The following is a 253,929-nucleotide window of genomic DNA, read 5'->3' on the forward strand; positions in this document are numbered from 1 at the left end:
GCAAATTGTTTTTCTTTGATAGAAAGGTTAGTTATGTTGAAAGAAAAACCCCAGCAGTCCGTTTATGCTGGCAGACAGTACGTCAGGAAGAACAAGTTGTGGCTGTTGTGTCAGCTCCTGGTGTTTATTCCCAGCTCTGGCTAAGCTGCCTTGCAGGCCTATATTGGGCTTTGTTTGTAAAACAGGTGAATGATGCATACCAGACCTTTGGATTAAAGATTATGGGCAAAGGTTGAGAACGAGGGCTAAATTAATGAGAAATATTAACAGTAGTCAGAACACTCGTCAAGCAGAATGCATCTGACCCAGGCAGCTTCCTGTACACTAAGTAATGCTTGCAGAGCTTGTATAGTGGCTGTGAATTTAAGGATTGCACAGGCAGGTGCTTGAAACTCTGTGGATAGCAAGGGAAGATTCTTTTGGACCTCAGAAAATGGAAGCTGCAAGCCACCTTTGTATTTTGTTTCAGGTACCCAGAATGAGTTATATCAGAATTTTCTTCTGCAAACCAGTTGTCGTATAATTCATAACATCCTGTAACAGTAATACCCAGATTTCTTCCCTCACTCCAGTAAGTGTTAAAGAAATGAATATAGAGGACTAAGAGCCCCTTCAGTATTACTTTCTCTCCTTCTTTGTATTGCTGTTGTCTTTCACACCAACTCTTTATGAATCTGCAGTGACACTTGAATTCTATCAAATGTCACCTATTATTAACTGTACCTTTGTTCAGGATGGGAAATTAGTCCCTAGAATAGTCAATCTGCTCCTTTATTTCTTTCTGATCTTCCTTAACATATCCCCAAAGCACCACGCTACAACCACATGACTGTGACTCCCTGGGACCACCTCAGTGGACTCAATGATCTTCCAGGTCTCTCCCAACCTGAATGATTCCATGATTCTGTGATTCAGTACCCTGGGAAGTCTGGGCTATTCTGTCTCTTGTCGCATTCCCTCGTTCAAAAATTAGGCAAGGAACTTGCTCAGCAAAGCTCCCTCCTGCTACCCGAGATCCAGCAAGGCAAGTGGTTTTCTACAGCTCTGCTGTCTTTGTAACCCACACTAGGGAGAGACCTGGGCCCCTGGAACAGTGCTGTGGGCTGACTCACATCAGCACTCCCCAGGACTAGAGGCCCCTGATGTGGACTTGGTCAAGTCCCCATGGAAGAGTATTTGGTGGAGATCTCTTCTGGGCCTTACGTGTTGTTCAAGACATACTTCTTACTTTCTAACTTTGTCTTTTGTTCACAAGGCCCTAAATAGCAGGGGCATTTTGAAGGGAAGCCTTCAGCCTTCTGCAGCCTGAAGCCTTCCTGAAGTTCCTGATTGTTCCTCAAGTTCTCATTTCAGGTGGGAGACTGGCAGTTCACATAGTAGTGACATGCACCAATATGTGAACTTCAAAAACTCCCACGGGACCAGGACACAGGAATAAACCAAACTGGCAGTGCACAGACTGGGATGAACCTCTGCTGGGCTCCCCAGACAGCTCCCAGTCACACACCACCTGTTATTTATAGCCCATTATATTTAAATTTATTTCCCTACCTCTTCCACTTACGCATACATTCCTTCCATGGGAATTGAGCAAAGATATTATTTGTAAGTTTTAACTTCCAGCTACTGCTGCACACTCATCATCAAAGAACACTCTTTTCAGGCTTCCATCACTACCCTGCTCTGGTCATTTCTTCCAAGAATCCAGCAGGTTGTCCTATTCTGTGCACAGCCACTCTTAATGCTAATGCACAAACAAGATGCTTGCAGGTGTAACTCATTCCTTAATTGTAATGACACTGAAGCTTAAAAGTGACAGACAGAAGCTGAGATAATTATTTTGAATGTGAGGCTGTGAAACAAATCCTTAGTGGCAGTAGTGGTGCTGCAGCCTATCAAAACCCTTAAAAAAATCATGCTATCAAATTTTTAGGATCTTTTTAGGTGCTTTTCTCTTTTCTTTGTGCACAGCCTTCCAGGTTCTGTTAAAGCAAGTCTATTAGAGATTGGCCCAGAGATGCAGAGAAATTCTGGGGAAAAAAGAAAGTGTGTCTGTCTGCAGGATGTGTGTCAGGGGGTGGGAGGAGTAAGGAGAAAGAGAGGAGGAGTAAGGAGAAAGAGAGGAGGAGTGAAAACAGCTCTGTGCACACACACACCTGCACAAAACCCCTCACAGTTTTCTTACATAAAAACTGTGCCTGGCAATATGAGGAGCATCCCCGTGCAATTTTGGTATCTCCAACTGAACTTGGGTGTTTCTTGGACCCTGGGCATTGCACAAGCAAGTGCTGATCATGATCAGCAAATACCAGTTAAATGCTGCTGCTGCTTCTTGCATTTTGTGTGACAGGAAAATTGTCGTTAAGAAGGATAAGCTGTTGTCTGAAATTCAAAGAGGAAGCTTTTAGAGATCACCTTGCTAAAATGTTCTGGCTAAGCTATTGGCAAATCATTGCTTAAAAGGAAGTGTTACAATGCAGAAACAATTGGTTTGTTGGGTTTTTTCCCCCCATTGCTGTAGGTAAAGATTTTAACTGTCCACTTTACTGCATAGTTCTTTGGTTAAAAAAGAATTTTTCTCCTCAGTCTATTATTTCAGCTTCACCTATCAAATTTTGTTTCACTATTTATTTAAGTTCTGCTCAATGGAGGAGATTTATGAGGGCATTAATAGCCTTATGCCCATTGTATGGACCCAGTTCCCTCCCAGCCTAAGTTCTGCTCTTAAAACAGGTACACATGTAGATGGTATCACACCCAGCAGCTGCACTGAGATAGTCATTAACTGAGCACCATCATGCTGTGGAGGGATGCTGGCACAAGGTCAGGACAATAACATGAATTATTTAAAACAATAATATATGGACAAACACTCGTGTCCTAAGAGTTTGTGGAATCAGTTGTCCCAAAACTGTGAGAACGAGGTAACTGTGCCTCTCTGAAGGTGCAGGAGAGAAAGCAAAGTGTGCCAGTTCTGCACTCAGAATCTGCTCTGGCCATGGCTACTTTCCATTAATTTCCTGAGCTTTTCAAACCTGTGTCACATAAAGCCAGCACAGGAACCTGGTCTAGTTGCAGATGTCCCTGCTCATTGCAGGAGGAGTGGAATAAATGGCCTTTAAAAGGTCCCTTCCAACTCAAACTATTCTATGGTTCCATCCATTTTTACAATAAGTCAGGCCTAAGTGAGCACATGTCCAACCCTACTAAAGGATATTGATTTAAGACCTTGTCTCCTAAGACTTCACTGCTGGACTTCTGCTTGCTTTGTTTGTATTTTAAAGTGCCTTTGCCTTTCACAGTAATTATAACAAATAGTTAAAAGGGCATTGCTGACTCTGGATCTACAGGAAGAAATCTAGCCCAAAGTCTGTTCTTTGCATAAGTATTCCTACTAGTACAAAATTAATTCCTACCTGACCTATACTCCAATTCATGAAATTCCATGCTAGAAGAGAGTTTGCAGTTGTCATAACCTCTTCTGTTCTGTTTGCAGTTTGATAGTATTTATAATATTTAACTCCAGTATGGTAATTGATGTATCATCTTCTTTTGCTTGTTTGTATGTTATGGAAAATCCAGGAAAGAAAAATGCTGAAACAACCTATGCATAATCTCAAAATGTAGTGTACTCCAACAATTCAGAGCCCTTTACAAAACAGATCCCCCCAGAGAAAGCTCACACATGGTACATTATTCACTTTCCCATTCCATACGAACAAAGAGACTTTTTTTTTTTATTCTTAACTTACCAGCCATGCTTCTTTGCTCCTCTGTGCCTTGGACTTTGTATTTCTGTGAGCAACTGTAGACCTATATGATAAGACTTCAAGCTCTGGCTGCGTGGCAGCATTTATAGGGAAAACTTTAGGCCTCTCCTTATGTTCAAACCAATTAGAATTCACATTAGGTGAGTGAGGCAGGTAAGTCATACCAGTGGTCATGTAAACTTCCTAGTAACCATATATTAGCTCACAGGTTTTAAGACATTGCACTTATGCAATTCAGGCCATTTATCCAGAAGGTTGAGGAGATGCTTAGAAAAGCAGAGCATTTAATTGCATACCTGGAATCCAGGATTTCGCATGCAACGATGCATCACTCAGGAAGGGATGTTTTTTGAGTCAGTATAAATTAAAATCTCTTCCCAGTATGATCCAAAGTTGAGTATTCATGCAATAAAAGTATACATTCATAATAAAATTCATATGGTTCCCTCCCTATGAATGTATACTTATAAGTCTGGAAAAAAACCCCTGAACTTTTCATTTGCCTTGTCAGTCCTTTTTTTGGGATCACCACAGCAATGCCTTTGTGTCAGCCCCTCCTTAGAGCCTTTGTGAATTATACTAATGGTATGAATGCTGTAAATGTAATGTAAGCTACTAGTAACCTGACAAACCACTAAACACTGAATAACCTTGATGAGTGGATCTCAAGTGGAAACTCTCCCTGCACAGAGAGAAACTTCATCCTCATAAAATAAAACACTCATTTTGTAGCAAGTACAAATTATGACTGTAATTTGTGCTTCGATGGTGGTTACTCACCTAGTTTCTGACTATAGAGAGAGAACAATAAATGTTAAAATATTTTTACTGGCATATAAGGGGCATTTTACAGATACAAAGAAAATGAATTTATCAGCATGACCTCACAATAATTCTCTTTTTCAGGCTAATTTTTCATTTTTCATAGCAGTCCTGTAGCAAATTGATCGTGGATCTCTCTCTCTCTCTCTTTTTTCCTCCCTCCACATACAGGAACTTCCATTTCCTTATGCTTACACAGATTTGAATAAGGTATTTTGTCTCTCTATTATTACTTCATCTCACTTATCTGCAGTGATGAGAAGAGACTGAGGCAATCCCAGGAATGTTAGTGCTTACCTGGAAGAACTTGAAGGGCGGAAATTTCATAAGATCAGAAATGGGCAAGCACAGTCTGTGCATGAAATGGGGCAAGAGGCATGAGAAAGAGCTGAGAAATTACAGTTGACATCAACTAGTTGGATGAAAATTCCTGGAAAACACTGAAATAAATAAACTTCTTAGCCTCTAGATGATTAACAGCTAGAACAGAGTTGCCAAGAAGTCAGCCAAGCCCATCACTACACCAGAGGAGAAGTAAGAAGTGTCATCTATCACCACATGCCGACTTTGATTTGCAACAAGATACCACAGGGTATTTTCATAAGCAGACTTTGGAAACACTGATTACACAAGATTTCTATTAGTTAACTGCATAACTTGTTGTTAAAAAAAACAAATGCTACTGTTTCAATGGTTTACCATCAGACTGGAAGGGCATAGTGGCTGAAGTGTCACTAAAAGCTGCCTTGGAGCTGTGACATTTTAAATATGCTCTTTGTTGTTAGCGTTGTTCAGCTGAAGCATTATGCTAGCCCAGGGCTAACCTCAGCTGGATAATGTCAAGAATACAGAGAATGGAGAGCTTAAAAAAATTAGAAGGATATCAAGTTTGGATCAGTCTAAAACAGAGGCAACTGCAGAGATATGATGATGATTTTTTAAAAAGATGAAAAGTGGTTATAGAAAAGAGGAGGCCAGTTGAGGAGTCATGGTCTTAAAAACTTTATTCTTTAACAAAAGACACTGAAGTGAAACATAAAATAAAAATGTTGCCAGGGAAGGAAAGTGTTTAGCTGGACCCTCTGGGCAGGTTGTAAAAACGTTAACTTTTTTCCATGGAGATTAAGAATAGACTGAACACACATTTGTCAGGGATAATGTATGTGTGCAGTAGAGCTGCCCTTGGGGCATTTATTTTGATGTCAGAGCTGTGACAGTGACACTTTTCCCCCCTGTTGCTTGTTCTTGGCTTATTCTTGAACCGCGCGATGTCGGGAGCACCTCAGTGGGGAGATGGAGCTTCTGCCTCCACTCTTGATTCAGCCTCATTTGCTTTGCTTTTGCTTTCCTGCTGTGACTGACCTGCCCACAGTGAATCAACTTCACCTTGTGTCCTGTGGTGAAGGGTTACCCAGTTCCTCACTGATGTGACCCACGAGCCTGCAGACTTTTTGCGTGTCACATCCAGCTTAAGAGCTGCTCATTTCAAAGGAGTAAAATGTTCCGTGTAAAACCAGGGGAAGGTTAGCACTGTGTCTGTCCAGTGTTGCATCCATTGAGATTCCTCTTTCTGCCAGTATAAGCCCCTTCCAAACATCACCTGGGAGCCCCACAAGAGTCTTTCTCGATTGTCTTGTGAAGGGAAAGTCTGTCCCACCTTCAGTCACTTGTCCCCTGAAAGAGTGAATTTACAGAGGTGACCTGAAAACAGCCCCATCTTTTTGGTGTGCAGACAAAATCCGCCTCTGCTTCAGAATCCATTTAAGTTCATTGGTTTTTCTGTACCTTAGAGCAATGTGTTTCACATGGTAATTATGAGTTGTGTAAATAATGTTCTAAACATTCCCTTTCTTCCTTTAAGATCCACTTGTTCTTACACTGTCAGGGTTAATAGGTACCGAAGGCTTTGCTTCACTTTATTTATTTATTATTCAGTGCTTTGTATTTCTCTCTAATATCATGTCTTATGACATTATAATCCTCCAAATGACCTAACATCAGATTTTTCAGTCTCTTTTTGTGCTGATACTGCACTTTGAATATGTCAACTCGTTCAGTTTCTTCTATATGCTTTTTGATATAAAGGAAAAATAACTGAACATGATGCTGCAGGAAAAAGACACTATTAATCAATTGGTGACAACAATTTTTAGTGCTTCCTGATCTATTTTTTTATTAATGGCATTTTTGTTTATATTTGTTAGTTCAGCATTTGCTAAGCTCAGCCCAAAAGGTTGTATTTGTTCATCCCATACAAAGTAATGGTATCATAATAAGATTTAAAATAACAAGACCCTGGACAAGATGTTTAACTGTGTGGATGGATAAAAACAGGGGTACTGGAAATTGTGTGAAGAGAGGCTGCACAACAAGCTGATGTGTGAAATCCATAATGCAGAAGGAGAGGATTGGAGTGTATGAAATGAACTGGCACAGGATTTGTAAATAGTGTGCTCAGGGAGCAAGGAAAATGCTGCAATAGCTGGAAAGGCAAGGGAATGAATTGTTTGAGAGGGAAGAAAATATTGTTGTTAGAGAGAACAATTTTGAAAGACTAAGGAGCAGAATTAAGGAGATCAGGAATTGGGATAGAGTACAGCAGGAAGTGAAGAGGAAGATGAAAAATTGATGCATTTGAGACAAAAGGGAAAGAGAGAAAATAAAGATGGAAAGTTAGGCAGGAGTACAGTTAAGGGGCAGAAGAAAACCACACATTCAGATATTTTTTTCATGGAAGAAATACTCCATGCAGGAGAAAATTATCACAGTAATGAAGGAAATTGGGAGTGAGTCAAAGATGGAGAAAACTGAACCAGAATGGTGGTTTGATATTTATTAGACTGGAAGAAGAGTAAAACTGAAGAAGAGAAGAATGAAGTTTGAGGAAATGTCATCAGGAGGAGGTATTGGGGGAATCCCTAACCTGGGATAGTTGGCAGGGATATGAGTAAGAGAGAGAGAAAAAGGATCTGGGACAAAGCAGTGGAAGCTTTAAAAGAATCAAAGCCTAAATCAAGGAAGAAAAGTGAGAAGATAGTAAAAAAGTACACAATCAGCATATATAAATACTGTATTTCAGTGACTGTACTGAAATCCAAGGTGCTCTCTAAAACAGAGCTATCAAGGGCTTGTGGAAGAAATCACACATGTCCATAGCTCTTCCCTGTTTTCCATTGCAGCCGCTGGCGTAATAAGCGGTTGTTTATCCCTACAAACCTGGCTTGTTGTGTGACCTTGGACCATTGCAGCTACAGCAACAGCACTGCTAGAACAGCTTTGGTGTTTTGACAACACTGAATTTGTGCTGAGAATTTAAAGCAGGACTTCCCCTGGGACCAAGTGCTCCCGTCTCTGTCCACACACCCTTCGACTCAAAGGTAGGCATTTTCTCCTTTTAGCAGGAAATCTTGTCACACTCCATGCTGTGGCTGTGCGTAGCTAGGATGTTTTAGGTGATGTTCCACAATTCTCCAGACCTTTTGGCAGTGGAGTGGTGAGACTGCACTCTGCAAAGCAGGAGGGGGGAGGCTGCCAAGGAGAGTCAGCAAAATGATGCCTATTTTTTGGCGTCACAGCGCTGGAAAGTCCCGACAGTTGTTCCTGCTGCCAAGGGGATGCCTTTTCCTGAAGCAGTGGTTGCCATCCACACCTCTGTTACACCACAGCTCTATCCTGCACCTCTATCCCTTTCCTTATTCTGTTCTCTTGCAGCAGAGACAGCCAGACAAGCACTTAGAGGTTTAGAAGGGCTGTAACTGGATAGGTTAGAGTTCATTGTGTATCCCACAGTGGATAATTGTGCTTGATGCTGACTCTGAAAGAGAATTCTTTGGAATATCTGAGTGCCAAGAAACAGGTCTACTGGGCTGCAAATACTGTGTCATGGTTTTGGGAAGGCTTTCTCCCCAGTCACTGGCATAGAATTAACCTGAAGCACCCAAACCTGTTCTGCAGAACCCAGCACTGTACCCCAGTGCTGCCTCTGTAGCTCGTCTTTACTCACAGCCACACAACTTTGCTTTATTGCAAATCAGGCTGAAGACATTCCTGGCCACCCCTGTGACATCTTACTTAGCACTGAGGCCATGCTGTGCTTGTTTTGAGTTCCTCCAGCACTAAAGCATTTGGTTGGTGTGGAATGCATGACTATGGCTAAAATAAAGTACAATCCACTTAGGTCTCAAACTAGACTCATTCTGCGAGTCTGGAGTGAGAGCAAACAAGATTTGGGGAGAGATTGGTGAGCAAGAAACACAACAATCAAGCCAAGGGACCTTCTGAGGATCGTTTCCAAGGCAATAATCAGCCTTTATTTTCATTTTAGAGAGTTAAGTGAGTCTCATTGCTCTGTTTGTTTCTTTGAGGCAAATGACACTTTTCAAACGAGAAGGCAAGTGCTTCCCATTGTAAGAGGATGGTGGCAGCTGTCATTTGTAGCCAGAGACACATTCAACAGCAAAAGCTTAGTATTTTGGGCAGGATTTACTTTTGGAAGTCTGAAACTTTTGGAAGTCTGATACTTTTGACTGCGAAAGAGGGGAAAGGGGTAGGTGACACGTTATGGCCTTGATACCATCCATGTTGTGTCCCTGAAAACATAATAATTTCATGTCAAGAATATCCATAACTCTGTCAGCTTATCTTGAACTCTTCTTTCTTTCCCCTAAATGCTTGTATCTGTAGGGAGTAGAATCCGTATTTTACTGCTGGGGAAACCAGTAAGGTAGGTGCTGTGACTTGACACTGTGAGTAATGTGCTGTTGTAAATCCCATCCCGCTACATCACAGTCAGACCTTTTGTCCTATAAAGAAAGTGTTCCCCTTTGGAATATTTTTAGCAAATCACTTCTCAACAAATGATACTGCAATAGTTTATCCTTTGTGTTTAGCAGTATAACCATTGGCTACACAGGGAAAGAACGGGTTACTGGTACCAAATCCCTGCAACTTTAAACTGCTGCTGTTGGTAATAACAGTAACAACATCGAATATTGCAAATAATTCCGGCTTTTTCCTTTCCATTCATTGTAAAACACTCAGTAGCATTCTGAGAAGCCATGAAATCTGCAGGGCTTTAAGTGCTGCAATTTGTGTTTTGTATTTGAAATCGGGTTTCTAAGCCTGATGTATTCAGGTAAACAGAAATACTCCTTTTCCTGGCTCTCCCTCTGTTCGGGCTGCTCCTGTTAGCACAGCTGTGCGTGTGTCACTGCACAAAAACGTTTAGGACATTTCCTGTAATTTCATACTCGGGGCTGGTTTTGAGAAATCAACTTGTTTTATCAGTTATTTCTTCTTTGTGAACTGTGAAATAAATTATTGGTGTAACAGCAGAAACTGTAAGTGTGCCACATCCCTTCCTTTGAGCAAAAGGGGGAAAAAGTATTGCCTCAAAAAGACAAGCCATTTCAAGCTTGCTGTGTTCTCACTTCCCTAAATAGCTCTCTCCTTTGGCACTCTTCTGTAAGCACATGCTATTAGGTTTTATTGAAATTCTTAAACAATCAGCTGTGAGCAGCCACTGATGTAAAACGAATGTGGCAAAGCTGAATGTGGGACTGTATAAAAGGGGAAGGTGATTTTATTCTAAACAAAACTGATTTCAGTTACTCACACTTATTCTCCTACAGATTTTATTCAGTCAGTCTTTTGTACTTGTTTTCCATACCCACGTTTTAACAAGGACTAAGGTGTGTGTCTGGCTGGTCCAACAGGATTATTTGTGGTTCAACAGAGGACAAAGGATTCCAGTTTTGGAGTCATCGGGTTTCCTGGGTTCTTTTTGCTGGGTGACCATGTGCTCACTTTGGAAGTGCCTTTTGTACCCTTCAGGGACCAGCTCTGTGAGTCATTAAGCAATGTTGTTGATTGACAGCCTGTCCCTTTGTCTCCTGTCTTTAATTTTAGGTTGCCCTGTGTTTTCCCAGTCTATGTTTCAGGACTCTGGCCATGATCTCAATGACCTGCTGTTGCTGTCCAGTCACACTGTTCTTTTCTCCCTTCTTTTCTTGTCATTTCCTCTGGTGCTTTCACACATATGTTTCTACATGTAATCCATTACTGTCATGCTTAATGTTTCTATTACAAATCCCTGCATTCTGAAAGTACACAAGGACACACAGATGAGGTGACAAGGTACAGAGAGGATCCCGGGCTGAGGACTGTACCTGTCACACTGAAATTGCACTTGGAGGGACTTCTGTGCTCTTCATTCTGACAGAACAACCCTCATTCCCAATGGAAACCCATCAGTGTAAACCAGCTCACCCCCTGGTTAAAGCATGAAGGGTACTTGGGTTTTTTGGTGGCTTTTTATTCACCAAACTCAATGCTGTGGACACTTTTGGAAGGGGGACAGTGAGATGAACCCTCTGGAGTGACTGTAAATATATCAGTGCTCTTTCATATAGTATTACCCAATAATAACAACAGTGCTTTTGTAAGAGGAGCTTCTGAATTTAGGTACCAGTAGCTTTGCTTGAGGGGGTCTACATTCCTCTTTCACCTACAGATCAGGTTTTGGTTGAATAATGGCCTACAGTTCCTGAAAGCTCATTAAATGTCACTCAGGTTGAAGTCAGTTAAAGACTGAGAGTGCTGGGTGTCAAGAATGTTTATGTGAGGGTTTGAGAGAGAATAGCAAATGGTAGAATAATATTGAACAAAAATAAAATCAATCTTTTATGGAAGATGTTGCAGATGAGTGTAGGATGACGCTCCTACCTGTCTAATAACCAAAGATTAACAGCTGTATTTAATGTTTCCAAAATTTTAACTCTGTAGTGCATGATGGTTAATGATGGATTAGGATATTTCCTTTAAGGGAAACAAAACAAAACAGAAAAAAACTCACCATCATGCTAAAGAAAAAAAAAAAAGGCACTTACATAAATTTAACAGCACCTCAGTTGAAATGAAATGTAAAGTTTGTTTGTTATAGAGATGCAGCCAATGACAGCAAATGTTAAAAGATAACAGACAGAAGATCCGTGGACATGTTTAGGGGAACCCTGTTATCAGCAGAATCTCCTACCCAAGGAAGTGTTCCTACCTGGTTAACTCTGATAACTACAGAGAATAATTGTTCATTATTTCTGTCTCCCACTTTCCCCCTGTCGCTCTTGTTACCTGTATCTTGCTTGGCCTTTCTTCAGATGATTCTGTTTGTAATCTTAACCTGTTAAAACAGAAAGACACCCTGCTTGGCTTTTAGATTGTTGTGGCTGGAGCTGAAGACACCAGACAAACATAATCAAACTAAAGTCATCAAATCAAATAGATCCAATAGGAAGCTGCTTCCATCTCCAAACAAGAGAAACCAAGTTTCTTCTGCTGATTAGGAGAGTATCTCCTAATCTGAGGTGTACTGCCAAGTCTGTGTATGTAACACAAAGTCTGATGCATAAACACATATATTTGTGTGTGATGGGGCATTGTCCTTTAAAAGCTACGAGGCACCAAGTTATTATCCTTGGTAGGTGGTTGTCAAGTGACTGAGGCTACGGAAGAGGAAGTGGGAGAACTGCCCAAATTATAAAGCTGAGAGAACAACTGCAGTAAGGCTCAATTAGTGCTACCCCAGGAATCGTGACTGGGGAAATGGGAAGACAGATAGATGGAAGAAAGATTAAAGCTCCGTGTGGATTAAAAGTTGCTTCTTCAACTCCAATGTAAAGCAGCTTTAGGGGAATTTAAGTTTTCACAGCAGTGCAAGATAACTTTGCTGGTATCAGCAAACTGCAATGAAAGTTACTGGAAAGGATTGTAATGGAGCTGGAACTAGGAATATGCTGCAGCTTTCACTGAATTAAAATGCAGTTGTAAAAACTTTTACCTTAAACTTCCTGAGGCAAGGAAATATCTTTATAATAAGGATTTTCTCATTCATTGGTACTGTGGGAGAATGACTGTTACAAAGCAGAAGTGAGTGAAAGCAAGTTCCAGTAGCATTGGAATTGAAGTGCTTTGAGGTTGGATCAAACCTTCACCCCCTCTGAGTGTTTAGCAGCAGCCTGGACTGTAGCAGTCTTTCCCCCCTGATAGCCTGGTTGCAACCCAGTCTGCCTGGAGCCTCCTGGAGTTCCTGTTCCAGGGAAAGGAGACAGCAGAGTACCACCACACGGGTGGCACAGCAGGCACTAATATTAACAGATGGAGATTCCTCTACTGATATTACAGGGGGGTGGATCTTCTCACTCGTGCATTAAATGAACAATGGGCAAAGCATAGGTGTGTCCAAAATGTGGATTCAAACCTCCAGGAAAATCAACCCCTAAAGGCTACTTTAAACTGTCTCTCTTTCTGTCCCACAAGAAGTCCAAGTATCATCCTATTGTTCCCCTAAAAGTGGACCAGTGGGAGGTGTATTTCTGACTTGTACATTCTCATTCACCTTGCTTGTGCCTACTAGATTGGCCTATATGCTTATATACTAACTTCATTTTTTCCATGTTTTTCTGCAGAACATTGGTTTGTTTGTTTTTGTTTGTTTGGGGTTTTTTTGTTGTTGTTGTGGGGGTTTTTTTTTTGTTGTTGTTGTTTTTTTGCTTCCTTTATGTTTCTTTAGGGCGACAGATTTTCTAAACTTTCATCAAGAAGTGCTGGCTGACAAACTAAGAACTCTGCTTTGGAGCAGTTCCCAGCAGTGTGTGACTGATAGCACTACTGATTCTGCCTGACTTGAACAGGTTTATAGCACTTGTGGAAATTTTTAGCCTGGCTTTAACCGTAAAGCTCTTCTTGATCCACCCCCTTGCCATGGGCAGAGACACCTTCCACTATCCCAGGTTGCTCCAAGCCCTGTCCAACCTGGCCTTGTACACTTCCAGGAATGGAGCAGCCACAGCTTCTCTGGGCAACCTGTGCCAGGGCCTCACTACCCTCATAGTAAAGATTTTCTTCCTAATATATAATCTAAACCTATTCTCTTTCAGTTTAAAACAATCCCCCCTTGTCCTGTCGCTTTATGCTCTTGTAAATAGTCTCTCTTCATCTCTCTTGTAGGCTTCCTTCAGGAACTAACCCTAGAACATCAGGGAATGACCACGCACTGCCACGAACAACTACAGGTTCGTGCCTGCGGAAGAAGCAGGAATGACAACCTTACCTTTCAACGAATTGCTATTTAAAAATTGTCTGTTACAGCATTTGCTTTACAAATGTTCGCCTGCCAGCAGAGATGGGAATTGCATTAAAATAGGCTGTGGTTTGGTTCCTAGCATTCCTAGCAGGTTACCTTTGTTTGGGATGCTTAATAACCCCCCTTTTTGTTAGGAGTGTGTGTGTATGTAAGGAGAGCCTTTCCCTGTGCCCATGCTGAGAAATACCCCCGGCTCAGGTAGCTGGGTGTGCAAGATACCAGTGCAAGCTGCAGGTTGTGCCTTGGATGGTAGAAAACACCTGGAGCCCCAGGCAAGAGTCAGGAATGGGCACCCACCCTTTGCCTGACAAAGGGCTTGGGACCTGCAGAGGTGGCATTTTCTAAGGCATAAGGGAATATATTGAGCTCAGAATGAATGACATTTTGGTTATACATGCTCACTTTCAGTGTAAATAAAATGTAGCTCCAAAACCTCAGTCAGATGTGCCTGATTTTAGTGAGCTTTACAGCAAACTGAGTTTCAGCCTGACGTATCAAAGCTCAAAAAAAATCACGTGCTTTGTGCAAGATGATTCATTCTGAGTGTCACTGGGTGTTGTTCTGAAGAAATCTGGTCATAATTTATCATGAATTTAAAGGTGTGTTTTGAGGGCCTTTCCTCAGAGTGTTTTCTCAAAGTGTTGCCATGGCTATGTTGAGCTCTTTTTAGTGTGTAATTTTTGGGGTTATGAGAGTGTCCCTGGGGCCCTGTGCAGTCCAATAGGAGTCCCAGTTGCTTCAGGATTTTCTGGGTGCTGCTGCACCACACAAGAACTGGTTTTCTTCCAGCCTGTGTCTTTTTAGCCATGTTAACTAAGATTTGTTTAACTAACTAACATGGCAAAACCCTCTCTGGACTGAGACTCAGCAAGGATTTCAAACTCTTTGCATCTGCTTGGTTTCTTTGCAGAATTAAGTTTACGCAGGAGGCGTTTGATGTGGATGGAGGAGGATCATGCCTTAGCAAGCTCCTCTTCCCCACCAAATCCTAGGACAGATGTTCCATGGTGACCTCGCTAAAAAGTGGCTTTTTGGGGCCAGTGTCATATCCCACAAATGACCGCTGCGGGGTGCTACAATCCTACCCAATTTCCCGAGTCCTGGTGAGGAGAAAACCACCGCATTTGTGGGATTGTTACCGTTTCTTTCCATGCAGAGTAGGGAAAGCAGCTTTTGGTCATTTGATGCAATAAGGGTACTTTATTGGAAGATATTCAAGTGAGTAGAAATAGATAATTTTTAAATTCTTTACTAAATGTCTGGAGAAAATGTCCTCATTATGTAAGTATTAATGTTCTTACTATGTGTGTGCAAAGAGGTTTATTTTTAAATATCTATCATATAGAAACATCCATGTCAAGATCAGGATCTCAGTTCAATAGATTACACGCAGAAGTAAGTGAGGAACAGTTCAGATACACTATAGCAAAAGCTACAGAGATCTTTAGTCCAGGGCTCAAATTGTAGAAACTGCCCTTTGACAACAAACATGGACCAACTTGCAGGTTTGAAATTCATTACAGAGCAAAGCTGGTTGTTCTGTACTAGAACTTGTTTTACTTTTAAATAATTTACATTGTTTTCAAGTGCTGAAATATTTAAATGTTTGATAATTATGTAAACTTTCATCACCTTTTAACATGAAGAACAAAATAATATAAAAGTGGGTATAGATAAGTTTTTTCAATTAAAAAAAAACAAACTAGGAAGAAGCAGGAATGACAACCTTACCTTTCAAAGAATTGCTATTTAAAAATTGTCTGTTACAGCGTTTGCTTTACAAATGTTTGCAAATAGAAGCAATGTTAAAGAGAATTTTAATTATTGTACATGAGTTAAACAGGACCAGTTTTTTATATGTTAAATTATAGAGACATCTGCATTTCAAGTTTCTACTGAGAGCCCTGCCTTAGGGCTGCTCAGTTCTCGAGATCACTGCACAGCATTTGATTGTTGTACAGTCCCTTTGTTCTTTTTTTTCCATCAGAAAAAACATCAAGATAATTTTTTGGGTGTGATTTGAAATTTGGTGGTATTCTATGCTCTCTGTCCATCAAGTTTTCCTATACAAATGCATACACGTGTAAACAAACCCAAGTGTTTGCTGCAGATATACTGCAGGGTTTGTGTTTTATGGTTTTGGCTTGGTTTTAACATAGACTCTCACAGGTCAAGTGCTGAAAGGTTCGTTTTGCTCACAGGAATGCAAAGAACTAATTACCTGAAAATCTATTTATTTGCCTGTACTTTAGTTCTGTTGCTGTTAGTGTGGTTGAAATGTTGCACAGAGCTTCACTTTTGATTCCCCTGTCTGTGGCATCTGTCCACTCTAATCTCATATGAGGATATTGTGGCTTTAAAAGAAGTATTGAAGTTCATGTAACAACTGTGACCAGTCCAAAAGAATAATTTGTGTACTTACTTAACACTTGGATTTGATTTTGTTAATGGCAAGTAGGATAAATACAGCATGATTTGTTCTGCTCTTTCAGAATTACATTCTTTTGATGTGAGTGTTGATTTCTTTACAGCAAGCAAAGTAAAACAACTGTTGGAAACAACTTTATGGTGGCATTCGCTCAGGAGTGCCCTCATTGTCACCTGATAAGGGGAACTTAGTAAACATCGGCTCTAAGTGAAACAGTGCATGGAAAATAACAATCTGTAAAGGTGCTAAAATGAATTCAACAGTTTATGCAAATGTTACCTAATGTGAGTGAAGTGTGCTGATTACAGGCCAGGCTGTCACCTGGCTTTGGAAGGCAAGGCCACAGCTGGAAAACCTGTTGCTTCTTTTCAGGGACCTGATTCTATTTCAAAGGCTTTTTTTATTCCTGTCCTTTCAGAAGGTTGAAGAGACAAGGACAGATCTACAGTGTCATTTGGACAGGAGGAAAACCTAGTTAATAACACAAAGGTGATGAAAATGTGGGTGCAGTGTTTGACCACATAATTTCACAGAAACTTCTTGTGGTGGTAGTCATTGTTTAAATCACCCGGAACTGCTCGTGCCACTACAACTGTTACTGCAGCAGGATTGTGGACTAGTGTGAACTGGAGCCTTTCCTGGTTAAAGTTATCACAGTAAATCTTTGATTCCCTGATCCTGTTCTCCATGTCACCAGACAGATAGTTCTTGTAGAAGTGGACTGAGCTGAGAGCTGTGGCTGGAAGGAAGGGTGAGATGCTTAAGCCAGTACGTCTGACTGAAAAGGAAAAAAAAACAAGTTGGTGAAACTATGGGTGAAATATTTTTGAAAGTGATTGCACTGCATACTTGTGGTGGAAAAAGAAAGAGGTGAGAGGCAAACCACAAAAATGAGATGAAAGAGCAGTTGGAATAGCAGATAAGGGCGAGAAAGGTGTGACTATGCAGGGCCTTAAAGCTGAAGCCAAACTGCAAATTTAGTGTGTGGAGGGGCATGAAAGAGGTTAAAAGTGAGAGTGACAGTCTGAATTTGCAGTGGGTTGTGATAAGATAGAAGCCTAGGAGAGGAAAAATTAATGTAGTAACTTTATTTTTACATGCACGCGTAACTTTATTTTTGTTACTCCATCACTTCACATATTTAGTATGACCTTTAGCTGGGGAAGCCTTCTGGGAGATCATCAGATTTTATTAAAAAAACAAACAGTGACAACAAACCAAAACAAGAAAAAAAAGCCATGTATCTGATTACTGTTAACCAATTCCTGAATGTGAAAATGTTGAAAGAGAAAAAGAAATCGTAGTAGTAGGATTAGAGTTTAGCATTATCCGAGCCTAGTCCTAAATAATTCCTCTCTAACAGCAGTGCCTTTCTTTTGTTTCCTTGGGAAGGATCCTAAGCCACAGTAAGTGCTATATATGAGATGTCTCACACTTGGGCATTAGAATCCCCTGGTGAAGCACAGACTTCTCTCAGGATTCTGTACTTTGGTCTGGTGCAGGATATTTACATTCTCATGGCCACAGAGCTTCCATGAGCAGTGAGCTGGACTCGTGTTCTCACAGAGTAGGGGTGGTGATAAATCCACTTGCTACACAGGTGCTGTTCACCTGCGTGGTGGGTGTCCTTCAGGCCTGACGTGCAGAATGTCTGCATGTGCCTCACAGCTGCTTTCTGGGCTACTGGAAAAGTATTTGCCTGCACATGAAACATGAAAGAAATTAGATGTTAGGCCTTTAATACAGAACGTATAATTTAGATATATAATAACGAAAATCTTGTTTTATACAGGATATTCAACAGCCCAGCTGTTTAATCCTGGAGAGGCTGGTTCAAAGTGGGGGTGAAAGCGATGAAATATGTGGGCTCATGCCTTAGGATAACATCGGCTGTAGCACCTCTTTTAAAAAGCTGCAGCTGTTAAAGGGCTCAAAGATGCTTTCCTCTTTTTTTTCCCCCAGGTATTTTTGGCAGATGATTGAACATGAATGGAGATTTCCTTTAGAAGGAAACCTACAGGAGGCAATGGCACAGCACGCTAAAAATGGCTGTCAAGAGAAACTTTCATAAGGTACCAGATATTCAGTTTGTATAGCACAAACCACATCAGCTTTTAATCTGCAGACAATGAGTGACCACTGTAATCCAGAATAAGTAATGTCAACCAAAAGTACTCAAGGCTGTTGTTCAGAAGGACCAGTGAATGCATGTGGCTATGAAGCCTTTTAAGCTCATGGGCAAATCAGCTGCCTGCTGTGCACAGACACCTTTTCAGTAGTTTCTGATAATTTACAAAATTACCAACCTTCTTTGGCAGGTCACTAATTTTAGCATCCAGGCGACACTTAAAAATTCGGGAGCTGTCTTTTTAGAAATTTATTGTTGCATTCTGTGCCAGACAGCAGTCTTCTGGTCTTTAAGCAGTTCCTGATACTGTATCTGATTCAGGATAAAAGGGGAGAAATAGAAAAAAGCTGCTGGAAGACACTGAATCACAGCATTTCATGTTCTTACTCTAGAAATTAGGGTTGTCAGTCAACGACTTGGAAATCCATGAGCAAGCTACAAACATTTAACGCAACTTCTTTCCCCTATTTTTATTTATTTATTTTTATCCTCGGAAAGTATGATGTTTCCCTTTTCCTTTTGTGTATCTATTCAAAATGCTCTGTCTTTTGTCCATCACCTTCTGTTCCCTCTCTCAGTGATGATTCACCCCCTGTAGGGAGGGGTACATATCAACCCCTCATTTCTGTCATAGAGCCAGACTTCTTCCTTACTGGCATTTGTTTAATTTTGGAGGCTTTCAGTATGTATTCTGTAGTACAGTCCCCTCTGACACTGTGGTGCTTGATGTGTGTGTGCTTTCTGGAAATGCTGCACGGCGGGCAGAGTTCTTTCCAAAGAACTCTAAATATAGTGGGTAGTACTTCTCACATTGCTGTGTTTTAATTTCCTTCTGACTGAATTTGTGCTTTTCATCTTTCCTTTGGTTTCTCCGTTTAGCCTTTTTTTCCCCTGCCTCACAGCCCTGTTTTCCCTTAACATCTCCAAAGCACTGAAAAGAATAAATAGAAGCTAATCTAATCTATACCCTCTCTTCTGCTTTAATAAAGCTTTTAGCTTCACCTCTCTCTTTTTCTGTTCTCTCTACCTTTCTTTCCCTTCACTACTCCTGCGTAAAAGAATTGGTCAAGCTGCAGCAGGACATGCAATCATGGTGACTTAACACAAAAATCTGTATTTTCCAGTTGTACCTCCTGCTGCAAAATAAGTGTGTGGACAAGAGAATAAACAGAATTTCAAGCTTCCCCTTTGATTGCTGACAGAATTCTTTTGTCTGTTTTAGCAGAGCAGCCGAGTGGCTGAATACACGTGCTCTATATGCCCGATGTGCTTTCTGGCATTTTGTTCTTGCTAATTATTGAAGGTTTGTAAATTTTTCTTTTGTACTTGGGCCACCATTTCCTCGAATCAAGAGGACTGGGGACCTTAGGCCTTTCCTAAGGCTGCTGCTGCCTCTCCCTCTCTGCTGTGTGCTCATTCTGCCTGATAGGCCCAAGTGTGTCAGCTTGGCAGCGTTCCCAGGCACCATCAGCATTACAGCATTCCCGGAGTCGGGGCTGGGTTAGCAACAAAGCATTGACAAATTCTGTGTATTTAGTTTTGTTCTCGTCCTGAGCTTCTTAGGGATTAGGATTTTTTTTTTTTTAATAGAGTAATGTTAGAATAGAGCAGTCAAACAATGAGCATAAATGTTAATGACTGACAATCCTCACAATTACTGCCAGGAGGAATCAAATGTGGATGTTTGTGTGTTGGGGGTGATAACTCCAAGCAGCACAGGCCTTTAGGTGTGCAATTAAAAAGAAACCTGTCTTGAATGGTTTGAACTATTAAAACTGATGCAAGTATGCACTGAATGTCATGAATTTGCAGTGTGTTCGTGCTGCTGTAGTGGGCTGTATGACTCCCTTTATAGCAGCACTCTCCCTAGTTTCTGCTACATTCCTAAATCAGAACAAACGGCCAGTGTAATCCATGAGGCTTCCTGCTCCCTGCCCTGAAAAGCATTGCCAAATCTAAGAAGAGAAAATGCTTCCAGCAGGGACTCCAGAATTACTTATGAGATGATAATTTATACTCTGGGCTGTTAATCCGCTGTTGCAGCCTAAAATGCAGAAACACAAAAGCTGTAAGCACAGGGATAGGCTGGTTTGGCAGTCTCCCTGTGACAATGCTATCTCAAGGAATAATCTGAATGCACTGTGGGACAATGCAGAGCAGGATGATTAATTTTACTGAGTGGCACAGTTGTGAGTCATGTCGGCTCTCAAGCAGAGAGGTTTGTGTGGTAAAGTAGTTATATCATGAAAGGTGCTGTACGGAGGTAAGGGAGGGCATTAGTTTTATTTGCAGTGATTGTTTCTGGGATCATTAGCACTGGATTAAAGGTAGAGCAAAGTGCACATTCTGTCTGCAGCCTTGTCGTAGATTTATGTAAGAGAGTTTTCTATAGTCGGTTTTGCACAATCCTGCATGCTGTGTTGGAAGAATGTTTATTTTGCTTTGGTTATTTTAGCTCATTATTTAATAATTATTGTTCCAATACTAAGCTTTTCCCTCTACAACTGCATTTGTTTTTTTGGTTTTTGTTTAATAAATAACCCTTTGATGATACTCAATATGCTTCAGAATCACCTTTTCATCTGTGGTTTCCACTGTAATCTGTTCATGGCTATAGAATGATAATACTGATGCAAAATACTGAACAATAATGTGAAGGCCCTTTCTGAAGATTTAACCTTTAAAATCTTCATCTGGAGTTAAGAGTTTCTACCTTCCTGGCATAGTGATAAATCCTCCCACTTTCACTGCATCAGGGAAGAGAACAGAATCACACTTTTTAATGGAAAGCTTGGGAATTGGCCCATGATCAAACCGGTGGCTTACACGCCGTTTTCTCACTCTTGTTTCATTTGCGGCATTTTAGTAGAAGGTAAAAAGGCAGCGCAAAAACACCTGAAACGCCGTGTTTTTGTGGGGGCAGACGGATAAGCTGCCACGCAGGAGAAATCTCTGTTTTTAGGGCCTGCGTGGGACCTTAAAAAAGCCACCAAGTCCTAGAGGGTTAACGGACAGGAAACCGCGGTTGCAGCCGCTCCTAAGGAAGTCAGTTTTTGTGTAACAGCCTGGAGCAGGCCGAGAGGTGGGGGCCGGAGGGGCCCGGGGGGTCTCGGTGTCTGGGCTGACATCGATATTTTTGGTTTTGGCTCCGCAGCGTTTTGAACACGGGGAAGGGCACGCGCCGAGTGGCAGCAGCTCCTCCGTGACAAAGCGATTTCTATTCCACAGCAGCTTTGCTGGGGGGGGGGGGGGGGAGAAACGAGACGTGAATTTTCCTGTCTGAGGCTCGTTTTCCCCACTCTAAGGCTCAGCTTATCTAGAGAAATCACAGTGTAGGTACGCGGTCGCAGCGGCACATGTTAATATATTTAAATTCTGGAACAGGAGAACTCTTCTCTGAATTCCGAGCCCATTAATTTCAGTCCCCGCTGAGCATGTTCACTTTCGGGTAAGTGTTGCTCTGACGTGAGGGCACCAGCAAAGCGAACTCAGCGCCGAACAAAAGGGCGGCTTTTTTTTGTTGTTGTTGTTTTCTTTTGGCGAGCCGGGGCGAACTCTTTCCCTCCTCCAGGTTTAGAATGCCTTCGTGTAACGGCGTGTTTGAGGCACATCTGCTGGGGCAGGCAGTATGGGCCCGCTCGCCCGTGCCGGGCAGTCGGTGTGGCGGCGGCGGGGAGGGCGGCCCGGGGGCTCGGCGGCTGTGCCGGGCCGGGCCGGGCCTAGCGCGCCGGCCTTGCCCCGCGCCCGGGATGGCTCCTGCTCCGGGAGCCGCACAAAGATAATCGCTCAGGAAGTGTCTCGGCCAATCCCCCGCCGCTTTACATTCGGATTCGCCGCGGCGGCCAATCCGGGCGCGGCTCTCATGCGGCAGACAGATGATCAAGCCGGAGTGCCAAGCCCTCCCTGCCCGAGTACTGAGAGCCTGTCCTCCATGTTTTATAAGTATTGACATAACACTGTGTTAACAATGCATCCACAGAGGTAAGCCTTGCTTTTTACCTTGCTTTTTCTCTAAGGCCTATGAGTTGTGGGTTGAGAGCGTGGTTCTCTGTGATTTCTCGTGCAAAACTCACACCACAGGCACTTATATTGAGTTGGAACTGTTTAAAATTTTTGCTTTCTTGGGTCACATGGTTAGTAGCCATTAGCCACAGCTTTGTTTTACAGTCTGGCAAAGCCTTGGCATACCTAGTTCTTCACAGGAGGATGGTGTTTTTAGAGTTTATCAAGATCCTGGTATTCCAAAGGAGCTTTCTGTCTCTGAGCAGTTTGCCAGCACTATTGTCTGTTGTGTCACATGCCTGCTGGAGAGAAAATGGAAGCTAGGGAGCAGATGCATTTAACTGCCCTACAGGGAGTCAAGCAGGGATAATGGCAGACAGAAGAACAGGCAAGTTTACCTTTCTAAACAGTGAATGGAACAGCTAAGATAAGTTATCTCTGAGAAAATATGGGATTTTTGAAAACCTAGACATCAGCAAAAAGTGCTAATGGCAGATTGTAGATATTGGGCCTAGGTGGTGGTGTGCTGTTGCATCATGTTTTTTATGCAGCTTATCTTAACTTAAAATGATTATTGAACCTTTTCTCTTGCAGGAGTAATTAATGCAACGCGTTTCTCTTTCAGAAGGACAATGTATGGTTAATATTTTGTTCCTTTAAAAGGGAGTTTTTATGCTGCAGATTTTGGGAATGGGGTGCTGCTCAGTGAAATGCAGCAGTGCATCTGTTTACAAATCTGATGCTTTATGGAAAATGCTTTTGAACTGTTAGCCTTCTTGTTTTACATAGTTCAAATAAACTAATGTACCTTTTATCTGTGCCTTTTTGTTTTATATTGTGTCAGCCACAGTTCTGTGTTGTGGAGTCCAGAAGATATAAAATCATGTGTGGTTCATGACAGTAGTACATGTTGTTCTTTCTTGGTTTTTTTTTCCTTTTTTTTTTTTTTTTTTAAAGTTTTGGTTTAATGCTACGTAATTGTTTCAAGAAATGCCTTTTTGATCAATTCTCAAATCTGCCAGCCTGTTGTATCTTCTTAACTGGAAAAATGAGATGAGTGCTTGAACAGTTGGTAAGTAAGCAGCATGCTACTCTCTGAACATTTTTAATAGTTTTCCAAACATTTTGTTTTTACTGGGTCAGTTAGTGCAGTAGATGAAGTAACGTTAGTGGTTAGTCATATAAAAAATCAGATTTGCTTAGCATCCATTTTAAGGGACTTGTACATGTAAGCTCTTCAATTTGAATGCACTGGTTTTTTAATAATTTGTCTCTAAATTTTGAAGCTTTTACTTCCTGTTTACCTCAGACCAGTGAAGAATATTGTACTTGCTGTTTGGCCATAGATCATTAATTACCATGTTTGCAGGGTAAAGCGCATTTTCGCCGTTCCTTGGGCTTTTCAGTGTGATGAAAGTGCTAGTGCTCAGCAACGAAGTGACCTTATGAAGTAAAGTAAATAATGCTTAATGAGCATATGTTTCTGATACTATACGAGGTGTAATCTCAGACAAACTTGCTCGATTTATAGCTAATTTAGAACATTTTGTGCCCTGTATGAAGAATTTAATTGTAACGCTTGCATGCTTGTTTGAGCAAGCTGTTTTTCAGTGATCACCAGGGCTGTTACAAAAGCAGAGGAAGGATGCGCTTTTGTGCTTTTAATGTGATTTTTGCACTTGTTTTAGCAGTCCACACACACATCCATGATTTTAGGGAAGAGCTGAGAGCTAGGCTGGCTTTGCAGATGACTGCACTGAACCACAGTACATGCTGACTTTCCTAGACCCTTGCCATGGATTTGATAACATTCTGTAACATAGCAAATTACCTCTGTCTGGTTACTTGTTTACCAGTATGAGTATTTTACTTTGACTGTCTTACTTTGATTAACAGCTGCCCCCCCCCCCCCCCACTTCCCCCATCCCCCAGGATTAGATTATAAATATGTCTTGTTCAGTTTGCAACCTGAAACAGTGCTGGGGTACCAGTGGATTTCATGTGGTAGCATTTTTGTGTGCAATTTTAGTGCGTTTTTCAGCATACACAAAAGTGCTGACACAGCTAAGAAATTATTCTGGTTTTTGCTCTTCCCTTGCCAAATGACCAAAAATTACATTTGGGCGTAATTTCCCTGCCAGCAGTTTATACACGTTAGCAGTTTACTTTCAGTCTCGAAGAGTGAACAACGTAATACTCGTTTAATATGAGGAAGCAGGAGCAAGTGATCTGCAATCAGAAAGCCTGTGTTAAAATGGCTCCCCCAGGTTTTGTTAAACCAGGATCTGTTTCAAATCTGCACCTCCAGACACGCCGCTGACAGCGAAGCACATTTGTCTGAGCTGCCCTCGCGCGTGTAATGAGACGGAGCGTCGCCGGCCTCTTAAAAGTTCACTATTTTTAATCACTCGGATGCAATTCTTTTATAGTTCACAAAAAAACAAATGTCTGCATTGCAGCAAGATGTCTGAGGCAAGGTAGGGGTAGCAGGGCTGTGTTTCAGCTCAGCCCAATCGCGCCGCTCCGCCAGCGCCGGAGCCAATTGCTGCAGCAGGCAGGTTAAAGATTGACAATTGCAGTGGCAGGGCTGAGAGAGGCCTTCTGGAAATTTCTGCCATCTTTGTTCCATCTAAGTAAAGCAAATTCAGCCAAGCTGAAGAATTTCATGTATTTTTTGGTGCTTTGTCAAGGTATGGTGTTATCACTCACTTTCCTAGGTTGCATAATAAGCAGCACTCTGCTGGTTTTTTTGCTGTTCGGGACAGAAGTGGAATGTGGGGTTTTGTTCAAGTGACAGACACAGGGAAAAAGCACGTATGCTTTCTCCCCAGGATTTGACTGGACTGGATCTTGTTAATATCACAATTAGACTGGACATGTATGAAGCAATGTAGCTGAGGTTTATTCAGCTTGTAGCAAATGGCCATTATTCTAATATAACTAGCATTTAATCATATAATTGCACTGTAAGTTTTCTGACTACTAAAGAGTAATTTGAATTGCCCAGGATGAATATGATTAGCCATTATTATTTAGTGCCAACATCCAGTTACTTTTGTAATTAACTGGACAAAGAATGCAGTGGGGGAAAACAAAGAAGTGATCTGGATTATAAATCATGGTGAAAACAGTAGCTTTTTAAAAGCTGCATGCCTTTTGCAGGCTACATTCTTTGCAAGCAAACTGTTTTAGTTGGAAGCTAAATAGTGCTAGGGAAAAGCTGAGTAATTTCTTTAAACAAATGACACTACTTAACATACTGGGAATGAAGAAAATGCAGAGTATAAACCACTCCAAATGTGACATTCACCCCCCCTCACATTAGGTAGGAGTACTGAAACATAGCAGAAGACCTACGTGGCTGCTAAGAAAGCATGAAATAAAAGGAACTTCATGCTCAAAATTCATAAGTAGGTAGATTACATTACAAATTTAGCCCTTTGGATCAGTGTCCATAAACTTCAATTGGCTCATCTTCCTGAGCCGTCTTCCATTTTGTGATATCACTTTTGCTTGAGTTTTTGTTTTGTTGTTGTTTTGTGGGGTGTTTTTATTTCTTGTTTTTCTTTTTGCTTTGTTTTTGAGTGTATTGTACTGGATCACTTTTCAGCTACTGGCCGTGTGGATCCAGTAGCTGAAAAGTGATAGGTCATGGTCAGTTTTCCATAGTAATGGTACCACTCCAGCATAATTGGTTAAAGGGTTATAAATCTCAGTAAAAGCTCTCCTCTTCTCTGTATGGGATTCAGGGTATTAATTTGGATTTCCTAAATATCTTGAAATTTGAACATAACCTTTGCTCATGTAGAATGCAGTAGACGGCAATTTTCAAATTTTGTTATTTGTGGATCCCCCCAGTATTTTTCCCATGGGCACATGAATCCCATTAGAGTGAATTTGAGCCTGTTAGACCAGGTTTGATTTACTTAGTTATTGTCTGCAAACCCCTTAGTGGGAGTACAGTGGCTTGGAGGGGTCTGTAGACTGGAAACCATCATAGTAGGCCATCAAGCTTGGCCCTTTAAATTGTATGCAGAAAGTATTTTAAATATATTTATTAATAAAAACGCCTTGTATTCATGGGTTAAAGTCTAATTTAGCAGTAGCTTCATAGGAACTGAGTTTCATTTATTTGATAGTTGTCTGTCATTATGTTAACCCTTTACTGCCTGTTGCCATAGCATCTGTGTTTCACACTGCTCTAACAGGATGTTAACACTCTTAATTTAGCCAGCATAACCCTTTACTTTCAAACATGATTGTTCTCAAATTATATTTTTAGCGTCTGAAATCTGTAGCTCTTTGGTTGCCTTGCTTGGGCCTCAGCTGTTTGGTTTATAGTCTTAAAGATGCCTGTGTGACACCAAGGATCTCCCTCCCTCCCTCCCTCCCTCCCCCGATTTTTCTCTTTTGTGCAGCTATTTTGAATGGACACTGAATTAGAGTAAGGTTTTAAAAAGAACCTACATGTTCTTTAAATGAGAAATAGATTTATCTGCTTGTTATCAGAGGTAAATAGCTTAAACATTGCTGTGCACAGATATGTGAACAAGCCTTTTGCCTATGTTAATTGCTTAATACAAAATGTTATTTGCTTACAAATAACAAATGGAGCGTTTTGCAGGGAATTCTACAGAAGGAAACGTAAAACAAGAGGTGCTCAAACTGGAGAGTGAAGCTAAAAATCGAGTGATTTCCTTAGTAACCTGTGACTTCACAAATCTCCCTCTCCTGTGCCTTTTTTGAGTTAAACGTTCAGATGTCAGGTGTCCTTTTGTCGTTCTTTACCATTTCTGATATTTAGATGCTCGCTTTGAATATTGCCCTGCTGTGTAAACAGGAGCTACTGGTATTGAACAAAGTGCTCCCATTTTAGCTCCAGTCCAGGAGTGAGGCAGTGCAGTGCTGGCAGACGCCATTTTAAGAACCCTGCATAAATAGCATAGCTACCGATGAGTAAGAGACTGTTATAGGTGAGTGCTTATACAAAGCTGCTATTTATTCAGCAATGGCATGCTAATATATATTCTTTTTTTTTTTTCTCTCAAATTTTTATTGAATGCAAGTTTTTTTTTTTTTTTTTGAAATCATTAGTTAGGATTGCTGCTCACAGATGTGATGTAGGAGAGGCAGGAATTTTTTCTTAAGGATGAAATTCAGTTTTAGTGCTTATGGTCTTAAATCAGGGGTTTTTCTTTGTTTTGTTTTGTTTTCTGTTCATTAAAAGGAAATTAATTCCATAAATACATAGTTCTTGATTTGAAATTAATGTGTTATTCCCTGATGTAGATCTGGATTGTGTATATGGGCATTAGCTGTTTCGAGTGGTTTTCCATATCTGTCAGTTTTTCTTGGTTAAATGTCAAGGTGCAGTAGTTCATCTGCAACTTTTAATTGCTCTTTGTAGTTAATATAGGTTAGAGCAGCTTTAAATATTCTTGCATATTGGCATTTTTCAGGTAAGTACTACTGTTAGTAAAGGAATGATTTTCCTAAACAGAGAAGTCAGTATTTTGTTTAGTGGTGTGAAATTTGAAAAACTGAATTTTATATTAAAAAACTCCACCCTCCCTTCAGTTTAGTAGAGAACATATTTAAAAGTTAGGCAGCTAAGTTATTTTTCCATTTTTACGTAAGTATCAATAAGTCTTGTATGTTTGCAATCCTTATTTTTTTTTTTTCTTTCTGTGCCCAACTCTCCCCAAAGGAATAACCTCCACCCCTTCTACCCTCATTCAGACATGTTAAACTAATTTGTATGGAACAAATTAGTTTAACATTGTAGAAAACAATTTTGTTGTTGTTGTTGTAAGTTTTGTCAATATGAGTAGGGAAGTTTTAAATGATTAATTGGTGTTCTGTTCAGTTGACAGGAAAACTGGCAAAGCTTAAATTTCAGTTGTGTTCTTAAAACATGTTCCTCTGTGTTCATTCATCTTAATTAGGAATTAAGAGTAGCTTTCAGAATGACTTAAGGAATTTATTGTATTCATCTCGGTACTTAATGGAGTGTATTCCAGTATCATTTCTGGTCTGCAGCCTCAGACCATCACATTCATACTTGCATGACAGTAATGCATGCTGGCTGAAATAACTGCTCTGAGCCCTGCAAAAATGAATTCTCAAAATAAAACTCTCCAGAAGAGTCTACTTGATCACACAGTTACTGTTTCCATAGAGCCAAATGTTTGTTTCATAATTATTTTGCTGGTCTTAATTTTCCTTTTATTTTGTTGTGGGTAATAGTAAGGTACCTCTGATTAAGGACCTGTTTTTCTGGAATTATTTAATTGGAAATCTTTTGCTAATGAAACATCTGCATTTGAAAGTTTGTGCTTTATAAGGTGCAAAGGTTTAGAAAAGTTACTGTAAACTTGCTGTGAATTGTTATAATGTATTTACAAACTCGAGTTTGAAAGATGACCACTACAGTCATCACTGCCACCATTCAAACAATGTCATGTTGTGCAAGTCATTACACATTACAGCAAATAAAACAATGGGAGAGGCTTTTGAAGAGCTGTGAATGGGAAGTATCTTTTACAACTATGTCTAACACACTTATTTCACTGTTCCTCCCCAACTTTTTGATGATTTTTTTTTTCAGAACAATCTCTGTGATTTTCTTGTATTTGTGCCCTTAAAAGATTAATTATAGCAAAGAATATGGAGATGCATCTGTTCCTCTGAGGCTCAGTTTTCGTGGTGCAGGAGGTAATTGCTGGATGTGGTGTGAGCTGTGGGTGATACACAGGGTGCACACGTGTGTGTAGGGAACGTGCTCCTCCATTGCTAAGGAGAATGGGGACCCTTGGTGTCAAGTGGTGAATGCTTCAAGGGTTGATTTATACTTCAGATCTTTGGGAAGTCCATCTTCAGGCACCTTTGATGTGATGTTTGCTTCCCTGACCATGGCAGGGGAGTTGGAACCGGGTGATCTTTAAGATCCCTTCCAACCCAAACCATTCTGTCATTCTGTGATTCATTGTATCAGAGATGTGGTTAAGATACTTTGTTCATCTTGGAACCGTTCATGAGGAATCATTTTCTTGCCTCTATAGATCTATTGCAAGAACACTCAAAATGGTGATGGCTCAGGTTCCTAGATTGGGCTCTTTATATGGGGAGAGACAGATTTAGAGCTGAAAACCCCTTCTATGTTGTAACTAATACGTAGGAGTCCTGCCCTGTGACCCCTGAAGGGCTGGGTTTGGGCCCAGGGCACAGAACATCCTCAGTCACCCTCTAAGTTCCCCTGGTACTTTGATCAGGGAAGCAGGAACAGTTCCTGCTCTGGTGGTGCTGTGTTGATCCCATTTCTCATCCAGGATTCATGCACAACTCTGTGTATTTTAATACTGACTTGGAGCAACTACTGCATCTTTGTTGTTGTATCATGTTCCCCTGAGGTTGTGATTTGAACAAAATGCGCTTGATGGATTTGGATGAGTCTGGAATAATATGACTGCTTTAATGTAACTTAAATGTCAGCTGCTGCTAAAAGGATGTTGCCCTTTTCTCCCATCCTCATGTGTGGTACTCTCCCATTTCCCACATGTCCAGCTGCACAGTGAGCTACATCACAGAACTGACTCAGTTAAAATAGATGGGATTTCTTGAAACATGAAGTTAAGGGTTGGGCAAACCATTCCTTTTAGTAGTAGCTTGTGTAAAATGATCATAAGTCTTCAACCTGAGTTTTGTAAAGACTTGTATGTCCTAGTCTGGGTCCGAAACTGAATCTGTATTTTAGAAGCAGGTAATGTGCACTGCCAAATTACTTCACTCTTGACAGAATTCCTGTGTATGATTACATGTTTGTCTGTATGCATTATTGATCAGATATACATGGTGTTTTAAAAATAGGGAGTTTGTTACAGTTTGGTGATATTGAAATAGGATTTTATAAAGAGGGAGGGGAATTAAAAAAAGCAGTGCAGCATTGGGAGAGAACAATGAACCCATCCCATGAGCCCATCCCTTCCCATTGCTTAGGAGAGGACTGGGCAGAGGCAAGTGGTGCATGAAATGTTTTGGTGTCTGTAGCCCACTACCAGCTCTTCTTTGCTGGAGGCCCCTGGGAAAGGGTGTAACAAATGTGCAGGATAATTGATCTGCCCATGCATAGTAAATGGGTGAGCATTGTAGTACATCAGCTATGTTATGCATTTAATCTGCCCATGCAAAATAAATCTGAGAAGCATTGTGCTACAGTCAACTGTGCTACACATTTACCCTCATTCTGGTCATATGGGTGCCTTTCCTTGCTCCTGAAATGGTCAGAGTAGTCCATGAGATGGGAGGTGGATGCTGGTAGAATAGAACCTCCCTTCAGTGTTTTGTGACTTTGTAAATTATTTCCCTATACAAATGACAAGTAGAGAGTAATGATTTCTGGAATTCATGGATCTTCTGAGCTTTGGGGTTTTCATACATTGAGCTTGGTTAATTTGTATTTAAAATTTTTGCTGATATAACTGTGTCATTTTAGAAGTGTGAAAGGAATTGCAACCCAACTCCCCAGTAGCTAATAGTTAATTAGAAGTAGTTTTGTCAAATACCAGATTAAAAAGCCCTTCTGCTATTAAGTTTTACTTTGTTTAGGAATATCTTTTAACTTATACCCCTAACAAAACTCCTGCTAATATAAACTGTTTGTCAGGCTGAAGAGTTTCTCTGATGTAAATATAACCAAGTCCTCACTGTTGTTTCTGAGCTCTGATGAGCTGATCCAGGCACACTTATACACAGAGACTAAAGCCAAGGTCTCTGGCTGTCCTCTTGGCCTGTGTCCCTGGAGCTGGGATGGCTGAATGGAACCTCAGTCCACTCCATAGCAGCAGAAATGGATAACCTGCCAGATCAGTGCAGAAAGGGCAGCAACTTCCATGGACAGGCTGAGCAGTAAATTGTCACTGGAGAGGAGAGGATCTGCATCCCCCATGGCTGTTGTGCTCTGGTGGACACTGTGATACCTGCTTGTGTACCAGAACCTCATTTGTGTATCATTTATAATTTGGGTTTGCTTCAACATTGTATGTTTTCTTTTACCTCACATCTGTGATAGTCAGATCTCCAAAACTGGTGTGTAAATCAATCTTCATTCTAATTCACTTTTCCTCTGCCTTCCACTTTCTTTCCCCAAAGTGACTTAACTAGTCAAATTTGTTGAGCTGCCTTTTTATATGGCACCACTATAAAAGCAGAATATCAGAACGTCAGATGTAGTTTGTAATAATTCAATTCTGCCTGGAGCAAATGAACACTGACTGTGTTAAGGTTGAGTGGTAACAACTCTGTACTGTTTACTCTTTGTTATGGTTAATAATTAGTGGAATTGTATTGCAAATAAATTATAAATATTCAGTTTTCTGTTATGTAGTCTAGTTTAAAAATCCTTAAAATTATTTATGAAATAGCTTTTAAAATTGCACTTTAGCTTCTAATTTTGCAAGTTGTTCTGTGTTACTAAGTCTGTTACTTCAGCTAATCTGTTCATAAGTGCTGATGAACATTTAAATGTTGGCAGGCATCTGTCCACACAGTTTATCCAAGGAACAGAATTCCTGTTTTTCTGTCACACACATGCAATTTATACGTACAGTGCCATAATCTTCACTATGTGTTACAAGACTGTCATTAGAATGGAAATGTTACTTTTGTGATTGGTAACTTGCAGTTAGTTATATACGTGTACTTGGATTGTTTCTCAACATGTTTTGATCAGTGTATACTTTGGCAAACAACAGGCCTCTCATTTCATCAGAAATTTTAATATAGTTGTGTTTGACGGTGTTACATTGACCTTCATGGATGGAAGTTAGACATGAGAACAATACAGTCTCTGAGTATTCTAATTCACCTTTTTGAATCCTGCAGCTTGGCTGAAGAGGAAATAAAGGCAGAGCAGGAGGTGGTGGAGGGGATGGACATCTCCACTCGATCCAAAGGTGAGTAAGAGGAGTATTTCATCTTCCTCTGGGGTACTTGTCACATCCCAGCCACTTGGACTCTCTAACCAACTTAAAAACTGAAGCATTTTTCTACTGTTGTAGTGACCACTTTGTTTGTGAAAGAGTTTGATAATACAGAATTTGGTATAAGAGGCAGTGGGAGTTATTAGATGCATTTGGCTGCCTATGAAATCTCACCTTCATTTCTCTTTAGAAAGACTTTGGCCCACTTTTTAGTGCTGATAAGAATTTGTCATGCATCAAGTGAGCTAAACTATTACTTATGTCACTCTGACATAATCAGTGTCTAAAAGAGTCTGATACCTGCTTATGTAGATATTTGTTTGCATTTTAGTTCTGTTGCTTTACTTGGCCCAGAAACAGGACTATGGGCCATACAAAGAGTTGCAATTTCCTCTCATTAGTTCCAGTGCTGCTGTGACCTCAAGGTGTGCTGTTGCAATGAATTAAGCCCACAGGAAAGTTTTTACTTTTTTTTTTGTAGGGTAAAGATGAAGTTTCATAGGACAGTGAGCTGATTTAATATATCATGGTTATTGAAAGGGTCAGTCTTTCATCTCCAGCCTTCTCAGCCACTTGATCTTGCAGCTTCCCTTGCTCTGATCAATTAAAATTGGTCAATTCAGAAGGATTTAACCTGGCAGAAAGAAGCTCATGTTTTTGTGCTGTTTACTGTTGATACAACTCCCTGAAGCAGCAGAAGACAAAGCCAGACCCACCATGGTGCTGGTTTAGGTCGACCCAGGCTGTCATTGTGTGGAAGTCACCAGTCTGTACATAGGAGGAGTCTTAGTGTTTTAAATACCAGTGAGAGTGATCTGAATGGCCTTTGTACATCACCACAGTAGAGAGAAAACAGAGGTTAAATTACGTGAATAATAATGAGATAAATGATATTTATTAAACTAGATACTGATTTGCTTTAGTTGGTTTGTTAAATTTGGCATGTATGTTGATAAAACCCTTACCAGCACCATTCTAAGGACAAGAATAACAACCACCCACCCCAAACCCTTACAGATTTATATTTTTTTCCAGTGAAAAGTGTGGGTTGTAAAGAAATCTTGACACTTGCCTGTAAGCCATCTCACTTTGTTGTGAGCCCGGCCTAACCTGTGAATTAGTTGGTAGAACTGTAATAATTGAATATGTAGTTTTTCACATAAAGTAAAAGAATCATAAATGTCGTCTCCAAGAGCTGGCCACATTACAGGCCTGGTATAATGAATCTTTCTGGACTCTGTTACATGACTGAGGCAAGTTTATCTGCCAGTTCAATGCAGTGTTTCTACATCAGAGAAGTTGCAGTCCAGAAATTTTAAAACTTATTGTACTCTGTGTCAGGCAGAAAAAAACACAGGAAAGTTCTGAGCTAGTGGGATAGTGGCAGCAGTGTCTCCACTCGTAGCAATTATCTTGTGCAGAGTTTTGCTTTGTGTGTTTTAGAAAGGATGTAGATGAGGAAGTTGACTCTATACAGACAAACCTGAAGGGCAGCACACAGCTCTTTGTGCTTTGTTTGGGTTTTTTGTTGGTGTGAGAAGCCTGTGCAGAGATCAATCCCTGTTATTGTGTAACTTCACACTTGGCCTAGAGAAGCGGATGTGCTGCAAGTCTGTAACCTGAATTGCCCTGCTGCAGTTTGTGCAGCTCATGTGAGGCTGTATCTAAAGAAAGCTGTAGGAAAATACACTTAATTGCTTTAAAACCAATTAGCCCGATGCAGACCTCCTCATGAACATTCTTGTTTTGGTTCAAGCAGTTTAATTGCTATAAATCAATTCTAGTTGAGTTTAAGCTAAACTAAACCATGCATTGTTTAATCTGTGACATGGGTGTTAACACAGCCTTTGAATTGGTCTAAGTAACCTGGTGGTTTCAAAGCAGCCTAAGCTGGTCAAACTGCTCAGCAGTTTTGTCCACTTCCTTCCATACCTAAGCTGGCAGGAAACTAACTGAACCATAAAACATGAACAGTTTTCTACTAGCTTAGTGTGCTGAAACAGCTTGGTAGACTGCCAGAACTGGTTAGAGAGAGGGCAGGGATACACCAGTCGGGTGCAGGAAGTGCAGAGCTTTGTTAGCAAGCACTTAAGTGGGGTTAGGCTGTCATGAAACCAGAGCTTAAAGCTTACACTTACTACTTTATAATGTGACATACAAGAGTGAGTGTGTAGCTGGGGTCAGGGCTGTGCAGCCCTGTGTTTATCTTCAGCTGCATTTCTCTACTCTTCTCCTCGGGCTTCTGCTGTTGCACAATCAGCTGTATCAAGCAGCTGATCTGGCAGAAAACTGATCATTTTTTGTAGTACCAGTTTTGCCTGAATCATGAACTCATTAACCCTACTAATACACAAAAGTGCCTGTCTGCAAAAAGTGATGGGGACAGATGAGGGGGGAAAGGGAAGAGGAGTAGAGTTGCTGTAGCAGTTGTAATTTAGGTCTGCTTATAAGCTGTGCGTGTGCAGCTTTGCTAAAGAGAAGGTTTTAAAATGCACTGCTCTCTTGATGAGAACAGGAAGGTGTAAGGAGTCTGAGAACTGGAAATGGGAAACAACAGCTTAAAGAGATTGCAGAGTCCAGAAACATAAAATGGAGTCAACAGAGGATTGCTGTTTAATGAAGGAGAAAGGCTGTGGATGAGATTATTATTATATTTTGTCCTCTGCGTATGATACGTTAACATCTTGCTGTATTTGTGTTCCAGCACTGTGGACTACTTTTTAACCTTGTTTGTTAAATATTTCAAGATGGGGCTTGCAATGTTTCTGGATAAATGCCTAAGCATTTCCAGGTTGTGGTTCCAGAGCAGCATAACAAACTTAATTGCTTGGTGCAATTCTGTCTTCACCTGTACTTGTTCTCTTTGGACAGAATGAATTCTCCACTGGGCTTTGACTTCCATGTAGGTTTTCATGCATTTCAGCCTAGTACTGGAACCATTCCCTGTTTAGTGCCCAGTCAAAAGGAGCTTTTAAACCCTCTTCTTCCCATCATCAGTCACACATCTCTTCCATTGCCTTTACATCTGTGCTGGCTCTTAGCCAGTTCTCTTCTGGAGAACTTGGGTTCTACACCCAGGACTTGGGTGTAGAGGTTGTTTTCTACCTATTTGTCTCCCTGAACCAGATTACTGGGGAGTTGAACAGATGATGGACATGGCTGGGAGCTGGTCATTAGATGGTCTTAGCCTGGCATAAAATCATATCCTGCTTAATGGTGAGGATTCTGACTCCTACAGCTTTTGCACTGCAGCAGGTTTGTGTTGAAGGCTTTGGTCCCAGGGGCTCCTCTCGCTGGTAAACTGTTCAGCCATCATGAATATGAATACAAAATGACTAGTTAAGTGGACTTCCCAGAATGCATTGTACATTTTGCATTGTACAGCTTCATCACAGCACATCGTGTATCAATTTTCTTTGCAGTGATACCAAGTATTTAATCACACAGAGATTGAGGTTCTTAACTGCAACCTGAACCCAAATCTGAGACTCCTCCAGTGAACAGGCACCAGCCCAGGGCCTTTGTCTCTCGTGCAGAGCCCCTTGTTATCAGGAGTCAGCACTGGGTCCTTGGAGTGCCTTGGGGCAGCAATCCCCCCAGAGCCAGGCTCCAGCTTACCCACGCCTCACAACTCCTTACCTTGCGAGTTGTTGCAAAGTGTTTCTTTTTCATCTTCCAGAGCCCTACAGTGAAGAAACAAGTAGCAGTGTCTCTTGATACTTGTGTAAAACTGTAACGTAGTAGGAGTTGAGCAGAATTTACACAACCATGGCTGACCTCTGGTTATTTATGGCATTAAGCAACTGGATTGGGTTAATTACATCGGTTGGTGTTTCTGGAATGTAAACAGGGCTCTGGTGGTTGATTGCAGTTGCATCATGTTTCAGAATTCTGGCAGAAGATTGAAATGGCTCAAAGTTGAGTGTAAGTTCTGACAGATTTATCCACGATTTTGTTAAGGTGTTTTGAAGATAATTAACCTTGCTATTGTATTATAGGTAACGGATTTGAAAAATCATAAATCTGTTAAGAATCATTCAGGATAATAAATTTAACTGTGAGACTTCACAGTTCAGGAATTCATATCAATTATTAATTGAAACCTGCTCTGTCAAATTGAACTGGAGTTAGTATTGGTATGTTTTCTTGCAGATTTCTTCATTGTTTACTCTTTATACCATTTTAAATTAGACATTCCGAGATTTTGAGAAGGAGAAGTGGCAGTCTAGGTGGAAGTCAGTTTTCTGCTTTTGTTCTTTTCCTTCTGAAGGCATAGATACACATTTCTGTGGGGTAATGGCAGCTTAAGAAGTCTTCAGTCACCTTTGTTTTCTTGTACCTTCTCTCACACTGCCTTTTTTTTTTAAGCTAACCCAGCTGTTTCTTACAGCCATCAAATGAATTCTTCATGTTCAGTAAATTTTCGTTCTTTTGTTTCGTTTAATCAAATTTAATTCCTTGATTTGGTTCACCAAATGTTGGCAGAACTCTTGGTGTCATAATAAAAGGCATAATGTGGCATTGGGAATTAATGTTAAGAGAAGTAGCCTTGGGCTGGCTCTGTTTTAAGTGACACTTCTGTTGAGTGTTTGACTTATATGGAACAGTTGACTGTGTTTCTAGTTGGAAACATTATTCAGAATTTTGCATGTTTGACCCACTTGCACTGAGATATCAAAAACCTACTTACAGAAAATTCATTGGTGTAACTGTGTCTCAGTTTACTGGTATCTCCTGGGAGACTAAAATAATGCTTTTGCTGAAAAAATACATTCCTGTTTCTGGCTCCTGGAAAACCAAAATGACTGCTGATCTTACCATCTTTGTCACTAATCATATTGAAAAGCTTTTTTAATTTTTTTTTGTTGTTGTTTAAACAAATGTGTTTCTGAGTTTACCTCTTGTCACTGTCTGAAAATTGCCGGAACAGAAAAGTTCTGCTCTACGAGCAGTAAAGAGCTCATTTTTCATAGAATTAGTGTCTAAAATAGGAGAAAGTTAAGTACAGAATTTGAATAAATAATACTCTTCATGAAAGTATAGGAAACCTAATGCAGTTAAGACTGAATTAAACTGAATTAAAAGATTGTTTGTGTTATTAGGTCCCTCACAGATTGGTAGATGGGTAACACGCTGTGATAGTTAAAGAAACTGGTCTATTCCAGTAGCACAGCTAAATCTGAAAGAAGATGCCTGTGCATTGCTGTTTTCCTGTCTATTCCTTAATTTTTCCAGTTACATTTTACGTTGCCTCAAGAAAATGACTTCCAGTTGAAAAAAGAAAAAAAGGAAGTGTATTTCAGGTCAGTTTTTGTATGTTGTCTATGAGTCACCACTGGTTTATTTGAAAATCCCTTGGTGTGCTCAGGCTTCTTGAACCATGGAAGAGAATTACATTAGTAGATTTTCAAATCACTTAACCAAGTGTCTTTGTGTGATCATTTCATAGGGTCGGTATTGAATCAGCACCTTCTCTGCTGACGTGTGGTTTGGATTTGACTGTGACTGAATTGTAATTCAGTTCTGGTTTAGCTAATACCAGTTTAACCCTTTTCCTGACCCCGAATCAGTTAATTTAGGAAAAAACAGCATTTAAAAGTGAAAAGCATTACATCATGGGGGGCAGGAACTTTACAGCTGATTTTCATACTTAAAGCTGAGTCACAATGTGCGGAGTCACAGTCACCTTCTTTGTAATCCCCACAATCTGAGGCTCAGGAGCTGAAAGGAAACTGTTGTGCTTCACTGGTGGCAATTTTGTGCCTGGAAGTAAGAAATGGAAGCCAAAGGCCAGAAAACTATGCTGTCCTTTTACCCCCCTGGTTTAAGCTGTCCCTGCATAGGTACAGTCTTGGAATAAAAGCTGAGTCTCTTGAGGGAGTTACAGTGATGGCTTTATTTGCTGGTGAGAAACTCTGGCTCAGACATCCTTGCAAGTCCTTTGGGGATGTAGAGAGAGAACAATTCTCACATCTCCCTGCACTGAGAAAACAAGAGTAAGGCATGATCAGCACTTCACAGTGAGAGAAGTTTTCTTATGACTGTCTTTAGTAACATCTGGAAAGACTCTGTTGGGAACTGCAATTTATAATAAAGAAACAAAGACTTAATGTGGTGACAGGAAGATGAGAAAAGATACGGTGTGATGCTGGTTTTGCAGATCACTGAGTGCAAACAGTTCCCATGCTGAATAAGCTCTGTTCTACTTTCATGAAAAAGAAATAGAACTCAGAGCTTTTTTTGGTTTTAGGTTTGATCACTTTGGTTTAGTTGTGGGCTTTGGTTTAGCTGACACTGATGCTGCAGTCTTTCTTCCAGCATAGCTGGGTTGGCGAAGCTCCCTTGGGATATGTGAAGCATATCCCAGCCCAAGGAGTTCTTCTGCCACCTTCTGTGCATAATCAGCTAAACTGACAAACCCACTGAGTCTCCTGACAGCAGAGTCGTACTGTGTTAGAATTTTTACTGTCATAATTGCTCAAGGAGGGGAGGAAGCAGACACTCTACTTTTCACACATACAGGTGACATACCTTATCTGGCGGTTCTCTGTAATGTCAAATCAATCCAAATTTTGGGCTAAATGCAGATTTGCTTGAATCAAAACACATCCAGTAACAGTCATGGCTTCAGACAGATTGTATTGATTGAATCCAGCCTGGGCATGTCAGGAGATAACTGGTCCTAAATGCTGCCTACAGGCGTGAAAGGGGAGGGGTGTGTGGGAAGGAAAAAAAAGTCACGTCCTGGTGTCAGAACTCAAAACATGAAAACTTTTTGTTTGTTTATTTAAACCAACTTAACTATGTTTTGCCAAAGGTTTGTAACTTAATGTCAACATAAAAGTTTCCCTGAGAGTTGACACAACATTTCTGCTGGGCAGCACTGCTGAAGTAGCTGTGCCTACAGAACTCATGGCAGACACTTTTCCTAAAATTGTTGAAATGACCTGTGTTGTTAGCCTGGTGCAGCTGTTATAGATTCATGAAACTCAGGATGGGCAAATGCTACTACCTTTATTTTCCCTCTTTCAGTTATATAATCTTCAATCTGTATTTTAATATATTTTTCATGTTTATTCATGGTTTCCTTAAATGTTACCTTAACACAAGTTGCCAAGCTTTTGGTCAATTAGAAGTCACCAGGTAGCTCCATATTTTCCATGAAATTGTGCAGAAAGTGGCCAAAACCACAGTTTTGAGTTTTTTGTTTTCCTGTGTAGTTCTGTGTTTTGGGGATGGTTCAGGTTTTTTTCTGTGATATTGATGACTTCTGATCCTTATGGTTTTAACTGAAGTTCTGTTTGTTGCATGCATTAAAAGCTTAGGGAAAAATTAATCATGTCAAACCAACTCTGATGAACTTTCACTTCTATTTTGTCCAAATCATGTCACTGTTCTATGATTGTCCTTTACAGCTCCTTACACACCTGTTTCTTTTGAAAAATAGCAGTAAGTTCTTTATAATTGAGCTGATTCATTAGAAATCATTTAAATTTTGTTCTGAGAGAATGAAGTTGCGAATGTTCTTACGTTAAAAGGATGAATTTAAAATCTTTGCACGGTGTGGATGACAAACCATAACCTTGTTGGAGTGTTTTTCATTATTCTGCAGTCTTCACCTGTGTTGTTTGTATCTGTTCTAGATCCTGGCTCTGCTGAACGCACAGCACAAAAAAGGAAATTTCCCAGCCCTCCACATTCCTCTAATGGCCACTCACCACAAGATGCATCAACAAGTCCTATAAAAAAGAAAAAGAAACCTGGTCTATTGAACAGTAATAATAAAGAGCAGGTAAGAGAAGTCATGGTTTTTTGATGCTAGAATATGAAACAGTAAAGGATGTAGAGACAGCTGATCAGGAGCTCAGTCCTCTTTAGGAAGCTCCATTCTTGTACTCTTAAGAAGTGGTTATTAATTTTTGACTGCAGTGGGGGTAGGAATTGGTATTATCATTTGGGTTTGAATGCTCTTTTATTATTGTTGAGAAAGACTACCTGTGTCCTGCTTATTGATTTCACAAAGCTAATAAGATATATAATCAATAAATGTAATTTTGAACAGAATTATTATGAAGAAATGTAAAAACAATTAAAAAAACAACAACAGCTGTTATTAATTAAAACCATTAAAAGGAAATGCTCAGTGGTGTGATATCTAAGATGAGAAAGATCTCATAATGTCAGTGGAAGTTCCTCATCTGCTTTCAGTCCCGTCCTACTGTGAATTATTAACAAAAGTCAGCTCCATCCTTGGTACTCTGCAGATTCCCTCCCCTTTCTTAAAACTTCTGGGCAACGTACACTCCTGCCAATGGGAGTTGAATCAATGGGTCACACTGACTTTTCAGCCTTCATGCTTGAAGCCTCGTTTTTAGTGACTTCTGAATCCTGAATTGATGGCATTTGTTGTAGTTCTTGGAAGAACTCGGCTCTGGAAGACACTGACAATTTCTGATCCATTGTATGATGCATGTGCAAGAATTATATGTATTGAATGGCAAATGCTGTAAAGCACCTGCATGATCTTAGAGGAGATTTCATGAAAGCAGTCTTCAGCCTTAATGAAATTATTTCATGTCTAATGTAATAATGACATACCTGTGTATTTTTCCAAGTTCTTTTGTGTGTCACTGTTTTTTGTTTTGCCAGGATCATATGAACACGGGATTAAGTTGTGAGCATTTAAAGCACTTTTTCCTGGCATAACAACATCCACATTAGATATTACCTTGGTACAATTGCACTGGTGAAGAAAGAAAATGAAATTCCTAATCACTGCAGTTGTCCTGCAGCAATGCCTGTGAATAAATCAGGCCTTAAAAACCAGTGTCAATCATATTTTATTTCAGGATAACTGGGAGGTGTGACAGTAGCATGTGGAGATGTGCTTGCAGTAGTGCACTGGGGTCAGTTTGGCTTTTGCTGAGCTTCACTTCAGGCTGGATTTATTCCTCTACATCCTGGAAGTTTTCTGGGGAGATGTTGCCCCACCGAAGTCTGAGCTTCTAACTGTGCAGTGTAGAGATAATTTTGCAAACAGTGGAATTGAATCCTAGGGTATTAATTTCCACTTTTTCTTCCTGCATTTAGAAATACATGTGAAAACACAGTTGCAGTTGTTGAATGTGATACATTCCCCTCGGTAAATCCTTTTCTGTTTTCCAGGTATCTCAGACCTGCAATGTAAAGGATAGAATAAATAATGAAGAAAACCAATCAGACTTGCTTATTTTGCTGTGTTTATTACAAGTTAGCAAGAAAATATAATCTGTTGAGTTTTGTTCAGCTTTCACAAGTTGTTTTTAATATTGTCTTGCATGTCAAATTTGAAGTGGGCCTGAAGATTGTTGTGTTTAAAGTAGGTGTAAATTCTGCTCTGTGTGGTAACAGTTGTTAGAGATCCTTTTACTGCTGAGCAGATGTGAGTGAAGCATACAGGTACTAGTTTTGCTCTCAGGTTAAGTTTCAAGTATAATGTAGCTGATAGCTGTGGTTCTGATTGGCTGATAAATCTGTTTTGAGGTACCACAACATCCCTGGAAACCTCCAACTTAATATTCTGCATTACAAAGTGCTTTGTAGTATTTGAGTATTCCAAGATACCATTGCTGAAGTTACAGTTGCATGAAGCTTTGTATTTTGTTGTAGATGCAGTAACAGATCTACAGAATGGTGCCAACAGGCATTTAAAGTGCTGAAATACAGGCAAAGAATTATGGAATTGTAGATGTAGCTAAGACAGAGACTTATGACACTTTGGTCAGACAATGTGATTGAAGTTGTCAGCTTGTTTTACTCCTGGCTTCAGTATTCATTTAAACTGAATATAAATAGTGATCTTTTTCTCCCCAAAACAGCACTACGATACTGTTGTTTCTTTCTTCAGTTTTCTGTGTCATTCTACAGGTCTTAATAACTTTAATAAAGACTTTAAAACAAACTGCCACCTATTTGAACTTGAACTTTGCCAACTGTTAAAAATTTAACTCTTAAAACATTACTCTGATTACGACAAGTGAAAAGGTCCTTTGATGCAGTTGAATCACTCATTTTCAGTCCTTAAGTTTTGTTCTTTGGGTCTCTTTTGAGTCTCTGAACCTTTTTTTTGTTTTGTTTCTTAAACTTGGCTTAGGCAAAATAAGGAGATAGATGTCTAAATGGTATAAGCATCCTTGAACAGAAAACTAATTCTTCTCATGCTTCAGCCAAAATGGACTTCTCTTCAGTTTGGATGTTCTGAGCCGATTTCTGTGGGATAGTTTCACAGGTTTTATGTTTTTCTTAAAGCTGAGTCTTTGAATCTTGCAAAGTGTGCACATACTACTTATATCTACTTCCAAGTCAGAATATGTATTAAATTCTTCTGGTGATTTCCTTTGTCTGCAGTGGAGGAAATGCCCCATAGCTGCATCTCCGTGTATACAAGATTGAGATTTTGGTCTCACAGCTGTGGTGCATAAAGCTGCAAACAGAACATGTTTCTGCACTGGAAATCACAACTTTCCCTTCCTCACTCTGCGTTTCCTGATGCCTTTGTGTCTGTTTGAATGATTGTAGTAGCAATACACTGAAATGGAGTTAAACCCTTATGCTGTCCCACTTATTCCTCAAGGTCTCATAGAACCTTCCTTCTGAAAGTCTTGTCATATTATAGAATTAAATATATATATATAGAAAGTACAGAAGTATCATTTTGCCTATTTCTGTGGTGGGAACAAAGTGTCTTTTGAGGCTTTATCATCTGTAGAATAGAAAATGAAAACCACCAAAACTGAAAGAAATTCATGTGAAATTTTAGATACCGGAATGTTTATGGGTAACATCCTTTCTTTGCCTAAAATATTATACAATGTTAGATAATTGCAGATGATACCTCTTCTGGGTATTTTTTGAGATATAACACTTCTACCTTAAAGGTCCTTTATTCATGCAAATAATTAGATCTCATCCTTTCTAACTTCAGATATTTAGAAATATCATGGTTCAAAGCAGATTGTGGGTTGTGTTTGGTGACATTATTTATGCCCCATGTGACTGATTTTGTACAGCATGCCCCAAAGGTGGAGAATCACACAGGGATCTCAGAACTTCCAGATGTGTAAATGTAGGACCCATGCAAAATGACCTGAGAACCAAACAAAATGGTTTTGCAGACCACAAGCATTTGGATGCTTGAGTGATGTTATGAGCAAGCAGTTTTACATCAGACAAACTGCCTAAAATCTCAAGATTGTTTCCCTCTGTGCCTTCCTCAGCAAACCACCCCTGTAATTAATACCAGAGAATTGAAGTTCCCTTGTCATTAATAAATAGAATGTAGTTTCCCAATACATGTTAGCAGCTCTTCAAAGCTGATATAACAAACTTTAGGTATATGTGGACCCACTTAAGCCCTCCCAGGCTCTTCACTTCTTGTGCTGTGTCGTCTTTGAGCAGTCAGGCTCAAGTGGAAGAGCAGTTCATGCAGGTTACAAATTTAACACCGTTTTCTAGGGCAGGCAAACCAATGGAGATTGTGAGTCTCAAATTTTCATACGCATTTAGATGATGAACGAAATCTCTCCCAGTGTTCCTGCTCCTGTAGCGGAGGTGGCTGCTCAGGATGTGAATTTGCTCCTTTGTCATCCTTCTCTACAGTTTGCCTTATTAATCAGAATTGGCACTGGCTTGCTTCATGGTGCAAAGCTGTGAACTGCTGCAACCTAGCCCAGATTTGCATGGTGTTCTACTCCTTGTTTCAGGACTAACTTCTTCAGTTGTCCCAGGTTTAGCCACCACTAAATATCTCAGTATTTAGCTTGCACAGCCCCATGGAATTCTGAGTTCAGAAGAGCTAATGGCTTCTGTAGCAATACTTCTTTCTTGAAGCTTAAAGTGTCTGCTCTCTCTTGTTGGATTGCATGTCTTGCACTCGATGCCCTCACTTGCCACAAAAAATTTGTTTCTGGTCTTGAGTGCAAACTGTCATTCGACATCTCAATAAGAAGTAAACTTCTCTATGAATGATTTTGTGCAATAACTAAGATACTGTGCTTGCATACATGTTAATCAAACTCTGTTAATTGCTGTTTGCTTATATATATGATGACTATGACGATTTGAAAAAAAAAATGCAAATTTGTTTTGAAACCAAACCTGTTTTTCTTGCCTACATTTCAGTCAGAACTAAGACATGGTCCGTTTTACTATATGAAGCAGCCACTCACCACAGACCCTGTTGATGTTGTACCGCAGGATGGACGGAATGATTTCTATTGCTGGGTTTGTCATCGGGAAGGCCAAGTCCTCTGCTGCGAGCTCTGCCCTCGGGTTTATCATGCTAAGTGTCTGAAACTGACAGCCGAGCCAGAGGGGGATTGGTTTTGCCCCGAATGTGAGGTTAGTTGGATGGAGGGACTGCGTTTCTTGCTTGTTTTGGAGAGATTTAAGCGGCTTTTTCTGTGTTCTGAAACGTTGCTGGTTTATTCCTGTATCGCCTCTTGGTAAAGGGACCAGAAAAATTTGTACAGGAGAGGAGCCATCTGTGGCTCTGCTTCACCACTTGTTCTCCCTGGGTTGTGTTTGCCTTCCTCCCTGTGTGCCTGGGTTGTGTTTGCCTTCTTGCCACGAGTCTTCAGCTTCCTTTGTGTTTCCAGCTCTAGAAAAGCACCATTTCAAAGAGTGATCTCTTCATCAGGCACTAATTCTGAAAACATTCTGCAGTTTTCCACTAGTTTAACTTGTGCTTCTCCTAGTGGGCTGATCAGCTTTTCAACAGTGCAGAAAAAAATGCCTTGATTAGATAGCAGGTTTGTGTCACCACTCAACCTTACAGCTTCATCAGTTAATTTTAAAATGTAGCTTTTAATCAAACAAGTTTCTTATAAGACTTGACAAAATTCGTAGAAGGCAGCAGGATGAACTTTGTCCCTCTACCCTCCCCAAATTTCAAGAAAGGCATAGGATGGCCTATATAAAAAAATACCCATAAACAAGTGGGTATTTTATTACAGTTTTTTTCTGTGGGGCTGAGGAAGAATTTAATCATTCCAAAGATTTCTGGGGAGAGGATACTTAGCATCCAAGTATCTATAATGAAAGCAAATTTGTTTATTGCATGGGGGTTTTTTTTGATCACTTATTATATTAGAACCCAGGTGACCTTCTCACTTGTTCACATTGCTGTGAACCCACATGGCATTTGGGGATTTTATGTATTCGCACATTTACTTTGCATGATCTTGAAGATGATAGATAATTTTCTGGTCTTTTCCTTTTTCCTTTTCCTTTTTTTTTTTGATGAACATACTGAGAACAAAACCCAAGTAAAATAAGCATCTGAAGTACTTACACTGCATCATGAGAAAGGGCTTTTTTTGGTAGTAAACACCTATTATATTCCATTTGAATACTAGAATGTTTCAGTGGAGAAGGATTTACCTAGAAATATTTGCTGACATCATTTTTTTTAATCTGAATCTGTAGAAAATCACAGTGGCAGAATGCATAGAAACACAGAGTAAAGCAATGACAATGCTCACCATCGAACAGCTATCATATCTACTGAAGTTTGCACTACAGAAAATGAAACAGCCAGGGGTAAGGAAATTTTCGTTGTTTTTTCTTTAAATATTTGGGTCATATGTTTGTTGTAATCCTGGGTTTTGCTTCCTTTAGTGGATGATGAACCTAGTTTAGTTTATCAGATTGTGTGTGATGGCTTCTGTGGTGCCTGCCACCTGCCCTGCCCAGGCAGATTAGCTTGGCTTCGAGAGACTGTTTTGGAGTGCATTTAAAATGCAGTTTTTGGTGTGACTTCTGGTTATATTTTCAGTAGGTGTAGTGAAAATACAGTGTGGTTTTCCAGTGGAACGTGGTTTCTCTCTCTGAAAGTGGACAGTGATGTCTCAGAGATACAAGGGGAATGAGGAGACGCAGTCTCTTACCAATACAGTTGTATGGACAGGAACCCTAGGCCCAGAAACTTGTATTAGTGATTATGCCTGTTGCAAACATAGCTTCTGTCTGCTAGTAGAAACGGTTCTTGCCACACAAGTTAGTTGTATCATATACTTCTAAAATGTTGAAGAAATTTTCTTCAGTGTGGTGGAAACCTGTGCCATTAACTTTCATGCTGCTCTCCTCTGAATCATGGAGGTAAAACTGGATTTCCTCCAGCTTGTACCTATCTCCGTGCATCTGTCTCAGACTCTTGAAAATCAAGTTTCCAAGCCTCCAGGTTTCAGCTATTCCAGTCACTCATTCTTGCTTCTAAGTTTTAGCAATTCTTGTCACTTGTTCTCTGCCATGCAGGCTGTGCCTGGTCCTCACATGTATGAACATAACAGTTAATCAAAATGTGATGTGATGAGTTATCTTAACTCCTGTTGCTCCCCTGTATGTAAGGTAGAGGAGCAGAGAGGGTGTCTCTGTGCCTGCAGGGTTGTTGTAACTATAGAGTATGTTGGGAAAACCGTATGTGCAGAATCATGGGCTCTCGGCAGCTCTTAGTCTCTGTGGCAAGTATTTAAGCAGAACAATAGTGACAATTTCTTGCTCTGGGTACTGACAGATTTTGGCTCTTCAAATCCTGTCACTCTGGAGTGCTAAATACTATCAGATGGAACCCTTAGAAGTTTTAAGTGCAGCTTTTCAGTAGCAAAGTGTCAGTCGTTTGTTTATATTGAATTCACAAAGTGTTTGGAAAATGTGGTTAGAAAGCTAATGTCTAATGAATGTTTTTGAGATGTTTTGCCCTTCAGGCATTTTACTAGTAACCTGTTGTGTTGGTACCAAGTCCTTTAATTGGTTTGGTCCAAGAATTGCAGTCCCTCCACATTGTGGAATCCCTCTGAAAAACGTTCCATTGTGTTTGCATTACCAAACCATCACTGTTTCAAAAGTTGTGATTCTAAGGAGAGTCAGGAAAGAAGTATTTGTGAGTCTTGTGAATTGCAAATTTAGTGTCTTTATTCTTCTAAAAATGCTCTGCTGAGCCTCATCTAATACTCCACACAAAAAAACCCTGACTGCGAATCATAACAGTACCTTTTATGAAACCTCTAATTTTTGCAATTCATTGTGTCCAGCATATGAAAAATCAGTCAAATGAGACCTTTTAGTTCCTGTTGTTCTGCTAATAATTTACTTCCTCACAACATTTTATGATTACCTTTGAAGGATTTTCTCTGATAACACAGCTGGAAGCAGTGTTAGAAAATGAGTGAGTATTGTGTCATTGCTGTAACTGTTTCCTATTAGTAAGCAGTGTGGTTTATTATTTCCCCTAACAGACAGAGCCATTTCAAAAGCCAGTTTCACTGGATCAACACCCAGATTATGCAGAATATATCTTTCATCCAATGGACCTTTGTACATTAGAGAAGGTTTGTATGAAGCTAACAGAGGAAGGTTCCTTGGCTTTGATTGCTGTCTGTAACATTTCTGAAGTGTTCGATGGCGGGGGAGAGAAGTTGCTTGAAATAATTGTTGAGTTTTTTTGTTACTATAAAAGTCAATTCAGTTGCAGCTAAATCATATGCCAACTCAGTAAGTTCACTGTTTTGTCTGAACTAGTAACAAATGCTCAGGAAAAACAGTATGAAAAAGACAAGCTTACACTGCTGACTTCCTCCAGTTAAATTCATCTAATTCCAGGAATGATCTCGAGGAGAGACTCCTTTAACCAGGGTTTGCATTTGATCATCATGTTTGTAAACTATTTATGGGTCACTGGTTCATTAATCTGGGACCATTTGGTGTATATCCAGGGTTCATTCCAGACTCATTTTACTGATCATTCAGCAAATATTGTGATCTCCACTGCACTGAGGTGTAGAAGAAAAAAGAAACAGTCCAGAGGTGAATAATGGGACTTGCATTTTCCAGCCTGGCTTGAACACCTCCAGGAGTCAGTTTTATTAATTGTATAACTGATAGGAAACAGTGTTGAGGAAGAAGCTGTCACTTTTTACTCATTTCTGTTTCCTGATACATTCTTAATTTCTTCTTTACAGAATGTTAAAAAGAAAATGTACGGTTGCACTGAAGCATTTTTGGCTGATGCCAAATGGATTTTGCACAACTGCATTATTTACAATGGGGGTAAGTATTGATGTGTACTTATGTCCTGAAATATAAAACTTTTAAATAGTTAAAGTTGTGGAGCCATTTGTAGACTTCTAGTTGGTAAGTGCTGAAAGTATCTTTATTAATGAACAGAATGCCTAAACATAACAAATTTTTTTTTTTAAACAATTGGCATGCATAAAACTGTAGGGCTAAATATAGCCTGTGCTGTTACTTTCTCATTCCACCTTAGGAAAAAAAAAAATCACATAAGTTAAAATCATAGATGGTTTGGGTCCATAGAATCATTGGATGGTTTGGGTAGGAACAGACCTTAAAGATCATCTGGTTCCAACTCCCAAGTTGCTGTAGCATTTTGCATTGTGCAGCACTTAATTAAGACCTAACTGAGAAGATCATACAGCACATCCCTCACTGAAAGAGTGCCTTGGTGAGGGGAAGGCTGCAGTAGGCTTCCAAAAGGAGCATTTAAAGATTATTACAATGTTACGTTGAGAAGAAAAGTGCTCCTGTCCTGCTTTTGCAAGCGTGTAGTTTATACATAGGTTATTACATCATTTTTAGATGTTCTCTTTTGGTTTTATCACTAACTTTTAAATCTGAAAAATGTTGATTTTATCATAATGCTAGCATAACAGTTTTCTTGGTTAAAGCATTTTATTGTTTCCTCAGGAAATCACAAATTGACACAGACAGCAAAAGTCATCATCAAAATCTGTGAGCATGAGGTATGAGTGCCTCAATTAACTGTTCTGTGTTTTTAAAGTGTTCAATCTTATGTATTCTTGAGTGAAATAATATATGTTTTCTTATGTGTGTATTGCAGAACCATAATTTTTTAGGCTTTCTTATCCATGGCCCAGAGAATGGTGTCTGGCAAGAGCATTACTAATATGTCTTCCATTAGGATATTCACTATTTATAATTAAAAATTCTGGGAAGGGGAGGGGAGGGAAGAGAAGACAGTGGATATATGGATTCTGCACAAAGACAGGATTTGAGATGCTTCAGCAGTGCCCAGCACAGGGGCAGGGGCAGTGCCCTGGTCCTGCTGGCCACAATACTGCTGATACAAGCCAGGTGCCATTTGCCTTCTTGGGAAATGGGGATTTATACCCATAAATTTGTGGAAAAATGGTGCTAGCAAACCAGACAGGCGAACATAATAGTCCTTGGACTCTCTTTAATCTCTCCAATAACTTTGCTTTTTGTTTTCAGATGAATGAAATCGAAGTTTGTCCGGAATGTTATTTAGCTGCTTGCCAAAAACGAGAAAATTGGTTTTGTGAGCCTTGTGTAAGTTGAGGATTATGGTAGTTTGGCTACTATAATGAACCAGTAGTTCTCATTTCACTGTTGCTGTTATCCCCTCTTTGTTTTAAACCTGTGGTGGTTACTGAGTCGAGGGAAGCTGCTGTAGTTCACCAAAGAGCTTGTGCTTGTGTAGCGTGTTCGTTGTGGAGTCAGACTGTCTCAAGATGTTTTCACAAAAGGATTGGTTCCATCAGAAATAACTGTAAAGGGTGTCAGCAGCCAGTTCAGTACTCGAGTTATCTGTCCTCAAATATAAGATAATTGCTCCTGTGTCATTTGTGCTTGCCCGTGGTGCGAGCACTCCGGGAGGGTTTCTGAGGTGTGAGTGTCTCTTTCTGCAGGTGTGTGAGAATTTAGACTCGATTTTTCTTCTGTGACCTCTTTTCTGTTTAATAGAAGTGTATAATCCATCAAGTTCTTTCTTGGACTATCCTGGTTTCAGCTGGAATAGAGTTCATTTTCTCCTTAGTAGCTGGCACAGTGCTGTGGTTTGGATTTAGTATGAGAATAAGGTTGATAACACATTGATGTTTTGGTTGTTGCTAAGTAGTGCTTACCTGAAGTCAAGGACTCTTCAATGTCTCATGCTCTGCCAGGACACAGACTTACATGAAAATTAAGAGCATTTCAAAGATTGGCCCTAGCCTAACTTATACGTTTGGAGGGGACTAATAAAAAATAAACAAATACAGAAGTGCAATTGCATTGAGTTTAGTTGAGACATGTAAGGTTTTATGTTTGGGGTTTTTTTTTTTGTTTGTTTGTTTTGGTTTTGGTTTTTTGTTTTTTTTAAATAGAATTTTATCATTTTGTCCTCTCAGGATTTATATCTATGTAGTAAAATGGAGTCTTGTATTTGGCAAGTGCCTTGAGCATGTTGGATCTTTATTGAACCTAAGTAATGTATACAAGTAAAAAAAAAAATCATGTTTATTATCAGATTTGAAGGTAGTACTACTTGCATTTTCTGACTGTGTGTTTTGCCTCTTCCTCTAGAGCAATCCCCACCCTTTGGTCTGGGCTAAACTCAAAGGCTTTCCATTCTGGCCTGCTAAAGCACTGAGGGATAAAGACGGGCAAGTCGATGCCCGTTTCTTTGGCCAACATGACAGGTGGGAGTTTAACCAGAGGATGCCTTTGCCTGTGCTAAAAAAATTCTTGTGGTAATTTTGTGCACTTAAGAGTTTTTGTATCCTGTCTTTTTAACCTTGACTCTAACAAACTCTGTAATAATGTAACATACACAGTTTTAGTTCCTTACATGATGTCTATAGAATGTGAGCCTTGTTTGTAAGATTAGTACATACATAATCTGGTGAGTATGCAGGTTAATTCCTGTGGCTGTGGTGTGCTGTGGAGAACTGTAGGTTCTTTGAAATGATCTGAGGTGTGCATATCTTTATGATCAGGCTAAAATAAATGAGTATGTGCAATGTCAATGTCAATCCACAGTGTGAAATATAGTTATATTATCTTTTATTTTTCTGTTTTATATATAGGGCCTGGGTTCCAATAAATAATTGCTACCTCATGTCTAAAGAAATTCCTTTTTCTGTGAAAAAGACTAAAAGCATCTTCAATAGTGCAATGCAAGAAATGGAGGTTTATGTTGATAACATTCGTAGAAAATTTGGAGTATTTAATTACGCACCTTTCCGGACACCATATACTCCCAACAATCAATACCAAATGTTGTTAGACCCTGCAAACCCAACTGCTGGAACTGCAAAGACAGACAAACAAGAGAAAATCAAACTGAACTTTGATATGACAGCATCACCCAAGATTCTGATGAGCAAGTCCATGCTGAGCAGCAGCACAGGCCGTAGGATTTCATTGACAGATATGCCACGGTCACCAATGAGTACAAACTCATCAGTTCACACTGGCTCTGATGTTGAACAGGATGCAGAGAAAAAAGCAACTTCCAGTCATTTTAGTGCCAGTGAAGAATCCATGGACTTTATTGAGAAAAATACAGGTAAAAAAAAAAAAAGTGGGATACAGGACTTTGGTAATGCACTAGTTCTATTCCATGTACTTTTTAAAGACAGGCTGCATTACGACTTGGATTATGAAGAAATTTTAGAAAAAAAGGTGTTTAACTTCCAGTATCGCAGATTAGAAACATCAGTTTTCTCTGTCAGGTTGAGAATTAATAAATAATCCTGAAAAGTGACCAAATCCCTGCAGTTTAAGTAGCAGAAAATAGTTGTAATTATCAAAATGAATGGAGAGTGGAAGTAAATACAGAAGGAGTTAGAATTGTCATGATTAGGAGGTATTCTAGTTTTAAATCTGTCTTTATTAATTTTCTACTTTTTCAGCTTCTCCAGCACCAACAAGAACAGGGCAAGCAGGGAGCTTGTCAGGCAGCCCCAAACCTTTCTCTCCTCAAGCATCAACACCAATTTCTTCTAAGCAAGAAAGAACCTCCACTCCAGGAAGCATTCTGAATCTTAATCTTGGTTAGTCTTGACCTTTGAAAACCTAATACTCTTATAGCTGAACAAATTGTGGTGGTGTCAGTGCAACATAATATGAACAAACTGACTGGTATGTGGCTTTAAATGAACAAGGGTCTTTAAATGAGGCACATTTGTAGTTATTGTTTCATCAAATTTTCGGGGGGGGTGTTTTATTGTTTTGTTTTATTAAAGGGAATTGTTTTGTTTTATTAAAGGGAATTATTGTTTTGTTTTATTAAAGGGAATTTCTGTTATTGTTACTTTGTGTTGATAAGAAGTAGTTAAAGGATGTTTGGGTTCTTTTGCTGAAATATACAAACGAATGTTTCTAAACAGTGGGTAAGTTTCTAAAGGTTGTAATTACATGAACATTGCTGCTCTTCACCCACCAGTCTCTCAAGTGAATTGCTGGCAAGGTTTTCTTATGGTCTTTGGGATTTGGGATTTACTAGGGCTTCTTTGGTCTTGCTGCCTTCCCATCACCTCCTCACTGACCATCCCTCTCTAGGGAGATAGATGGATAAAGGCAATTAGCAATGTTTCTTGATGTCTTGAAACTCCTTAGAAGTAAATTTTGGGATTGTGGAATTTTGAAAGATGGAGTAGGTAAGTACTAAGTTGGTAAAATAGTTTTGAAAGCCAAACAGGTGTAACTCTGTCCTCACCTGTGCTTTGTTCCTGTGAGTGTTCTGATTCAGTTCTGGCTGCTTTTTACCTCCACATGATATTACCCAGAGAAACAAGATTCTGCCCCTCAGTATTGGCCAGATATTTCAGGAAGGCTTGAGTTCAAATGCTGAATTATGTCTTCACTGCCTTACAGATATTCTGATTCCAGATACAAGCCCACAAGTCTGTTTTTCAGCATGTTAATCTGTCTGTGTGGACATAATCATAGAATTAATTTCTCCTGCTGCGCTGCAGCTGTTTGTTGTCTCATCTGGGGTGACATTGCGTTTGGAAAAACATCAGGAAATCTGTAGTGCTGCAGTTGTTTGAGCCACAGGTGGGAGACATCAGCTGGAGCATATAACATTTTGAGTAAAATGTTATGGTCCATGAGCAATATCATAAAAGAACTGCTCGAATGCTTTCAAGTAGAGTATCAGTTATGTTTTCAACTTTGGAGAATTTCCTTTGCTAAATATACTCTGGTGATAGGAATGAAAATGGCAACCCCTCTTCATTTGTGTCAGCTGTGCCAGACTTGAATTCTTCTGTGAATCTAATGATTCTGTGATTTAATTATTGTGTCTCACTTCCTGTGTAATGTGAACGTGGTTTCTCTCTGCAAAAACAGAAGTGAAAGTCCAGAAAACAAAGACTCTTTGTGTCTTGAGCAGAGTGCTGGGAGGACTCTGGGATCCTGCAATTCAAACTTGTAAAGGATGTCTGGTCAGAGGAATCATTGGCTCAGCCCTTCGTATTTATGTCACTGACTTGTACATCAACAGAATATGTCTTGTAAATATATATATATTTTTTTAAAGTAAAATTAGGCAATTCTGTGCCACGTTTAACTGCTCTGGAACGAAACTTCAAACAAAGCACAAATGCAGTGTTACCTTTTGTCTTCTCCATGGCCTCTGGCCTTTCCTAGCATATGGCACTGGCTCTTTTCATCCTACCATGAGCCAGTTCAAGGAGTTAAACTTGTCAAATGTAATTCTTCTTTTCATTCCTTCCCCCTTCTTCATGTGCCCTTCCTCTTCCACCAACTAACTCCAGCTGGTTTAGTGCCCTGAGCACTGATGGAGTGTCAGCACTCCTGGCAAAGAGTCAAGGATAGGACTATGCCACAGGGATACAGTCTCTGAAATGGAAAAATTGAAGCAAAAATGTGAAACTTAGTTGCTAAGACAATTTTAGCTTTAACCCTCTAGTATGTACTCTTTGCAGACAGTTATGTGTGTTTCAGAGTGAAAATTCTCTACCTGTAGATGAAAACTCAAGATGTTGCTGACATATATTGAAAACCCTATTATTTTATCTTTAATTTATTAATCTGTCCAGTGTAACGATTTTTATATGTATTTTCACAACTTAACTTTTGGATTTTAAATGGTGACTGTAAGGATTTTTATTTCTATTTAATTTTCTCTGAAAATACTGCTACTAATAGTAAATAACAGCAGTAGTTTAGCAGGGGTGCTGTCAGACAGCTTACAGGCCTGAATGGTGATTTCTTGATAATTTCACGTTGATGGAGAAAATCTCCATGTAATTGATGCTCACATTTTGTGTCAGAGAGGAAGAATCCATTGTTTTTAGTAAAGTCATTTTAGAATTATTATTTAGCCCATAATTTTAGAAGAAGCGAAATACATTTCAGATCGTCCTCGGTGAAATTTGCCTCATCTGGGCAGTGATCTCTGTTCCTTTTGTAAAATCTTTTTTCTCAGTCTGTGTTTCTTTTTCTAGACCGTAGCAAAGCTGAGATGGATCTGAAAGAGCTGAGTGAGTCAGTCCAGCAGCAGAGCACTCCTGTGCAGCTCATCTCCCCCAAACGACAGATCCGGAGCAGGTTCCAGCTGAACCTGGACAAGACAATAGAGAGCTGCAAGGCACAACTTGGTAAGTGTGTCCCTCAAGAACACAGTGGGCATCTGAAGGATACACTTGAAAAAAAATTCTGGAATGGGGGTTAAAATAAGTTTTGGGCTAGTAAAACCTTAAATATTTTATGTGTTAAAAGAAGAGTAGATGAGAAGTGAAATTTTTGAGGCGAGTGCACTGAACTAGTTTAAAACACAATGAGACCTCATGTTTCAGATTTTTGTCAGCAAGCTTTCATCTTTTAATCTGTTCTTGTACCATTCTCATGTAGGTAGCATGACAGGATTATAATCTTACTATTTGCTTTGTAAACTGAAAAATTGGAGAATTGTACCCAAATTCTGTCAGCTGCACAAATTAGGATGTAAGTAAGTAAGTAACTGTCATCAGGTAAATAGTATTAGTGATTTTTAAGGTGGTTTCTTGTGGATAAAAAAATAAGTCCTCTTTGTATTTGCCGGCATTGGGTCCTGAGTTGAACAAAAGAGCTTGCAGGTGGTGGAAAAAAGCAGTGAAAGGAGGGCTATTGAATGAAATACAAATATTAATTGGAGTATGTGGGGATTGATTCTTACACATTGTGATACTGAGACAGGAGACTAAGTTTGTAGCTTAAGGACTGAGAGTTAAGATAATGGTATGTGCACACTTTGTTCCAGCATATAGAGGGTTTTTTTTTTTTGGTAATTTCAGTCAGTCTGATGTCAGCATGGAATGTACTTTCCTTCCCACAATTAGGAATAAATGAAATATCTGAAGCTGTTTATACTGCAGTAGAACACAGTGACTCTGAAGATTCTGAAAAATCCGACACCAGTGACAGCGAATATAGTGATGAGGATCAGAAATCAAAGAATGATCAAGAAGATGGTGAGGACAAAGAAGGTACAAGAAGTGACAAAGAATCATTGAGCTTGAAAAAAAAACCTAAGCCCCCAGCACAGAATGAAGACAAGGAGGAACTTAAAAGCACAAGTCCAGAAGTGGAGAAAACGGAAGAACCGGTCAAGGAAAAGTCCATTTCAGACACTGAGAAAGAATTTTCTGAAAAGGGAAAAAGTTTACAGCATCCTGCAAAAGAAAAGCTGAAAGGTAAAGATGAAACAGACTCTCCAACTGTGCATCTAGGACTGGACTCTGATTCTGAGAGTGAACTTGTCATCGATCTAGGAGATGATCATTGTGCTCGTGAAGGAAGGAAAAACAAGAAAGAATCTAAAGAACCTTCTCCCAAACAAGATGGTAGGATGAAATTCTTTCCTTCCTTTTTTTTTTTCCTGTTCTGTAGGGCTGTTACCTAAGACAGAATTGTTACCTTTATTTTTGCATTAAGATAAAAATCTGTACTAAAACAATTTTTAGGAATGATTTTTCATTCTTTGTGACTGAAAAAAGGGCAGGACCCGTCACTTGGCCTTATTGAACCTCATGCTGTTGTCCCCAGCCCCTCAGTCCTGTCTCTCAAGATCTCTCTGCAGAGCCTTCCTACCCTCAAGCAAATCAACATTCCCACCCAACTTGGTGTCATCTGCATTTGGTTGTCAGTGCCAGTTCACCATTGTTCAGAAAGTTTTTAGTGCCCTGTTCCTTCACTTACTGTTCAGTCATTGATACTTTAGAATGTATTTTTCTCCTGATAGAAATTGGGATGACAGGTGTAAATGGTAACCCAGAAACATCCTATCAAGTGCTAACCTCTCACATAAATTCAGAGGAGGTCAGGCTGGTTTTTCTGGGTTTTGTACTTTTTGTTTTGCTTTGCTTAGTTACTGATGCATCTGAAGTGCCACCAACTTCAACTAGGCTGAAATGACTTTACTTGTAGTGTATCAACGACTTTTGAGGAAATTAATTCCAAAGCAGACTGGAAGGTATATATGGCTCTTCCAAAAAGAAGATGGAGAACCACGAATCAGATGTGTTTGTGAAAAGCTGGTGTAACATTTTATGTTTGTTTAGTTATAGGTAAAACTCCACCCTCCTCCAGTGCAAGCACCCAGCCTCTACCAGAAACTCCAGTCCTCACCCGTTCTGCAGCCCAGACCCCCCCAGCTGGTGTGACAGCAACCACGAGTGCTGCTTCCACTGCCAGTGCTCCATCTGCAGCCACAGGGAGCCCTGTGAAAAAGCAGAGACCTTTGCTGCCCAAGGAAACTGCCCCTGCTGTGCAGCGGGTGGTGTGGAATTCTTCCAATAAATTCCAGACATCTTCTCAGAAATGGCACATGCAGAAGGTACAGAGGCAGCAGCAACAGCAGCAGAGCCAGCAGGCTCAGTCACAGCAACCTCAGTCCTCTCAAGGGACAAGATACCAGACAAGACAAGCAGTTAAAGGTACACACTTTCTAACCCAATGTGCCTGTGGTGCCTTAATTCCCCAGTAGTGATCTCAGTGCTCCAAGGCTGCCCAACCAGGAGTTCTTCCATATTAACAAAATCTCACAGTGTGGTTCTGCTCTGATAAGTGACTTTAAAATACAGCAACTTACCATACCTGCTCTTTCTGGTGTGTATTTAGAGTTGTGTCTCTTTATTTTAATGAGAGAAAACTTGTGTGTGTGTGTCTGTGTAAATATTTTTTGCTATTCTTAGCCATCAGAGATTTGGAAGAGTGAACTGAATTAAATTCTGGACTGTAAGATAAAACCATTAACTGTTCCAGTTGCATGTTTACCACTCAGTATGTACAAATTGCTTCCAGTTTTATCTGACAAGAAGCTGATCTGAATGGTTTTTCAGAGTATAATTTGACAACAATGAAATTACCCAGGCTCTGTTTGTCTTTGAAATCCCTGTTGTTTAACAAGACTTTGATGGTAGTTTACTGAACAAACAGCCCTGGAAATTTAGACTGTTTTCTCAACTGTTTTCTTACCACCCTTTTGCCTGAGGTTTCACTAATAGCAGGCACAGGGTAATACAAGCCCATGCTGCTGTTGCTTCACTTCACAGAACAGCAACTTTATGTAAATTAGCTTCCCTTGTAATTTCAGGTTAATAAACTGAAATGTTTACTGCTGTGCCTGATGAATAGACATTCTCCCCTCTGCTAAAACCACTGGCATGCTGGTGATTTCATAGAGAAGAGAGGTTTAGGTAATGGCTCACATACAGATGTTTATCAGAGGCTCATTTCTCTGGTCCCTTCTGTGCCTGCCATTTAAGCAGGGTTGAGGAAGTGGTATCTTCCTACTTGCAGACTGCACAAATTTGATACAGAAAATATTCAGTGAGGAAAAAGAAGTATGAAACTTGGTGAAGTCTTATTTTTAATAGAATCATACTTTCATTCACACCTTAATAATATGGAAATGTCGAAGTCTAACTTATATGTGTGCTATTAGTAGGGAGCTTTCCAGATTGAGAAGTTAGGGAGGGGCTTCATAAGGAAGTGGGATAGAAAAGTCCCAAGATGGGAGGAATACAGAACTGAGGGAGACTTTTGCACTGGCCAGTCTAAAATCATGTTGCAAAGTTACATTTGCTTTATTACCTTCAAGCTTTGCAATTATGTACAAATTCCATGGCTGGACACTGTATAATTAATCATTAGGTGGCACCACTGTATAAGTAATGCAAGTCTGAAATGGTTATGTGCACACAGTTAAGTTTGATATCAAAGTTAGAAGTTTGCCCATTTATTTTCCTGATTTCTTACATGATTGATCCACTCAATGTTCTCTTTTTTTTTTTTTAGCTGTGCAGCAAAAAGAGATCACCCAGAGCACTTCCACGTCCACTATAACCTTAGTCACAAGCACTCAGCCTATTTCTATGGTTACCAGTTCTGGATCTGCAAGTACACTTTCTTCCTCACTAAACACAGACCTGCCCATTGCAACAGCTTCAGCTGATGTGGCTGCAGATATTGCTAAATATACCAGCAAAGTAAGTTCCTCAGTAAGGTTTCCTTGAAATTTGATTTTGAAGCGAACTAATTCTGAAATGACTTTATTTTCAGGTTGTCATGTGTCGCAAATTCATCCTACTAGGTAGGAACAACCAGATTTTGGTGAGAGTGCAGAACCACATATTTAAACCTGGCTTAATGCTGCCATTCCAAGCCAGAGGGTGTGAGAGGGGCTTCAGCTGCTCAGGCGCTTCAGACCCTTTCCTTCTCGTGTTCTGCTGCTTCTTATTTATGTTACATTGTGGTTTGGAACATTTTCTGTGTTTTCTCCTAAAGGTGTAGATGTGTTCCCCCAGCATCATATTTACAGCAAACAGTCTTTTGTCACCTGTGTTCAGCAGAACATAAGCAGAGTTGTACTTTTCTTTTAAAACACTGTATAACTTCATCAGTTGGTAACTTGTCATAAAAGTGTGTCCCTGCATTAAAACAAGACACTAAGAGAAGGGATGGTATAATACTTGTGTCATGACAGTGACAGTGTGGGAAGAGACAATGGCTTTCCATATAGTCTCTTAGATAGTCTTTCCATATAGTCTCTTAGTCTCTTAGATCTTTAAATTAAAAAAAAAATCAGTGTGAATACTATGTGTTTTTACATTGCATTTCTTTCCCCAGTTCATGGTTATATATTTTCTATTCATAAATTATATCAGTAGCAATTTCTTAGAAAAGTAGAAGGTCAAGCAGTTCACCAGTTCAGGATTAAAAATCAGAGTCCTGATCAAAAATATTGTATTTTACCTTCTACACAGTACTCTAAAAGTAGACCCAGATAAATATATATATATATAAAGATAATACATTGTTGATAGCAATATAAGCTCACATTAGAGTGGTTGAAAGGAAGTGAAAGTGGGAATCTATTAAAAATATATATCAAAGAATTATTTTTTTCCTTTTATCTTTCAGATGATGGATGCCATCAAAGGAACAATGACTGAAATATATAATGATCTCTCAAAAAATACTACTGGAAGTACAATAGCTGAGGTTAGTGTAACATTAAAAAAAAAGTTTGCATTTTAACTTTTGAAAGTTGCAAATTAGTATTTTTATTTATATATATAAATAAAAGTGCCACATAACTATATCTACAAAGTATTATATATGGAGACTGGCAAGAGATCCTAATTTCTGTGATGTTTTAGAAGTGATGATTAGAGTGGTAGAGAAAGGCACTGAAAAAATACCAGATTCCAGTCAGAAATTTAAAACTTGGCAGTTTCAGAGGAAGCAAGAGCAAGTTTAACAGAAGTTCTTTTTGTTTTCAAACAATCCTGTTCTCTTTATGATAAGCAAATCTAGCAGACAAATATTCAGAATACTTCAGACTTTTATTTGGGGCTTATTATGGTCTTGTCCTCATGTTAATATGAAGGAGCCTTGATATAAGTGATGATCAGGCTCATTTTTTTGGGCATGGCTTTTTGTATAATTATTATTATTGTGTAATTATTATACACCCTCTTTATCACTACTGACTATTAAATTTTTAATGTTTAGATTCGGCGTTTGAGGATTGAGATAGAAAAACTTCAATGGCTCCATCAACAGGAACTCTCAGAAATGAAGCATAACCTAGGTATGGAAATGACAGTCCAAAACTGGGTCAGGTTTTGTCCTACACAGAAAGTGGAAATGCTTGAACTATGTATTCCCTTCATCACATGATGCTACAAATTGTTGACAGAACAGAAAACCATTTGTATTGTTCTGTGCTGATGTTAGTGCACACTTTAGGAGTCTGAACCCAAAGTTACTTTATCTGTGCATGAACAGGAACAGGTGTTCAGCCCTCTGAGACAAACTCAGGCTAAGCTGTTGATGGGCAGAATGACTATTTTATGCATCAGTGGATAATCCCTCTTCTTGAGATATTTTATACTGGTTATTTTGTACTAATTCTCATAGGAACCAGATTCTCTTAATATAGCAAATTTATAGATTGTAGCTGGCATTTTTGTTCCTATCAGCTGTTGGTGTATAGGCTTTATTTATTTAAAGTGAACAGACAACCCTGATTCAATCTTGGTGCCAGACTGTCAGTGGAATGAGGTCAAAATGCTCCCTTAAACAGATAAAAGAATATTCCTCCTAGGAGGGGGATTTTCATCTCTGCATTCACTCAGCCATATTGGCAGGAAGTGAAACTCTGTGTAGGTTAAACGAGACTTCATCACACAACTGCAACCTTCTTCCCACTGTCAGTGCATTAAAAAAGATAATTTAAGAAGAATCACATTTTAATCAGAGTCCAAACAGCCTTAGTGTCCTCATCCACTTTTAGAGTCTCCTTTTTGCAGAGCACATCTGGAAGTGCATTAAGGGTTGATTAACTCCACACTCAGACTCGTGTCTCTGGTTCATTAGTAACATTTTGCTCTTTCAAATCAGGGTAGACCAGTTTTTCCACTGCTGCAGTCCAGTGATAACATTCTTCAGAGTCACTTGGGTATGGCAACAACTCATCTGCTGTTCACAGAGCTGAATGTCTTAAGTGTGCTCAGAAATAAAAGGAAAATTCTTTGAACACTTTGCCACCAGTCTGAAGCTACCAATTTAAGTAAAAAACTTTAATGGTGTTTGGAAAGTTTGTCAACTGGAGAGTTTTTCAGAAGACTCCAAGATTCACCCCGAGTCAAGGTGGCTGGAGCTGGAATGCTTTATTTGTATTTGCCCCCTTTCTTGAGGATTCTGTTAAGGCATTTCACTCCAAGTCTCCCACAGTGACTGAGATATCAATTTATAACTGCATCAGTAGTGGGTGACTCTCAGAGCAATCCTGAAGTAAGGCTCAAATTTACCACTTTATTCACGTAGCCATGAGTTTTTACATCTTTGTTAGTGTCCCTCTTGGAACTTTCACATTTTCTTGTAAAGAAACCAAGATATAATGAACATATGAGACAGGAGAATAAATATAATTTTCTGTATTATCTGAATATCGGAGCAGAACAAGTTTAGGCTTGTAAAGACAAAGTATGTTAGCAGCTGCATATGTCCTTTTTGTGTTTATGCTGGATTCTGGTCCCTTGTGGGACATGTAGAACTGAAGTGTTAAACAAATGGAAGGTAATGGTTAGGGGTAAAAACCTTGGTGCCAGAATAAGAAAAGAAGATGGAAGTCTTGCATTTGTTGAGTAGGTATGAAACAGAGATGCCCAGACTCGGGGGATATTTTGACTATCAGTTGTAATTTCATCTTGTGTTTAAATTCATGAACATTACTGGTTTGCACCTTGCTGTTGTGGGGTGCAAAATGCAAACCCACCTTTGTCTGCATTTGGAGCAGAACTGACAATGGCTGAAATGCGCCAGAGCCTGGAGCAGGAACGAGATCGTTTGATTGCTGAGGTGAAGAAGCAGCTGGAACTGGAAAAGCAACAAGCAGTGGATGAAACCAAGAAGAAGCAGTGGTGTGCCAACTGCAAGAAAGAGGCCATCTTCTACTGCTGTTGGAATACCAGCTACTGTGACTACCCCTGCCAACAAGCTCACTGGCCTGAGCACATGAAATCGTGCACACAGTCAGGTAACGGTGCTCTGGGCTGCCTCTGTCACACCTGAGGGGTTTGGGGTGGGTGGGTGGGTACACAGGGACCCCCTTCTTCATGTGCAGATGTGCCCGTGAGGAGGGACTGGACTGGTTCACAGGAGTTGTGGCTACTTTCTCTCTTTTTTTTTTCCTTTATTTTAGCTACTGCGACACAGCAAGAAACAGATACTGAAATTAGCACAGAAACACTAAATAAATCATCCCAGCCCAGTTCAAGTGTGCAGTCTACACCCACAGAAACAGCCAGCACCCCTAAGGAAAAGGAAGGTTCAGCTGATAAAAGCAAAGAGAGTGTTACAGTGAGTATCATCACTTCAAACAAAAATAATGTGTGAGATTTCTCTGAAACCTCCCCCTGAAGGCTTCCCTGGATAAGCCAGGAATTTATGACCATTTGCATATTTCAAAGAGTGTGTTTGGGGAATCATAGAGAGTTGTGGTTTTTATTCTTCATCTTGTCAAAAAAAAAAAAAAAATCTCCTTCTGTCCTCTGGGAACACCCTTTCCCCTTCACTTATTCCCAGTAAAACCTTGTGTTGGCTTGACTCATCCTTCCAGCCAAAGGGGACTGGACCTCTTTCTCTCTCTCTCTCCAGGATCCATCAGTGTAGCTTCTGGTCTGGATCTTTCGATACAAGTTGCCTTCTGATAAGCAATACTGACTGCAGCACTTCCAAGCCCTTCTTGCCTGGGGGTTCAGAGGCCAAGCTCAAGACCTGCATTCAAATCAACTTACTTTATCACCACAGACTGTCATTAGGGTACCACAATGTTCCATAACACTGATACAACAGTTCACCTGGATCTACGGTTAACGGAGCAGTTCCGAAATCCTCCATAGCATCTACTCTGATAGTATTCAGTAGGCAAGGATGAGCAAATGCTCTAATAAAAGGGACTTAACATTGCATATATAGAAAATGTTTATAGAGAAGATTCTGCTTTATAGGTAGGGCTTGACTATTAGCAATTTTGGCATCATTTTTTTTTTTCTCCCCTTGCAAGATTTATTAAATGAAAAATTTTAGGGGGGGGGCTGATCCTTCAAACCCTTACACGTGATCCTGCACATCAGTAGGAGCCTTGTTGTATTTTAAAATATTAAAGGCAAACTAATTTTGTAGTATTGTGATTCCAGCATGATGTCTCATTGAGATAGTCCTGTAGAATTGGGAAGCATAGTAATCTAGAGAGCTGTGTTCATTTCTTGACACTTTTGCTACTGTCTGGTGTTAGATCTCTGGGCTTGACATGTCACCTAAGGGAGTAACTTGGGGAAACAGATTTGAAGAGGGGGAATAAGGATGTGCTGTTCCACTTGAATACTTTGATGAAGTTGGTTAAACTCTGGCTCATTCAGTTGATGTTTGTTTGCATTGTTCTGGTGGCACAAGCTTTATATTACTGGGGAAATAGGGAATGTGAGACCTAAAGCTTGCCAGGGAATATTCCAGTTATACAAATCTGGAATTTCACATAGGTGTTCTACCTGAAACATCATGCTGTATACATGGATTATGTTCACAATTTGAATTTTGTTTGATTAACAAAGAAGTAACCTGTGAATTCATTGAGATGCAGATAAACATCCAACATAAATTTCCTATCGTAGTAACAAAAACTAGGTGGAATTTATGTAAAAGCTGAGGCTTCTACTGAGGTTGCCCGTGCTGTCTCTGCAGATAGCAACAGGTGTGACAAGCAACCAGCCTATAAAACTGGTCCAGGTACCACAGACCACCACCTATATTCCAACTACTCAACCCACAATTGTAAGTACAACATCATAATTTAAAGTCTGCAGCAGTGCTGTGCCTGGCATTAAAACTGCTCAGTATCTCTGGGGGGTTGTCTCTGTCTGCTCTTCTATCAAGAGATGAATTCACTGGTAGAGTCTCGACTTGCAGTGCAAAATGTCTTCTTTTGCTGTGCAACATTCCACCCCTTCATTCCATTCATGATTGCAAGGATCCAGAAGTCGTTAAGTCTAGTGAAGGCACTGAGGACAGGCAGATGCCATTTCACATTATTGGTTCATTTCATGTATATACTTGACCACAACATCAATGTAAATATATAGAATTCATTTTAAATATCTTTTAAATATCTTTTTGTCTATGGTATCCTAAAGAGATTTAATTATTTCTGAACTATGCTTGATATTCCTGTGACATCTCAGTACCTATAAAAGAGAATATGCATTTGTCAGCAGTGTCTCTGCCATGGAGTCTTGCACATTAGTGTTACAGAATGATGAGAAATTGCATTGGAATCAGACCTTTTTTTTTTCCCATCAAAGGCTTAAGGACAGCTGAATTCCCTAGTGTCAGTCAAAGGAGATGGGACAGAAGTAAGTTTGATTTTTGTATTTAATGCACCGTAAGAGCCCATTATTTCAGCTGGTTGTGCTCTGCAGGGCTCACATCAGTCAGTGTGGCACCTGAGCTGGCACTGCCTTGGTCCCAGTGCTGCCTCAGGTGGGGTTCAGCAGGGGAGCCCACGTGTGGGTAACTTCAGTTCATTTCTGACTTCAATCAGATAATTTATTTTAACAGTTTAACAGTATTTTAACAGTGTACCCTAACCACACTGTGACTGGGAGGCCTGATGTGCTGTCCAAGTCCCTCTGTCTGTCTCTCTCCTTGTGCACCCCCCACCAGCTGCAGGACACACCCGTGTGTGTGTCAGTGAATACACCACATGCACGAGGACAGAGAGTGTTTCACAGCCATCATATTCCACACAAACTTAGTGGGGATCGTGCTCTTAGTGGGGATCATCACATCCCACATTCCTCACAGCATTTTAACTCCACTCCCTTGGTCTCAACTGAGAGCACTGTGCACCTTTGCAGCATTGGCCCTGAGTTGCTTGGACTGAATTACCATTAACGACAAGGTTTTATATGTGTTTAAAAATCCAACAACAGACATCAAAGGCGTTAGGCTTTTTTTTTGTGAAGAGCTGTGAGGCTGTAAGATCCTAAGGTGGTTTTGTGTAATCAGAAAAATGGCAGTTACTTTCGTAGGTTTTCTGTAACACAAAGTGTACTGAAGTTATGTAAAGCAGAATTAGAAGGTCTGAAAGGTTTCCAACTTTATTTGTGCATGTTTATAACTTTGTACACATTTGCATTAGTCTTGCACAGCTACAGACACCTCTGTATTCTAATGACTGCACGTGCAATTTAAATGATTTTAAACCTTAGTGCATGTTTAATATGTATGCAAAATGTACATATGTGTAAAACTGGCAGAGGTGGAAAATTTACCTCTCAGGGAATGATCTTAACACATTTAAGGAGTCTCGCACATTCCATATTCCGATCGCGCTAAGAACTGAAACTTAATTATTTTCATGTGTGTAAGTGTGTATATTTAAAAGGCGACTGTGGCCACCTTAATTTCCCCACCTCTAGTGCTGACAGTGACTTACATAATGGCTTCTTTAGGGTTCAGTTTGCACTTTGTGTCCAACTAGGAATTCCTTCCTCTGAACAACTCCCAGTGTATCTTCTGGGTACCATTTCCATGGAACCCTGTACACGCATCTGAAATCATTACAAAATGGCAGTAATCTGGAATTTATTCAGGAAATTGGTTCCATGTTTGGTTTTGATTCTTCCTGCAGTTAAAATAATGTAAAAATATGAATCCATCATCTTTGCATTCCAGGGGATGGAACGAGTAGGCTTCTGGAAGGCACAGACTCTGTCTTTGTGGAATACTATTAAGACACTCGTGTGGTTTCTTGAATCAGTGTGGGGAAACATTGGGCTTCACTGAACTTGTATTTCTTCTTCCGTGTTCTCTTTGGAATGTCACACTACCACTGGGGGAAGATCTGTGCATCCCTTTCAGGTTCCTCAAAGTCTCACTCCCTGTCTCTTCCACAAGATGTTGTGAACTGAAATGGATGCGTTTGTCTGATCACCAGTTGTGCATCACTGGAATTGTACTGGAACATCCTTGCAGTTTGTATGGTAGAGACATTTCTAGACTTTCTCACGTTTTTGGAGGAAGGTTAAGATACAGACTTAAGGTTCAATAAACCCTTTTACAGATCTTCCAGAGTGATGTGACCTTGACCAGATTGTTTAACATTCTTGTGCCTTTGTCTCTGCATCTGTAGAATCAATTACCACCTATAGAGATGTCCTGAAACTCCATTTGTCGAGATGTATAAATCATGATCTGTATGATGGAAGTGAAAAGTTTATTCTATATTAATATTTTTACAGGGTGTGTAAGACAGTTCCCAGTAATGCTGATGTTTTTGCTATTGATTTGTGCAAAAGTTAACTTAAGTACTTTTTTTGTTCAGATGGATGTTCTTTGTTCTCTTCTGTGTAGACTGAATGCATGGGGGAAATAGTTCCTTTTGGGGAAAAAGATTTAAGTAATGTGTAACAAGAATATACGTATAAACAAGGGTATTTTTGTACTCCAGTTTGATTTGTCAAAAGCTTTTTCAAATGACAAAGGATTTTCTTAGCCCTTTTTCCTCTTCCCATGTATTAGTTTGCAGAAAATACGTAACTGGATGTAATTCTGAGACCCTCACTCTCCAAGCACAGACAGTGTGTACAGTCCCTGTAGCACCTCCTGTCCCTGTAATTCTATAGCAGTAACGAGAACACAGCAAAACTCTTGGCTATAGGGAAGTTCAAACACTACTTTGTCCCCTGGAACGAGGTAATTCTGCGGTAATAACGGTATTAGTTCCTGCACAAAATTGGCACTTGTTCTGGATTTCCCCTGGAAGATAAATCTCTATTTCTGTGGTCATGTTTATGTGACCTTTAACATAACAATCTGTTTCTCTTGGTTTTAATCCACAGACCATTCCTGTAGTGGTAAGTCCTTCTGCTGGGACAGTGGCAATGAGAACTGGAGTTCAGTATGTTCAGACCACAATGCCAGTCCAAGTACGAAGAGTCTAACTGCTAACAAGAAGTCCATACAATTGTTGGAATAAATAAGTCTAATAGAAATGTGAAAAATAAACACAGTTCTTTGGATTAACCTCAAAGGTTCAGACTTTAGCTTTGTGTATGTGTACAAAGCATTAATTACACTACATTAATGTAAAGCATTAGTGCTGGCTTAGAAAAGCTGAGGACAGGTAAGATCCATATTAAATCTATGCTTCTTTTGTAAATAATGTACAATTTGTGGATGTCATTAGAGTACCATCTCCTTTTTATATTTGTATTGACTTTAACTTATAAAGAGTGTTCGAAGTTGGAAAAGGAAGGTTTAAAACAGCCTTATCACAACCTAATGCTGAAAACTGGTCTTGGGAAACTGCAGTTATGCATCAAATAATACTAGGAATCTGAACATCTGTCTTTGCGTTTGGATTGAAAAAAATTTCTGCACTTTGAAACTCTTGTAGAGTTTCTTTGAACAACCAAGTGATGAAGGATAGCTTTTTTCAGTTGATTGCATCAGGCAAATTATGACATTTCCCATCTGTGGATCTGAAACACAAAGATTTACGTTGTTTTTTTCATAATGACCAGACTGACAACAATATAAATGTTGTTTACAGGTTAATTTAAAATTTCATTTAGTCTAAGATCAGAAAAGTTGGAAGGCGTAATAGCAGCTGGTTGTAGAACGGTTTCTGATCACTGATATCGAAGACTGAGGAAAGTAAAATTTGTTCCTGTGCTTCTTATTTTTTAAAAACTCTCCCAAAGGACTTTGAACAAGAATTAGGTGTGGAGAAAAAAACACGGATCAGGAAACACGGGCAAAGGACTTTTGATGCTGGGCCAGAGCATGTGTTATTTATCTGATGGAATTTCTGTTTTTCTGTAAGCATGAAGCAGTGCAGTACGAGAGGAGCTCCCCCCTGCAGATGCTGTCTGTTACACTGAGACTGTAGTCCCATTTTGTATGTTGTGTAAAACGAAAGCATTGAACAAAGCAAAGGTGATGTATGTATATGAGAAAATTAACTGTATGATATCATTCCAGTACATTCTGTTGTACATTTTAGTCATGTTGATTTCTCCCATTGTTTATATAAGAATGCGGTTTGTACAGTCTCCAGCTAGTCCCCAGATTAGAGGGAAAAAGGTATTAGAAGGAAAAAAAAAAAAAAGGCAAGAACAGAATATTCATTAATTGCAGTTGTGTCAAAACTAGCCTAGCTGGCCTTATTTGTGAAGCATAATTGCTTTTAGCATATGGAAGTATTTTTTCACATTTTCTTTGTATAAAATTTGTATTAAACTTAAATATCTTTTTTGACAATTGTGTTTCTTTGTGACTAAGACAGGTGACACACACGATATGCTTTGGGTTTCTCCAATTTTTCAAGAAACTTCACATTTTTTTTATTAAACTGTTTTAGAAAAATGCTCTGTGTTCCTGGATTTCCAGTTTTGGTTCAGTCTGGAGGAGTGTTCACTTCTGCACAGTCTCCAGATCACAGGTAACTTCACTTACATTAGCATCTTCTGTCTCAGAACACCTGCCAAATTTGAGATAAAACAAAGCAGTGTTGACATTCTGTAAATAAGAAGCCATTTATGTGTAAAACTCGGCAGGAGACGTTTTCTCTCAGTTTTAACAGCAGCAAAGGTCTGTCACTTGTTGAGTAGCATTTCTTCACTGGTTGGACTGGGGCTGGACTGATAACACATCATTGTTAGGTGGATTTGTGGGTTAGAAATGGGGATTGTTGTAGCCCTCTAACAGGGCATGAATTGGGCAAGACTTCTGTGTGTGTGTGTCTTAATTAGAAGTTAAAAGAAACAGGGAGCTTGTAAAAGAGCTGACTCAAATCTTACTGAGAATATTGTCTGAAGTTCCAACTCCTGTAGTTACCTTGTTCCAGGCATTTGTGAAGCAGCCAAAGTTAATGTTCCCAGTGCTACTGTGTTTACAGAATGGCACAGATCTTGAAATGATGTTTTGGCCCTCCCTGTGGAATTTGGATGCTGGTATCACTGAAATGAGCCCTTGTGCAAGGAGGAAAAGGAAACAGATGAACAAGACACAAATTGCTGTAGGAAACCCCACTGCTTTCTGGCACCTTCCTATTTGTGACAGTCTTTCTTACAGCAGGAAAACCATGAGGAAAAAAATTCCACCACATTTGCTAAAAAAAGTCACATTTTGGATGGAGTTGTGTTCTTTACAAATCCCCCAAAGCAGGTACAGGGGTTTGGTCGTGTGGCTGTTGACACACAGGGCTGACGTGTCACAGCTGCCATGTGGCTGCTGCCTTCTGAGCCAAAGACTGAGACTGGATTAATTTAAGATCAGATTTTCTGCTTTAGTTTGGCAGAAAATCCCCTCTCAGATCCAGCACTGTTTTCTCTGAATGTTTGTAGAGCTTAGGAGTATCCCTCAGGCTTGTGTAGCACTTGTGTCATATCTGTAACTCGTTTGATCTTATTAGATGAGGGCATTGTAGCACTTGCTACATCTCTACCACCTGGTTCCAGGGTGGCTTTGATCCTTCTGAGGTTGTCTGGTGCCACAGCGAGCAAGAATCAGCAGTTTTCAAAGTGAATGAGAGAGTCATCCAGGGCCAGAAAATTTAAATGTTTTGGCAGCGAGATTAACAGCCCAGCCTTGAAACGGGGAGTACATATTCCACACACACCTCTAGATCCAGCAGTGGTGGCAGAAAAGGCAGGTCATCTAGTCCCCCAAAATGTAAACATGTTTTTATTTAATGCCTTTCACTCATCACAAGGTACTTTTTCCCCCACCCCAAGACAGCAGTATAAGGCACTGTGTAGACATGTGCACAGTCCTCATACCACCTTGGCAAGGTTCAAAAACACAGCTACAGTTCTTACCAACAGTACCATGTGTCCTGACTACTCATGTACACAATATGATTCTTCCCCAGAGTTTGTTCTGGAGAAATGAACTATTAATTTAGAACAGTAAGACTTTCCCCACCCACCCACCCACCCTGAAAAGCCAGATTAAAAACACAGGTACAGAGCTTAATACCAGAGTAATGAGATTAGTTCATAAATTAAAAAAATAGCAAAAAAAAAAAAAAATCAACAGTTTCACTCCTATTTTCAGAAGGTCCCGTGTGATGTGATGGACTGTGCAGAGACTCCTTGCTGTGTCCTCTTCCCCTTTCAAAACCAAGAAAGCTGACAGGGACACCCAGACTTGTCGCATTTGTTGTTGATGGCAAAAAGGCCATTAGAGCTCTGTGCCTCCAACTTAGCCAGCAACTGCAGCATCCCAGCGAGTGATCAGAAGGTTTTTCCTCTGTCCAAAGGAAGGAGGACTTGAGACAATGTTCTTTGGCTGCAAGTTCTTAAAGGCTTCCACTGAAAGGGTTCTCCTTCAAAAAAAAGAAAAACTGCAGTTGCTGTGGGATTTTTTTTTTTTTACTGAGGAAATGATGAGGAATAGGTGGAACCGCTGTAATAGTCTGAGTGAAGCCCTCCCAGTGCTAAGATGTTGGGGTCTGCTACAAATATTCAAGTTCCAAGGCGTGCCGAAGAGCTTCCAGGTCAGCGTGACAAGAGATTCTCCAGAATGGCATGTTGTGCTAGAGTGAAACCAAAAGAGGGGAATTTTTTGGTTTGGTTTGGTTTTGTATAATACTGAGATGAAAACAACTTTCTTAGTTTGCACCCTCAGGAACAGAGCTTTGTACTTGGCCACCAGGCTGTCACGGTGCCACAGGCAAGGGGGCTCATCTGAGAGGGGAGGGAAGGGACAGAGGGAGGGAGTGGGAAGTGTCTCTTTGCTGAGCTGTGTCTCCTCTGCAGACAGGAAGACATATTCACAATTTAGGAGTCTCCTGCCTCACAAATGGTGGAGGACATGGGCTCACTTTCTGAATGCTCTGACAGCACTTAGTCCCTTTCAACAGAGGAATAACACTCTTAAGAGTCTTTCAGCACTAATAATTCACCTGTAACCACACTGCTTCTGGATAAACAGCTTCCACAAAGCTTCAGAGAACATATACTTCCTACATACATGACCGATGGAGATGCTCCTTTTCCAACTGTACCTACTTGTGTACAAAAAAACCTCCAATGATTCCAGATGTTTATGTTACAGTGTGTCTATTTACACTCCTCTAATGTTTAAATAAGCTTCCCTCTGGTATGCTGCCTATCAGTAAATACATGTTTCCTTCAAGCTATTTATCAGTGTGTTTAGAGAGAGCAAGCAAACCCAGACAGCTGAAGTGACTGAAATCCACTGCTCTGCAATTTTACTTTAAGGGGAAAAGTTATTTCCTTCTGCCTCCCCTGGTTGCTATTAAACTCCTTCCATTAAATTATCTATTTTTCTTTCTTAAACCAGAAGAAAACTTGGCCTCCCAGCCACTCCTGTTGTCCAGCAGTTACAGATTTATCACTCATCAGACAGGTGAAGTAAAATGACCCACAAAAGTGGAGATATTATCAGTGCTGGCAAAACAGGGAAAGGCCTCTGCCTGTCCCCTCCCTTCCTTGTTTGTTTTTTTTTTTTTTTCCTGTATAAAACTCAGGTGTGTAGAAGCTTTGATTAATGAGTGTCATCCATCAAAGGAGGAGACAGCCCAGCAAAGAATGTGCTCTACTAATGGGAGAGCTGCTTAGCCAGGAGACAGGAGCAAGAGGCTCTTGGAATCCTGGCACAGGAGACTGCTGAACCTTCCACTTGCCCATGGAGGCAGAGAGCCCCTGCAGCCTTTGATGGAGTCCTGCTCACTGACCCACTGCCTTTGAAGTGTGGCACTGAGCTGTCACAAGCAGCAGGCCATTAGCACTTCAGCCCAGTCGTGCATTTTGGACTCTTCCCTGACAGCTCCTTAACCCTTCATGAACTACAGAACCACCTGCAATTTTAGGCAGTTTTCCAAGGTGGCTCCAGATATTGTTGCTTCCATTGGCCAGGGGAAATACACTATGAAAAACAGGGTTTCTGCTGCATTGGAGGCAACCTGGGGATAGAACATGTGCCCATCACCTTATTTGCTGGGATCCCTTTGTTCCTGGGCTTTATGCAACAAAAAAGCTCAAATTTGCTTGAAAAGCCTTTGCAGGATCTTCAGTCAGAATGTGATACCAGGTCCTCCAGCACAAGGTTCAGCTGTATAAGCTGAGTTCCTATGATATAATATTTTGCACATCAAGTGAGCTACACCATTAAAAATGAACTAATTTGCTGAAGATGGGGCTCATGCAGTCAGTTCCTGCATGCAGTCAGTTCCTGCATGCAGTCAGTTCCTGCATCCAGTCAGTTCCTGCATGCAGTCAGTTCCTGCATCCAGTCAGTTCCTGCATCCCAGCTCTCATGCAATGCTCCCAAAGCAAACAGCTCTATCACGTTTCAGGAGCACGGGACCCAGGATGCACAAAGACATCTTGCAAATAATGTTTGCCATTAACAAATTGTGTTCCTGTCCCTGTAAAACCAAATAAGTGGCATTCACAGACTGTACCTTTTTTGCTCCTTGTTCCTCTTCAACACCATCTCCTATTACAATGTACACGGCTTTCCTTCCGAACCTCTGCATTATCCTTTCAAAGCAGCTCTCTTTCCCTAAGCAACACAAGAGAAGACACATTTTTTGATCTGCACACATACTGCAGGCAGAGCTGACATTCAGGAGCTGGACCTGGAGTTGTGACCTAACTGCTACATTCCATGTTTTCTTTTGAAATTGGAATGTAGCTGAATCTCCACCTGAGGGGGACTCTCTCCATGTCACGACAGTTAACTCACATTTTCTTTATCAGCCAAGCACTTCCAAGTGCTGCCAGTTTTCCATGAGCTTTGTGACTTTGATATAAGAGGATCCAAACAGTGTTTCTGTAACAGGTACAACCAGACTTCCTTGAGCTGGGTGCAGCTGAACATCCCACATGCAGTCAATGCTCCATAGGGTGGGTGTGTATCTATATATCAGGCTCACTCCTCCATGGAGACACCTGGAATTATTTTTTTTTTTTTCAGTCTGTACTAGTCTAAGTGTAGGAGTCAGGATGTGAATTAGAGATCTGCAAATATGGAGCTAAAACTAAACCTCACACATTGCTTGCTGTGATCAGGTTGGGTGGCTGTGCCTGACTTAGGGACAAAATTTCAGCCTGTCTTTGGTGAGGCCTAAGTCAGTTTGCTCTTACCTGTTTTTGTTGCACTGTAAATGTTTTCAATGGGGAAGACAGTGCCCAGTCCATAGAGAAGCACTTTAGCAAGAGCTGGTATAAGCTGAGTTGTGGTGACCAACACATTCACAGAGTTGGGCCTGGAAAACAAAAGTTATTAGAAGTGGCAATCTGTGTTTCTCTCTTTCACTCTGGATTGAAAGATGGTAGGAAGCAAACCTTTCCTGCCACTGGAAGTTCCCAAGCCAATGGGGAATTGGGGATTATGCAGCCAGAGGCAGATAATGTGAGTACCAGAAATGCCTTTTGATCAGCTTAGCAGAATGAAAAAACATAAACCAAACCAGGAGCAGTGATGCAGCCTTACTGAACACTTGCCAGGGTCTATCTGGTGGGAAATCAGACACCAAGTAGTAATGTCTGAGCTGGGTTCTTTGAATGAAGGGGTTCAGGGACAGAAGGTCTCTTTTCTCCCTTTCCTCCTTTGTACATCTGCTCACACAAAAATGCTGCCACAGATGAGAGAGCCAAGGAAAAGGCAAGGAAAAGGACTGTTTTTCAACCCAAGCTCACCCCAACCCTTGACAATTCCAGCCTGGCAAACATGTGCAGTCTGGCCTCCCACGGGCTTGGCCAGTGAAGTCCTACAAATGTGTCCTGATTTGTTTAGAGGGGGAAAACAAGGGAAGCAAAAGGAGCTCCTGGATCAAACCTGCAGGCAATTCTTTGAGCTGCTCTTACCGGGAATGTATCAAGTTCAGCGCCTTCAGAGCGTGTGTGAGCCAGAGATCAGTCAGCGCCTCCAGTTCTGCTCTCAACTGCAGCCAGGTTTCCCTCTTAGGAGCTCCTATTAAACCTGTGGGCAGGGAAAGCGTCTTTGCAGAAGCACAGAAAGGGAACTGCATGGATTTGTAAGCAGAATGCCAAAGTCTGTGCTCAGAACTCTCCCAGTGCCCATCCCTCACTCCCGGTGCCGGCTGCTTCCCTCTGTGCCCTGCATCACATTCCCAGGCTGCAGCAGCTCAGCTTCCTCCCTCTCTGGGGAGGGGTTCGGCCAACCAAGGCTGCAGGACCTCCCTGGAACACCTTCCTTGGAGTGAGCATAAAGCTTCTATGGGAAGTGAGCAAGAGGGTGGAAGGACTGTGTAATGTGGGCAGGGACCTGGGCAGAGAGACACCTGAGGCCAGGATGGTTTGGATTCTCCTGAAAAGCCACGTCCCATTACCAGGACGTGTGGGTAGGCTTGTCCTCCAACCAAAAAACACGTTGTGGTGATACTCTGAGTTTTGCTTCTTTCTCCTCCTAGTCAGAGACCTGCACTGATGTTCTGAAAGAGAATCAGAGCAGGTTCTTGGAAGAGCTGTCTGGGACTAGGTGAGATGAAGGAACCCAGGGCATCCTGAAACCTGGTGGTAGTGTTTTGAGGAGGAGTTAAAAACAAACAGTTTTGATACAAGAATGCTTCAGACAGAGACCAGCCATGTGTTCTGTGGAAAAACAAGCATATTTAGTTTTTAACTGTTTGCTGGCTTACTAAACATTCTGGAAAATTGGAGAAGGTTGCTTTTCCTGCCAAATAAATCACAAAATAAAGCCCCACGCTTGCGACTTGTGTCCTTCTCACGCCACCAAACCGGGTATTTTAGTGTGTCTCCTGCAAACCCTGCACGGAACCGTATTAAAGGATGACTGAGGAAACACTTCCTCGGCTCCCCGTGAAGCATTTTTATTGTGAGGCTCCCTACACCTCCTCCACAGATGTCCCCACGGGGTCACAAGTTTTTGGGGAGATGAAAGGCAGGCCGGTGTCCTGGCCACAGCCACTCACCCCCCACGTTGTTTTTGTAGGTGTTGTACATCTCTTTCACCCGACGGTAGCGAAAGGCCAATTTCCTCATCCAGTCCACTCCCCCGTGGACTCCCGAGCCCAGGCACAGGTTTGCACTGGCAGTGGAGCTGTGGAAGCCATCTGCAGAGAAGTTATACGTGCTGGGAGAGGGAGGAGGGAAGGGGAGAGGTCAGTGTAATTACAGGCTGTACAGCGCCAGCAGGGAGGGGAAACAACTGAAAAGAAAAGTGGAGACAAGTGGCAGCAGAGACACACACAGGACATGCTGTACAGAACTGAAGTTCATCTTTGGCACAATTAATAGCACAGATCTGAAAAAATGTTCTTTTTCTGCACCCATTTCTCACAATGAACCGTCCATAAAACCACAAATGACAAGGCTCCATGTGAGTTCTGCACATTTCATTCTTGTCCCATGACTCTGAAGGCAACACTTTGGGAAAGGTACATGGAATTGTACAGAAGTAGTTTCTGTGAACAGGATAGCCTAACTTCCACAGATAACAGTAATGTTTGGTGCAGGTTTGGGACAAGTTTCTACCAGTGAAACTCTCCGGCACAGCAAAGTCCAACTCCTCCCTGCTAAGCCCATTCACTGCAGATTGGGCAGTGGGAAACCTTTCAATATGGTTTTGATGCACTCTGGCCACCTCTGTGACAGCTGTCTGGTCAAACCATACCAGAAACTGGTGTGGTGTTCAACCTACCCTAATTTAGATATATTTCCCAGAGTGGTTCAAAGCTCAGGACAGTCAGAAGGCACAGGCACAATAATGTCAGAAAGGGGATTCTGTGCTTCTGTGGGCTTGATAAAGGCAGACAGCCCAGGGCCAGGGAGGGGATGAGAGTGCATGTTTGAGAATCGCTGCCCAGCACCCCACTATTTGCAAACAACTGAGGTCTACCAGACCTGCAGCTTCCAGCCCAGAGATGCCATACCTTAGATCCTGACCGTTATCATCTGAGGATACATCATCTATGTGGATCTGGTCACAGTCCTGAGAAGAGTATGAAAATAAATACAGCAGTGAGTAAATGTTTTGAAAAGTGAAATAACATAATGCAAAACTAATATTAAGGAGATAAAATCTTACATATTGCTTAGTACTGCCTGGTACAGTCTAGCCAGTTAACTGCTAGGGACAAACATCACACAGCACAAAATATGAATAGACAGAGAATGTTTGTGAGAGATCTGCTGTTATCCAAGGGCACAGCGGCTCTTGAAAAACACAGTAAGCAGAACTCCTTCCTATGCAGACAGGAGGGAGAGAGATGCTTGTGTTTCAGCCAGCAAAGCTGTGGTTTTTTTCAACTCTGTATGCATGATAAGGCAGAATTTTGGCAGCCTTTCCCCCCGTGAGAATACTGCCTCAGACAGGAGGTGTGTGCCCACATAATTACAGGGGGAGAAGATCCATCCCAGGGAAACTTCCAGAGCCGCCTGTCCTGTCCTGCTGGTTTTTTCCCAGGTTGTTCTGAGGGGGCTGAGCTTCCTCTGATGTGCAGGGGAGCTGGGCTGAAGCACTGGAGGCAGCATCCTTTCACTGCCCCAGCCACAGACACGTTTCAGGAATACTGTGTGTCAGCAATGAAGGAATCTGGGCACAGGGTATTCAACCAGAACATGCACTTGGAGCTCAGCCTGCGTGGAGTTTGTACTCTGATCTTATCTCCCCAAATTCTTCACTGTTTGAATGGTGGAGGCCCTGCCTCAAAAATGTAAGAAATGTTATTCCTTTGGTCTATTTCCTAGTCTTAGCATTAAGATTAGAAAGAGAAAAATCAGGAAGGTTCCCCCACCACCTTAACTCTCCTCTCTCCAAGGCCCTCGGGGGTGAGAACACAACACAAAGCCTGCAAGCTGATGAACACCATCTTTTGTTCTGGCTGATTTTTCAACAGAGGTTGAAAGGTGTTGCACTTGGTACAAACAGGACTCTGAAATCAGAACAACTGCACCTAACCAAGGTACAGTAATTCTTCACCACTCCAGTGTTCTGCAAACCACAGAATTTGTTTTACTTTCCTTAAACAATTGTGAGTTTGATGAATTACTTTAAACCAGCCCCTTTCCAAAAAAGAATAAATCCCCAAACAAGTAACCAAATTTGCTATCAGTGGCAAACCACGACAGATATTTCTTGTCCATAATGATAAGATTTTCTGCACCATTTATTTTAGATAATTCTCAAAAAGACACACAATTCTATCTTGTTCTCATCTCATCAGCCCTCTTATCAACCTATCACTGGAGTGTATCTTTCTGTACATAACTGGAGCCAAGCAGCTGAACAGCAGATCTCTGCTGGCACCTCTCTCTCCCTCTCTTTTCCACCCCCCTAAATTTTTAAGCCCCCCTCCCAATAGCTGCTGTGAACCACGCTGGGATAATAGTGATGCAGCCCACTCCACCTCGGTTGTACAATGCAGGGCATTAAGTCAGGGGAAAGGCATTTGTGGAGGGATCTGTTTTTCTCATTTGTGAATGAATTGTTCTGTACACTGAAGTGTGACAACAGTAGCTATCACATTTCTAACTTAATAAAATACCATGACACTCGGTGAGACGCTACCTCATAGTCCTCTGGCTGAGCCTCTCCTGTTCCTGGGGGGAACTCAGGGAACTGGCTGCAGCAAGAATGTGCACCATGTTTTACTACTTGGTTACAAGACCAATTTTTCATTCTTGCAGAATTTCCTTGAAATCTTGGTGAGCAGGGAGTCAAGGCAGGGTATCTGGGCTGCTGAAGGGAAGGTCCAGATTGTTCCAGTGGAGGTCTGTGATGGGGACACATCCCAGTCTGCACATCCACTGATGTTCTGAATTGATACTCTGGGATCTCAGAGTGTGGCATATCCAGCCTGTAACTGAGTCAAATGTGCAAGACCTCAGTCAACCCTCACAGCTCTGGGCACTGAACCATTCTGACTGCTGGGATATCTCTGGGTGCTGCACAACCTGCCTGCAGGTGGGACCAGACCCTCCTACCCACGTGTAAGGGAGCCTGAGCTAATTCAGCTTGGAAATGGCACTGCTGGCTTGGAGAGAGCCTCTGCTGCCTCCTTGTGAAATACAGGCTGTTCCTGAGGATACATGGAGGAGCTGCTGCTGTTCTCCCTCACACTCCCTCTGAATACTCTCAAGGTATGTCTCATGCACACATGAAAACAACTAATGAGCACACACGGGTTCTATTTGTGTATCAGGACTATGCCAGAGATTTTGAATCATCTCAGGGATTCACTGATCAGTGGAGCTTTCACCCCTCATTAGGTGTGGGGGGGGGTGTAACAGTTCCCACAACACAAAACCTCCAGGGATGACTCTGGAAGGCAGTAACTGTAAACACACCAATCCTCTTGTCTGTTAATTCCTCATCCCCTTGTCAGTCCTCCTGTCCTTAATACCTGTTTCCCAGAGTGTCAGTCAATAATATCTCCAGAGGGATTGGGGGGGGGAAGGTGCTATTCTTTAGCCATCAACATACTGTGAACAAAAGGCATCTGGGAGAAAAAGCACAACCCTGGAAAGCCCAGAGTTTGCATTTTAACTTCCCTGTGATTCACCACCTGAGATTTACCAGCACTCTGGAGGGGATGGGCAGCATCTCCTCCACTTCTTCCCCTGGTTCCACGTCAGGACCAAGGCCAGCCATGCTCTGTTAGTTAACTCTGCTGGACCCCCCAGCTACCCCAACCCTGGCTCTGGATTTGTGCCAGAGAAACGTTCACTATGTTTACTGTTGCCTGGTAAAAGAACTCTTGCTCTGGTCTCAAATGGGCAGTTCTCCTGCTGCTTCCTCAGTCCCAGCCTCTTTCACTCTGTCCCAGCACAGAAGACGGTCAGAAATGGTTTCAGCCCTGGGCAGTTTTAGCTTGTTTTGTCGGGTACAGGCCAGCATTACACCACATGATGGTGCTAATGTATATGGTAATGCTTGGGGGTCTTCAACTGAATCTGCTCCTGTGCTGTTTTTTACCAATTCTTTTTTTTGTTTGTTTTTAAGAATAATATTCACTGCACTCTTTTTAAGCCTAGGACTCAGTGATGTATCATTCTTAACTATCACTTTGGGAACACACACAGCTAACTTTTATTCATCATCCTGACTGAAGGAGTAGGGTGAGTAACTCTGGATGACTCTGTCACTGCAAATTCTTCCACACTGAAATGGCTTTTTTTTGAAAAAGTGAAATTCTGTAAGGAACATTTACTTCTCTTGAATTCTCTGTCATCCCTCAATTTTTTATTGAAAAGGCTCAGCTAAAACCAAACCACCAGTGCCCAAACCTGTAACTGACTGATAAATGTGCACAACTTGACTGAGGCCAGACAATTTGCTGCTTCATTTAAAATTTTAGAGTGGTAAGTGAAGAAAAGCTGTTTTAAAACTGGTAATTCCTGCAAAAGTCTGGATAGGCAATGGGTTTCTGGAGGGTGGTTCTGTGCAGGACATGGAGCTTTGCTGCATCACATGTTGAGATCTGATGGGTGGTGGTTGTATATTAAGTATTATCATACTTATATTAGTGCCCTGGGCTCCCAAAGAGAAACTCTCTTTTCTTTCTCCCTAAGAGAAGGATTTTTTTTCACTTTGTACTTGCTGTGCCCTCATCACAAACTCCCTCTCTGAAAAAAGTTCAAAGAGGAAAAATCTGTCAGTTCATGTGCTACCCACTACTTGTCTTTGAAAGGAAATAAAAATTCTCAGCAAGTGAAACCTCAGGACTGTGAGGAGCCAGGTGGCAGGAAAGGTTGTACCTCCCATAACACAGAGGACCACAGTGCAATTAAGCAGTGAAGGAACCAGAAATTCTTGCTGAACTCATCAGGCAGAGAAAAACTTCTTTCATCTGGCACAGCAACAAATTCTTCCTTTTTCAAGCGAAAAAAAAATAAAATAGAAGACCACAGAAGTCTGCCCAGGGGTGCCAGATTTTTTTTTTTCCCCTCCAAATGCCTCCAAGCAGAATTGTGACTCCAAGGTGCCCAGCACAGACCCCACCTCGCTCTGTACTGACCCATTCAGGGTCTGTCTACTGACTGCAAACGTGAACAGATTTCCATCACTGCTCCACAGCTGCTTCTCAGCTGGTGGCAGAACTTTGCAACCATCACTTTGCTTGAATTTTATAACACATTCAAAAGGATTTTTGCTTCGTATAAGAGACAGTCAGGTGTAAGGATTCTTCTCCTTGGTCTTTTATGTTGCAACTCCTCTGCAGTGTGCCTGAGCTTGAGCAGACCTCCAGCTCTGTCTGTGTGTGCAACAGTTTCCCCAAGAACAGGACCATTTTTAAAACCTCTGCATTGGCTCACAGCTAATTGCTACCTGCCCCACAGGATCTACGCTAATTTACCTTAATAAAATTATTAAATAGCAAATTTCAGGAGAAGCAGCAGCAACGTCCTCATTATTAGATTTAGTAAACCTGCCAAAAGCCATCACTGCTAGTGTGTATTTAGCAAAAAATTCCTTAACAGACTGAAGATGTCAAAGGGACCCAGTGAGAATGCTTCCAACAAGCCACCTAAGGCCCATTTCTTCAGGGTCAAAAATAAAAACTTCTTGGCCAAAAAACCCAAGTTTGTAGATCACATGCAAATGATTAGAGAGAGAGAGAGATATGTTAAATAAAATAAGCAGCTACATACCTCCAGGTCATTAAAGAACAGATGTGTATCTGCAAGGTTGAAGATCATTTCTTCCATCATGAGACCAATCCTCACAGACGTTGTGGTGTCCTGGTGGGGGAAAATCAGATTTTTTTCCACTCACTTTGATTTTCTCTTTTTGGGACGGGGGTGGGAGATCTTAAAGCAAACATATTCCTGTTTCTAAAGACACATTTATTAAAGTAATTTGATTTCCCAAGTGTATCTTAACATTAACATGATTTTCACATTCTTTCTTTTGCTCCCCTTAGATAAACAAATCCTGTTCTTTGAGGGATGTCTATAACTCACCCTGACCAATAATAGCCCACATACTTCAGATGATATAAAGATCCTTTAAACACCTGAAACTATATAAAAATTGCTTCAGTAGGCTAGACAAAAAAATTGGTTTCCATCATTAGTGAATGGTTTGGGGACAGTTACAAGCAACAGGGTGCACAGAGGGTGATCCTTTCCTGCACTGTCCTTTAAACCAGTCATTTCATCCCCACTGAAGCTGCCTACTTACCAAACAGCATCAGCAGAGCTACAACAACCCCATCCTACCATGCAAACCCAATTATAACACAATAAAATCCTTGTCCAATATGACTATTGGTGCTCAGGACAGCAAGCCTGCAGAGCCACCACTGCAGATGTAATGGCAGTTACACCCAGTAACTGCACTGCTCAGAAACAGTAAAAAAAGACAAGACACAGCACATGAAAATGCAGGATGGGTTCATCTGTCCATCCAGCCAGTGTCAGAAATGGCACTGCACCCAATGCTCCTGACTCTGCCTGTTTGCTCACTCTGCCACTTTCCTGCCCCCAAACAACTGACTCTTCTTCCAAACCCACACCAAGAGCACAGAAACACACTGAAGCAAACAAGGTTACCAGCAGCACATTTTCTTATTCGTTAAATACTTCAAAAACATAAGCAAAAACAGTCTGTGGTCAATTTGATAAACACTCACAGCTCAAAAGCATTGGGACTGTTCCAGCTAAACAACAACAGACAACTTGGGGGAAAAAAAAAAAAAGGCATTCCCACAACAGGTTTTTTTTGTTAATTCCTCTTCATTAGGTTGGGGATCTCTCATCTTTATGTTCAAGTGGGTGGTTTTCCTCTGCTGAAGTCACAAGCCATGCTAAAGCAGGGCAGATTTCTATGTAAGTCTCTAATTTTCTGCAGATTTCTGTGGAGTCCTGTTATTGTATGACAGGACAGTAATGAATTAACTGAGGAGCTCTAACAGGGAGCACAATGTTGGGAGGCTGAGCACATTTCAATCAACCTTTGTGGCAGAGACTGTTGACATGGAGGGTGTATTACACACTAACCTAATTATTACGCATTCCTGGTGTAGTTCTCTTTAATTAGAGCAGAATGGCTGTGGTTTTAGCCATGTGTGTGACTCACAAGCACTGTGCCCATTAAAGTAAAGCTCTGTCACTCACGTTTGAACATGCCTGTTGCTGCCCCAGAAAGAAGGGCACTGTCTCCTCTGGGTAAAAAAAGGAAAAAAAATTCAACAGACTTGCCTTGAACGTGGCTCTGATTTTAAGCCCCAAAGCTGCTCCCCTGACAAGGCACAGGGACACAGGAGTAACCAGGGAATCTCACTGTGGCCCCATGCAAACAGCACTGAATCAAATTTTACTACCCAGGTGTAGTTACACCAGGGAACTGTTCTGAAGAAAATACGCTGCTAGGAAGAAATTATTTTGTAAAATAGTTTTTAATGAAGCAATTTATTTTTATACATTTCAAGGATCATTAAGCCTTTAAAACTCTTTCAGGAAATCTCATTGGTTGGTACCTGTCATTTATCCTCTAAGCTTTGTCTTTAGCTTTATTGGTATTAATCACTAATGGGGAGTGGGAAACATTCCCACAGTGTATGAAGTTACCTTCTCTTAAACTAAACAATATGGAAACCAAACTGTAGATGGGGGGGAGGGGGGAATCTTTCTCTTGAGATACAGAATATGACGGAATGAAAACAAAATGCAGAAAAATGCATTTTACCACCCAGAGGGGAAGTCATCTGGGGAAATGATTTGGCATCTCTGCTCTCACAGTATGGACATTTCCTCCCCAGCAAGGCAGGCTTCCAAGTCTTAAAGAGGCTGATAAAGTTAAAAGGCCAATCAGCACTCCCAGTATGCCAGAGGTGTCTAGAGGCACCAGGTCAGGGTTCCTCAAGCCATTATTTATTTGCATTACTGCAGCATCTAGAAGCAGCAGTCCCAGACTTGGACCCCACTGTGGCACAGGTTGTACCATCACTGAGTAAAGACAGGGTTGCTGTAGCTGTCAACTCAACTACAAATAAACAGGAAAATCAGACTGACAGGAGAGCACCAAAGTGAGATGGGTGTCCCAATCAATGTGTTGTCCAAATTCTGTGTACAGTGTGTAAAATAACCTGAAAGAGAATTATGAAATTTGCCTGAAGGTGGTTGACAGAGAGCTCTTGCCAGGCACAGAAATCCTGTGCCACTAAAGGACATCCCTGTGCTGCTGGGGATGCTACTGCCCACGCTGGAGCTGTGTGAGTTCAGCAGAGCAGCCTGAAGTTGCCACACTTGTACCAATGATCCCTGCTAACATGTCCTTCCGTAGGAAAAGTATGCCCTGGAGCTCTGGGAACAAGCTTCCTGGCTAACAGATCCAGCCAGTGTTTCCTGATGCATGTGAAGCCCAAGGACCACAGACAGCTTGAAACCAAATCTCCTCCAGGAACCACTTTTTACAGTGAAAACAGATTAATCTAAAAACTCCCCCCCCCCCCAGTGCTTGTTTAGTAACTCTAGAAGAGCGAGGCTCTCCCTCTGCTAATCCACGAGTCATGCTCCCACAAACAGGGACAATGAGAGGCAGGGATGGAAAACAGGCAATAAACTCCTTCTGTAAATAAAACCTGCAGCAGCACAGTGTATCCCCACTTGCCTCACCTCTGCCATGCACCAATGCTGGGGCTTCCCTCGGGGTCAAAATTAAACAGCTCCAAACTTTCAGTGTGAACCTCTGGTGCTCAGACATGACCAGGCATTCCTGACCCTCCAGTGCACAGCTGGAACAGCTGCTCCCCACTGCTGGGGGGGGATAAGCACCAGTGCTCATCCTGGACTATTCATTCTTGAAGAGACTCATCATATCCCCCCTGCTCAATGCACCCTTCCCTTCTACAGAACAGGAGTCACAGTCTCACAGCTGCCCCGTTCTCCTTAGGGCACATCTTGAAGGAACTCAGAGCTAAAAAGCCTCCAATCCCTGCTACTCCTTTATAAACAACGAAGGATCAAAACGTGCAAAGAGCAAGGTAAGTCCTTTTTCAACATCTTCCATAAAGAAATGTTTGCCCTGAAGAGCATCCTTGGACACATCTGCTGCTTCTGTCTCATCTGTGACTTTTAGCTGAGGCCTGATGGGCTACTGCCTACTGCTGCCAGTGGCCACACCTTGAGAGCAGCATAATTTCTGCTTGTTTTGGGGGTAATTTTGCTGCCTATTCAGCAAACAGTCCTATTAGAGGAAAACATGGGCAACAGAAGCCTGTGGCACATACTGTGAAGGAAGAAAAAAGTATCCAATTCATCAAGAGGGACTTTTTCTTGTGCCCAATGGCACAAGCTGACACGTTTGCTCCCAATGTTGTTTTTAAGCTGGCCAGCTGCATGCACTGTTTCTAATCCTTGAACTAGTTTGTGCATGTGAAGTGAATTTTTTTAAAAATTACAATTTGAATCCAAGTACGTCCCCTGAGCTGACAGCACCTCGCCCAAAATTAATTTCTGTTTCTGTTTCCATTTTGACCCCTCATTTCAAGTAACAATATAACAGAAGATGTCTAAAAGGAGCTTGCTGAAAAGCCTTCAGCTTGTCTGTGTTTAAAGATGATTTCCATAAAAACTGGAGGCGAGCAAAGAACAAATATTCCCCCATGACAGCAGTGGGGAAAGTTTGACCATGAGAAACTCTGACTGGCCTGTATTTTAGCAGAGCAAAGGGGATGCAGGATGTGCATGCACACCCAAATTAGGGTACAAACAGCTGCCAGCACGTTCCAAAATGGACTGTGTTGGTCTCTGGATCCTTTTCCAGGAGCTACCCTGCCCAGAAGCCTGCACTGCTGCAGTCACACCTCAGACTGCAGCACCAGCACCCTCCCAAAAGGCTCCCTCTTAAAACATTCTTCCCACTGATCTCCTGAAACACAGAGACTTCACAAACTGCTTATACTTGCCCTAGAATATGCATTAAAAAGACATGTATTTGTTAACACCTGCAGCCACCACTAATCCAGTTGGCTGCCTGTCCACAGCCAGCACTCCCCTCCTGCACACTGTAATTTGGGAAGGAAGAGGGAAGCATCTTATCTCTGGCAATCTCTCAAGTGCAAGTCACTCCTGCCTCCAATCCTGGATCCAAAGCCCATTCCAAGCCTCTGCCTTGCAGGTACCTTGTTCAGACTTGCAGGCCATTAGCAAAGGGGCAAAACTGGCTGCTCTGAGATGCAGAACAACTCAGCCTGTTGTCTGGCTCTGCCTCCATTCAGCAACGTGACAATTAACTCGACATTCAAATTGTCAGGACAAAGTCATTCTGAGCGTGGATCTTGGATTCAGACACCATCACTTCCCTTAAAAAAACCCCACCAAAATAAAGCCCTGGTATTTTAAACTAATCACTCTTTTTAAATCCCTGCCAAATACCTATTTATGCCGTGAGCAAATAATTACTTTTCTACAAGGAAGAAAGTATTAATTAAGAGCATTCATCAGACTCCTATTCTATAGGGTTTACCTGCCACAGGTGTCAGCCAGAGGTGAGAGACGGATTAGTACACAATCAAGAGCTTTCCAAGTTAAATCTCCTCCTTATGGTTAGCTGTTAATAATGAAGTTGTCACCAAAAGAAGGAATTTAATAGTTTTAATTGGGTTTAATTACTTGGAAACTCCTGGAAAGTGGACCAGCTTGGTTGTAGTATAAAAATTATAATAATAATCAAAAAAGCAAAGATACCAATATCAGGGCCACATGTTTGAACAAAAAAGGGTCTGTGAGAATAACCATTCTTTTACTGTAACATTTTACACCTTGATCAAAATCTGAAGCATGAGCAAGACTTTCCCATAATAATGGGATATTAACCATGTGTATCAGTTCTAGTTCAAGTAAGCCCATGTCTTTTTGAGGAAGAAAACACATTTAGCTCTTTCACTAACTACACTTAAGTAGTTTAGCTTGCAATTTTATCTTTTTAATAACACAGAGCCAGACTGAGCCTCTCAGAGCTTTTCCAGCAAGGGAGTGGGTATTTGTGAGAAAAGTTGTTTTAAGTAATGAAAGTAGCTCAGGAGCTAAAACCCATTTTCAGAAGTGATTTACCTAAGGGACTACACTTCAGGCTTCTTTAAAAAAGGATCATCCCTTTTCAAACAGAATCACTCAGCTTTTCAGGGTCCAAACTTCCCCCTCCCAAAATGAAGATATTGTTCCCCAAATACTGATATATCCAGCTTTATTAGACAACCTACTGAATTTAAATTAATAGTATCCACAGGTATGTGAAAAGTCTGTGCTAGATGGAGAGCAAATATAATTTAACCCCTTTTCTCCAGACACCTTTTCCTATTCACCCTTACTGTGATTTAAGGAGTGCTTCCAATATTTATTGAAGGACTCTCTTTACTGTCAGGTATCTGTTCACATATGGGTGGGAACTTCACCTTGGAAATTATTCCAATAAGCAAATGGGAATGTAGGTCACTAAACCCTCCCATTCAAGAGCATGTGGAGGTTGAAAAGGTTCTCCTCCTTCTCTAAAGGAACTATGCTTAGGGACAGGCAGCAATGACTACAATGATTTATCCCATGTCTGAACTCATAAAATCCGAAATGGATTCCAGTCTCATGGTAGTATTGTACTTAAATACAGGTTAAAAGCTGGGCCATGATGCTTGAGGATAAATGGCAACAAAAGGTTCATGACCAAAAATAATTCCTTTGTACTATACATGGCATAAGTTTCAGAAGAGGGAGTGGAATTTAAACCAAACTGATCTTCATTTCCTTCCCCTCCACACAGGAAAATCACTGCATTTCGATATGAAAGTCCCTGATAGCTCTGTGAAAACCCCAAAACTCCTGGAAAGCTTGATGGAGAAACACCTCCTGGAGTGGAACCCTCAGCACAACGGCACATTTGGCTCATGCAACTTCTAAAACAAGTCAGCTCCCTTTGGCTTTTTTTTTTTTTTAAACCCTTTTTCCCCCAACTGGAAAGCAGGCTGCCTTTCCTCCTGCTTGTTTAATAACCCAGCATTGTTCCTGACACGTTATTTTATGTCCAAAATGATCCTTTAATGGTTCCAAATGCCACATGTGCACTTTGCTCAGAAATCCCCCTGCTCTCCTGAGCTGCAGAACAAGAGGTTCCATCCCCAGGAGCTCCCAGCACCTCCCGTGCCCACCCCTCGACCTGCTGGGATCTGCTGGGGATGTTCCTGCTGCTGCTTCTCATCAGCCAGCACAGATGATAAACACAGACCCCCGCTCCCGAAATACACGTTTGAAACAATCAGATGGCTGGAATTATTCACCCCCTCCCTCCTCTCCAATAATGAGCTAAATAATTGATATAGCAGCATGTCTAAAGTAACAGACTTCTTTATTACCTGCAGTGATTGAATGCTTTTTTAATTTAACTTAAAAAGGCATTAAACACAAGGTTTAGCCTCCAGTGGGTAAAAAAATCTCCGACTTCCTCAGAAAATCCTTTCCAAATTGTATTCATCTTGACTTAATCCATGATCTACTGAGTGAATTAGGCTCTATTTGTTTTGAAAATCTATTTTATGGAGTTCCAAGGACTGTGTTTTCCTTAGGAAGGGCTTATTCTGCCTTTCTGCCCAGGATGCCTGCGAGCAGCCCTCAGCATAGGCCTCTGCAGGTTTTTAACGTCCCAAGGTGCCCCACACATATGACTAACAAAATGTAAATAAACACAGCTGAGCCAGTAAGAAATTGGAAGGTTTTCTCATTAAAGAAATAAAATAAACAGATGTCCTTAAGCACTTTGGCTCATGTTTGTCAAAGGAATGGAAAACTCTCAGATGTTTGAACAGCAGTCATGATATAAGGCCACATCTCAAGCGAGAGAAGAAGGAAAAAAGCGACTCCATGGCACTTAGAATTAACTAATAGTTCTCAAGGGAGGCCCCTTTTGATTTGAACCTTAGCAACTTCTACAAATAGTTTTTAACAGCCGAGCAATAAAATGGGGTTTTATTCCTTCTCAGTTTGTAAAGTAGTAAAGGACAGACTCGGCCATTAGAAGCATGAATCACCATCAGATTTGATTAAATCCCCACGGTGTTTCACTCAGGTCCTGGCTTTAGGGTCCTGTGAGAGAACAAAGCAGGGAAAAGCACAAGCTACTTGAGGGATTCAGTGAAAGCAGGGGAAAAAAGATGAAATTAAAAAAATCAAACCTAGGGTTTTACAAGGATCTCCAGTAGAGCCAAGGAGGAACTTTTCAATGACTTTTTTTTTTAAATTGGAAATTATAATTCATTTAAAGGAAAACTTTTTTAAGAACATACAACTGCCAGTGAAACTGTTGAGGAATAAGGTTTCCTAGATCCATAAAATCATAACAAGACAGGCCAGTTCACAGACAGCCAGCACAGAGCAGCTATGGCATTTGCTTAAATGCTAGAAAATCATGTTTATGTCCTGTCCTCAACTGGGCATCTCAGAAATTGCTATGGTTCTTGAAGGGAATTTTATAGATCTGAACTCCCAGATATCAGAAGACATTGTCAAAGTACTGATCCAGATCCAACACAATTCAAGAATTTACACTGTCCTATGCATTCAGTTCAGGCTAAGATAAAATCCTTGTGATTTGGTTCCAGGATTTCAGAGTATTTTTCTCGCATGTAGGGATGAATTTTAACTCCAGATTTTATTTTGCTCACAATTCATTTGGACACTACAATCCCAAGAAGTGTACACCAACACACAGCCACAGCAGAACACGTTCTGGGAACAACACAAAATACTAAGGAAAGGTATTACCTTCACACACACCTCCCAGTTAGGGAATGCAACACACCCTGTGCCCCCTTTTCAAGAATGCTAATCCTTCAAAAAGTGTAAGAACAAATCAATACTTCAAATTTCTCAGACTGAAAGAGATGCAGAAGTTTTTTATGGCTTAGACAACACAGATTATGGAATAAACTTGCAAATATCTCAGGGAAAGAGGAACAGGCTCATGACTGTTTGGCACAGGAGTGCATGCAATCTCTTTATATTTTTTTCTGAATTAATATCACCAAGAGAATCTTTCTGCGTTCACCTACCTGCTTCAAACAAGTCCCTTCACTTTTACCCAACTTGTGGGAAAGCCCAGCAGCCTGTTATGGATTTTGAGCCATTTCTCCCACTATGTTTAGTGAGTGATTTGGGGGGCAGATCCCTGCAGACACAGTAAAGACTGCAGCCACCTCCCTGAGGAGCTCTATTCCACACACCTGAAGGGATTAAAAAGTCTGGATGGACAGCAGGATAATCTATAATGCTCTACACCTGCTGTGGTCTCTGAGCACATGGTAAATATTCTGCAGTCATGGTGGGATCAGAGCCCTGTAGAAGAGGTCTTATAAACCCTCCTGAACATAATACCCAGGGTTAACTGCCTCTGGAGCTTTTGGGGGGTTGCTTTTTCTTGTCAGAAGGCTTCCTGCTGAGAAGCCAAGGGTGGAGAGATGTCCTCGGGTTTGAGAGCTTTGTGCCCCCATCCCCTGGACCATGTTGGGGCAGGGATGCCCCCACTCAGCTGTGGGCAAGGAAGAAGCAAAAGGAGATGTGAATGTGCAGGCTCTGACTGCCACTAAAGAGGTTATACAGCAGGGACCATCTGGCAAAGACATTAAGACCCAATGTCAGGGGACTGTGCAACCCCTGGGCAGAGCAAAGAGTCTGGGAGAGCAGCCCGGGCTGGGCTCTTCATTCATGCTTCAATCTTGAGTAAGTTTTGTGTTTTAACTGCTACTGATGCTGTGGGCAAAGCATTTTCTAAACACCTGAGATTAACTCTCAGTGCTCTGAGGAGCCCATATCTGTGGCAAGAACCACACTGGTTTCCCTCAGAAACCAAAGAAAAGAGAATTTTTGCAGGAAATCTGGTCAGAAAACATACACTGATGCATTAACAGTTAATACTTGACTACAACTGATAATCCTCTTTGTGAATTCTGCCCCCTCCTTTTTTTTTTTTTCTTATTTTTTGGACAGCTCCCTCTTGCTGCCATCACCAAAGAAGGGGCAACACACAGAACCATTTGAGATTTTGTCACTAAAGAACAAAGGAGTTTAGACCCGAAACTCTGAAGCTGTGGTTGATGTTCCTCCTCCCATTTTCCCAAAAAAATCACCCCAGAAAGAGGTGATATTCTTCAGCTTGAACAACTTTATAGACTAATTCTCTGAGCACCTGCACAGCAGCTCTACAGCACAGCTCTACAGGATGACACTGGGACAAAAATGTTGGTCAGGGGAATGGTCAAGATCCTATAAACTGACATGTTTTCTGGAGGAAGACACACTGAATCAAGATCTCCACGTGTGAGGTTTAATTATAAGCATGTGCATGTCTAATTACAGGCACATGAATCTTTTATGATCAGTTATGGACAAAAAAAATAAGAATTTAGGCCTTGACACTTAATTTACTTTGAGATTAGCACTTCCTATGCTACTGAAGTAAGAGATTATGAAATTATTAACCTCTGACTCTCTGTTTCACTTGTACCTGATAGTTTTGAATTGTGTTGCTGTTTAACACTTCCCAGGGCAGCCTGTCTGAATGTGCTGTATTTCCCTCTTGGTTTAAGGTCTGTTCCAAAGCCCACCAAAGCTTCTGGTTGTCTCTGGATCAAGCCACCAGACTATAATACTTTTATAACACAATCATTTCCCTTACAGGAAAGCCCTGAGGAATTAATAGTGAAGAAACAAATGAAGAACTGCAAAAAAAATCCACCTAAAGAAGTTTCTCAAGGAGCCTGCTGTAACTTAATAGTAAAAGGTGATTCATTCTTCACTCAAAAGAAAATATTCCTGTTTGTATCATTCCTTAAATTGGCATAAAAGAAACGGCCAACGGAAGTTTTGTCATTTTATAGATTTATACAGAGGTTTTCCGAAGCAGACAATTGTTTCCTGATCCTGCCTAATTCTTTCTGGTTTCTGCAGGCAGCAGGTTTGAGCTTACACAGGTACAACTCCTTCACCACATTCCCTGGGAAAAGCAACCGCTTCAGTCGCCCCATCGGAATAAATCCCTGCCTGGAAACAACGTGCTTGGTTTTCAGAGGGTGCTGTTAGAAGTGTTAGCAGCATTCCAAGTGCTGCAGTAGACTTCCACACCACAAACACCATTTTATATCCTTTACAACTGCGCACATCTAACAGCGAACAATAAATCTATCTCACTAATTACACGTTCAGCTCGTTACAACCATCGTAAAAAAGTACAGCTGGTAAAGCCATGAAATGATGTCAAATCATATTTCTGCCTTCTTGAGAGAAGCAGGGCTATTTTCCAGTCTCCTGATGAAGCTGACTGTTCAAAGCCATGTGTAGAAACAGCTGCCAACTAGGTCATCCACTTCTAATTAGGTAATGATATTGTCTTTTTTCCCACCCGTTTAAAAGTGTTTGACATTCTGTAATTCAAAGTGACTTGAGTGTTTATCATAAAAAGCTGCCTTAGAAGAAACTGAAGCACCTGGTACTAAATCCAAAAGCCAGAGGTTTTCTCTTTAGCAGCCAAGTTCAGTCTGTTCAGCCACAGAGTGAGTTACTAAAAAAAATGGAACTGCCTGCATTTCAAGGGGGGGTATCTAAAGTAAGCACAGCTAGATATGGTTCCTAAATCCCCTTAAAAATATGAGCTTCAGCAGCTATGTGGGAAGCAGAGCCAGTGTTCTTCATGGCAACCTAGACTGACAAACACAAAATCACTCTCACGAAGTTGTCTGAGATTCATAAGAAAACACTGGTCTCACAAAAAAATGTGTTACCTCATTCAGGCTAAAGTTCAGGCTGTCTGGCTGCCTGATGCTCTTTCTTGCAGAAGACAGACACTGAAAGACCATCCCCATCCAGCAGCAGCAGCTGAGCAACACGAGCTTTTTGAAAAACGAGGGGCTACTTGCAACACGAAAAGGGAGGTAAATTAAATTCTCACATGTTGGGAGGAAATACCACAGGACACATTTACACAAACACGTCTGAATAAAGGAGGCAGCACCTGTTTGAGAAGCTGCCTCGTCAGCTGCCCCCACAGTTCCCGATGCAATTTGGCTGGACAAGCAGTAATGCTAAAAAAATTGAATTTTACCTTCCCATATCTGGACGCGAAGGTTCCCGTGAGTAAGGAGTGAAAAATAATTATCGTCTCATCCAAATCCCACACAAACACACGCTGCGATGACAGATGGGGTGGAAAAGAAGAAATATAGTTACACATTAAGCAACTGCAGGAATAGGTTCAGTCAGCAAATATGTCCTGTTGGACTGGTGAGCTTTTTAAGATCTCGAGCCCATTTGGAGCGCCGACTGTAGATGCTCTGTGAAGGCAGGCAAAGGGAAACATCAGGAATTTTGGAACTCTGTGTGTGCTGCTCATCCTGAGAGCCTGCTCTCCCAACAACCACTCAAATCCCTCGTTGCACATCAAGTCAGGGGAACAAAACAGCAGGCTCAGAAAAAGCCCGAAGGAAAAGAAGTGTACGCAGGAAGAACAGTTTGAGATGCTGATAACATGGAAATTAGGGAACTGTTTTGACTACCTGTGTCTGCAGGTTTCAGTTATAGGATTTTATTCTGTCTCTGGGATTTGCTATGAGATGCAACTGTTTATCTTTGCTGGATTTACTAAGGGAATATAAATTCAAGTTATTACCTCGATCTCACTGTCAGCAGCAGGGGAAGGATCGTTGCTTCTTTTTGACCGGGCTCGTACTTTGCCATCTGACCCTCTGTGATGTCTCTCTGTTTCTACATCTTTTGCTGGTGTTGTTGAATATTCCCCTATTGGGAAAAAGAAATTCCATTGTAAACTTAAATTTTTGCACTGTGTCATTATAATTAAAGCATGAAATCTTTCAGTGGAGAGCAACAGAAACACTGTGAAAACATCAAGAGAAAATCTTGCTCTTTCCACGTCAGTAGCTAACTTTGTTGGAGAAATAAGTTTTAACCCCTAAGATTTGTTAAAGCAATTTCAAAAATCACCAAGACCACATGCATAACATTTTAAAAAGGATGTGTCACTTCAAAAACCTTATCACATTTTCGTTGATAAGAAAAGCTTTTGGAATTTTCCCCTCCCCACTTCTTTTCAAAGAGAGAAATCAGAAAGGCAATGGGAAAAGAATCCAAGATCAATTCAAATTCTGAAAATATTTTTTTAAAATTTTCACGAATGCTCATGATTAAAAATATACTTTCACATCAACTTACATTTAAAAATACAGAACTAGCTTCTTGAGCCCTACTCCATTTCACAGAGGACAGTATTTTAGAAATAACTGAGAAGAGACAGTTAAAGGTGAACTTTTCATGTATAAAGCATCTGTTTTGACTGGCTTGAGTTTCATAAAACTGTCTGGATTTCACTTACCTTACACTACAAATCCTATTCAAACATATTTTTCTTTTCACCTTGCTAAGTTGTGGCCTCTGCAGCTTCCTAGAATAACCATCCTCTTCTTCAGAGAAGCTGGGATTGTGCCTAACAAGCCTTTTTGAAATCATCCTTTCTCAAAAGGGCTGAGATAAGATCTAAGGAACGGAAAATCCTCCAACTGCTTTTAGAGCAGTCTGTGATCACTTCTTTTTAAAAAACAATATTAGGTCATTTTTCTTTTAGAGCAACCACAGATGTTCAGATTTGTTTCATAAGCCAGCAGACCTGCCATGGGTGTGCTGGGTGATCATCCACAAATTGAGTGGTGTTTTATATAAATGTTATTGCACAGCAATGGAAACTGGTAGGGAAGTGATATCTGAAGACTGCACTCAAACAGTACACTGGAGGATCATAATCCATCAGTAATTCCATACAATATTTAAGCTTTAAAACTTTAAAAATTAAGCATTCAAAGAGAGGCCACAAATCTTGAAGCTTTGTTTTCTGCTTGGAATCCACCTTGAACTTTCAACTTAAAACAAATGGTTTGTGCACATTTTTTTAAAGAGGGATTTTCTCTTAATGTACTTATTTATGAATGCACAAATTACTTGTTGTTCCAAGAGGTGAATATGAACCTTGACAGACATATGGGCTGAAAAGTCATCAGACATTCAGGAAACTGGGGCTTTTTCAGAGCATGGCTCTTTGGTTTGAATTCACTGCTATCCATGCACTCAGTACTGATCTGGGCATTGTAGGTAATTGTTTTATCTTTCTGTACCACCTTTAAAAGAGATCAAACCCTGCACACTCATGAAAACAACACAGGATGGTTTTAGAGAGCCTGGATGTTCGAATCTCTTCCCAAACCCCTGTGCAAGCAGAACTGTTAAATGCCAGGAAATCTGAGTTACCCACGTAAGTACATCTATTTTAAAAAACTCCACCAACAAGATTATAGTGTTTATGCCTCCAGGTGGCTGAGACTGCCAGCCTGGAGACACAAGGGATGCTCTTACCAGAGAGGGACTCTGTGCTCTGACTGGTGATGTTGTGGGAAGATTCCTGCAGGGAGTAGGTGGAGGTCGGGATGGCCGAGGGGCTGATGCTGTTTGCAGACACGTAGGGGGAGTTGTAGGACGAGCTGTAATACTGGGAGTACTGGCTCTGAGGAAAGCTTGGATAGGATGAATATTCCTTTGAGGAAAAAAGAAACATCCAACTGGCACACGTGTGTTTTTATCTTTCAAACGAGTCAGGCACCACGAAAGCAGGGTTACTTATGGACTCAGAGAGTCACAGCTCAGGAATATTTCACTAAAGGACTGTATTTCATTCACTTAAAAAATTACATTTCTGCTTCTCCCAAACATACTCCTATTTTATTGTGATCGACCAACCAACAGGAGGTCAGAAATCTGGCAAGTTCTGCTTTTTTTCAGAGGATTTTAGTTATCTCTGTATAATATATAATCTCTGTAAACAACAAAATACCGTAGAAACTGCAAGAACAGAACGAATAACTGGGTGAGGGAAGGAACAAAACAACCTGCATTTTCCCCTGATCAGCAACATTTTCTGATCAGCTCTTAAACTAAAGAAATGAAGAGAAAGGAGCAATTGTTTTGCAACAATGCTCACAACAGTCTGTCCAACTATCTCAGCAATAACTAAATGCCTGAATCATCTTCCCTACCTACAGAAAAATGAACAAAAAATACAAGGTATGAGTGACCTTAGGAAGCTGAGGTACCACAAAACCTTTTGTCTTGATTTTAAGGCTTCAAAAAAAACTCCACACCTATTACCTTTGTAGCTTTTCTTTTTTTTTTTTTTTTTTTTTTCTGTGAGAAGCAGGACACTGGAATAGATTATAAAATTTATCTATGGACAGTTAAAGCATAAAAGAGTTAATTTCTTTCTTTTCATTTTAATTGCATCTCCTGCCCTTGTCCACTGATTTGCTTTTCCAGATAGAAAACTGTGTTCATGCTCTGAGCATTGTCTTTCAGCAAAAGGTTTTTATTTCCTCAGAAATCATAATTAGCCTCTGGTATCAAATAAAATTAAATAATAAATGGTCTGTAGAAAGACTAAAAGCACTTTCCTCCTTTAACAGCTTACATCTTTATCTGTGACAGAGCTATTTCATTAACTTTCAGTCACCAGGGAGCTTTCAAGAACAAAGACTCAAGTTGTCACAAGAACAATTAGACTGCAAGAGAAATGAGATAATTTCATTGTTTTCTCTTGCAGAATATCACAAAATAATGAAAACAGCCCAATTATTTTTTCCCTTTTTAGGTAACCTCCATGCTTCAATCACATGCACTTTCATCAGCAAATGCTGATGTTTTTAGCCAAACTGAAGCAATAAAGGAATTACCCACTGTTGCCATTGAAAATATAAGTCAACAATCACCTTACAAACAAGGAACTGAAACTACTGGCCAACCAAAACACATTTTCTGGGACAGTGGACTCATTTGTTTGGGCCAAACAAGAAGAGCCATTTGCTACTGGAAAACATCTGCCTTGTGTATACATGCATGCTGTTTATTTATACCCACACATTTATCAAGGTATCTGAGGCATGAAGCCACAGACAGGTGTGTTCTCAAAGGAGGGAGTGCACAGACAGCTCACATGGCTCAATATTCATCAGGACCTGCCAAAGCCTCTTTCAAACTGTTGTATTTACTGCACAGTGCCAAGACAGCAGACGACAGAACTGCAGAAACAGAGGATGGACAACATATCTGGGAGTTGTAAGATGGCAGAAGAATGATGAAACTCTTGGCACTGCTACAGCAGCACAGCAGAGGCCATTGGGGCATCCTCCTCCTGCATGGGCTGCACTCTGTGTGCACTGAGACACACATCTTCAAATTAATCAAGAGATCTACAGGTCCAGCAAACAGACAGGCCACGGGAGCAGAGCAGAATGGTTTTCAGCAAAATACACAGCAATACCTTCCTTAAATGCATCTGAACACTGGAATAATCTCTCTGATCTGCAAATTTTCCAGGTATTTAAAATAAAGTGTGGAGGTTGCCAGTAATGGATGCTGAACCATACCTGATGCACAGCACTGAATCCTGCAGAATTTGTCAGGCCATTGGCTCCCTGGTAAATCCCTGTTGTGCCTAAGGGAAAGAATATCACAGTCATAAAACACAGCAGCAATTAAAGCAACAGCATGTATTAATACAAATAATTTCCAACAGGAAGCTAAGTACCAGATCACTAGAAAGAAGTATGGCACAAATCTCAGGCTGTAAAGACTTTGGGCTCTTCTGGGGTTTGCTGATTGAAAGGCATTCATTACATACACTAAAACATTGCTTATTGGGCTGGGAAACAAAGCTGGGACACAAGGATTGAGCCCAGATTTAAAATTCAGTTACTCCTTTTTCCAATAACTAACAGAACAGTATTTTTTATCACCATCTCCTGTAGGAAAACCCCTCAGATTACACACAGAACCTCCCACACATGCTCTTTCATGCACAGGTACGTCCTGGCACCTGTCCTTATGGACCAGGTTCCCAGGAATTTTCAGAAGAAACATTTGTTCCCTGGTGCTGATATTCCAAACATAAGAACAATATTGCTGAGATTTCTGGGACAGCAGGGAGCAAACACCTTGCTTCATCCTGGGATATTAGGAAGAGGAAGGATGGACATTGTTTTGTCTCAAACAAAGCAGCTGATGTCCAGCCAGGCCTCCTTAGCTAGAGGATGCATTACCACAAACATTTTACGTGGGGAAAAGTAAAGGTTCAGATGAGATCTCCAGGACTGGTCTTTCTTTGCCTCCCACCAAGGGAGTGGTAGGAGAGCTGCAAGCTTCCCAATCCCATGGATCCTGCACTCATGGCTAGTTCTAGCCTTGATTTAACTCCACTCTCTGCTGGTTGTGATTTCAAAATTTTTCATTTCACATGAATTTCACATTTTCACTTTCACCAAAGTGAAAGACTTTGGTGCTTCATGGCTGCAGTGGGCTCTTGTCTGGGCTTCATTCCATCACCTCAATGTCCCACCAGACTGAGCCCTGCTCAGGCCCTCAGCCTTTGTTTTTTTTCTTTTCTGGCTTCTCACCATGTAAATGACTCTGAGCAGGGCTGCCTGAACCACATGACGCTCTGCACGTCTTCATGGGGCAACCATTCCCCAAAGATCCACTTGCTTGTTTTTATTTTAGGACACCAGATTAGCTGGGGAATGGACAGCTGAACAAACTCCACTCTGCCAAGTGCAGCTACAAAGCACATGCACTGAGAAATAAATCTTGAGCCAAAAAGAAACGAGAGAGAGAGAGAGAGAAAGAGAGAGAGAAAGAGAGAGAGGACTCTGCCCTCCAGAACTAATTTGTTGACACGTGTGGTCTTTAAAAAGAAAAGAGTGGAGTGGAGGAAAGCAGAGTGCAGGTGACTGCCAGGTACCTGGAGGTCTGGGTCTGCCCAAGCCCCCTGCACATCCTGGTTGGGCAGCTGAGCCAGCACAGGTGGGCTCAGGTGATGCCCCCTCCTGGCATTCTTGCCTCGGAGGCAGCTCTGGGTGGATCAGTGTCCAACCCCTCCTCCTTCCCACAGCCCACACCAGGAGACTGCCCAGAGCAGCATCCCTAGGACAGCAACACACTCGGCTCTTGGCACTTCCCCACTTCCCACCCACGCTTGGCTCCTGCAGTTTTTCAGAAAGTCACGGATATGCAGCAGGATGAACACACTCCTGTGGCAACTGAGCATTTCTCACCACTGTGAAGGAGAGTAATAGAGCCCCAGTGCTTACAGGCAAAACCAACTTCCACAGAAGACAAAACAGCTCTTGTACACCACAGCTCAAAACAATACAGGGGGGAATTTTTGATTTTCCTAAACTGTCATTTAGAAACAATCCATCATCCTTTATTAAAGCTGTCAAGAGGGGGATGAGTTACCTCGAGGGACTCACGCTTTATGTGTAAATTGTGATTGAGAACATGTTTATTGCTGTGCTACCTGCACATGATACTGCAGCTTCCTGGTTTCCAAACAATCAGAGAGAATTAGAAAAAGGAGAGATTTGCACAGTTGGAATTAACTTAATTTGAACTTTGCACCAGCTGTGCAGAGCGAGTGTGTCCGTGTACACCCAGGGCAGGTGAGTGAGCAGGGAGAAGAGGGTGTAAATGTAGGGGTGAGAGGATGGGGAATGACTCTTGCTCCATAGCTTCCCACAGTGACTAGACCCAGCGTGGTGGATTTTGCACTGTGGTTTTGTAGAATATATTTTTGTCATTTTAGCTGAGCTACCCAAGCTCGGGTGTCCCTACAGGCTCCCTCAGCCCAGGGGATTTTCCAAAGGAAGGACTGTGGTACAGAGACAGAAACTTAAACTTCCTGATTTTTTTTTACCTGCACACTTAAATACTTTGCCAGAGTGCTTAAGATTGGTATTTCCTATAAACTGAAGTACAACAAGCCTGGCAACTCAGGTTTTTTCTCTCCTCTGTTCCTGTCATTGTATCCTGAAGGAGTGTCACTTGAGCATAGTTTGTCTAAACTGAGATCAAACACAACTCTTTTTCTTGCCCTACAGCACCACATTCAAAGAATGGAAACCTCTCCCCGGGGTACACCTTGAGAGCTACTAAGCTCACTGTATCTTGGCAGCTCAGTGTTGTTACAGCAGAATAATTACAGATAAGGGCACTCCAGACAACCAAACAACCAAAGTTAGTAAACACTTGGAATTTCTTCCCAGCTGAACAAGGATGCAAAGCTGGGACAAAAAAAAAAAAAATCAATTATCTGCATGGGAAAGAAAGTTCTTAAAAGATTCAGGTTCAGCAATATTTCATTCCAACATCAACCTTTATCCTGGGGACTGCTGTAGCTCAGTCCCTGTTCCACTTCACAGGGCAGACTGGAGAGACATAACAACATTGTGTTTTCAATGTTGCACCCTCAGTTCAAATGCCAGGAGAACAAACAAGTGCCACAGGCAATGAAGACAGAGATAAACCCTCTCACTCCAGGAGCAGAGAATGAAGCCTGCTAGTGACATTTTCTGTGAACAGTTTTGTAGAATTCAGCAGTTCAGAATACGCACCAGAAATGGCCCCAAATGTTTGCTTTTCTTCTCGAAGTTGTTGATAAGAAATAAACACTTCCACAACAAAATGAACTCTGCCATGAGCAATTTCAGTTTTGCACCAGTAAATTTTACACTCAAGAAACTGGAAAATTATCAACAGACATTGCATGCTATCAATTCAGCCCTGTTCCTCATGCAACCACTTTTTTTTTTCTCCAAATGCTTTCCCAGGTAATAGCACTTTTTGTAATATTCAGACACAGACTGGAATGACATCAGAAAGCAGTGCTGTGTGGAATGGGCCATGCCTAGGAAGCCTCTTGGTAAGCAATGTACACAAATGCCTGGCCCCCTCCCATTTCTGAGTGGATACTGCCCATTTCCACAGGACTTCAGCTTTCACATACAGCAGCTTTGTTTGCCTGACATCTGAAGGCAGCCCACCATCTCAAACTCAGGCTGATTTTACATTTCCAGCACTGTAGATGTGTGAGCAAGAGATTTGTTTCCATCTATCTTGGTAACTCAATGTCAAGTAATTGCATTCAAACTCCTCCTTGCAAATCAGAAACAAGCCTAGGATCTCTCCCTTTGGATCTTCTCCACATGGAATATGGCTCACATCTGTGTTCAATCAAGCCAGTTGCTAAATGTCACAATGCCCTCATTCACAGGTAGCTTAAAGAACATTTAGCTCATAATAAAACAATCTGGACTCTAAAGTAGAACAGCCCTTCAGATGTACAGTCCTGTAAGTGTTCCTGTAAAGTCTGTATATCCCAAACACATTTGCATGGAAAGGCAGCCCATAAAAGGTGTGCATGTGCCAGGCACATTCAGTGCCACGATTTCCCCCTGATAAGGACAATGTGGCCCTTCTCTACAGGAGTGTCCAAGGGCAACATGTATAGAGAAACTCTTTGTGAGCTGACTGATGTTATATTCTTGCTCTCATACACATGGATTTCATTTGCTATTTCCCCTTCATTCACTTTTTAATTCAAGCATTTTAAAAATCTATGCCATGGCCAATGACCATTTCAATGGTGCGTGATCTGGCCTGGGCTCCTGCAAGAACTTTCATGCCAGCTTCTCACTCTCTTAGTTTCTATATTTGTCTTTCAGTCACTGCAATAACTGCATTTCTTCCCCTCCTTGCCAGGTATGAGTGAGTAAAGAAAAGAAGGGAATATTCATGATTATTTTCAGTATATTCAGAACTAAGCTCTGGCACTGCTAAAGGAAAGTTTTCTTTCACTTTACGAATACACAGCATGATATAGGAACAGTGGTGTCTTGGGGAGTGGTGATCATGGAGACAGGATGGGCTTGTGGCAGAGTTTAGATCAAAGCCACAGCAACCTTTGAAAATCAGGTTTGTGTCCTTACCTTTCACAGGTCAGAGGGGCCCAACATCAGGGATGTGTTCTCCAAGCCTCCTGTACTGCTCAAATTAGAATAAGCTGCTACCTTTAGAAAAACTCATGGTTTGCTCTTCCAGCACTCAGTGAAATACTCAACAGTCAGAGGAGGAGGTTCAACCCAGGAGGACAGTTTCAGTGTTTATCCCAGCTCTCTGGGCAGCCAGCAGCAACTGTGACTCCACTAACACTGAGCGTGACTACCATGGACACTTCTCAATATGTTTGTGTCATGGTTTAACCCCCCCAAAAACCAGAATAACAGAGCTTAGATCCAAGCATTTCTTCTCACTTGTAGATGAATTGCACAGTGGTTCCACAGAGAGTTCTCTCAAAGGATTATTTGATCATTTAGGACTAATAAAATAAATGCCTGCAGGGGTCAGCTGATTTCCATGGTATTTTACAAGCCTGCATACAATGGCTTGTGCACTCTCACATCAGTGAGCTGCTTTCCTACAGGAAACAATTCTGCCTGTGAGTGATGCAAAGGCCTCCCTGCTCCTCCCTGCAGGGCGTGCACCACTCTGTGCTGGGGAGAACATCTGGCTGAAGACTTGCATGGTCATTCAGAGGGGTTCTCTGCAGTGCTTTAGCTCTCTGACAAGCTAATGTTTCCTGCAGTAAATACTGCCTTCTCCAAGCTGCTACTTTTTTAGTGAGAGGTTAAGCACTCATCAAAATTACCTCCCACCAGCTATACTCCAGTGCCTTGTAAGGTTCCAAATCCTACAACATCTGCCTGCATTTATTGGGCAAGAAGACTCATAAAATGCTGCATGGCTGTCAGCTGTGGAGGTATTTCAAGACTATCTGACCTGTTAAAAGAGAAGAAAAACTCAACCCATATGCACTTTGCAGCATATTGCTCAACTGTTTGCCATTAGATGTAATGAACCCTTCCCCAAAACGTCTTGTATTTCTGTCTGGAAGGGCTCAGACAGTGCAGGGAAGAGCACACTAGATTAACCTAGATGAAAAGCATGATTCTACAATGTTACAGCACTTGACATCAGCAGTGTCTGTTATAGGACATTGCTCCCAGAAGGATATGAACCCCTCCTGCAGATAATACTCTCAGATACACAACTCAAAGTATGTCCATTTGCCTCCCACCACAATCCCAGGCAGGCCTGTGGGCCTGACCAGGTGTTTGAGGGCACCCTGAATAGTGATAGAAAACACATTTCATGCTACAGTTTTTCTCAGTCAAAGCTCTTCCCCTGCTGCTGCTCCTGGGAGTGCTCAACCCACAGAGCCTCAAAGAGCTTTAATAAGTGATGACCAGAGCAGTTTTAAGGGCCTGGCTTTTACCATCCTTTCGATCCTGGTATAGCTCCATCCAGCTCAACAATGGTGTTGAAAGTGCTGGGACGGTTTATAGTTACTCTCAGGATTTGAAGCATGGGAAAGCAGTTAGATTTTATTGTATTTTGGGAAAGTGTTTTTAACCACTTCTATCAAACGATGCTGCAGTTATAGAAGGAAATCACTCTGGACTGACTTCAAAAACAGATCACAAGGGAACATTTTTGGGCCAAAAAGTGATCATGCTTAAAATGGGATACAGACTGTTTCTGTGCAATCCTCCTTGCTGGACAAAATAATCAGCAAACTGATTTGGGTGACTCCATGGACACCAAGGAGTAAAGATTCCTCCAGATGTAGTTTCATCCTGGACACAATCCTTCTCTGACAGATAACAAGACATGATAAAGAAAAGCTGGATTTGCCACCTCCAATGCTGAGTAGTGGCCACAAGACTCCAGTTCCCAGTTCAGCATTAAAATCAAAGCCTTATCACATCTGCTATCATGCAATTGGGGATAAAAATATGCCCTGTCAGCATAGCTACATACTTAGTAATTCTCTTCCTCTTGAGCAGAGTAAACCTCTAAATACCAGTGGAAAAGAGGGAACTGGGCAGCACATCTCCACTCTCTGACCTGCTACTTAGGATCCTTCTAAGTCTCAACTGAACATTCCAGAGCCAGGCATTTGCCTCGAGGCTTTTCCAGCTCCTCTACACCCTGTTCCAGCACTTCAAGGCCTCCAGGAGAAGAGCCAGACAGTGGCCAACAGAGGATGCTCAGAGAAAAGTGTAAGAAAAACAACAGCAGAGTAATCTTTGCCCTGGTATTGCCTTGTCAGCCTCAATTAACCTGCTAGTCACAGCCTTTCTAAATCCAGCTTATATCCTCCTCTTTTTATCTTTAATAACTGTCAATGGACTCTTCTTCAGACAGTGCAGGTATTCTCATAGTTCTGGAGGTCACAGTAGTGTCACTGTTTAAACCCTGCCAACATAAACAGAAAGGGCATCCAAATTAAATATAAAAAGGCCCATACAAGTGTTATCCTGTGCCAGCACAGCAGTTCAGCAGTTCCTGAGCTGCACAGCCTGTGCTGACTGAAGCAGGGTCAGACTGTGCTTGTCCACAAACATCATCCCAGTCTCTCATCATATAATTACATTCTATTTTTTCCACCAGAGCATTACCTCACACAGAGCTTGGAAACGAGATACAACAAAAGTAGCACCAATACTGCACAGCATCATGAGTCTGATGTTTCCTAACTTTCAAGTGCTTGACTATGCAGGTATGATGTTTCCTGACACAGAATTTTATGTGTAATTTTACACCAGCTCTTCTATTGCCTTCTAGATATTTTGAAGAAAGCATCACTAGGTATACTGAATCGATTATTCAGTGAAACTTCTATAACATTTTAGCATATTCTTTGCCAACTGCACTATAAGCTGAATAATCAAGGCCAAGTTCATAATTTCCCAAGCTGTTAGCACCCTATGCTTTTGGATTTTTTTACATCCTACAGAAGTGATGAAAACAAAATCCACAAACAGAAATCTCCGTGACATCCAAACATTTCTGGGAGTGTTTTCTATGCTGATTCTGCTCATTAACCCATGTTTTAAGTATTCTATCTGACCTCCATAAAGGCTCCCAAGATAGCAAAGCAGCAGGTTAGGGAAACATCACTTCTTTCTTCTCTCTTGGCTCCCACTTCCTCATCATACCCCACCACAAACTATATTTTCCTTACCCAGTCCCTTTATTATTCTTATTCTTCTACCTTATTCTTCTCTCTCATTCATGACTGTCCTGCCTGGTCCCATCTCCCCAGTGTCATCTCCTGCAAGCCTGAAGACAGTCAGACACACAAAACTCAAGCAGACACAAGACACCTTCAAAGTAAATGCTCTGTCTTAGAGGAGATCCCTATTTTTGACTGTCCCAGTTAATATTTGATTTCCATTCCATGGGAAGGGTCAGAGCAGAGCTTTCCCCGTGGGCAGCAGTAGCACAGACCCCTGCAGCTCCCAGTGCATCACTGTCAACACCTCTGCCTCTCCCCCTGACTCCCCTCTCCTGGAAGATAGCTCGTTTTAAAACAAAGTAAATGGAGCACAGTCAGCCCCTGGTGTTTAAAAATCTTTGAAAGGGAGACTGTGCTGTTATGCTAAAGGAACCTCGTATTTACACTGTAAAAAGTGAGGTCTGACCCCTCCTGAAGAGAGGCCTCTCCCTGTTGAACTCACCACGCAGTGGAGCACAGCTTTACTGCCATGGTATTAGACTGCAATTAATGCAAACCAGCTGGGAAGCAGAACCTTCTGAAAGAGGCCACTCATTTTCTACTGAGGTTTTAATTTTATGAATCTAAGGCATCTGAGAGTGACAGTTTGCTGAGAACATGCCCTCGCTCTCCCTTATTTTCTGGGACTTCTAATGGATTCACTGTCTGTTTGCTGAAGTGTGATCCACGTTTCTCAGGTGCAGATTGAAATTCCACCACTGTTTTCATCACCAAGTACTTAAAAACTCAAGCTTAAAATTAAACATCCACTTCCTCTGCAAAGTTCATACAGGCAGAGGTAACTAATTATGCCAAATAGCTATTTATGACCTCATATTAAATTTGTAGCACACAAACTGGCACATAATTGCAAGAAATTCAGGCATCTCTTGGAAAAAAGTCTGTCTAGATTATCCAGGTATCAACAAAGGTCAAAATGTTTCCAGCATAAAAAAAAAAATTTTAACTGATTAATTATACAGAATTTATTTGGTCTCAGGCCAGGAGAACAATCCATAACCAATTCATTCCACAAACATAAGCAACATATATAATTAGTCCATTTTAAATCAGCGTTGCACAAAAGAAATTCTGCTTTCTTTTTCACTATTTGACAGCTGATCAGAAGGATTCTACAAAGAAAACAAATGCTTAGCAGTAGCAAAGAATTTCACTGCATAGGTCTCTGGTCCCAAATTTATATCTGTACCAAACTCAATGCTGCTTTTCAACTCCTTGGCAAAGGAAAGTTATCCCAGTTACATAACTGAATTTTCCTTTGTAATGTAAAAAGTATTTTGTGGGTAGATAGATTTGGATATTAAAAAAAAAAACACCAAAAAAAGCAATCCAATGCTTTCCTGTCCAATGACAGTATCCACAGTGGTCTTGGGCCATTTTTAACTGTTGTGCAACTTCATAGTTTCATACCAGCTGTCATTTGAGCAATAATAACTGAAGAGCAAGGCATTGTCTAGGAATTAATGCCAAGCTGAGAAGAGATGGCCTGATGTGCAATAAAGGGGTAACACATGCTCATGCAACCACAGGAAATGCTCCATAAGCTGCCATTGCACTCCCTGCATAACTGCTGGGTTTCTGTGTTAGTGAATATGCTGGCACAGCTTTCTCTTTGTGTTTTACACAGCTCACTAAATGCTAAGTTTCTTATATTCCAAAGATTTCTCCCCCTCTCAGCAACAAGCAGTCTCCTTAACTGCCAGATAAGACAGTGAGCTTTTGGGGGCAGAACTGGAATATAATCTTTGTGTCTCATGTTCGATTTCTATCACTGAATAATAATTTTACCAGGAGTCTGAGGAAATCACTGAACTGCTAAATGGTCAGAAAATGTAAACTTAGAAAAACGTGCTAAAAATCACAATATACTTCTAATACCGAGCCCAGGGTGTCTGGCTATTTGGTGCTGCAATTATAATCCACCTACATGAGGACTGATTAAGAAATGGCACAGACCTCGAAGCAACATTTTTTTACCAGCATTACAATTTCATTGCTTTGAGGACAAGAATCTAATGCAAACTGTTACCTCCTCTCGAGATTCGTGACTCTAAACTGCCATCCCCAGACTGGCCACATGCATATTTCAAATATCTTCATTACAAAACAAATAATTTAATATTTTTTTAAATAAATACTGACATGAAACAACACTGGTAAAAAAAAAAGGGGGAGAGAAAAAAAAGGCACTTTTTCAGAGCAAATAAGTGAATACAAGATTTCAGTCTGAATGTTACACAAAGTCTGATGATATACTATTATATCCATTGTTACATGGTGATTAAAATCATTATTTCAATCTACATTACCTTTGCAATATAGTTTCCTGCTATTTTTATGAGCTACAGAACTTGCCAATCTCATCTTTTATATTTATGTATGTGTTTGACACACTGCATTAGCTATTTGGCTTACAAACTCTTCCACATTTAATTTATTTTCATGCCAGAGAAGCATGAAAATAGATTTCCCCTTCTGGCTGCCTGTAAAATAGTTCTTTTTCTTTACCACTTAATGACCAAAAGAATGTTCTATCCTTGCGCCGCTTTTTAGCGGATCCTGTTCTCACTCGAGAACCAGGATACAACTGGAGTTCAAGGTGAAAAGCTGAATGCTACCCCTTTACAGCTGCATCACCTGTGTTTGTAATGCAAACAACAGCCCTTACCAGGGAGCAGAATTTGGTTTAGAAGTACCAGGTGACTGAGCACAGCCAGCAGGGAGGGGAGGCTGGTGCCAAGCAAACACGAGACGAGACAAACCAGCACCATGTTGGCACTTCCTGAGGACAGCATTTGTCCTAGAGCCCTGTGAGACACAGGTTTGTCACCCAAGAGGTCAATTATTCCTCGGTGATGGGTGTAACACCCCTGCAGTGGGTATTTACTCGCTGCTGGACCATGTCACTCATATCTGAGGGGACAGTGAGGAGGAATCGCTCGGGCTGCACGATCCGACCACCCGCACCCACCTGCAGTGAGTTCACTACCCTGCTCTGGGAGCTGCTCCTCAACAGAGGCAAACAGGACAAAGTTATTTCACTCATGTGCTTGTGCTATAACCACATTACAATATTTGCAGAGAAGAGCTTAAGAAAAGATTTTTTTCCTTGCACACTGCTGGAGACACCGTTCCTTGCTGGTCCCCTGCACGTCACCCTCCTCATGATCTCTCTTTCCTCATGATGCAATAAACATTTTGTCCTTGAATTGAGGGTTTAAGAGCTTCATTCAAAGCCCCCTGAAATTCGTTTTTATAAAAACATGCCAATAATGCCAAGGTTGCAGGTTCTATCCCAGCACGGGCTATTTGCTTCAGAGTTGGACTTGAGAATCCTGGTGGGTCCCTTCCCACAGAATATTCTGTGATCTGAGATCGAGTATATCAGTAAAAATTTGCCCTTTTCAGCTGGTTTAGCCCATCACCAGCAACAGAGCGACCAAAAGGACTGATGTGAACTTGGCAGAAGTCTCAGTGGTCCTGGAGCTAGCTGGCAGGGAGAGCTGGGAGTGATCCCCTCCCCACCCCCCAGTGCTGTGCGTGGGAAAGCACTGAGCCCACATTCCTTGGCTGCACTCAGCACAGGAAGGCTCCTGACTCCTCACTCAAACCTTTCACTAGCACTCAGCAAGGTAAATAAACCATATGGTCAGGGAGCTTCAGACTGGTCCTCTCAGGAGCAAGGAGGAGAAGGGTGGGAATACTTGTTTACAGGGAGACACATTTACTCCCGCTCCCTGTGCCTCAGAGTGAGCACCTGCCACTTGCAGAAACTGTTTTCCCCTGTTTTCTTTTGCATTAAAGGCTTAGTGAAGTGGCTGAAATGATCTCCTTGGAACAAATATCTGAAAAGAAGTGATTTCACCAATTACCACAGCATGGCCCTAGAAACAGTCACGCTCATACACATAATTCTCAGCATGTTTTGGTCCAACACGTGGCTGTGTCACTATTCTTTTCAAGTGTAATATTTTCGAGTGCTGATGCACAAAATTTGCTTGTCTAAACCTCTTGACTGAACAAAGGGGCCACCTTAAAGACTTCAGTCCCAAGAAAGCCAAGAGTCTGCCTTCTCAAACAGCTCAGTGAGCTACGAGAGAGCACACGTGGGACAGGTGAAACCTGCAGGAGTCACTGTGACAAAAAACCCCGAACCCTCAGGCTACCATTTTGATTTCTTTTTGTGCCACATTCAACCCAGATGTCTTCAGCATGTGCCATGAGGCATCCAAGCCCCCCCAAACCAGCTTAGTGTTAGAGATACGTGCTCTGACAAAACCAGCACGTGCAGTCTCAGCAGAGGGGGGTCAACTCTTAGTCCTCAGCTTTCTTAAATAATTTCTAGAATAAAATGAATTTTACCTTGTTTCCCAGTTTGTGTAACTGTTTAGGATTTTAGTTACTCTCAGACTTAAAATCAAAGTGGACGTGTGTGCCCACCTTTCACTTTCAGGATAGAGAAGAATTAAGAGAATTGACAGAGACAGTTTGGGAAGGGGGACAGCTCATGTAATGACACAACAGGGCATTTCACCCAGAACTCCCAACAATATCAAAAAGCAAAGTGACAGACTTGATCTCTTTCCCCTTCCAACAGCTTGTACAACAACTTGGGAAAGCCATGCAATCATGCTTTGGTTTTCCAACCCTGGGAAAATCCCTAAAGGGGAGGACAAAGGCAAGGGAGAGGTTTTTCCTCGTGCATTCACCTTCCTCCAGTGGAGTCACTCACGGGTTTTTTAGTATCAAGGTATCAGCTTTTTAAAAAAGAATTAGTGCAGAGAGTATACAGCAATTTAACCACGGAACAGCCTGTTCAGGTCAGCATAAGGCAGAAAGAAGCACAACACTGACAGGACTGTTGGCATGAAGTGTAAAGCCACCTTTCCTTCCACTCAGAATGCAGGAACTCACACTAACACAACAATCCCAGGTATGCAGCCACAGAACTAATTAAAAGAAAGAAAATGCAATTTCTGCAGGGAGACAAAGCTTATATTGATCTTCTTGAAATTTTTCTGGGGTAAACTAGTGTTAATCCAGTCCCTCAGCCAGAAATCAATGCCTTGATGAGCAAAACAGATCTACCACAGACTTACCTCCATCCCTGTGCTGGCTGCCTACACCTAAAAGCTTTCCACAGTAATTTCAGCAGGAGAATTGGTCCAGGGTGGGGGGGGTGAGATTCTGAGCAGCCACAGCTCCTCCTGCCAGGCCCTGAGCTGTACTTACCGTGCATCTGGTACGTGTAGGGGGCCTGTCCTGCTGCTGGGGCACCAAAACTGGATCCATAGCTGAGGAACCCACTCTGTCCTGGGGAATGGCTCAGGCTGTCCTCTGTTTTAATGCCTTTGGGGTATACAGTGAGAACCAAGAGCAGAACGTGAGTGTTTGTCACATAAAGGTGTAAAAAAAAGCAAGTTCAGTAATTAACAATTTACCAGCTACGTTTTCACTAATAAACTCTTCTTTCCTACGCTTTCTTTTGTATATTTATATTTAAATGCACGTATATTTAATTACATGCATTACCCAAACAGGTCTCCTAAATAACAGTCAAACAAACAAATCACAAATAATATTTGAGTCAGCTACATCCTGTATCCATACCTGACTGCACTTCTGCTAAGGCAGGTAAACAACCGTGACGCATATTGTTTTCAAAAACAATTTCTGAACAAATAGTTTTGTTTCAGAATTAAACAAACTCACTGACTCATGAACTTTCTGAGCAGTTATCAGATGCAAGCAAAGATTAACAAAGCAACAGGACCTTCAGCGAAATAACCTCAAGACTTCTGTTCTCCACAGAGTTATTTTTTCTTGCATTATTATTTTCAGCTTTGGTATCAAAACATTTATTGGCAAGTCATACAGGAGGGTTATCATCTATTCAGTTAGATATAACACACAGTTCAGGAACAATAGGTAAGCCCTGAAGCCACAAAAGTCTTTTAATTTCTAAACCCAGGCAATTAAACTGACAATTTACAGGGGGGAACAGCAATAGCTGAATTAAACATTGCAAGATGAAACCCTTGCTGGTAATGAAAGGGGTTGATATTTTATTCTGAGATGCTGCCGAGGTTGTACAGCTGTATTATTAAAATAAACAGCTCAAAGGTGCATTATATTACCAACCCTTTGGGCATGATCCTTCCCTCCTCTGCATCTCTATTTGCACACAACAAAAATGGCCACTGGACACTGCCCAAGTGATGGGACCAAACAAAGACCCTGTTGATGTTTGGGGCTTGGATTTACACATTTCCCAGGCTGCTGTCATCTTTTAGCACTTGTAGGCAAACCTGGCAAAAGACAAGTTGAATTCAGGTGCCTTTCCCCAAACATGCTGTTTTTCAGCCAAATGACTCGAAAAGCATCAAGTCTGTGTTTGCTCAGGTTTGGAATAAGTTCTCCCAGATGATGTTTTCTCTAATAAAAATCACTTATTTTAACCTTAGGTGAGAGGAGCTGTGATGCAGTTTGAGTCTAAGTTAGCAAGAAGATGATAATGCTGCACAGTGAAAGGCAGGACGTTTCTTTGGACAGTGAGGGAACACGCGCTGGTGCAAATCTCTGGCTGCATCCCTGCTGGGGAAGCAAAGTGTGCACACAGAAGCCACTTTTCCCCACATTCCATGCTTTTCAACTCCATCAGCACTCCACATGCCAGCATTCAACCTACCCCGGGTACAATTAATCTTCAGCCAATGGGCCTTTTTGGAAGCCTAAAAATTGTTGTCAGACAGCGAAATAACTTAGCACCAAATTAATTTCCACACAATGTTCTGTTTTGTCTAGAAACTGGCCCAGTTTTATTTTTGTGCCTAAAAACAATACTGCTTCATTGTTCTTGGTTGCCAGCCAGGTGGAGTTTTTCATGGGCTGTGTTGAGTATCTTAGAGAGGGTGTAGGGGCTGGGGGAGGGAAACCACTGCTCAAGGATGCTAAGAGGTCATCCACAGGATTTATAAGCAGCATATGGGCCTGACACATGCATACCCTAAAGCCTCTAGGCAGCAGCAAATGGCTCTACTTTCACCTGCTCTAACAGGACAACTGTTCAGAGTTTGCCTTGGAAATCAGCCAGCTGATGCAAACACACAAGTAGCTCCAGGAGAGGGTCTCAAAACATTCCTCTCATCATCCTGGTAGAGCTCCAGCTCTGTCAAGCCCTCTTCCCTGATCTTCCAGACTGCTGCACTGAACCCCCCTTCAGTAAAAGCCTTGTCAATGGCTGTGTAAGAGCTTCTTGTTGGGAAGACATACTGTATTTGCCAAATAAACTATGGTGTTTAAGAGCACAAAGGAAATAAAACTAAGAAGTCATTTAAATGGTGCAAGACACAGCACTCGGGGGACCAGCCAGTAATAAGAAGCTCAATAAGAAGCTCTATTATAGAGCTGTACCTAAACAAGAGCAACATCTCTCTGGTCTTTAGGAATGGAAAGAACTTCTCAGCTCCCTCAAGAGCTTGAGGACACTGCTGACACTCGGTTTACCAGCATTCCTCTGCCAGGATAGCTGCTTTAATTATTTCCTTGTGTGAATCCCCAGCTGCTCCTGCCCAGCACTGTCTCCCCACAGCTGCTGGCAAGGCTGGGCAGAAAAGCAGGGAACAAAGCTGACTGGGGTTAGAAACATTTACTGCACCTACAGCTCATAACTGCCCATTTAAACACAGAGCATCTTCCAAGACCAAAGTACATTGTGTCACTTCACCCAGACCCTATTCTGCTCTGTGTCTTGGTTCTTCTGTAATAACGTACAGAAAGTTTTTCTTAAAGTAGCTTGTACCATTGAGACTTCAGAAAGAATCAAGGAAAGCAAAGTGTACTTTATATAAATATCATATTTACTGCAAGAGACTTTGTCTTGGCAGTGAGTCATGGGAACACTCACCAGCTACTACTCCTAAGTGGCACATCCTACTGAACCTGAATTTTTCATACCCTACCACTGACTGGCTCCAAACTTCACTTAGTTTGAAAATACACAGTCCACGATACGAAGAGCTGACAGGTAGTTCAAAGTAAACCCAACATTTTTAAACAAGTCAGATTTTCCCCCGAGCCTGAAAAGGGAGCGTTGCTGCGCCACAAATGACATTTCACTGCAAAGCTTAAACCTTCAAATCCATTTTGCTGGCAGCAAGAGGGCCACATCCCTCAAAGGTAACACGACATGGGAGTACTCACTGTAGGAGGGAATTCCATAGGGCTGCCCTGGAGGAGGGTAGGCAGTGTATGCAGCAGCCTGCTGGATTCCCGTGCTGTACTGAGTCTGTCCGTACGTTGCCATTGTTGGGAAAGATGGGACTGTCACTATATGGGGATAATGTCTATTCAGAACAAGAAAACAGAAGGTCTAAGGCAATAGTTACTGCACATGATCTTCTAGAGCACAAGTGGAACACTTCTAGACATCTTGACAAAATAACATCCAAAGTACCGTGATGAATATTTTGGGAACTTGGAATTGTCTAAATTGGTGCAAAAGGTTGTTTCAGTGTGTGGCTCTTGATATGAGCCATCAAAATAAGCCACCTAAAAGGATGGGGATTTTAAGACCGTGCAAAATATATGCAAGTTAAAAAAAAATAAAATAAAATCATCACTGCTTTTTTTTTTTTTTCATTTTGAGTTTGCCAAACAAGTGAGTGTGACAGGAAGCCTCTGACATTTCAACATATCCCTCTGTGGTCACTCATAAACACAACAATATTCCAACTGATAAGGTTTGGGTTCCCAGGGGTACGAAAATGCAGTGCACAGTACCTCAAACCTTATTTCACTCCGTATCTAAGAAGATTAAGAAGCAGTTACTTCGTTGTGCCAGAGCTGTGCGGGGGAACAGGTGGATGGGCTTAAGGCAGATGTTTTTTAAGGTGACAGAAGTCTGCACAAAATGGCTGTTCAGCAGAACACGGTGTTTAAATGACAGCACTTGGCACGAGCACTCACTTTGTGGTGTACAGATGGAGAGGACACTGTGGTGCTGCTTTGCTGCTGCCTGGAAAACAAAAATTAAAGGGTCTCAGACTTTCATCACGTTCTGTTCCATGGTCAAGCTGATACAATTGTTTTTACTGCTGCTGGTTTGAGAAAAATATACAGGAATTAGAATTAGACTTTGTTTTTAGTGAATCTCCCCAAACTGAGGTAGGTAAGAAAGCTATTCTCCACTTAACAACAAATAAAGATTTAGTTTTTAACTAAAGGTGATACCAATTTATTGAACTACCAGTTTTTTCTTCTCATGGGAGTGATATCAATCATGAGGCTGGGCTTTGGAGGGATGACTCATATGCTCAAGGCTATAAAAGCAACTGCTATGATGGCTGAAGTGATTTAAGCTCACTGCACTTTTTGCTCTTTTGCTTTTTTTGGTACTTTCCTAGACCATGACTCACTTTCCTTAATGCTCATTAAAACATATAAAATCAAAATAAATATTAAAAAAATACAACACTCTAAATCTCCTTAATTTGAATCTTTTGAGTTAACTATAGCCTACCTTATTTACCTGCCAGCAGTCAAAAAAAAAACCAGTAGAAAACCCTATCACACAAGTTAGATGTGCAGGATGCCTTCTAATGGACCAGACTGTACCCTGTAACACCACCGAAGAAAAATGCACCACCAGCTTTACCCAGAGACAAATTCAGGTTTACTTAATTGAAAGTAAGAACAAAAAAAGTCTACATTAAAACCTGCAAGTTGCCTGCAAGTTGTACTGAGAACAGCATACCAAAAAGCCACCTTGAGTATTATGCAGCTTGCCTCCACAGTGCCATCCAAAATCTTGCTTCTCGGTTCCTGGCTGGAGCTGTTGGGTGTTATTTCAGCACTAGAAATGCCAAAACACTCTCACAATCATCACTAGTGACACTGGGCACAACTGATTCGGCCTCTGCAGAGGGTGATTTCCCAACTGCAGGTGCACAGGGTGGAAAGGGAGGCTCCTGCAGTGCCCCCAGTGCCTGGACATCGCTGCTCCCAGGCAGTGCTGGCAGGGAGGTACCCACAGAGCTGCAGATGGATTTGTACCTTCAGCACAGAGCTCTACAGACCTTCACTTGCTCAGCCGTCGGCGAGTTGGTGAATTCAACACTTCAACCGTAATTTATTTAGTGAAATATGCAAGCACACATAAAGCCTAAATACAAGCAAATAGTGCTGTGGCTTTGGGTAGCCTGTTACACCATAAACACGGACACAATGCCCCAAAAGATTCAACAGGCTCAGGTCTGAAATGTTTGTTCCTCCTGATTTAAATCCCCTTTGAAAATGCTCTCTCCTACGCAACCCTTTTTCACAACATTTTACATGCCTTGATTGTTTTTCATTATAACGTGCAGATTACACCAAACTATTTTTAAAAATACTGCCATTTCACCTGATACTTTTTTAGACTAAATTTCAATAAAAAATGCATCATCATGAGTTCGAACTGAAAATATTAATTACTGGACATTTTTCTTTGGTTTTGAATGTTAATTTATATAATTAACCATAAAACCTATATAGCCCTAATCACTGACAGAAACAAAACCATAAGGACTCCTCCTTCTCGTTCTTAAAACCCTCAAGCACAGTAGAAAAGCAAAACCCACCCCCCTATAAAATGTTGCAGTAACCTATTTCCCAAGCAATAGGCAGAGAGCTTTAGTTTGACAAAGGATATGTTATACAAATGCATATATTCACTTGAACACACATAGAAAAGACAGGTTTTAAATCCAAAATTGGGCTTACCTGACTCCCCTTCAAACTCCCTATGAAAAATTTGCTTTGACTTACCTGAAAGAAAACAGTTTATAAAATTAAGATTTTTAGATTGTGAAAAGAAGAGCTACACAATTTCTCTCCGTCCTTCATATACCAAAATTACCAGGATTGCACTGAAGAAACAGACATTAGAGTATTCATTCCTTTAATTCATAATGCACTGACAAAGAGCAGAACAGACAGTTTGAGCACGAGCTTAATTTCTTTTCTATTTGAAAAAGACTACAGCTTCAATTTTTTTTATTTCTGAAAGACTAAGTACAGAGTAAATAAGTTTGCCAAGAATGCTAAGTAGGAATTTACTGTGTGTGAATACACAACATGGTACTGTCACCGACAAGAAAAGGCAAAGTTAATCCTACAGGCAAAATGTGAACTTAAAAAAATTTCTGCAACATAACTGCACATCTCATAATAAGCATCCACGAAAAGAGAGGGTCAGACAGCTACATGGACATTTCAGTGAGTAAGCACTATGACCAGACTTGCTAAATTTAAAACTACGTGTAACACAGAGCATACATTTGTGTCCATTTATTGCTTTAAGAGCTCTGTCAGTCTGAGAATTGACAAACACACAAGCATTTTCCTGCTCTTCAGATTAACAAGAAGTTATTTTCAAGGGAAAGAGCACAATCTTGGTAGCACAAGGGATCATTCTGCAGCAAAACAACCATAATGTTTCTATAAGAAACACACCAGCAGGAGCTGTCACTGGCAAACTGGTGTCCAACAGTACGACTGCGATGTTGGCTCTCATTTATATCACATTATAAAAAAACAGTTCCTGCACCAAGATGTTTACAAGATGATGTACTTAAAAATCATTTCTAGCTCTAATCTTTTCTACAAACAGGTACATTCAAAAGGATGTTTTCTTTAGATTGTTATTCCTTCTACTGCTCTTGCAAATAGGCAGTCCCGATTGAATCAGGCGATTCCTAATGCCTCAGCAAACACCCAAACAAAACATCTCCTGGGCTTCTAAGAGCCTATAAATGAAGGGTTAAACACACTACTAAAACATAATAGCCAGTGCCTTTTCCTAACTCCCCTCTAACAGGAAGGCTGACAGATCCTGACCGCAGCAAACAATAGCTGGGATTGTACTAGCAAGAACTAGTTCAGCTGCATCACTTGCCAATAATTTTTTTAGCAGATTTAACATTCTTCTGTTTCCTTCACTTGAACAGTGTGATGGGGCGGGAGGGGAGGAGGAGGAGTGCAGATAAATTTCCATCAGAGCCTCAGCCACTGAAAGAATTTGTCCTTGGTACCTGCCAAATGTGAAACTCCAGAGCAGGGGCCAGCAGGGCTAACCTTCTGGAGATGGCAGCAATCAGAATTTCAGAGGGATGCAAACTGGGGCACAGAGCTGCTTTGGAAAGAGGTTTTCTGGCTGTCTGATACGTTGCTGGGCCTGGGAGCCCCCACACTCCCCCCCAGCACAGACACCAAAGCCCAGGGCTCACGTTCACACCACTGGGACCAAACAAAAAAACCACCAGGTCTACACAAAATAGGTTTTCTACCCGCAATTTTTCCAGTGGAACAAACATATACAGCATGCACGTGTGTACATGCAGGTACTGACCACACAGAGATACATATCTGCACGTGAAATATTTCCATTCCATTTGCATTCAAACCATCGTGGAACTAAAGGATTCAGCCTCAACTGCAGTGTCTACAAAAAATACCCCAAAATCTCAGTTGCTCACTATACTGTAGAACTAATTGTCAGGAGAAGAGGCCTTGCAGTGGCCAGTCCCCTTTGGTTATACATATATATATATATATGTTATGTTATAGCCAGTAAACATTAAGTAGAAGAGCAGCCTACCTTCTATGTCATCTGGAGCCGTGGCATAAATGTGAGAAAGGTTAAGCTTCAGTCTGTCAGGGCACTCTCTATTTACAGTCAGACTGGGTGATATCACTAGATCTAGCATTTCCTTATACCTGAAGGAAAACAAAGGAAAAATACAATTTATTCATTAATTATGCATGCTTACTAATGATTCATTTTTTTTCCCTAAGAGTATAAATATTAAAGCTGATTACCTAAACCCAGGCTTCATATAAATTCCACATAATAACATTCACTAAAGTTTTCATCAAAGGGAAACACTGAATTAAAATGCAGTACTTGCTTCCTTGGAGATTACACCCATCTGATTAATGCTTTCCCTTTCTTCCTGGATTTTGCCACACAAAAACTAAATTCCTGATTTGTCATATGCCATCAAAGCAAGAATGTACACACCAGTGTCCAGTGAGGCTCCAGAAAACACTTCTACTGGTTGCAAATGAAGCTGAGGGCAGTGAACAGCATTATCCAGCATTTTAAGATAAAAAGTTCTGGTGACAGGATCAGTTTTCCAGGGGACACCCAAACCAGGCACCCAATCACAATGTCCTGGCCATTAGGTGGCAGTGACACGAGGACAGTCCCTTTCACAGAAATAACCTCAAAAATTTCAAATTAACAACATATCTTCAGTCTCCAAAGAAAAATATATTTGTCTACGTGTGCTATAACGGAAGCTTAAAACCTCTGCATTACACAACCAGTCCAGAAAAGAGGACTAAATCATTATTTCAGACTCTCTGCACAACATCAACAGGTCTATTCATGTTTTCAATACATGTCCCTAACTCCAGCTATACACCTTTTCAGAAGTGGCTTCCAAAGACACTCACTTGACACTGGGGGGAATTTGGGCTACCAGGGAAAAGCATAACTGTGCTCTTGGACAGAGCAGGGCCTCGGCAGGAGAAAGGGAATCAGGAGGTGAGTGGATCCAAGGCACCTGGCTCAGCAGTGAGCATGCTGCTGCCAAGGCTGGCACATCCCTGCTCCCAGGCTGGGACCCTCTGGAGCTGGACTAAACAGGCAGCAGGTGACACAGCACCAACAGGCTGATAACAACCCCCAGCACACCTAAACTATGGTGAAGTCAAAGACAACAGCACATAAACCTGAAATCTCGACACTGGGCTCCTGCAATACCAATCTGTGCATTCTGGGAGAAGCCAAGAGACTCGTTTTGATTTTCTGTTTAAATATCACTCTATGGCTTCACCAGTTTTGAGAAATAGAAAATAACAAACCACATAATTTTTATCTGCACACACCCCCATCCCCAATCACTTTTACAAAGCCTGCAAGTCCCTGTGAGGGAGGGTAAGTGTTGTTAGGAACAGGCACAAGCCACATAAATTATTTCACCTGTAACCAAACAGCAAAGACCAAAGCTGAGCTCATTTTTGCTTCCCCACCTAACAGCTGGGAAGGCACAGTGCCCAGGCAGAACACACATGAACCCTCTGTGAATTTGCAGAACTGCCAATAGTGGGTATGAAGAGGCATAACCATGTACAGTGTCCTTTCTCCAGGTGGGATCTGGCATTTGTCCACCTCCCTTGGAAATCCACACAGGCATATCCACCTTCATGACCAACACAGCCTCAAGTCCAGGGGCTGGTAAGGGCTTCCTGAGCCATGGAGACCTTGAGTCAGCAGTGAATGACCAGTGCAGTGGAAATACAGTTCTCTGAACCCAACACTCCTGTGATCCATCTGCTGTGCGTTAGGGATTTTCTAGGAAAACAAGACCAGCATAAAAACCAGCTTTGCTTTGCAGCTGCATCTTTGTTGCCAGTGGGTCTCAAAGGGTTCCACCTTCAGATGTGTCCCTGTGAGAGGAGCACAACTGACTGACTCCCCCTCCCTGCCTCAGACACAGACAGACTGAAAATGCAGGTTCACAGGGGCCACCAACTGTGCCCACAACCAGTGTCTGTGCCACCAACTGAATGGAAATGCAACAAGGACTCAGATGCACACAGGGACACAAAAACAGTCCCTAGGTGTAAAAAATCCTACCTGAGTGACACAGTCCAATGACAGAGCCAAACCCCCTCACCTAACCCCAAATAAAATACAGCTTATGAGACACTTGACTCAGCACTGGAGGAAGCTATCCTAGTTTTTTCTCCTGAAATGGCCAATCTCACTCTCCTGCTGGCACAACCCTGCTGCAAAGGGCTCAGGAAGACTTCAGTGGTGCTTCTCAGGGGGGCAGAACAAGGTCTTTCCTACAAAGCTATGGCTCTTAAGACCCTCTGAACAGCAGCAGGCTCTTTTCCCAGAGGAATTGCTTTATTCAAATCCACTGGCAACCAATTAAATTTTGTCTCCTTGGCTGAGAAGGCAGGGTTCAGTTTTACACCAGGTTCTCCTTTCCACTGTATGCAAAGCCCATTTCTTTTCCCCTTATTACCTTAATGCTGTACCTGAACTGAGGAAAAGCGCTGCTGTCCCAGACCCTGCCAAGCTGGGGATGTTCTGCATTGTTTCTCAGATAACACATGCCCTTCAGCATAATCCAAAACCCCATCACTCATGACACTGCCCAGGCTGTTGCCAAGCGAACAGGAGCAGATGTTTAAAGGGAAATGATCTTTTACAATGATTAATGCACTTTAATTACATCATTGTTCAGAGATTTCATTAGCCACTCTCTGACTGATGATTTTTCTGCTGCTTTTGTTCTGTTCGCTTTTGTATTCACAAAGTCACATCACATTTTCCTGGTTTGGTTTTTTTTTTCTTTAGAGTAAGTATTAGTTGCATGTACAAACAGGTAACTTGTCACAGAACTGCCTGTCTGGTTGTGCATGTCACGTATGTGTGTTTTTAGTGGCTTTGCCTGTTTTGCACGCACCATTTACTGATTTATTCATGTGCATTTCTCACTTATGAGAAACTCTCGACAAGAGTTTCTGAAATTCCAGTTTTAACGATGGCAAGCCACAGAAAACAGTCAAATAATGGAACAGGGCTGGTATTTAACACAGTAAATGACATGCTGGAGTGCAACTGATGAAAATATCAGAGCTTTGTTTGCTTTTTAGAGCAAAAACATTTTCTGGCTTAAGTAACATACAGTAAATCAGAAATAAAATTTGCTGAATATGAGCTTTTATTAAAATCAGTGATGGCAGCATCTAGCAGGCAGGGCTGACAGACATCTGGAAGAGCTTTTGGCTTCTGTAATTAAGAAGAACTTTGTGTGAATTTGGTGCTCAGCTTTTCCATTAGAATCCCCTCCTCAAAATCCAGTGTTTTGCCCTGAAAATTGACCCACAAAACCTCTGCCAAGAACAGAAACTTTTCTAACAATTTAGGAAGGAAAAAAATAGAACTAAAACTATTTCTCAGCCATTATGAAGCTGGGAATCCCATTTTAAGCGTTCAAATTTTTGACTGAGGTGTTGAGGCAACCTACAAATTCTTTTACAATGATTCTTTTACACAAATTCTTTTACAAGACAGTGATTCCAGACCCCAACTCAAGACACCCAAATGTATGCTGAAGATCAAACTACTGAGCCATCCCATCTCTCTGCAGCAAAGAACTCAAAGATGGGTGTGAGTGCAATGCTGAAGCAGGACCCAGTGTGCAGACTGAGTTCTGCAAGGAGCTCTGGGTGCTGACAGGGATGAGAAAGTATCCTCTTTCATCCATGGATAGTATCTGAAAGGATGAAACAGGAAACCACCATGGTGTTGTGGGCAAATGGAACCACACCACAGCTCTGCCCAGCACAGCTGAAAAGCCAGAAGGCACCAGCAAGAGATGGAAGAAGACTCCTTCCAAAGCTTGGAGCCCTGCTGCTCAGGCATAACTTAAATCATCTCAGTCCCTCTAAATTGCCATTAACATGCAAGTCACAACACACTAAAGGCATCATCTGGGGACCAGAGGCATTCCATCCTCACTGAGGACACAGCTGACTTGTTCCTGGGGGTCTGCACTTTTCACTTCTCCCTACTCCATGTCTGGGGTGAGAAGACAGTATTCTGGCTTCAATAGGTACATGTAGTGGAACAAATGTTCAAAGGAGAACTTCCAGGGCATTTTCAGTAAATCAGACACCTGGGTAGTATGTGGTACCAGGGTAAACTCAGCAGCCAAGCAATTAAGAGATTTCAGAGGGAATACGAGCAAGGAAGAGCAGAGCTTTTGCCCCACAATGACTCTGCAGGAGGGCATTTGAGGAACAGGATGGTACAGTTCATAAAGGATATTCAGGAGTAAAAGACAGTATGGGGGGGAATAAAAAGTTGGCATGGGTATGAGAAAAAAAAGAGAATGAGCTCTACATCTGCCATCAGTGGAGGAACTGATGAGTTAGGAGTCCTGCAGGCGAGAAATGAAGACAGAACTCCTCCCTTCCCCTGAGAAAAACCTGCCAGATCCTACAATGGGAAATACAAGTACTTAAAGGGAGTGACAAATTGCAAAAAACGTTTGTCCACGAGGGGAGAGGTAAATCCAGAAGTTACTCTCCCTGCAACACCACCATGCAATGATCTTCCCAAGAATTCTTACTTGTGTCTGGCTGGAGGCCAAATGCAAGCTCAAACCACCAGATCCTCCTAAACATATGTGTGCCAACACAGAGCCCTAGGCAGGAGTGATACAAGCCAAGTCCTCTGCTTTTAGCTTTGCCTTGAAGGGGAGGAGTAGAGACAGAGATTGCAGTCTGATTGCAAGAGTAACATTTTTGTCTTGCTTCCATGGCTTTATCTGGTTTTAATTACTCGATCAACTACTTTTATCTCCTCAAAAAATGGTGCAGATGACTACACAGTACTTTATGATTCCAGTGGTACTCATCATTAAAGAGAAGACAGTCTGATTCCCCACTTCATTTCAGAAGCAAATCACATGCAAAAAAATCATGAAGATGGTTTTCTCAACCTCTGATTCAAAGAAAACACACAAGCAAACCCCACCCCAATCCTAAAAAGTTTGTTTCTTCATTCCTAGGAAATACAAGATTAGTTGTAATTTTTTTTTCCCATATGGGTAAGATTTTCAAAAGCACCTGCTATGCCTCATTCATTTTCACTGGGAATTAAGACTTCTACATTTTAACTCCATGAGAAGTGTAGGAGCTTAGGCAGCTTTGCCAGGACTAATTGGTTGCAAAATTATCTTCCCTATTTTGCTTTGCTCCTGTACAAAAAAAAAAAAAAAAAAAAGGAATCATTCATAAGCAAGGAAAACACCATTATCTTGCAGCCACCTTCCAGATGGTATAATCATAGGGAATCTCCCATAGTGAAGATTTTGGCTCCTTCTCTCCATCCATTTCAAAAGTACTTTCATTTCCTCTGTCAGTACATTCCTCCTCACACTGTTTGGACGTTTTTCCTCTCCATCTATAATAGATTCTTTGTTCCTTCCATTTCGAGAACTCAGAAATGCTTCAGCAGGTGAAAACCACGACGCTCTTTTCTCTTTTCTAACGAGTCTCAGTTCCCCCACAAGTACATCTGATAGATGTGTGCAGGAAAGGCCTGAACAGGCATAAAGTTAAACCTGAGCTGGCATAAGTGCTCGTGTACAAGACTGACAGTACAGCCCTGATGACAAGATATCCTTTCAAGGTGACCTGCAGGGCAACGTGCCTTGGGCTGTTTGTGCTCCTGAGAGCTGCCTTTGGCTGATGTAATTGGACAATAAAAGCAGCACTACTTGTCTGGATTTATCATTGCCCAGCCTGTTTCAGACACAAAAGTAAGAGGACTTGTAGCACAGCATCTGGGGTGGGGGTACAGAGCTCCAGCACAGACTATCTCAGGCAAAGGAACGAGAGAAAAAGGTTGTGTGTTAGACAGGCAAGAGACAAAGCACATCAGAAATCGCTTTTTAAAATGTGTTAATTCTAAACGAGTTGAAGAAAAATAACTGAGAAAAATAACAAAACAGACCATTTCTTTCACGCTTCTGAAACAGCTATTGTTTAAAAACACCCAAAGTATTCCATCAGCTTTAAAATCCTTCCCCACATGGTTTCTGTGTTTTGTCCTTTTTTTTTTTTTTTTTAACATGAGACAGTCTTTTTGATCAAATTTTTACTTTCACTGGAAGTTTTCTGTCTTGCTCTAACCCATAGACCAGACAGCAAAAAACAGATGAAAATTCCTGTCTCATGAATTTTTTGAGCCAAATTCACTCTTTCTTATTTTTTTTTTTTTTAAAGGAAAGTCAGCCTGAAGATTTTTTTTTTAGCACTTGGAACCGGCAAAAATAATTGCATGCCTTGTTTCCCTGGAAGTCCTGAATTTCCAGAAGCATTGGCTTGCTTCACCAAGCTTCATCACCTGCTTTTCCAGACTGCTTTTCAATGATTTTTCTTTAAATATGCTGTTTCTTTCTTGTCTCATATCTGCTGATTTTAGGGGAAAAAAAAAAAAAGCAGGCTGTCTTCATATAAATAAATGTTTTTCCTCCTCCTAGAAAGGCTTCACTACTGCCTTCTCCAGGTGCTCTTTTCCTGGAGACACAAAGGATACAGAGAAGAAAGAGGGGGCTGTGATCCCCTGCACTTCCTGCGATTAACTCGGGAAGAGATCGAAGGCAGATAGGACCAGGGGAAGCATCAGCATTTTCTGGCTGAGCAGCCCAAAGCAAAGGGGATTCAGTGCACAGAAAAACAAACAAGATGAGGTATCTTGACCATTTGTCTGAGAGGCAGCTTGAAAATTCGGGTGAGCAAGTGCTGGGGTTCACAACACAGACTTCCAACCTGGCAGCCCGAGCAGAAATACATTATCACACTGCTTTGAGTCACTGGGGCCTTTAAAGCTCATTTCAACAATAGTATTTCACTTATTCTAAGTCAAAATGAGAAAGGCGAATTTTTCAGAATGCCTTTTGCTGGTCTATGGAACCTGTTTGCTAAGTAGAACAACATTTGCAAAAGATCTTACTATTTGTCAAAGCATAAAATTACTCAACTCTCTTACTGTGAACAAGCAAGTACCACACAAAAGGGGCTAAGCTGGTAAAGCAGCAGTATGAGCTTATAGCCTCCAGTCATTTGAAAAATAAAATTGTATGTGTATACACATATACAAATGTACATAAATAATCTCTTTCACTTTCCACATTCCTCCTTGACATTCACAAGCTTTTTAATTTCATCACACCTCTTCCTATTCAGATCCCCCAGGCGTGCCAGGGCTGCAAGTGACTGCAGAAAACCACTCTGGCAGCTCCAGCTGCAGAACTGGGGCCCACAATACAAAACAACTGCCTCCAGAGATGGGGCTTCCCAAACCAGGGACTGCAGGGTCCACCTCATGAGACCTGTCACTCCTTAGGCACCTCTTTCTATGCTGAAGAACTCTGCTTTTTACTCCTTCTCTTCAGAATCACAAGGGCTAAATATTCACTTAAATATAAATTAGGGGTGTCCCCCCCCCTCAGTTTTCTGCTTCCTCCTCACATGCCGTGGTAAGGGAAGAGCAGCATCTGTGTTTGGACATGAAAACTCTGGTCTTAGCAGCAAAAAACCCATTTTTAAATGGTTTAAACACACAGGTGTGTGTGTTTGCAGGGCCTTATTCTGTAAGACATTTGCAGCAATGTGCTGTAACATAAAGCAACCACATAAGCAGAATTGAGCATCCAGAAACTGCTTCTGAGAATTGCAATTCTAGTTTTGCTCCCAAGCTCTGTCAGTAACAGATCGGGCAAGTTTCTCAGGACTACATTAAGGCCCCTGTAAATCTGGGAAATGCAGTATAAATTGCCAATTGAGCTCTTTTTAGGGGCTGGAAAGCGCTCTGAAATCTTTAGGTGAAATCTGTTCCACTGCTGCAGTATTGATATCCATGCCAATGAATAATGACCAACCTGAACAGGAGACAGCCAAGAAGGAGGTGAGGCACGAGAGCTGTCCTTCAGGGCACGTTCTCTCACTCACTTTTGGTCCAAAAGCCCTCCATTCCCAGACCATGAGAATTTCTTCACCCTTTTGATACACTCCTTAAACCTGTCAGAGTCCTGCAATGGCTCCAGCAACCCACTGGGAAAGGCAGGGCTGCCCCTTTACAACAGGGCTGTGTCAGCACCTCCATTCTCAGCCTGTAAAGGAGTAGCACTCGGGGAATAATAATTCAAAAAGAGCTATGGGAAAAGAACTATGAAATGCAAGTTAGTAAAAGGACTTTGGATGTGAGGGAAAAGTCTGGTGTAACAGCACAGGTGAGGCTGGAGTGAGAATGACGTACTCTCTCCCTGCTTAAATCCCCTAAGTCAGACTTTCTCTGGGCAGAGAAGACAGCAAAGAGAAATGTTTGTTGCATGTGTAGAAGCTTCAAAACATCTCTGACTGGGACTCTCTTCTTCCCCTGCCCCCAGTGAGGGGAGGGAAGGGAAGATTATCCCATCCCTCTGCAGGAATAAACCAAGAAAGATCATTCTCAAGGATTCAGAAGCAATGAATTCCTCATGTTTTAGATCTTCAGTGCACTGTGTCATCTATTTATGAAGTATCTTGATGAGGGAAAACATAAATGCTGGCCTTGCTGCCCTAAATGCAGTTGATGCCCGACGTGCCAGAAGGAAACATTGCACAGTTCGTAGGTTCTCTAAAACTGAAGACCCTTTTCTGAGAAACTGGAAGTATAGTATGATTTAACAATGTTTCTGGAAACCCTCTTTGCTTTGACTTGGCTTCACAGTTTGGAATTTAAGCAGCATCCCAACCCTCCCACAGCTCCTCAAATTTAAAAAAGAAAAAAAAGAAAAAAAATCTTTGTGGTATTCCATTCCTACACGAGGGAGAACGAAATCTCTGACACATAACATAGCCCCCCACCCCAAAGTCGGCTTCCCTAATTGTTCCTCATCATCTACAGATTTCTGGGTTAGGGGTTTCAAGGTGGGGAGGAGGAAGACGGGCGCTTTTTTCCATTTTGGATTTAATTAAAGCATCACTAAATCAGAACCTGTGATTGCCAAGTAATTGCTGACTGAGCAAGTCTGTGGCAGCAGTGGGGCACAAGTCCTGCACCAAAATTGGTCATTTCACCAGGAGGAATAACAAGCTGCCAATTTTTTCATTCCTGTATCTGTAACTGGAAGGTTCAAAAGGGATTCTCTGAATCAGGAGACTGGCTGGTGGTGATAGTTTATAAACAAAAGCGGAGAAGATTTCTCGTTTTAAAGAGCTCCAGCACAACAGTGAGCAAAGTAACACAACCTAATAGCTGCATATCTTGTGAATGTTAGGAGAGAAAAGGACATCACCAAAGGCAATGCTTGAGCAAACAGCACTTTGTTACTCACACCAATTAACAGTGTGGAAACAGCCAAGGGGAGAAGGAATTTACTCAGAGCAAATGCTCACAGTGTTTTCCCTGATATTAATTCCATTAATAATTTGTTTCTGTGGATATTTGAGAGCCAGGCTAAAATAACAACATGGGAATAACAAATGGGACAGCGTGATTTGCTTTGTATGTTCAGGTGGGCTAAGGTCTGATTTCCCAAGAGTTTTGGTGTGACAGGAGGCTGAAGCTCTTTCTTTAAAGCCAGGCAAAAGTTAACTTTGGGTTTATTTTCAAGCCAGAGGGAAGGGATTTTTGCAGAGATAAGCAGAGTATATTATCAAACAAAGAAGAGTTACAGAGCACCTTTGCAGTGATCCTCCCATCCAGCCACTGCTACACTGCATGGAAGTGGAAACACCAAATGACAAATGCAGCAACCCAATGCCATACACACAAATGTCCCTGTTTTCCTTTGCAAAGTCTGATCTGATAAAGAAAAACACTTCCTGAAAGTGCCATTTTATGACATTAACCAGACCTCAAACAATGCACCGAAGTACAGAGGGACACTGACATTTGAACTGCAGGAGTTTTGTTTTCCGTCTTGCTTTTCCCCCCTGTGAATATTGCATTTGAATAACTAGAATTTTTAAAATCCCTTTTCCTCCTTTCACCATGATGTCATGCAACTGTTGCACAAGAACAACAATGTAGAGCTACTGCTGCTGCAGCCAAGTCTGGCACCAAGAGAGATCAAGGTTGGCACCAAACGCCAGGGTCTTGAAAATAAATTTGGCAGAGGTAGTGCTTGCCACTGCTGCCATAAACAGCAGACAGGGCAGCGAGTGGAGAAGTGCTGAAAGAGACCATGAGTTTGTTACTGGAACAAAGATGCCCATTAGGTAACCACTTAATCCAGCAACTACTCACATGTGAAAGGTGAAGAGTTTTACAACAGCATGTCCAAATTAAGGGCAGTATCAGGGACCGAAGTGCAACATCACAGTGCCTTTCACACATCCATCATACCCAACTGAGCCTAAAAAAAAACCCCAGCCAGCTACCTGTCAGCCAGGAGAATCTCTGTGCACAACTGCAAGTTCCACCGGATTATTCGAAGAAAAACACTTGATCCACACAAGAACACATCTGTCTCAACAAATTTCTCTTTCCAGTACTTTTCAGTTCTGCTTTCCCGGGAGGGCATTTGCTCCTATTCAATGATGCTGGAACAGTGCTCTTGGAAAGAGATGCATATGTGTGTTTTTCTTTTTTTCAAGGCAGATGGAACAGAAAAGAAACGCAAGTTTTCCTCGCTGTGTCCCTCTCGGCTTGAACTGAAAGAGTGTGGGCTGATTTTCTATGCTCTATATAAGGGTCTGATGATTTGTGATGTGGACATCTGCCTGCAACTGGACAGATGCCACCAGCTTATTACAGCAGACAACTCGACAGCCATGTAATTGCAGCATCTTTCAAATGCTACTTTATTTTTTGGAAAAAAAAAAAAAATCCTCTTTCCCTAGCAGAAAAACTCCAGATTCCATCCCAAATTTCAAAATTCTTTAAGCATCAACTCTCAAATAAGGGAGCACCTTCACCAGGCAGATAAAAGTCAGAAGCATGTGTGGTGCTGTAACAGCTTTTTGCCAATTTTGTTAGCACTAAAACAGGTAAGAACATTAAAAGCAGGTTTCAAGTGATTTATTTGACCCTCAGTAGTAACTTTCATCAACAGCACCAACGAGCACTCCTATTGGGATATCCAACATGGTGTTTGAGTGGGGAGCCATACAGAAGTTACAGCCTCCTTTTTAAGCCTACCAAGCAATAAATGAAAAGCAAGAATTGGCTTAAAGGTGAAAACTTGGCTTTTTTTCCCCATCCCCAAAAATCAAACGAACTGAAAAACATTTGATCTGATTACTGTGAACTAATTTTTTCCCTGATGGCTTCAAATTCTTCAAAAAGAAGAAAAAAAAATCAAATCTGAAAACAGAGGGTGACTTTTAATGACCACAACCCACGGTATCTTCTACCAGAGGATGTTTACAGCTTCAGTGACAAAATCAGCATCTTAAGGCCCACTTTGTTTCACTGAAGAGCAGTTTCCTCCCATCATATTATATACCACTTACCCTTGGGATCAGCAGTCCAACTCTCAAGAAGCTGCTCTGCAGCTCATCACCTCTGAGGCCCCCTGTCAGCAGCGACCACTTGAGCACAATCCCAAAATTGGGGGGCGCTGGAAACTCCGGAATGCTGGGATCCAACCCAGCACAGACACGACTGGTTCACTCACAGGGCTGCAAGGCAGCTCCAGACCATCTCCTGCAGCTCCAGAAAATGGCAGCTACCAAGAGCTCTTTGTAAGAAAACAGTTTTGTCACCTGCACAGATTAAGAACTCCAGCTGCAAGTAAAAGCCAACTGCAGCTCCTCGGATATTCGAGCGCAAGCCCACGTGTGCCTTAGACTTCAAACTCAGATTTGATCTGCAGTTTCCCTGGCTTAAAGGCAAATTTCTCTTGAACAAGTGGGACTTCCAAGGCCCTCACCCTTTCACAGCCCCCAAGAGCAGCCTGACAGCCTGGTTCCACAGTGGATGTGCCTCCTGACGTTGGATTAACTTCAGCTCATCGCCTTCAGCGCGGCTTCTCTGACACCTTTCCGGAATAACTTCTACCACAGACAAAAGAATCAAAATAATTTCATTCCTCCAGCTACTACAGGATGGTACAGATCCATCCAATTCACTCACAAGCAGCATGCAAAGATGCTCTTGTTGACTCCAGCTGTTCGCAGCAATAAGATACCAAAAAATAAAAATAAAATCAACTTTGCAAAGTATCTGAATACAGTGCTTGCCTTCCAAAGGAAATACAGAAGTTTATCTCTTTTCCCTCTTCACAGAAAACCTGGTAACTCTAGTGAAAAACAAGTAAAAACCTAATTTCAGGTTGTTTTTTTTTTTACTAGTGCATATACAGGAGTAATATAAAAACTGGAGCAAAGGTGTCTGAGCTCAGGTAAGTTACAGAACTACGTTAATTTCTCTCAACTACCAATTAGAGAGCCACCTTAAAATACTAACACAAAGAAAACTGCTATTAGAAAAACAACTTACTTTTTCTCGAGTGAAATGGTCAGAAGTGGCAAATTTGATGCCACAGTCCTGGCTTAGGGCTCTCCATAGGGAGACTTGGATTCAGTTCCGTGTCAGCCACAGGTTTCCCGTTACTGCAGTAGTTTACAAAGCCAACTCATATTTAACCTGCTTGCCTCTATTTCCCTCCTCTTTAAAACAGGTTTCTGCATTTTTCCACTTCTGAGCATGTTGAGCTCAAACCCACGAAGACAATGTGCTGCACTCAGGTAAGTCAGCACGAGGGCATGAGGGAGAAAACTGTCTGAATGCCAAAGACAGAAAAGCAACACTACAACTAATAAAAATGAAGTAATGAAAGCAACTTCTTTCTGACTTTTGCCTGCTACTTCACAACCTCTCTCTGCTCTTGTGCCCGTGCAGGGAGCAGGCAGTGCCTGCAGTTGTCAGCACAGAACAGAAGCCCAAGTCTCACATTCCTACTTCCTCCCAGACCACATAATCTCTCTCCTCATTCCAACACCCAACTTTTGCATGGTTAAATTCTCCCTTTAATTCACATGTGGCTGTGTAACTCTCCTACCCCAGTCACTTCACCCCAGTTGGTGTGTTCCTCCCCTGCAGCAATAGGTTGCAGGTATGTCATGCATCCTCTGTTCTCACATGTTCACATGAAGCATAACCAACCTGCTAACCCCTGGACAGCTGCTGGTTTTACAGCCTGTCATCACAAAGGCTGCCTGTGTGCCTGCTGGGAGGGTTTTGATTCTTTGGGAGCCCAGCAACTGAATTCACTCAGTTCAGCTGCAAATAAGCGTGGAATTGAAATGCTGCAATTAAGAGAACCAGCCTTGCTTAATTCAGCTTCTCTCCACAAATGAATACAGGGGATCATCGAACATCTTAAAATCCTGCATCCTTCCCTTCTAACACAGTTCCTGACGGTTAATAGGGTGCATTTCCAGCAACAGATGCTGCAGAGTAAATGGGTGCAAAGATCCCAAACTGCAATTCACCTGTGCCAGAACCTCTACCTCTAAAACTGGTCTAGGAATGACTTCCTCAGTGTCCATGTGCAAGTGTCAGCAGGGTGGAAGCTTGGAAAGACAAAACTCAGTGAGAAGATAACACAAAATCAGAAGAATGTGTGACACAACAGTAAAAAGCTCCTGGGACATGGGCCTGAGAAAAGCCTTTTGAAATGTTATGGAGTACTACTGAAAAACACAATCTCTGTTCCTTTCTGTGCGCTGGATAAGAAAACAAACAAACAAACACCACAAAAATGTTTAGTACCATTCATAAACAAACAAAATAAGTTTCTGCTGGAATTACACTCCACCTATTCCCCTCTAATTCCTGTGGACTGCCCCCAAGAACTTCAGTTGCTGGTCTGTTGGGGAAAGGTTAACAACATCTAATTGAAAAAGGCAACTTTTTCCTTGTCCTGTCACACACCACTTTGCCAGTAAATACGTGGGGAAAAAATACTTTGAAAAGCACGTCCATACACCTTAAGCTGAAGTCCTGGTTTTAAGCAAACCAGCCTGACACTGAGAGCTGCAAGAGTTAAGATTTTTCTCAGAGCTAAGCACACATTTTTCCATGCAAGCAGCTGAATCATGGATATTTTAAAGAGTAGTTTATTAAGCACAATATAGCATATCTCCTACTCAGCTCCATAAAATGTGTCCAGCGCTGTACAAAGCATTAAAAAGCATTTAAATCTGAAACTTGCTGGCCTCCACTGGCACAGCAGAAGAATTGAGAGAACTAATCTAACAGCTGTCTGGAAGCACAGCAGATTTATACCGTGGGTATAACTACAGTTATCTGACTTATAGCAGAACACTGAATGAGCAGTGGTGGTCTCCAGACAAATGCAATGTATGACAACACCCAAAATACCCTCCTGACTCCAGGATGCTGCAGTTAGTCACCTTGCTTCCTAGAGGAAGCAGTCCAGTTTGGTTAATAAAAAAGAGCAGTCAAAGGAAAAACCCAAATAAAGGCTATTATACAAGTAAGTTTACCAAATATCTAGATACACAATGGTTCTGTTGGTCTTTTGCATTGCTGTGGAACTGAATTTACAGGCAACAACCAGCAACTGAAAACTGGCAAGACTTAATAGCCCAACGCTTTTTTGTTTCCTGGTATATGTTTATTTTTTAAGGGGAAGAGGAGATAACATCAGAGAAGCAGCAGTATAAACAGCATCATTAGCTGTATGGAAACTTATCTCTAAGTATGTATTTGAGACTGCAGCACATGGCAAATACTGCTAATTGGGTTTAGAATTCAAATTTGAAGTTCAGTGAATTCAAGGATAAAACAGAGTTATGTGAATACCACATGAATCTATTAATAACTGAGCATATAAATGAAATTCTGGAAAGGCTGGCAAAATTGCCCTCAGTTACACCAAAACTTCGAGACTGTGCCAAGAAAAGCTCTATGGTTTTTGACAGGAGCACTCAGGTGGGTGGAACTTCAGGGGAACTTCATTCCAAAAGGGGGTTTTCCTGTGGCACCTCCTTCCATCTCCACTCTTCCCAGCATTAGAGCAGCCTGATGACCATGTGCACTCCAGGGCTGGAGGACAGCAGAGCTGGTACAGACTTGGGAGGCAGCCAAGAAGACTTCTGTGGGTACTTCTTGTGAGGACAGAAACTAAAGGTATCAGAACCATAAATCACTCCATCCTCATATTCTGCCAATAGCAAGGCAAGGTGCTAAGATGCTTTTCACTGTCATTTTGTTGAAATATTTTTAAAGACTGGCATTTTTAAAGGCTGCTATCAAGGACAACACTGAGGTAAATGTGAAAGCTGAGCCTGGCTTCTCCTCTGCACCTCCCATTCCATCCCCAGGCTCCTCTCCCTGCAGTTTATTTGGCAGGGAGGTGTTGCACAGCCAGTGTCTCATCCAACATTGCTATGGGAGTGTTCCTGAACATGATTAATTTGCTAATGATACAAATCTCCAAACAGCATGTTAGTTCTGCTGATGATTTATGAAATGCCAGAGATCCTTCTCTCACCAGTGATAAGCTCTTTCAAGCTGGTGGTTTTGTATGAAGCCTCTTGCAATTCCTAAGGCCATTCTCAACCCCACCTCACTCCCAGACAGTGCAGAGGCAGAGCTGCAGCATGGATTTCTGGAATGAACTGCAGGTTATGTACACACACAAATAATACAGAGAGTCAGGTTATGAATTCTTGCATACTTTCATATGCAAAAAGCCCAGAGTGTGCTTTGGAACAGAGACAAGCCTCACTGGGCAAACACTCTGCTTGGTCTGCTTTCCTCCCAGGATGCAAGTGCACACCAGCAACTGCAAAACCAGGGAACATGTTTCCTTTTTTCAACTGCTCACAATATTGCCCTTGGCACCCCAATGGCTCAAAATACACGAGTAGGAATTCCAAATATAGTCTCAGAAACTTCAGTAGTTTTTCTCATTTCTTTGCCAGACACTCCCTATGCTGTACAATGCACCTGACACTCACAATAAGCTCCCCAGTAACCCCTGTCCCAGCATCCTCTTGACCAGAAGACACCAGTGATACCCAACTGCCCTCAGGTATGATTTTATTACTTTGATCAATGACATACAGGATATGTTTTTCTTCTTCAAGCAACATTTGCAGTCAGCTTGTGTTTCCCTGTGCTTATTCTCCACGTTTATGGAGTTGGTTTTACCTATGTGGAATAATCACAGATAGCTGAAAATATTTCAGATGTGAGGTCATCACTCTGACCAGCCAAGAACCCTTATGGGTTTGGTTTTTTCGTTGTTGTTCTGACAAGTTGGCCCTTGCTTAACAAAAATACCTCAAAACTGGAATCGTGGGAATTGATAGGACAGTTTGGGAATTTTTCCTGAATAAAAGCAGGCTATTGCAAGATACCTTTGCTGACTGCCATTTGCATTTGTTTTTCTGTTGCCACCTCCCCACAATGATGCTGTGCTCCCAAAGGGTGCAGTTAACTCTCTCCCTTAGTGCATTTAGTTGTCTCCAGTATGGTTGTGCTGAGAAATAGCAGCAGCTCTATCCAGCTTCACTGTCTCTAAAATAAGGCATTGATTTGTAAGCAGTAATAAGCATGCCATCTATCAGGGTGTGCATGCCCAGGGTGAGCCAGAGGGATTTTCCACTTGCAGTGCCTCCAGAGTCAGATGTTTCAACCACTCTGTACACCACAAACTTGGGGTCATTCTGAGCCTGCCCTCAGTGCTTTCCTGGCACAGAAACAAGTCAATCTGGTCAGATTTCTACATGTAAACAAGTGATTTTTATATTGGTAAAAAGCCTCAATCCTATCACTATTCCTCTCTTCATTCCTCATGCACATTTCCATCACTGAAATATCTCAAAGAACTGCCTCAGCAATGCCATGTATTTCTCTGCCCTGTTCCAAGTGTGGCATCTTCCCTGGCTCTCCAGATTATGATACTGCACTAAGACAATCTCACATCACCTCCAAGTTACTATTCCAAGCCAGCAAGAAGCATAACACCTAAATTTAGAACCTGAACACAAAGAGAAGCAACAGGCAGGAGGAAACAAGATTTGAGAACTTGGTAAGAAATCCAGCCCTTCCATTCCTATCATAACTGAGAATGACACTGCACATCTACCACCTAATACCTGTCGTGGCTTTCTTTTTACTTGATCATAACTGATTAATGTGAGTGCATTTAGCACTAGGGCACTATCAGTCATAAAACAACACTTGTACACATGACCAAAAAAAGCAGTTTCAAGCCTGCAGTTTGTTTTGTAAATCAGTGTAACTCTGGTTGTACTGAATAAACAGGAGAAAGAGGGAACTTTACATATACTTATTTAAATGTACTTCTGCGCTCAGACAAGCCTCAAGTTTGGTTGTTTCAACTCTACAGTTCTGTCCACAACCTGGTAAAGCCATTATTTCCACAGAAACCTCACAGGAGCAATAAAAAATAATCCAAAAAAACCCACCCCAAACTAAAACAACCTACCTTCATCTGCATGCACACAGTCTTACCGAAAAACATGCAAGCAATCAAGCTGCAATTAGCTCCTGGCACTCCCTCGATCTGTGATGGCAGAGAGCACCTGCTGAGCACCAGGCTTTTAAAACTAAACATTTCTTTTGACTCTGGGCTCTGCCTTGGTTCTCTGCTTCCAGCCTGGAGTGAGCTGGAACTTCAATCACAGGAGCAAGGCTCCAGGACCAACACTGCTGCACTCCTGGAAGCAGAAATGTTGGAGCAAAGGTGAGGAGGTCGGACAAGGGCAAAGTCCAAAGTAATTTTAAGTGGTTCAGCTAAGTAGGGGAGGCTAATGGGAAACCATTTTAATTTGTTACAGTCATCCCCAGTGAGTAAAAGGACAACGTTTTTCTTCAGCAGCTTGATTACAAAGCAGTAAATCCCTCTGTGTATATAAAAGATCTATGAACAGTATAGATCAAATGTCAAAAAAAGGTTTGTACTATATGTCAGGAACAGTTTTAGATATTCAATCATTCCTATTTTTAAATACTTCCAACAATTACTCTCCCTCTAGAACCAGGCCTATGTACATAATTCTGCCATTCTCCTCCAGAAAGACACAGAGTAGAGATGTTTTTGCAGCAAATGTTTTTGGACCTTCTCTTTCCAAACACACCTAAGAAACACAGTCTTTAACATAAAAACATGCATCTCTCCATCCCTCCCCAAAACACTTTCTGGCTCTTGCTGGTAACAAAAATCTATGCTGCTTCAAGTACTGGCTGCAATCTCTACTTTATAGTGCCCAGGTAGCAATAAACATGCAAACAAAGCACAGCTCAAGGTGACAATATTGTCCAGCACGAGAAAGATCTGGAAGTAAGAATTATGCCAGAATAGGATCTTCTCCAATTGCTGACAAGGTTTTTGTTCAGTGTAGCAATTTCTTTTTCCCTGAACAATTGTCAGTTCTGACAGACCCACAGGCCTGCACACAACCTACTTCACTGCAGTTGTCTAAGATGGGATGGAAAAACATTTTAAACAGTGAAAGATGCAGTTATTCAGCTGCAAGTTCTTTTTTAAAAGTATTTTTTTTTTTTAAGTCAGAAGCAGGATTTGTAGGCTTCAAAACAGAATTCAGCCACTAGGAATTGTTAAGCTTTCCTAAGGCAAACCCCAAACGTTTGGTTTATTTCGCAACAAAATAATCATGTCAACTTGTATCTTGTGTCCACACTCTTTTATCTCTGGTCATGAGAAATAAATATTCTGAGGCAAGAAGCACTTTATGACATCTACATTCACACTGGTTTTGGATCTCTACATGGTGCTGTAATCAACAAGCACCAAATACTCTCTGAACCATAAAACACCTGTTTGCAAAGTCATTTCAGTACTGCATGCTGAAGAGTTTTGTCAAGGTTTTGGGAAACTTCTGGTGTTGAGTTTGCCTTTTGATAAAGAACATCAACCAGTCCTACAACTCTGGAAACCCTCAAGGTAGAAATCCCAACAGCCCCCAGGGAGAGATGTTACACAACGTCTGAGCACACACTTGCACCAAGACAGGGGACCTCAACAGAGGTACAGCTCAGGTGTAGGGTAGTGATGCTCCTTGAGAGCATTATTCACCTTTTCCTAACTAAAGGACACAAATTCTGCTGCTGGCAATACATATCTCCATCAGGCACTCATGCCAACACTTCTCAACCTCAGTGTCTTGAACTAACACTGCTAGCTGCATCCTCAACCAGGTTTTGGAAAGATCAGTTCTGTCTTTAATAAACTTTCCTATACAGCAGCAAAGTTGTACGCAGGGTAATTTTCTTAAGCGTCGAATTTTTAAACTTTTAATCCATTTATCATCAACAAAGAACTCTGAAGAAGTTTAGACAGGTTGATGTTGACCCCTGGCCAAAGCAGGCTTTGGTGGTTTTGTTCTGTCTGCCCTCAACAGTGCCTGTCACTTCCACTGGCTAAAATGTTCTTTGCTGTGGTTTTGCAAAGTGTCCCTCCCTGCTGTGGACTGCACACCAACAGTTGGGTTTCATCTCATCTATGGCTCTTTTGAGCTCATGGGGAGCAAGGGGAAGGAGCGAGAACAACAGGGGATGGGACCCAAAGCTAAATAAATCAATGTTTCTTTGATCCTCTGGGATCAGGATGCTGTAAAAACACATGGTTATTAGAACTGTGAATTTATTGGTGAAGGACTTGGTTACTGGCACCGTATTTCAGCATGAACTTACATTATGGTACCAAGTACAAAGCGCTCATTCTGTTTGTGGCTGTGAGAATTAATCTCTTCCATGTGCAGGGAGGGGGTGTGATAATTCAACTGAGATTCCCGTTGGTAGCCAGGGCAGGCACTCACCAGCTGCAGGGCTTTCAACAGCACACAGCAACAGCTCCAAGAGCCAAGGATGTCTCTAAAGCCCCTCCAAGCACCACCAGGGAGGGGCAGAGCAGGGCTGCTCCTCTCAGGGTCTTCATCCGAGGCTGCCAGAAACCTGAAAACCTGAAACTGGAAGGTGAGTTTTTCCCAAAACACTCCAAACACTTTACCCTGGACAGGGTTCAATAACTAATGGACTTTGAATGAAATTGTATGGTTCTAATATCTCATATTTGCCTCCATAATAAGAAAAGGTCTGATCCTGATTATTAAAAATGAAAAAGTAATTTGCAATGTTTATGTGGATGGCAGCTTTACATGCAGGATAGAAATGCTCCAACTGCCTTTACAATCCAGCTGGAACAAAGTTTTCATTTTTCTTTTTCATGAAATTTCATTTATTATGAGTACTGTGTCATTGTAAGGCAGCTGTTGGCAGCAAGCTGTGAAATTTAAGTTGAGCTGGTTAGTAGTGAGAGCCAAAATATAATGTGCTTTTGTCAGAGAGAAGTTTTTCTTGTATATATGTAATCTATATTCAGTAATTAAAATAGTTTGTCAGTCAATCTCAGCAACCCCACTTAAAGGAAGAGTTAAGGCTATTTTAAAATACAATTTCCAAACTGCAAATAAAAAATTGTGATTGCTGTAGCTCATTTCAGCGAGGTCTTTATGTAGGTAATGCACCAATGACTTCAGAAAACCAGAAATTAAGGATTCCTGGTTTTCATCACTGTCCTACTAACATGGTTTTAGATTCTGGGCAAGTCACTTCTGACAAGATTCCAAATGGGAATTAAATCAGCACCAGTGTGTTACTATTATACACTAAGGATGTCACACATAATATGCACCTGGAGGAAATCCATCCTGGCCTTCCTACAACTGGGGCAAGAACTCTTATCATTCAGTACATAACCACGACTTTCCTCTACCTTCTCTGTTATAAAAGAAAGCAGCAGTGAACTCCACATCTTGCTCTGAACCCTCCCTGGAATGTGCTTAAGATGCACATTTCAAAAATATCTACCTAAAAGTGCCCTTGGGAACCAGGTGAGGGAGCAGGACAGGACTTGGCACATTTTGTCAGAAGTTCAAGCCAGGCGAGGGTTGAAATTTTATAAATTAAGTGCATAAATAAAAGAGGAACATGAAAAAAAATGCGCCTAAAGTATTAAGCTGATCAATCCTCAACAACTACACCTTGTAGACTGACTTCTTTCCCAAATTGTTGCCTGGAAGTTATCAAGGGTAATGGCAGAAGTGCATCATCATTTATCTCAGGATTTGGTTTGCTTCTAACGATTGTAAACATGCAGAGAGTTTGCTGCTGAGCAAAGATGCAGCCCTGCCCTGTCCCCTGCCCAGCCAAAGCTCCTGCAGTGACACAAATCTGTTTCAAGCCTGACCAACACGCCTTTTTTTTTTTCCCTCAGCTGGATCAGGGAGTTGATCCAGTTTGCAGCACGTCCAAAGGCACCAACACAGAGGAGGAGAGAGGAACAGGCAGCCAGGCTGAGGAGGACACAGCCCTCAGTCAGATTAATCCAGTCTGGAAACCACACCTACAATCTATCAACACAATTGCTTAAGGAGGGTCCCACTTCTCACAGGGAAGTGACTGCAGTTCTGTGCCAAGGAAGACAGTCTGCCCCAATGACTCCCCTGCTTAGGTGACAGCTACCTGTACTTCCCTGTAAACACAGGATTACAATTAAATAATCCAAGACAGCTGAAGTTGGCACCATTTTTACTATTTTAATGTTAACTGGCAAACAGATTATTTTAACATGGCTTTGAGGACTATGTCCACCCCACCTAATCCATAAACTACACCCTTGTGCAGACTTTTGAGTCTGTAAGTTATTTACAGGACTTTCCTACTGGCAGGGGTATCAAACTACTTTGGGGGTTTACTTCATGTCATGTTTACACCTTGGCAGTCATCTAATACAGTTAAAACCAGCCCAAAAACTCTACTAGATACCTAGAAAATTAAATAGCATTTAGGAACTGATAGGAGATTGCTCACTGATGTTTAGGATCACTGAACACAGTGGTTGGCTACAGGGTACCTGCAAGCATTTTTGAGCTGGAGAAAGCTCTAAAATGGTTCTTTCCTCCATGCAATGGTTTTTCTGGACAACTGGATCATATCACTCTTGTATTAAAAAAAAAAAAATAAAAAATCTGTATCTGCCAGAATCTGGAGAGTCAAAATCCTCAGATCAAAAATGCACTTAAGCATGTTCATGAAAGATGAGAGCTGGTGGCCATCACTCCACAAGTGCTGCCTCGAAATACACACTCACAGATTCACAGCAATACAAAAATATAAGGCTGGCAAGAAATTGAAATGAGAATAAAACACACATGAATCATGCACACAACTAACCATGGAAATTATCTTCGCAGTCACCTTCACCAAGGTGAGTTAACATTCAGCAGAACAAATTCGAGCGGCGTAGTTCGGACATTTGCAATCTGGGAGAAATATTTCTTTTAAACTCAGGTCAGGATAACACAGCTTCCTTTCCAAGAGCTGATTATTTTGGGCTCTCGTAACCGAAGTGAAAAATGCTTAAGACTGAACACAAGCCTTGGTTGACAGCACTTAAGTGAGCCTGGAAATCTTCAAATTTACAGTGTTGGGAACTGCTGTGTAACTTCTAGGGTAAGACTTCAGGGCAAAGCATACCTATACTCTGTCAGCTCTCCTCAAGTGAAGGAAGTCAAATTTTGGCAACTAAACTCCAGCTTCCCTTTTGCAGAACTAATACACCAACATCAAAGCGCTGCCAGGGGACCATGGGAAAAACACCTCAACAAGTCACATCCCAGCTATTTCTCCTTTACTAACGTTTAATTTGCAGAACACAAACCAAACTGTGCTTCCAAAGGTCACAAGGGTGTATCAGCCATTTCAGACACTACAAAAAAACCCCCCATGACACAACTCGGGGCTTGATTTTCAGTGACGCTGAAAAAAACCCCAGCACACACGAACCTTTAAGGGTAAATGCCAAGAACGATCACAGAATTTTGAGTTCCAGAGACCACAGGATTGCAGGTTCCATGCTACTTCTTCTGGTTACGGTGTTTGCATCAACACAAAGAGCATCCACTTGAGGAAAGACAGAGAGCATCTTGTTGGCACAACAAAACCCTTTCATTAAAGGGACAGCTGGGCCATTAACAGGAGTCTGCTGGGGGAGGCAGCACCTCGCTAGATTGGGTTTCAAACCAAGTTCTCCATGAGGTGTTGAGCAAAAGAGAATTGCCTGCAAGCAGCCTCGGTTGGTTTTGTTTACTGTGTAATTAAAAGACCCCTGAAAGATTAATGAAAGACTGACAGTTTCTTTGTAGAGCAGCAGACAATATTTTGGGGCAAGACTTTGCCTTGTCAGGTTAAGTATAAAAATGCTCACATAGAGCTCTGTCCTGAGCTGACTGCTGTTCATCAGCATTTGATGGCAAGACCATCTCACCCATTTCTACACTTTATATATGAATATTAATAGAATACAGGCAAAACCCCCCCAAACTTATAAGAGACTTGGCCTCTGGAGAGACAGGGAGGACAGGTGCCCTACAGCAGCCCTTCTCATCTTCAGAACAGTTACAAATTTACAGGCAGCTTAAAATCAAAAAACCATCCTTAACAAAACAGACCTAGGAAATGTAAGATCCTGAACATGCAAAAAATGTGTCCCCAGTTCAGGCATTCATGTAAAAGACAACACGTGTAGCCACATGTTACTATACAACTGCAATTAGATTATTTTCCACCAAAAGCAAGTCTTCAAACATCAGTAAAGTACAAGTTCACTTTTTCATCCAGGATCACTTGTGCCCACAAGATGCCCAAACAGCCCTTTTCCATCAACTCAGAGACTTCTGAAGAAGTGGATCTAATTTTAGCTCTCAGGTCTCTTGCCTCAGGTGGGAGGCAGGACAAGCAAGGCTGACTGACCTTCTGTGTCACCCTTCCCTATCCTTCTCTGTCATACAAGGTTCTAAAACTGGCAGCAGTTCCTGCTGGATGGGATGTGCAATCACTCCAGATCGCTGCCCTGGCTGTTTCCATCCAGCCAAGGTCAACCCACCACACGTGCAAAAATGTTTCTTATTCACCTCAGAGCTCTGATTGAAGAACACCCTGTAACTGAAAGAAATGTAGCAAACCCCATGAACTTCCTTTCCAATAATCTGCTTTTGACAGAACATAAAAATCTTCCTTTTCTCCAATTAACCACAGAAGAGCTGAGATCAAATCTTACTCGGCAGCAAGAACCAGAGCTGTGTTAGCACGGCCTGCAGTCTGCAGGGCACGCCAGGGCTTCCCCTGTGACATAACCCCCTTCACCACAAAGCTGTTGTGCATGTTGTTCCCAACATGTATGTTGTTTGGTGCAGTACTGACTTCTCCCTCCCAAATCTCCACCATTGCTGCGCTCCTAACACAGAATCATCTCCACTGCCACAGAGAACACGCTTCCTGAGCAGCTTTTGGGGTTGTACTAAACTTAGGGGAAGAGTAAAGCAGAAAGCCCTCAAGAAGCAAGACCTCTGCTGCTGCAGGGTCAGTAACTTGTTTCTTAAGGGAGGCAGAAATCCTTCTTCCACCCTGCTCTGGCACTGTGAGGGCTCCTGCTCCCCCTCCTTATACCGAGCTGTTGGGAACAGCAGTACTGGAAGGACAGGGGCAGAGTCAAACCTGTGTTACTGCAGCAAAAGGCAAAGCGATGACACCACACAAGCAACTGGACACTGGAACAGTTTTCTGCTGGGAAAAAGGACTCTTCAAGCCCCTGATGTGGCAGAGACACTGTGATCTCTGCTGGCAGGTTGGAGCTGCCGGCAGCCGCAGAGAACCTCTGGAAGCTTCTTCATCTGAACTGTGAGCCTCAGATTCAATTCATTTAACATTGTGATCAAGTAAAAAAGCCATCAGTGAGCAGAGTGTGTGACTTTTTTTTTTCTTAAAAAACACAGTTCCTCCCCCAGCAATCAGCGGGATGCAGTACGTGCAGATCGGAGGAGAAGCGAGCGCCAGCCTGGGCACTGCTGCGTGTCAGAGCTCCTCCTCTGGAGTCCTATCGAGTGACTTTCCTCCTCCAGTGTCCTAATGAATTCCACTGAAGCCTGCAGGTAAAATCCTTCCCCAAGCACTTTGCCCTGATTGATAGCTTTAGAGCTTTCCTTCTCACCGCTCCGGCTGCTTTCCAGCCCTTTATTTTCCCCCCTTTTTGTAACTGTCTCCGACAGGAAGTTGCACTTGGTTTTTTCACTGTACGTTTCTCTTAAAACTGACATCTTTGCATTGTAATGAAGGAGCCCCTGGGTATTAGTGACAAATTAGTCACCAACTAAAGAATATTTTCTTTTCATTTCTATACCAGGTGGAAGATATTAAAATCTCTAGAGGAATTTCACCTACTCTGCTACAATAAATCATCACATAATTTTCTTTTAAAGTGACTTAATTTTACTACCTTTAAAACTTCATCACGAATAAGGTATCCCACAACCATATTAATGTAAGATTAAAGTAGTCTCGTGAACACAGTCAGGGTCATTTTGTCATAAATAGCACGTATTTAATTTTACTTTGAGAATTAATGTAGTTTTACTTTCACACTTTAAATGGTATTTCTAAAATATGAAATTATTCCTTTCTGAGAACAAAACCCATGTACCTACCATAGGTAGAAGTTAGCAAAAAAATATTTTCCCTTCTTTGTTTAATTATCTTAATAGGGAACAGCATTTAAAAAATGTACAGAAGATACCACAGATAGTCTGTAAGAAAAGGTCAAATCTTGCCCTGACTATTCTTCTTCAAAGAACTTGTAAAGTAGTAGCCAAAATAGAGGAAAAAAAAACCACCAAAAAACCACTTAATGAGCTCACTGAAGTCACAGGCCACTCAAATACAGCAAAACATTCAGTGGAGGCAGAGATTTACCTTTTTCTTTTTTTTTTTCTACAAAGTGATAATATTTTAATAGCAATATATGATTAAAAAGTTGATACTCAAAATATTAACTTCACATCTATGCAGATTTTGTGTCATTTCAGTGGGGCTTTCTACTTTATAAGACAGATAAACTTCCATAGTTTAAAGCTAAATACTACACAAATGGCTTACAGCTTCTGATTAATTGGCTTCACATAACATTATGTGCTCTTAGTCATCAATTAAGTTAATTTTCCATATTATAATAGGTCCATTAAGTAACCCAGCAGCAAAAAGGTTCATTTTACAACTGAAAGTAACACCAGGATCAAGACAGAAATTTCAGAGTCCTGCCCCACCAGCAAAGGGAGGGCGGGAGGTTGTCTATCAATAAATACAGCACATGAAGTCCACATCCAGTTGGTTCCTCTTCTGTTTGCCAAGGAAAGAGAGGAGCAGAAGATCAATTAAAAAGCAGAAATGTAAAACCAGAACGTTAAACACTACTAGATATTTAAGATCCCACAGTGTTTCTGACAAGCCCAGAGCATCACTCCCCCGCCTCTCCCAGGGGAGTTCCGGCCCCGATAATTACTTTCTGTCTGCTTACAAAGTTCAAGTTCAAAACAATATTCATTTTCCACTTCCTGTCCTAAACCAGGGCACGATGCTTCTGTGCATCGTTAAGCAACCATCCTGCTCCACCACAGAGATGGTTAAACCGCTGTTGTGATTGAATAATCCTGATCTGTGGCAGGGGGGACTGGGGGAAGGAGAAGCACTGGGCTTTAAAAAGGAGAGTGTCAGGCTTCAGCATCAGTGTATCTGACTTTTAGCAGCAGTATCCTTTACTACTTTCAATTAGCAATCAAACATTTGTCTCCACATCCCACCCCTAATTTGCAGAGGGGTGCGTAAGTGGTGTTTCAAAACTAACACAGCCCAGAAGTTTTGCTGTGTCTCAAATATTTTTCAGAAGACTCAGCTGGCTTCCTTAGTCCCCCTCCCCATCCATTTCTCTTCCCCAAATTATATTCATCTGCTGCAGGGAACGGGAAGGATGGTTGCCAAACAAACAAAATGAAATCACACATAACAGGCTTGAATATGCCTTCCTGCAAACCACAACTCAGGAGTTTTCAGGTGAAGAGACACTGAAGAGGACAAAGCCATTTTGAGCAGAGACAGCAAAGGTCTGTCCAAGTGGTCACACAGAAGATAATCTTACACTGCCAGGGTTACACGTGGTTACAGCATTGCTGAATGATTATGTATTTTAGGTCAGAGACCTAAGTTTGCCTCTTATTCAGAGATAAATGAATTTCATTAAAACCAAGATCCCTCTAAAGTAGATATTTACACAACAGGCTACTAAGGTTAAACAGAGTGACGATCTCCTAATTTTATTTCAATAAATAAAAAGAAAATTGGTGCCTGTCTTGTTTTCCTGCTGCACACGGAACTCCACCAACACACCAAGGAGTACGAGGTCAGAGGAGATGTGAGAGCAAGGACTAAGTCACACCACTGCAAAGGGGTTTCAGTGCAGGACTTACATCCCCTGGCACTGCAGGGGCTGCAGTACCTCCCTCTCAGGGACCTTCCCACACACCTGGGATTTCTCAGCTTTTTTAACTGCTGCTGAAAACCTTTGCTAAGTTCCAAACGGGCCTTTGAGCGTGGATAGCACAGAAAGATGTTGACTCCCACTCCCATTTTGCAAGGCTCAGGCACTGAAGAAATCAGTTGGACTGGCACTGGCAGCACATAACCACGCTGTGATTTAAAAAAAAGAAAAAAACAACAAAAAACCAATAAAACTAAAAATGCACTTGTGCAACAAGCACCGAAGATTTAAAATTGCTCCCACTCAATAAGGGTCCAACCCTTATTTGAGTGAAATTATCTGGAACTCATAGTTAAACACAAGGAAGGGGAAGAGCATAAAGGCTGACTTACTCCTAACTATCTCAGTGGAGAGGAGTAGTACTAGCATAGCACTTACAAATGTAAGCTAGCAAAAACCATGGCTTTATATACCCCAAAAAAATAAAGTCAGCCTACAAAAAAAAAAAAAAAAAAGGGAAAATTTGGATACAGTGAATAGAACATTCACATGTTTTACTTAAAAATGTGTCATGTTTCAGAAAAAAAACGGTGCTTTTTAGTTTGTTAAAGGGTGGAAAAAACAATCTTTTTCAAATAAAAAGTATTGCTCAATTCTAGACAAGATTTTGTGTTGTTTCAGCCACAGTAATGGAGAAAAATAATAAATTTACATCATTTACAAAACTGAAGTGCACATTGTCAACATTTACTGAAAGTATTTTGTAAATACATTTTGACTTGACTTAGAATCAAAGAATTGTCAGATATTTACAAATAAACTCTAAGGATGGTAACTGAGCACAGAAGAGCAGTACCAGGGGGAATCAAAACAGATACAGATCTATATTCAAAACTGATCAAAGTTATTTCCAAGTAGCTGCAGGACAATCACAGGGCAAACAGACGAATGAAATGTGCCATCAAAAGCCACGATTTGCAATAGATGCCAAACTTGTCTTTCAGACACAGCTGATGAGCCTCTCTGCGTGGTGCACAGACAGAGCTGTAAATAACTGGGGCCCCCAGACTGCTTTGCTTACCCAACCTATCTAAAAAACAAAAACATTTCAGATGCCTGCCCCACTTTCCTCTCACTGTTTCTTGTGGGTGCCTGAGTAATCCTAGAGGCATTTCTAGTTTTTAAGGCATTTGCTGAGTTTAAGAAATTCGCCCCACGTCCCCTGGTCTTTGTTTGGAAGTACCAAACTTTCCTGCTCTGGTTGAGTTTCTCCTTGAAGTCTGCCCTTCCCAGCACAGAGAGAGGCATCAACTCTCTGTGGTTTAACCAGTTACTACCTGGGCTGACTAGTATTAAATAACGCTTTTTATTTAGGATTATTTATATATTTATTTAGCTGGGCTGCTTTCCTTCTCAAAAGCAGGGATGGCAAGTGAGAATTCCTGCAGGACAAGACTGAGCACCTTGAGTCAGGCGTTCAACCAAACAGCACGAACTTACACATTTTCTTAAACCTTTCTGCACATCTAAGAAAGGGCAATTGAATCTGGAACTTCTTTAATTTTGCAACCCAAAAAAGCAGGAGCCCACAGCCAGGAGCAGGCAGCAGAGAGAAAACCTGTTTGCAGAGAGACGTGGCTCTGGCCAAGCTTGCAGTTTGTAGTGCTGGTTTATGTAAAAACATTCCCGAAGAAGTCTTATTATTGCTGAAATAATTCAAGACTTCCATTTCCCTGAGTTATTAAGTGGTGCTGTAGCAAAGGCAAGTCGAGGTTCTACCGAGCATCAATTTCCTCTCCAAAAAGCAGAGGGGAGATGAATGACACCAGCATTTCATGCAGCACTCACGCAAAGACACGGACGTGAAGAAATCTCAGGTTTGTAACCAAATACTTTAAACCTTCATTTCCTTAAGAGGAAACCAGCTGGGAATAGGTTAGAAGTGGGCTATCATCGGGGAAGTTTCTAACATCTGAACAACAAACTTCAGTACGTTTCCACCAGTCTCTGTGCATCAATAGCAAACCCTTCACCTGCTTTTCCAATCGCCCAAATCATATCCAGGCTCTCCCGGCCTCAATCCTATTTTCACTCTTTGTGTTCGAACCTGGCAGCAACAACAGAAAAAAACCCCAGCAGTCTTACAAACAACAAAATCCCACACCCCAACAAAACACACACCCTGCCTCTACCAAATAAATGTCAGTCAACAAATAGGCACAAATTTCACAATGGCTGAGGTCATTCCCTTTAAGTCATTACGGTTTGTGGGTGAGTTTTCCTGGTGGTTTTAACATTGGTTTCTGTGATTGCAGCTCTGCTTATTTATGCATTTAAGGCGTATGATCTAATACACTTAGGTTTAACTACTTCATTCTTTTGACATTCTTTCCAAATTATAAAAAGGATTCTTGGTGTTTTCACTGCCTTGGTAAAGAAACAAAATTGCTGTCCACATAATTTCTTAAAAATACAGAACAGAGTAAGTACTTGTTGAAAATAATTCAAAGGAAAAAACCCCACACCAGACATTCCCTCTTCCAAGATAACACTTCTTTTTGTTCTCTTTCTCCCCTTCTGAGGGAGCCTACTATTTTTTTAGAAATAGCTGTTTTGCTGGCTTGTTAAAAATAATATCCAGGCCTTCAGATTGCTTCAGCTACAACTTATAATCAACACAGAAGTTCAGTTTATTTTTTTTAAGCCTTTCTATTTTTACTGCCATGCTTTTAAAAAACTGCACATTTGTGGTACATTTCACTCACATTGTATCTGCCACAGCACTTTGAACTCTACAGTAATGATCATTTTATTCAACACCTTTTGGTTATTATCTGCCTGAGGTCCTTGCTTGATAAAAATCACAGAAGTTAATTTTCTATTTTTTTTTTCTAATAGAAATTCAAATTATCTTCTCACTCAAAGGCACAAGAAGACCAAAGAGCCCCCACCATCTGAATCAGGCTGGAGAAATTCACTGACTTGTCAGAAACATTCAGAAAGCTGAAATAAAAATTAAAATTGTGTATAGAGATGTGTGTACATCTCTCCCAGCGCTGCGTGCAGTGCGTGGCTATTAGCTCCTATACACAAATCATATTAAAACATTTCAAGTAACCTTTTCAAACTCGAGACTATGGTTACTTCCATATTTCCAGTGTCCCTGATATCCAGTTTCATATATCCAAGCACATTTCTAATCAACAGGAGGACGAGAACACCCCACAAGCCTCATGGAGGAAGAAGGACCCGATCCTGCAGACGAGGTGCCACCTCTCCCATCTCAGCCCAGCATCACCACCAGGTCCAGCTGCTCTGAGGCCAACTCCAACCCAGCCACACCAACAAAATGTTATTTCACTGGCACACAAACTGCTCTCGATTTCCCAAGCCCTCAGACCCTCCCACGTCCCAGTTCTCCACGACACCTCCACTCTTTGCGGGCACCCCGTGGTGTCCCGCGCTCCCCTCCCGCTCCATCCTTTCCAAGCCGCCTTTTCTGATCGAACCCCAACTAAAACAACCCTCTGCAAGTTACAACAAACCTTCCTTAAAAACTCCCCATAAACCTTACCACAGCCCTGCAGCATACTTCTGGCTTTCCACAGAGCCCCCTCTACGCAAACACGAGGGAAAAATCCCTCAGCCCGGCACTAATGAAGCGTTTCCCGCGCACAGCAGAGGTGACAAACAGAATGAGAGCAAAGCCAAGATGCCATCTCGACTTCAGGCAAACAACCCCTTCTGACCTCTGGCAGCTCCCACACACTATTAAACAAAAAGTATTCTCTCCATGTTAATGAACCATGTACAATCTAACAGATAACGCCGATGTTAAATAAACATGTTTATTATGTGACTCCCTAATGCCAGGACTTAGGCAGCTGCAGACAAATAATTTTAAATGGGAAGGATTATGCCCATGTAATCTTTCTCATCTCATTTTACACACCTCTGAAATAATTCAAATACATAATTAAAGCCCAAGTAGAAAGACTGAGTGAAAAGAGGTTTGGCTATTTTTAATTAAATATTCACTCTGTGACACGCTCGCTGGAACCAGCTCTGCAGTGAACACTATTTTGGATCCAATTTTCCTCTCACACCTCTTGCAGCAGTAAATCAAGAACAACTGAACAGCTTGATGAAGAAGGGAACTGGATCAGGTTTTGAACGCCATGATAAAAAAAATATTCTGCACGACGACTGCAGAGTCCTAAATCCTCATTCCCACTTTCTCCTCCCTCCTGCTTCAAACCTCTGGTAACACCAAAACTATCTGGAAATGGCAGCACCTCCAGGCCCCAAACGACCCAATCGAGGTGAGCAATTATTTGCATCCTAATTGAGGGGCTTATCCTCACCTGATTAAAACAAGGTGTTTGTTAAACATCATTACTCGAGTTAAGATCTGCAAATAAAGATGGAGTATTGTTTTAAGAATTTGACTGCCATGAACAATTCTTTTGTGATGAGATCTCTTAATGAACAGTCCCAACAAGGATGGTCCTTCTGACCTTAAAAAAGGAAGGAAAGAGATTTGACAAGTTCTCCCTCTTCATATCAAAGTGAATACTTATATCTTTTTTTTCAAGTAGACATACATTTAAAAAAGAAAAATAAATCTTGTACTTTTTACCAAATTAAGTCACTGAAAAGTAAGATGTATTTAAAGCCTGAATGGCTTTACTTTTGTGGATGCCATTGTTTATAACTCTTAATATATTTTCTGTTCCTTCCTAGTATAACTATTTTTCTATCCTGTGCAGTACAGTGTGAAATTTAATGAAAAGAACTTGATTGTTAGTCCAGGAGACTCCACCATGCACTAATCAAGTTTATATTGCTATTGCTGTGAAAAATACACATGTATAGGGTAACTAACTACACACTGGAAACAGAGAATGAGATTTCCCCACTTGATCTACCAAATGAGCCCTCCACTTACATGGTATATTTAAAATATTCATATTAAAACTGCAGTGTTCCATGGCTTATAAAAAGGATCTGAATTTGCAACCTCATTTAACAGTTTGTCCCGAATAAAAGTTACCCTGGCAAGGCATAATTAACTCAAAAATATTTTCTTAGCATCCTAAGAACTTCTGCTAGTTTTCACGAATTTATAAAAGCATTTTTCACTGCCTAAGTAATCTTAACAATCATTTCCACAGATTAGGTCTAACAACCTGTGAATTTATTGCAGAAGGAATTTACTGCAAGGAATAATTAGTCTTCAGCACTGTTCATGCTTGTTCTCCGGCTGAAGACACCTTAAGACCATCTGGTTACTGCAAAATTTGGCACAGAAGAAACAAATCTTACTGAAGAGAATTATAGCTGATTTCAGAATAGCTGTTTCACTACTGCACATCATAAATAACAGTTGGGAAGACAGCAGAAAATTACCAACGTCTTTAATTGTTTTCTTTGTCAGCAGTGTGTACACACACACACTGACACACGAATACAGCCACCGCAATGCCTCGCAGGCTTGAAGTTAAACATGCAACTAATCTTTGCAGGATTAATACTTAAATTATTACGTTTTCAGGGGTGGAAAAAAAAAAAAGAGCACATCAAGCAGCTACGCACAACAACACAGGGACACAGGAGACTCTTTAAGTGATACTGAGATCAAGTTCTTTGTGGGAATACCTAAGTTTAATTCCTTCTCGTAATTCAAGGCGTGCCCGCGCACACCGTGGAGCCCAAAATGGGGCTTATTGTTGGAGGGGGAATTATCAACAACATTTTTATTTCTCCCTAATGAAGCTTTTCTAATGAAGTCCAAGACTGCCGAGGTTGGGAGATATTTGAAACAGGAGCCCCGTTTCAAACATTTCAGCCAAATAATGGTGATAAGATTAGTGAGTCGTGGGAATCCATGCCTTTATGGAGTATTCTAAAAGAAAATGAGCTGAGGGGAGTGGGCTAAACAAAGCAAAGCAAAGCAAATCGATGAGCCTAAAACCAAAAGCGTACACTGCTTGTTATTTAGCCAAATGTTTTGACCTGTTGGTGGGTGAGCAGAAGAGGCACGAGAATTAGGCGGGACAATTTGACTCAACTTCACAATTCAATTTTACACCATGCATTTGGTTATTTTTTTTTTAATTAAGAATTTTAAGTTAGAATAATTAAATCAACTTATTAGGTGCTGTGCCATTTCAAATGAATTTTCAAAACATGCTTAAAAAGTTTCTGGAATGTCTCCAAAGTTACGAGCACTGATTATTTCCAAGGTATTTGTACTGCAAGTCTTTTCTGCTTGCATGTGTTGCATTTGAGGCCACACAATGCCTTTAATTTCAAAGTAGAAATAAAAATACAGCTTTGTTTAGGAACAGAAACAGTTCATTCATGTAAAAAAGGATGAGGATAAAGAATTTATCCTGAATGTAGCAACAAACAGCAAAACAATGCAACACCAAATGTATGAAAGTATCTAAGGAGCATTAGTTTAGACACAGAACCACTAGTTTAAATATATGTCATCTTTTGTGGACCAGACTGCCCTAATACACACAGATGGGGACAGGCAGAAAGAAATTTAGACATGCTTTCTCAATAAACTGGAGGGGGGGAGGTGTAACCCTTCTATGGATGGCATTGCAGAGATAAGAAATTTCAGTAAATTAACGAAGTCCACAAGAGAGACTAAACAATAAACCATTCCTGCCACTGCCTTTAACAGCGCTCAGGGACACGTGAATTTGATACTGCACTGTGCAAAATTTCTGTTAATATCTGATATAGACCAATAAACTGTTTATTGGTTCACCATATGTATTTTAGCAATCACAGCTTCACACAACAGAATATTTCACTATTTGAAATGTCTGCGCAACAGTAGCTGTATATCATGAATAATTTCCTTCAGAGGCCATTCACTGGGCTCAAGCACAATTTAACACTCAAAAAAGTTTACTTAAACTGCATAAATCACACACAAGTTTTTCCTCGCAGAAGCGGCCGCGGGAAGCGCAGTAACTCATTCTACTTAAACGCACGCTTCGGCTTTTAAAGTCATTAATAAGCGAGGCTGGGTTTAAGGTAAAAACCAAACGGCACGCGGCGCAGCAATTAACTACCTCTGCTAGCTCTCGGTCGCGACTCCGCACGCAGGACACCCCCGGCACCGCGCTCCGCCAGAGCCGCTCCGCACCCGCGGAGCGCCGGAGCCTCCGCCGACCCCCGACGGGCTCCGGGGGCGAACGCCCCGCTCCGCGCACCCCCCGCGACCCGCGGAGGAGGCGTTTTCACACCTCCGGAGCAGCGGCCGCGGAGCAGCGGCAGCGCATCGGCCGGTCCCGCCGCGGGCGCGGTGACACCCCCGGCCCCACTCACCGGCGGAGCCGCGGCGCTGCCCGGGGCGCGCTCCCGCCGCGGAGTGCGCGCTCCCGCCGCGGGCGCAGTGAGCATGTGCGAGGCGAGCGCGCGTGCCCGCGGAGGGGAGCGGAGCGGGGCGGTGGCTGCGCGCCCGCGCTGCGCCCACCCCACCCCACCCCACCCCACCCCACCCACGCCCGCACCCCCGGTGCCCGCCGCGCCTCCCGCGGGCAGCGCGGCCACGGCCGGGCCGGCGGCACACGCGGTTCTTACGCGGCTCACCCGACCTGTTGATTGCCCGGAACACCCGCTCTCCCGCCCCCCCCTCGGGGCTGCCGCCGTCGGGGGGACCGGCCCGGCCCCGCACCTACCGCACGCTCCCGGCGCCCCGCAGCGCTGCGCGGGGCCGGCGCGGAGGAGGAGCCTCCCGCGGCTCCCCGGGCAGCCCGGCAGCCCCCCGAGGTTGTGGCGGAGCCCCCGCGCCCCCCGGGCCGGGGGCAGAGCGGAGCCGCCGCGGGCGGGCGGTGGCCGGGGGGCAGCGTTCGCACCGGCGGCAGGTACGCGCTGGGCGCGCTCGCCGGAGCTGCGGGTCTGGTGATTGTGCGTGTGTGTCGGTGCTACCGGCGCACGTCGAGCTGTGAGTCCTTAAAAGAGATTCGCGGTGTAAAAGTTGGACCCCTGCATGCCATGCGAACACCAGCTCGTCTCTAGGCTCTGCTTCCGTGAAAACAGGCGCTCTCGCTGCGGTCGTCGTGTTACGGATCTCTAGTGACAATTTTTAAGTATCAGTTTTAAAAGAAGGGCTCTTGTTGACGTCTGCTTTTCTTACACGGTGCCACAGAGCCAGAGGTTCTGCAGAGCGGCAGGAGCAGTTTCACTCACACGAGCCACCCCTTTGCACTCACAAACTCAAAGCATCACACAGCTCCCGGCTCCCCGGAGGGTGAAAGCCCCCGATGTGATCCTGCCTGTAACTCTGATCTCCTCCAGGGAGCCAGAATGGATTTGTGGCCATAAAGAGGTGCTGCCCCATCTTCCATGTCAGCACAAAACCAGAGGCAGTCTCTGGTTTATGAACCTTGAGGGGGACTTCTGCTTCTGCCTCGTGTGCTGGGTGCCTTTTTCAGGTGTGTCATCTGCCTGTCCACACGTCCAAGAGAGGGGCAACAGATGGCTCATGCTGGGGAGATGGGGCTGGGGCCTCCCATCACGTGCACCCTCCAGGCATCCCGTTGTGCTGTGCAGCACACACACAGCTTCACCCTGCCCCTGCCAGCCTCAGCCCCACTCAGATACCACACAGCTGCCCGCTCCCCCTGGCATACCTGCTCGCTGGGGATGCAGCCTGGCCACAGCAGCATTGGAGCGTTTCATTTCCACACACTGCTCTTCCTCCTTATTCCCCCCTTCTCACCAGCCTGGGGCAGAGCTCAGCTCTCCAGTTCTGTCTCTCCAGCACTGGGGAAGCATCGGAGGAGACCTGCAAGTCCTCGCCCCGACGCCTTTTATTACACCTAGCCCTTTCCTCAGGAAGGAGATATCCCATGAACCGCAGTGGAAAAGCCAAAGGAGCACAAAGGGTGTTGAGTTCAGGGTTTGAACAAGCTGCAGCCCACTCATGGATTTAACTCAAAATTTTGACAATGGAACAAAAACATCATTGCAACGAGACAGCTGTTTTTACTATCAAAATCTCTCAGATCAGTTTGACTGCAAAGTGTGTTCCTACAATCCAAAGGAGACAAAGCTCCCAGCATCAGTTTGGAGCTGGCAGGCTTCCTAGCATGAGCTACCTCCCGCCAGCCTAGAAAAACCAAAGCTCTTTCAGTTGTTATTCCCCATCAGTTCTCGGCACTAACCCCCTGATTTCCCCACGGATTATCTGCAGTTCTGAGTTTACACTGCTCTCACATTAAACTCTGAGCAATCAGTGGTTGGGGGGACTTCCTTGCTGCCTTTCTCACCTGTAATTGTGGTTCTGGTGAGGAGTCTCAGAAGCACAAGAAAGTCCTTAGATCCATCTTGAAAATAAATCTTTTCCTTTCCCCCCAGCTGCCCTGCCCAAAAGCCTGATTGCCACATTAGCTCCTTTTGAAGCTGGTCTTAACAAGTAAGTTCATATATACTAATCATCTAAAAATGCCTTGCTTGCAAAATTCACCCGACCCTTATTTCACAACATATTTGAATATATGCTTAGTTTTATGCATGTGAATAGTCCTACAACAATCAATACAATTATTTACTTAAGTGCTTAAAGTCAGGCAGGTATTTAAGAATTAGTATTGTTTGTGGTAATGCCACAGCAAGCCAGGCAGGGACCAGGACCCCATTGTTTGTACAGCACCCTGCACACAAAAAGACACTCCTTGTCCCTTTCAGTATAAGTAATTTTTGTAAGTTGTGAGTAAGCTGTGAATTGGTGCCAGAAACACCTTTCTCGAGCTGGTAAGTAAACATTATTTGTCTACGCTAATATCCTTTTTATTTACTGAAAACATTGTATGCAATATTTAGAAAAGCAGATAAGGGCATAGCGGGGAAAGGGTGCAAAGAGGAAGGTAAAGGATATGTTTTCAATTAGGAATTTTAAGTATTTTTGTCATTGTTAGTATCCAGCAAAATACCTGCAGATCTTAAAAGCCATCTAGAAAGGTGAGGTAAGAAAATGGTTTCTGCCTCGTTGGTGAGATTATGTGTTGGGGTGCACGGGGTACAGGCTGCAAAATGAGAGAGTAAAAGCAAGTCCTAGTAGTTGGCTTAATAAAAGTCTCTATTTCATCAAGCTGGGGCACCAGCAAGCATATAATGCCAGGGATTTCTCAGAGCAGTGGAATTTTTTTGGTCCGAAACCAAGGCAGGTTTAGAAGGGGGTTTGCTTGACTTGTTCCTCTGTGCTTATTCCCGTACTGAAAGAATAAATGGAAATGGTGCAGAAAGCTCCACATGTTCACCAAATGGAAGTGCTCCAAATCACAGGGCTGGGTGACAGTGTCCTGGGCAGATTTGGGAGCTAATGGTCCTCTTGGGAAGCCCTGGGGTCCTGAGCAGCCAGCCCACACCTTTTCCTTGGGGCACGTGGGGTACAACCTTCTGCCACAGCAGGGGATCCAGAGAGCTTGTCCCATAGTGTGGGAGAGCCTACAGCCACACAGCCTCTCTGAGGAGGAGGTGAGAAACTAAACCCCAAATTTTAGTTACTATGGAAAGTGTATTTCTCTTGAGGAAGTATTACAGTATTCTGCTGTTGACCTCGTCATCAAAATGAACAGAGCTGCATCAGTACAAACAACGGGTTTCTCTTTTAAAAACAAGAAATGAGCCAATACTGAGCTTCACCATCCACCCTGACAACTGAGATGTGATGCCACCGTCTGGCCCAAACCAAGGTGAGACGTTCTCAAAATGGGCATAGAGGATTTATTAGGGTACTGAATATGGTTAACCCCAAGCATAGGAACACCCGGAGTCAGAAATCGCTTTACAAAGTGTAAGAATTTAAAGGCAATGCATTTTGGGCTCTTACTAATTGTCCTCTGGCCCCTGAGTTCATGTTTTCAATTTCTCTTTGCAACCACAATGCTGAGTAACTTACTTGTCTTCTAAAATTATAACAGAAAATCTCACATTTTCATGTTTTCACATGATGCCAGAGCTCAGGCTTTGTGGGGGAAAAAAAACAAAAACAAACCCAAAACACCCCAACCCTCACATTTTAGAAGACTTTCAACAAAATTGCGAAAGTTGGCAACCATAATATTTCCTAACACATTATTTTGTGGACTGCAGTGAAATTTCATTCTCAGGGCTAATGGTTGCTTCCTCTCTGGTAAATGCCCAGAACTGCTGCTGCTGTTATTGTTAGAACATCATTAATTTATGCAGTGTTTTAAAACAGAGGAGAGGTACTCTGTCCTCAAGTAATTAGAGGATAAATAACACAAGCTAGAGACTACTTTTAATTTCTTTGCTGTACAGCTAAACAGAATTACTGAAAAATGAGCTATTTGGTGTATGAGTGCTCAGCCCTGCAAGGTAGTAAGGGTCTGATTCTGGGAAGACTTTAAACTTGTATTTAATTTGCATAAGGCACCAGACTGCCCTCAGTGCAGTAAAGCACTGACTACAGGACTGGCTGTGCCATCCGAGGGGGCTTAATGGTGCTGTACTTGGTTGCACTTTTGGTGCCAAAAGGCTCAGCACCTTGTAGGATGGATTCTTCTGGGGATATCAAGAGCCATGTCGGGATCCAAGTGCTAACATCCCACATTCAGCATTCAGAACCAGAGCCATCAATTTTAAGATGGTTCTTCTCACTTCTGGGAACTCCTCCTTCACAAAGTCACAAGCCACGGCATTAAACACATTTTATCTCAGCCTTTAGCACTGGTGATAAGCCAATGTGTGTTGTTTAGCCCGTTTCATCAACATTCAGAACATTTGTAACTGATAAACAAAGTGCATGTTAGCTATTAAAGCTCAAAATTAGGCAGGCAGTAAAAAGTAATCCGAGAGGACGACTGCAGCTACTGATACCATTGAAGCTGGTCTTAAAACATATGGTTTCCAATCGCTGACACAATGCACAAAAATAAAACCCTGCAACTGAGGAGCGCCTGATCTGTTCACCACTAAATGATCAAATATGCCTGTTTGTTTTTTGGTTTTAAGTCCCCTTCCTCCTCCTGGTTTTCAGAAGTAGAAGCTTGCTATTTAATATGAACCGAAGATTTGGCCCTTTGTACCCGCTGCAGACGGGCTTCATTAATCAATTCCACTACTGGCCTGAAATGAAAAAACCCCAGAATTTTGGACTTTTTTTTTTTTTTTTTTTTTTTTTTTTTTTTTTTTAAATACCCTCCCACTATTTTGCTTGGAATTTCTCCTGTAGAAACAAAAGATCCCTCTACTCCATCCTTCCTGCTTCCTCGTGCTGTAGCAGAAAAATATTTAGTACTATGAAGACAATGAAATTTCACAAATAATACAGCCATTGAAAGAAATTCTATGATTTGTTGCAGGCTGGGATCTTGCCATTCTTACTGCAGCCATCTCTGACAATAGGAATAAACCTGTGAGCACAGCTGCATAACAATTAGTTTGGAAAAGTGCATGGAAAAGTGTTGAAATGAAATGTTCATTAAAATGAAAAGTAAGTTTTGTGACCATTTTGATCTTTTTCTTACAAGTTTGCTTTTTTTCCCAAGACCTCTTTTAGTAACATAATGGGAGAGCAAAATTCTTGTGTTGTGCTGCCTTTCTTAGCTTTGCATGAAGTGGGTCCTGCTGACTCACTTCAGCACGTGCAGTCATGAACCCAGCTCTGGATGTGGGAATGGCCATGGCTCTGCTGGTGGAAGGAATGATGGTCTGCAGGAGAGATTTGAAAACCTGACACTGAGTAAGAACAGTATTTTACGGTTAAAGTTTGATGTTATTTCAATTACCAGCAATGAAAAAAAAAAAAATCACTGAGAAGAATTCGGACATTGATCCATTTGAAGAGGAGGTGCAGGATTGTGGGGTTTTTTACACTATGGCAGAGCTAGGAAATGGCCAATTTTCAGTTCTAATCAATATGTGCATTGTAAGTCAAATTAAGAAAACTTGTATTAATTTTTAATAAAAGCACATTGCCTTTGAAAATACTATGTATTTGTGGTCCAAAAGGAAGACACATGGCCCACTCATGTGGCTGTGAAGGAAAACGGAAGGGATTTGTACAGTTATTTTCTCATGGGTACTTGGCTTTTTTCACTTCAGGTGAAACATTTTATAGATATCAGCTTCCTCCTCAGGGAAGACTTATGAATTCCATAGACTGGCAAACCTACTCATGAATTACAGCTTTTGGCTGTGTTTCATTATGACTGGAGCAGTGTGCATGAGGCAAAACGTAATTCAGGGCCATCGCTGAAGTTGCTTCTGACCCATATAAAGTTGCATCTGTCTCCAGGTAGTTGATGTTGTAGCAAGCCAAAAAAAGCTGGATTTTGGGTGGGCTCCAAATTAGGCACCGGTTGGGCTTTGATACAAGAGCATCAAAGTGCCTTGGCTGGGGCAGCAGCAGCAGCACTGCTGGTACAGAGAGCCTGACTAGTCTTCCAGAAATCTTCCATTTAATTTATCCTGTAGAATTGCAAATATTTGGGAAGTTCATTCACACATGAATCAAAAGCCATCCTTCTTCCAGCTTTACACTGCAGTATTTTGACTGCAAGGAGGAGTTTGATTTTAGGAATCTGAATGCAAACACTCCACAACTCTTTTTTAGTGTGCCTGTCCTGGTGGGAATAAGTCTCATTATTATGTACATTAAAATTGATAATCAAAGACAAATGCTTCAGCCTGTTATTTTAAACTTGGAGAATGTTTACCTAAGTTCCACCTACTTTCTTTCAAGAATTCTCATCTGGCTTTCTAAACTGTTTCCCTACCTTTAGAGAAGATTTCTTTAAGTCACATTATACTTGATGGAAAAGTAGGGACAAATTCAGTTGTACTTTGAATGTAATTTAACTGCACCATAGAAACAGGCTTTCAAACCTTTCATCGGGCTGATTTACGAGCGGAACTAAGGTTTGCTTAGTACAACATTTTCACAGTAAGGGTTACATTCCCACAAAAGGGAATGCTGTCAGGTAGAATGACCGTGAGTCAATTCTGCCAAACTGATCGCTCTGTTCAGATAAGTCAATCTGCCTGCTGCAAAACTTTAATTAGGAAATTTAACGTAATGCTTTAAAAATTGCTCCAAACCGTGGCTGTTAAGTGTTTCAAAACAACCCGAGAACACAACAGTTGCATAAGAGCATTTTGCCAGCTTCCCATCATTAGTAGCTGTTGGACTTTTAAATTTGTTTTACAAACTAATGGAAGGGCAGAACATTAGATGCTGAAGAACGGTAAAGTACCAAAGAAAATGTTTTTATATGTTATATATGTTATATATATATTACAAATATATATGTAATAATTGCATGGGATTACAAGCTGTAAAGGTCCACTCCAAGTTAAAAGAATAAATGTTCTTTCCTAACTCCTATGCAAATACAGCGAAATTCAAGAAAATCAGATCTAGTCAGGTAGTGCTAGGAAATCTAATAGTCTGTTCTCATTTTTTTGGTCAAAAACACAGTAATTCCCTTTGTGTTTATTATGACAGAGATCATTTGCATCTTGCAAATCCATATTACAGGCAGGAATAAGCCACATCCTCAATCTGTGAGGCTGAGGGCTCTGTGCACCCTTCCAATAACTCATTGGTCACCCTTTAGAAGTGTAAAGCAAGGAAATCAATATGATTTATAGTTTAGGGAGCAATTCTCTGCAGTTCAATTTACCTAGGATAATTCTTTTAAAAACTGACTCTGGTAAAATGTTTCCTTTTCTTTCTGTGCTCAAGAAGATAATTAGACTAAAATGTTCCCTTATGCTCCAAAAATGTGACTTTGCATGATCTAATTCTTTTACTTTGTTTTTGTTTAAGCCTCCATGCACCTTCTGCTCCTGTGCATTAGTGCTTGGGATGGAGGCAGTGCTTCCTGTCCTTCCTTGGCAGATAGAAGGGGACAAGAAAATCCCTGCCCTACATGGCACAGCTCAGTGCTGACCCAGGAGATTCACTCCTCTGCCAGGCTATGAGCAGAATAACTTGGGGCTTTCAAAAAAAAAAAAAAAAGTCATTCCAAATTGTGGGAGGTATCATGGTAAGATCTCCATCTGGCTTGCGGCAATTCGAGTACTTCTACTGCCTTGTTTATACCATTTTAAATATCTAATGAATACAATATGCTGTCCCCAAAATAATATTGCATATAAGGCCCGTAAATTTAGAGTTGGAAGTTTCATAAAAGAACTTGGCACATTACCTCTCTGTAAATGTTAACTGAGTGTTCCTTATAATGCTCTCCCAAGCTTCCATTGCACCCAACGAGAAGACAGGGAAGTACAGGTTGCCAGGATCCTGAGGAGCCAATCTAGTGGTCAAGCTTCCTCCTGTTCCACTGTAGTTTGTAGGTGGTTTTCCACCTCTAATGACTTTTCCTTTAAAGTTTATGCTTTCCAGGGAGCAGCAAATGCCAATAGCTTCCTATGGGAAGGTGACCCAAGTGCGATTCCAGCACAGGCAGTGATGGATGCTGACAATGAGGCTTCTTGAGAGCCCCAGACTTGAGGAGAAAAGAACCAGGTCCAGGGCCCATCCAAGAAGCCCACTCAGGTGGGAGGAGTAGGAGGAAAAGAGAAGACCAGAGATGAACCACCCACACCACAGGACCATGGTTCACCTAGGATGAAGGCTGGAAATACAAGCCCAGGTTGAGGTTGGGTGCTCTGGGGCTGAGCTTAAACAGAGCTCCTGGGCCATGGGCAGGGGCTGTGGGTGGGGGTCCCAGGTGAGGCAATTAATGCCTCTTAATACATTCAGGGTGGTGACAGTATCTGGAAATAGCCATGTTCCAAATTCATCCATTTGTTTGCTTGAGTTTGGTGCAGGGCATGGGCAAACAAGCCGGGATAAACAGGGTGCCAGCTGACACCTTGGGCTTGAGCCCAGTCCTGCAGAGGAAAGTGGTTGTGCAACTGCAGCCTTGGGGCGAGCAGAGCTGGGGGTCGGGTGTGTGGTTGGAGATGGGTTTGGTGCCCAGCAAAGTGCCCCACGGGCACCTGTGTGATGGCACAGCAGGTCCCGGGTGTCTGCTGGTCCCCAGCCATTCACTGCACCCCTGGGGTTTATTATTTACATGGATCTCCCACCTCTTGGCCTGGATCAAACTGGCTCTAAGGGTTGTGCCCATGGCTGGGGCTGTGCCCAGCAGGGGTAGGAATATGGAAGGTCCAGATGGAGGAAGCTGTTCCATGAAGTTTTTGAGCCCCTTTCTGCTGCCCAGCCTTTGACAAAACACTACACTTTGTGTTTCGACAGAACAGGTTGATGTCCCTTTAGAGCACTGAATGAGATGGATCATTTTGCTGATAAGGTGTTGTGAGGTATCCAAATTGCTCCCTTAGAACGTGTTTATAGAAAATAATAGATATTTATATATGTTTCCAGTCACTTCCTTTTTTTTGCCTTTGTGATCTGATGAAAAATAATACCTTGGTTTGGGAGAAAATGATTTTGCCATCAGACATCGTGAGCTTCTCTTCAGTCTTTCCAAACACTGCCCGTTTTAACACGACCTTCCAGCGGCGCCGTATGCCAGCACAATGCAGATCAGAAATATTGAGTGCATTACAAGTAGCAGGTTACACTTCAAAACACTTGGTTCGCAGTGTTTGAGACCATTAATCATTTTTATTATTCTAAAGGACTGAAAGGGCTTAGAAACCCTGCCTAGGAAGCGGTATAGATTCTGAACAGCTGCACTCCAACTCCTGCTCACATTAGGTTTTGGACAGCCCATTGATTTTCAGTAAATGTTCTTGGCGGCCAGGAAGTGCTGAAGCTGGCAAACTTTCTCTCACAAACTTTTTCTTTTTTTTTTTTTTTGCTCCTGAAATGAAAAACATGCTGGTTATTCTGATTTAGATCATCAGTATGGCCCTGATTTACCACTACATCACACCCTCATAAAACTGGGGTATCAAGGGACTTTAGTTACAGGCCAGACAAAATCAAATTCACTGCAGGGAGTGTATATACTATTTTTGAAAGATTTTTTTTTTTTGAGTCTATGTTAATAGGCACCGTGTATATAAAGTTTTGTGTGTGCCTTTTCTTTGTTGTTATGACAGTTTTTAGCAGGAAAGACACTCAGTAGAATTTGTCTGTATGTGAATTCAGATTTTCAGAGTAGACTGGAAAACATTGCACTTAGAGAAACAGAAGCACACCCACAAACTAACGACAAAGGTATTGTCATTACCCCTGCAATTGTGTCTGTGCTAAAATGACATTTGGTGTCTATTTATATTTTTGCATACTTCATTCTGCAGATGAATATACCAGCTGCTCTAGAGAGAGATGACAGGATACTTTATCCCAGGTTTCCTTCCTGGAAGTTACACTTTATTACTTTTAAACTGGAAAATACAACCTGCATTGTTCCCAAACCCATGGAACTGCTTAGGAAGAGAGGCACCTAGAACTAGGTTACATTTTTAAGAGAAAACAGGGTTCTGAAATGCATAAGAAAATCTCGATTCAATAATAATAATAATAATAATAATAAAAAGACTGTATCTGAAAATGGCATTCTAATTAAATCTTATCAAGATTTAAAGAGAGAAAGGGGGTAAATAAACACAATTTACATCCCCTAGGCAAAGCAATATCACTCTTTCAGGGTTTTTCATATTTTTCTTTCTCTTTTCATGCTTCTTACAGCTCTATTGTTTTTTTGTAGAGAGAAAGAAAGTTAAGAAATTGGAAACCCTCCTGCCCTGCCAGTGGAGGTGGAAAACAAAAATATTTGACTGCCAAAACCTGAAATTATGTTCTGAACGGATGCAGTATAAAGCAGTAATATTTTGATATTTTTCAGTTGGACCATTTAAAATGGAAACAGAATTATATCATATTTGAAAACAGTTCTGGAAAACAGAAGAGCAGCGGTGTTTGTAATTGGATTTTTCTTGAAAAAGCTTCTTATGAAGAGTCTTTTTTTTAATCAAAAAAAGTAGAAGTACTATAGATTGGTTAGCAGGGACTATTGCAGGCAGAGAAATAGAAACAATTTCTGTATTTTACATTTCCAGTCCTGTAGAAATCTTCATGTGGCAAAGCCTGGGGGAAAGGAAATTCAAATAGAGCATCTCGTGTGATTGGTTAACTATTCAATATAAAAAAGTCCCCCCCTCCTTGCTTGGTAAAAATACATTTACTGTTTGTGGGTTTTTGTTTCTTAAGTCAGGCCATTACACACAAATCTCTTTTCTTTCTTTCTTTCTTTCTTTCTTTTCTTTTTAATATTTTATTTTTTTGAGACAGTAAGTTTTGATTGCTCTCATAGGCTCAAACCCTCTCACGCTGAATGAAACAAGATCTCTCGAACCTCGTAACTTTTAGAATCTCCTCGTGGTTCTTGTGTGTGTCTCGCTGCTCTGGGTGTGGAGCCCAGCACTGATTTAGTGCACACAGGGGTGGCACAGCTGCCAGGGGCATCAGGCAGAGCCCCCTCGGGCTTATTTATAGAGACCCACACGCTCTTCATCTCCCATTGGTATTTTTATTTCAGTAGCATTTGAGATCCCCTCCCTCCTGCACTTTCACGTGAGAAAATAGTGCCTCTCCCAAGGAGCTGAGCTTTGAACAGCAGACTTTTCACAGAAGAGGGATGAGGGGAGAGAAGGGCTCCCACATTCTGTCAGCTCAGCTCCAGGTTCCCAACGGGAGAGCTGGGATGCAGAGCCCTGCCCATTTCCAACTGCGGGGTTTGTGTTTTGGTTGGTTTTTTTTTTTTGCTAAGACAGTCATGCTTTGGGATTGCACAGAAAACCAATTTGCTGCACAGTGCCACTTAGAAAGTGAACTCGTGTCTTGACAATTTTCCGCCAGAGCCCGTCCAACTTCCCAAAGTGCTTTCTTTTGTTGCTTTTGGGATGAACTTGACTTTCATCGCAGAGAGCCCTCTCCTTTGTTTTCAAAGGCTTTTCCTGCCAAGCAAAGTAACTGTATTTCTCAAGCACAGTCCTCTGAAGGCACTGAAGCATGTTGAATACAGAAGAGTAATTTGTTCCCTCGGGCTGTATATGTCTTGTATTAAAAATTACAAGATGTGAATCTGTGGCTGTGCTGGGAGCACACACTGGATTTGTTGTATGGTGAGAAGAGAACAGGTTATGGCTAATCTTGTTCATTCACTGAAGATAAGAGAGGCACTGCCCTTTCTGCTTTTTTGTTTTCTTGGGTCTGGATCAAATCCCCATCTGTCCATCAACGTGAACAATTGTGTCTGAGTCAAGAGTGCTTTGATTCAAAATGATATGGTTGGAAACACCCTTTTTACTGAGAAGAAATGAATAAGGAAATGGCCCTCGTGTGTGAGCTTTTGGGGAGAGACTGTCTGCTCAGCTCACAGGCCAGTCAAAATATGCTCTCCAGCAAGGAAATTAATAAATAGAACAGCTTCAATAGATGGAGATTTAAGGGCGGGAGACTAATGTTGTTCTAAAATTCTTTTGGGTTGGAACTTAAATCCAATCTTAATGAGGTCATAGTAAAAAATTAATTTATTTTCTATCTTCTGAACAATATCTTCTTTGTTAAACCAGAAGATTTGAGAGGTTTTTTTTTTTAATAATTATTTTTGTATATGCTTAAAAATGTGTAAAAGCTCTGGCCTCTTTCATTTCCTGGAGACAATCATGTGATAACCTTAAGTGGACCACATGAACGGATTAATCTCATATTCCAAAGTGTTATGGAGACTTGAGAAACCTCCATACTTTGGATTTCCTCTGTATGGGATGTCAAGAATGATATGAAAGGAGTGGTTTTGTAGTGAAAATACAAAACTGCTGAGTAACAGCAACATGAGTATACAGAGACCTGCCTTGGAGAAATCTCCAGTGGAAGTGGTGGAAACTCCATCATTCAAAACATCCAAGTCTTATGACTGTTGAGAGTCTCACAATACCGTGTGTTTTTCTTAAATCTCCAACTTCTGGAATCAATGAATTTGTCAGTATTTCCATGTACTTTACATAAACAAGCCCAGAGATGAACTTGTAGCATTGTTACTTGTGGACAAAAGCTCAGAAGTGAGACTCTGAAAAATTCAAATACCAAAATACAGCGAAGCGAAAGTTCTTGATTTTGTGGACGTGGAAGATATTTATGTTTTGAACCTGCAAGTTTGTCCACAGCTCAGCAAATAACAGCCATGGCCTGTGAAGTGTCCACAATAAAGCAGTGTCAGTGGGAAGAGGTGGTGTGGGCCCCTGGGATATACTGGCATCCTGCAAGGATTCCCTGCTCATCCTTTGCCTGTGGCCCTTTGGAAATGTGGAGGTGTTGGGGGTGTGTTTTATGGAGCTGGTGTGAGGAGGTACAACGTGAAGGCTGATGAATGCAGAACTGCTGGGATCCACGTCAGGGGCTTGAATTTGGGTTTCTCCTGACCTGGGTATAAATGTCACTATATATCTAAATCACTGGTTTTATGAGCGTTTTCCATGTTCTGTTGCCTACATGAAGTGGGAAAGTTCTCATCAAAAAATGCATTTATTTAGCAACAGAGGACTTGGCAATACACCCTCAAGGAGAGGATAACTCTGTGGTGGCAGAGTCACGACTGACCCAGGGGAAGAGCAAAGGCAGCTGATGGAAACAGGAGCCTCTTGAAAGAGATGATGTCTGATGGCTCCTCCCTGTGTGCAGGCAGGTAACACTTCATCACATGCGTGAGTCTCATCTGGATTTTGGAAAGTAATGAATGGAAGGCAAGGCAGATATTTCAGGTGAGACTGACTTGATGGAAGTGATGGTGTATTAATGATGAGATTGCTGTGCTGTGGTCAGGAAACTGTTTCTCTGTTCCTGAGATCCAGATAAATCTCAGCATGTCACATTGCTGCAGACTCAATCACCACAGATAACATCCAGCACAGTGTAATGCTGTTCCTACAAGGGTTTTCCAACTGGCTGCAGAGGTGCCTGGAGCTCATTTACACACACCCTTCTGCAAAATCCACCCAGGATTTTGTGCCAGCAACCGCATGGCCAGGGCACCATTAACTCTCTGCTGGCTCTGGGAAGCACCACCTTTGAACTGAGAGCGAAGGGTGGGTCCTGCTGGAGCACCTTGTTAAAATTAAAATGCACTTACAAGTAGATTCCTAAAATTTCACCTCCCAAAGGGGCTGAGCTGGTCCTGCTGGGATATGAAGAAGTGATTCCCAACAGTATTTTTAACTTGCTGCTTAGCTCCTTAAGCCTCACATGGCAACTGCTGCCTGCACTCAATGGAAAAGAGTATTCTTTACATGCAGACACAGTTTAATGTCTTTGCCAAAGTTTTTTCACCTCCTCTGCTACCCTGAGCCATCACCTGCTAGTGCTTGTGGCGTGCAAATTGGAGAGTTTTCTTTATGAGTTGCACATAAAATCCACACCTCTGGTCATGCATGAGAAACTGCTGAAAGAGCCCGATACAGCCCTGAACGTGTTCCCTGTTTTATGGACAAGACCTTAAGGTTGTTTGCTTTTCAGAACTGCACCATGTGTCATGCCTGACCCTGCTGGCACTCACAGATACCAAATGACACACTCTTGGCAGGGGACCCAGCTGGCTAATTTTGCATGCAGTTTACCTACAGACTGGCTTTAAAAGGAGCCCAATTAAATGATCCAAGAGGTCAGAAGAAAAATGAAGGCATTACTAGAGGAGTGAAACCTTTTCTACCTCCTGAGGCAAAACTAACTATTTTCACAGTGTTCAGGGCAAAAAACAAAGCAGAGCAGATGTTTTCCCTTTAAAAAGAAGCATATTTTGCTCCTTATTGGTCTCGATCATCATCACCCTTGCCATTAATTTTTGGCATTATGAAAGAGGGATTATCGTGCTGTTTAAATATTATTTTAATACTGGTATTTTTCTCATTCAGTAACTGTCAGCTTCCATGGGGTTATTTTTATAGAAGCACTAGTTTAGGTGAGAAAAGACAACAGAATCTGTCTCTCGGTTGTTGTTAATTTTTCTAGCAGGGCTGGTATAACCCTAATGTCATTTGTGGAACAGAACAGGCTTCCCAAATTAGTCTGTCTCCTAGCTAAACAGACATTTCCAAGTCAAAGTTATCTGCCTAACAAAAGAAAGAGAAAAGCTAAGAATATTTGTTGCAACTTTTGGCAAATCTGAGGGACCTTCTCGAGTTTTTTAGCAGACCCACCAAGGGGCTTTGAATGGGCTGCTGCCAGGCACACTGTGCTGAAAGCAGTGCCAGTGCCCCACAGTTTGCAAATGCCTGGGCACAGTCTGTGGTCTCAGCTCTGCGGGCCAGGGGTCGTCAGGCAGTGCAGGAGCAGCACACAGATGTTTCCAACCTTAAAGCATTTGCCATCTCAATTCTGCTCCGTGGCAGTGATGAGTTTTCTCTGGAGGTATGCCCAGTCCTTTTGGGGGAATATACCTCTTGCAAAATAGGACATGAACTTGAGTTTTCTTGATTAAATCTTGTGGTATGCACACTTTGAGGGTTGCCCAGCAAATGCCTTCTGCATTTGACAGCACGGATCCAAAGATAGCTCACACCGCTGCTGTCTGGGCAAACTGTTTTTCCTTCTGCCGCCCATAAAAAAGCTGGAAAAACTTCTTGGGGGAGAAAAATTTCTGGAAACTCTAAAGTGAGCTGAATTCCCCAAGTCATTACGCTTGCTTAGTGTCTTTCACAACACTGCTAAGCTCTAGGTAATGGTATGCATAACCCCGAAAAGCAGAAACAGAAAGACAGGAAATTATGGCTGAACTGGTGTTTTTCTTAGGGCGTTTGTGCTCTCTGCTGGAGCAGTCAGTGCCAGGTATTGTGAAACACAGTGAGAAGCCCCTTTTCAGCTAAGTTTCTGTTTAAAATTCAGACAGATTATAGTGAGATATGAAAATCTCCAGAAGAGGTAAAGGCAGGAAGCTCCTTCAAGAAGTGTCACTTGCCTCTCTGGGAGTCTCAGGTACACCCAGGTCATGGTCCCTGTGAGTCTGACAGTGCTGCTAATCCCACAGCTCCAGCGTCACAGGGAAGTTCCCTCACTGGGGTGAGGAAAGGTCAGTTGATGCTTAAAGCAATCATGATGTGCTCATTGAGATTTTAAAGGGTTTAGATTGTCCTTATAAATGTGATTTTCAATGTGCTTCATGTATTTAAAATGAAGTCACATCTGTTTATCTAGAGACACACCATTAGGGTTGGTGCTTTAAAGAGGACTCCAAACATGGGAATGTTTGGGCAAGAGCTTTGCATATTCCAGTGGGTGCTTCTCTGGTTGTCTCTGTCTTATAGGTCCCCCTTAAAAAATGCTCAGTGTGTGTGGCAATTCACTAAAATACCAGTCTAATTGACAAGCCTTGTTACCTTGAGGATGTGACTGTCCTGTTCCAGGACACCCAGAAGGTCTGATGAACCTCTTACTTGTGCTGGTGCCTGATGCACAAGAGTGCAGAGTTTAAAATAGCCTGAGTCAGCCTGAGTCACCTGCCAGCAACTTTCCTGGGGGACATAAAGCACAGTAGAGCAATATTTGTTGAAAGCTGTGTTAAGGACTTCGTGAGCTCTGCTCTTCCCCAACCTGGTTTCTCCTCACAGCCTCTTCCCACCTAAACCTTTGCAGTCTGTGCAACTGGGCAGCAAACCCCTGCTTTCTGCAGGTTATTCAGGACAGGGAACATCTATTGCTTTGGAGAGCAAGGAGGAGAGAAGGAGCAACAGCAGGAGCAGCCCTTAAACCTTCAGAAGGGGTGAATAAATCAAGTACAGTTGTTGGGCAATCACGGGAAAGGAGTAGAATCAAGGACAGCAAATCTCTCCCAGGTACATTTTGACAATCACAGGCTTGTACCCTTGAACACTCCCCAGTTAAAAGTGGCCCCTTCCAAATTTTGACAGAGAAAGGATGGAGTCTCACTGTACCATTTGGCTCCAATGGTTTTTCAAGGCCTTGATGTATCAGCTCAATATTTTTATTAGAAAACAGAAGAGTCTTACGTGGCCTGAGGAGCTGTGCAGACAAATACCTGAGATGAGTTTCACATAAGGAACGGATCAAGCCTCGCTCACGCGTGTTGTTCATTTACACCTCTCATCACACACAGCCCAGCTCCTTCATCCCAGCTTTGTACTAAATCTAGACAATGAGCCTGATTCACCACTGCATTCCTTTATTTTTACCTCAGGATAATTCCTTTTAAATCAGAGGACACACTGGACTAACCCAGTGTTTTTTGTGCCAAAGAAATCAATGCTACAAGTCTTTGAGCTTCCTGACCTGCTGTTTTGCTTTAGCCTTCCCTTTGGGGTTTTTTATCCTACTTGGGAATCTTGATGGGTTCATATTTGTTGGAGGCTCCTCTGTTGTCTCAAGAGAGCCAGTTAGGTGCTAGAACTAAATACTGAATGACAGATTTTTCATAGCATGGGAAGAGCAAAACAAAACAGCTGTCTGCAGAAACCTGAAGGAGCAGGAACTAGACTGCTCTTTAAAAATAAACTTGGCATTGGAGATGGTGACTGAGATAAAGTCATAGCCAAAAATGGCGAATATTTAGGATGCTCAAATATATTCCTATGTTAGTGGTTTGCAAATGTGGGAACAATATATTCAAGCTTTATTTTCTTTAGCATGTTCTTTGGCTTGAAGTGAAGTTCAACATTCAAAATGACCATGTAATAATGGAACCATTTCAGCCAATCTCCTGTTATTCTGTTTTCAGTCAGATCCACTGCCTCTAGTGCCAAAAATAAGTTTTTACTGATTTTCACTTCAGTTAGCCTGAAAGAACCAGGACCAATGGAGAATCAGCAAACTTATACAAATCCAAGTTCACTGAACTGTTTAAACCCATTAAGGCAGTGGGGTACCATGAATATTGCTGAGACTCTAATTTAACCTACAGAATAATGCATGATAAAGGTATAGGGCAGAAAGAACTCACACACACAAACCATGGCTTTGGTCTTGGTACTATAGCTCTTATTAAACAGTATTTAGTTTTATATTACATATATTTTTATATGGAAATCAAAGTGAGAAGGAGTAAATACTCCGTGATGGTGTTTTTAGAGCCAAACTGGCTATTCAGGACTTCTATATCCCCTTTTAATATGCAGTCTCAGATGTTTTGTATTCAAATTATTCATTATTTAAATGCTGCCATAGTGTGGAAGTTGATTTGCTTGTGTACATTTCCCTGGTGGTCTCACCATCGTATCTGAATGCTTCTCAAAATCAATTTGCTTCACCTTTGCATCAATGCTGCAATAGTCAATGCTATTACTAACCCCCTTTTACAACTAAGTAGAGAAGACAGCTCCTTGGCTTCCATGAGCCTCTGATGAGTATCTGCAGACCAGCATTTCTGAACTGCATGAGTCACTCAGACACAGGCAGAGGTGCAGTCACACGGGGGGCTGCGAAAGATCCAGGCACCACACTGGGTCCCACACGACCAAATGTCAAGCCCTTGCTAAAAAGAAGGGAGGAGGCAAAAACTTCTCGGTGAAATGTGCGTGAGATTGTTATTTTCACATGATTTCTAAGCTTCAGAGGCATCACCCAGGTGGGTCAGGATGTCAGGATCTAAACAGCAGCACTCTGAGCTTCCTAATGTGATGAAAACCTTTCACAGACCCTCAGCTCCTCCTCCTGTTTGATTCCTTCTGGCTCGTGACTTAAGAAATGCCTTAATTAGCTCTTGAACATGTCCTTAAGCAGCAGGTGGAATTTATTCCCGTCGTTCCTTGGTGTGCTTCTTTTTCCCCAAGCACAAAAGGAAATAGTGCTCTCTCGGGGGACCCCCCAGCTGGTTCCACTTGTGGATGATGATGCCCCATCTATTTTTGCTGCTGCTGAAAACACACAGGTCAGTGCTGACAAACACAGCTTGGACTCCTCGCTCTGCAGTCCAGGGGAGGAGCTGGCCTGACTGTCTGGGTGAAATCTCTTTGCACTGCTCTGATGGGAGCAAATCTCTGCTTGGGTAGCAGCCAGTCACACAGCACATCTGTGAAATCTGGGGGCTGCCTGGGCTGAAGCACTGTCTTTATTATGTCATGTCCAAACTATTTGTGCATGGGAACTGGTGGTGATACTTTCAGCAAAGCAATACCTTTTTCTGAAGCTACGTGCAACAGCTAGATTGTAAATGGCTGGAAGCTGGGTAAAAACTTCAGTATATATGAACAGGGATGTCTTAATATCCGAGAGATTTCTGACTTTTCAAATAATGTTAATACTGTACTATTGCATGCAAGTTGCACAAAAGTTAGCTACAATAAATAATAAAATAAAATGTTTAGAGGGCTATTAGATCATCTTCTCATGCCAGTCTCTAAATGTTTCACAGAATGCTTTCTCCTATATGGTGGCTTATTACCATCCATGAGAGCATTGGCACACTAATCAAGCATTAGCACACTAATTGAGCATTAGCATTAATCAAAGAGATATTCAATCCCACTCTGAACATGTCTGGATGACAGAGGAGCCAAGATGCTGGCAGATATATGTGCTTTACTTGTAAAAGCATATGTAGATGTAACAGATTTTACACAGTAACAGGTGAGGAATTATAAGAAAATAATTTTAAACCAGATGAAGTTTAATAGGCCTGAGCAAAATGGACTGATAGCTGTCGAACTGAGACACGTAGTCCCCTAGCAGTGGACCTTCTGCCTTGTGGCAACTCAGATGCCTGGTTTTTTTAAAGATAATTTTTAAAGATAATTTTTTAAAAAATAATTTTTAAAGATCTATTCTCCCCTCTTTTGCCTTTGTGACCTTGCGTGGATGATACAGATTTTGAGAGAGATTTGAGACTTGCTGACACGGTGATGCTGGAAATGAGACAGTATTTTATCGGATTTCCCCGTAAGCCCCAGACTTACCCTCCTAACAGACGTTTCTCAGGCTCCTACAACTTGGCTGATAGAAAAGGGACCATATCATTTTTAACTGAACTGCTGCAGATAGAATATAATAATGTCTGCAGTAAATTAAATGAGATGGAAGGACACCTGTGTTGCCCTCAGCTCACTCCAGGGCAGCGCTCGGAGGTGAGCGCAGGCACGGAGGAACAGTTACGGTGCTGGAACAAAGACACAGTTGACCCCTGACATCATTTAAAGCTACTTGATGCCAAGGACTTCCTCACTTTTTACGGATATTGAAACAAATAAGTCATGGAAATGCTGACTGACCCCAGCCATATGGGAGCAGAGAGATTAGCTGCTAATATGGAAAGTTACCTGGCCAGCACTGAGATCAGTCACGAGAGAAGGGGGAGATCAGAGGCTGGGCTGCCGACGCCGTGAGGTAATGGGGCTGCTGGGGAAGAGGAGCTGGAGCTGGGGCTGACTGGAAGAGGAAAACGTTTTTTCTCTGCTGAAGCCAAAAGTGTACGTCATCACGTGGCTGAGTGACAGAGCTGCCTCTTCTAGGACGAGCTTGATACTATGGGAACAATGAGCACGGGGAAGTTACTGGGGAGGGCACGGGAGGAAAAGCAGTAAATCAAGGACCAGCACAAGGCTGGAAAGCCTCAGCCCTGTCCTTTGCAAAATGTGAGCAAGAACAAGGAGTTAGGGAACAGGGAAAAGCCTGCAGGGCTCACTTGCAGGAGAGTTGGAGTTAGAGAGAAGAAATAGGGAGCAGAGTGATGCAGGGACACCGCTGCTCATGGGAGTTAAAGGACAACACTGAGCATTAAACTTGGGGAGAATATAAGTGAAAACCCCAATCTTTGTAGCTTGGGGTTATTTAGGTTATACCGGTCTTTATTTAAATACACATCCCACTGAAACCCAACAGGAAATCTTCACAGTTGCTCTCACAGCACACGGGGAGATGGCACAGTCTCACTAAAGATCATTCTGGGCTGGAATTTTAAGATTTAAACCCTCACTAAAAACTGCTTAAATTGATTACAAGGCTGAAGTGTGTAGAACTTAACAGACAACAAAAAGAGGGCAGGTTTAAAACTCAAATTATGGATGTTTTATTTTAAAGAGAGTCAGCCAGTCCGTATCTGAAATCCGTAGACTTTAGCAAATGACCGTTGATATGGATTGCCTTGAAAAGACTAAAATACAGTTGTTAGGAGGATCAAAGCTTTAGAGATCCACAGAACTGGAAAGGCCATAAAAATTGAGAGAAAGAGAAAACAAGAAGTAAGGCTGAAGTCAAATTTTTACCTTTCTGACTCAGGATAATCCTGATGGAATCCTGCTGCAACTGACTGAGAAGAACAGTCAACATGAAAGAATATTCAACATGAGAAGATGTTTCTTGAAAGGGAGCAAAGGAAACGTGCACACACTGGTGAAGGGTTGTGGCACGCAGAGTTAAATCCAGGAAATGAGGAATTAGCATGGAGCAATTCACATGAAAGATCAGAAAACATATTGTGTGGGATAATATACTGTGAGGGGTCACTCCTACACTTGTTGTGAATTATTTTAAGACATAAAGAGACCATGTCTACATTTCTGTCTGTCTGTCTACCCACAGCGAGACTTCTGGTGAAATCAGATATCAGGGGGTTTATAGACAGATTAAATGGAAGTTGAATTTCCTCTCCAAAATATCATGAAAATTATTATTTTTTTTTTTAGAATGAATCCTTGCCCTAGGATTGCTTGAAGGACACTGTGTGGATCACTGTGAAATGAACTATTAGGTCCCATAAATTAGATCCACAGAGAAAACTGATAAAGGACAGAAGTGGAACCAAGAAATTTATTTCTTTCATTTTTTTCCTTATTTTCTTTTTTCCCTTTCTTCCCCCCTGCCTTGTTTCTTTGCTATTCAATCTTGATAATTGATGAGGTTTGAATAATTTTCTTTCTGAACACTGACTTACACAATTAGAATATAATGTATGCATTGTGTTAGCTTAAGTTTTTGGCAATTATGGAAATCTGTCGCCCTTAGAGCTGCCTTCTACTTCCATTCTTGTCACTTTGGTGGCTGAAATTTCTTTCAGTGTCATAAAATTTAAGGTTGTAACATTCATATTGTAACTTTAACAGCCACATCTGTTTTAAACATTTTTGTTTTAAGAACTCAATGTGAATTTAATGACAAGGCAATAAAAGGAAAAGTTGAAGGAAATTATCACAGATTTGTAAAGCCATAAGACATGTTTCTGCACTTCTGTGGGCCATCAAATTACAAAGAAACAACTCAATTGCTTTTATTATAGCAATCCTGCTCTTAAAGCATTTCACAGTTTGATGTATTAGCAAGAATTAACATTTCATTTACGTCAGTATTAATAATGACAATTACACCCAGGTGCAGGATATTGTCATTTGCATACAGACACCCACAGCGTGTTCAGAGAAAAAATAATTATCTACAGTGCTGCCACTGTGTTTGGCAGTAATAAATGATGAATTATAACATATTTTATGTGCCACCAAATCAATCTACAGAATCAAATGGTAACAAGAATCACTTTTTCCTTCGGTATCTTGCTACAGATCCAACCTTTCAGATGGGGTAAGTCAAGATGATGTGGCTGTTTATTGCTGCTTGGATCCCATCCATACAGCAGAAGCCCAGAAGTGCTGAAGGTGGAAGGGGTCTCTGGAGATCCAGCCCCCAGCTCAGGGTCAGCCAGAGCAGGTTGCTTAGTCAGGTTTTGGGTATCTCCACAACCTCTCTGGGCAGGCTGGTCCAGTGCCTGACCACTCTAACCATAAAATAGGTTTAAGTGGTATTTTTTGTTTGGTTTTTTGCCCATTGCCTCTTCTTGCCACTCTCTTGCCACTGGATATCACTGAGCCATCTTCTCATCCAGCTCCCATCAGGTGTGTGCACACATTAATAAGGTTCCCCAAGGGAATCCTCTTCTCCAGGCTGAACAGTCCCAGCATGAACCTTCTCCTCATATGTCAGATGCTCCAGTCTCTTGATCATCCTTCTTGCTCTTTGCTGGACTCACTCCAGTAAGTCCATGTCTCTGTTGTACTGGGGAGCCCCAGAAGCATTTAATAACAGCCCATTAGAAATTATAAACTTAATGTGATGGATAGTACCTCTGACCCCGGATCTCCTGGTCCTCCTCTGCCTCTCCTTCTAGCCCTTTTCTGCCTGATCTCTGTCTCAGCTGATAAATGGAGACCAAATGGAAAGCTGTAAAAATCTGTCCTACAAATCCCTTAACGTTGCATGTAATGTTTATGAAATCAGAGCCACATAAACATTTATGTAAATCAATTAGGAGCGAGCAGCCAGGATCCAGGATTGCTTTCAGTATCACTTTCCTACTGAAAATCCTCCTAGGCAGACCTGGTTAACCCAGTCAATATGTTACAAGCTGTCTCAGTGCCATCTTTTATATATGTTTGCAAAACTCATTATGGCAGAAGAAAGGAAGGGGTTTGAAAGAAGAAATTCAATGACTAGAAGCATTTCAGGGACCTGCCCTGCCAAATATAATTGCTACCGTGGCCAGACTCCTGGCATCTGGTTGTGGCTCAGTTGTTATGTCTGTCACTTCTGCAGCATTTATTAAAGAACTCTTTCTAAGATAAGATTTTGCAATGAAACACAGGCTCTATCTCACGGGCAGCTATTCCAGATAAAGTGATTTACTGAGTATTTACAAGTGAGTTGCTGCTTCTGCAGTTCAGGGCTCACCACCGGTGCAATAGTTGAAAAGTTTGTTGAAAACAGGTCCACCCAGGACAGATTTAAAGTTGCTTGCTACAGTAGGTCAAAGATAAGAAAAATAGTAGCACTGCAGGTTTAAAATGTAATTTGATTCTTAGAGGATCAGCACTGAGCTCCGAGGAGTTTCTGTTACACCGGTAAGTGATGCTCTAAGTTACCATAATACAGGGTCAGCATGCCCAGGGCTGTGGTGTTTTCCTGCTCTATCATTTTGAGATTATTATCTTCAGTTCATGGCTATGCCACAGAGCAAATGCATACTTCACCAGTTCTTTTTAATTGCCCAACAGAACTTATGAATAGACAGGATATGACTTTTCCTTGGCAAATCGACATACATTTGTGTCATTTGTCTATTTTGTCTGCAAAATTCCACAGACTAAGTTAAAAGCATCTGCTGCAAATTTGATCCTAGTAACCCCTCTCAGATATAGAAAGGTGCTAATAACTTGCCAAACACTCCAACTCTGACAGGCTCTCTAAAGCCTTGAGCTGATAAAAACCTTTCAAAATTAATTTTTTTGCTTTTGTAGTCTTGACTCCTGTATGATAATTTGTATCATCTGTATAAGTTCCCTGGTGGCACACAAAACAGGTGATTACTTTTAATGCAAGAGTGCACCCAATTTGCCAGCTGCGTGTGCAGATTCCCATTTTGCTTGTGCAATATTAATTAAGCACATCTCATACAAGAACTTCCCATACTCAAAATTTACTTTCTCTGTTATTTTTGGAAGATCTGGATTGATAGACACTAAAAGAGCACAACCTACAATAGAAAGTTTTATCCCAATCCAACAACAACCTCAGCCATTATTTTCAATGAAATCACAGGTCAAAATCTGCACAATAGCAGGTCAGCTGAATTGCAAGAGGAAAAATTAGGACAATCAACTAAATTTGTGCAGGGTATTGGATCTGCTCCATTTCTCAGGAAAAGTGTCCTGAGATCACAGTGGAGACAGCAATTTAGTTATAGGACTTGTAGATATATATTTTTGTCATTTATAATGCAGCAGTGTCATATTTAATAAAACCAAAAGCACATTAAGTACTTCTGCCTGATTAGTAAGTTGTTCTTCGGTGTTTGTCAAGAACAAAATAAAAGATGTATGGAAAACTTCACTCTTTCCAATTATTTCTTGTGCTGTTTTCTATCCCCAGAAGGCCTGGGAGGATGCCTGCTGCATTTTAGGGTTGAAAAAGTGAAAACATGAATGCTTCTCCTTGATTTCAGTGAAGCCTGGGCATTCAAAATCGTTATTTTTGATTTATTTGGTGGTAAAATAAATACTCCAAAGGCCACTCTTTCCTTCACTGGCACTCATATTTACCTCCTGACTTTGATAGCTTTTATTACAGTTAGAAGCTGAGATTGAATTTTTTAAATTTAAAACAAACAAACAAAAAAAGAGCCAGAAAACTGCGGGAAGAAACCAAAACTTTGAGTTTTGTCCCGTTTTTGCCCGTGGCAGTAGGTCTCATGCAGTATTAATGAGAGAAGAATTTGGATCTAAAAATGTAATTTGGTTTCCTATTTCTCTTCTCTGTCACTTCCACTGAAGGAACAGCCTTACAATACGTCTTTGCTTGCTTAATGCTATTGCTAATTGCCCAGATGGGACTCTGAGAGGCCATTAAGTGTCTATTGATTGCAATCAGCTTGGCTATGACAGATGAAGTTGACTCTGGTGGGTTTTGGCTTTTCCCCCCCTGTCTGGTGCTGTAAACTGAGGTCTTTGTGCTCCTGCTGACCGTGACTTTCTTCTATTGACTTTCCCGGCTTTTTCCAACTTTCCCATCTTACTTTTTGTTGATCAGAGACCTGCAAATGCTGTCCTGGGTGATGGGTGCACCTGTCCCTGTGACTAACTGCAGCATCCACGCTGTTTGCTTGCTAATTTTGGAATTGGATGTGTTGGAAATGCTCTTTTGCAGGAGGGGTGGCTGCTTGGGGCTTTGCTCCTGTGCACACCCACACTACTGAAATGGAATTCAGGTCTGCTCCACAGCCACTGGTAAAATATGATATTTAATGTTTTTCTCAAGAGTCATTACCCCTTTTGTGGATGAAGGTGTGCCAGTCCCATTTGCTTGTTAGCTGATGTGAATTTGAAACTGCTTACATCCATGTTTTGCTTGAGAAGTGTGTCATGTTATCACTGCCCCCAAGGAGGGGTGAAAGGTCTGCTCAGCATCCCTCTGCATGGAAACCTAAATCTCTGGGTTTAGTACATTGTCCAACAGCTAAAGAAACTCCTGTGATAAAAATAAAAGCTGTCCACAAATAAAGAGGAAGAAGGAGCTGGGAAAATGTACAGTTTCAAGAGCAGAGGAGATGGTGGGACTGAGTGGAAAAGAAAAATGAGAAAGACACTGTGTAGGAAGAATAAACATAGAGGAAAATATGAAAAAAAAATCCACTGGAAATGAAAACAAAGGTGGTAAAAAACCTGTCAGAAATACAAAAGGAAGTCTAGAGTTATAAAATGAGTAAAAATAGGTGTGATAAGGGAGGTGGGGAAGGGTGGTGCTCCCCAGGAGCCCTGTGCCTCCCATGGGCAGGCTGTGCTGGCTTCCTGCAGCGGTCACTGCCTGGGATGGGACCTTGTGCAAGGGAAGGGAAGGTCTGGATCCCAGCAGCACACAGAGAAACAAGGATCCATGGTCGGCAATGTGATAATTGTGGCATCTGCAGGAAGTGCTGCTCCACGATGCCAAGTCAGTGGGATGGCCATAACTGGTGTGTCACGCTGCTCACTCATGCTCTGACCACTGTCAGTCAACTGACTGGCTTCAGGTTTTGTTGCTTCCCCTCTGTTCATAAATGTTAATTTTTGTTTGGTGATCCTTAACGTGCCTCATGTAAACCTCATCCTTTCTCACTGTTTCCTCCAGAGAGAGGACTGCTTGCCCTGTAGCCCCTTGTTTTCAATGGAGTTGAAAAATTGTTCTAACACATTGAGCCACGAGATCGGGTTTCATCCCAGCCCAGGGGCCTGCACGGGCTCTTGTGAGATGCCTCATTGATCCAAAGCACTTACAGTGACCTGCTGGACTCTGTGAAATATAAGGTCTGTCTGTGTCAAGGAAATGTTCCATCTGTGTGTTCCACCCGTCCTGCAAATGGCTCGTCTGTGTCAGGGTCAGCGTTGGCAGCTCAGCCTGCAGAGCTGTTGCTTGTGGGTCACCTCTGGAGCTGCCCATGGGGTGGGCACAGATAGGTGCCCACCGTGTAGGTCTGTGCAGAGAGCACGAAGCAGCCAAAGGACAGGGAGAACTGGGGGCAGACCTGCGTTTCTACGGCCAAATGATTCAAGTTGTGCTCTTAACTCCTCACAGCAGCACCAACTCAGAGCTGAGTTTGGCCTCAGGTATTTGGTAAAGGAGGGCACAGGATATTCCTTTGAGTATTGGGTTGGAAATAAGTTGTGTAAAAATAACAACTAATGTTCAGTTTTGGTCGCTGCAATATAAGAAAGATATTAAGCTGTTAGAGAGCAACCAAAGGAGGGTAACAAAGATGGGGAAGGGCCTTGATTTGAAGCCGTGGGAGGACACTGAGGGCACTTCGTGTGTTCAGTTGGAGGAGACTGAGGGGAGAGCTCAGTGCAGTTCCAGCTGCCTGGGCAGGGGCAGAGGAGGGGCAGGGACTGAGCTCTGCTCTGGGGGAACCAGGGACAGCACCCAGGGAATGGCTGGAGCTGTGTCAGGGCAGGGTCAGGTTGGATCTCAGGCAAAGGTTCTTCCCCCAGAGGCTGGTTGGGCACTGACCAGGCTCCCCAGGGCAGTGGGCACAGCCCCAAGGCTGCCAGAGCTCAGGGAGTGTTTGGATGATGCTCTGGAGCACAAGGTGTGAGTCCTGGGGATGGTCTTGTGCAGGGCCAGGAGTTGGACTGGACGATCCTTGTGGGTCCCTTCCAACTCAGCGTATTCTGTGATTCTGTGAATCCAGTGTGGGTGGGTGAGACCCACTTCATGCATTGGTCAAGCCATGGACCTGCTGACTCCTGACAGATGCCACATTCCCCAGTGCCAGACACAAAGAGTTCCCTTAGGCTGCTCAGGGACCCTGTGCAGGGCGTGGGCTCTGCCTCCCGTGGTGAGCCAGGCCCCCTGACCCCTCTCCTGAACGCTGGGATAGCCGGGTTCAGACGCTCCTCCTCTGCAATCCCCCGAAGGGAAGGAGCACAAGCACCATCTGCATAGCACAGGTGTGGGTCCCCGTGCCCACCCTGGCAGGGCTCTCACACTGCCCCAATTGTTCCATGGTGGGCCCCGCTCGGGGGCACAGCTGTGTGGGGACGGGGGCACAGCCATCTGCCCCCGCAGAGCCGCCGCCGCGCGGGACGCGCAGACCCTCGGCTTGAGTGTCAGCCCTTCACGAGCTGACACAGACTAATTTATGAGAAATTGCTTTTAGCAGGTGCTAACCTGTCTGGACCACGGATAATAGGATAGTTGCTATTGGGAATCAAACCAGAGAGCCATAAAACCTGAGTATCATTACACAGTTTGCCGGAGAGCACAGCTGTTGCACTGTCATCATTTCGCTCCGTCAAAGACACACCGATTCCTGCTGAATTCTGCCCAACTGAATGCCAGGAACTGGAGCCATGCAATCACAGAACAGCAATTGCCACGTCGATATTATTCAACCCTGTCCGTGTGTGCACGTGTCCGTCTGGCGGCCGCGTTGCCACACGCTCCTGACACCTCCTGCAAATCTCTCTGTTCCTTGCTTTCCCCTCACTTCTGTTTCTCTCCTGGAGTGAAAACAAGGAGTGAGTATTTTTTCCCCTTCAGTCTCACCACATATGTCACTAATAGGACTTTTCAAAACTTTTGTCAGTCACCTTCTGTAACAGCCTGAGGAATACTGCAGGGACATCTCTAGTAGCTGGATACAGGATATTGTATTTCTTAGTTTGTCCAGTTGAATAATTGCTTGGAGCAACTTTGTGGGCTTGCATGACTGTTACTTGGAAGGAAGTGAAAAGCCAGTTGGGGAATCAAAATATTTCTAGGGTGACTTACAGAAGAATCAGGTTAAAATCAACAGGTCAGGGTTTGATTTGAGATCGTAAATTAGGAGCCTGGAGAGAATCTGTTGGGAGGAACAATGCTCAGCATATTGAAATAATTTGAAAAAAACACTGCTAATTGATGCACCATTTTTTCCACCATTAAATTGTTACTCCTTCTTTTTGCTTTTAATGCATTTTAGCTGCACAGTACTGTTGAAGGAAAGGGTAAGAATCAAAACTATTCAACTCTCCCCTTGTTGTCTCTCTTATTCCGGAGAAGGCGTTTCTGGAGGTGATACTCTTTGGTAGCACTACAGGGCTGGATCAGCGAGCTCAGTTCTCACCCTGGAAATCATCTGTCTGCATCAGGTAGCAGCAGGGAGCTGAGCCTGGAGAGGAGCACATTTGGGCAGGAGCCTGAGCTGGGAACTCTGCTTGTCAGTCTGGCATCTTTCACTAACACCAAATTTGCTTTTACGGATAAAAAAAAAAATGAAGCCAGGATGTGGTTGAGAGTGAACATATGTTGGAAGTTCAGCTTAGGTAATACAATAAGCTCTTCAAGAGCGGGTTCCCTTTCTTCTCAGTGTAAATAAATACTCGTGATAGCCCCAGACATATTCATTTTCTTGGGATTCTCTCCCCTCCTTATCAGAGGTGCTGTCCCGTGTGTTATTGACGTGGGCTCATTTGGGAGCCAGTGCCCTTGTCCATATGCACAAGTCATTTAATAAGATGAGGAGCAATGTGTAAAATAACAAGAGTGTTGATGTAAAGTTCTCAAATGGCCAGCACTGGGATTAATACTTAATGGCCTATTGACACAGAATATTTACTGATGAGCAACACAGGGTTCCAGTGACACCAATACAGGGTTGTTTGGGAAGGCAGCATCCTTTTTCTTTTTTTTTTTATTTTAAATAATTTAATTAGTAAAATGCAGATTTTACTGCAGAATCTGTCACAGATTCTCTTGCTATGGTTGTGGGGAAGTGTTCACTTTGAAAGAAACAATTTGAAGTAAAGAAAGACCCTCAGTAGATTTTTTTGAAGGGCCTGATGAGATTGTTACAGCTAACAGCTCTTCTAGAAATGCTTGATAAGATAATTAAGAGGAAAATCAAATTTTGTGCTTCGGGGTATAAATTGATCAAAAAATGTTTCCCATGCACAGCTGTCTGGTTAAGTATTCAAAATGCAAATGCATGTACATGTGAGTGATTGTGATTTTCCCATCCTTGGGAACACTGGTAAGTGGGAGCAGCAGAACAGACCAACACTGTCCCCACCCCACATCCCCAAGGACAGGACAAGCCCTGATCTACCAGGAGCAGTGCTCAGGGGGAGCAGCACCAGGTTGTGCTGGTTGTTCAGAGGAGAAGAAGGGATTGCCTCTGCTCTAGGCTCCTCCTAGTCAGTCAGAATCTGCTCACTGGGAACACGCAGTGACCCCGTGCATGTGCTCTGGGGCTCTATTTCTCTCTCTTGGAATAGCTGGGACGTGGGACAAAGTCAGAATTTGACTCCAGTGTAATGCAGCCAGCACCACAAGCTTCTCTGCTCTTCTTTTCAAACTGGCTGCTGTAAAGAGCATCATTTTGTAACCAGAAAAGCAGACCTGCTGCAGTTGGAGAATCCTGACCCAAAGACTGTAAAACATCGTGATAAATCGGTGGTGCTTCAGTGTGCTCAGATTCAGGCCCGGGCTAAGCAAGGCTTTGCTCAGGAAAAGAAACCAAAGGACTCTTTCTCTCTCCAGGACAGTGTCAGTGAAACATCAGATCTGCTCTTCTACTGCCAGTGTCCCTGAGCTCTGCTCCCAGCTCAGGTGTGTGGAGCCAGGGGCTTCTCCTGCCCCAGACCTCCAGATTTCCAGCACACCAGGATTACTGAAGACACTGCAGGAATTAACACAACTGAGTGTGACTCTCCAGTCCCAAAATGGAGATTAAACTAATTATGTTTTTCTGGTAACTGAACAAACCTGACCCAGAAACAAGCCGGAGGAAAAGGGCAGTTTTTTTATAATAACTCTTCCCAGGTCAACCATTCTTTGCAGAAATTTCCCTGGACTAATTTCTTTGTAGCAGTCTATTTTACACAACTCTTCACAGAAAAATTCATCTGTGATAAATAGGCAGTGAGATTATTGACTCCAGAATTACCTGTGTGTGTCTACAGGAGCTTGGTCCATATAAAAGCTTAGTGCAGAGAACTGATGGTGAATGGGATGGGAATTCTAAGCAGAAAGCCAGGTTCCCTTCCCCAGATTACCCCGTGGGTGACAGTCAGTACTGCAGCAATGTGTGCTTGGTAGTCCCTTCCCAATCCCTTCAGTAGATACAGACTCATGTCTTTACAGCTCATGTATAATATTTCCTGACTGATTCCTGCAGGTTACCTGTGCTATCCTTTCAAGGAGAATAAAAATTAAAAAGGTAGTGGAATAAGACAGACTAATTCCCTGCAGTTAGAGGAGTGTGCTGGCACACAGACCTGGGCAGGAATGCTGGTATTGATACGTTCCTGCACAGGCAGGTGAACAAATTTAATCTTATAGATGTAGCTGCACAAGTGCTAACAGAATTGATAACTCTCCAAACAGATATGCATGTGCACCTCTGTGAGGATCTCCGTGAATCTGAGATAAATGCACATTGTTGCTCCTGGGCAGAAAGGCAGGTGCCCATACCCTGGCACACGTGTGCACAGACATGCCCACAGATGCCAGGCACACACACATCTCTTGGTGAGCACTGGGCAAAATAAGGATCAGTGAACTGACCTCTATGTCTGAGCAAGTGAATTGAAACCCAGAAGCAGCAAGGCTGGGGCTTTTAATGAAGTGAATGAGAAATGAAAAAAGAGAGATTGAAAGTGCCTGGTGCTGTGATACATAATTGATGAGACTCCAAGCAGGGCTTCAGTGGCTAATAAATTATTAAACACTGACTCATTAGGGAAAGATTTCATTATAGGATAATTTAATTAAACAACAGGCAAAAAGAGGAAAGAGCTTTAAGGGACTGCATCCTTCTGGTTTTTCCACTGTGACACTGATGATTTAAAGAGAGAGGAGCCAAGAAATGATTCTGGAGGTGGGGAAGTTGTTTACTGTGCACGAGAGGACTGATTCTCTGCTTCCTCAGTGCTCACATTTTCATTTCCCTGTTGCAAAGTGGATGTGGGCTGCTGTTATTCTGCTTTAAATGCATTTTTTGGACACTTTCTCCAGTATAAAAGCCTGCCCTCATGGCAGGGTGGGTAAGAACTGGCCCCAGAGATGGTGTCCCCACTGGTGACAGACATGACATTATCAGCTGTGGTTCCTGCAGAGTGCAGGAGCTGTGGCTCAGGCCAGGCTCTGCTCCCAGCACCTCAGATGGGGCCAGGGCTGGGGTGACCCTGGTCCATCACTCAGCAGCCACCCTGCTCCAGGGGACAGGGCAGCACGAGAGGGTGTCCTATCTCCATTTCCAATCTTGACGAGGCCAGAGACCTTGAGTGCAGCCAGATCTCCACCCTGAGAGTGCAGAGGTGCCTCTGCCTTTGGCTGACCTCTGTACCAGCCCAGGGCACCGACCCTTTGTGTGTCAGACAAAGGAAGGTCCTTGTTGGGGTCACCACACCAGGAAACGTGGAAGGCAGTGCACAAGACCAGACCCACTCGGAGTGTAGCTCACAGGTGTCACCAGCCTGGAGAGCAGGAGCAGGAGGAAGAGTCAGGCCAGCACTCCTCAGCAGCTCAGGGGCATTTGGATACGAGGGGCTCTTTTTTTGATCACAGTGAAAGAGAAAATGAAGATACCATCTCAACCCCTGAAGGCAGGTTGAAGGGACACCAAATATTCACTGTGGTGAATATTTGGCAGCAGCAAGAAGGCTCTCCAGGGCAGGGCTGGGGTGTGGAGCCCCAGCTCTCTCAGGTTCCTGCATTGTTTGGTCTCTGTCAGTGGGAGAGCTCCCCAAATCACCCCACAGGCACTGCAGGGAGCGGGGCAGGGAGAAGAGACTGAGTGCTTGACATCACCCCATGATTGCAGAGTAGCTAAGTTTTCATTTGACATTTTCACCATCAGGACAGAAATTTGTACAAAGCATGACTTTTTCCTTCCTTCTATATGGTGTTCATTTTACCCAGATGAATTTACTGCTCCATCAAGGCAAGGACATTGAAAGGGGCATCTGGGAGGAAGGAGACAGGGTGCTCAGGTCAGAAGGAGCCACAGGACAGCAGTGGCAGTGAACTGAGAGCCCAGGGGGGTTTCCTCCTGCATCTCTCCTGGTGAAGGTTGGTGAAGCTCGCTAAATTCTTTCCCTCCCTCTTTTTGCTTAAAAAATATCCGAAACAAACAGATGACAGACTTTTTGGATCATTTGGTTGCTTTGCTCAGGGCTGTGAGTGGGACGGGTGCCCAGCTGCCGTTTCTGCACAAGGAGGTTTTCAGAACAGAACAGACAAGGTCAGGTGCATCCAAACTGATAAATAAAACAAGAAGAACTCCCAGGATGACAAGCATAGCAGAAGCAGAAAATCCTCATTTCCAAGCAGCTACATTCAGTATCTGTTTTACTTCAGAAAGATGCATGCAGCTGTCTAACATTTGTTCAAGCCCTCAATTTTGGGCCCCATTTCAATTCCTTCAGGCTTTCCTGCACTCAGAGTGTGTCTGCAAAGTAGGCTAAATTAAGACTGAAGTTTTTTTCCAAAAGCTGTGTGGTTACTGCAAAATCGATAACACCTCCTTTCATTAATCTAATTTTTACACAGTGCAAAATTAAACAACCCATTAAAATTACCTTTGATTGAAGGAATCTGTTTATCTCCTCACAGGGAAAGCAAGGAGAGGGAAGGAAGAAGGAATGCAGAGGTGATGAAGGCACACGGGGCTGTTTTAATGAAAGCACAGCCAGTAGGTTGGAGGAAATGGTGACTCCTCCCTGACTCCCAGCAGTGTGACCCCTTCTGGAGTGAAAGGCTGGCTCTGGGCTCCTCAGTTCAAGACACAAATAAATGGGAGGGAGACCAGTGAAGATGGTCAGGAGGTTGGAGCAAGCAGCTGGGTGGGAGCTATGAAAGGCTAATGGGGATCTTAATTGCTTCTAATTGCCAGTCACTTCATAGGGGTTGTAAGAGGTAATTGTATCCCTCCAAGGATATTTCTGGCTATCAGAACTGTAATAAAATGCTCAGCTAGATGTCATTCTTAAGTGTATAGTAAGTAGGAAAAATAGCTCTGTCTTTTTTCATGAGAGTTCTTCATAAATATAAAATTGTACTTAACTGCAGCCATTTGCCAGCAGTCTACCCACAGCTCCTCCCTATATGTGCTGATCTTTGGGGGTGCTTGTTTACTAGTTGCAACAGAAAAATAGGAAATGACTGGGGTTTTATGCTGGAACACAACCCTGTGGTGAGTGTGGTCAGAAATTTGGGAAGTCCCCCAGAAATGCCAACGTTTTAATTATTCTTCAGAAATGACAGTGGTAAGAAAAGGCTGTCAGACAAAGGAGGAATCTGGCATCTGTCTCTTGAAAATCAGCTCTAATTGTCTGAGAGAAAGGAAGCCAGCCCAAAAAGTACTTAGGTGCACCGTGAGAAGAGATTATTCTGTCTGTGACTGTGTCAGCTTTGGTTCAGGGTCTCATTAGATCCTGGCACAGAGCTGTGAATATGCATGAAAGAAAAAGACTCAGGGAAGGTCTAGTTTCTGCAGAGAAAGCCAAAAACTGGGCTGTTTCATCTAAAAAAAAAAATAATTGCACAATATGATATGCAAAGTCTGAGTCCCTGACTGCCCGGTGGAACTTTTTCAGATTAGCACAGAAGCTGCTGCTCTGCTGAGATGGGGAGACTCCAGAAGACTTGTGGTAGACAGAAAGTCCATCAGATGTAGTTGCTGGCTGGGCAGGATAAATGGAGTTCTGCAATCACACCTGGTCCTGCCTTACAGGTCAGAACTAAGGAACCCACTCTGGTAAGGCCTTTTAACTGGTGTCCTGGGAAATGGAACTGGGGTGCTTAAATTCAACAGATAAACAAGTGAAAAATAATTAAGCAAAAAGGTGGTGGAACAGATAAAGCAAATCACAAAATTAACAGCAACGAACATATTCCAAGTCATACCCCTGAACTGTCTTGCAGCAGCCTGATGCAAGCTCGTTCCTTCCATCAGCTGTGGGAGTAATGAATTTGTGAAGTTGCAGAGTTTGTATTGGGTCCCTGACACAGGACCAGTCTCTCAGCCTCTGAGGAGCTCTTTAGCATTATATTTCCTTTTTAAGTTCTCCCTAAATGAATTCTAAATTTCCTTTCTGCAAATATTCTTTGACAGACCTTAGTGTGTGAAGCAGAGAAGCCTCTGCCTCTTCCCTTGTAGAAACTTCTACTTTGAGCATTTCTTGCTGCTGGGCACAAAATGTCTGTGATAAGGATGCAGATAGAGGCTGTGCATCTTCCTTCCTCTGGCTGACAGTGAGCATCAACTATTTCATTTCACAAAGCATGGCACATGCTCACATTCCTATTAGTGTCAGAAGGATTACTGTTCTGATTAACCCCACCTACCCTCAAGGACACTTTCGGAAGGTAGACAGTCAGTGAAGCTAAAGAAAAGTGTCTTAAAAATGCAAATTAATATTTTTGCATGACTGCCCAAATGGAGCACTTGCTGTGTTCTAAGAATTCAGTAACAGCTGTGAAAAACTGAAATATCTCAGTTCTAAGCTGCGTCTTGAGATGTGAGTTTTGAATTTCCAACGACTTAGAAAGTGGCTTGTTTGCACAGATGCTCAGAAGATGATGCTCTCTTTGGTCTGCAGAGGGAGCAGATAATTTTCTAAGGAAAAGTGTTTCTTTATAGAGTTTCAAGAAAAGTTGAAATAATATGTAGGTTGCCTGTCCACTGATGGATCAGGCTTTTCCTCTGGGATAAGGAGGAAGGAAAGAGATATGAAATGATTATAGAGGGAAAGAGGTGAGTAGAAATACCTCAGGTTTTGCATACAATCACTTTTGACTGTGTATGCACAGATTTTCCCCTCATTCATCCCAGAATAAGCCTGGAGTAACTCTATCAGTGTTCAGAGGTACCTTCTTGCCTCAAAACCATTTGCTCCTTGCTTTTTTCACCTTCCCCTCAGCTGAGGCCATCCTCACATGGCTTTGCACCACAGCTCAGTTAGGTCTTTAGCTGCCCTGGCACTCCTTCCCAGGGCTCAGCATTCCAGTGATGTTGGCACCACGACTTGCAGACTACATTTTTCCTGGCCACTCTGTCGATATGGGATTACTGCAGCAAAGCTGGGCTTGGCACAAGCCTCTGGGGCCAGGCTGGCAGGAGCACTGCGGTCACAGGCGATGCTGGCAAGGGAGGTGTCACTGCTTTCAGGTCCAGTGTCCCCTCCTACCCTGTCACTGAACTGGGACTTGCATGAAGAAGGTTGTTTAGGAACCGTGTTCCCTGATTATATTTGTTTCAGGTGCAACTGTCCTTCTCTCCTTTCACATATTGGAGCATTAGCATATTTCTCCGCCCTTAATGGAAAATCAATATAAAAGGGATTTTTGTAATGGAACAGGTCATTAAAGAGTTATCCGGCACTCCCACAGTTTCATTTGGTGACCTTTAAAGACTATGTAACCTCCTGCCTCAGTTTCTCTGAATGTGAAATGTAGAAGTGTCCCAGATGTGCTGCGAAAATTAATGGTTGTCTGAGACTTGCCTGGGAATGAGGAGAGTTTACTTCGCACACGTGGAGTCTTGGAATCCAACATCTCGGGCTGCTCTGCAGATGTTCCACGGCCCCAGTGTCTGGAAGTCAGCAAACAGGACTGATTCAAATGGTGGGAGGGTGGGACAGACAGGCAGACAGACAGACAGACAGACAGACATCCTTTTCATCAGAACCTTTATGTGAATTAGACGCCAGTTACTGGGAGCATGATCCTGGGATTAGCAGAGCCCTGGGGAGGGAAGGGTGGTGGGCTGTGTCCTATCCCTGTGCTCTGGGAACAGCCCAGAGCCTCCAGTTGGAGCCATTTCACCTGCAAAGCTCTTCCAACTCCACTGAGGAATGACTGCACCAACTCGTGGGGGAGCTTCTTGTTGTTGCTCCTCCCCAGAGGCAGCTGCCCTGCACTGAGGTTTGATGAACAGCTTCTGCAAAGCCTTCTGGGTGGAAGCTGTGGCAGCAGAGTAGTCTTTAACCTTATTCTTCTTCTTTGTTATCATAATGATTGTTTTGAAAGATTTGACTTGCTGTTTTTCAAAGAGATTTTCTACCTGATATGCAGAAAAGCACCCCGAGGGGGAGGAAGAAGCCTCTCCAGTGAAAGGCTCCCAGTTACAGCCCAAAGCAGAGACAAGCCCCTCTTTTATTTTGCCAGTCTACCTCGCTTTGCAGGCTGATAACTCAAAAGGATTTAAAACCTCTCTCAGCTTCAGAGGTGAAACATTGGGCTTGTTCTCTTGCTGTGACCTCCAGGAAGTTTTGCACATTCCTCAAGTAAGATTGACCCCAAGTTCCTTTTTCTGATGTTTTTGGATTAAGCCAGACTTGGCATTCACGTGGGCTATGACACAGTCAGCATTCCCCAACTGTGATAGTTTGTCATGGGTCAGCACAAGTGAAAGGCTGTTCAGCAGAAGGTCGAGGTGCTGCAGCAGGGCTTCCTGCAGTTTGGGGCTGAAATGTGTGAAAGCAAGAGGAGGGGAGCATAGCTGAGAAGGCTGAAACCCTCTGGGTGCCACAGATTAGTCCTGGTGTGCTGTGACACTCAAACACATTCAGAAATGTATTAAATCTGGTTTAAGAGCAAAACATCTCTGGGGTATCTCAGGCTGCAGAGCTCCCCATGCTAGTTTGGGCAGGGTGCATTCCTGTGACACAGGCTGATGTTTCCAGAGGTGTTGAGGCCCCTTAGACACATCTTCCATCACTCATTGCAGCTCTCACAATGCCAGCTGTAGCTCCTTTGGTAACTGAAACCTGAGAGAGTCGGGACTCTGGGAATAAATGCAGCCTGGAGTACAGCAGGAGGCACTGCTGGCTCATCCAGGGAAGATCTGAGACCTCATCTCCTTAGAGATGAACCAGGTACCCGGCTGTGACATCCCAAGGAAAGTGTTTGTGGCACTACAGCAGAGCCTGATCATAATCTTGGATCCATGGCTCTGTGAGCTTCCTTGGAGAATGCTTGATTTTGCTTAGCTGTGATATATCTGACATAGCACTGATAACTTCATGGTGTCCTGCACTCCAGCTGTCATTAACTAGGCTTTCCACAGGTTGTTGCTGAATGTGGTTGTATCCTTTTTTTTTCCTTTTTCCTTTTCACATTGGATTAAGGAGACTGAGAGAATGTTCTGGGTTTAATTCATTTCCTGTCTATTGATATTCCTAAACTAAGACAGACAGAACAATTGAAGGAACAGGGTATTATAACATGATGGTTAGGCTTGGAAATGGATTAGTTTTTTTGTTTTGTGTACTTGGAGTCCTTACATGTTATCTGAGCAGTGAGAAGTGCTGGGTTGTTAATAGAGCAATTCTTCATTCATCACTGAAATTGCTGCTGTTTTGCCCTTCCAGGACTCCTTCCTTTGCAGGCATCACAGGGACATCAGCAGTAGCTTTTTTGCTGTGGCTCACTCTGTCTTAGCCATTGCAGAGTTTTGGTTTTTTAAACAAACTTCTTGGAGATTTCATCTTCATATTTCATCTGAAAAAACAGCAAAATAAAGAGTGCAAGTAGGGGAATGGAGTGAGAAGAAAGATTTAGAACTCCAGAGACTTTTCAGTTACTTTTAACTGTCTTAAGAGGCATTATAAATAGCTGTAACAAGCCCTGTCTTTTACCCTTCATTAGTTATTCCAATCCAGCTGTATTTATTAATGATGATTCTCCAACTGAGCAAAACTTCCTCATTTGGAGTACTTGAGAAAGTCATTGAAAGACTAAATGCAGAGCTGAGGTTGGTAGACAGAGTACAGACCACAGCCAAGAAAGCTGCAATTCAGGCTCCAAATAATATTTTCCAAACCCCACCATAGTCAGAGACTTGTTGGGTCCCCATTTAACTTCTTGAAATATTGTATGTAACACCTGAAATCAAATGTAGACGTGACTTTGTCTTCAAGGAGGGAGTCAGGTTTAAAATTACGGCATCTGGGAGCCAAGGAAAATTTTCTAGGTGCTAAATTTGGCTCTGGAGCTGCCACTTCCCAGCACAGTAGAATAGTTCACCCTAATCCAAGAGGTCACAGCAGAACATGAACGAAGGTGTTAATGTAAAACCCCAAATCCGCAGACTTCTTGATTTATGGAGCTGACTTTGCTTTCTAGGAACGAAGAATGAGATTCATTAGAGATGAGGATGGAAAAACAGCTTTCATTTTTTCATGTCACAAGGCTTAGATGTGCCATTTGTTGCTGCCACTGATAGCTCAGGACACTGCAGGCAAATGGTGTTATGTGGTGCTTCGAGGAGCCTCTCTGGGCTGTGGGACTGTTACCAGGCTGGTAGCAAGGAGAGAGAGGGACTAATGAGGCTGTGAATATGTATTTGTGCTAATGGAAGCACAGGGGCCTCTATGGAGCAAAAATAAGTGGAGAAAAATCCCGTCTTTGTTGACCTCCAGGACTAAACTGCTCCTGTTCTCAACCTCCTCCCTTGCTGCAGAGGACCAGGAGATACGTTTCCAGCTATGGCAGGACAGGTGTACCTGCAGTTTTGGGGGCCTCCAGCTTGTGAAAAACCTCAGGTGTGAGAGGGAGGGTCAGTGCAGGGGGACAGGGGGGAGGGTTAATGTCAAAGCTCCTCTCCTCTTTTCCCCCATCAGCATCACTCGTGTACTGAGTGCTCTGTCATAGTGTGGGAAAAAGTTGCATTGTTCCATTGTAGTCCCTACCCCTGAAGGCCTTTACCTACTGAAAGGCTCTGCTGATCCTGAAATAAGACAGAGAAGTGGGAAAATTCATACAGCAAAGCCTGGATTTGAGTCACGGCAGAGCAGCTGAATTTGAGCACAGCTGCTCTTGCACAGGGGTGAGTCCCTCTGCTCCTCCCTGGCTGGCACCGTGATGCTGTGGAGCTGCTGTAACTGTCCAAACTCCAAACTCTGACCTCAGCAGCAATGGGGAAAAAAAGCAACAGCAAGAGTTTTCCTCCAGTGGATCCTCCTCTGCCCTTGGTATCCGTAGGCTGCAGTGGGTGACCGCAGTGTGAAGGTAAACCCTGCCTTGACATGGAGGGTGATGAATAGTTCCTATCCTGAAATCCAATCTCTGCAATTGATTGCACCATCACAGTAAATCCATTACTGGAGCAACCCATTTTACCAATACCACATTTCAATAATTTATTTTAGAATGAAAGGCTTTTTAAAGTATCAGATGAAATTAAGACCAGTTCTTTGATATCTGTAAATACTGGAAGCATTGCTTCAGATGGAAGTGTCATAGACACTTCCTGAAAGCCAAATTATATTTCATATAGATAACAGGCTAGAGATGGAGGGGAGGGCTATGGGGAAGGGCAGGAATCTCATTAAATGTGTGCTCCTCCCTCTTTGGAGATGGTCAATTCTGTCATATTAATGTAGGCAGACTTGCTCAATGGCTTACATATTTTGAAAATTTGCAGGATAGTAGTCAATAAATGCAGATGCCATTTAGGAAGCTAAAGGAAGGAAAAATGCAAAGCAGGGGTATATCCCCATATTTAATAAACATGTAACATTTTATCCTCCGACTTCTCCCTGTTTACAATACAAATAAAATGTGCTGCCCTTGGTGTGACATTCCTTGCATTTTTACATCAGCTTAACCCTGGAAAAGCTTAATCCTGGTTTAATGGTCTTCTAATAGAAGTGGTCAGTAGTTTGGCAAATGTTTAAGTGACAGGTTGACAGACGTGGAGTTAACACTTTAATCCTGGCTGCAGGCCAAATGGCTACCAAGCTGGTTTTTCTTTAAACCTGAGAGTGGGGCATTTATTTCCAACTCAGCCTCAGGTTAGAGGTGGTGGCTTAGGCAGCAAAGTTTGCTCTGAGTGTTTACAGGAGGAAAATGGCTGTTGCACTTTGTTATCAGGAGGTACCTTTGGGCAGTGTGATACATTTCTGTCCCAAACCTTTGACAGACAATTTCCTTTTCCTCTGCAGCGTGTAGTAACGTTATTACAGGTGGGTCTGAATGCTCTGTAGAAGGGTTGGCTTTCTTCTATATGCCAAAGAGTTTCTCTGTAAGTGGCTGCTATAACATAAAAATGTAGAATCATTTAGGGTGGAAAAGATAAACCTAACACTGCCAGGTCCACCACTAAACCATGTCCCTAAGTGCCATGTCTACACCATCAACAATTCCAGATGCAAAGTATAAGATGGAAATTTCCCAGAATAAGCAGGTACTTATAAGTGCTGTAAATAACAAGATGCACTGGGCATCTTGGATGAACTTCTCACAAAATCAAGCATGGATTTACAGGTGAGCTTTTGTGGCACATCTGGACTCCAGAGCTGATGCCCCTGTAATGCAGATGTGTTCACCTCCCCAGACCACACTGTCTCCTGAGCCAGATCCTTCCCCACATCTGGTGCCTGTCCTTGTGCATTCCTCCCTGGCTGTGCTGGGGCAGGAGGAGCACAGCACTGCTCAAGTAGTCAAGGACCAAAGTGAAACAAGAGTTTAGGAAAAAGGCTGGTGCCTCAGACCATCTTTGAAATCAGTGTGGCCCTTGGTCCTGAGACAATGAGCTCAGGCTCTGCAGACACAGAGCAGCCCTTTCTCTCCATGCTGTGTCCAGACACCATGGGAATGTGGCCACAGCCCTGCAGTGATGTGCTTCCCAAAAGAAGAGACAACTTTGGTGTGGTTGGCACTGCCAGGGAAGGGCCAAAGAAGTGCCTGAAGGCAGCCAGGACACGTCGTGGGCACAGCTCTCTGTGCCTTTCTCTTGCAGACCATGCTCCTCCTGCAACATGTCCTCTGAACCTCAGATATGGCATCATTGAATTTTATACATTTCTTATGTCAGTAGTTCTCTGAAAAAACCCAAATTAATTTCTCTTATGTTCCAGGCCATATTTTGTTTAGGTCAATCTGTTAAACAGTAAGTTTTAATTTTATGGGAATGGTCTTTCCTCCTTTATGGAGGAGGGATTTTACAGATTCATTAGTTGCTACTAGCTTACATGGGAAACAGTGAGTTAGTAAGAACAGACAGCTGGAATATATTTTAACCAGTAAAAGAAGCTTTATATTTTTTAAATTTATGCACCATATTTTTAGCTACGCTTTATTTTCCTCTTCATTCTGGAATTTACTCTGTTAGGTTTTTTTCTTATATGTTCAGCATCTGTGTGTGTGTTTGAATATATGTCTGTGTATAAAGTATATTCAGTTTGGAATGACCTATTCACAGAGGGATAGATTAGGAAAAAGTCTCTCCCAGTGATTGACAGTTGCACTCAGACCATGGGGATTATGGGGGATCAATGAGGATTATCTCATTTACTTTCATTAACCCTTGAGTTTGCTTTGCCAGTTCTCTTCCAAATGCCACTCAACTGAATGTTAACAGTTTCTTTTAACAGACAACTTTGCTGCCAAAGTCGAAGGCTGGTTTTTAAAGATGTTCTTTAGTGCTCTAAAGTGGTTAGTGATAAACAGAGATATTTAATGATGATTGTCAGTAAGCAGTGATTCTCTGCACTTGCATGACAAACCTTTTTCAGAATTTATCCAGTTTTATCTAATTTACTAATGGAAACAGAAATTTAACTTCCACAGGCATTTTCTTCCTAATGTCCCACAATTTCTTTGTAGGAACTTTTGAGATAAAACTGACCAGAAAATTTGATTCCCTTCCCCCACTGTGAGCAATTCAATACCCATCTACTTAAATCTGGTACTTTCACGCGTTACGCTTCTCAACAAATTCCTGTTGGTGTTGAGGTCACAGATCTAACTCCTGCTGTGAGAGGCACCAGCCTGAGACCTTCAAGGAGCCAAACTGTAGACCAAGTAGAGGAGATGGTCCTTGGAGGACCTTGCTTGGTCCTCAGTCTCTGTGAGGTTGCAAACAGGAGCTGCCTCACACCGGCAAGGGGGTGGTTTTATTTGTGTTGGTGCATATTCAGCATCCAGGGAAACCCTCCGTTGTGTCCCCATTGCCAAAGCCAGGTCAGCTTCTGGCAGTTTTAAAAACACAAAAGGAGAGGTTTGGTGAAGGAAGCAGTTTTACACCCCAAGTCCTGTTGGCAGGAGACAGTCCTTCACTCAGGCTTGAAGGAGGAAGACTTATTGAAGTTTTTCCAGTTCTGAATGTGTGTGATTAACTTCCTGCTTCTTTTCCATCCATTCTCTCCCAAGGCCATGAAGGAAATAAAGGCAGTACATGAAACGTGAGCCCTTCTGGTGTCTTGGAAGAAACGGGTTTCAGTGCTGACAATTGTGCAGCCCAGTTGCTTGTGTGCCTGCATATTACATGTGTAATGCTAATAGCAAAACATGGAGAGAAAGCCACTTAATCCCACTTTTGCTCCCATGTGACTCTTCTAGGGAAACATCCAGTCTTCCAATATGTGGAACTAAATGCAGAATGGATATGTATATCCACGGAGGCTGAGCTCAGCCCAGAATCCCCTGGATTAAAGGCTGGATGTAATTTTCATTGTTCATGCTTTGCACAAGTGTCTACTGTGTTTCAAATCCTGTGTTATTCCCTTGCAGATCAGGAGTGAAAGATATGGCTGAACGTGTCCAGACAGATGCTCCACTGAAAAAATGTTTTTGACAATTGAGAAACAGATTGTAGGCTTGTTTTTTGTTGAGTTTTTTTGGTTTGGTTTTTTTTTTTTTTACAAGCACTAAAGAAATCAGTTATGTATAAGTGAGCAGAAGCTCAGCATCAGATTTTGGCATGCAAATTTACATAGTTCTAAAATGGTCTTACAAAATATGAACAACATGGAAATGTTTGTTAAAATTCATGTAGGCCATTTGATGAAATTTTTTTATTAAAGATAAAATTATTGTACAGACTAATCTAAAATGCTAAGGAATATGAACAGTGTGGTTTTTTTAACAGAATCTTATTAAGTAACTTTCTAGGAAGGTCTTTCACAGCACCTCCTTCTACGTGCTCAGGACATGACTAGAACCCCAAAAATGAATTATGAATAGTAATTCTTGATGTCATGGAAGCCTCTGAAGCCAAGAGACACCTTTGCTTGAAGTTAAATGATGTAAGTAAATGTGTGCACAATCATGGCACTGGGAAGTATTCCAGTAAAAGGGAGAAGACACCTTTAGGCACACATGTTGCTTTGTAGTATTACACAGAATATATAACATGATCCTGTCAAATATGCCTAAAAAAAACCATTGGAAAATCCTGGTTAGCCACTTTGTATGTCCCCTGCCAATGCAGTTACACAGGCAGTTCTGGAATTTCCAGCCTGTAGGAATTAGGGTGCACCACTCTAATCCTATTTTAAAAATCTATTTTCTGCTTCCAAACTCATCTCCAGTCTTCTGATTTTATGTGTTTTAATTATAATTGAAAGTAATTGCTTTCTTTGTTGGGTTTTTGTTTTTTTTTTTGGGGGGGAGGGATATTGTTGGGGGTTTTTTTGGTGTTTTTTATTTTATTTTATTTTGGTGCTTCAGACATTTCCAGCTGGAATTTGCAACTACCTTTATCTAAGAACTTAGCTGCAATCTGCTAGGGCATGTCCTCTGGTTAAACAAATAAACCCAGAAAAGTTTGGGAATGGAGGAACAGCAGATGTTCAAAGGCAGCTCCGTGCTCTTGAGAAACTTCTCGTGAGGTGCCTAAAGGACCCTAAAATTGGGCAGTGTCCTGTCACTGGGAAGCTATCATCAGGTACCTGTGACTCCTCTGCAGTCTGGAAATTAGGAAACACAACAAATCCAAACCATTTTCTGCCTTAGCAACTCATCTCAAGTGCAAGAAGTAGAGATTTCCTTCAGGTTACACAGTTCCTTACTCTCCAGTCAACCAATTAGTGCCAGACAAGGCTGTGACATCTGGAGCTGGTTAGTGGAGCATTAACTGTTCATTGGGATGTTTTGACTGGACTCTTCAATGGGATTTATTGTACTTTATAGTTGTTTATTTTCCAATCAGAGTCAGCCTTTAAGTCAAGATTGCTGCTTCAGCCCCTTCTGAGCAAAAAGAAACACAAAGAAAGAGTCTCCTCTGACTCTTTGGTAGAGAGGGTTTCTCAGCAATTATACATGGGCTCAAAACACATCAGGGCAAAGTCAGCAGCGAGTGCTCACCTCCCACTGGTGGTGGCATGGTGACAGCAGGGCAGGTATGTCCAAACACATCTGGTGCTTCTTCTTGCTTTAAAAATTAAGGTTGTTTGTCAGATGCAAGGAAAAAAAAGATCCAAGAATGGAATTTCCTGCATTTTAACCTTGTCTAGCAGAAGGAAGAGGAGCAGGTGCTTGCTGACCTGCAGACCATGCATGTCTGAGAGCTGAAGGAAAGTGTCTGCAGACTGCCTGTGCCTCATCTGCTGAGGTGGCTTCTGAGGAAGCGTGCCTTGCTAGTGAGATGATGGGATTATCTCTTTGGGATTGGAATGAATTCTGAAATGACATTTTGCTTCTTAGGGTCAGTGACCGTCCACCACCTGAAAACTGCATGTAGTGATTACAAACACAGCCTGAATTCGCTTGACCTGAAGGAAAAAAAATCTCTCTCTAACTTTTCACCTCTGCCCAGTCACCACTGAGGTGTTTGTGATAGCAGCATACAAAGCCACTGGGCAGAAATGCACCCAAAACTGGCTGTGGAAGTGCTTCTCCAATACATGTGAAGAGAGCAGCTGAATTATTCCTCATGTGTCGAAACCTGAGTTTCACTGACCCTTTTAGGTGCCTAACTTTGGAGCAGTTTGGGGGAAAAACGCCATACCCAAGCTCTGAGCCCCATTAGGAGGTGGCATTTGGCTCAGGTGCCTGCTCAGGGGAGCTCTCCTGCTCTCCTGGGGACGGTGGTGACAGGCCAAGGGCCACCCACCCAGCCAGCCAGGCAGCAGGGCCCGAGCGCCGGAGGCTTTCCCGACGTGGAAATCGGTTTCTCTGACACACACACCTGGTATTCCTCAAAATCCCAGCCATCCCTCGTTGCCTGGCCATAAAACAGCTCCGTGCAGCCGAGGAGGGCTCGCCCGGTGCCCTCCAGCCCCCACAAACACCCGGCACTCGCTGATCCCGGGGAGGACTGAGGGGTCCCACACCGCTAATGCATCGAGCAGCAGGTCCCGGGCAGGGCTCCCACCCCCTCAGCACGGCCAGCCTGCAGCCTGCAGACCTCCACTGCTGCTCCCCCTCTTCAAGCAAACCCCAGGAGCTGCGTCAGCCCCGCTCAGCTCCGCTTGGCAGATCTTCAGGCTCGGTCATTAAACCGCCAGCCAAAAAACCTGCCGGTGCAGACTCACCACCGCTGCCTCTTTTATTACCCAGCTCTACATAATCTCTATTTTTTCTTTTATTATCTGGCTTGAAGTCCAGCAAAAATGCATGTTCCTATGCTGGCCACATTTCAGCTCCTAGTCTTTGCTGTAAGAAAATTAGGATTGCTCTCCACCCCCTCTCCGCTTTCTTTACCAGTGTTTCCCTTGGGTCTGCACTGAGCTGCTTCAGTGATATTCAGTCAAGATTAAATATTTTGCACTTAACATCATTTCTCCTATGTTTTTTCCAATTTATCCTGAGCAGAAGTGTAATGCACAGAGGAACACATCCCCCAGTTATACTTCAGCAGCAGTCTAACTAGCCTTTTTCTTAGTCTGCTCTGAAATGAAAATGACTTCGAGCTCACAAATGGAAAAACCCAACTCCACTTGAGAGCAGGTATTAAGACTTGACACGTTACCAAATGTGTCAAAAAAAATAACTGAGGACTGAGAGTCCTGGGGGCATCACATTGGCATTTGAAATTGGGTAATGGATAGGACGTTTGTTTTTCACTCACCACTTCGCTGGTAATTGTTGGTTTAATACCACAAATTTGATCGTATGAAGCACACAGAATTTGACCTCTCCTCCCCTTACCTCCAACCACTTGCACATGCTGTTCCAGTGCACTGGCATTTGGGACTGATGCTAAGAGAGACCACATGGAGTGTTTCAGATTATAGGCAAGGGAGGTGATCTTAATTCGTTCTGATGTGCTCGTGCTTTCTCTGTGTGTCTGTAATGTCATCAAGAGCTTCTGAGGGGAGCTGCTAACCTGGCAGCCTGTCGCTTCTCATGGAGGGAATAACAAGCAAAATCACCTAATTTGCTCTGAACGTGAAGTGGCAAATTAAAAATGCCTGTGTCATCACATTTGTCTGGAGGTATTTCCTGGCCAAACAAAGGCCCAACTAATAAAGTGCATTCCAGATTTTCACTAAATAATGTGGGTTGTTACATAATAAAGTCTCCATGCCCCTGGCCCCGCTAGAATCCGTGGGGAAACCTCTGTAGCTCGACTGTTTGGAGAGGCAGAAAGTACCTGGGCTTATTAGACCTTCATGCATGGAGGGGGTGTACGTTCAGTGCAAATTTTATAGATTTGTCTTGGCCAGACGTTTGCTGTGGCTGCGTCGTGCCGTGGCTGCCAAGGTTTGGAAATCAGCACTGTGCATGCTACAAGGAAAACTTTTGTCCCCTGGATTTCCCCACACACACACACCTCCTCTATATATAAGCCAAAAGTCTTTATATTTGAACTAAATATTTAAATGCTCTGTTATTTGGACAAATGAGAACATGATCTTGGGTCTGAGCTGTGGAATTAATGTCAATACACTGGAATATTTTAACTGACCTAATGTGTGTTCGTTGGGATTATGCCAATCGTCAGGTATGTTTGCACATATGAGAAAATTCTTTGCTTTCACCAGAGTGGCTTGGAAATCTGCTATTAAGACTACCAGGGGCTTTAACTGAGCCTCAGGTGGGCCAGGGAGCCGACCTGGGGAGACCCACGTTGTTCTCTGCTGGACTTTGAAAAAATGTGTGGGATTTCCTTTGTCATGTCCTCCACACTGATAATAATCAGGCTAAACCCCACAAAGGTTATTGTCCTCGTTGTTTGTTCATTTCCATGTTTTTTTTCATAAAGGGCTCAGATTTTATAATTTACATGAAACCCTCCCAGTTTTCTCCCTCCTGTGTACCTGGGGCTGAGATGACCTTTGAAAGCTGAAGGGAGCAATTGCAAAGGCATATAAGCAAGGTAGGATTCTTCTTCAAAACTGACCTGAATCCATGGTGGAAAAAATTACTTTTGAAAATAACAGGACTCCAAAACCACAGTGATGCCTTATAAAAATTTTACCCCAGAATGGGTTTCGCTCTTTGGTTATTTTTGCCTCTTCTTTTCATTGCTGGAAAAGACCATCAGTGGTCAATTGCTATTGATATGTTTAAGGAAACAGGCATCAGAAAACACTAATTTGCCTGCATTTATTTTGGATGAAATAACATACAGACCTCAGGTGTCCGAGCTCAGAGGTAACATGAAAAGAGAAGCCAAACTACCCCATGGCAGAAAGGTGCCTGGATTATCACCTGGACCCTTCTGCTGAGGTTCAGCACTGCAAAAATCCTGGGAGAAAATGATGTCGAGGAATCAGCATCTCAGTCCTTCGTGATGGGAGCACACGTAAAACATTGCAGCTCCCGTGGCTTTTTGAAGCCTGGATTCACAAGGAGATTTCCCACATCGATCCTGAAGGTGAGAGGCCTCTCTGCTTGGCCAAGGCACTGCCACTAATTTGGACAGTGATGGCTGCAGAACAGCTGTGTGAAAGTGGTGGCTCTTAAGAGGAAGGTCAGGAGTTGGGGAAAAAAAAATAGAAAAAACCCCAAGATGGTAAAACAGTAAAAGGCACAGAAGTTGTTACTAAAAGATGGGCTGCAGTATCTCTGTGTTACAGGGACTCAGGGCCACAGGGAAGTTCATTTGAGAGCGCTCTGCACAGTGTGGGAGCTCCTGCTGATGGCAGCTCCACAGTCGCTGGAGTTTATCCATTACCATCTGTCTTTATTTTGCACATCTTACTCGGGGAGGTGCCACAAATCAAAATGACTTGGTGCATCATCCCTGCTCCTCCAGCCGGGCTGGGTGGTGTGTGGGGCTGGCAGGACCAGGAAAACTGCTCGGAGAGAGGCAGAGGACAGGAGCTGGGGCTTCCCAGCGAGCAGGGAGCTGCATTGTTTGCTCAGTATCAGCTCCACTGCTCTAAAGGTCACAGCAAATTGAGAATAGGAGCCCCAGTGAGTCACGATAGTTAGACATAATATCTGGCTGTTCTTGCCCTTTTCTGCTTTTCTCTGTGGTCTGGCACCGGGATCTGAGTGGTGAACTCCAGGAAGCTGCTGCAGGTGCGGTGCCAGTAACCCCTCCGAGCAGCTGGGGGAGAGTCTTTCCCATCAGCTCGGCTGAACACGTTCCCTGTCAAGAGAGTGATGTCCCATGGCCAAGGAGGTGTGGCACACATTTTTTTCCCTCTGAAAAATAACATTTGCGTGCAACGTTGCCAGCGTAAATCCCCTTAGTCAGCAGTTCCGTACGTGAATGTTACTGCTCTGCAACACTGTTTTTCTTTGGAAAACAAAATAAAAATATTTAACAAGGTAAAGAGAACCACTGTAAGGAAGGCAGTAGATGGTAACTACCTAGCTGATGGTAAAGTTGATAGTGAAACAAATACCATCTCCTTGCCATCTTCTCTGAGTAGTTTGGTGATGCTTGATGGCTGTTTGCAGATTTAAGATACGTGATTTTGGGGAGTTCTCACTTGTCTGCCACTATTTCAGTCATTGTATTAGGTTGATTTTATTAGAGTTGTAATTTCAGTGTAACTGTTCAATTTGTTGTGACATTTATCTGAATGAGGGTCATAAATATCCACGTTTTAAAGCCAGAAGGACTGACTGGTGGGGTTGAACTCTTGCTGATGAAGGCGGGGAGACGCTGAGAATGAGGTTGCTGATGGTGAAATCTTGGCTGTGAACCCAACTGAGGTACACACATCTACCCAAAAAGCAGCTCTACAGCCCCTTCAGGGTCTCAGTTCACCAGCAGGTCTTTACCTTTTCTCTAAAACGTTTCATGAAGCAGAACTTGGGGAGCAATGCCAATTGCTGCATACCAGCCCTTGTCCTCTTGCAAAATAACAAAAAGACTCCCCCAAACTTAGAAGAATTCTTGTCCTTCGTCCTGTTTTTCCTCTTTTGTGGGTGGGAAAAGAACACAGAAAGAATAATCTGCAGCCAGACCCCAACAGGGAGGAGGGAATATGATGTTGAGCTCCTGGCTGAAGCAAAATGGCAAATTCCAGTGCAGAAATTGGGGATGCCAGGCTGGACTGGGGAAAACACCAACATGGGAACAATTCATGAGCACAGAGCCAGTGTGTAAGCAGGGCTGCCGTCACACAGGAATGCTCTGTTGGCAGGAGAAGTGGCTGTGTGCTGCTGGGAACAGCACCAGCACGAGCTGCTGGCCTGGCCATGGGGCCCTGCAGGGAGTGGGCTGGCCCGTGGGCCACCCAGGTCACCAGCAAGTGGTGCCTTGAATGATGTCTGGCTGTGCCACTGCTAACCCATGGTAGGGTGGGGAGTGTCTCCAGGTCTGTGTTCCAGCAACCATGTCTTAACACATAGGAAATGAAGAGATAAAGCAATTGCCTTAGCAAATCTGGATATATGAGTGGATTAATAAATATCTTTTTTACTTCACTCCCAATATCTACTAAGCTTTGTAAAGTGGTTTCCTAAGTAGCTCAAAAAAGTATTTTTAGCCCAGATTAAATTGCATTGATGTCAGAAGTACCTGGGGGTTCCTCACATCAACATCCCTGTGTCCCGAGGCTTTATAGCCCAAAGTAAACTCAGAGTGACACATCCTCCTCTGGTGCTTGTGCACAGCCTAAAGCACCTTTTCTGGAGAGTGTTTCCCAGCTCACTGGCCATGTAAATCTCTACAACAATGGTGTTTTTGTGGTAAGGACCAGTAAAAATTGGGAAATGGAAAGAATCAGAAAAAGTGAGGAGCAGCAATGGGCCAGAGGAACCCTTTACTTCTCTCCAAACCTCCCCTGTCTGAATCGCGAGGACCTTTTCCACCAGGATCAGTAGCATGAAGGGACTTTGCAAAAGGAGTTTATATGGGGTTTCTCTCTCCAGCTCCAGTTTCAGCATCCTGGGGGTATCGCTGGCCTCCAGCTCTGGCCTCTCGCAGCAGAAACACGTGAACTCCGGAAGCTCTGCTCCAGGTCTCAGATAGGGAAGCTGAGTACTCGAGTCAACACTTCAAATTTATTGATGTCTTGCACAAATATTTATGAGGCCATTTCCTCCTGCAGTAGTGGGCAGAGAGCCAGCAGGGCTGCTAATTCATGGCATGGCATTTATTGACAGAAGTGTATAATTGTTTTATGCTAAGGAGAAAACAGGGTGCTACAGCATGGGAAGGGATGTGTGAGCCGAGAGCTCAGTGAGGGAGAGGGAGCCTGAGGGGTTTTAGCAGCCACTCCCTAATACAACAAAGAAAGGGCACTGCCTGATATGCCAGCACTGGGGCCCTTGGGCAGCCAGGTCCCTTGGCACTGGGCTCTGCTGGTGCTCCTCTTCTTCATCCTGTCCTTCAAGAAACTCCTACCAGACAAGAGTCTGAGGAATGATTGATTTCGGGGTCCAGCTGCTAACCCTGCAAAACTCCAACCACATGGCATGGATGCATGGAGCCTCTCCTAGACCTGCTGTCTGGGTCATCTGACAGGAACACCGATGCGTCCCCACAGTTGCCCTGTACCAGATTTCTCAGATTTTGTATTCCTGGCCGAGATCTCTCTGCAAGGAGAACCAATGGTGCTCAGCTCTGGAAATACATACTTCAAAACCAGAGGGACTGCATACTTGTAGTGTCCCAGCTCTGAAGCTGTGCCAGGGGGTATCTCCTGTTACAGCGACCGGGCTCCTTCTGGGCTCAACCCAGCCCAGCATTGAGCACAAGCCTGGCTTTAGCTGGAGTCCCGCAGAGCCAGGCCTTGACCTCTCTGTGAGGACCACGAAGGAGTGAGTGAAGCAGCACTGCCAGGCCATTTCAAACCCCGAGTGTGCAAACTAGAGGAAGCAAGAAGGCTTTGCCAGGCAGATGACACAAGCACATGGAGTTCCCCTCCCGTCTTTGGCCCCGGGATGAGCAGATGGAGTTTTTAAGCTGCGCTTTCTCCGTGCCAAAGCTTCCTCCTGAGCCGTATCCCAGGCACGGCCGGGGAAGCAGAGCAGGGCAGTGGGTGAGTGAGGAACCTGGTTTGTGTTGCAGGGCTCCAGCAACACAAATCCCAGCAGATTTGCACCAGGAAAGCAGGAGCCCAGTATCCAGGCATGGATAGGAGGTTGCAAAGGTGACCAAAAGCTGTTTTCTTCCAACCCCCCCCTTTGCCCTCCAGTGAAGCCCAGCACAGAGTCTAATCAAAGTGTTGCCCTTTGTATGCCTAATCACACAGAAAAGTCACCAAAACTGTGTGTGCCGTAATATTATAAAAAATGCAATAAAGTAACAGCATCCTTACATTACCATGGTTGAAGTGGATTTTTAACTAGCTTTGTCACTGGTATGTAAAAAATAAAATAAAAAAGCAAGGGCATTAATTTGAAACAGAAACGATATTACAGTAACTCTGTGTATAGTGAGAGTTTCAATTTTAATTTTAGTTCATTATCTTTTTCCTTATTAAGAAAGGTAAATCTGTTTTGTGTTTTTATTATTTCATTAGCTCAAGAAACCTCATCAGTAACTGTGAAAGCTGCCAGCATAAATAGCACAATTTTCATATGTGAGATGGAATAATTTGCTTAACCACCTATTCAGCAGAGGCTGGATCTAACAATTAGAGAAAGCAGCATGATTCAAAAATAAGTTACAATTGATTGTGTTTCAGTGGAAATGAAGTTTGGAATGTGCTAATTGGATTTCACGTACACATCTGAGCCACAGTAAGTTGACATGAGACTTGGGACACCTCATGAAAGAAGACTCTTCTTAGGAAATGTACAAAAAATTGTTTAATATAATATTTAAAACACAATTAAAGCAACATGCTAATGACACCCTCACTTCTCAGAACTGACTGGTGACATCTTCTTCTAGGATTTAGACCAAGATGGAAAATTTAAGACATGCTCTGCAGGATGAAACATCATGTTCCTTGAAGTGCCTATGAACTAATTCACTTTGGAGTGAATGTTTCAGAACATTCATAATTTCAGTACTTTTTTGGCTTAATTGTCCCATTCCAACAATGGTCCTTGTGGCCTAATTAACGATTAAAGCCAAGAGAGGTAAGGTAATATCTGATTTTCTGAAGAGTGAACCCTAGACTAGAATCAGTTAATTTTTACCCAGGTAATTTTTACTCTTCAAAGAACTACGGAGGCAGGAATGAAAATTTCAAGAGGCCGGTTGGTAATTTCAGCTGAATTTTCTAAAGCCCTGTGAAAGGCAATGTTTCTATGTGAAAATGCAGAACAACAGGGCTTGGGGTACCTGCCCCATCTTCTCATCACATACAGGGAAGTCCTGGCTGTGCCCAGGTGTGCAGAGGATTTGGGGGATGCCGTGGCCACTTGTCAGCCGTGTAGCTGGGAGCACATGTGGGTTAAACTCTTCTCCCTCCTTCCTGGCTCTCCCCAGCAGGTGTGAGCCTTCATAGGCAGGCAGCTCCAGTTCCTCCAGAAGCCTGTCATCTGCTTCATTTCTTAAGCTTTTGCAAAATATCTTTCATTATATTCTCTTTAATGTGTAATTATGGTCAGAAAAGTGATATGGCACAGCCAGCTCCTGGGTCTGGGGACGACTGGCTCTTTATGAGCTGGTCAGAGATGATCAATGAAGCCATCCACTACTAGGTCAGAGCTATAATACAGCAGTTTTTTCTCAGTGGAAATAGCAGAGTTTCAGCTCCAAGCTCTTTGTTACCCTTTGTACTGTTCAGTGATTTTTTTCTGGTGTAAAGGTGTCCGTGGGGCAGCAGCAGCAGGGCTGGCACATAATGTGGGCAGTACAGAAGTCGTCTCTTTGCTGCTTTCCTGCTACAGGTTCCTTTGTCAGCCCCAGGGCAGTGTCCCAGGGCCCCACTCCTGGCCATAAGATGACCTGGCTGGGTGCTGTGGGCTGTTCTTTCCCAGTGCCCACTTCCCCCAAGAGTGGACAGAGAAGGAGGCTGAGAGCATGGATCTCCATGGATCTAAGGAAGAAGGAGTTTTAACTTCCTTTTTTATTCTACCTGTTGTGGTTTGGCTTCACGTGGAAGACATTATGCCATCTGAGAGCACATGTGTCAGATTTTATTTGTTATTTTATGCTGATAAATGTCTACAAGTAGCTCCATTTCCAGTGAGAATGCTGTTAGAGCTCTCAGACCTGCCTAGATAGGATTGCACACTCTGTCCAACAAAGACACATGAACTGCTAATCTGTAGGCAATGAATCCTCTGTGCACTAACTTTTCTTCACATGCAAGGCTACCAAGACAAAACCAAGGAGGTGTTTGTTACTAATAGCTATATGTGCACTCTAAAAACCCATCTGTTAACCAGAGGACCACCCACAGATCATTGTTTTGGACACTTTAACTGCAATTTTCTTTTATAGATGTCCTACAGTACTGACTCCACCAGGATTCTGGTCTCTGGCACATACATATGCATTGAGCACACTGACAGAAACCTAATGACTTACATGGCTTGGGCGTTAAGAAACTATTCCAGAAGTTTTTAAAGGAGAAACCCTGAATTGTTTATGGAAAGCCCCTTGGACCTCCTTTACCAGGAATGCATTATTTATTGTGCTGGTCCCACAGAGGCGTGGGGAAGGCACATCCCCCCAGGAGGAGAGGCCAAGCTCCCTGTTGTGTTTGCTGTCATGACAAAGCACAGGGGCCTGGTTCTGATCTCACTCACGTCGGTGTAAATCATGAGCAGTGTGGCCTGTGGATACGTGTTCCCTTCTTGCTGAAGAGGTACCAGCACAGAAGTCGGCTCTTTACTGCTTTCCAGCTACAGGTTCCTACTTTTTCAGCCCCAGGGCCCCACTCCTGGCAATAAGACGACCTGGCTGGGTGCTGTGGGCTGTTCCCTCCTCTGCAGCCCCCCCAGTGCCCTCTGTCCCCCAAGAGGTGCAGAGAGAAGGAGCCTGGGAGCACCTCCCTGTGAAGCACATTGATTTTGCCAAGCCAGGTGAGGAGGTTTGCTTTAAAAGAAAACTTTTGAAAGAGATCACAGAATACTCTGAGTTGGAAGGGACCCACAGGGACCATCGAGTCCAGCTCTTAAGTGAATGGCCCAAACAGGCATCAAACCCACAGCCCTGGCATTATTAGCACCAGGCTCTAACCAGCTGAGCTAAGCTCAGATATACACTTGGGGCTCAAGCTTCCAAAACAGCTTTGAAAATCTGTCTGTACTACAAAATATTCACAGGATAAGGATGCATTTGGTGTGTCCATCAGTGAATGATCCCACTGATGGTCCCATCTGCGTGTGTGACCCCTCCAGCCAGCTTTCCCTCCTGCTTCCTCTTTGCTGTCTTGTTGCCCCCATCTTTGCTTGCTGCAGACTGGTCCTTCCTCAAAAAGGTGCAGAGAGCCTGACTTTTTGACAACTCTCAGCAACATAGGCTGGCTGGGTGGGTGTGTTCCCTGTCTGGGAGAGGCAGCTTGGCCTCAGGAAGGGCAAGTAGTTGGAGCAGGCCTGACTTGAAGGAGAATCTTGTCTAGTCCATTCTTGTCTTGCTGTGTGACCTGGGGAATGTCTCAGACTGGATTGTGAGACCTTTGTATTGGGGTGGTCTGAGACTATGGATCTTTACTGCAAGCAGGGGTGTGTTTTAACACATTTTTATTATTGTTTATTCTTTCTGAGGTTTCTATGCAAGGTATTTGAACGGTGTCTAGCACAATATGGGGCATTTATGGTCTGAAAGTGAGAATGCAGAGTAGTAGAAATGTTCACCAGTAAATACATGAGAGAAGGACAAATATGTCCTTTTCTGTCTGAAACAAGCAGGGCTGTCTCCTGTTGCTATCATGCCCAGTAAGACCAGGTGGGCATTTAATCCTTACGGGCAAGGGGTTCCTCAGCAGAGAGATGGCCATTTTAGTCATAATTTCATTAATATTACTGATCTTTGAGGTGTAATATTGCAGAGCTCTTTGGCTGCACGAGAGGCACGGGTGGGGACAGCAGGGAAATGGTGTCAGGTCATGCGACAGGTGTGTCCCCAGAAGTCCAGTGATGGGACAGAGGGTGCTGAGTGAAGCTGCTGCCTGGGACAGGAATTTTAGCAGTGTGGTCCCCTTCCCTATGGCATCTCTCCTTGCACCTGGCTTGCTCAGGTGGATGAGCCAAAGGGAAGAGTTTCATGCTCGGAATGTGAGCCTCAGCAGGTCTGTGTGCCAGGGGCAGGAATGGCGTGCAGTAGGAATGTGTGCAAGGTGGGATCGCTCTCCCAAAAGCACCCTCTGGGGCTAGAAATTGCATTTCAGTCTCAGAAGCACTGTTGAGGCCATTAACTGGCTGCTTGCTCCATTTCACTGCTTTCTGGCTGCCCGAGTTATAAATTGCTGTTATTTCTGCATTAGATTTATATTAAGGGAACTGCACAGAGCTTCGGTCGAGGGGTCCAGCTCATTTCTTCTGCGTGTCTGATCCAGGGATGGGATTTGAGCGGGACAGACAGAAACATTAGCAATGCTTTGAGCTTTATGGGGTGAATTTGAGCTTGTAGGAAATCCCGTCATTCTTCCAGCACGTGCATTCATTAGAGCTGAGGGCAGAAACACAGATGTTGGGATGGAGGGGGTCACCTTATAATGCCTATCACAGGGCATCCTTTGTCAGTGAGTGTGGCCCTCACTTGGCAGAAGGCCGAGGGTTTAATTAGGCTGTGACACTACAGAGTTATGGAGATTAAGGGGCATTTGACTTCATTCTTTTTTTCGCGTGGTATTCAGTTTTTAAAATGTCATTGCAAAGCACTTCAGGGCCCTGTTTCGTCACTACATCGTTTTTATTCTCTGCCAATGTCACCTCATTGATTTCTGGATGGAAGGCTGGAGGGCTCAGCTCGCCATGGAAACTCTGAGGTTGGCTTTGAAATGAAATCTGGGATTCAGCTCATTTGTTGTCTTGGGGAGTTTCCAGGCTGTGGTCACACTGTGTGTGTTCGCGTATGCGGAGAATGAAAATTCTGCCAGTTTGAGGTTTCTTCCTGGACTAATGACAAATATCACTGCTGAGCCAACGGTCCCATGGCTCATCTAATGTCAGGTGCCTTCAGGATTACTCAGGCCAGATGTGAGTTGTTAGGAAAAATGACTATTTTCATTAATATAACTCTAAAAATTGTTTTGTGAAAAGGAACTGGGTTTGGCATCGTCAGTAGAAAATACATAAACCCAAGAAAAATTATTTTGAAATTATGGTTTTGGTTCTGACTTTGTTTGGTTTTGCATCCTTCCTTTCCTGCTATCTTGTTCTACTTTCTCATGTTTTTGCACTGAGGAGGTGAGGGAATGCAGAGGAAAGGGAGAGCACTCATCACACTCCAAGTAAAAGCTCAATGCTTTAATTTTGAAATCCAAAATATTTAAAAAAAAAAAAGGAAATTTTGAGGTTATCTAAAAATATTAGGAAAATAGTTTTTCAGAAGAAAATTTTAGAAAATTTCCAGCCAGCTCACCTTGAAATAAATGCTTGGATAGTTGACAACATGGCATTGCTAGGGTATTTCCCAATTATCTTCAAGTGTTGTGTAGAGAACCATATAGCATGGAAAGTGGAGATTCCTCTTGTGGAGAAGCTTGGGCAGGCAGGGGTCATCCAGACATCACAAATGTGTCTTGGAGCTGCTCTCCACACATCATGAACACAGCTTGGGGCTGCTCTCTTTCCATCAACTGCCTCCAGTCCAAGGGACAGGGCACATCCTGGGATGTGCAGTTTTTTCCAGGCTGGCACAACCTTACTCTGCTCCTGGTTGCTCTGGTGCTCCATTGCCTTCCCTCCAGCACTAGGGTAAGGGACTGTTTTATTTTCATTTCTGTGCACTGCAAAGACCTCAAGCAATTGAAACGAGAGGCAGGAAAGCAAAGGCAAACTTTATTATTATTGTTGCTGCTATTATTCCTGTCTGCTTTGTGATGTGCACAAGAGCAGACCGTGAGGATCTCCAGGAGGGTGTCACTCAGTGGCCCAAATGTCTTCCAGCTCGGAGTGAGGGATGCTTCAGCTGCTGTTGGGACATGAGATGTTCCCAGGCAAAACCTGGTAAAACCACTAAAGAGAGAAGGAAAATCAGCCTGTGTCAGATACAGACTGTGTGGGGAGGAACCACGTGCAGACCACATGTCCATGTGCTGTGTCTGAGTGCAGATATTTATGCACAAGCCACGTGCTTGCATTTAGTGTGTCTGAGTGGTTGTGCACGGGGTGTGAGTGTGCAGGTGTTGTACATGTGTTTCTGCCCCAGCTTATGGCTCTCTGCACTCCTAAGTACTTGCTGTAAGTATTTGCTTCTCTTTGTGGCTCCAGCAGATGGATGGGAATGTTAAATCTGCATGGCTGGGAGAACATAAAAAGTATTTGCAAAGAATTCTGATAATTTCTCAGTTCAGAACTTCTGAGTTTAGTTTTGGGTGATTATTCTTCACAGCATATAAAGGAGGAAAAGATGTCGTAGTAGCTAATATATATACTTGCAGATCTTAAAGACAAAATGTTTCTCCTCTTCAGTTCTCTCTGTTCTTGACTGAGCAGCATTTTAAAGAAGTAAAAGATTTGACAGTTTTGTGAACAATATTTTGACCTGTCTTTCTCTGGAGAGGACCACCACTGCAGGGACATTGGCAATATAAAGTCTGATTCGTAGCTTCTTCGTGGCCAGACTGCTTTTTACTTCTTTAAAGCACAAGAACAGTCTTACATGTGCCTTGTGAAAACTGTCTCCTGCTGAAAAAGATGCAGCTGATGAACTGTGTCTTCCTGCCCTCAATAGAATGAGCCACTCTCTGAAGTGATCTAATGAGAAGATTAAAGATAAAGGCCCTAAATTCAATTCAAAGTGTCAATATGTAACTTAGTAAGAAATGAAACATTTTTCAATTACTGGTAATATGAAACAAAATAGTGGGAAATAGAAATGGCAATCTTTTTAGCCAACCTGAAGGCCATTTCCAAGAGGCACTGTGCATTAACTAGGCAGTGAAAATTTTTACATCACTATTTTCCCTTGTGCCCATAATAGCATAAAATAAAAAGATTTTAGATAAGATTTCATTCAGTGAATCAATTGCAAAACCACACAGAGCCTTAGTGGGCATTCAGTCCTCGATCTAATGGAAATTTTTACGAGGATGTCAATGCTAAGTTGATTCCTATAGCGGAAAGCACATACAAAGGATCCAATTACAGATGGAAACCTTTTGCTTTCTAAGAGACTTCATTAACCCCTGAAGCACTGAATAAGCAAAGGGTTAGTGAAAAGTTGGCTGATAAACTGGATGATGGTTTATATGTGGTTGCTCCCCCCCACCATCAGCTCATTTTCTCTTTTCCTTCTGTGAATAGAAAATAATACTCTGCACTTGTGGTAATTAACAGTCACACTAAGGCATGCAGAGAAGCTATTGGATCCTAGAGGAAAGGCATAAGCATGTTGCATTAACTGTAGGAAGTGTCTACCTAACAGATTTTAACATTAAAAAGGTATCATGCCAGGAAAATGATCAGCAAAGAATAAAGTCCTTGTTAGACCCTCTGCCACAGAGTCCTCGGTGAGCTGGGGAATTTGTAATGCAGGAATGGGACCACCAGCAGCAAAAAACCAGGAGGAGAAGGAAGGGTGATAACATCACCTCCTGAAACCTGTGCCAAATAAACATGGGCTCTCTGGGCTCACCATTTCACAGGGCTTTAGTGGCAGACTGGGGAGCATCTTCCAGTTCAGATTCTCCCCTCCGTGGGAAGGGAGCAGAAAAATTTTAGTGGTTCCTACAGCAATAAGCTCGGAGCAGGGTGTGCAGGTTTGGAGTTCTACTGTTACAAGCCCATAGGCAGCTTTTCTTAATTTGTGTTCAAGTGTTTATTATTTCATTGATGGCACAGCAGCACTTTGCCTGGTGAGGTCTCAAATGTGTGACTCCTGCCTGCTCTGAATGACAAGCAAAGCTCAGGAGCTTTGTACTGTACCCCTGCTGTGCTGATCATTTGGCAGAGGAGGCAGATGGATTTTTACATCCACTTTTGAACACTTTGTGTGTTTCTGCTGAGTCTTTGTCCTGCTTAATTTCGGCTCCTTCTGCCATTGCATCACTTTAGCCCAGGGCTGAGTCCACCATGTACATACATATGTGCCACTGGCCCTGACTGTTACACCCAGAAATGAAAAAAACAAAAAGGCATGGCTGGTGATATGAGTAAATTCTATTCTATTCCCACTTGTGGTCAGATCTAACTTAATTTCATGGCAGAAACTCCTGATTCATGGTGGAGTAAGGCAGAAAAAGGCCCTGGTAGAAGTGTTTATGAACTGAACTCTAACTGAAACCCTAGAGATGGAAGTCCAGCCACAAGCTTCAGATCTGGATCCAGATTTGACATGCCCCAAAGTTTCTGTGGGGTCAGGTCCAGGCTTTTGTTCTGAGCCCTCAAGAGCCCAGTGAAAAGTCAAGTACAGTGTTTGTTCAACACTCCTGACAGCACTTATTCACTGCTCTGCTGAGACTGCAGATATGAAAACAAGCACAACATGCCCTGGACAGCCTGGCTGGGCTCCAGCAGGGAGATTCATCCCCCTGGAAGGGATGGAAAGATGGCCTGAGCCAGGGTGCTGGGTGAGTGCCTGTGCCTGCAAGCCTACATGAGGGGCTTTTGGCTTCTCTTTTTGAAATGAAAGGCAAGAAGAATACAGGGTCAAAGTTCTTCGAATCTCCACTGATTTTGTTTGTGTTTAAGCTGTGGACATTTGAGATGTGGGAATGTCAAAAATGCCTAGTGCAAGCCAAATTTTCTCACTTATCCCTTGCATATTTTGAGAGACTTTTATCTTTGTCCTCCAAGTCCAACTTTGGTCCCAGATGACAGGCAGTGAAACCACTTGCTGTTTATCCTTGCAGGGTGAGCTCTGTAGATAACTCTTGGTACTAAGGGATTCCTCTAGTTATTAGTCAAAGATCCTCTGGGGACAGAAGTTTTATATATTTATGTTGCTGTAGCAGGAGAGAAAGGGAGGCCACTGTGGAGGAATGTGTTGCTCAGTCCCTGGTTGCCCCAGGCTGTGGGATGCTGGCAAACACCAGTGGGTTTTCCCTGAAGAAAGATGGATCGGTCTCCCACTGTTGTGTTGTGTCTTCCCAAACCAATAGACACCCCAAGACTTTCTTATGAATAACACATTTGTGTCTAAAAATAGGCCAAGCCAGAATGCAGCTCTAGGGTTGGCTTTGTCCCCACCATCTGCTGCGCTAGAGAGGAAGGGAGGCTCATGGGGAGCTCAGTTGCTTCCATGGGGACTTGTCTTGATCTTATTTTCCAGTCCTCCATTTCTTTGCCTGATCTGAATCATATATTTCAGGTCAGCTTGTACTCCTGCAGTTGAAGGAAATGTAAAATAATCTTCACTGCAGAATATATCTACGGACCTAATTTCTCTGTGCAAAATGACTTGAGATTTTGTTGAGTGACTCACCCAGCTTTATTTGGAGCAACTTATATGGCCCAGCTTTGCTGTTTTAAGCTTAAACTGTTCAAACAGCTCTGTCTTTGCTTGGCTGTACCAGCAGCATCAAAGTCTGTCAACACTTGATAAATAAGATAGCACAGAGCCTGTAACTTTTAATGATAAATACTGCCAGTATCCTGGCTTTTTTGGGGAGTGATGAACCGTATTGTCATTGCACACAAGGAGAGAATATCCTGCAGCTAAGAGCAGCTATATTTAGAAGACAACTGCAGCAGGCAATGGGGAGTGCTGAGGTGGCTGTAACTGATACCCCAAAATAGAGGTCAGTAATTTGACCTTTCTGCTTGGCAGCCAAGCAGCTGAACCTTTTTGTTGTCTTTTTTGGACAAATTGTAAGAGTGGAAGAGCTACTGCTTGTTCAGAAATGCTCTAATCAAATGGCTATAAATAACTAAAAGAAGTATTTACAGCAGATTCAGTAAATTCATCATGTGCCAGGCATAACTGCAGGGCTTCTGCTGAAGGGGCAGCACAGCTGTATTTCCCCACCACCATGAAAATAAGCACAAAGTTAGAATAAACTTTACTGTGGGAAACAACTAAAAGCAGATATTTCCAAGAAAACTTTGTCTTTCAAATATTCTTTGTAACACCATGAAACAATCTATTCTGATCAAAACACATTTCATGAAGTTAAACTGCTTTTAATTTTTCTGCCCAGCTTTAAATTGAGAGATTGGACACGTTTGTTAGAATTGGCTTTTCAAGCAGATGTAGTTTTGGTGGTAATAATAATTAATAAGAGGAAAACATCCTTCCAACATGGCCCAGCCCCAGAAGTTCTCCAAGTGGTTGGAAAGGTCCTTGGGCCCACGACAGACACAGAGAGCAGTGATATTTCCTCAGTAAGCCTCTGGCTGAGCATGGCCTGTAGGTGCACAGCCCAGGGAGCCAGCAAAGCCAAAATGGGAGAAGTGCCCAGTGTGGTTCACTCACCACTGAGGTGACATGGTGGTAGCAATAGAGAGGCATGCATATATCTGAAATAATATTGTTTACCTTTTGTACATGTTCAGGTAACTCCATTGCTGTGCTTTTCATCAGGTAAATTTGAGAGGATTGTAAAAGACCTGTTTTTGAGGGCAAGAGGTCCTCATACTTAGCTGTTACATCCTGCATCATTCCCAGCCTTTCATAGGCTCATCAAGGCTGGAAAAGACCTCCGAGGTCCTTAAGTCCAACTGTTAACCCAGCACCACTGTGTTCACCACTTACTAAGATTCATGGAGACATTAAAGAAATCATCACTTAACCAAACATTAAAAAAAAAAAAAAAAAAAAAAGGGGGCTGGCAGGTGTGCAAGGATCACAAGCAGGTCCTCAGAAGAAATATCTTCTCCACTTTCGTTGCATACCTACTACACTGACTTCTCACATACATGCTGCTGCTGGATTTTTTTTTATTGGCCTTGTCTCTCCTGTGCTTTTGAATCTTAGCTCTAATTTCTCACAGTGCTCCTTGTGCCACTTCCCTGCCATTAATTGCCTCGCCCGTGAGCCCTGCGTGAGTGTCACCGTGTTGAGCTGCCAAGGTCTGTGGGATATAATGCATCTCTCTTGTTTTCTTTTCCTACCCTCCTGGCCCAAAGCCAGAGAAATGCCATCACCTCATCACCTGCAGCTCGCCCTTCTAATATCTCTCATTTTAAATTAAATCTCACGTTTTATTTCTCGGGCAGGGCAGGAATTTTACGGCGCCCGCGCTTTAAAGAGGCGGCTTTGGCCGTGCCACAGACAGAGACGTGTCTCTCCAGGTGTCTGTGGCCCCTTTGCTTCATGTGCAGGGGTAGACAAGCTGATCCCCTGTGGATTTGGCAGGAGAAAACGCTGGAATAGGATGAACTGCATAGGACAGCTGACTGAGCTGGCTAACCTGACTGGTGCCCAGCTCCAGGGGTGACAAACAAGTCACATTTGCTGCACAATTTCAGCATCTCTTCAGCAGGATCTGACAAACACTATTTAAGAGAAATTTGGGATATTTTTCTCTGTTTTTAAACTGGAGTTGGTGCTACTACTCAGCATTTCTTCATGTGCCAGTGGCTGCTCTCTGGGCATTTTACCTTCCTGCTTGGTAATCCAAGGAAAAGCTTTGCAGTGAACTGAAGAGCAGACTACTGCTGGCTGAGCTGTGCTGTTAAACTTTTAATGCAGAGATCCAGGACTGGGCTAGGCTGAACTTGGGTTTGGAAAGTTTTTCTGTACCATGCTGGGCAGATATATGTTTGGATTCTCTTCTTGTTTATGTATTTTTCTTGGCCCCTGCAACTGCGTCTGCATTGTGATTAAAAAGTATTTAATTAACATACAAAAATAAAATTTAAAAGTGTAATAGTTATTGTAAAAATAAAACTGTACCAAACCACTCAGGCAAACAGCACCCTGGGGAGCTGGTAAGCTTGGAAAAGCTGGAAAAATACAACTACAACTGTAACAACTTCTCTCAAGAGGGGTACAACAAGCCAGAAAAACAAAACCCACCATCTACTACAGCCAACAACCACCCTGAGGGCACCAAGGCAAGGCAAATAAAACGCACACCCAAAGCTAAACAAGAGAAGTGCCTTTCCCCACACTTGCTCCCAAGGCTGGGGGTGTGACTGGACAGCAAAGCCAACTGGGATTTTCCTGGTGTGGCAGCTCTGGGAGACGCAGAGGTGGAATTGTGGCCCTTTGAGCTGCGAAGCTCGTGCCACTTGAGAGCCAGCTGCTTTTGTCACTGTTGTGTTGTGCCTGGTTCAATGCCTTTGCCTCAGACATTTCCCCTCAGTTCCTATTGTCTGTGCCTATGAGGTAGCTGCAGGATCAGGGAGCACTGTTGTGTGACCGCCCCTGCAAGCAGCAGAAATGTTGTGTCCTGAATTCTTGCAGTCTTCCAGAAAATCTTTGTCAGAGGGAACAGCATCTGAGGGTATTGTAAGAGCTGTGACACTGGAAGGCAGCTTGAACAGTTGTGGTGTTGAACCCACACTGCAGAGAGGGGCAGCATCTCCCCCAGGTACCCGAGGGCAACGTGGGGCATCCAGGTCAGGGGCCCCGAGACCCTCTAAACCCAGAGATCACAGCCCTTGCACACCAGCAGCTCTTCCCTCGCTGCATTCCTGTATTTTCACTAGCTTTATTTCCAAACAGTAAGTTCTTATTTTTCTGTCCTGGCAGTAGGTGGGATTAAAATGCTTGAACAGAATTAGCAAGTGAATATGAGAAGCGGAGAAGGGCTTAGAGTGGGAAACCCGGGTCAGGGAGATGGGCTTTGCAATTAGTCTTGCATGCTGTGAGGCTGGGGATTGTCATTATCTCCCAAAGACCACGTCTTATCTTGAGCCCTTTGAAAGCACTTTTCTCCCTGGGCCTCCCCATCCAGGATGTTTCTGTTGGCCAAAGGCTCCTGGTCATCCCAGGGGACCAAAACTGTGCAGGGCAAGGGACCTCCCTGGTGCTGAGAGAGGGTGGATGATGTGAGGGGCTACTCAAGGGGACCTGTGGGATCTGAGCCCCAGTGAAGGACCCTGACTGGTGGCACTGGGGCTGGAAGGGACCTGGGGGGAGTTGGGAGGATGCTCTGAATGTGGGGTGTGAGTCAGGGAACCCGTTTATGGGCAGAGCAAGCTCGGAGCACTCTCTGCCCAGAAATGCTTCTGTCACATAATTTCTTCTGGCCTTTTGCATTGCCTGAAGGCTCACTAATGCACCAATGCATCTTTCTTAACTGAGTGATTTAAACCTCTCTAAGGCCTGAATACATAAACTCTTCTAAATTGCTATAGCCACATTTTTACTCCCTTTAAAAAACAAGTGTAAATTCCTCATGGCCAGCCACTTTTTATGGATCCCTTCAGTGCTTTTGTGAATTGCAAGGTCCTTGGGCCCCAGCCATGAATATCAGGTTTGCAGCAACTGAATTATTTTCATGATTAAAGATAGTAAAGGATTTACAGGCCTTTTTTTTTTTTTCCCATAGAAATCTCTGTTGGTTGCAGTTGTCCCGAGCTCTGTTGTATTTCACAGAAAATGAGACGGGAATTCGTGCCAAAGCAAAAGGTTAATTTCAAAACCACAGTAGAATTGGGGATATAATGACATAAGATTAGGTTTTATTTTTCTACTGGTGGCTCTGGAAGCAGAGTCCTTGTCATCTGTGGGCAGAAACTCAACATGAACAATGAGGAAACATTCCTGCCAGGGGTATTAATGTCTTTCACCTACAAAAAGGGACATTACCTGTCTATGCCCAACCCTTTTCTATAAACAATGTGCAGTGGAAATTATGTTATATTGTACTTTTTCCCCCCCAACACACAGTCTTTGTGATATTAGTTTATTTTAAAACCTTTTCTGCTGGGTTACTACTGAAAGGCTCAAGGAGGCACCTGCATGAGGGCTGAGTACAGAACAAGTGGGATGGGAGAATCAAAGCCTGGACTGCTGACTGAAACAAATCAGTTGTTTGATGTGACAAAACCATTTGGTGATTAATATCCCTGGCAATATTTGTTCCTCCAGCCTCAGGCCTTTCCTGGTGCTGGTCCCGGCTGGAAGCTGATGTACCAGGTGCCAGAAAGCTCATGTAGAAGTAGCCAAAGCCCTGTTGTCCCCTGGGGACTTGATATCACCCTGCAGGGACTGGGCTGGTTCAGGAAAAGCGTCCCTCAGACAGCGTGGCCTCCTTTCCAGACAGGTGCCACTTTTGGCCTCCCTACTCCATGCTACTAGAAAGCAGAGATTTATGAGGGAGCTCCATGATATATGGCATTTGATCCTTGTCCTGATGGCTTGCAAGAACTTGGACCTTGGATTGTTTCTGATCCCTTGGCCCAGCAGTGCTGTGCTGGCACACCTCCAGGGTAGAATTTAGCAAGTCCTGCAGCTCAGGCCAGTTTAACTTTTTAAACTACTGACAAATGTGATCTTCCTTTCCTCCTTACCCTTGATTTGCCTCCATTTATTTTCCTGTCACTGAAATCCCTCATTACCCCCAGTCCAAGCCGTTCACAAACCTTGCTGAAATTCTCCTTTTTTTTTTTTTTCCCTTTTCTTTTTTTTTCTTCCGGCTGAAACTTTGGTCTGGCCTTATAATTACAGTATTATTAATGTATTTTTATCATTGTTAATTATTTTTACATGCTGAAATTGATTCAATATGCCTGGAGCTGCCATGCTGGAACATGCCTTGATTCTTTTCCAAGCTGGAGCCCTCGCGCACCGAACGCAGAGAGTTCCAATGGCTTTAAATCACTGCAAACCTCACCGAGTGATTTAAGTTATTGGAGTGTATTCAAGTTTTTATAAGCCCTCAAATGTGAACCCTGCTTGAATTCTGGGTATGCACAGTGCAGAGGGACCTAAAATGGTTTGAGTGCTCGGCATACTTTCTAAGCCCCTGGCTGGCTGGAGAATAATCGGGCTTGTCGGGCAGCGCGCTGCACGGGGACTTCGTATGATGGGAACCATCACGTTTTCAAAATGCTTTTAATTCCTTTAAATTGAAACATTCCTGCTTCATTTAAGGGGCTTTGGGCAGAGCTTTCTGTGTGGCTTGGGGGACCGGCAGTGCCACGAAACGGGTTTCATCCCAGGGATGATGGATCGACTCGTGTGCAAGGTCGGGCTCAAGGCGAGTCATCACCCACCCCTGGGGACAGCCCGGGGAGTTGTGATCTGTGCCAGGACCCCACTGTGGGGTGAGCACGGGGCTGACCCCTCCTCTGATCTCCAGATCAAGTCCAAAGTCTGGGTCAGGTGGTGTCCATCCTGATCCTGGTTCCATGCACCAGGACAAGCAGTCCCTGGGGCATATTCTCTAGTTAGGAGGGCAGCAGGGAGGGACATCAGAGGCCAACAGCTGGATGTGCTGAAACTTTTCAGCTCCTTTTTATTTGAGAAGGCCTCAGGTCAGGAAAAGACTGTGAGGAGTTGGCCACGTGGTGGAGGGAGGAGACCAACGTGGGTGTGAGAGAGAGCAGGGCAGAAGTGCTCCCTCTCAGCCTGACTCTCACCAACGTTGCTCAGCACTACTTACACACCACGATAAACGTCCTGGGGACCCTCTCCTTGGGCCACCAAGTGCAGAGTCCTGAGGTACCTGGTAGAGCTCGAACACCTCCCTGAACTCTTCCAGGAGAGCCTGCAGCCCTCAGCTGTGTCCATCACGGTTTGTGATGCCCCATTCACCACAGAGCCCAGCCCAGGGAGGGCAGGGACAGGGACACTCAGCTGCAGCTCCAGCAGGCACAAAGGCAAGTGAACATGAAAAATCTTCTGAAAGCTCAAAAAGGGTCTTGGAGGAGACTTACAGCTCCAGAGCAATATGGTTCACAGCTCTGAGCTGCTGACTTTGAGGCTGGTGGGTTGGAGACAGCAGAGAATCCACAATACTGCAAAATATTTAATGGTTTCAGATTTCATTTTTTATGGACAACTGCATAACATCTCTGCCATAATTTCTTGCCCTTGCAATCAAATAGCCAGCTCTTTTTATACTCACAAGTGCAGCTGCTGAACACATTGCTGTAGTTGGGAGTTTTGCCTGGATGAATCGTTTCATTTGGTTTGATATCATTAGGTATGGATGGGGTTGTGTGTTAACCTGGGCAGTAAAACACCCAAGGTTTGTCCCATAAGGCTGATTCCTGCTGCTCCTACTCAGTAAATAATGACAGCTGTGAGACCTGTGAGTGCTGAGCAGTTTGGGTAATTCAAGTGCTTTTTGTTGTGTGCCTATATGGATTTGATAGTCTCAGTTGATTAAGAAGTACTCTTTTAATCCTAATGAACTAAATTGTGTCCTGAATTGCTACACCTGAAGTAACTTACAATAAAACAGAGAAGACCTGGGTTTACCCACCTATCAGTGAGGGCAGAATTAGGCCCATCTTACTGCTCAAATCTCATTTTAATAGTAAGAGAGTTTTATTAGTCGTCTTAATGACAGTGCAAGCCTCAAACTACTGTACATTCAAGGACCAGGTTCTTATATTTTAAACAACATTTAATTATTCTTAAAACCTCTTTTATTAAAAAGTTTTAAGAATAATATTAAATACATAAACAGCCATGTTAATTAGATTATATAGTTAATGTACATTGGAACTATGACTTATTGCAGAGTTACTGACCATGAAAGCACATTTTGATCATTCCAGGCTGTAATCCCCACTTAATCCATCCCCAGTCTGTCAATCAGTCGAATACAATCAGGATATTTATGATCACATCAGACCAGAGATCTGGAAGAATTTAGCAACTTTGCAGAGCTGAATCCAGAAAAGTAGAGGGGGAAAAATGTTTCCACTGGCAAAATGAACCGTTGCCAGGAAAAACATTATTGTTGACTTGGCCCATGTAATTGAATTTTCTACTCAGAAGTGACTTACAAACCAGTAACTAGGAGAAATTATCAATACTGGGAACTCTCACAATAGCAAAGCAGAGGAGTTTTACCTGGCACAGCACTTTTTTAAATCATGTTTTGTTTTGGCTTTTTTCAACGTAGTGCTGTGGTTTTTTCCTCTCCCAGTTTTCTGCCATCATGAAATAATTCAAATCACTAGGGCAGCAGGGAAAAGCATCCCTTTCTTGGGCCCCTGCCTCCTGACATCCACCACAGCCCCTGCTCCAGTGTTTGCAAGCACCTCCCAGCAAGAGCCAGGTCTCTGTGGACAGGGAGACCTGAACAGTGTTGGGGCACCTGATCCCCTTCCCTGGTTGGAGAAGGCTTTGGGATCCTTTAAACACTGGAATTGTATCTCAGTGTTTCTGTAAGGGATCTGCAATTCAATAGCAAAATACGTGGCAGCAGTGAGGGTGTCCTACAGGAACGTGACACCTCCTGTGATGGGAGAGACAAGGGGCTGGTCACCATCTGGGATCTGCAATGGTTGTCTCGTTGGTTATTTCAATACCCTCCACCCTTGGAAACATTTTCCATGGAAAGAAATTAAGAAATAGAGACTGTTAGGAAGAAAGGAGGGAGGGGACTGGCACTGCTCAGCTTGGGGTGGGGGAGACTAAACGGAATTTTACAAAGATGGGGCATATGCACCCTCTCCATGCTTTCCATCAAACCCAGGATAATACCCCTGTATCCATGATTCAGCTCTGCGACAGGATGTAGTAAATATCTTTCTTTATGGTCACCTTATTCTCCCAGTTTAAGAGCCAAAAACTGAGGTAGGAGGCTGTGGCATCACCTTCCTTGCAGCTGTTCATAGCTGTACATGGGGTGGGATTTTCATGTCTGTTTAGACAACCAAATTGGTATTTGCCTACTCAAAGCCACATGTAAGAGCTTGATTTGGCCATTCCTGCCCTAAGTAATGTTAAGCAATATTGTGAAGACTTTCACCCACTGATTGACTCTAAGCACATTTCATGCTTTGTCATTTGGCTGTGGTTTGGTGCTTTGCCTGGGTGGCAAAAGGCTGGATTCCAAAAATGTTTCTTCTGTGAGCTTCAGTGACTGGAGCTGTGCTGAGCTTGGATAGGCAATCCTCTGATGAACTTTCCAAGTTCCAGTTGGCCTTTTAACAAGCTCCCCCTCATTAAGCTCAGGAGGCCGTTGGAGATCGTGCTCAAAGGATGAGCTTGCTGGGCTCTTGATGTTGCCTCCTCCAAGGCATATTTTTTTCAGTTGCTACTTTATCACCTCTGACACAGAACTATCACAATAACATTCCCTATGAAAAGTGGACAAATATTTCTTAGGGGAGGGGTTTGGTTGTTTAAGAGAGAAATGCAAAATAGAAAACAGCAGGATAATCAATAATCCCTTACAGTTCACTGATAGAGGCTCAGTCAACATCCCCTCCCAGCTCTGAGAGCAATAACACCGTTGGAATGGAGCATTGTCAGGGGATTAGTCTTCTGCTTGTAAAAGAAATGCTTTAGCAGTTCGTTAGCAGCGTGATGCCATTATCTTGTTGACAGTGCTCTGTGTCATTGATACTGTCTCTGATGCAGCTTCTGTTCAGCCACAATTTGTTTTCATTAAGCTTTCATCTAAGCTCCCCTTCCTATAGAACGCTGGCCTTCATTTTCCTACAGGTACTAGAGCATCTCTTGGTAATTGTGTAAACTAAAATTGCAGTGGGGGTGTTTGTCATTAAATAAGCACTAGAAAGAAAAGAGGTACCCAACAGCTTGGGAGCCTTTGCTGCCCGAAGCACGACACGGCTCCTCACTTGGGAACTTGAAATATGTCAGTTGTAGTTTGTTTCTATCAGAGTAATGTGGTAGTTGTGTACATGCCACTTTCCCAGGAATGTAAATGCTTCGTTAGCTCTGTCCCTGTCCTGAAAAATCTAATATGGCACAAATAAAGTGCGGTTAATGGCTTCATGGAAAGCAGATGTGAGTGGAAGCCCAGATTCCTACCAAGGCATTAGGGGACTTCAAAGACTGAAAGAAAGAGCTGAACAAAATATTCGACTGTGCCAAATTTTCACTGTTCTTGATGAAAGAGCAAAAGTGAGGAGAAAAAAAAAAAGAGAGAAAATCTGGCTCCTTGTTTTAATTTTCTGCTAGCCTAGGGCAAGGCTTTTAGAAGGAATAAATTACAAGCAAACAGGGAGAGAGACTGAATGGAGCAACCGCTGAACAAAGGGCATTCTTGGAAGGGTCTGGTTTTAGAGAACCTAGAAATTGTCAGCTCGGTTATCAGGAGGCTGTGTCTGTCTCTCCCTCCCTCCAGCCTGCTGCTTTTGAGCAGCGCCGCGGCTCCCCGGGAGCTCCCTGCCTGCGAACGCTGTCACTGCAGGGCCACGGGGAGCGCTTGGAAAGTGTCCTCTGCAGGCGCGTTTTGTAGCACAGCCAAACGCAGAATGCTTTGAAAGTTTGGCAGCAGACGCGAACGCGACATAAATGACTGCAACCTTTTCAAAGTTGTTTTCCAGAACGAGCCGTTTGGGCTGGACTTGGAAATTATGGAGAATATACAGGATGGTATTCAAGAGGCTGAAACATGCCAGCTCTGAAAACTAGGATAATTTATTCCTGTTGTTTTGGGTATCATGTACTACATAAGGATTAAAAAACAAACAAACAAAAAAAAGCCATGCACAGAAACAATCAGAATTTTTTTTTTCTTCCTCAGATACTGTGTGGGAGTCAAGGCCGTGACTTAAAAAAAGTCAGTCAGAAAATAGGGGAGAAATGTAAGAAACTGAGCCAAGTTGCTTGTGGCAGTTTTCTGAAATGATGCTTCATTTAAGATCTCTTCCATCCTCAATCCTTCAAACTGCCCTGTAGGCTCCCTCCCTGGGGGAGGTTTGGTTGGCACAGTCCTGCTGGTGGGAACTGTGAGGCTTTGTCTGTCTCCACTAGAAAGTACTTCTGTTGTAGGTGCAATTTATGGAGCTCAGCTCCTGGTTTCCCTTGCCCCACGTGGGAGAAAGCTGCTGGAGAGTCCATCTACATGGCCAAGGAGGTGTGATTTCTATGCAAGCAGACAGTGATAGGACATGGGGAAATGGATTTAAACTAAAATGGATAGATTTAGATTAGAGATTAGGAAGAAATTCTTTACTGTAAGGGTGGTGAGGCCCTGGCCCAGGTTGCCCAGAGAAGCTGTGGCTGCCCCATCCCTGGAAGTGTCCAAGGTCAGTTTGGACAGGGCTTGGAGTAACCTGGGCTAGTGGAAGATGTCCCTGCCCATGGCAGAGGAGTGAGAATGGGATGAGCTTTAAGGTCCCTTCCAACCCAAATCATTCTATGATTCTGAGATTTGAGCTATGCTATCTGAGATAAATATTACTCTCTCCTGCTTTCTTTTACTTCCTTTTCCATCCCCTAAAAGGAATTTGCCTTTTAAGTAACATTAATCCACTCTTAGTCACACAATTCATAGTTCAATTCATATAGATGCTAATTGTGGCTGCACAAGACAATGAGCTAATGGTTTGCAGAAATTATTTTGTAGATGGACACATAGCTGTGAATTAGATGTGGGACCTCAAGGTACATTCACTGAATACATTTGTGTTGCTGAAAATAATTACATTTGGTTGAGTTTGGGCCAGGCTGCCTAAAGATTCTCCACATTGCAATGAGCTGTTGCTGACTCAGCCTATGGTTTAGGTCTAAGTATGGAGTGTCTTTTAATTTTTATAAGTTTTTTTTTATTTTGGTACTGGTAGTGTAGCACAGAAAAAAACAAAAGGGAAAATAAGGCAGCTGAAGTGGATGAACTGAGCAGAAGAAAAACCTGGTAGTTACTGACTGCTTAGCTGATTTCTCACCCCATTTTCTGCAGTAGCCTGAATACCAGGCTGTATTTGTTTGCCACTGCCTGCTGAAGCCTTCGACCTCAGCCTGCCCTTCTCTCCCTCAGTGCTGACAGTAAGTGAAGAAATGCGAAATTCATTCATCTGCCTGAGAACCCTTTGAAGTCCACCACTAAAAGCTCTATTGTTTTATTAGCTGTTAATGCAGCACGGGGGAATTGGGCTGTGCATAGCAGAGCCGGGGTGCGGGGGGGGGGGCCCTTCCTGGTAATTTGTCACTCTTTAGAAGTATGACACGCTCTGCTCTATGAACAGGCTGGCAAGCTGGAGGGCTGGGGGCTGAGGCTGGAGCTGCTCGGTGCAGGGAGCTCCCACTGCCTTGGGCAGGAGCCCTGGGGCTGGGGCGGCCAAGGGATTGGGACAGGCTGAGGTCACACACCGTGGTACTCCCTGCTGGATATTGTGCAGGTCAAGGTCAGTGATAAATTAGAGATGGAGCACAGAGCCAACCATGCTGGCTGCAGCTGGGTACCTGCTGTCGAGAGCCTGCTTGTCAGAGTGGGCAAAGTGGGGCTCAGAAGGGTCGTGGAGGGGAGGCAGTGGTGGCTGCTGGGATCAGGGGTGCGTTGCCTCTTCCCTTTCCTGCATCAAGATAGTTTGGTAATGAATGCTTGAACTCAGCTACTCTAAATCCTTTTCTTGCCCTTTCTCAGATACAGGCACGTGGAGCTGCAAAGTGGTGCCCATCTCCTGGAAGCTCCTTCAGCACCAGCGGTGCTCAGGGTTGGCATCACGAGCCAGGGATGGCTGGTGGCCTTTAGGGGTGACCTGAACATCAACGCGGCTTCCTAACTAAACGCAAGCACGTGCTGGGAATGCTGCTAAGCTGCAAGATGAGGCTTGTGTTTCTCCAGGCAAACAGTCAGTGATCCACAGGTCGTTGATAAAACACCCATTGCCTTCTCCTTTTGGCTTTATGCCCCCTTTCTTTGGAGAAGGAAGGAGCTGCAGGAAGTTTGTGGTGTGTAACCAGCTGGGCACACACACACTGTGCAACCACGGGCTGGCTCCTGTGCAGGGCCTGAGCACTGGGCACGACACACTTAACGTGTGATGGAAAGGAAGGGGGTGCAGCCTCGGGCTGTTTATTGCTCAGCCTGTTGGCAGGTACAAAGGGTCCCTGCAGAAGCCATCCATCACTGGAACTGCTGCTGCCCTCAGCACAGTGCAGCTCATGGCAGGAGCTGTGTCCTGTAAACACAAACAGGAAGGCCAGCACAGCCCCCCAGCCCCGCTGCCCGCAGGCAGCAGCTCTATTTGCTTTGCTCTGCTCTGATTGCTTCTCACTAACTCAGCTGATCAGTCTGTCCCCAAAGCCTTTCTTTTCGTCCTTCTTCCCAGAGCATTCTGTGGCACTAAAACTAAGTCAATAGAAATGCAAAACTTCTGTCTTATTCCCTCAGTCCGATGAATCTTGAGAACTGTGCCTGTAGCTCGGGGGTTTGCACAACTGCTTAATTGCACTGCAAAGTGAGCTCGTGTGCTGAAACACAGTCCTGAACAGAATGTTGTCCTGTGATGTAAAACTGCTGCTGACTGTTCTTGGGGGAAATGAGTCTCCCAGCATTTTCCCATGGAAGAAAGGTGAGGGGTCATGGGGAGCTTGTCTGCTAACACCCATAACGTGGGAGCGTGCAATCGATTTGAAAGGCTTTGCCCTCACCTCTGGGCTGGGACACAGGCAGGCAGGGTGGCACTAGAGCACAGGGGACAAGGGCACCTTCGTGGTGAGATCAGTGTTCCTCTTTGGCAGGGCATTTAAAATTCAGTGCCTTATAAAAGCACTAGGCAGTGACACAAAATAGCTCCTATTTTTTAAGGTCCCGATTCAGCAAATCAGCTGCGAGACTTATGCTTGTGTTCTGCACAAAACACATCCCTTGGGTTTGAAATGTATATTGATGCTGAAGCCCTTTTAATGTTTATTGTTACTGATCACAGTTTTGCTGAAGGATAACCTTGCCAGGCAGTTGTTATACACCTAAACTCAATGCACATTAAGCTGCTCTTAAGCAGTTTAAAAACCAGTGGTCTCTTAAGGCTCTCTCCTAATGTTGTTCATGGGTTTGACACTCTTACCAAAACCTTTGCAACCACTTTGGTACAATATCAATATTTGTAAACAGCAAAAAATATTATAATAACTAAATAATAATTATTAAACTATTTATGATGTTAGAAAGCGTTCTTTTTTTGTTTAAATGGTGGCACTAATTAATCAACAGATTAATTGTAATGTGTGTAATTGCATTACCAATCTTTGCATGTGGCCACATCTACTGCAGACACAGGCAGGGAAAGCACCTGATGAACTGTTGCTCCTTTAGCAATTAATGTGTTCTGGGCTGCTGTGGGACACCCCACACTGCTTCCGTGCCCCTCTGGGTTTGTAAAGCCCCTCTGGATTTGCAAGGCACCTCTGGAACATGCTGCTTGACACCAGGAGGCAAGTGTCCCCCTTTACTGATCAAATCCACTGTGTTCCCAAATCCCTGTTCTTGGCCCGGTGGTCAGATGGGAATTAGGTGTGCAGAATGCTCACACACTCCCCAGCTGCTTAATTACAAAAACTTTAGGATGACACTTCCCCTGTGAAGCAAAAAGTGTCAGCCAGCCTTGGAAAGATGCCGTTCTGGGACAAACCCCTGCAGGCACTGTGCCACAGCTTTTGTGGCTGCAGGGATTTCAGGGTTTTTATCAGAGCACTCGTGGGTGCTCTGTTTCCCACTCAGTCAGCAGTGGGTGCTGACTCCCAGTCTGGCTGCTGCACAGCCTTCGAGCCCTGGACTGGAGCATCTCTGCAGCAGTGCAACAGATTGTTTCCTCGCCACTCGCTTTCCAGAAGACTGAGAGACATTTGAACTCTATCCCAAATTTTTCTGCTATAATGCTTGAAAAATGCATTTAAAGGAGGCATATACTCCTAATGCTGCTCTATGAAATGGCTCTTTCATCACGTTCCCATTAACCTTAGAATGCTTTTAAGTACTTTTTCTTCCGTGGGAATGAAACTGGTGAATATTTCCAGCTACTCAGAAATTTTTTATTTCAGCTCATGGGAATTGGTCAAACTCAAGATATCAGACAGAAACCAAACCTGACTGGCCTTTTGTCCTCCAAAAAAAAAAAACCAAACCTCTGCCCCATTGTTGTGGCTCTGCATTCAAAGGCCTATTTCCCAATATATAGCAGGGGTTTTTTGAAGGTCACCAGCACCTCTGGTGCCAGCACAGTGCACAGAGTCTCTCTGCTGTGTTGGAAAGGCAGGTTTGTGCTCACCACACTGCTTCAAAACATGATATAAAAGACATTTTTAGAAAGAAGTTTGGTACTTTGTGCATCTGGCTTCCAGTGCAAAACCAATGCCATGTCCCAGGTGACTTGTGCCTCCAGAGCTGGGGAGGTGCCACTGCAGGGTCCTGGCTTTCTCTTGGAAAACAACCAGTGTGTGTGCTGGGGTTTTCTCTCTCTTTTTTTCTCTGTCTTTAATCTTACAGCTACTGTTTAGGGTAACTGGAGGTGAGGCAAAGGGGAAGGCTGGGTGTCCTCTGTGTAGCTCAAGCTGTAATGGCCCCAGAAGGGTCACTGTGTGGTTTCTCCACAGACTTTGGTGTTGTCCTGCATGTTAAAGCAGAGGGTGAAGAGTGGAACTGATTCCAGCTTCCCTGATGTCTTTCAGAGAATTTGCAGTAAATGGAAGCATAATGTTCAAGTGGCCTGTGGTTGTAGGGGGTGTGAAGAGGCAGATTTTCGAGGGGTGGTAAAAGCATGCTGCCCAAGGCAGGTATTTACACGCGTTTCTCTGAGTTAGTTTTAGAAGAAGTGGAGCTGAGGAGTGAGGGAGTTCACATTGTGGAACTGCTGGCATCCAGCTGGGCTGCCTGACACAGGGTCCATCCTCCCTCTGCTGTCACTTAGGAGGCAGCAGCTCCTTCCATGGGAGCTTTGCTGAGAGCCAGCTCATTCTGTGGGGGACTGGGAGCCGTGAGGAACCTGTGATACATCCCATGGGCTTGCTGGGGGTTTATACCCATGAAATTCTTCTCTGTTTCAGTTTGAGCCAAGAAGGGACGTTTCCATTCTTAAGCCATGAACCTTTTGCAGTTGCAGCCAGCCATATTTCCAGATGGGTAAAATTCCAGAGGAACGATGATGGATTTGACACATCTCAAATGATGACAGCAGAGGTGCTGACTCCCCCTTTAATTCCTTCCCTTAACAGGCAGGGTCTCTGAACCTGGCCCACTTCACCAACATGTGCAGTGCTTGTTTCTCTCTTGCTGCATGTCTGGTTGGCTTTGCCTTCCTCCCCTGACTCTTAACTCCCTGCTCCTTTCCTGCGGGAAAGATTAGGGAGGATAGGAAGTCGTCTGTGCAAAAAGCATCCCTAGCCAAAATAAATACAGGTCACAAGATTAGGCTTCATCAGAACTTTAAGCCTGGCCCAAGCTAAACAAATGAGCTGTCATGCCTTGGTAAAAGCTCCAGTATGACTGAACTGGCACGACTGCAAAAACGGTAAAGCAGTTAATAGGTTTTGCAATATGGAAGCTTTAAGTCTTGTTTTTAATGCCGCATTCCTGACAGTCAAGACTTGCACTGAACTTCAAATGTCACTAATTTTGTGTGTTGGCCTCTCTTGCTACTATGCAAACACCCTTCCCAAAGCACAGCAACGGCAGTAAAACAGCACCATGGGGCTGGTCCACCCTTACAGTGCAGAGGAACAACATGGGGTGGTGAGAAACACCCTCTTGCAGCTTGGCAGCTCTTGTCTGTTGACATTCTGAGACTGATTCTTTGAATGAATTACAGATCTGTTTTGGAAAAACGTCTAGATGTTCAAATATCTAACTTTTTAATGTCCAAATACCTACATAAAAAGTACCAACATGGTCATCAAGGAATAGTCCTTAGGCATTAGGTAGCTGTTAATGAAAAGGTTAATTGAACCAGTAAGTGGGTGCAATCCCCTCAGTTTCCCTATAAAGAAGGTATTTACACTAAGGACTGAGAATTTTTTCTCTTGCAAGGAGCAGAGCCCAGGACATGAGACTCAGGTGTTGTCCTCTGGCCCTGGCACTGCCCTGTTATGCATCTCTGGAGATGTTAATTCTCCTGAGCACTTTGGTTCCCTCACCAGAACAGTGGGGACAGTGATGGGACAGCCACTGTGCTGGGAAAAGTATTGATGCTGCAAAGCCCACAGAGGCAGCAGCAATCTGGTATCTCCAATAATTACTGGTAATAAACATTAAAAAGAAAAAGCCAAAGCCAAACCAACAAGCATTAAAAGTCTTTATGAAACAAAAGCCAGGCTTTTAATAATGTTTTAACATACTTGACAAAGCTTTAGTTCAGAGCAAAGGCCGGCCTCTTGCAAGTGCGCAAAAGTTGAGACAATTGAAAAACCAAAATACTTCTCCCAGTAGAGACCTTGCAGCTTATCAGGTAACTGCAGACTGTATTTTGGCCATTTTTAACTGGGCATTAAAAGTCTTTTTGACACTTGCTTTATTCCTCTACAATAGACTCTAACAGCCCCTCTGAGGCCTTCTACAGCCCAATGTGTAAAACGTAATGGGGATTGGTTTAAAGAGTGGAATTTGACCTGAGAGAGATGTGAGTATTCAGGGACTACTTAGTCCTCAGTAGCACTTGGGGGCTTTTTAGTTTGTGGGGCACTTTATTACTCATTAGTGCTCGGGGACGCTGCGCTGTTCTCGTTACTGTTCTCTCTGGTGGCTTTCTCTGTTCAAGCATTGCTGTGTTGTTGCAGAGCATATCCACCCTTCCTCCTCCTCCTGCTCCTGCTCATGGAAGGAGCAGCCAGGCCTGGGGCTGCTCAGGGATATTAGGGCATCCCTGAGGGTGTTTGTCCCCTTGACCACAAACATGACACCCGTGGATGCAGGAGAGAGTCTGGTGTTCACGCAACTCTAAATACGTGGACGAGAGACCAAAGCATAAGCACAGGAAGCTGTTGGGGCTGTGCATAATCCCAGTTCAAAGCTACTTATCAATACATTCAAGAGAGGTACTTGTGTCAGCCTTGTTCTTCTGCTTCTCCTCATCCTGTTGGGAAAACCAGGAGCAAAGAGCAAGTCAGCTGCCCAAGCCAAGCCCCTCCAGTCCCTGCTCTGGCTGTGGCCCTGAGCCCTACAGCAGCCACTGCTGAAAGCAGAGGGGATGCCACGATGCTGGCAGACTCTGTTATTTTCTGTTTCTGCAAAAAAAGTTTGAATGAAACTGCCAAAACAACGAGCTGCCACTCTCTTGCTTTCCAGCACTGGCCAGCTGTGGAGATGTGGTTGTTCCTCGTGCATGGCTGTGGCTGCTCTCCCAGGCAGGGCTGCATGGCAGAGGGAATGAGGTGTGCTCAGGGACAGTAACTGTCTTTCTCACTTTTACTTTTCCCCTTAGCGTAAATTATTCCCAGACGTGGGAACTCAGCAAACAAGGATCAAGTTTTCTCCACAAGGCAAGGTTTACTCCAGGCCTGGAATAGTGCCTGAGCTTCCCAGCAGTCAGGAAAAAGCTTGCAGGGAGCAGATGAGCGATTCCTTTTGTATTTTCCATCCATCAGGAAAAGCTGCATCTGAAAAAATAGCTGCACTGGAAAATAAAACTAGACAAGTCTGAACAAATATGGAAACCATCCCTGGCCTGGTATTGGAAAAGTCTCAAATGCTGGAAAGGAGAGAAGCAGAGAGAGGGAATGGATAAGTTTTGGCTTCTGTTAGGAATATGGAAGGAATTATTTCATTCCTTTTCCCCATCTATTTGTTCTCTATATGGCACTCTGTGTGGTTAACCCTCCGTCTTTGTCATAAATATATGTGGCAGAGACAAGTTTTTTCGGAGGTCCCAACCAAACCATCTGTTTTGCATCTGTGGTTTTGCATATGTAAATATTATTATTAATAGTAGCAAAAGCCATCTTGGTGGCAGCAGGAATAGAAACACTATTAATAGCTGTAGTACTGACATTTTTATTTGTGTTGCTGCAGGAGGTCACATCGTGCACCAGCACTCAGCTGTGAGTTTGAGCGAGAACAAAAGGATGGTTGTTACCCCCAAGAGCTGTCAGTGAGCACAGGCACTGTCATGGGTGTGGTGCCAGGATTGTCACAGTGACACTGTGGCACCTGAACAGGATGCTTTGCCCCAGACCCTTGCAGAGGACCTTCACGAGGGGAAATGGCTCTTTGCAGCTCCTGTCATTGAGGCAAGGGGAAAATGATTCCCAGTGGTCAGAGTGGCTGAAAATACCTGAACAAAACTGGAAAAACTCCCCAGTAAAGGGAATGATGTGATTCCTGATTATGGAGAAACTGAATTTGGCCTGGTAAGTCCAGGGGACAAGCTGTGTTGCTCAGTGCTGAGGTGTCACTCCAGCCCAGCCCAAGATATCTTGTCTCCATACAGACAACAGGCTTTTCTGGGTGAGTGACCTGTCAGAGCAACTCATTCTGCAAACCTTTAGCACCCAGGTGGTTGAGGGAGACCTTCTTTCTGTCCCTGCTTTACTCCTATGATTAAAAGTGACAGCAACTCTCCTTCTTCCCTCTGCTTATTGAGTTATTAGACCTCAGGGCTGGGGGAGCTGGGGCCAGAGGCAGGAGCAGTAGGAAGAAGGCCAGGTAGAGCAGGAGGAACAAAGGGTACCAAACCTGGGGAGCTTGGAGGTGCTCATGCTGGAAGCAGCACTTTGGAGAGGAGAGATGCAGCGAAAGAAGGAAGCACCTGGCAGGTTTTAGGCTCAGATCTGATCCACACAGTGCCTGGAGACACACAGACCAACAAAACCCAGCTCAACACACCCGTCTCCTTCCAGGTTCTCCCTGGGCCGAGCTGGTATCTTTGTTCCCATACGAGGACTGGTTTTTGTTCGGCTCTGGTTGTTCTGCTGGATCTGCAGTGCATTAAACAGCCCATCTTCTGGTTTGTATTTTTTCCAGTTATCGTATTTCACGTATTCTGGTTCCTTTCATCCAGCTCTGTATCCCCCCCGAGCAGAGACTAAGCAGGATCCAGTCCTTGAGCTTGCTGCCTTCACATGCACAAGCAGGATATGGATTCATATCCCACATTTCTCTGTTGAGTTGTGGGAATATTTGCAGCAGGGACTCACACCTTCCTCAGTGTTCAGTCTATCACCTAGATCATGTTACCACAGCTGGAGATCAAGGGCTCAAGGATGGTACATGCTGCCACTCAAACTTTACATCATCTGTGAACAAGCTGGTTCCTGAAGTCACTCTGGACCAGCAATAACAAGCCAAGGTTTGTACTTATTTTTCACATCATTCAGATTTTGGTTATAGCACAGTACAGCAGCACATGTAAGGGCAGGGGTGGCTTGTAGGTACTTTTCAAAAGCCTGCCCTGACAGCCACCTCCCCTGGGACACCAGGCTTTGCAGAGTCCTTCTGCCCAGCCTGAATTCTCCTGAAGACTCTCCTCTTCCATTTTCCAAGAGATGCTCTGCTAATTTTTTCCTGCCCACTTCGAGGAGCAAGCGGTGTCTGTGGGTGGGCTGGGCCCGGTGGGGCTTCCCCCCGAGCAGCAGTGATTATCCAGCAGCAGCTCGGGGGGGAGGCAGGGCAGCCACTGCCTAATCCTTCCCCGGGCTGGATGTGTGCCTGGATCATTTCAGCGGGGCCCGGACGATGCGCACGCCCGGAGCACAACCCGCCTGCTCGGGAAGCTCATGGCACAGGCATCTGTCACCCAAACCTGTCTGCATGAAAGGCTGTCTGCACAACTGGGGCAAAAAGAAAGGCATGACAGCACAATTAGTGAGAGCAAATGAAAGGCTGTTTGAAGGGGAGGAGGGAGGAAAGGGGAGAGCCGCATAAATCCCTGGTGGGGTTTTGGGCTTGACATCAAAACCCCTTAACAGTGTATTACTTCAGCCCCCAATGTGGACAGATGTTGAGCTGTGGCTCAAAGGAAGTCAGAAATCTTTCCTTAGAAAAAATTTGGCTAGGAAACTAAAGAAAATATTGTGAAAGAAAAGGAAATAAAGGCCCACTAAAGAAGATTTATCACTGCCTCAACCATTTCTGTATCCTCTAGTCTTATGAAGTCTCAGTCTCGGGGGAAAGAAAAAGAGAAACAGCCTGTTGCTATGTTAATGGGTCCCAAATTTGGAGTGGGGACACATTTGTCCAGTTAGATGATGATGATGGAGGGAGCCAGCTCACCCAGACGAGCACTCCTCCCATCCATGCTGTCCCCAGCCAGCCCTCAGGGGCCTCTGGCACCAGCCTGCAGTGCTCCCTATCACATCCTTCCCTGCTGCCCTTTTTGCCCACATCCTTCCTTTTGCCAGGGTTTTATGGAGCCCCTTGTCAGCAGCAAAATGTTCTAGTTCCTAAAAGAGCTCAGTGTCATCCACAAACCTGGAGATTTTGCTGTCTGTTCCCTTGACAACACAACAGCTGAAGGTGCTGAATAAAACCAGACCCAGCAGAGATTCTGGGGCAACCCAGTTGCTGAATCTCATTCATCCTCAAAAGCTATCTGTTAAACCCTGCACTCTGCTACCTGCAAGACAGGAATATCTTTAAAGAGATTCCAATCCATAAAAGAACCATTGCTCCAATCCTGTGGCAATGTAAATGGTTTTAAAATAATTTTGCCAAAATCTTTTTGAAAACATCCATCTGTTCTGTCTGTTGGGTTCTCCCTATCTGTGTGAACACTTGATACATTCCTAGAGTCCCAGCATGCTGGCAAGGCAAGCTTTCCCTTTTCAGCATCCTTGCCTGCTGGCTCCTTCCCAGTTGCCCATCTGCCTGCAGACCCCATCAGCCCAGCAGGGATGGAGGTGACACTCACCCCTGCAGCTCCCAGGGTCCCCTTCCAGAGCTCGGTTTTTATGTGGGAACTACAATAACAACCTGCCAGCCCTCTGGTACGGTAGCCACTTCTAAAGTCACATTGATCCAGTTCCTCTCACTTGCTGGGTGTGAGGTTCTTCCAAATACCTGCAGCAGTGAAGACCGACACAGTCCTGCCCAAGCTGCCTCATCATGCCTTATCCTTCCTGGCACCCTGTTGCACCTTTGTATTGAGCAATGGCTCCCTAGACAGCTTCTTTCTTCTGACATATTTAAGGAAACATTTTTAAAAGGTATTTGTAAGATATTTGCAATATCTTCATGCTCTTTTTTAGCTCTCTTTTCTGTCTGCACTTTACTTGTTTTATGGGGTTTTCCTTTTCTCCTCATGTGGGAAACCTTTTCGGTTTTCAAACACTGACCTTCTCCCTGTGATACCTCCTTAACCTTAGCAGCAAGTCAGGCAGGGTGTTTTTTAGGACCTCTTAGCTCTTTTTGAGTTGTGGCACATGTTTTCCTTGGGCTTTAATGGAGCATTTTTTAATCGCCGCCAGACTGCTTGCAGGCTCCTTGCTTTCTGCCTGTTCCTTTTGGGTTTGTTGTTATTGACTAATCACCTTATTTTTTCATAGTTCCCTTTCTTGAAACAGTAGAGCCCCAGGCTGGATTTATTTGGTGTGCTCTCTCCCACTACAGCATTAAAGGTTGTTTTGTGGTCACCAGCAGAGAACAGCTCTCCCACAAACACCTTGTGAAGCAGGTCCTGTGCTCTGCTCCCCACCAAACCCAGAGCAGCAGCCCTTCTCATGCTTCCAGCACTGCTTGGTCCAGGAGACCCTTCATTGTATCCAAAACCAGTTTTTATTCCTTCCTGGTGAATCACTTAGCTGACTAACTTCTCTAATCTCATTTTATATTTGTTATTCATTACCTTTATCCTGATCAGGGGTCAGTAACACAGTCCTGGCTCTAAATTTTTTTTTTATTGGGGTGCATGATTTCCCATCTCAGGAAATCTGTACTGGTGCTGGGGTTGTTATTCAGGGCAATTGGAAAGCCTGGCATTATCTTATTTCTCAAGCTTCTGGTATAGGCACAGAAGCACAACCAGGTTTTGCCCTTGCTTGGTTGCTTCATAATGTTCCTGTGGTTCTGCTGGTACCATACATGGCCAAATTCACCTTATTTACTGCAGCTGCATCATTTGGTTTCCCTGCTGCTCTCCCCATGAATACTGGCCATGTCCTCTCACAGGGGTGCAAGCCTGAATTTCAACACCCACTGAATTTCCCTCAGCTTTTCATTCGAACACTCCTTTATGGCTTTTCTTCATTTCAGTGCCAGCAGCCCGGCTCTGCTGTGGTGGAGGTGACAGTCCTCTGCCTCGGGCTCATTGATCCCCCCTTACCAGGAGCTGTCTCTCAGCTTCCCCGTACTGTCACCTCCAACACCTGGCACTGTCACCAGCGCTGTTTGCTGACCCCAGAACTCTCGTGTGTCCTCCCAGCACATCCAGCCCCGCTCACTGCCCCAGCAGCCAGTCCCTGGGCCCCCTCTACCCCTCCTGAAACCCCAAGGTCCCCATCCTCTCCCCTTCTCCTTGTCCCAGCACAGCTCCCGCCGCCCGGATTCCCATATCCTTCTTTCCCGGCTCCATCAGGCCCAGAGGCACAGTGAGGGGGGGGGGGGGGTGTCCGAAGGGTGCGGGCAGGGGTGGGGTCCGAGGGGTGTGGTGGGTTCAGATTTTGGGCGCTGGGGCGGGGGTCTGTGCGCAGCCCGGGGTCCGGGCGGTGCCGGGGCACCCACTGGCGGCGGGTCCGGCGCGGTGCAGCGCCGCTACTTTTCCAAGAACCGGAACACAAAACACACCTCGCTCACAAACGAACCTCGCCGATGGGAGAGCACCGCCGGCAAAAGTTGTGCTTTAATCCCTGCGTACAAAAAAAAAATTAATCTCTTAAATGATAGGAGGTACAAATGATGAAGAATTAAAAATGTCAAAGGAAGGATGTGCTCCCTGCCTGGGAACAACGATCCTCCAAGGACCCAAAGGACAGCTATCTGCATGTCCCCACAGCTAAGGCACTGCAGGGAGAACTGTCTGTGAGCAGAGGTCACCAGTTAAAGGCCATGGAAAAGAACTGTCCTGATGGCCCAGCCTGCTCCTCTCCTGGAAAAGCTGCTCAGACACAGTGCTGCAGGCACGCTGATGGTTTCACGGGCTGTTGGTGTGCTCCACTCTCTGGTACTGTGCATGTGTGCAGCTCACTCCTCGTCCACGTCTCTGCTTGAACACATTTCCTTCCCAAACCCTGCGGGGCAATGGGGAAGGTCAGTGCTGTGCCCAGGGAGCCAGGCAGGGCCTCACAGCAGTTACCCCTCCTGCCCCCAGGGGTCTGTGCTCCCTCCCCTGGGCCTCACCCTGCTCCAGCAATGCCTGCCCTGCCACATCCATCCCAACCAGGATGGCACAAGCACCTTTTGATCTTCCCTAACCCATTACAGCCTTTGTCTGAAAACTACCAGGTGAGAGCCCGTGGCCTGTGTTACACCAGATGTCTCTGCCTTGGAGGAGAAGGATCAGTCCAAGACTATTCTAACGTGAAACAAGAGGACTATCATCCCCTCCTGTCTCCTCCCAGTCCTGACCTGCCTGTCCCATGCTGTGGTCCTGCTTTCCTCTCCTCAGCCACGAGCCCTGGTTTTTAGCCCATTTCCTCCCAAGTGCCACTAGTGCCCTCCCACAGCACAGCCACAGTGCTGTGACTCAGAGCAAGGCTCAGAGCAGTGACTTGCTGATGAACAGCACTGCAGTTCTCACAACTTGTCCCAAAACCCTGCCACAACCTTGAGATTTTCTACTATCTCAGTAGCACTGACCAGACTTTGCAATAGCCTTGAGCTGCCTGGTGCCACAGACCTCAGGAGTCACTGATGGGAAGCTCTCAAAGCCATCACTCACACTGGGACAACAGCACACACACCTTTTCCTGGAGAACTGCTGGTCTATCTCCTCTAGGGACTGTCCTTTTGTTTCCGGAACAAAAAGGTAAATGAATATAACAGACATCACTCCCATCAGTCCATAGAGAAGAAACATCCAAGAGAATCCAATGGCATCTGCAGAGATTCGAGTGCATGAAGGTATGAGGTCAGTCACATCATGGGATACAAAGGAAACTGGTTTATTTACTGTGAGGTGGTCACTGCTGCCTGATGGGCATCTTATTTTGTGAAGCCTTCAACAGATCTGGGAAACACCTTATCTGCAAGGCCTGGACTGGGAATCAGCAAAGGAAAAGGCTGGTTCATGCCAGGCTTTGCCAGCACCAGAGGGAAGGGAAGGCAGCCGAGCTCCAGGGCCAGCAGTGCCCACTGAGTGCCTCAACTGAGGGCTCTGCTAGAAAGAAATGTGGTAAAGCTGCCGGCATGGAAGCTGCAAACTCCGTGGTTTGCTGATACTGTGGTGCTCTAGTGCAGCCTAGTGGGCAATGGGTGACTTTTACAAACAGCTGACAGAGGGCTCAGAGCCGTGCTGCTGGTGCCTGCCTTTCCTGCTCTCAGGGGCAGCAGGGTCACAGCTACTCCAGCCCCAAGTCCCCAGGGTTCAAAATGCCACCTCATCTCCAAATGGCTCGTGGTGGCCACCCTTCCCTAGCCAGCCGTGGGAGGTGGAGGAAGGGGGAGTGGCTACTTACCAATAAGGTCCAGGAAGGAGAGGCTGATCAGTAAATTAGCAGCCCAGTTAAAGCTGTTACAGAAGGCAAAGGCTCTTCCTCTTATCCCAGCAGGGTAAATCTCACTGAGGACCAGCCAGGTCACTGCATGGATTAGAGAGATCAGAAAGACAGCGTGGGAGTCAAGCAATTTGTTCGGGAAATGGGCAAGGGAGATTTCAGCAGGGGGGTTAAACTCGGGCTTCACCCAGCACCGCTGCTGGTGGTGTCAAACGTTCATCGACCTCACAGACAGGGCACAGGAGAACACTTCAAACCTCTCATGTTCAGCACTGCAGGAGGAATAAAACAGCAACGAACAGGCCCAGGGAGCAAAGAAGAAAGTGGGGGAGCTTGTCATTCCATCCATGGGACATGGAAAAGATCTGCTGTCAGGACATGCTCTTTGTAAAAAAATGAGAAAGGGGTGGAATTAGGGAGACAACATTGCATTTGGGCTAAAATCAGAGTTAAAGCAACACATGCCTTCAAGAACCCTCTCCTATTCTGGGGTTATTTAGCTTGAAATAATTTGCAGGGTTACTGTCAAACCCACTTATATATTTCTCTTCAGTTAGATGATGTTTTCTCCCATCAAGGCATTTCAATGTCAGAAAATAGTAGAGCTCACATGGAAGCAAGACCTAATCTTTAACCTCATCTGATGAAAAATAATGATTTCAGAAAAAAAACCCCAAAACAAAACAACCGAACTGATACTGAGAAACTTTCAAAGAGGTTCCACTCCCAGTTCTGCACTGATTTTCCCTGTCACACAGTAGAAGCCACTCAGTTCCTCTGCCCTCAGCCTTCTTTTTTTCTTCTCTCCAGGGTGCAGTGCTTGTGGGATACTCTGATTTTGCAGTGAGCTTCTCAGAAAAAAAAAAAACATCGCAAGGGTAGTTATAGCATGGAAGAGGAAGTTATTCCAGTGCTGTACCAGCCCTGTAGCTGGCAGAGCTGCAGTGCTAGAAAGTGATTCAGTGGGCAAATGGGGACATATTTCCAGTTCCCAGACACCAAGCTGCTTGGTACAGCAGACACATAAGGAATGTTTCCAGCAGGCAGCTTGCAGGTCAGCCCTAGTTTTATTCTCTAGGTTACTGCAAAGATATATAAACACCACACTTACTTGGCCCAAATCCAATTGAGAAGGCGCTCACGAAAGCCATCATGCTCAGCAGTGTAATCCAATTTAAGACCGTATGTCGTGCCCAGGGAGCACCAGAGAGAGGAGGGCCCGTGCTTCCCACTGTCCCTTTTGTGGACTGACCCACCAAGTCCCTTTTCTGCGTGAGGGAAGAATTGGGAACAACCTCTTTGCTTTGGGTACTGGCAAAAACTTTTGTAAGGCTCCTTGTGGCAGCAAAACCAGGGGCTGCCTGACTTTTGACAGCACCCGATGCTGGTGGGAGGGGTGACACAGCAGACTGGGGGAATGCAGATGTCAGGGGGTGCTGAGTGAGGCTGAGGGACGCGTTGGGGTCGGTGGGTGCCTTGCAGTCCCTGGCCATGGCCAGCGGGGCCATGCGGCTCGTGAGGCCGATGGTGGTGACCGAGATGGCCATCACCACACAGCCAGCCAGGAGCAGCACTCTCCTGCCAGCCTTGTCTGCCAAGGCCATTGCGACCAGCGTGGCCACCACCTTGATGGCTCCCAGCCCAACTGAGGCCAGGATTGCCGAGGAGTTGCTCTGGAACCCCACCGAGTGGAAGATTTTGGAGGCATAGCCCAGCACATTGGGCTGCCCAGTGAACTGCTGGAAGAGCACCAGTCCCAGGCCCACCAGAGTCCGCCTTCTCATGTTGTCTCTGGTCCTGAAAAGGTCAAGGAATGAGTAATGCTTTCCCTGACAGGGCTCCCGCTTTGCTGCCGCTCTGTCCTCAGTGTCCTGCAACGGAATGAGGCCCTTCTGGCAGTCTGAGTCCCACGAGCTTAATTTAACAGGGTTCACTGGGAGAAAGAGGATGCTGAGGAACTGCATGGCTGTCGGGGCAATGGCCAGCCCAAACATGTACCTCCACCCCTCCTCCACGTCCGCAAAGACGTAATTCAGCGCGTAGGACAGCAGGATGCCCCCGGTGATACCGGCTTCGTAGAGAGACACCAGCAGCCCTCGCCGGTGAGCAGCCACCATCTCTGAGACGTAGATGCAGCAGGCCATGGACGAGACAGAGATGGCAAAGCCCACGGTCATGCGCCCAATGACCAGCACCACAAATGACCTGGCCAGCGTGAGGATGAGGCTGCCAACCAGCAGGACCACGTTGCTGACCAGGATCGCTCTCCTCCGGCCGTGGCGGTCGATGAGCACCCCCCCGGCCAGAGAGGCCAGCAGGGCTCCGATGAGGACGGCGCTCACGACAACTTCTTGCTTGAAGCAGCTGAGGTGAAAGTCCACCTGCAACTGCAGCAGTGCACCAGAGATTATCCCCAGTTCATACCCAAATATCAGCCCGCCCAGGAGAGACACTGTTGCAGACAAGAGCAGGACCATCACTGCACGACCTGGAAGACAAGAAAGTAATGCCAAGTGGAGTTTTCTGATGCTAGCAGGGCAGCTATCAGCATGCACAGGCTGGGAAAAGCTCTCCCAGGACACCCACAGTTTTCCATTTACAAAGCCACGATGCAGCATTTCCCCATAGGTCACCAGGTCACATGTAGAGAGACACTTGCAGACAGTCACACAACTCACCAGGCGGAGGCACTCGTTTGGGGTGCAGAACTGTGAAATCAGGACTTTGTTAACAAAGTTAAGACATATTTTTAAGTAGAGGGCAGTGATTTGTAGTGCCTGGAGTTGTACAGGGGGGGATCCTCTGTGGTCTCCCTGGATTCAAATTACAAAACCTGTTCTGGGTAGGAAATGCAGCTTCTGCTTTCAGGTCATGAGTTGTTCTGCATTATCATTTTCATGTTTCAGTGCACGTGGCACTGAGCCTGCAGCCTCGACATTCTCACTTCTGACCTTGGCATTAAAAGCCCTGCTCACAAAAGTTTATTTCTCCCACTTAATCTTGCACTCTTGCCATGAATTTGTGGAGTGGCCCTGATTTCTTCATCTGTCCTTCTACAGCCCACAGCACCCAGGATCCCTGAGCCATGCACAGACTCCTCAGGCTGGTCCAGGACCACAGGACAAGCTTCATCATGAGCTGAAAACCTCACTGTTGCCAGCCCCAAATACAAGAAGTGACTTTTTGACCTTGCCCATCCCATACAGATGAGCGTACAAGTTAAGTTTAGCTAAAATAAAATAAATAAAAATAAAATAAATAAAAATAAAATAAATAAAAATAAAATAAATAAAAATAAATAAATAAAAATAAATAAAAGCCAGCAGCAAAAGCAACCCAAACCCAAACCAACCCAGCCCAAACAACCCTACAAAAGCAAGGTTCTGCCTGCACATGCTTCTCACCATGGGGAAGGGATGAAAGGGTGACAATGTGAGAACCATGAGCCATGTTACAGCAGCAGGGATTGCACCGGTGCAAGAGCCAGCATGATGTAGGGATCTCTGGGAACAGCAGTGGCAGTGACCTCCCCTCCAGTTACAATTTTGAAGCACAGGTAGAGTGCATTAGCTTTGAGGTTTGTGCTGGTTTCCAGCATGTAATTCTATCTGTACTCTTTTGTTTAATTAGAAATATTCACATTTTCTGTAGACTGCATGTGGAAAAAATGTGGACACAACCACCAGACCGTGGAAACTTTTCTCACCCTGCCTAAGGGCTTTTTTCCCCCTCACAAGCTGTGTTTAATAGGAAGTGTCTCTGCTTGGCCTTTAATTACAGCTAGCAATAAAGATTTCTCAGTGATGGCTGTACATAAATACAAATATTTGTATTTATTCTGTAACCCTCTGTGTTTCACTTGTGTTACTTACGCCATCCCAGTTACCCCAGTCCCTCTCACGACGCTCTGTGTGACCACCCACACTGCTTTTAGCACTCCTTGTGCACATTGTGCAGATAATTAGAAAATTATCTGCTGAGAACAAAAGGCGTAAGTGCCCATCCCATTAGTTCCAAGTCACAAATTCTACTAGTCACAGAGAGTCCCACTATAAATACCACAGCTGATTTCATCAGGTTTTGCTGCATTTCTTGTTAACTTCATGAGCAGTCATGTTTCATGAACTTTGACTGAAATCCAGTTTCTATACAGTCTGTTCTGACATAGCTGGGAAATTTGAGGACTCTTCAGATCTCCACTTGAGGACAGAAAGTTCGGTGGGTCTCGGGAGGAGCTGTGGCAGGCGATTCCCTGCCTATGCCAAACTGGTCATCGGGTCGTGCTCCGGGACGGGGCAGTGACCGCCAGGCTGGGACTGAGACTGGGACTGGGGCTGACTTCGGACTCTGCTCACACCAACGCCAAGGCCAGCGAGCGCCGGACCAGCAAATCCCGCTCCACAGCAAATCCTGGTCCCTCCACACTCCTTGTACCCCGCTCTCCCTGTCGCCGGAGCGCTCCCGGGATGGCCCCAGGACCGAGCCGCAGGAAATTCCTTGGCTCTTGCGTTCGCTGTATGTGCTGCTGGGAGCGCTAAAAAAAAAACCCCAAACCAAAACCAAACCAGAAAGAAAGGGGGAGGGGCGTGGGATGCAGCTCCAGCCTTTAGGAAAAGTTGAAAACTTTTCTCTTTTTCCTTTAGGAAACTTTTTTTTTCCCGGGGCAGCGCGCGCCCGCCCCAGCCCCAGCAGAGCCCCGTCCCCGGAGGGGCTGTGGCAGAGAAAACCTGATGACCCCCCCTCCGCCTCCGCGCCCCCCGCCCGGCCCCGGCCGCACTCACCCATGGCCCGGCGGGGCTGAGCCCCCCGCGCTCCGCGGCCCGGGAGCGCAGCGGGCGGAGCGGGGCGGAGCGGGGTCCGGCGGCCGGAGCGGGGCCGCGCCACGTCGCTGCCGCCCTGCCCCCGGCCGGGCAGCCTGGGGCTTGTAGTCGCCCTGCCCGGGGGTCCCGGGCCGGGGGGAGCTGCACCGCCCCGGCAGCGATGGCGAGGGCCGGGGAGCGGGAGCCCGATCCCGCGGGATGGGCGTGTGAGCGCGCCGGGGGGCTGCGGGGTGGCGGGGGAGCCTTTACGGGCTAATCGCTCTAGAAACGAGGATATGGCTTTCGTGGCTGGAATGACAACTCTGTCCTCATTCTGTCTCATTTGAGCCAGGAACAGGAATCTCCTCGCTGCCTGCTGACCCGCTCTTGTGCAGAGCTTCTCCCCCCACCCCAGGCGAGAAAGCCTCTGGTAAGCCCACAGCAGATTGACAGTTTGTTAATGATTTGAGGTAGCTCGGCTGGAAAGCCAAAGAAGCCTGCTAGGAAAGGGGTGACCATTTCAAAGCTAAAACTAAAAGAGCAGCAGGGGAGGTTTAGGTTAGATGGCAGGAAAAGGTTTTTTGCCCAGAGGGTGACTGAGCACTGGAACAGGCTCCCCAGGGAACTGGTCACAGCACCAAGCCTGACAGAGTTCAAGAAGCGTTTGGACAACACTCTCAGGCACATGGTGTGACTGTTGGGGTGTCCTCTGCATGGCCAGGAGCTGGACTCAATCCTGGTGGGTCCCTTCCAACTCAGCACATTCTATGATTCTGTGATTCTGTGATTAAGTTTGCACTCTTAACTTTCACTGGGACAGAAAGGATTGTCTCTTGAGCTGATCTCCTTCCCCCTGCACAGTGCTCCATCAGACAAAGCATTTCAGTATTCAGCTTCCCTTGCAATTAACATTCTTTTTCTGCTGAGTGGAACAGGAACCTTCCTGCTGTCCTGCATAAAAGACACCGGGACTTGCACTTGGATGCAAGATTTTTTTCTGAGTCTGAGGCTAATTTCATGTATCCCAAAGTCCAGTTTGCTAAACAAAAATTGATACACCTCGAAGTGCTTTCCAAACTCTTTACCACAATATGCAAACATTCTCCCTCGGTGCTGTTCGTGCAAACAGCAGCTGCTGGGCGGGTTGAGCTGTGTCGAGGTGCATGGGATGTTCAGAAGTTTGCTGTGACCCAGCTGGCGTGGGGACCAGCGAGGGAAGATGTGGTGTCACAGGTGGGAGGGCAGGGACAGCCTGCCCAGAGCCATCCAGCAGGGACTGCCACTGAAGGGGAGGTGCACGTGACCATGAACCTGCATTGCGAGCTGGCACTTGACTGCTGGTAACATTTTGCTTAATACTTATACTAAATTTTAGTATTTAAGATGTTATAACCACACAAGCTCCAGAGCAGCAGTCTGTGGAGTCTGTGCTGGCCAAGCTCTTTGTCACAGTACAAAGTTGAATTGGGGAAGGTCTGCATCCGTGACCATCATGCCTGTGGTGCAGGCACACCCCTCTGACACAGACAAAAATAAACAGGTTGGGTGAAGAATAAAGAACACAAGAACACTTTTTTTTTTTTTTTTAAAGAGCCCTTTCAGTCACCCCATATTTTGACTTAATAGGTCGTTTAAGAGAAATATTTAAATAATTATTATTCTTTTAAGTATGGGGATACATTTCTTGTCTCTGCTCTGCAGACCAGTGGTACCAACTCTTTTTTTGTTCCAACTCATAGTTTTGGGATGCTTGAGATGGGCTATGTTGGATCACATGTATCCTTTCAACTTTAGTCTGTTGGATATCTGGCTGCAACATGGGCAGCAGCTGATCAAATGTTTTGGCTTTGTTTCTTCTCCAAGTTACATATGAAAAGTGTTTCAAACCATCTACCTGGTTTACAGATTAAATAAATACTTCCCATTCATATACTCTAATTTCAATGCAAATAAAGTATGTAAAAATGTGTTTTCTGAAACCTTTTATCTGATACAGACTGACATTTTGGGTGAGCTGTGCTGTGAATTGGAGATGTCACCCATGCATGGTTCTCTACTATGCAGAGAGCCAAAGGGGACCCAGAGTCCCCATCAGGCGCTGGGCAAACCCACCCTTGGCTACTTGATCTGCAATTTCCCTGAACAATTCCTTCCTTCTGAATTTAATTCAGCGTGAGAAGGAAGAAATTATACTTTTCTCTGTGGTCACTCAGCTTTCATTTATCTGCCACCCAACCGTTCTCTGGAAGCTTCCTGGTCTCTGACAGCACAAGAATTATTATTAGCACAGACAACAAGGAGGTGAGGTCCTGGGGAGCACAGGCAGAGCTTTATGGTGTGTTTACAAAAGGTGGCTGAAAAGGTGACATCATTATGTGCAGAAATGCAGCTGCCACGTTGACACTGTGCATGGTTGTGGGTTGTGGTCGTCTGGAAAAAAAGGTGAAAACCTGCTGTGGTGAAAACAGCAGGGATAATTTGGGGTGGGAAAAAAGAAATCTTCCTTTGTGGTTCTTAAAGCACACCTTTCTTATCATAACATTTGTGATTAATGGGTGTTCTGGGCCTGCTGAAGTTGGTGCCTTTGTCCCGAAGATCCACATATGGGAAGGTCTGGAGCGGCAGATCCACCAGCGCTTCATGGGTGCCGGCACGTTTCTATCCTGGCTCCCTCCTGCGATGCCTTCCTCCCTCTCCTCTTCCTCCTCCCCTCCAGACCGTGTGCTTTGGCAGTGCCGCTTCCCCCTCTGATCCTTATCTCGCTCTTGGCTGCCGGGCTTGCGGGGCTCGAGGGCGCGTTCCCGCCTGGCAGCCAAACAGCGCAACCCCAGGGCTGAGCCGCAGGAATGCGCTTCCCGGAGAGGAGAGCTCGGCGTTTGGAACGGCAGCCTGTGTTTGGTAACACAACCCGGCCGTGGCTGCTGGAAAACGTTACCCTCCACCTCTGGGCCGGGGCAGCTAGAAGAGGCTTTAAAATCACAAATTAAAATACAAATACAACGGGGAGAAGGAAAGCCATCCTGGCAAAGGGAAGACAAGGTGCTCAGCAACGCTCATCACACGCTCGAGCTCGTTTTCTCTGATTATGATTGACCCTCAGGAAGGGGTTTTGGGGCACCAAACTGACCAAGCCCTGTTCAGTTATTGATGAACACAACCTCAGAGCCAGCAAGAGCCTTAGATGGGCTCGAGGAGCCGCCTGAGCCTGATTTAGCCCAAATTCCCCTTTTCCCATCTGAGCTCTGAGGATGGCAGCCTCCATCCTTAAATTAGCTGGGAGAGCTGCTAGTAGGGCCAAGGGTTCCACAGGACAGCAGGAGGAAGGAGCCCGTGGGACCCGCCTTGGTTTCCATTAGCTTGGTTTGCTGCGCTGCAATTTTTGACTTAATTACATTGTTTGCGAAAGGAGAGTTTGTAAACGCTTGTCACCAGGAGAACAAAGTTACATAATTAAACTATTTAGCAGAGTCTGTGGCTTCAGTGCAGTTCTCTGGGGTGATTCAGCATTCCAATAAAAATATTGTGTGATACCATAAATATTGTAAATGGCTCTAGATGGTTTCCAAGGGCTATGTCAACTGCTTTTTTTGCATTCAAAGAGAAAAGAATAAGTGAAATCACGGGGAAGATAAAATTTAAATAAATAAAATAAATGGGAAAATAAAGCAAAAATATTTTCTTTCCTATTTTGAAAGCTCTGGAGGATGTTTTTGGCCAGCATGAGAGAAGACTGTCATGTTTACCAGAATAATGAACCGAGGGTATCTCTGTGCACTTGCTTATAAGCTGTGTATGTGTGTCTGTGGGGGCATCTGAGCATGGATGCTTAGGTGAAATCTGCCCACAACATGGGGAAAAACCTTTTTCATTATTTGAGTGTTTGTGGCATTTGCAATTCCAGCCACAGAGCCCAGGAATGCACATCTTTCCCTAGCCAAGCTGTCAGTCTCCTGCCACAGTGAGGGCAGCTGAAGGAGGATGCCACGGGTGGCCAGACTTGAGGGATTGGATTATCTGTATCATTGAGAACTTGGAAAGGTTGTTTAAAAGTTGTTACTGAAGAAAGACAAATATTTGCCAGGCATGATCCCACCGTGCAATGACAAGTAAGCTGTATGGAATGTGTTAATAAAATATAAATGCTCTGAAAAGGAAACAAATGTTGTGGATGTGAAAACAAGGGCAAAATGGACTTGTGGCACCTCCAAAAACAACAACTGAGAACATATTTACATGGACTGGGCTGAATTCTCTTGTATCTTCTGAGGAACATAAACTGCAGTGTGTGCAGATCAGCCAGTAGAGCAGTGGGTTTTCAGGGTGCCATAAAAACCCAAATACTGCTCCAAATATAATGAGGTTTGTCCATCTTCTGCTAAGATGGAGATGTGGGTCTTGGCTGCTCAAAGAAGAGGAGTCACCTGACTCACTGAATGAGTGGCCTGTGACAGACCTGGGGCAGAGGCTTTGGTGCTGCCCAGCATGGGGACCTGAGGTCACACCACACCCTGCTGCAGGCTGGCAATCCCCTGCAGCCTATGGGCAAATCCCTTCTCTTCCCCAGCCACAAACGGGGCAGCTGCAGTGGATCTGCACAGGCCCCAGCAGAGGCTTTTGGCACGTGAAGGGCCAAGAGCCAGTGGTGGATTGCCCTGCTGCTGATGTCCCAGAGGTGGAGCTGCCATGGTGATGCCCCAGTGCTGGAGCATCCTGGTGTTGTTGTCCCGGGGGTGGTGTCCCAGGGGTGATGCTCTGGCAGGGGGCTCTGAGGTGGTGCTGGGAACACCTCGGGGGGGAACCACGATATCCCACTTGCCATTTGGGGAAGGTGCACATCCAACATCTCCTTCACAAGCCCAGGGGCAGCTGCTGGACTCGCCCTTGCACTGGCAGAAACACAGAACGCACTGGCTGGGGAAGGCTCAGGAACGAGTCCCACCATCCTGCAGCTACTCAGTATCCCCCTCCACGGCCGAGGCGGGCAGCGGGCAGCAGGATTTACGGGGAGCAAGCACAGAGAGGGATTTTGTAAGAGGCAGCACCGAGAACGACGCGGACAAAGCGCGTTACAGCGAGGGCGGCGAGGCGGCACTGGCGGGGCGGGGGCGGGGCTTGGGGCGTTCGTCGGTTTCCGTCCCGGGGAACCGAGCACTGACGGAGATTGCCGAGATTTGCCGAGCACTGACGGAGATCGCCGAGCTTTGCCGAAGCGGCGCTCCGCGCACGCGCGGTGTGGCGGCGCGTCGCGGCGATGGCGGCGGCGCAGGCGGAGGCGGGCGGGGAGCGCTCGATCCCGGCCGGGCCCGCCGGTCCCGCGATGGGCGCTGTGGGGGCCGCGGGCCCCGCCCTGAACCACCCCGAGGCCGCGGAAGAGGAGCTGTCACCGCCGCCGCTGCCGGGGCTGCAGCTGGTGCAGCAGGGCGCCGAGGCACACGTGTACCGCGGGCTGTTCCTGGGCCGCAGGGCCGTGGCCAAGCTCCGCGTCCCGAAGCGGTACCGGCACCCGGCGCTGGAGGAGCGGCTCAGCCGGCGCCGCACGACCCAGGAGGCGCGGTCGCTGCTGCGGTGCCGGCGGGCAGGTGGGCACGGGGAGAGGCGGGGAGGCGGGGCTGCCCCGGCAGAACGGACGGACGGACGGACACCCCGGGGCGGTGTGAGCGGGGCAGGACAGACACACAGACACCCTTGGGTGGTGTGAGCGGGGCAGGACAGACACACAGACACCCCTGGGCGGTGTGAGCAGGGAAGGACAGATGGACACTCCTGGGCGGTGTGAGTGGGGCAGCCCCCGCAGGACACCCCCCCCCAGGACACCCCCCCCAGTGCTCCCCGGCTCTGCCCGGGGCTCCGAGCAGATCGCAGGCACTTGGCACCTCCAGCGCCATCCTGAAGGGTGCGGGGGGTTCTTCTCATCCCGGGGTGACCCTCTCTGCTCGTCCAGAGCGGCCCCTAAAAAACAGCTTGTCCTCAGTGTGTCCCATAAAGTGTTTTCCTGGGGAGTCTCACCCCAGGAGGGGCTGATCCTGTTATCAGGCTGGAGCTGCCAGCAGGTTAAAAGGCTACCAGTGCAGGTGGGTTGGAAATAAGTGTTGGCAAGGCCCTTTCAAGATGTGGATTGGCAGCGGCCGGGGATGATTCATCCGGAATTTCTGCTTAAGGCTTTTATTGGTTGTGTTTTGTTGTTAGAATAAAGTTGGGAATCATGTAAATTAACTGTTAGCATTTGATTTGCTCTTTTAAATAGGGATTCCAGCTCCAGCTGTCTACTTCGTGGATTATGTCACCAACTCCATATATCTTGAAGATATTGTGGACTCAGTTACAGTTCAAGATCATATTTACTCTGTACAACGGAGTGGAAATGATACCAGCAGCCTCCAGGACTTAGCAGAGAAGATGGGTGAGCTGTTAGCAAGGATGCACGATGAAGATATTATCCACGGGGATCTCACAACTGCCAACCTCCTTCTGAGGCCACCCGTGGAGAAGCTGGACTTGGTGTTGATAGACTTTGGACTCAGTTTTATTTCAGGTCTTCCAGAGGATAAAGGAGTCGATTTGTATGTTCTGGAAAAAGCCTTCATTAGCACTCATCCAGATACTGAAGTGATGTTTAAGGCTCTGCTGAGGAGCTATGCTGCCACATCTAAAAAATCTGGTCCTGTGATCAAAAAGCTGGATGAGGTGCGACTGAGGGGAAGGAAGAGATCCATGATTGGGTAGAAGAGGGCAGGCTTAGGGATGGGGAAATATTTCCTTCTGCAGATAGGGCTATTTATATTTCTAGTTGGGTTTATTTCACATATCACTATTTTGATAACTGTGTCTTCAAATAAATAAATTTGAATGAGTTTAAGTGTCGTAAAGTAACCAAAGTAATTGTGAGATGGGAGCACAGCCAAGAGAGAAACAACTAAAGGTCACTTCTTTCCTAAACTTTAAGTATTTAATCTACAAAGTAGTTTGCAGTGTCATTCCACTCTTGTTCTTTGTGTGGTTAGAATCATTCAGAGTCATCTTGCTCAGCCTGCAGACCATGAATTTGTGGGGTGTTCTTACCTGGGGGTACCTGAGCATCTATAAAAGGTAACTGAGAAAGAGAAATGTGTTATTTTAATTAAAAAAATGTGTTACTTTTCTCAGAAGACTTTACAAATGAGGCATTTAAGTCCATTATAAATGACTCTACACGTCCTGAAATTTTTCTGGAGACCTGAATTCCAGGACATGGGCAATGCTGAAATACAGCACTAAACATAACCTGGGTTTATTTTCTTCTGGTAGTAATTTTGGCTTTTTTTTTTTACTTTCAGTCCATAGTACTTCCTTAAGGAAATAAAAACTTGTTAATCAAGAACACTTTCCTGCTGAGAAACTTCCACTTTAAGCAAGAAGTCTGCTGTTAATTTCCATTTTTGATGCTTTATAAGAGGGACTGCCCAATTGGCAGAGACAGGTGGTAATACTCTTTCTTGTAATATTTTCTCTATATCAGTTCTTTCTCTGTGTTACTCTGTCTAATGTGCATGTAAGATGTCCCAGAGGAAAAGCTTTACACACCCTGGGTGGGTTACAGGATAATTGGCCCTCAGTACTATGGGCAGGTTGGGGTGCGAGTTGTGCCCTCGCTGAGTGCGTGAGCTTTGTCATTTACTGCAGGTAGTGATGGAAGAGAGACAGTGAACTCCTCCTGAGCGATTTGCTGTGCTGGGCAGCCTTTACCCACCGGGAAGATCCTCTGTTCTCTGGTGCTCTGTCTGAAAACGGATAAGAGGGAGCAAAGTGTGCTTCACCCCTCCGCATCCATGGGTGTGTCCCGTGCGGATCTGCATCCGTGGGGGAGAAGGCAGCTGCGAGAAGCTGTTCTGCCACGCAGGGGAGGGCATTGAGGGCTTCTTCCTCAATCGAGCAACCTGAGCGAAGGGCTCTGGGCCGGCGGGACCCCCTCGGGATTTTCCTCGGGTGCGGAGCGGGGCGAGCGGGCGGCGCCGCGAACCACAAGGCGCCTCCGAGGATGCGCCCTCGCTCCGCGCGGTGGCGCCGGCGCAGCGCCGTCGCCTCCCGCCCCGCAGTGGCCGGTTCGCGTCCCGCAAGTGTCCTAGCGCGGCGGGCTGCCCGTGCCCGGCGCGCATTCACCTCTTGCCAGAGGAGCCGCCTGGGCGAGTGCTCGGCCCCGGCCTGTGGGGTTCGGGTTCCACCGCCCAGCCACAGCTTTGGCTGCCGCTCGCGGCGAACCGGCAGCGCCGTGGTTTGTTTTTACCGCCCGCGGGCGAGGAAGAGCCGTGTGTCCGTGCAGGGGCTGATGCTGCTGAGCGCTCTCCTGCCTTCCCGGGGAGCGGCTGCCCAGCACACGGGCACTCGGAGCGGGGCCTCGTGGGGCGGTGGGAGCAGGAGGATGTGAGCAAAGGAGGCTGAGCCGAGCCCCCCGTGCCGGAGGAGGCTGCACCCCGAGCTCCCTGCCCGCCGGCCAACATCTGTACAAACACCGCTCTCGCTGTCTCCCGGTGATGCCAGGATTGAGTTCTGTTTGCAAAGCCCTTTGAAGAAGCCTGTTTCTAACTATCGTGGTGTTTATTAAAACGCAGCTCCCCCCGCGGGACAGCGGAGCAGAAACAAAGCCGATCCACGGGGAGCTCTGGGGGCCGGCGCGGTGCTCTGAGCCGGGGCCGGCAGCCCGTGGTGAGGCCAGTCCTCTCGGGGGGCTGGTGCGTGGGACTGGCCTTCGAGCAGGGGCTCCTGAACTGGCCTCTGCTGAAATCAGCTCTGTGACGGAGCTTCAAAACAAAGCAGAACTTTACCGGTCATGAAAAGCAAAAATGTTTTGCTTTCTCACTGCAGGATAAACTCCTTCTCGTTATGTAAGTGTTACTTTCTGCACATCTGTGTCACGGCTTGTTGATATTTCCTCTCGATCAGCCTGATGTGTCGTTTGGTTTGTTGTAGTGAATGCTGAGCTATTGCTGTTTGAGGATGGAAAAATCTCAGCAGGTGCTTGTCCAGCAAAGAGGACACTCCAGACCTGCAAAATGTCCACCCCACGTCTTCTTGCAGCCTCAGCTGTATCACTCCACCAGTCCATCAGGAGCTGGACTCGATGATCCTTGTGGGCTCCTTCCAACTCAGGTTATTCTGATTCTGTACCTGCAGCAGCAGCTCACTGGATGACAACCACTGCTTCCCTGGCTGGTTCATGGGGCAGGTGGAGTTTCCAGTCTTTGTTTGACTGGGAATAGCCTGACATACTGCTGTGTTAGCTTTCCGTGCATCTGTGTGGTCATAAGCGACACTGTATTATTATTATTATTAATATTTTTAATTATTATTATCCATTGCATTATTAATTCTCAGGCTTTATGTCCAGTGCATGTGCATTCCCATAAGGAAAATGGGACTCCTATTTTCTTCTCTTTTTTCACATGAATGGTTTATCTGCTGCAAATACAATTTCAAGCCATCAATGTTCTTTCAGAGTTTGGTCTGACTTTATAAAAACAGTTCTTGCAACCCAGTTTAGCTCATTTGAGTTTAACTGGAGAACCAATAAAACAAAAGCTACTCTTTTAAGTGAAATCAAAACAATAATATTTGGAAAGAGGTAAATGAATGGAAGTGGGAAGATGACAGTCAGTCCCACCCTTTTCAGAGTACGGGTCTGGACACTGAGGATGGTGACAGCTCCATGTGACACTGGCAGAAGTGATGTCCTGCCCTGGCTTACCCAGAGAGGCTGTTGTCACTGGCCCCAAAGGCTGTGTTGGCCTTCAGCCCCTCCAAAACCTTCCTGCTTGCCTTTGGGGGGACCCTGAGACCGTGGGATGTGAAGGGTGATGGCTCGTGGTGCACCCAACCACTGGGGGTCTCTCTGCCACCATCACTAGCACTGGGAAAATCCGTATGTTTAGGGAAAAATCTTTGAACAGAACATATTTCCAGCTGTGTGCTGGATGGACAGCTGGTCACTCTGGGTCCTTCTGCTGCTTGAATCTTTCCACTTCTAAGAACAAATTGTTGTCTCAGGGGACCAACTCCAGACCTACCAGGAACAGCTTCATTTCCAGGGGCTTCCTCGTGCCTGCTTGATCGGGCTCCACACCTGGACCAAAGTGCCACGACACAACAGGGTGCAGATAAGCTGCAGAAAGAGGAGCTAAAGGAAAGAGGGAAGAGAAATGAAATGGAAATAGAGGTGTTTTATTGGCAGCATTAGGATTTCAGAGGGAGTCACGGGTTATTGATGGAATTTCCTTTTCTGTTTATTTTGGTATCTGACCATCACCAGTGATTTCTGTGGTGGGACTGGGAACCAGCTTGCGAGCTCATGGATACCAGCCTGACTTCAGTTTGGGGTAATTATGCTAAGCTGTGTTTTACCCACTGATGCCATGAGGGCAGAACTGAACTAAGGGGATTTTTTGAGATAAATGTGAGTTGTAGACCTATAGGAGCACTAAGAGGAAAAAGGGACATGAAAAAAAAACAAAAACACATACAAGCAAGGAACAGGGATGAAGATACTGTTGCATAATCTGGGAATGCTGTTGCCTTGACTTTTGGACGGTGGCAGCTCTGTGCCTGTAATTACTGTGTGTATATATAAAAACTGTGCATACAGCATATATGCTGTAGCTTTTTCCAGTGAACTTTTTTTTCAGTCTAGGCCTTGATGTCTGCAGGAAATTGATATTTTCCAGTTTTGCAAGATGCAAAACACCGATAACCTTTTGCAACCCTCCTCTCCCATCAGTGCTGATAGGAAACCAAGTTAGTGCAATAAAAGCATAAAAGCTCATTTGTAACCCAGGGTTCACTCCGTGAGGGTCACTACAGATAAAGCCTCTCCCTGGCCCAAGCACAAACGGTGTCCCACAGTGGTCCCTTTGGGCACGGTGCAGCACCTCTTTCTTTTGCTAACAAACCAAACTTACTTTAAGTAGCACAGAATAATGGCCAGGAGTGCAGTGAGGTCTGATGCCAGTGATAGCCATGGAGCACAGGGAAGGCATAGCCAGGGCAGCTGCAGCCACTGCTGGAACTGGAAATGGGAGTGCTAGAGATGGAGCTTACAAGAAAACAAATTAATTAAACATTTTTTCCCAGCTGAAGTCCAGGAAGGCCGAGTGAACCAGCATGTAGCCCCTGCACAATGTGCTCGGCTGGGAAGCACTGGAGGCTGAGCCAGCATCCACCCTGCTGAGCCGAGAGGGGCCGGGTGGGATCGGGAAGGGACTGTCCAGGCAGGGACGTGACTTGTGTCTTGGAGGGGAATGTGCTGCTGGTCCCCTCGCCCTCCACACTGCCAGAAGTCTGTATCCTCACAAGAGAAAGAACAGACTGTGACAATGGCAGCTTATTATACTTTTGGAGCTTTTTTTGACTTACAAGGTTGATTTTGAGAGAAGAAGTTTTGTAGAGCTCCTTTGCTCCGGCATGTGACACATACTCATAGAGGGGCTCCCAGCCTCTGGCTCGTGGCTATTTTGGGTAAGCTGAACCTGTTTTAGGCAATTCTGCTTTCAGGCCGTCAGCCATGCATCTGCCCATCCTCTCCATCACACACCACCACCCGAGTGATGAAGCAGCTCGTGCTGCCCCAGCCCACTGCAGCGGCACCGAGGCAGCGCAGCAACCTCCTACTCTTTTTTTTTTTTTTTTCATAGTCATGATAACTTCTTATTCACGCTGTT

The 253,929-nt window shown here is 43.4% G+C and overlaps 4 protein-coding genes across 10 annotated transcripts; 2 read left to right on the forward strand and 2 right to left on the reverse strand.

Annotated features, from left to right (window-relative positions):
- Window positions 1-21,325: 21,325 nt before the first annotated feature.
- Window positions 21,326-67,172, forward strand: ZMYND8 (zinc finger MYND-type containing 8). Of its 5 annotated transcripts, none has more exons than XM_032704565.1 (22): window positions 21,326-21,735; window positions 32,169-32,239; window positions 39,910-40,058; window positions 44,501-44,644; window positions 45,731-45,844; window positions 47,539-47,631; window positions 48,262-48,349; window positions 49,007-49,062; window positions 49,553-49,630; window positions 50,645-50,760; window positions 51,148-51,629; window positions 51,976-52,116; window positions 54,538-54,690; window positions 55,411-55,914; window positions 56,632-57,006; window positions 58,370-58,560; window positions 59,495-59,575; window positions 60,089-60,167; window positions 61,878-62,117; window positions 62,283-62,440; window positions 63,824-63,913; window positions 66,982-67,172. In XM_032704565.1, the coding sequence occupies exons 1-22, from the start codon at window positions 21,722-21,724 to the stop codon at window positions 67,081-67,083; spliced, it is 3,519 nt and encodes a 1,172-aa protein (XP_032560456.1). In that variant the 5' UTR covers window positions 21,326-21,721; the 3' UTR covers window positions 67,084-67,172. The 5 variants fall into 5 exon arrangements, 4 of the variants coding, with proteins under 4 accessions (XP_032560456.1, XP_032560455.1, XP_032560457.1 ...); XM_032704564.1 differs by lacking the exon at window positions 21,326-21,735 and adding an exon at window positions 22,120-22,268 and having other exon boundaries at window positions 44,426-44,644; XM_032704566.1 differs by lacking the exon at window positions 21,326-21,735 and adding an exon at window positions 22,121-22,268.
- A 2,644-nt stretch (window positions 67,173-69,816) lies between these two features.
- EYA2 (EYA transcriptional coactivator and phosphatase 2) lies at window positions 69,817-151,211 on the reverse strand. 3 transcript variants are annotated; one of them, XM_032704569.1, is made up of 17 exons: window positions 147,626-147,670; window positions 116,742-116,860; window positions 114,866-114,910; window positions 113,072-113,120; window positions 112,307-112,449; window positions 109,337-109,453; window positions 96,558-96,625; window positions 94,498-94,675; window positions 92,747-92,874; window positions 92,183-92,266; window positions 80,752-80,841; window positions 76,032-76,090; window positions 75,072-75,232; window positions 73,984-74,098; window positions 73,261-73,382; window positions 72,576-72,676; window positions 70,117-70,682 (listed from the first exon to the last, which is right to left on the reverse strand). In XM_032704569.1, the coding sequence occupies exons 2-17, from the start codon at window positions 116,848-116,850 to the stop codon at window positions 70,602-70,604; spliced, it is 1,650 nt and encodes a 549-aa protein (XP_032560460.1). In that variant the 5' UTR covers window positions 116,851-116,860; window positions 147,626-147,670; the 3' UTR covers window positions 70,117-70,601. The 3 variants fall into 3 exon arrangements, with proteins under 3 accessions (XP_032560461.1, XP_032560460.1, XP_032560462.1); XM_032704570.1 differs by lacking the exons at window positions 114,866-114,910; window positions 147,626-147,670 and adding an exon at window positions 151,146-151,211 and having other exon boundaries at window positions 69,817-70,682; XM_032704571.1 differs by lacking the exons at window positions 114,866-114,910; window positions 116,742-116,860; window positions 147,626-147,670 and having other exon boundaries at window positions 112,307-112,432; window positions 113,072-113,112.
- An 84,405-nt stretch (window positions 151,212-235,616) lies between these two features.
- Window positions 235,617-242,276, reverse strand: SLC2A10 (solute carrier family 2 member 10). Its single transcript, XM_032705264.1, has 5 exons — window positions 242,228-242,276; window positions 238,558-239,934; window positions 237,408-237,530; window positions 236,694-236,829; window positions 235,617-236,021 (listed from the first exon to the last, which is right to left on the reverse strand). The coding sequence occupies exons 1-5, from the start codon at window positions 242,229-242,231 to the stop codon at window positions 235,925-235,927; spliced, it is 1,737 nt and encodes a 578-aa protein (XP_032561155.1). The 5' UTR covers window positions 242,232-242,276; the 3' UTR covers window positions 235,617-235,924.
- Window positions 242,277-247,496: 5,220 nt separating this feature from the next.
- Window positions 247,497-249,358, forward strand: TP53RK (TP53 regulating kinase). Its single transcript, XM_032704907.1, has 2 exons — window positions 247,497-247,824; window positions 248,490-249,358. The coding sequence occupies exons 1-2, from the start codon at window positions 247,497-247,499 to the stop codon at window positions 248,966-248,968; spliced, it is 807 nt and encodes a 268-aa protein (XP_032560798.1). The 3' UTR covers window positions 248,969-249,358.
- Window positions 249,359-253,929: the final 4,571 nt, after the last annotated feature.

Source organism: Chiroxiphia lanceolata, chromosome 17 (assembly GCF_009829145.1).
Source record: "Chiroxiphia lanceolata isolate bChiLan1 chromosome 17, bChiLan1.pri, whole genome shotgun sequence".
In the NCBI taxonomy this organism is placed as follows: domain Eukaryota; kingdom Metazoa; phylum Chordata; class Aves; order Passeriformes; family Pipridae; genus Chiroxiphia; species Chiroxiphia lanceolata.

Coding starts and splice junctions, on each gene's coding strand:
- ZMYND8 (XM_032704564.1), top strand. Junction 54,691..55,410: donor GAGCTGCAAGGCACAACTTG/GTAAGTGTGTCC, acceptor TCCCACAATTAG/GAATAAATGAAATATCTGAA. Junction 57,007..58,369: donor GACAAGACAAGCAGTTAAAG/GTACACACTTTC, acceptor TTTTTTTTTTAG/CTGTGCAGCAAAAAGAGATC.
- EYA2 (XM_032704569.1), bottom strand. CDS start 116,850: ATGCTAGATCTAGTGATATCACCCAGTCTGACTGTAAATAGAGAGTGC. Junction 73,383..73,983: donor CTGAACTTGATACATTCCCG/GTAAGAGCAGCT, acceptor TTTGTTTTCCAG/GCCCAACTCTGTGAATGTGT. Junction 70,683..72,575: donor AGGAACAAGGAGCAAAAAAG/GTACAGTCTGTG, acceptor GTTTCACTCTAG/CACAACATGCCATTCTGGAG.
- SLC2A10 (XM_032705264.1), bottom strand. Junction 237,531..238,557: donor CTCAATTGGATTTGGGCCAA/GTAAGTGTGGTG, acceptor TAATCCATGCAG/TGACCTGGCTGGTCCTCAGT. Junction 236,022..236,693: donor CAGCAGTTCTCCAGGAAAAG/GTGTGTGTGCTG, acceptor ATTGCCCCGCAG/GGTTTGGGAAGGAAATGTGT.
- TP53RK (XM_032704907.1), top strand. CDS start 247,497: ATGGCGGCGGCGCAGGCGGAGGCGGGCGGGGAGCGCTCGATCCCGGCC. Junction 247,825..248,489: donor GCTGCGGTGCCGGCGGGCAG/GTGGGCACGGGG, acceptor TCTTTTAAATAG/GGATTCCAGCTCCAGCTGTC.